The 225,313-nt window shown below is 49.6% G+C and overlaps 3 protein-coding genes and 1 non-coding gene across 13 annotated transcripts; 2 read left to right on the top strand and 2 right to left on the bottom strand.

Moving 5' to 3' along the window:
* The first annotated feature begins 40,537 nt into the window (after positions 1–40,537).
* On the top strand, positions 40,538–114,098 carry PIK3CD (phosphatidylinositol-4,5-bisphosphate 3-kinase catalytic subunit delta). Of its 7 annotated transcripts, none has more exons than XM_030805587.1 (24): positions 40,538–40,609; positions 79,384–79,488; positions 95,576–95,748; positions 100,702–100,930; positions 101,010–101,239; positions 101,601–101,780; positions 102,120–102,269; positions 102,699–102,788; positions 103,862–104,083; positions 105,073–105,169; positions 105,264–105,394; positions 105,763–105,813; positions 105,901–106,068; positions 106,284–106,405; positions 106,601–106,744; positions 106,918–107,017; positions 107,132–107,310; positions 107,402–107,514; positions 107,686–107,764; positions 108,284–108,451; positions 109,128–109,251; positions 109,421–109,566; positions 109,946–110,078; positions 112,076–114,098. In XM_030805587.1, exons 3-24 carry the CDS (start codon positions 95,608–95,610, stop codon positions 112,211–112,213), a joined length of 3,135 nt encoding a protein of 1,044 aa, XP_030661447.1. In that variant the 5' UTR covers positions 40,538–40,609; positions 79,384–79,488; positions 95,576–95,607; the 3' UTR covers positions 112,214–114,098. The 7 variants fall into 7 exon arrangements, with proteins under 7 accessions (XP_030661447.1, XP_030661453.1, XP_030661452.1 ...); XM_030805593.1 differs by having other exon boundaries at positions 102,207–102,269; positions 112,076–114,092; XM_030805592.1 differs by having other exon boundaries at positions 101,619–101,780; positions 112,076–114,092.
* Positions 42,630–43,283, bottom strand: LOC100579765 (putative uncharacterized protein PIK3CD-AS1). Its single transcript, XM_030805600.1, is given in 3 exon segments — positions 42,630–42,781; positions 42,784–42,893; positions 43,045–43,283. Coding segments are annotated over 3 exon segments (501 nt in total).
* Positions 114,099–114,187: 89 nt separating the features above from the next.
* On the bottom strand, positions 114,188–207,983 carry CLSTN1 (calsyntenin 1). Of its 4 annotated transcripts, none has more exons than XM_030805597.1 (19): positions 207,092–207,978; positions 157,644–157,766; positions 141,738–141,767; positions 140,365–140,560; positions 136,717–136,925; positions 134,918–135,067; positions 134,616–134,801; positions 129,543–129,791; positions 129,031–129,152; positions 126,198–126,360; positions 122,615–122,671; positions 121,005–121,162; positions 120,591–120,739; positions 120,072–120,298; positions 119,095–119,265; positions 118,527–118,672; positions 116,936–117,071; positions 116,379–116,563; positions 114,188–115,879 (listed from the first exon to the last, which is right to left on the bottom strand). In XM_030805597.1, the coding sequence occupies exons 1-19, from the start codon at positions 207,180–207,182 to the stop codon at positions 115,682–115,684; spliced, it is 2,946 nt and encodes a 981-aa protein (XP_030661457.1). In that variant the 5' UTR covers positions 207,183–207,978; the 3' UTR covers positions 114,188–115,681. The 4 variants fall into 4 exon arrangements, with proteins under 4 accessions (XP_030661457.1, XP_030661455.1, XP_030661459.1 ...); XM_030805595.1 differs by lacking the exon at positions 207,092–207,978 and adding an exon at positions 206,454–206,733 and having other exon boundaries at positions 114,191–115,879; XM_030805599.1 differs by lacking the exon at positions 141,738–141,767 and having other exon boundaries at positions 114,191–115,879; positions 207,092–207,983.
* Positions 207,984–218,797: 10,814 nt separating this feature from the next.
* LOC115833075 lies at positions 218,798–218,924 on the top strand. The gene has a single exon (XR_004028527.1). It is a non-coding gene; the product is annotated as a small nucleolar RNA ACA64 (small nucleolar RNA).
* Positions 218,925–225,313: the final 6,389 nt, after the last annotated feature.

The following is a 225,313-nucleotide window of genomic DNA, read 5'->3' on the forward strand; positions in this document are numbered from 1 at the left end:
GCCAATATGGTGAAACCCTGTCTCTACTAGAAATACAAAAATTAGCCAGGCAAGATGGTGCACACCTGTAATCCCAGCTACTCGGGAGGCTGAGTCAGAATTGCTTGAACCCAGGAGGCAGAGGTTGCAGTGAGCTGAGATCGCACCACTTCACTCCATCCTGGGCAACAGAGCAAGATTCCATCTCAAAAAAAAAAAGAAAAATTTGGCCGGGCGCAGTGGCTCACGCCTGTAATCCCAGCACTTTGGGAGGCCGAGGCGGGTAGATCATGAGGTCAGGAGATCGAGACCATGGTGAAACCCCGTCTCTACTAAAAATACAAAAAATTAGCTGGGCGCGGTGGCGGGTGCCTGTAGTCCCAGCTACTCGGGAGGCTGAGGCAGGAGAATGGCATGAACCCGGGAGGCGGAGCTTGCAGTGAGCCGAGATCGCGCCACTGCACTCCAGCCTGGGAGACAGCAGCAAGACTCCGTCTCAAAAAAAAAAAAAAGAAAAATTTTGTATTTTTGTAGTACAGACGATGTTTCACCATGTCACCCAGTCTGTCAACTTAGTTTTGAGCATTTGCACTGGACGCTTCAGAGACACCCACTGGAGTCCTCTGCCCTGTGTTCCCTGCCTGGAGCTGGCACAACCACACAGCACGCACCCCTCATCCTTCATTTCTCATTCTAAACGGCCACCCACCGCCTGTGAGAGGCCTTTTCCCCCTATGCTCTCAATATCTGCAAACCGCTTCCACTAAATCTGGGCCGTGATTGCCTCATGACCCCTGGACTGCATGCCTCCCCCATTAGAAGGTCATTTCCACTAGAGCAGGGCCCTTAGGTCATAGTTGGGGCTCATTAAACATTGAATGAATGGTTGAATGAAATGTCCCTTAGCTACATGTAGGCATCTCCAGGTCTCAGCTCTGAGGGGAGGTGGCAGGAGGCACACACGTCTGGAGCTCCTGAAGCCAGGGTGAGAACAGTGAGCTGCCGCTGAGGCTCAGAGCTCCTGGCTTCGGGGCACCCGTTCTGGAGCTGGAGGGAAGAAGGGAAGTGTGTTGGAGGTGAGCTGGTGGCTCAGCTGGGCCAGAGCTGAGAGCAGATCGCGAGGGAGGCTTGGGAAGGGCCATCTTGCATGCTCCATCTCCAGAGAGTTCCAAAATTCACTTGGGGCTGGGTATGGTGGCTCACGCCTGTAATCCCAGGCATGGGAGGCTGAGGCAGGAGGATCTCTGGAGACCAGGAATTTGAGACCAGCCTGGGCAACATAGTGAGACCCCATCTCTACAAAAAACTTTAAAAAAATTAGCCAGGCAGACCGGGTGCGGTGGCTCAAGCCTGTAATCCCAACACTGGGAGGCCGAGGCAGGCAGATGACCTGAGGTCGGGAGTTCGAGACCATTCTGATCAACATGGTGAAACCCCATCTCTACTAAAAATACAAAAATTAGGTGGATGTGGTGGTGCATGCCTGTAGTTCCAGCTACTCAGGAGGCTGAGGCAGGAGAATTGCTTGAACCTGGGAGGCGGAGGCTGCAGTGAGCCAAGATCGCCCCACTGCACTCCAGCCTGTTGACAGAGCGAGACTCTGTCTCAAAAAAAAAAAAAAAAAAAAGAGTGACCTCTGGTCGTCCTCACTGCTACACTCCCACCAGCGCCATGACAGTTTACAGATGCTATGGCAACGTCAGGAAATTACCCTCTATGGTCTAAAAAGGGGAGGCAGGAATAATCCACCCCTTGTTTAGCATATCATCAAGAAATAGCCATAAAAATAAACAGAGCAGCCCATGGGCTGCTCTGTCTATGGACTAGCCATTCTTTCACCACTTTACTTAATAAATTTGCTTTTGCTTTGCACTGTGGACTTGCCCTGAATTATTTCTTGTGTGAGATCCAAGAACCCTCTCTTGGGGTCTGGATCAGGACTTCTTTCCAGTAACACAAGAGTACAGGGACTGTAACCCCCTTTACCTGGAACATCAAACAGGAGTGCAGATGTAGTGGTGCCAAATGAATTTTTTTTTTTTGAGACACAGTCTTGCACTGGTCGCCCGAGCTGGAGTGCAGTGGCACCATCTTGGCTCACTGCAATGTCCACCTCCTGGGCTCAAGCGATTATTCTGCCTCAGCCTCCTGAGTAGCTGGGATTACAGGCACCTGCCACCACACCCAGCTATTTTTTCTATTTTTAGTAGAGACGGGGTTTCACTATGTTAGGCTAGTCTCCAACTCCTGACCTCGTGATCTGCCTGCCTCGGCCTCCCAAAGTGCTGGGATTACAGGCGTGAGCCACCGCGCCCGGCATGAATTTTCTTTCGCTGAAAATTTTTTTAGAGACAGTCTTGCTCTGTTGCCCAGGCTGGTGCTATCTGGGCTCACTGCAACCCCGCCTCCCGGGTTCAAGCAGTTCTCCTGCCTCAGCCTCCCCAGTAGCTGGGATTACAGGCATGCACCACCACGCCCGGCTAATTTTTGTATTTTTAGTAGAGAGGGGGTTTCACCATGTTGGCCAGGCTGGTCTCAAACTCCTCACCTCAGGCAATACACCCGCATCGGCCTCCCAAAGTGCTGGGATTACAGGCATGAGCCACCCTGCCCGACCAGATCTCTTTCCCTGTCATAATTTTCTCACTATTATAATTTTTGCAAAGGCAGCTTCATTCAGCCTGGGAACCTTTCAGCATCCTGCCTCAGCTCACTAGAGGGTCGGAGCTTGTGTCACCCCAGATCTCTTGTCACCTCTGGTCATTCTTGTCACCATCTTGGTTTTGGTGGGTTTTAGCCAGCTTCTTTATTGCAACCTGTTTTCTCAGCAAGATCTTTATGACCTGTGTCTTGTGCTGACCTCCTGTCTCATCCTGTGACTTAGACTGCCGTAACCATCTGGGAACGCAGCCCAGTAGGTCTCAGCTTCTTCACCCAGCTCCTATTCAAGACGGAGTCGCTCTGGTTCAAATACCTCTGACACTTGGGCTAACTGTGGATGGGAGGGGAAGACAGGATTAAAGGAACAGTCACAAATACTGAATTACAGTTATCAGAAGAGACAGCAGAGGGCTGAGTGTGGTGGCTCATGCCTTGTAATCCCAGCACGTTGGCAGGCCGAGGTGGGCGAATCACCGGAGGTCAGGAGTTTGAGACCAGCCTGGCCTACATGGTGAAACCCCGTCTCTACTAAAAATACAAAAATTAGTCGGGCGTGGTGGCGGGTGCCTGTAATCTCAGCTACTGGGGAGGGTGAGGCAGGAGAATCACTTGAACCTGGGAGGTGGAGGTTGCAGTGAGCCAAAATTGTGCCACTGCACTCCAGCCTGGGTGACAGAGTGAGACTCTGTTTCAAAAAAAAAAAAAGAGAGAGAGATCTGACCTAAGCAACTCCCTCTTGCCTTTAACCTCCAAAATGCCCTTGATCATTCCGGGGGCGTGGGCCAAGCTAATTTTGGGAGGAATTTAGTTTATGGTTTAACCTTAAAGCAAGGATGATAATAATAACCCTTCCCAAAACTAAACCGGATTGGTAAGACTAATGAAAGGCTACAAGGTCAGGATTGTAAGAGGGACCTGAATTCTGTAAAATGTAGGTGTAGTTATAAATGATTACCAGCCATTGTTCCGGGGCTCATATGATTTGCAATTTCTCCAGCTGCTGCTGTGGGTAACATCACTATTGTATAATTTAAGATTGGCCTTTTGTGATATCTTTTCAGACTTTTGTATTTCTAAAGACCAGGTGACTCCACCCAGCCAGAGACTCAGGACTCAGCTGGTCCTGTGGCCCCTACCCAGAAGTGGAATCAGCAGAGGAGGACCAGTTTCCATACCCCTATGATTGCATTCCCAACCAATCAGCCACACCCACCCTCTAGCCACCTGCCCACCAAACTATCTTTAAAAAACCCTAGTCTCTGAATTTTCCAGGAGGGTAAATTGAGTAACAGTAAAACTGTGGTCTCCTGTTTAACCAACTCTGTGTGAATTAAACTCTTTCCTTTGCAATTTCCACCCCTACGTTTTGTTTTTTTATTTTTGTTTTTTGTTTTTTTGTTTGTTTGTTTGTTTGTTTTGAGACGGAGTCTTGCTCTGTTACCCAGGCTGGAGTAGAGTGACATGATCTCGGCTCACTGCAACCTCCGTCTCCTGGGTTGAAGCGATTCTCCTGCTTCAGCCTCCCGAGTAGCTGGGACTACAAGCGCCCGCCACCATGCCCAGCTAATTTTCCGTGTCTTGATAAATCGGCTCTATCTGGACGGTTACATGAGGGCCACTGGGGATGTCCCAGGTGGCAGCTCCTCACCAGTCTCATGCTGGAAGACACTGGGGAAACTGGATCCATTGATCACTTTGCTTCCTTGGAACTGTTATGGGGAAGGTGCCTGTGCCATCCACACTCCATACTTAGAAAGTCTGTGAGGTTTAAGACTTGGGTGGGGGTCAGGGTATAGATCCTTCCCCACCGCCTCAGTCTGGCTGCAGGGATAGGAATGAACATTTTCATCTTCATACCATAATTTTTTTTTTTTTTTTTTGAGACGGAGTCTCACTCTGTCACCCAGCCTGGAGTGCAGTGGCGCCATCTCGGCTCACTGCAACTTCCGCCTCCCGGGTTCACGCCATTCTCCTGCCTCAGCCTCCCGAGTAGCTGGGACTACAGGTGGCTGCCACCACGCCCAGCTAATTTTTTGCATTTTTAGTAGAGATGGAGTTTCACCATGTTAGCCAGGATGATCTCAATCTCCTGACCTCGTGATCTGCCCGACTTGGCCTTCCAAAGTGCTGGGATTACAGGTGTGAGCCACTGCACCTGGCCTATATCATAATTTTTTTAAAGCAATGATGGGGTTGTGCCTCTACCCCTTCCAGCAAAATGAAAAGAATAAACAAGAGCCTGTCTGGACAGAGTGTTAACTTCCAGTCCCTTCTAGATTGGACTCTGGATGCATGTTCATCTTCTCTGATAGATAAAAATTCCCAGCGAGGGTTTTTATGACGATTAGCTTCCTTCTGGACAATCTACCTTTAATCAGATAAGAGAAATTCAGGAAAAGCCCCTTTGTGCATTTGCTGTTTTCCAAATGCCTTCAGTTTGAAGTCATCATCACAGCAATGCGGCATATTTTGGGATGTTATTTCCTGGATTCCTTCAGCAGCCACCTGCTGTTGGGTATTTAGGCTTAATTAAAGTTGGCAAGGCATGCTCAGCTAGAGGCTCAGCTGCATGGGAGATGAGTTATAGGAAGTCCTGTGTACGTACGTAAGGGAAGCTCAGAACACTTTTATTGCACGTTTTAAATAAATGCCTCTGGGCTGGGTGCAGCAGCTCAGGCCTGTAATCCCAGCACTTTGGGAGGCCAGGGCGGGTGGATCACCTGAGGTCAGGAATTCGAGACCAGCCAGGCCAACATGGCGAAACCCCATCTCTACTAAAAACACAAAACATTAGCCGGGCTTGGTAGTGGCGGGCGCCTGTAATCCCAGCTACTCGGGAGGCTGAGACACAAGAATCGCTTGAACCCAGGATGGGGAGGTTGCAGTGAGCCAAGATCGCACCACTGCACTACAGCCTGGGCAACAGAGCAAGACTCTGTCTCAAAGATAAATACATACATGCATACCTCTGACCTGTGCCTTGGGGTGGGGTCTTACCCCCTATACAAATGGCCTGGGTGGGAGACAGCAGCGAGTCCTGATACAAGAATCCCTCTGGGTTCTTAGAATTTTTTTTTTTTTTTTTGAGATGAAATCTAGTTCTGTCGCTCAGGCTGGAGTGCAGTGGCACGATCTCAGCTCACTGCAACCTCTGCCTCCCAGAATCCAGCGATTCTTCTGCCTCAGCTTCCCAAGTAGCTGGGATTACAGGTGCTTGCCACCACATCTGGCTAATTTTTGTATTTTTACGAGAGACGGGGTTTCACTATGTTGGCCAGGTTGGTCTCGAACTCCTAACCTCGTGATCCACCCACCTCGGCCTCCCAAAGTGCTGGGATTACAAGCATGAGCCACCGCGTCTGGCTGGGTTCTTAGAATTTTGAGTTGTAAAATAAAATTTGGAGACCCTCTAAATTTACTAGGGCAGAAGGGAACTAAGCCCTGGAGACTGATTCACATAGCATGTTTGTAACTCCTGCCCTTTGTAAATTGCAGATTGACTTTCTTCCCCGTTGTTCTTGTTCTGTAAATGACTAGGAGAGATCAGAGACCAGACCTCCTTCCCCTCCAATCACTGATCTTTGTTATAAATTAACTGCCTCCTTTATTGTCCTGTGCCTAACTCAGACCAGATGGCGCAAAGGACCCCATGACTGTTACATCTTCGGTGTTAAGGTTAAAATATACCTTTCCTGAAAGAAAAAGACCTCCTCAACTAATCGGATTGCATTAAGCCTTATAGAGAAATATGTTGAAATTCTGTTAAGCAGCCCTGCACTTTATCTATGTAAACAATCCCAAATTTCTACACTTCAGATCAAAACTGCCTTTGCACAGTTTACAACAGTGAGAGGAATCTAACATGGCTGACTCCATCTTGCTTCTAGCTTCCCAGGCTGGCTGTGCTCACTCAGTCCTGGGTGTGGGCCAAGCTAGCCTTGGGAGGAATTCAGTTTATAGTTTAACTTTGAAGGAAGGATGATAATAGTCCCTCCCTACAACTGAGCCATCCTTGTTTGGGGGCTGAAACCGCCTTTGTAAGACTAATGAAAGGTCACAAGATTAGGATTACAGGAGGAGGCTGAATTTTGTTAAAATGTAGGCATAGTTGGCTGGACGCAGTGGCTCACGCCTGTAATCCCAGCACTTTGGGAGGCCGAGGCAGATGGATCACGAGGTCAGGAGTTCGAGACCAGCCTGACCAACATAGTGAAACCCCGTCTCTACTAAAAATACAAAAAATTAGCCGGGTGTGGTGGCAGGCACCTGTAATCCCAGCTACTCAGGAGGCTGAGGCAGGATAATTGCTTGAACCCGGAAGGTGGAGGTTGCAGTGAGCCGAGATCACACCACTGCACTCCAGCCTGGGTGACAGAGTGAGACTCCATCTCAAAAAAAAAAAAAAAAAAAGGAGGCATAGTTTCTATAATTCCTTACTGCTCAGGAGTCATACGGCCAGAGGTCACAAGATCTGTGGCTTCCCCAATTGCTCCTATAGATAACATCACTATTGTAGAACCTAGGATTGGTCTTTTGAGATGTTTTTCAGACTGACCCCCTCCAGACTCATGACTAATGACTCAACCAGTCCTGTAGCCCCAGCCAGAGATAGATGGACCATTTCCTACACCCTGTGATTTTATCCCCAACCAATCAGCAGCATCCATCCCCGAGCCCCTGCCACCAAACTGTCCTTGAAAAACCCCTAACCTCCGAGCTTTGGGGAGACCGATTTCAATAGTAACTCCACCTTCCATGTGGCTGGCCTCGAATTATTAATAATTAAACTCTTTTTTTTTCTTTTTTGAGACGGAGTCTCACTGTCGCCCAGGTTGGAGTGCAGTGGCACGATCCTGGCTCACTGCAAGCTCCCGCCTCCCGGGTTCAAGCGATTCTCCTGCCTCGGCCTCCACAGTAGCTGGGACTACAGGCACATGCTACCATGCCCAGCTAATTTTGTATATTTAGTAGAGACAGGATTTCACCATGTTAGCCAGGCTGATCTCGAACTCCCGACCTCAGGTAATCCACCCGCCTCCGTCTTCCAAAGTGCTAGGATTACAGGCGTGAGCCACCGCGCCCGGCCCTAAACTCTTTCTTTGCTGCAATACCATGGTTAATAAATTTGTATGCCTTTTTTCCTCTTTTTTTTTTTTTTTTTTTGATACAAGGTCTCACTTACGTTGCCCGCGCTAGAGTGCAGTGGTTTTTCACAGGCATTACCACAGCACACTGTAGCCTTAAACACCTGGGCTCAAGTGATCCTACTGCCTCGTCCTACCGAGTAGCCCTTTTCTCCTCTTAATCTGCCTTTTGTCAGCTGATTTTCATCAAACCTTCAGAGGTGGAAGGAGAAGTTTGCCCTGGGCCCCTATAGTTTTGGCACAGTGAGCAGGATTCCAAAACCACTGTGCTCTTCTAGAAGCTGTAGTCAAGGGAACCCAAGGCCTGAGAAGCCAGCAGAAGGGTAAGAAATTCTTACCAGCCAGGCTACTGGCCTCTCTCTCTGTAGAGTCTGGTTGAGCAGATGGTAAAAATTACTGTTTATCTCTTTTTCCTCTCCAAAATCTTGATAAATGAGAGAAAAAGATTTGTATGATTAGTCTTGGGTATAGCAACCTTGGTGTACTTTTTTTTTTCTTTTAAACAGAGTCTCGCTGCTGTCACTCAGGCTGGAGTGCAATGGTGCGATCTCGGATCACTGCAACCTCCGCCTCCCAGGTTCAAGCCATTCCCCTACCTCAGCCTCCTGAGTAGCTGGGATTACAGGCACCCACTACCACGCTTGGCTAATTTTTGTATTTTTAGTAGAGACAGGGTTTCACCATGTTGGCCAGGCTGGTCTAGAACTCCTGACCTCAGGTAATCCACCCATCTCGGCATCCCAAAGGGCTGGGATTACAGGCATGAGCCACCGCCCCTGGTTTGGTGTGCTTTTTGCTATGAATATTCATATTGTCTGATCCTTTTCCCCCCAGAAATAGTATTTTCCTCTGTCTTTGTCTTTCTGTCTTGTTCTGTCATAGACAAGGGCACCATAGGGTGGAACACAGACTTAAAACTCCTAGAAGTCCATTGTTCAAGCTGGCCCTGCACACTGGTCAGTTTTGCCATTCTGACCAGGTCAGCTTCTATTTAGACAAAAATTTTTTTTTTTTTTTTGAGACAGGGTCTCACTCTGTTGCCCAGGCTGGAGTGCAATGGCTCGATCTCGGCTCACTGCAAGCTCTGCCTCCCGGGTTCACGCCTTCTCCTGCCTCAGCCTCCCGAGTAGCTGGGACTATAGGTGCCCACCAACGTGCCCGACTAATTTTTTTTTTTTTTTTTTTGTATTTTTAGTAGAGACGGGGTTTCACCGTGTTAGCCAGGGTGGTCTCGATCTCCTGACCTCGTGATCCGCCCGTCTTGGCCTCCCAAAGTGCTGGGATTACAGGCGTGAGCCACCGCACGTGGCCTATTTAGACAAATCTTGCTCAGGGTCCCCACAATAAAAACTGGATGAGGTCCTGTGTTAGACAGTTTTTTTTTTTTTTTTTTTTTTTTTTTGAGATGGAGTTTTGCTCTTGTTGCCCAGGCTGGAGTGCAGTGGTGCAATCTCGGCTTGCTGCAACCTTTGCCTTCCAGTTTCAAGCGATTCTCCTGCCTCTGCCTCCCAAGTAGCTGGGATTACAGGCACCCACCACCACGCCCAGCTAAGTTTTGTATTTTTAGTGGAGACGAGGTTTCACCATGTTGGCCAGGCTGGTCTTGAACTCCTGACCTCATGATCCACCCGCCTCGGCCTCCCAAAGTGCTGGGATTACAGGCGTGAGCTACTGCACCTGGCCTGCACAGTTCTTGCATTGCTATAAAGAAATACCTGAGACTGGGTAATTTATAAAGAAAAGAGGATTAATTGGCTCATGGTTCTGCAGGCTGTACAGGAAGCATGGTGCTGACATCCGCCTGGCTTCTGGGAGGCCTTAGGGAGCCTTTACTCATGCGGAAGGCAAGGTGGGAGCAGGCACAGCACATGACAAGAGCAGACACGGGTGAGAGAAGGTGCCGCATGAGATGTCACTCACTATTGCAAGGACAGCACCAAGGAGATGACGCTAAACCATTTATGAGAAATCCACCCCATGAGCCAATCACCTCCCATCAGGTGCCACCTCCAGCATTGGCAATTACAATCCAGCAGGAGACTTGGGGGGACAAATAGCCAAACTATATCAGGTTCCCTTGTCTTGTTTTATGTCCTCGAGAGCTTGACTTGTGACAAGGGGGAGCACTCTCTCTTAGTCTTCACCATCTGGGGGGGCATGATTTTGGGATCACATCCAGTGTCCAATCTGAAGATTGGGAACCTCAAGACACATGAGATTTTAGGCAGGTTACCCTTTGTTCCGAATGTGTCAAGCTCTCAGGGGAGTTTCAGGAAGTCCCATCTATAAGGGGACTTTGTCGTCTCAACGCATGCTGCTTGGTTAGTCCCGGGAAAATCCAACCCCAGGAGGACCTACCCAGTATCACAGATTAATGCGCCTGTGACCGGCAGACACCCCAAAATGTGTAGGGTACTAGAAGTACCTTATACACAAACACCATCCTTAACTGTCTGTGGCAACAAGAATCTTTTGCCACTCAGGCACAGTGGCTCACGCCTGTAATCCCAACACTTTGGGAGTCCAAGGCAGGTAGATCACATGAGGTCAGGAGTTCAAGACCAGCGTGACCAACATGGTGAAACCCCGTCTCTACTAAAACTACAAAAAAATTAGCTGGGCGTGGTGGCGCATGCCTGTAATCCCAGCTACTCGGAAGGCTGAAGCAGGAGAATCGCTTGAACCCAGGAGGCAGAGGTTGCAATGAGCTGAGGTCACGCCATTGCACTCCAGCCTGGGCAACGAGAGCAAAACTCTGTCTCAAAAACAAACAAACAAATAAACAAAAAACACAACTTATTGTTAACCTGGAAAATTACCTCCTGGGCTTTCCATGAAGAAGTAGATTGGACTGAGTCACTATTAGAATAAACACATCATTGAAATTTTAATTCTCCATGGCTAAAAGATGAATATTTTAAATTAGAAAAACTTCTATATTTGAAAAATATTTTAGACCTCTCTCATTCCAAACAATTGCTTATTTGAATTTATGGTGGTTGAAACTTTTTTTTTTGAGACAGGATGGAGTACAGTGGCACGATCACGGCTCACTGCAGCCTTGAACTGCTGGGCTCAGGCGATCCTCCTACCTCAGCCTCCTGTGTAGCTGGTACTACAGGGGCACGCCACCACCCTCAACTTTTTAATTTTTTTTAGAGATGGGGTCTCACTATGTTGCCCAGGCTGATCTTGAACTTGTGGGCTCAAGCAATCCTCCTACCTTGGCCTCTCAAAGTGCTGGGATTGCAGGTGTGAGCCACCATGCCCAGCCCAAACTTTTTAGAAAACACACATAATAGCTGGGCGAGGTGGCTCACGCCTATAATCCCAGCACTTTGGGAGGTCGAGGCGGGCGGATCACTTGAGGTCAGGAGTTCAAGACCAGCCTGGCCAACATGGTAAAACCCTGTCTCTACTAAAAATACAAAAATTAGCTGTGTGTGGTGGTGCATGCCTGTAATACCAGCTACTAGGGAGGCTGAGGTATGAGAATCACTTGAACCCAGGAGGCGGAGTTTGCAGTGAGCCTAGATCACACCACTGCATTCCAGCCTTAAAGAGCAAGACTCTGTCAGAAAGAAAAGAAAGAAAGAAAAAAAGAAAAAAGAAAGAAAGAAAGAAAGAAAGAAAGAAAGAAAGAAAGAAAGAGAAAGAAAAGAGGAAGGAAGGAAGGAAGGAAGGAAGGAAGGAAGGAAGGAAAAGGAAGAAACAGAGAGAAAGATGGGTTGGAGTTAGAAGGTTCAGTTGAATTGTTTGGGGTGACAAGGCAGGAGAAGCTGACTCTACCAGGCTATGGACCCAGGTTCCCTGTCCTCTGCCTTCCCACCTATCACAGTGGGCGAACTGTCCATGCTGCCATCCCAGCCCATACCCCACACCCCCTACCCACCACACCTGATCCCAGTCGGCTCAAGGACCCGGGTCCGGCAGCCGCCCCCCTCCCTCCTCTCCCTCTTCTTCCTCCTCACCACTTTTCCTTTTTCCTGGATTACTCCCAGGATTACTCGCAAACAGGCCGCCATTTTCCCATTTTCCCTCCCATCTGGAGATACTTTTCTTTTTTTTTTTTTTTTTTTTTTTGAGACGGAGTCTCACTCTGTCACCCAGGCTGGGGTGCAATGGCGCGATCTCGGCTCACTGCAAGCTCCACCTCCTGGGTTCATGCCATTCTCCTGCCTCAGCCTCCTGAGTAGCTGGGACTACAGGCACCCGTCACACCCGGCTAATTTTTTTTTTTTTTTTTTTTTTGTATTTTTAGTAGAGAAGAGGTTTCACCTTGTTAGTCAGGATGGTCTCAATCTCCTGACCTCATGATCCACCCGCCTCGGCCTCCCAAAGTGCTGGAATTACAGGCATGAGCCACCACGCCCGGCAGATTTTTCAAAATATAATTTCAAGTTGAGGGACAGCTCTCCCTCTTTGCCTTTCATTTCTTTCCTTCCCTTCCTTGGAAATTCAGTCCAAAAGGCACTGGGGGAGTTGCAAGCCATGGAGCGGCCCCCCTGGGTGGCCAGGTGTGCCCATCAGACCCCCAGCCAGGTAAGGGTGGAAGTCACCCAGGAGGGCAACCTGCTGGGAGGTATCAGAGCCTGGCAGGGGTGGAGAGGAGGGTGTCCTGTCAGGGAGTCAGAGTGGAGTGAGAAAGGCAATTTGTGGGGTGTGGGAGCCCAAGTGGGGTGAGGCGGCACCTGGGACATGGCACTGGTGACCAAGGGCCCTACCCCACTTTACTCTTCTCCATAGCACTTAACCACCGTGCAAGCTGTTAGGAATGTACTTGTTTGTTTCTGTATCATCAGCCCCACCCGCCCACCCACTAGAAGATCCTCCAGGGCAGGGACTTGGTCACTGCTGTATCCTCAGGGCATACTGGTGGCATTTGGTAAAGTGCGGAATGAATGGGTGTAACCTGCAGCCCCTGTCCCTTGACCATCTCAGACAGCGAGACTTGGCAACACCTGCATGAGGCTGCAGGCAAGAGAGAGAAGTGAACCCTGTTGGGGATTTCTGCTTTGACCACAGAGGAGAGAGGGGATAAGCTTTCACTGAAGCAGAAAGGAAGAGTGAGCCAGGGGCAGATCGGGGTGGGCGGGGAGTCGGGTTGGGGCAGATTCCGTTTGCAGAGGCCTGCAAGTGCCTGGGTGGGGATGCCCCCAAGGCTGCTGGAGAGAGGGTCCCAGGCACAGGGTCGCAGAGCTGGGCAGGGAGGAGGGGAGGGTCAGTGTCAGGCTGAGCTGCCAGTACCAAGGCTGCGGCAGGCAGCTCTAGGACAATCTGCCACTTGCAATGCAGGAATTAAGAAAGGAGGCCAGGCACGGTGGCTCACGCCTGTAATCTCAGCACTTTGGGAGGCCGAGGCGGGGGCGGATCACCTGAGGTCAGGAGTTCAAGACCAGCCTGGCCAACATGGTGAAACCCCATCTCTGCTAAAAATACAATTAGCTGGGTGTGGTGGCACACGCCTGTAATCCCAGCTACTCAGGAGGCTGAGGCAGGAGGATCGCTTGAACCCAGGAGGTGGAGGTTGCAGTGAGTGGAGATCGCACCATTGCACTCCAACCTGGGCGACAGAGCGAGACTCCGTCTCAAAAAAAAAAACAAAAAAACAAAAAAAGGAATGGGAGGTTTGGAGGGACACAAAACAGTTTCAACAAAATGAGCTTTGCTGACTCAGTACCTGCCCCAGGACCCCAGCAGCGCCAGGGTTTACGCTTATTTCCCCATCCCTGGAGGAAGCAGGCAGGAGAGAAAGTGAATTCCGCATTCCCAGTCCCGAGGGTGCGGCGGAAACAACGCGGCGCCGCCGGGCGGGCAGCAGGGGGAGCCGCTGAGCCGGGGGCTGAGGGTTGCAGGCGGCCGTGGCCTTGGCCAGGCATCACCACCAGGTGGCGCCGCGCGCTTCCCTGGCGCCCTACCCGGAGGCCGCGAGGTCTGGTAGCGGATGCCCCGGGGAGAAGCGCGGCTGGGCGACCTAAGGTTCCGGGCACCCGGGCTCCGTGGCGGCCTCCTTGCCTCCTGCAGGGGTGGCGAAAGCACAGAGGTGTGCACCTCCACAGCTGGCCCTACACCCGCGGAGATGGAAACCCGTGCACGAGGCTGAGAGCACGAGCATCCAACAGGGCTCGGGTTTGAAACCCTGCGCAGCTGCCTGCACGAAGGCGCGCGGCCTCGCCTCTCTCCACCTCAGACTTCGCGCCTGTCAATGGGAGCATGACGCTGATCTCACAGGGCGGCTGTAAGGATTAAATTAGGTGACAGTGGTGATGATGATGATGATGATAACATGTGTACTGAATTCTCATCCACGTCTGGCATGGTTCTGGGCACTTTACAGATGTTAACTCATGATTCTAGTTCCCTGTGATGTTGGAGTGGCTGAGGACCAGGGGCTGAGTCTCCTGCACAAAGGGAAGTGCGGCCAGGCCTCCCTTATCGCGGCCACCTTCCCTGCTGGCCCCGGGTGCTGTTGGTGCTGAGGGATGACTGCTGCCCAAAGGCAGTAGAGAGAGGAGGGGCCTTCGATGCTGAAGGCCCGGGAGCCTCTTGTTTCTAGTTCCGCGCAGCCCACGGCGACAGGGAACAGAGGCCGCTGCTGGCAGAGCCCCACCGTCGATCTGAGAACGATGGAGGAAGCATGGAGGCAGATGGCACCTCCTGCAGGAGCCAGGAGGTTGAGGCTGCAGTGAGCTGAGATAGCGCCACTGCGATCCAGCCTGGGCGACAGAGCGAGACACCTGTAGTCCCAGCACTTTGGGAGGCTGAGGCCAGCGGATCACCTGAGGTCACGAGTTTGAGACCAGCCTGGCCAACATGGTGAAACCCTGTCTCTGTGAAAATACAAAAATTAGCTGGGCGTGGTGGTGCATTCCTGTAACCCCAGCTACTCGGGAGGTTGAGGCAGGAGAATCGCTTGAATCTGGGAGGCGGAGGTTGCAGTGAGCCAAGATTGTGCCACTGCTCTCCAGCCTGGGTGACAGAGTGAGACTCCATCTCAAAAAGAAAGAAAGAAAGAAAAATACTCTTAGTGCAGAAACATCCAGTCTCACAAAGCCCAAAGATGCCGTTCTAGAATATACTAGAAGGATAGCGCAAACGCATTTTATGGGGGTTGACTCTGTGTCAGGCATGATTATAAGCAATTTTACGTATATGGATTATTTATTTCCAACAACAATTCTAAAAGTTGAGCACTGGCCTCTGCTGTGATATAAGCAGCCCCAGAGCGTTCTGGGAAAGGCGCCCCTGCTGTGGAGGGAGGATGGGCCAGTGGTGGGTGAGTGGAGGCCACAGCTCAGCTGTGAGGTTTCAGCCTCAGTGACCGGGCAGAGTGCCTTCCTTGCCTTCCTCACACGGAGGTGGCCCAGAGTTGGTGGCCCTGGTGAGCTTGGTTGGAGGTGTGTTGAGTTTGAGGGCTCTGTGGAATGTTGGGGGGATTTCCAGAGGCAGCTGGAGGGGAAGAGGTGGTGGCCAGGGTGGAGGAGTGGGTGGTGAAGGAGAGATGAGCTGCGGTCAAGACCAAGGAGACACTGGGCAGTAAGGGTGATCCCGAGGACTCAGATCCTCCAGGGCCCTCGGAAGGAAAAGGTTGGGCGGTGGGAACTCCATGGGAAGGTCCCCAGAAGCCCCCGTTTGCCGTCTGTGGTCTGTCCTGGGGTGGGGCAGGCAGGGCGAGGGGCCTTCACGACCCAAGTGAGGGGTGGACCTGGGTGGGGAGTATTTTCAGCGGGTTTTCTCCCCACTGTCACCCCAGTCAGGCCACCTGAGGTCACCTCTTCCCCTGGGGGTCTCGGGCCACTGACGCCTCTAAGGACTGGGGCTGTTGTGAGTTGTGGCCCTGGGAGGAAAGGGTGAGTCTGAACTCACTTGAAGCTCTGAGTCCTGGGGCTTCAAGGCCACACCTACCTGAGTTTGTGTTGGGGGTTGGTGCCCTCCCTCTGCGGTTGTCACTGGGGTGCCTTCCCCCCAGGCTCCTTCTCCTCTTCTCCAAGAAAGAGGCCGGGGCACCTGTCCTCCCAGCTCACACATTCCAGGAACCCCCAGGGGAGGACGGTCCTCAGCAGCTGACCCTCTCCCCTTTCTTACCACCAGCCGAGAATGAGGATGTGCTGAGAAGCCAGAAACAGCACTCCCTACCCCCCCCACCCCCACCCCCACCCACCGCGCTCAGAGGCCTAGAACAAAAACATACCACAAATAGAAATCAAAGCCTGAGAAAGAATCGAGGAGCCACGACCCCGCCGTGGGAAAGGCTGTGTGACCTTGGCCAAGTCACTTCACTTCTCTGAGTGCACTTGCCTGTCTGTAAAATGGGGTGATGGTCTCAACCTTGGGGAGCTGCTGGGAGAAAGTGAGCTAAGATGTCAGAGGCCAGGTGCAGGTGTGAAGTTCGGTCTAAAACAAAGCCCCTCGCTGCAGGGTCCTCGCCGGACTCCCAGCTCGCCCTAAGGCTCCCTCACCCCTGCAGTCAGGCCGGGACTGCCCCTGACCACTTTCCCGTAAGGCTGCGGTGGACGGGCTGCCACACTTGTCTGGGGAGCACTTCTGCAGCCGCGCTCTCCACTTCCTGTTTTTCTCCCCAACGAATTTTGCGCCATTACTCTTTCATGGGGTGAGGGGGGAGTGGGGGCGGAGGCAGAGGCCTGCCTGGGAAGGAAGCCCGGGGGTCGGAGGCGCCCAGGACACCACGAGGTTGGGAGAGGAGTGTGCTTTGCACTCTGCAGTCTCCAGCTCAGAGTAGCTGAGGATGCTAGGGAGACTGGGAGCTGGCCCACGGGGGGAGCAGAGGAGTCCTCAGTGCAGTCCTCACTCTGAAAACAACATTTTTCCCTAGGCTCGAGAATGGCTCCGGGGTTGGACTGATCCAGGCTGGACCCATGTCTGGTGATACCAGGGGCAGAGGGACCACTCTGACAGGTGAGTCTAGCCTCCCTACTCCACGGAGGCCATCAGGCCTTGGATCATGGACTGCAGGGTCACTCGGCGTCAGGCCCCTCTTTGAAGGGTGTGAAGGGCTGTTCCTGCACTGGCTAGGACGTGGACACTTGTCCTTTCTCTTCCTCGGCTACAGCCCCCTGGCCCCTGGGCAAAGCATCACCTTGTCCCTTCATGACCACATCACTCGTATTCCTTCATTCAGCATTTCTACAGACTCACTGGTGATGCCCTCTTGGTGCCAGACACAGGGGAGCAGCCCAGGAGCGTGTCCAGATCCATGCAGAGTCCCTGCTCCCAGGAGCAGCTGAGCGAATAGGCAATCACGGTTGAGTAGACCGAGAGCTGGGAGGGGATGATACAGCCCCGAGTATGATGAAGCGCCCCTTCGGGCAAGGGGGCCAAGGCGGGTAACATCTGTGCTGGGCCCGAATTCTACTGAGTAGTTAGCAAACAAAGTGTGTGCGTGCGTGCGTGTGTGTGTGTGTGTGCAGGAGAGGGCAGAAGGAAGTGTGGGGAAGGGCACTCCAGGTAAAGGGAACAGCATGTGCAAAGGTCCAGAATCAGACAGCAAGCCTGGGATGTTCTGGAGCTACAAGTCCCAGCTCCTGGCCCAGCAGGGAGGGCAGAGACGGGGAAGTGATGGGAGGTGACCCTGGGAGGCTGGCTGGGTTGGCTCCATTCAGATGATTGGTCATCCATTTGTTCTCAAGCTATAGCCTCACCCTGCACCCTGGGACAGAGTTCATGCCCCACCTTAGCTCAGAAACCAGCTCCCTTTTGCTCAAGCAGGAAAGGGGACTGACTTTACAACAGAGATGCGGGGTGCTCTTATCAGACCCAGAGTTGCAGACAGCCCAGGGACACTTCTCAGCACCGTTCACCTGTCTGCCCCCATCTGCCCATCTGCATCACACCTGCCAAGCTGCTACATCCTGGATCCCTTCACCCAAAGAGAACTATGTGCGGTCCCAAGCCCACCTCCCTGGGAAGGACTTGATTAGCATGTGTTGGATCCAGGCCTCCCTTCCAGTCTGTTCAGCTGGCTAGTGGTCAAGTGTGAACGCTAAGCATCTGTCCTCCTGGGTACATGACAAAGGGTTACCAAAAGGGGGTCAGACTGGTCGAGTGCAGTGGCTCATGCCTGTAATCCCAGCATTTTGGGAGGCCAAGGCAGGCGGATCACTTGAGGCCGGGAATTCAAGACCAGCCTGGACAACATGGTGAAACCCCGTCTCTACTAAAAATACAAAAAATTAGCTGGGCATGGTGGCAGATGCCTGTAATCCCAGCTACTCAGGAGGCTGAGGCAGGAGAATCGTTTGAACCCTGGATGCAGTGGTTGCAGTGGGCTGGATCACGCCACTGCACTCCAGCCTGGGTGACAGCCTGGGTGACAGAGCAAGACTCCAACTCAGAAAAAAAAAAAGGGAGGGGGACAGGTTGGCCTAATGGCCTAAAGGCCAGTGGTGTCCGTTCTAGTTCATTCCATTCTGGTCCTGCCCAGCACACAGGCCCTTGCCCAGCTCCTTTGGCTTTTCCCAGATATCCCCATTCCACTTGTCCTTGCTTTACCTCATCCTGCCACACCTCAAAGTCGACCTCAAATACCTCTCCCCTGTCAAATGAGGTGATCCAAGCCATCTCACCACGTCAAACTGTTGCATCCAGGGCTCTATTCTCAGAGCTGCCATCTTCATCTGATATCCATCCTTCTTCCCTCCCTCCCTTCCTTCCTTTTTCTATCTTTCTTTTTTTATTTTTATTTATTTGTTTTTTTGAGATGGAATTTTGCTCTTGTTGCTCTTGTTGTGCAGGCTGGAGTGCAATGGTGCAATCTCAGCTCACTGCAACCTCCACCTCCTGGGTTCAAGCAATTCTCCTGCCTTGGCCTCCCGAGTAGCTAGGATTACAGGCATGTGCCACTACGCCTAGCTAATTTTGTATTTTTAGTAGAGATGGGGTTTCTCCATGTTGGTCAGGCTGGTCTCGAACTCCTGACCTCAGGTGATCTACCTGCCTCTGCCTCCCAAAGTGCTGGGATTGCAGGCGTGAGCCACCGCACCCAGCTTCTTCTTTCTTTTTTTTTTTTTAAAGAGACAGGGTCTCAGCTATGTTGCCAGGTTGGAGTGCAGTGGCTATTCACAGGTGCAAGGATAGTGCACTACAGCCTCAAACTCCTGGGCTCAAGCGATCCTCCCGCCTCAGCCTCCCAAGTAACTGGGACTGCAGCCATGTGCCGTCATGACCAGCTGCCCTCTGTTTCTGCTGAATCTCCTCTCTGGTGGCTCTCCAGGATCCTCTCAACAGAGGAACAGATCAATTTAACCTTTCCTACCATACTTGATCTATAGAGCAAAAATGTGGAAATATACAAAGCACACGCCGCAGCATTCCAGGTGGGTTGGGTCAGTTGAACATTAGGAACAAGGTATCACTTGGGGTTTGCTCTGTGGCTACCTTCCTTGGCCCCTTGTTGACAAATGTGACTACCCCAAGTTCTGCCCATTGAGAAGAAATCTCTAGATCCCTTCTAGTCTAGAGTCTCTCAGACCCACCCTTGAGAGTTTCTTGGGAAGGAGGCTTCTAGGAAGTGATATAATTACCTTAGCAACCTGATTCTTTTTTTTTTTTTTTTTTTTTTTTTTTTGAGACAGAGTCTCACTCTGTCGCCCAGGCTGGAGTGCAGTGGCGCTATCTCCGCTTACCGCAAGCTCCACTTCCCGGGTTCAGGCCATTCTCCTGCCTCAGCCTCCCGAGTAGCTGAGACTACAGGCACCTGCAACCACTCCCGGCTAATTTTTTGTATTTTTAGTAGAGACCAGGTTTCACCGTGTTAGCCAGGATGGTCTCGATCTCCTGACCTCGTGATCCACCCACCTCGGCCTCCCAAAGTGCTGGGATTACAGGTGTGAGCCACCGCGCCTGGCCGGCAACCTGATTCTTGTTGGTGCTGGTACTTTGGCTTAGGAATTCTCCAGGTGGCTGAGATATCACAAACCCCAATTTGTCAGGTGTGGATTCCTGGTTTTCAACTCTCGTAAAACGCTAGTTGGTTGCCTGTAACTTTTATTTGGGATCATGCCATTTACCAATAATCAATGTCACTCTTGTCGCCCAGGCTGGAGTGCGATGGCGCAATCTCGGCTCACTGCAAGCCCTGCTTCCCGGGTTCAAGTGATTCTCCTGCCTCAGCCTCCCTAGTAGCTGGGATTACAGGCTCTCGCCACCACGCCCAGCTAATTTTTTGTATTTTTAGTAGAGACGGGGTTTCACTATTTTGGCCAGGCTGGTCTCGAACTCCTGACCTCAGGCCATCCACCTGCCTCAGCCTCCCAAAGTGCTGGGATTACAGGCGTGAGCCATCGCGCCCAGCTAATGTCATGAAATCTTATGCAGTTGAACATTCAGCCTTAGACTAGGTCATGTCTCCAAGGTTCAGGTTTCTTAGCAGCAAATGTGAGGGCTAATTTCTTCTTTCAGCCTAAGAGTGGAAAGAGGAAATAATCGTCTGGCTTGGGATAGAAAGAAGGTTTTTTTTTTCTCTAATTTCTCTTGGAATGCTACCTCTGCCTGCCCTTCTACCACTGGACAATAGGAGATACCATCATGTTTGTCTGGGAAGAGGAAGTTCTTAAGAGGGACCAGAGACCTGTAATCCCAGGAGGTTAAGGGTTGTGTGCTCCTGTGGCTCTTTCCAGATATTCCCATTCCAGTTACTAGGCTCACAGACTTTTCTTGTTTTCCTCTTTTTTAGACAGCGTCTTGCTCTGTTGCCCAGGCTAGCGTGCAGTGGCGTGATCTCAGCTCACTGCAAATTCTACTCCAGGGCTCAGGTGGTCCTCCCTTCTCAGCCCCCTGAGTAGCTGGGACCACAAGTGTGTGCCACCACACCTGGTTAATTTTTGTTTTATGTTTTTGTTTTTGTTTTTTTTGAGACGAAGTCTCACTCTGTCACTCAGGCTGGAGTGCAGTGACGTGATCTCATCTCACTACAATCTCCCCCTTCCAGGTTCAAGCGATTCTCCTCAGATTCTGCCTCAGCCTCCTGAGTAGCTGGGATTACAGGCGTGCATCAGCAGGCCTGGCTAATTTTTGTATTTTTAGTAGACAAGGGGTTTCACCATGTTGGCCAGGCTGGTCTCGAACTCCTTACCTCATGTGATCCACCAGCCTCGCCCTCCCAAAGTGCTGGGATTACAGGCGTGACCTACTATGCCCGGCCCTAATTTTTGTATTTTTTGTAGAGATGGGGCCTTGCCATGTTGCCCAGGCTGGTCTCAAACTCCTGAGTTCAAGTGATCTGCCTGCCTTGGCCTCCCAAAGTGCTGGGATTACAGGCATGAGCCACTGCGTCCAGCCTCCAAGTTTCTTAACACTTCAGCCTTTGAGTCCTATGAGGCCACTGAAAATAGTTTAACTGATCTGTTAACATAAAACAAGAACTGCCAGTGTCCCATCCAAAAACAGGAAAACCTCATTGCCCCTCACTCTGCCTCAAGTCAGCTAGTTTCATACTCTCTTTGAAAGTAACTTGAAACTTAACACTTCACTTCTGACACCAATATTTGTATTATTTGGGATTTTTGTTTTGAATAACAATATCCAACTCAAGAGAGTTTATCCTGAGTTGACTATTGTCTCCCCAAAATTTGTGCTTATCCAGAACCTCAGAATATGATCTTAATTGGAAATAAGTTCTTTGCAGATGTAATTAGTTGAGATGAGGTCACATTGAACTCGGGTGTCCTTATAGGAAGAGGGAAATTTACACCGGGCGTGGTGGCTCACGCCTGTAATCCCAGCACTTTGGGAGGCCAAGATGGGTAGGTCACCTGAGGTCAGGAGTACGAGACCAGCCTGGCCAACATAGTGAAACCCCCTCTCTTAGCCAGGCATGGTGGTGCACTCCTGTAATCCCAGTTACTCAGGAGACTGAGGCAGGAGAATCTCTTGAACCTGGGAGGTGGAGGTTGCAGTGAGCCAAGATCGCACCACTGTACTCCAGCCGGGGAGACAGAGCAAGAGTCCATCTTGGAAAAAAAAAAAAAAAAAAAGCTACAGGAATCAGGAGCTGGAAAGTTGCCTGGAAAGAGCTACAGGAACCTGGGAGGTGGAGGTTGCAGTGAGCCAAGATCGCACCACTGTACTCCAGCCTGGGCAACATAGCAAGACTCAATCTTAAAAAAAAAAAAAAAAAAAAAAAAGCTACAGGAACCAGGAGCTGGAAAGATGAGAATTTTCTTTCTCATCTGTGTCCCTCTCTTCCTCTCTATGCATCTGCTGCATGATTCTCCCCCAATCTCTCTTCCTCTGCATATCCGCTCCTTTGATTTCTTTAGTCCTTTTGAGGGCATAAGAGGCCCTGCAGCTCCTCGGCTTCCATGTTAGACCACCCCCGCTCCGGGTGTCTAAAGAACACTAACTCTATTCCCTTGATTCCAATTCCATATTCCCAGGGAAATCGCTGATTGGCTCGCCTTGGGTCAGGTGGCCACCCCTGGTCTAATCAACTTGGATAGGGTCAAGGGCATGCTGGGCAGTCACACCTGACTGGAGACTGCTGGTGTAGCCATGTGGATGCGTGGGGGATCTCCTAGAGCCGGAGCTGGGCATCCATTGCCCTAGCACTGTGCTCTTGCCATCTTGCAATTGCCTGGATTACAGCTGCCATTGGTTGAGGCTCTGCTGTCCACTGACAGACTTCTCCCATGCCAAGTGCATTCCCAAAGGAGTCCTTCTGGTGGGTTCCCATCCCTGTACGGGGCTGCCCCGTTAACTGATGGAGCAGGCAGACATGTGAGCATCTGGCTGCCACAAATAGGGCCTGGAGCCCAGACAGATGAAACACTTGCCCATCCAAGGTCCTGGTATGAGCAGCAAGAGGGATTCGCTCTGACTTGGGAAAGGAAGTAAATAAATAAATACCCAGTTTTTTATCTTACATTTATGTATTTTTATTACACCGTTAGCAAAATGTGAGCAGACAAAAATGGAAAGAAAACATTTGAGGCCGGGTGCGGTGGCTCACGCTTGTAATCTCAGCACTTTGGGAGGCCGAGGCGGGCGGATCACGAAGTCAGGAGATCGAGACCACGGTGAAACCCCGTCTCTACTAAAAATACAAAAAAATTAGCCGGGCGGGCTAATAGGGTGGCGGGCGCCTGTAGTCCCAGCTACTCGGAGAGGCTGAGGCAGGAGAATGGTGTGAACCCGGGAGGCAGAGCTTGCAGTGAGGCAAGATCGCGCCACTGCACTCCAGCCTGGGGTGACAGAGCGAGACTCCGTCTCAAAAAAAAAAAAAAAAAAAGAAAACATTTGAAACCCCACCTCTCTCCCAGCTTCCATTGTTCTAAGTCCCCTCCCACTGTGCCCATGTGTGTATGTCACACACAGTTGTGACCCAGGTACAAACAATTCTGCATTTTTTTTTCGGGACAGGGTCTCGCTCTGTTGCCCAGGCTGGAGTGCAGCGGTGCAATCTTGGCTCACTTCAGCCTCCACCTCCTGGGTTTAAACAATTCTCATGCCTCAGCCTCCCCAGTAGCTGGGATTACAGGTGCCCACTACCATACCCAGCTAATTTTTGTATTTTTAGTAGAGACAGGGTTTCACCATGTTGGCCAGGCTGGTCTTGAACTCCTGGCCTCAAATGATCCACCCACCTCGGCCTCCCAAAGTGCTGGGATAACAGGCATGAGCCACCTCACCAGGCTTTGCATTGAGTTTTTTCACCGGAAGACACCATCATTTCCCATGATGCTGTGGGTTTTCAGAATTGTCATTTTCAGTGGAGAAGGCAGCGGCTGGCCCTCCAGGTGGTACTGTGACACATTTTCTTCCTCCCATTTTTGGTTCATGGGCCAACTTAATGTTATCGCTTGTCCAATAAGCCCTATGCCCCTCCTCCTACCTGGCTTCAGGGTTGTAGAAAGGCCACCAGGGAGGGCGAAGCTCACAGCTCAGGGCTTAGGTGGATATAGAGTTCATGAACCTCCACCTATCAAGTTGGTGACCTTGGCAAGTTACCTATGGCATGATTTCTTTTTTTTCTTTTCTTACTTTCTTCTTTTTTTTTTGAGACGGAGTCTTGCTCTGTTGCCCAGGCTGGAGTGCAGTGGCATGATCTCAGCTCACTGCAAACTCTGCCTCCCAGGTTCAGGTGATTCCTGTGCCTCAGCCTCACCAACTGAGGGATTACAGGCACCTGCCACCATGTCTGGCTAATTTTTGTATTTTTAGTAGAGACAGGGTTTCTCCATGTTGGCCAGGCTGGTCTCGAGCTCCTGGCCTTAAGTGATCCACCAGCCTTGGCCTCCCAAAGTGCTGGGATTGCAAGTGTGAGCCGCCACGCCCAGTTATGGCATTGCCTCGGCTTCTTAACTAGTAAAATGGAGACCGTAACAGCACCTACCACAGGGCATTACTAGGGGATGAAGCAGGATGGTGCATGAAAGGCCACGTGCTGATTGCCCAGTAATGTATTTGCCTTTTCTCATTTGATTGTGCAGCCCAAACCCTTTCCACGAGGCCACATTTTTTTTTTTTTTTTTTTTTTTTTTTTGAGACGGAGTCTTGCTCTGTCCCCTAGGGTGGAGTGCAGTGGCGCGATCTCGGCTCACTGCAAGCTCCGCCTCCCAGGTTCAAGCCATTCTCCTGCCTCAGCCTCCCAAGTAGCTGGGACTACAGGCGCCCGCCAACACGCCCGGCTAATTTTTTGTATTTTTAGTAGAGACGGGGTTTCACCGTGTTAGCCTGGATGGTCTCGATCTCCTGACCTCGTGATCCGCCCGCCTCGGCCTCCCAAAGTGCTGGGATTACAGGCTTGAGCCACCGTGCCCGGCGGCCACATCTTTTTTTATTTTTGTATTTTTATTTTTTGAGAGGGAGTCTCACTCTGTGGCCCAGGCTGGAGTGCAATGGCACGATCTTGGCTCACTACAACCTCCGCCTTCTGGGTTCAAGCAATTCTCCTGCCTCAGCCTCCTGAGTAGCTGGGATTACAGGCACCCGCCACCACTCCCAGCTAAGTTTTGTATTTTTAGTAGAGATGGGGTTTCACCATGTTGGCCAGGCTGATCTGGAACTCCTGACCTCGTGATCTGCCTGCCTTGGCCTCCCAAAGTGCTAGGATTACAGACGTGAGCCACCGCACCTGGCCTGAGGCCACATCTTTATTTTATTTTAATTTTTTTTTTGAGACGGAGTCTCGCTCTCGCCCAGGCTGGAATGCAGTGGCCTGATCTCAGGTCACTGCAAGCTCCACCTCCTGGGTTCATGCCATTCTCCTGCCTCAGCCTCCCAAGTAGCTGGGACTACAGGCACCCGCCACCATGCCCAGCTAATTTTTTGTATTTTTCGTGGAGATGGGGTTTCACCATGTTAGCCAGGATGGTCTCGATCTCCTGACCTCGTGATCTGCCTGCCTTGGCCTCCCAAAGTGTTGGGATTACAGGTGTGAGCCACCATCCGGCCCTGAGGCCACATCTTTATACTTCTCATTTTATTGGCTGCATAATAATCCATAGAAGAGGCCAGGTATGGTGGTTCACACCTGTGATCCCAGTGCTATGGGAGGCCGAGGTGGGAGGATTGCTTGAGCCCAGGAGTTTGAAAGCAGCCAAGGCAACATAGTGAAACTCCATCTCTACAAAATTACAAAAATTAGCTAGGCGTGGTGGTGCGCGCCTACAGTCCCAGCTGCTCCACGGGATCGCTTGAGCCCGGGAGATGGAGGCTGCACTGAACCATGATCACACCACTGCACTCCAGCCTGGGTGACAGAGCAAGACCCTATCTTAATAGATAAGTAAATAAACAACAGCCAGTTTATTCGCTTCCAGTTCAGGTGGTCAGAAGTCCAAAGTCACAGTGGAGACAGGGCCACGCTCTCTCTGGAGGCTGTAGGGGAGGATCCTTCCTAGCCTCTTCCAGCTTCTGGTGGCTCCAGGCACTCCTTGGCTTGTGGCCACATCACTCTGTGGGAGACTAAAATCTGCCACCCCAAAATATATTTATTTGCATATTTTGAGACGGCTCTTTATTTGTTTTTATTTTTTTTTGAGACGGAGTCTCGCTCTGTCGCCCAGGCTGGACTGCAGTGGCGCAATCTCGGCTCACTGCAAGCTCCGCCTCCCGGGTTCACACCATTCTCCTGCCTCAGCCTCTCCGAGTAGCTGGGACTACAGGCGCCCGCCACCACGCCCGGCTAATTTTTTGTATTTTTAGTAGAGACGGGGTTTCACCGTCGTCTCGATCTCCTGACCTCGTGATCCACCCGCCTCGGCCGAGATGGCTCTTTAGATAAGCTGCAGACATAGGAATACCTCTGAAAAGTTGTTATTTAGTAAAAACCATACACCTGTAAAGAAGTTCTAGGCCGGGCGCCATGGCTCCCAGCACTTTGGGAGGCCAAGGCAGGCGGATCACTTGAGGTCAGGACTTCGAGACCAGCCTGGCCAACATGGTGAAACCCTGTCTCTACTAAAAATACAAAAATAATTAGCCAGGTGGCAGGCGCCTGTAGTCCCAGCTACTCGGGAGGCGGAGGCAGGAGAATTGCTTGAACCCGGGAGGCAGAGGTTGCAGTGAGTTGAGACTGCGCCATTGTACTCCAGCCTGGGGCAACAGAGTGAGACTCTGTCTCAAAATAAATAAATAAATAAATGAAAAAATAAAGGAGCTCTACGTGAGTAAGTAGTGGATGCAAGCAGAGGCTTTCTCTAAGGCTCCTTATCAACCTAAAGATGAGTCTAGGAAAGATCCTATCAGAGGAAAAGAGACTCATAGGCAACTGCCCAGATAGATTGCCACAGACCATCACCTGTTCTGCTGAGGGCAGTTCCAAAATTACCTGAGAGCCGTTATCTGCACCTTTTCACTCACTGTGCACTCACACCTCCCTCACCTCCCCATAGCTTGTCACCCCTCCCTGCAGAACCTCCAAACCCCGCTTCCCATGCTATAAAAACTTCAATCATCTAGGCCGGGTGCAGTGGCTCACGCCTGTAATCCCAGCACTTTGGGAGGCCGAGGCCGGCGGATCACGAGGTCAGGAGATCGAGACCATCCCGGGCTAACACGGTGAAACCCTGTCTCTACTAAAAATACAAAAAATTAGTGGGGCATGGTGGCGGGCACCTGTAGTCCCAGCTACTCGGGAGGCTGAGGCAGGAGAATGGCCAGAACCCGGGAGGCAGAGCTTGCAGTGAGCCGAGATGGCGCCACTGCACTCCAGCCTGGGCGACAGAGCAAGACTCCTTCTCAAAAAAGAAAAAAAAAAAAACTTCAATCATCTGACCCTTTTGCAAGCTTTTTTTTTTTTTTTTTTTTTTTGAGACAGAGTCTTGCTCTGTTGCCCAGGCTGGAGTGCAGTGGCGCCATCTCGGCTCACTGCAACCTCTGCTTTCTGGGCTCAAGTGATCCTCCTGCCTCAGCCTCAGGAGGAGCTGGGACTACAGGTGCCCACCACCATGCCCTGCTAGTTTTTGTGGAGATGGGATTTTGCCATGTTGCCCAGGCTGGTCTCAAACTCCTGGGCTCAAGCCATCTGCACACCTTGTCCTCCCAAAGCGTTGGGATTATAAGCATGAGCCATCGCCTCCGGCCTGGGATTAGGATTTGGACGTATCTTTTTGGAGGCCACTATTCAACTCACTACATGTGGGAAATGGTTTCTTCTAATCCTAAAACTTCTCCCTGTCCTGCATATACACTTTTTCATCCTTGTCTTTCTGTCCTGGGAAACAGTAACCATCTCTATTCCTTCTCATAGAGGATTTGGGGGATTCACATGGGGTTGCTCCTCACTCTAGGTGCTTTTCAAGATAGAGGGCTAACTACCAAGAGTGGGTATTTATCTAGAGAGATAGAGGCTTTTGGAGCGGGAGCACCCTGGGTAGTGGTGGACGGGGCAGGGCCAAGCTCCATCCTGCTGAGCACCCCCGAGAGGGTAACCTATTTGCAAAGCTTTTACTCGTCTCTCAACCACTTTTGCTAAAACGTCTATTTTTAGCCTCACAAATTCTCTGAAGTTGGAGTAACAAACGTCATTTTTGCAGAACAAACAGACTGAAGGGTTGGGGGCAGGGCTGCATTTCAGGGCCCCCAGAAGGGGAGGCTGAGGCCCCGCCCCACCAAGGACAGACTTTCCAGGGCAGGGCTGGGAGAATAAGGCCTCGCTTTCCGGAGTTTTGCGCCTCCCTCTTCTGGGGCTCTGCCTCTGCCTGCCCCTCAACCTCAACTGTTGTCTTCAGGGTTTTTGTTTGCTTTTTTGAGACAGAGTCTCACTCTGTCATCCAGGCTGGAGTGCAGTGGCGCGATCTTGGCTCACTGCAACCTCTGCCTCCCAGGTTCAAGTGATTCTTGTGCCTCAGCCTCCTGAGTAGCTGGGATTACAGGCACCCACCAGTATGCTTGGCTAATTTTTTTGAATTTGTTTTTATTTTTAGTGGAGACGAGGGCTCACTATGTTTCCTAGGCTAGTCTTGAACTCCTCAGTTTAGACAATCCTCCTGCCTCACTCTCCCAAAGTGCTAGGATTACAGGTGGGAGCCACCGTGCCCGACCTCCTTTCTTTCTTTCGTTGCTCAAGTTGTTCTAGCTTTGGCCACTGGAAGCTTTTTCAGTTCATCGCTGTGACCCCCTAGATATGCACCCATCATTGTGGTGTTTTGTTTGGAAGCACTTCTTTTCTTTCTGGAACTTTAAGATGCTCCAGTTTCATCTGTCAGTTTCTTGCCCTCATCCTAGAATTGCCAATTTCCCCAGGGAGCCCTGGTTCCTTTTGTGGAGGAAAATAGTATCAGAAACCAAGATCCAGGCCAGGTGTGGTGGCTCACACCTGTAATCCCAGCACTTTGGGAGGCCGAGGCAGGTGGATCACCTGAGGTCAGGAGTTCAAGACCAGCCTGACCAACATGGTAAAACCCCATCTCTACTAAAAATACAAAAATTAGCTGGGCGTGGTGGTGGGCACCTGTAATCCCAGCTACTTGGGAGGCCGAGGCAGGAGAATCACTTGAACCAGGGAGGCAGAAGTTGCAGTGAGCCGAGACTGTGCCATTGTACTACAGCTTGGGCAAGAAGAGCAAAACTCTGTCTCAAAAAAGAAAAAGAAAGAAACAAAAATCAAGATGCTGGTGTGCTGGTGCATTCTTCTTGCTCCTGGGATGTTGTTGCTTCTAGGTCTTTTCATTTGACTGAGCAAGGAAATGTATGTGTGTCTACTGCAGCCACTCCCCGGCTCAGCCTGGAACCTTCCCTCTGCTTTTCAGTGCTCTTTTGGTCAAATCCCAAATCCTCAGCTGCCCCCTCCCGGATCCTCCTTGCTATCTGCACCCAACTTGGGCCTCCCTGCCTCCAGCATGCCACCACTGCCCAGGGCTTTTGCACCATTTCTTCCCAAAGCCTGCGATGCTCTGGCCTTCGAGACCCACGCGGCTTCTCCCCCATCAGCTCACCCAGGTCTGTGCTCAGCTCCAGTGTCCTGACCTCAGGGAGGCCTTCCTAGCTCTGTAGTCCCCCTTCCCCTGTCTCTCCCCTCCTATCTTACATTTCTTTGCAGCACAACACTGTATCTTATTTTTATTCTTCTTAGTTTCTCTTCCTTACTGAGTATAAACTCCAGGGGGTTGTGGGGGAGGCAGGCCTGGGGCTTGTCCAGTGCTGCATCTCCAGAGCCCAACCGTAACAGGCACAGCTTGCTGCAAGATACACACTTGCTGAATGAATCAGTGTTGCAAAGCCCGGGTCACCTCCAGTGTATGGAGGGCATGAGGTTGAATCCAGGTGCCTGACCCCAAACTCTGCTGCTCCCCCACTTCCTCCACCGCCTCTTGAACTTTGTATCAGAAGCAGGACTACGGATTCATTGAACCCTCCCCCAGCCCTGGGTCAGAAGGTACATTATTGTTCCCTTGTGGCAGATGGGGAAACTGAGGCAGAAGTGACTCCTTCAAGGTCACACAGCCGACAGATGGTGGGGCAGGGATGTGAACCCTAGGTAGCCTGGGTTTTGAGTATGCGTTTTTTTTTTGTTTGTTTGTTTGTTTTTGAGACAGAGTCTAGCTCTGTCACCCAGGCTGGAATGCAGTGACACGATCTCGGCTCACTGCAAGCTCCGCCTCCCGGGTTCACGCCATTCTCCTGCCTCAGCCTCCTGAGTAGCTGGGACTACAGGCGCCCGCCACCACACCCGGCTAATTTTTTGTATTTTTAGTAGAGATGGGGTTTCACCATGTTAGCCAGGATAGTCTCGATCTCCTGACCTCGTGATCCACCCGCATCAGCCTCCCAAAGTGCTGGGATTACAGGCGTGAGCCACCGCGCCTGGCCGAGTATGCGTGCTTTACAGAAAGAATTTCTGTGGAGCCCCCATCTAGCTGGACCCAGAAACACACTCTTCACCAGCTCATTCCTGCCCTGGAGTCCTGGAGCGACTGGGCCACCTCTGCACTGTTCTGCTCTGGCACCATCCCCTCCACCTGCAAAACCCACAACCTCTGACCCTCTAAGTCATTCTCCAGCCCATCAGTCACAACCTGGGGATGGAGGGTGCAAGGCCAGAGACTCCCAGCTCCTTTTCCCCAGGTATTCCCGCCTGGCCACCTCTCAGCACTCCTTGGAACCTGAGTTCTTGCAAGTCAGATTTTCTAGGAGTGGAATCTGACCTTGGCCTTGTTCTCTAACCATCTGCTCCACCCTTTCTTTGCCATCACCCTCACGTGATCCAGGGCAGCAGCTTTCTAGTTGTGTTGACTGGAACCTACAGTAAGAAACACATCTGACATCTTGACTTCACATACACCACACCTAGGAAGGGAACCAAAGCCTGGGGGAGGAACACCTGCCCTTACTACAGGGAGTGCAGCCTGACGCTGTCTTTCTGTTCTATTTTTTAATTTAATTTAGTTTAATTTAATTTAATTAACTTGTTTATTTTGAACCAGAGTCTCACTCTGTTGCTCAGGCTGGAGTGGAATGGTACAATCTTGGCTCACTGCAACCTCCACACCCCGGGTTCAAGCAATGCTGGTGCCTCAGCCTCCTGAGTAGCTGGGACTACAGGCATGCACCACCATGCCCAGCTAATTTTTTTTTTTTTTTTTTTTTTTTTTTGAGACGGAGTCTCGCTCTTTCACCCAGGCTGGAGTGCAGTGGCGCGATCTCGGCTCACTGCAGGCTCCGCCCCGGGGTTGACGCCATTCTCCTGCCTCAGCCTCCCACGTAGCTGGGACTACAGGCGCCCGCCACCTCGCCCGGCTAATTTTTTGTATTTTTTTAGTAGAGACAGGGTTTCACTGTGTTAGCCAGGATGGTCTCGATCTCCTGACCTCGTGATCCGCCCGCCTCGGCCTCCCAAAGTGCTGGGATTACAGGCGTGAGCCACCGCGCCTGGCCGCCCAGCTAATTTTTGTATTTTTAGTGGAGACAGGGTGTCACCATGTTGCCCAGGCTGGTCTCGAACTCCTGACTTCAGGTGATCCACTTGCCTCGGCCTCCCAAAGTGCTGGGATTACAGGCGTGAGCCACCATGCCCAGCCTCTGTTCTATTTTTTTAAAACTTGGCAGGGCGTGATGGCTCACACCTGTAATCCCAGCACTTTGGGAGGCCGAGGCGGGTGGATCACGAGGTCAGGAGATCGAGACCATCCTGGCTAACACGGTGAAACCCCGTCTCTACCAAAAATACAAAAAATTAGCCAGGTGCAGTGGCGGGTGCCTGTAGTCCCAGCTACTCAGGAGGCTGAGGTAGGAGAATGGCATGAACCCAGGAGGCAGAGCTTGCAGTGAGCTGAGATAGTGCCACTGCACTCCAGCCTGGGCGAAAGAGTGAGACTCTGTCTCAAAAAAAAAAAAAAAAACTTGACCCACTGAATGGTTCTCCAGCACACTAGCGTGTCACAACCTGCTGTTGCTGCTATTGAAAAATGCTCTTGGCCAGGCACGGTGGCTCATGCCTGTCATCCCAGCACATTGGGAGGCCAAGGAAGGTGGATCACTTGAGCCCAGGAGTTCAACACCAGCCTAGGCAACATAGCAAGACCTCATCTCCAAAAATAAAAAAATTAGCCGGGGGTGGTGGCACATACCTGTGGTCCCAGCTACTTGGGAGGCTGTGGTGGGAGGAGGATTGCTGGAGCCAATAGGTCAAGCCATGGTCACACCACTGCACTCCAGCCTGGGGAACAAAATCCTGTCTCAAAGAAAAGAAAAGAAAGAGAAAGGAAGAAAAGAAAGAGAAAGAAGGAAAGGCCGAGCATGGTGGCTCATGCCTGTAATCCCAGCACTTTGGGAGGCCAAGACAGGAGGATCACTGGAGGTCAGGATTTCGAGACCAGCCTGGTCAACATGGCGAAACCCTATCTCTACTAAATATACAAAAAATTAGCTGGGATTACAGGTGCTTGACACCACACCCAGCTACTTGGGAGGCTGAGGCAGGAATTGCTTGAACCTGGGAGGTGGAGGTTGCAGTAAGCTAAGATCACGCAACTGCACTCCAACCTGGGCGACAGAGTGAGACTCCATCTGAAGAAAGGCAGAAAGTGAGAGAGAGGGGGGAAGGAAGGAAGGGAGGGATGGAGAGAAGGAGGGAAGGGAGGGAGGGAGGAGAAGGAGGGAAGGAAGGGAGGGAGGGAGGGAGGGGAAGGAGGGAGGAGGGAAGGAGGGAGGGAGGGAGGGAAGGAAGGGAGGGAGGGAGGGAAGGAAGGGAAGAAAGATTAAAAAAAAAAAAAAAACTCTTCTAGAGCAGAAACATCCAATCCTGCAAAGCCCAAAGATGCCGTTCTAGAATATAACTAAGATAGCTCAAAAACTCACATTTTCTGAGGGTGCCCTCTGTGTCAGGTACAGTTATAAGCATTTTATGTATATTAATTCATTTAATCCCAACAGCAGTTCTGAAAGTTGAGCACCATTATTAGCATCCCCAGGCTACAGATGAGGAAGCAGAGGCGCAGAGAGGTAAAGTCGCCTAAGGTCACACAGCTCCACAGGGGTGGGGCCAGGCAGTCTGGTTCCAAAGAAGGTGCTCTGAACCCCTAAGCTTCACTATACTTTTCCTGGCCAAAGCAAAAGGGTAAAGGCTTGAGCTGGGTAGTTTCTGCCTCGCCTGGAAGGAAAAGACCCACACCAAGCAAAGTGGGCTTCCTGCCAGGATGCGGCATGGAGGCAGGTGTCTGGAGTCCCTTGTGCAGGGGCTGGAGAAGTGGGCTTCTCACACTTGCAGCCCCCACTACCTGGGTGCTCAGAGTGGCTGCCCTGCGATAACCCTTCCTGTGGGCACGCGTGGGTGGTGGTGGTGAAGCCACTCTGGGTTGAGCAGAACAAAAATGTTTGCAGCATTTGTGAGAAGAAGCTGTGAGTTGCTTGGCTTTTGGAGGGGAAATTCTGCAGGGACGTTCCGCAGGAGAGGGTTACGGGAAAGAAGAAAGCCTGGGCTGGAGTGGTGGCTCACGCCTGGAATTCCAGCACTTTGGGGCCTGAGTCAGGCGGATCACCTGAGGTCAGGAGTTTGAGACCAGCCTGGCCAACATGGTGAAACCCTGTCTCTACTAAAAATACAAAATTAGCTGGGCATGGTGGCAGGTGCCTGTAGGTAGTCCCAGCCACTTGGGAGGCTGAGGCAGGAGAATCGCTTGAACCCAGGAAGCGGAGGTTGCAGTGAGCCGAGATCTCACCACTGCATTCCAGCCTGGATGATGAGGAAGACTCCGTCTCAAATAAATAAATAAATATAAATTTAACCTTCGAGAACAGCCATCATCATTCTTCAAGTTCCTGATAGAATCACCCGCTGCCTTCCTCTATGCAGTTTCTGAGCTCTCTAGCTTTATTTTTAACTGTTGTCATGTGTGCCTTGGAGGAAGCTACCTCAAGTTCCCTTTGAATTGTTAAAAAAAAAATGAACTAGTTGCAGTGGAGAATGGACAGCAATCCTAGAAGAAAAATGGCTCCTTAGCTGCAGGAAAGTCAACCAACATGCATTATTTACATCAGCTCTGGGGCCTTCCGCTCCTTTCTCAGGAAATTAATACTGATTGGGAAATACTTTGGCCCCATTTGATGGAAGAGAAAAGAGGTGTTAGTCATTAAAGGGTGGGGCTGGTCAGTGGAGAACAGGCTTGGACGGGCAGAAGCACACTGCAGGCCCTTCCGCAGAGCTTGCCCAGACCTCCAGGCCTATTTTTCTTTTCTTTTCTTTTTTTTCTTTTTTTTTTTTTGAGATGGAGTCTTGTTCTGTCACCCAGGCTGGAGTGCAGTGGCGCAACCTCGGCTCACTGCCACCTCCACCTCCTGGGTTCAAGTGATTCTCCTGCCTCAACCAGTAGCTGGGATTACAGGCACCCACCACCACACCTGGTTAATTATTGTATTTTAGTAGAGATGAGGTTTCACCTGTTGGCCAGTCTAGTCGCGAACTCCTGACCTCAGGTGATCCACCTGCCTCAGCCTCCCAAAGTGCTGGGATTACAGGTGTGAGCCACTGCTTGCCCAGCTTGAATGTTAAATTTAGCTTAAGCTTCCTGGAGCACCAAGCAAAAGAGAGGGTCATGATAAGTCCCTAGGGTCATGGTTTCAAAAAGGAAGTGTATCAGGTTTTCAGGAAAGTTAAACTTCTATTTTTTTTGAGATGAAGCTTCGCCCTTGTCGCCCAGGCTGCAGTGCAATGGCATGATCTCGGCTCACTGAGGCAATTCTCCTGCCTCAGTCTCCCAAGTAGCTGGGATTACAAGTGCCCGCCACCAGGAATGGCTAATTTTTTTTTTTTTTTGAGACAGAGTTTCGCTCTTGTTGCCCAGGCTGGAGTGCAATGGCATGATCTTGGCTCACTGCACCTCTACTTCCCGAGTTTAAGCAATTCTCCTGCCTCAGCCTCCTGAGTAGCTGGGATTACAGGTGCCCATCACCACGCCCAGCTAATTTTTTGTATTTTTAGTAGAGATGGGGTTTCACCTGTTGGCCAGCCTGGTCGTGAACTCCTGACCTCAGGTGATCCACCTGCCTAGGCCTCCCAAAGTGCTGGGATTACAGTCATGACACCGTGCCTGGCCATATTTTTATTTTTTATTTATTTATTTATTTATTTTTAGTAGAGATGGGGTTTTGCCATGTTGGCCAGGCTGGTCTCGAACCCCTGGCCTCAGGTGATCCACCCACCTCAGTCTCCCAAAGTGCTGGGATTACAGGCGGGAGCCACCGCAGCTGGCCGAAAGTGAAACTTCTTAGGACGGAGGCCTAACAAGACCCATGGCATGGTGAAAGTAGTAAGGATCTGGAAGAAGTTATTATAATAGATATTTATAGACTCTGTGGCCCCAAAAAAGGACTCAACTTTCCTGAGCCTCAGTTTTCTCATCCGTAAATTGGGGATAAGATTTACCTTGCTGGGCAGTTGTGCGTATCAGGAAGAATATATAACTTCTCCTCAGGCCCGGTAAGTTCATAGCTGGGACAGCCCGCTGTAACAACAGACAGATTCACATGAAAACCAAGCCAGTTTATTAACACATGCAGTGCACGCCACGAGGCAGAAACCTCAATGAAAGATGACCCGAAGCAGTGGCTCAGCATTCTGGCTTGCTCAGAATTCTGGCTTACCCAGAATCTTCGACAAAGAAGAATGAATTTTCAAGAAGTGACAAGACAAGGGAAAGCAGTTTTAGGCTTCCAGAGGTGGGAAACTGTGGGAACGTAAACATATGGGAGAAAAGGAATGGAGGAAGGTTTGTTTGTAGACTCTTCTGGTGCCTCCCAGCTGATAAGCGTTGTCTCCAGTAAAGTAGAATTTATGTCCTGTATTTAGGCACGTAAAAAGTCAAGACTGAGCCAGGTGTGGTGGCTCACGCCTGTGGTCCCAGCACTTTGGGAGGCTGAGGCGGGTGGATCACCTGAGGTCAGGAGTTGGCGACCAGCCTGGCCAACATGGTGAAACCCTATCTCTACTAAAAATACAAAAATTAGGGCCGGGCTTGGTGGCTCACGCCTTTAGTCCCAGCTACTCAGGAGGCTGAGGCAGGAGAATCGCTTGAACCCAGGAGACGGAGGTTGCAGTGAACCAAGATCACGCCACTGCACCCCAGCCTGGGAGACTCCATCTCAAAAAAAAAAAAAAATTAGCTTGGCATGGTGGCGGGTACCTGTAGTCCCAGCTACTTGGGAGGCTGAGGTAGGAGAATTGCTTGAACATGGGAGGTGAAGGTTGCAATGAGCCGAGATCGTGTCATTGCACTCCAGCCTGGGTTACAAAAGCAAGACTCCGTCTAAAAAAAAAAGTCAAGACTGGCAGGGCATGATGATTCACAGCTGTAATCCCAACACTTTGGGAGGCTGAGGCTGGCAGATTGCTTGAGTCCAGGAGTTTGAGACCAGCCTGGGTGACATGACAAAACCCTGTCTCTACAAAAAAATTAGCCCATGCCTGTAGTCCCAGCTACTTGGGAGGCTGAGATGGAAGGGTCACTTGGGCCTGGGAGACAGAGGTTGCAGTGAGTTGAGACTGCACCATCACACTCCAGCCTGGGTGACAGAGTGAGACCCTGTCTCAAAATAATAATAAAACAATAATCATCTTTTAAAAGTCAAGATTACAACAAATCTAGTTTACAGATCTTAACTTTTATTCATGATTCTACTTCTTATTATTAGAGACATGGTCTCACTTTGTCACCCAGGCTGGATTGCAGAGGTGAGATCACAGCTCACTGCAACCTTGAATTTCTGGGCTCAAGGGATCCTCCTTCTACCTCAGCCCCACAAGTAGCTAAAACTACAGGCACATGCCACCATGCCTGGCTAATGTTTTATTTTTTGTAAAGATGAGGTCTCACTATGTTGCTCAGGCTGGTCTTGATCCTCTAGCCTCAGCCTCCCAAAGTGTTGGAATTCCAGGTGTGAGTCATCCTGGCCTACTAATCAGTCTAAAATTGGGAGTCCCTCAGAACCAGGACAGGTTCAAAGGGCTTCAGCCAGTAACAGTCAGAATGTTTATGGATGGAAAACAGAAGTAAGCTATAGAGCTTAATTGGTTACAGTGTTTGCTTTGTTTGAATCAGTTGGCCACCTAAGATCTACTAGAGCTCAGCTGCTGGTAACTGACAAAAACTCAGCTATTTGCTACATGTATATACTCTTAAGTTAATTAGTTTCATTTAGCATGAATGACTCCATATTGGTTTGGTCTGTTGGACCCGGTACAGGGGTCTTGTCCCAATCAATGGCCTCCTGCAAATTTTATTTAATAGGCAGAAAGGGGGAGAGGATAGAAAGATCTCTTCATCTGCTTGCTACTTCTTAATTGCCTTAAGCTCAAAAATATTTATGTCAAAGAGGTGTATTTTGGGGGGACATATTCTGGTTTCCTTCACAGGGATCAAAGAGAACAATATGTAAGGCACATCTTAGCGCTTGACAACTTGGCATGCCTCCATTCTCCCGGCAGCGTCTTGCATAGTAAAAAGCATGATTTGAATTGCTGTCAGCAAATACATATTCAATGAAGAATTCCTTTGGAAGATGCAAAACCATTCGTCATCTGGCTGTTTCTTGAAACAAACTCTGAAGACCAGAGGGCAGCATTGAAAGTGCAGCCTAGCAAAAGCATGGTTAGGGCCAGGTGTTAGGAAACCTCAGGATAGGCTGCTCACTCGGCCGTCAGAGTTCCTTCTGAACCCTCCATTTCTCTTCTGGCTCTTGGCATCCTTGAAGCAGGCTAGAGACTGCTGCCAAGGCCCAGTGATCTGAGCCTGGGGTAGGCATGAGGCTGTGAGCTTCAGATGCTCCACGAGGAAGGATATTAGTGTGCATTCCTGGGGACAGGCCCAGTGTTCCTTCCAAAAGGGACCTGTGGTCTTTCCTGGCTCCTCTGCAAGTGTCCACTGGAGAATACAGAATCTGCAGCCTGCCTCTTAGAAAACCTGGACCAGGCCGCGTGCAGTGGCTCACGCCTGTAATCCCAGCACTTTGGGAGGCTGAGGCAGGCAGATCACCCGAGGTCTGAGTTTGAGACCAGCCTGGCCAACATGGTGAAACCTCATCTCTACTAATAAATACAAAAATTAACCAGCCATGGTGGCACGCACCTGCAGGCCCAGCTACTTGGGAGGCTGAGGCACGAGAATCGCTTGAACCTGGGAGGCCAAGGTTGCAGTGAGCTGAGATCATGCCGCTGTACTCCAGCCTGGGTGACACAGCAAGACCCTGTCTCAAAAAACTAAAAAAACAAAAAAACAAAAAAACAAAAAAACTGGGACAATTTAGCAAGCCACTCCATCTTACCCAAGCCCTCTCCCATTTCCTGGCTGGAATAATGGCCTCTGGGCCTCTCTCTCCCTTTTTTTTCTTTTTTTTTTCAAGGCAGACTCTCACTCTGTCACCCAGGCTGGAGTGCAGTGGCACAGTTATGGCTCACTGCAGCCTCAACCTCCAGGGCTCAGGTGATCCTCCCACTTCAGCCTCCCGAGAATCTGGAACTACAGGTGCACACCACTAAACCTGGCTAATTTTTTCTATTTTTTTTGCAGAGACTGGGTTTTGCCATATCACCCAGGCTGGTCTCAAACTCCTGGCCTCAAGCGATCCTCCAGCCTCATCCTCCCAAAGTGCTGGGACTACAAGCATGAGCCATCATGCCTGGCCTGGGCCTCTGCTTATTGCAGCCTCTGGAGCCAGCACGGGGCCCAAGGTGGTCCTGAGAGACCCAGGCATCTCTTGGGTAGAAAAAGTCCTTCTCTAAGCCTCAGATCCCTCATCAGTCCAAGGGACCAATAACAGCTCCTTTACCTCCCAGGCTGGATTGAAGAGGGTCCTTTAAGCCATTGTTTCACTAAGCAATTGACTGGCTCACCCTTCACCCTATCCTGGAAGGGTATGAAGCCACTGTTGTAATCTCAGGGGTGGGCTCACCCACCACCCCCATGCTCTTGGTCCACCAAAGCCTGGAGGTCGCTGCTGTCAACCCAGGGCTGAGCAAGGAGGGACTTAGGCCCTGGGCTGTCTCCCCCAGCCTCTCACTCATGCCTGCTGTAGGGGAGGAGAAAGTGGCCTCCCTTTAACCTCTAAATTCCTTGGCTGGGCTATGCATTAAATTTACATAAGACAGATTAACAAGTGAAAAACCATGTGTAACTACGACCTATGCATGGGAATCCCACAAACTACGAGACCAGATGAAGGGTCAGATGAATAAAGCTCATATAACATCCTACAAGGGACAGGAAACATTCCTTCTGAAAGGAATAGGGGCTTGGGTCAGGTGTGGCGGTTCACGCCTGTAATCCCAGCACTTTGGGAGGCTGAGGCGGGTGGATCACGAGGTCAGGAGTTCAAGACCATCTTGGCCAACATGGTGAATATCTGTCTGTGTGAAAAATGCAAAAATTAGCTGGGCATGGTGGCACGCACCTGTAATCCCAACTACTCAGGAGGCTGAGGCAGGAGAATCGCTTGAACCCAGGAGGCGGTGGCTGTCGTGAGCCAAGATTGCGCCACTGCACTCCAGCCTGGGCAACAGAACGAGACTCCTCAAAACAAACAAACAAAACAAAAAACCAACAAAAAACAAGCAAACAGAAAAACACGAAAATCAGCTGAGTGTGGTGGTGTGTGCCTGTAATCCCAGCTACTTGGGGGCTGAGGCAGGAGAATTGCTTGAACCCAGGACGCAGAGGTTGCAGTGAGCCGAGATGGTGCCACTGCATTCCAGCCTGGACAACAGAGCAAAACTCTGTCTCAAAAAAAAAAAAAAAAGAAAAGAAAAGAAAAGAAAAAAAGAATAGAGGCTTGGGATCCTGGGGAGGTGGTATACAAGTTAAGGGAGAGTGAGGGGAGAGAGGGTAAGGTGAATGAAGCTTGTCTTCTTATGCAGATAAAATTTCTCAGGTAAGAAAAGTTAGCTCTGAGCAGCCCTCCTGATACTAATACTTTACCAATGGAGATTTTCCTTTTCTTTTCTGTTTTTGAGACAGGGTCTCACTTTGTTTCCCAGGCTGGAGTGCAGTGGTGCAATCATGGATCACTGCAGCCTCCATTTTCCCGGCTCAAGCCATCCTCCCAACTCAGCCTCCCGAGTAGCCGGGACTACAAAGTGTGCACCACCACGACTGGCTAATTTTTAAATTTTTTGTAGAGACGGGGGTTTCCCTATGTTGCCCAGGCTTGCCCAAATTCCTGGGCTCAAGTGATCCTCCCCCCTCGGCCTCCCAAATTGCTAGGATTGCAGGAGGGAGCCACAGTGCCAGGCCTGGAGATTTTCTTTATAGATATAAATCATTTTACAAAAGGGCAGCTTTTCAGAGCTACTCCTTTGCCTGCAGTTTCTAAGAATAATCCTTTCAGAATATGGCGAAGAAGTATATTTTGGGGTGGCACATGCTGGTCTCCCACAGTCATATTTTGGGTGTGTGTCCTGAGCCCCAACACTGGTCACCTCGCAGTGGCGCTTGGGGTCCCTGGGTGCCTAAAGCTGCGGGTTACCCCCTCTCCTGCTCTCAGCCTTTCTCTCGCTGCTGTTGAAATTCTTTCCTGCGTGAAGGCAGAGCGCTTAAAGAAGCTTAGGACCTTTATTTGGTTGTTTTCCTTTGCATAAAAAGAAAGCTTGTTTTGTAGAAGGGCAAGGTGCAGCTTCCAGAGGCACCTGGGATGATGCCCCTCTAGCGGTAGGCGAGCTAGGGGGTGTGGGCGGCGGGGGAAGGCGAGGCCCTGGGGGACCTGTTGTTTTTCCTGTTGCAAGTGAAAAGGAAACAAAGTGGGAAGTGGAGTGTGCGGGCTGGCGGCAGGCGGGGCGCCCCGCCGCGCCCCGCCTCCCTCCCTCGAGGCTCACTCGCGCCCAGCACCGTCGCTCCGAGCGGCCGCGAGCAGAGCCGCCCATCCCTGCCAGCTGCGCCGGGACGGTAAGCGATCGCCGCTGGCTGCGTCAGGGGAGGTGGGAAGAGGACCGTGGCCAGGGGCTTTGGGAGCTGCGGCTGCGCTCGGGGGCGCGGGGCTGGCTGGCGGGCGTCTCTCCGGCACACACAGCCAGTGCGCCCTGGCCCTGGGCGCCTCCCCGCGTCTAGCGAGCCGGGCCTTGGGAGCCCAGGGGGCCAGGCTGCTGGGACCTGGGCGGGGGCTGCCCTAGAGGCCCGGGGCCGTCCCCCGTGGGCCCGCCGAGAGGGGCGTGCGCAGCTTCCCGGCGCCTGCACTGCGCGCCTTGCGCGCCTTGCCCGCCTTGCCCGCCTGGCCCGGCTGCGGGGTTTCGGCTGCGCTCACAGCTGCGGTGCGGCCTCCCGTGCGCCGGCCAAGGCGCGAGGATACTGGAAGCGTTCAGCGCGTGCGCCCGCTCCGAGCGCTGACTAGAGGACCAGGGGCCTCCTCTGTACCGCAGCGGGGTCCACAGAGAGCGCGCTGGCGATGTCGCCCGAGTGCCCTGGCGCGGAGAGAGGGCTGCGCACAGTTCGCCGGCGCCCGGGTCCTGTACACCCTTCCCAGCCTGGGCAAGTGGGGAGCGGGGCTGCAGAAGGGCCGGGGTGGAAGTTTCCGGGGCTTCCTCCCGGCTCGTGGACCCGCGCCCCGCCTCCCGCCTCCCGCCTCCCGCCTCCCGCCTCCCCGTCCCGGGCCGCCCGCGTTGCTCGCCGCGTTTGCTGCAGCGGCGCAGGCGAGATCAGCTCCGGATCTGCGGCCGAGCCGGGGTTACGCCGGCAAAACCGCCCCCAGCTTTGCATTTCCGGACTTTTTTTAAATACTCTTACCCGTAATTCAGCCTGAATGAGGCTTTTTAAAAAAATCGAGTTTCCTGTTTTTATTTAGACTTCCTCATCTGCACCTCCTCCTTTGAGATAGAGAAGAGGGGAACTGGGACGACCTTTCGCGGGCACCAGGATGGGGGCGTTGCGGGGCGGGGAGACGGGGGTCCAGAGAACCGGGGAAGGGCCGCTGGGAGGTCCCGAAAAGTGCGCTCTCGATGGGGCGAGGGTGAAGCAGGTAGGGGCGAGATTTCCGGGGTTGCGGGTGGGGGGCGCCCTGGAGCGGCCAAGGTGCAGGGTCCTCGCGTGGCAGCTTTGGGATTTGCCCAGTTTGCGGATGGAGCGCGGGGCTGATCGGGCAGGTCTCACTTGTGCAGGTGTTCCCTGGAAGGCGGGACCTGCGGATCTTGAACTCCACGAGACTCCGTCAAGGGGGCCTCTTCCCGCCGGTTCCTGAGAAGTCCTACCTCTGAGATGCTGGGCACAGCCGCGCGTGGATGTGGGCGGGTGTGCCGTGGGTTAGAGTGGGAGGGGGCTATTTTTCCTCTCTCAGGGCTCTCGGAGGGGAAGGTTTACTGCTCCCTAGGGACTTTGAAACCAAGGACTAACCCCCTGTTCTCTTCCAGGAGAGTGGGATACCGCCCGGGTGCCTGACAGTGCCTTGTTGTTCTTGTCAATTGAATGGTACCATCGGGACATTACTCGCCAAAGAACTGGTCGTTCTTACCTAGGTGATTTGAGTTGGACAACTGTAGGAGCTGAGTGGTGTTGTCTGCATTTTACAGTTAAGGAAACGAAGGCTCAGAAAAGTTAAATAACTCACCAACCCACAGAGTTTACAAGTAGCTCCTCCAGAATCCCAGCTCTTTCCGACGCCAGTGCGTTTAATCATCTGGGGGTGCCGTTGCTTGCGGGGGAAGGAGAATGTCCTAATAACAATCTTGGGGGGGATTTGGAGGGGACGACTTTTCAGAGAGGCACCCTCTAAGATACCCTTGAGACTCCTCTGTAACACCCGCTGCTGCTATTCACACCCCCTCCCCAATTTGATTGATGTGTTGAGTGGGGCGGAAGGTTCTTTTGGTTGATGAGGCTGCGACCAAACGCAAGGAGATATAAATAGAGCTTTCTCTTTGGCTCTCTTTAGAGCAGAAATGCCAACCCCTTAGCATTTCCATGGCCTGCTGGAGTTTCATTTCTTGATATTAGGATTCCAGCCATCTTGGCTGGTGAGAGGCCTGCTGGCGGCTTCCTGGGCTTGGTCCTCTTTTGGTACTTTCACAGAATGATGGAAGACGCTGGAGTGGGCTGGAGGAGTGCTCTTAAAACCCAGTTGTGGCTGAGACGGTAGCTCATACCTGTCATCCCAGTGCTTTGGGAGGCCCAGACGGGAGGATCACTTGAAGCCAGGAGTTCAAGGTTGCAGTAAGCTATTACAGTGCCACTGCGCTCCAGCCTGGGTGACAGCAAGAGCCCATCTCTGAGAAACATAATACAACAACCCAGTTGCCTGCTCCAGAGACAACTAAGCTAGCCTCCTCTGAGCCCCACTTCCCCCACCCCTCAGCCCCTGTTCAGAAACAGACTACATTGGCCACACTACTCACTTAGATGTTTCTGGAATGAGGGCACGTGCCCCAGAGGTACTCCCGACCACGCAGATGTCCCCTTCTAGCAGGAAAAGCGCGTTTCTGCGTTTCTGCAGCTTCAATCGACGCCGCCAGGTCTTCGCACTAAGCTGTGGGCTCTGTTTCTCCTCTGGTACTATGTTTAGCAAGGATTTCCTGAGATCCCACGGGGGGCCAGGGGCTGTGCTAAGAACAGGGCAGGCAGACTGGGAGGGCATCGGCCCCCGGGGGGCTTACAGGACAGACAGTCCACCAATGGTTGGAGGCCGGTCCCCAGAGCCAGTCTGCTTTCGCACAGAGTGTCTGATGGAATTCATGGGGGTGGGAGTGGGGATGGTGAGAGTCGGTTCCTGCTTCACCTTGTTTTTCTTAAATTGCACAGTGAAAGGGAGAAGTGAATGTGCAACGGATGAAGCAATTCCCCTTTGGCTGGGTTATTTTCAAAACCATTTTTGTGTAGAGAGCAGTTGCCTCCCTCCCTGAGGCCAGCTGCTGGTGTGGGCCTGATAGTGGGGTTTGGGGCCCCAGCAAATGTTTCCTTAACGTGGGACCTTCAGAAGGCTCTTTCAGGTGGGGTGCGGTGGCTCACGCCTGTAATTCCAGCACTTTGGGAGGCCAAGGTGGGCGGATCACTTGAGGTCAGGAGTTCAAGACCATCTTGGCCAACATGGTGAATATCTGTCTCTACGAAAAATGCAAAAAAAATTAGCTGGGCGTGGTGATGAGCACCTGTAATCCCAGCTACTTGGGAGGCAGAGGCAGGAGAATCGCTTCAATCCAGGAGGTGGAGGTTGCAGTGAGCTGAGATTGTGCCACTGCACTCCAGCCTGGGCAACAGAGTGAGACTACATTTCAAAAAAAGAAAAAAAGCTCTTTCAGTCAGGAGGGTGGCTTCAGCTACTCCCCAGGGGACAAGCGTGTTTTTCAGCAAAGCTGTTAGAGAAGATGGTCTAGAAGCAGTACCCCAGGATGGATGAGACAAGGAAGGGCCCTGTCCACTGGAGGATGAGAGAGCCTGGCTTGTTTGAAAGGGAGGAAAATATTGTCATCTTGGTACCGGTGACAGTGTTTCATAAATAGCCAAGGTTGCAAAACGCCACCTCTCTCCCTACAGTTAACGCTAAGACTGAATTGTCTTTAATTTGGTTGGTGGAAATCCCCGGCAATCATATCAGAAATGCTGCCAGTTTCAAGATGGAAAAAATAAAAAACTGAGGAACCCCCCGCCCCCCCTTTTTTTATTGCAGCTAAACACTGTGGCTTGCTGTGGGTCCTACCGAAATAATGGGCCACTCTCCCCTCCCTGAGGGCCAGCACAGTCCCTGGGGCCTGTGAAAGTTCCCCTTCCGGCTGCACTGGCTGGATATGCATAAAACTCCCCTTCCTCCCCAGAAGTCACAACCTTACCACCTCGGATAAGGGTCAGGGCTCCTGGAAATGGGTCCCTTTTCCTATTACTTTCTTTCTTTTTTTTTTTTTTTTTTTTTGAGACGGAGTCTCGCTTTGTCGCCCAGGCTGGAGTGCAATGGTGTGATCTCGGCTCACTGCAACCTCTGCCTCCCAGGTTCAAGCGCTTCTCCCACCTCAGCCTCCTGAGTAGCTAGGATTACAGACATGTGCCACCATGGCCAACTATTTTTAGTATTTTTAGCAGAGACGGTGTTTTGCCATGTTGGCCAGGCTGGTCTCGAACTCCTGACCTCAGGTGATCCGCCCACTTTGGCCTCCCAGAGTGCTAAGATTAAAGGCGTGAGCCACGATGCCCGGCCTTCCTATTACATTCTGAGCACGGGGAGTGATCAGAGTGAAGGGTGTGGCATTTCCAAAGTGGTATTTCAGTTGGCTTCTGTTTCACTCATATTGGGGGAAATTGCTTCCACTTAGAGAAAATGCCGGAAGAGTGGGAGGTGCCAGGAGTAGGGTGGGGGAGGAGGAGACGCAGAAAGGGATGGACCTATTTGGGACTTTTGGTCCTGGAGGGATGCTGTACAGATTAAGTATCCCTTATCCAAAATGCTTGGGACCAGAAATGGGTTGGAGTTTGGATTTTGGAATATTTGCATTATATGCTTAACAACTGAGCATTCCAAATCCAAATATCTGACATCTGAAATGCTCCAAGGAGCTTTGTATTTGATCATGATGGCACTCAAAAATTTCAGATTTTGGAACGTTTTAGATTTCAGATTTGGGATGCTCAACCAGTGTTAAACTCCTGTGGTTGTTGTAACAAATGACCTCAAACTTTGTGGCTTAAAACAACAGAAACGTGCATGCTTATAGTTTCAGCTACTTGGGAGGCTGAGGTGGGAGGATCACTTGTGCCCAGGAGTTTGAGGCTGCAGTGAGCCATGATTGAGCCTGCGAGTAGCTATGGCACTACAACTTGGGCAACATCGCGAGATCCTGTCACTAAAAGAAAACAACAGCAATGGGCCAGGTGTGGTGGCTCACGCGTATAATCCCAGCACTTCAGGAGGCCGAGGCAGGCGGATCATCTGAGGTCAGGAGTTTGAGACCAGCCTGTCCAACATGGTGAAGCCCCGTCTCTACTAAAAATTCAAAAATTAGTCGGGCGTGGTGGCACGTGCCTGTAGTCCCAGCTATTCGGGAGGCTGAGACAGGAGAATTGCTTGAACCCAGGAGGCAGAGGTTGTAGTGAGCTGAGATTGTGCCACTGCACTCCAGCCTGGGTGACAGAGCAAAACTCCATCTCAAAAAAAAAAAAAAAAAAAAAATATATATATATATATATATATATATATTCTCTCACAGTTCTGGAGGCCAGAAGTTAAAAATTAAGGCATCAGCAAGGCCTCGCTCCCTCTGGGGACTGTAGGGGGAGAATCCTTCTTTGCTCTTCCTTCTGGGCGCTCCAGCGTATCTTGGCCTGTGGCTGCATCACTCCAGTCTCTGCCTCCGTCTTCACAAGGGCGTCTCCTCTGTGTGTCTGGGTCTCTGTCTGTCTCTTTTAAGGACACTTCTTGTTGGATTTAGGGCTCCCTCAGATAATTCGGGTAGAAATCATTTCAGGATCCTTAATTTACTTACATCTGCAAAGACCCATTTTCCACATTATTATTTTTCCAGATAATGTCCAGGTCCTGGAGGGTTAAGACCTACCTTTGTGGGGGCCACCATTCAGCCTGCTACAGATAAACAGGAATGTCTTTCTGTATTTTCTGGAGACAGTGGGGAGTGCGGTTATCTTTGCAGGGAAGCCGCCCTGTTCTGCCACTTTCCCCTGGGTAACTTTAGGCAAAGATGTCAGAGTCCCTGGTGGTCTCTGCTGGACCATTGACCCCAGCCTCCTTCCTGCTTCCCATTCCCCAACTTTTATGAACTGGCAGTCCCCACCCCACCCCCAACCTCCTGGGGTCCCAGGAGCAGAAAACTTCTGGAGCTCAGGAGGGGAAATGCTTCTCTTACTTTCCCTCCCCAACAAACTCCTCCCTCTTTATCTTCAGCAACAGTCCCTGCCCTCCACAGCCCATTCCCAGCCCAGGGCTACTCTCTCTCTCTCTGAGATCACACAGCCCCTCACATTTTGAACTTTTGTCTGTTGGGGAGAGGTGGGGGGAGGGCTCAGATGGTGACACAGATGCTGCTCTGTTTCCACCTCTTACCCCAGGACATGGTATGGGGCTGGTGGCACTGGGTGGGGTTTGGGGAGCCCCATTCATCATTGAAGTTTGTAGGAGGGGTGGATAAGGACATGGAAGAACGATTGGGTGAGGTGCTCCAGGGCTCTCTGGAAGGTCTGGGCCCCCCGTTGCATCAGCCACAGTAGAGGCATTGCTCTTTTCTATGTTGGTCATGAAATCTGGAAGAAGTGCTCTCTTATCGATAGAGAAGCATAATCGGCCTTGTTTTTGAAACTTTGGAAAACCATTTATGGCTGGGCATGGTGGTTCATGCTTGTATTCCTAATGCTTTGGGAGGCTAAGGAAGGAGGATCACTTCAGCCTAGGAGTTTGAGACCAGCCTGGGCAATATAGTGAGACCCCCATCTCTGCAAAAAATAAAAATAAATTAGCTGGTTATTGTGATGCACACCTGTAGCCCCAGCTACATGGGAGACTGAGGTGGGAGGATTACTTGAGTCCAGGAGTTTAAGGCTGCATTGAACTATGGTCGCAACACTGCACTCCAGCTTGGGTGACAGAGCGAGACCCTGTCTCAAAAAAAAAAAAAAAAGTCATTTATGTCCAGGTGAGGGTGGGGCTGGGTGAGGTGGTGGTTTTAGGGGGATTGCCACATGGGAGAAAATATACTGTCTTTGGAGTCAGCTGAACTGGGTTTTTTCCCAGCCACTTTTTTTTTTTTTTTTTTTTTTGAGGTGGAGTCTTACTCTGTCGCCCAGGCTGGAGTGTAGTCGTGGGATCTTGGCTCACTGCAACCTCCGCCTCCCAGGTTCAAGCAATTCTCCTGCCTCAGCCTCCCGAGTAGCTGAGATTACAGGCACCTGCCATTATACCTGGCTAATTTTTGTAATTTTAGTAGAGACGGGGTTTCTCCATGTTGGCCAGGCTGGTCTCAAACTCCTGACCTCAGGTGATCCACCCGCCTCGGCCTCCCAAAGTGCTGGGCCTGGCCACCCAGCCACTTTGTATCTGCTGGGTGACCTTGGGCAAATCGCTTAACCCGTCAGAACCTCAGAGTCCAATTGTAACACTGAGACAGCAATACCTACCTGTTAGTCTTGAGGATTTTGTATATTATCCTGTGTAAAGTGCCAGGCACATAGCGATCCGTGCTGTGTCTGCAAAGGAGCTGGTGTGGAGTAGATTAGAAACAGAAGTCATTTATCATCATCCCTCTAGCCCAACACAGCGGTTGCCCATTTGGGTATCCTTTCCATTAACTTCTCTTGGACGTGCGTTTTAACTTAGTTGTAATTATGAGAACACATGGACACAGGGGAACAACACACACTGGGGCTTGTGAGGGTGGGGTAGGGGGTGAGAGAGCATCAGGATAAATAGCTAATGCATGCGGGACTTAATACCTAGGTGATGGGTTGATAGGTTCAGCAAACCACCGTAGCACACATTTACCTATGTAACAAACCTGCACATCCTGCACATGTACCACAGAACTTAAAATAAAAAATAATTTAGTTGGCTGGGCGCGGTGGCTCACGCCTGTAATCCCAGCACTTTGGGAGGCCGAGGCAGGCAGATCACGAGGTCAGGAGATCGAGACCATCCTGGCTAACACGGTGAAACCCCGTCTCTACTAAAAAATACAAAACATTAGTCGGGCGTGGCGGCGTGCGCCTGTAGTCCCAGCTACTCGGGAGGCTGAGGCAGGAGAATGGCGTGAACCCGGGAGGCGGAGCTTGCAGTGAGCTGAGATCGCGCCACTGCACTTCAGCCTGGGCGACAGAGCGAGACTCCGTCTAAAAAAAAAATAATAATATAATTTAGTTGTAATTAGTAGGCATATGCTTTTTATCTTAATTTTCATGTTTTAATTGTAAAATATACATAACATAAAATTTACCATCTTAAGCATTTTTAAGAGTGCAGTTCTGTGGGATTTAGTACATTCACACTATTGTGCAACCGTCACCACCGCCCACCCCCAGGCATTTTTTTCATGTTGCAAAATTGAAATTCTTTTCCCCTTAAACACTAACTCCCCTCTCCTCCCAGCCCTGGCAGCCATTCTGCTGTCTCTGTGCTTTTGACAACTCTAGGTACTGCACATGAGTGGAATCCTACAGTATTTGTCTTTTTATTACTGGCTTCATTAATTTAGCATGCTTTCTTGAAGCTTAATCCATGTGGGGGTATGTATCAGAATTTCTTTCATTTTTAAGGCTGGACATTCTACTGTGTGTAGGTACTACAGTACTCCTTTTTTTTTTTTTTTTGAGACGGAGTCTTTCTCTGTTCCCCAGGCTGGAGTGCAGTGGCGCGATTTCGGCCCACCGCAACCTCCACCTCCTGGGTTCACGCCATTCTCCTGCCTCAGCCTTCCGAGTAGCTGGGACTACAGGCGCCCGCCAACACGCCCGGCTAATTTTTTGTATTTTTAGTAGAGACGGGGTTTCACCGTGTTAGCCAGGATGGTGTCGATCTCCTGACCTCGTGATCCGCCCGCCTCGGCCTCCCAAAGTGCTGGGATTACAGGCTTGAGCCACCACGCCCGGCGTTTTTTGTTTTTTTTTTTTTGAGGGGTCTTGCTCTTTCACCCAGCCTGGAGTGCAGTGGCACGATCTCCGCTCACTGCAGGCTCCGCCCCCCGGGGTTCACGCCATTCTCCTGCCTCAGCCTCCCGCGTAGCTGGGACTACAGGCGCCCACCACCTCGTCCGGCTAATTTTTTTTTTTTGTATTTTTAGTAGAGACAGGGTTTCACCGTGTTAGCCAGGATGGTCTCGATCTCCTGACTTCGTTATCCGCCCGCCTCGGCCTCCCAAAGTGCTGGGATTACAGGCGTGAGCCACCGCGCCTGGCCTTTTTTTTTTTTTTCTTGAGACAGTGTCTTGCTCTGTCACCCAGGCTAGAGTGCAGTGGCGTGATCTCAGCCTCACTGCAACCTCCGCCTCCCTGATTCAAGCAATTCTCCTGCCTCGGCCTCCTGAGTAGCTGGAATTACAGGTATGCACCACCACACCTGGCTAATTTTTGTATTTTTTTGAGGCGGATTTTTGCTCTTGTTGCCCAGGCTGGAGTGCAATGGCGCAATCTCGGCTTACCGCAACCTCCGCCTCCCAGGTTTAAGTGATTTTCCTGCCTCAGCCTCCCGAGTAGCTGGGATTACAGGCATGTGCCACCATGCCCGGCTAGTTTTGTATTTTTAGCAGAGATGGGGTTTCTCCATGTTGGTCAGGCTGGTCTCAAACTCCTGACCTCAAGCGATCTGCTCACCTCGGCCTCCTAAAGTGCTGGAATTATAGGCGTGAGCCACCGCGCCTGGCCAGGACCATGTTCTTTTGTTCCATTCACCTGATGGACCCTTGTGTTGCTCACACTTTATGGCTCTTGTGTATAATGCTGCACTGTGAACATGGGTGGACAGATATCTGTTGAAGTCCCTGCTTTCAGTTCTCTCAGGTATATACCCAAATTGCTGGATCATATGGTAATTCAATTTTTAATTTTTTTGAGCAGCTAGGCATGTGCTTTTGTAGTTTGCTTTTTTTCACTTAACATTGGCTCATTGGCAGTTTTCCACGTTGCTTCATAACCTACGCATCCTTTTTAGTGGCAGTGTAAGTGCCATTGAGCTGCTATTGGGAAGAAAGAAAAAAATTACAGTCATTATACTAGTGTACTCCTCCCTCGGCAAGAATGATAGTCATACCATCGTCCTTCCCACCCTTCTTCCCCAGATCCACCAGGAAAACAGAGGAATAGCACATGGGGATACTCCCTGGTGCCTCCCAGGCTGAGTGTGGGCACACACTCGGGAAGGCAGCTGAGCCACCCCTTCATGCCTTCGTCTCCCCACTTCAGACAGCCAGCCTTTCAGTCGCCAGTTCTACTTTTTTGTTTTTTTTCCATTTTAGCAGTTTTAAGGAAAGTTTGTATATAAGATGACTTTATTCTTGCATCTTGTTAATTATTTCTTCCTTGTATTTGCCCCTTTCATTTCCTACGTGGTGAGATTTGGCTTTCCATTCAAGGATTTTTTCTTTCTTTCTTTTTCTTTCTCTTTCTTTCTTTCTTTTTCTTTCTTTCTCTCTCTCTCTCTCTTTCGTTCGTTCGTTCGTTCTTTTTTTTTGAGACAGAGTCTTGCTCTGTCGCCTAGGCTAGAGTGCAATGGCGTGATCTTGGCTCACTGCAACCTCCACCTCCTAGGTTCCAGCGATTCTCCTGCCTCAGCCTCCCGAGTAGCTGGGATTACAGGCATGCGCCACCACGCCCAGCTAATTTGTGTATTTTTAGTAGAGATGGGGTTTCATCATGTTGGACAGGCTGGTCTTGAACTCCTGACCTCAAGTGGTCCACCTGCTTCAGTTTCCCAAAGTGCTGGGATTACAGGCCTGAGCCACCGCGCGCGGCCAAGGATTTTTCTTTTCTTTTTATTTTTAGGGTCTCATTCTTTTGCCCAGGCTAGAGTGCAGTGGTGCAATCACAGCTCACTGTAGCCTCGACTACATGGGCTCAAGTGATCCTCCTGCCTCAGCCTCTGGAGTAGCTGGGACTGTAGGTGCATGCTACCACGCCTAGCTAATTTAAAACATTTTTTTTTAGTAGAGGCCAGGTGTGGTGACTCACACCTATAATCCCAGCACTTTTGGGTGCCAAGGCGGGTGGATCGCTTAGGATCAGGAGTTGGAGACCAGCATGGCCAACATGGCGAAACCCTGTCTCCACAAAAAAATACAAAAATTGGCTGGGTGCGGTGGCTCACACCTGTAATCCCAGCATTTTGGGAGGCCGAGGCGGACGGATCACGAGGTTAAGAGATCGAGGCATCCTGGCTAACACAGTGAAACCCCGTCTCTATTAAAAATACAAAAAATTAGCCGGGCTTGGTGGCGGGCACCTGTAGTCCCAGCTACTTGGGAGGCTGAAGCAGGAGAATGGTGTGAACCCAGGAGGCGGAGCTTGCAGTGAGCCAAGACTGCACCACTGCACTCCAGCCTGGGTGACAGAGTGAGACTCCGTCTCAAAACAAACAAACAAACAAAAAAATAAATAAAAAGTAGCCGGACATGGTGGTGCATGCCTGTAGTCCCAGCTACTCAGGAGGCTGAGGCAGGAAAATCACTTGAACCCTTAACCAGGGTGGTGGAGGTTGCAGTGAGCCGAGATCATGCCACTGTACTCCACCCTGGGTGACAGAGCGAGACTCGATCTTAAAAAAACATTTTTTTTTTTTTTTTTTTTTTTTTTAGGAGAGACAAGGTCTTGCTATGTTGCCCGGGCTGGTCTCGAACTCCTGAGCTCAAGAGATCCTCTTGTCTTGGCCTTCCAAAGTGCTGGGATTACAGGCGTGAGCTACCACGCCTGGCCTATTCAAGGATCTTTTTGTGGTCATTGTCCAGTGTTAGCCTAATGATAACAGCCTGGCTGGGATGAATGCCAGCGTGGACAGTTGTGCCATTAGACATTTCCCCCTGCATTCGTTCAGTGTAGATGACATATTTCTTCCTTTAAACCTGGACTGCTTTGCCGGTTTGCTGGCCTCTGTGGTGTCCTCACACAGCCTGAACTTAGGCTTCTGCCTCAGCTCTTTGGAAAGAGGGAAAGACATAATCTCTCTTCCTGCGACTATGGGAAAGTACATAGAAATGCCTTTTGTGGTTCTTGCTGTGGTTCTGAGTCACAAAGGTATTGAACTTCATTTTGGCCACTTCGGCTTCGGTGATGGCCACAAAAGGGAAGAGCGGTTCCATTACTTTTTTCTTTTTTCTTTTTTTTTTTTTTGAGACAGCATCTCACTCTTTTTCCCAGGCTGCAGTGAAGTGGCAAGATCTCGGCTCACTGCAACCTCCACCTCCCAGGTTCTAGCAGTTCTCCTGTCTCAGCCATCCAAGGAGCTGGGATTACGGGTGCCCGCCACCATGCCTGGCTAATTTTTGTATTTTTAGTAGAGATGGGGTTTCGCCATGTTGGCCAGGCTGATCTCGAACTCCTGACCTCAGGTGATCCACCTGCCTCGGCCTCCCAAAGTGCTGGGATGACAGGCGTGAGCCACTGCACCTGGCCGCGGTTACATTTCTTTATCAAACTATTGCTCTGCGGAGGCTGTCTCTCTGTCCAGCCCATAGCTGGACGTTATGGGCTGTACAGCGTGTTCTGTGGTCTGAAGAAATGACAGCCATCCAAACCCACACGGTGTCTTCCGTTCTGGTTTGGTTCTGGCACTCTGAGCATTTGCAGTTTCCAATGGGTAAGCAAAGCCCACTCCAAGTCAGCGTCTATTCAAGACCCAGTCGTAAGGCCGGGCGCGGTGGCTCACGCTTGTAATCCCAGCACTTTGGGAGGCCGAGGCGGGCGGATCACGAGGTCAGGAGATCGAGACCACGGTGAAACCCCGTCTCTACTAAAAATACAAAAAATTAGCCGGGCGTGGTGGCGGGCGCCTGTAGTCCCAGCTACTCGGAGAGGCTGAGGCAGGAGAATGGCGTGAACCCGGGAGGCGGAGCTTGCCGTGAGCCGAGATCGCGCCACTGTACTCCAGCCTGGGTGACAGAGCGAGACTCTGTCTCAAAAAAAAAAAAAAAAAAAGACCCAGTCGTAGTCCCCAGGGCTACCAGCCTCAGTCTCACTTGCCAGCTATGTTCAGGGCCTCCCACCAGGGAATCTGCCCCACAGCCCTATGCAGTGTCTGTCTCTCTCACTGGCACACGGAACAGTTCTTCCTGGCATTATGAGCCCGAGAGGGTGCAGAGGAACATGCTAGATCCAGCCCATCTCTGCACCGCTGTGGGCCCATATCCCCTCATTTCACGGACCTAGGTGGCCACCTCAAGGAAGCATGTGGGATATCTACCTGTTGATATCTACCTGTTGATTCTTGTCACCTTCCAAACCTAGAAGGCTCTTCTGATGGGCGTTAAGAGGTCTGACTTTATTATTTTTTATTTTTTATTTTATTTTTTTAATATATTTTTTATTATACTTTAAGTTCTAGGGTACATGTGCACAACATGCAGGTTTGTTACATATGTATACATGTGCCATGTTGGTGTGCTGCACCCATTAACTCGTCATTTACATTAGGTGTATCTCCTAATGCTATCCCTCCCTGCTCCCCCCATCCCAAAACAGGCCCTAGTGTGTGATGTTCCCCTTCCTGTGTCCAAGTGTTCTCAATGTTCAGTTCCCACCTATGAGTGAGAACATGTGGTGTTTGGTTTTTTGTCCTTGCAATAGTTTGCTGAGAATGATGGTTTCCAGCTTCATCCATGTCCCTACAAAGGATATGAACTCATCCTTTTTTATGGCTGCATAGTATTCCATGGTGTATATGTGCCACATTTTCTTAATCCAGTCTATCATTGATGAAGAGGTCCGACTTTAACGTACCCCTCGTTTTCTTTCTTTCTTTGTCCTTTTTTTCTTTTTCTTTATTTTTTTGAGATGGAGTCTCGCTCTGTCGCCCAGGCTGGAGTGCAGTGGCCTATCTCAGCTCACTGCAACCTCCACCTCCCGGGTTCAAGCGATTCTCCTGCCTCAGCCCCCCAAGTAGCTGGGACTACAGGCAGGCATCACCACGCTTGGCTAATTTTTGTATTTTTAGTAGAGACAGGGTTTCACCATGTTGCCCAGGCTGGTCTCGAACTCCTGACCTCAGGTGATCCACCTGCCTTGGCCTCCCAAAGTACTGGGATTACAGGCATGAACCACCGCACCCACCCTACCCCTCATTTTCTATAGGGCTGTGTCCCAAAGAAATATCCATTTAATAGGTCAGGTTTGCATTGCCCTCCTGTCTAAATGTATGGCTAGGCTGTTGATCACCGCCCACAAGGGGAGGGTGAACTGGCACCCAAAGCCCTGCACAGATACAGGGGGTTTTACCACCGTTGAATTCTCCCATCACTGCTGGGAAAACAGCATGCAATTCGGCCCTTAGAGCTGATTTGTTTTTACCATCTTTGATCAAATTGGCATCTTTGCAAACGAGGCATTGTTCACCTTGGAACTGCTAGCCACTACCCCGGCAGCTCTTGTTTGGTCAGGGAGAGCTGTTTGCTGGGCGCTACAGAATCCAACTGGTCGTCATAGTGCCAGAGTCAGTCCTAGGGGAAAAGAGGCTCCCTGCTCATTTGAGTATCTCCTCCTTGCCTTCCCCAGGTAATGCCATCCCGTATAAATGATTTCTGTTTTATTAGGGAACTCTTCTGGGCACTGTCATCCCTGTTAGAGTGTTTCCTTGACATCACCTAAGATGTCCTGGGTATTTCAGTCTTAAGATTATTTTGTGTCCTTCTAGCTGGGTGTGGTGGCTCACACCTGTGATCCTAGCACATTGGGAGGCCAAGATGGGAAGATTGCTAGAGCCCAGGAGTTCGAGACCAGCCTAGGCAACATAAGGGAGACCCTGTCCTACAAAAAATAAAAACAACTAGCTGGGTGTGGTGGTGTGCGCCTGTGATTCCAGCTACTTGGGCAGGAGGATTGCCTGAACAATCAGTGCCTGATTGTGCTGGGATTACAGGCTTCAGCCACCGCGCCCGGCCAAATTTTTTGTATTTTTAGTAGAGATGGGGTTTCACCATGTTGGCTAGGCTGGTCTCGAACTCCTGACCTCAGGTGATCCATCCGCCTCAGCCTCCCAAAGTGCTGGGATTACAAGCGTGAGCCACTATGCCTGGCTTTTGTATTTTTAGTAGAGATGGGGTTTCACCATGTTGGCCAGGCTGGTCTTGAACTCCTGACCTTAGGTGATCCACCCGCCTCAGTCTCCCAAAGTGCTAGGATTAAAGGCATGAGCCACCGCGCCTGGTCTTTTTTTTTTGAGGTGGAGTCTCACTCTGTCACCGAGGCTGGAGTACAGTGGTGTGATCTCGGCTCACTGCAACATCTGCCTCCCGGGTTCAAATGATTCTCCTGCCTCAGCCTCTCGAGTGGCTGGGATTACAGGCACCCACCGGGCTAATTTTTGTATTTTTGTAGAGACAGGGTTTTACTATGTTGGCCAGGCTGGTCTTGAACTGCTGAGCTCAAGTGAACCACCTGCCTTGGCCTCCCAAGTGCTGGGATTATAGGTATGAGCCACCACGCCCGGCCGTATTCAAAGATTTTCTGATTGGCAACTCGTTGAAAAAGTTAAGCTTTGTCTTGAAATCAGTAGAAAGAAATGCTTGAGGTCAGGTGTAGTGGCTCACACCTGAATTCGAGACCAGCCTGGGCAACATGGTGAGACCCTCCCCCGTCTCTACAAAATTCTTTTTTTAATTTTTGTTTATTTACTTATTTATTTTTTGAGGCAGAGTCTCGCTCTGTTGCCCAAGCTGGAGTGCAGTGGTGTGATCTTGACTTACTGCAACCCCTGCATCCCGGGTTCAAGCAATTCTGCCTCAGCCTCCCCAGTAGCTAGGATTACAGGCTTGCGCCACCATGCCTGCTAATTTTTTTTTTTTTCCTGGAGATGGAGTCTTGCTCTATTGCCCAGGCTGGAGTGCAGTGGCGTGATCTCGGCTCACTGCAACCTCTGCCTCCCGGGTTCAAGCAATTCTGCCTCAGCCTCCCCAGTAGCTAGGATTACAGGCTTGCGCCACCATGCCTGCTAATTTTTTTTTTTTTCTGGAGATGGAGTCTTGCTCTGTTGCCCAGGCTGGAGTGCAGTGGTGTGATCTCGGCTTACTGCAACCTCTGCCTCCTGGGTTCAAGTGATTCTCCTGCCTCAGCCTCCGGTAGCTGGGACCACAGGTGCACACCACCATGCCCGGCTAATTTTTTGTATTTTAGTAGATACAGGGTTTCACCATGTTGCCCAGGCTGGTCTTGAACTCCTAAACTCAGGCAATCTGCCCGCCTCAGCCTCCCAAGGTGCTAGGATTACAGGTGTGAGCCACTGTGCCCGGCCTAATTTTTTATATTTAGTAGAGAGGGGATTTCACCATGTTTTCCAAGCTGGTCTCAAACTCCTGAGCTCAGGCAATCTGCCCGCCTCTGCCTCCCAAAGTGCTAGGATTACAGGCATGAGCCACTGCGCCCAGCCAAAAATTGTTTTTAAAAATTAGCTGGGCACAGTGGCATGCACCTGTAATCCCAGCTACTTGGGAGGCTGAGGCGAGAGGATTTTGAGCCCAGGAATTCAAGGTTGCCAAGGGCGATGATCACACCATTGAACTCCAGCCTGGGTGACCAATTTATCCCAGTGACATATGATAGTTTTATAACATCCTTGCCAATATTGAATAATATTGGAAGAATTTTTTTTTTTTTTTGAGACGGAGTCTCTGTTGCCCAGGCTGGAGTGCAGTAGCGCAATCTCGGCTGACTGCAAGCTCCGCCTCCTGGGTTCAAGTGATTCTCCTGCCTCAGCCTCCCAAATAGCTGGGACCACAGTCTTCCGCCACCACGCCCGGCTAATTTTTTTTTTTTTTGTTTGTTTGTTTTTTGGAGACAGAGTCTGGCTCTGTCCCCCGGGCTGGAGTGCCGTGGCACCATCTCGGCTCACTGCAAGCTCCGCCTCCCGGGTTCACGCCATTCTCCTGCCTCAGCCTCCCGAGTAGCTGGGACTACAGGCGCCTGCCACCACGCCCTGCTAATTTTTTTGTATTTTTGGTAGAGACAGGGTTTCACTATGTTGGCCAGGATGGTCTCGAACTCCTGACCTCGTGATCCGCCCACCTCGGCCTCCCAAAGTGCTGGGATTACAGTCGTGAGCCACCGCGCCCAGCCGAAATAATGTTTTGCTAATAGGCTCAGAGGTAATTATTTAAAACGTATCTTTCTTTTCTTTTTCTTTTTTTTTTTTTTAGATAGGGTCTCACTCTGTTGCCCACACAGGAGTGCACTGGAGCAATCACAGCTTATTGCAGCCCTGACCTCCTGGGCTCAAGTGATCCTCCCACCTTAGCCTCCCAAGTAGCTGGGACTACAGGTGCCGCCACCAGGCCTGGCTTATTTTTGTATTGTTTTTTGTAAAGACAGGGTTTCGCCATGTTGCCCAGGATGGTCTGGAACTCCTGGGCTCAAGTGATCTTCCCACCTTGGCCTCCCGAAGTGCTGGGATTATAGGAGTGAGCCACCACGCCTGGTGTAAAACGTAGTTCTTTTATTGCCAGCTAGTTTAAATAGCTTTCTTTCTCTTTACTGGCTGGATGTATATAGCATGAGGTCTGCACTTCCTTAGTTGTCCAGTGAACCAACTCCCCGGGAGTTGGATTCATCTTGAAATTCAGTAATGCAGTAGTTAAACCCATGAACTCTAGTGTTGGATGGATTCAGATTCAAACCATAGCTCTTCCACTTCCCAGCTGTGTGACTTTGAGGTGCCTACTTAACTTCTCTGATCCTCTATTTCCTTGTCTGTAAAATGAACCTTAATGGACCCATTCCTAGGTTTGTCTGAAGGATTAAATAAGGTAAATAGATAGTGAACATCACCTACCACATAATTGGATACTCTGTAAATATTAGCTGTTCTTATTCTTTTTTTTTTTTTTGGTTTGGCAAATACTTTATTTTTATTTCAGTAGTTTTTGGGGTACAGGTGGTTTTTAATTATATGAGTAAGTTCTTTAGTGGTGATTTCTGAGATTTTGATGCACCCATCACCCAAGCAGTATACACTGTACTCAATGTGTAGTCTTTTATCCCTTACCCCTCTCCCATCCTTTCCCTCATTCTTATTATATATTAATATAAATTAACAAGTCTCTGTTCTTCCTCAAGATTGATTTTGTTTTAATCTATAGCAGATTGATTTTTCTGCCCTAGAGGTAGATGGTCCCAGAAGGGGAACTGACAACCTCTTTCTGTCCAAATAGACTGTGTCCTCGGCTGGCTGACTGGATCTGGGTGTGAGCCTCCCTGAGCAAGCCGGTGAACCTATCCCAGGTGGTCTTAGCTCCCTGAGCAGACGAGTAGGGGCTGACGGGGCTGTCTCCAGGACTCTGAGTCTGCTGTGATCCTGCAGCCTCTGTAGCATGAAAATGGGGGCTAAGGACTCACTAATGGTTTTGTTCAAGTCCAGAATTTGTCTTGGTGACTGTTTTGCCGCTCACATCCAGATGACCCTATATGCTGTTTGGGAAACTGAGGCAGCTGGGTGGATTCCTCAGCCATTTCAGGGGACAGAATCTGGAGCTTTGACTCCAGCTTGGGTTGCTGCCCATAATGCCTGCTGTTGAAACCTTTTAATTATTTTTATTTCTAATTAATTTTTTTTTGAGACAGGGTCTTGCTCTGTCACCCAGGGTGCAATGCAGTGGAGCGATCATAGCTCATTGCAGCCTCAATCTCCTGGGTTCAAGTGATCCGCCCACCTAGTAGTTGGGACAACAGGCACATGCCACCACACCTGGGTAATTTTTGTAGCTTTTTGTAGAGATGGAGGTCTCCTTTTGTTGCCCAGGCCTATTCTGAGTCAACATGAGTGACCATGGCCTAAGAAACAGTCTCAACATGTCCTGGGAAAGTGTGCCCAAGATGGTCGGGTTACAGTTTGGTTTTATGCATTTTAGGAAGACAGGAATTGTAGGTAAAATCATAAATCAGTACATGAAAAGTATACATTGGTTCAGGTCTCGAACTCCTGGGCTCAAGCGATCCTTCTGCCTCGGCCTCCCAAAGTGCTGGGATTACGGGCATGAGCCTGCGCCAGACCTCTTAAACCCTTCAGAGTGGCCTTGGCTTTCGTTCTGAGTGGGCTTCAGGGAGCCCTTAAGGGGAGGAGAGGAAAGTCACGCAAACAGGGTGTGCTTGATGCCTGCATTTTCCTCTTTACTGCTGACCTGCTGTTGAGGAGGAAGTTAATAACACCAGTATCTTGGTCTCAAATGAACTACTTCATGAGAATTTTCTTCTAGGAGGAAAAACAAAAACCTCAACTTTCTCCTTACACGTCCTTCTAAAAAATTCCATTAAAAATGTTTTTTGCCAGGCGCAGTGGCTCACGCCTGTAATCCCAACACTTTGGGAGGCCAAAACAGGTGTATTACCTGAGATCAGGAGTTCGAGACCAGCCTGGCCAACATGGTGAAACCCTGTCTCTGCTAAAAATACAAAAATTAGCCAGGTGTGGTGGTGGGTGCCTATAATCCCAGCTACTTGGGAGGCTGAGACAGGAGAATCACTTGAACCTAGGAGGCAGAGGTTGCACTCCAGCCTGGGTGACGAGCAAAATTCCATCTCAAAAAAAAAAAAAAAAGTTCCTCATATTCAGAGCCAAGGAAAGGAGATGTACTCCCAGACCACAACTTCTGTTTCTGATGGTTTCAAGCATCCAGGAGCCATGACCAGGTCATGAATCTTTTTTTCCCTATTGTGTGGTGTGATGAGTATTTGAATAATACAGCCCATCTGCTGTCATTTGGAAACCGGTGATGATGTGTGGTCTATTTTTAAATTGAGTGCAGCACATCTAATATGTGATAGTTTCCTAAGATGTGAATGGCTCCATTTCTCCAGCAGGACTGTGTTTTGAAAATGAATAAAAAGTTAGCTTCAGATTAGCATCAAAAGCAAGAGTTTTAGAATTACAGGCTTCACATCTTGGCTTTGACACTTAACATGTAGGGGACCTTGACAAGGTATTTAAGTTTCTGGGTTCTCATCTGAGAATTAGGATGATAGTACCTCTTTGACTGGATTGTCATAGAGATGTCGTAAAGATTGGAAATAATGAAACACCTGGACCAAGTTATGGGTACCCAAAAAGTTGCAGTTTTTACCATTGGATGAGTGAATCTTTGAGGCCCACACTGTGGTAGGGAATGGATTTTTAAAAAACAATTTGTTTTTTTTTTTTTGAGACGGAGTCTCGCTCTGTCACCGAGGCTGGAGTGCAGTGGTGCGATCTTGGCTCACTGTAGCCTCTGCCTTCCTGGTTCAAGCGGTTCTCATGCCTCAGCCTCCCGAGTAGCTGGGATTACAGGCGCCCACCACCACACCCGGCTAATTTTTGTATTTTTGGTGGAGATGGAGTTTCACCATGTTGGCCAGGCTGGTCTCAAACTTCTTACCTCAAGTGATCTGCCCGTCTCAGCCTCCCAAAGTGCTGGGATTACAGGTGTGAGCCACCGCGTCTGGCCTAAAAATTTATTTATTTAGAAACTGGGGTCTCACTCTACTGTCCAGGCTGGCCTTTTTTTGAGATAAAATCTCACTCTGTCACCCAGGCTGGAGTGCAGTGGTGCAATCATATCTCACTACATCCTTGATCTCCTGGGCTCAAGCGATCTTCCCACTGCAGCCTCCCAAGTAGCCAGGAGTACAGGTTCACGCCATCACACACCACTAATTTTGTATTTCAATGGAAGACAGGGTTTCACCATGTTGCCCAGACTGGTCTCCAACTCCTGGGCCCAAGAGATCCACCCACCTTGGCCTTCCAAAGTGCTGGGATTATAGGTGTGAGCCACCAGGCCTGGCCTGTCCAGGCTGGTCTTGAACTCCTGAGCACAAATGATCCTCCCACCTCAGCCTCTCAAGTAGCTGGGACTATGGGTGAGCCCTGTTCAGCCTGGCTCAGAGTGGATTTTAATGACAGGTGTTCCTGTCATGAGTTCTTGAGGTTTGCAGGGTGTAGTAAGCTTTATTCATCCATTACCTTATTTGATCTTCCCATGAATGACTCAGATGGAATGCACAGAACATGTGTCAATAAATATCCCATTTTGCTTTGTTGCCCAGGCTGCTCTTGAATTCCTGGACTCAAGAGATCCTCCCGCCTCGGCCCCCCAAAGTGCTGGAATTAAGACATGAGCCACTACATCTGGCCTTGTCAGCATTTTCTAGCCTTTCAAGGTAGGAAGGAGCTTGGGTATCTGAGGCAAATACTGCTAGGAGTGAGATCTTGAGCAGGCCATTTTCTTCCTCTCCCAGGATGGTGGCAAGAGCTGCCCCTGGCCCCGCTCAAGGGGCCTGGACTGGAAGGTATGGCAGCTCACAGTGAGGTCTGCCCTCAGGTGACCTTGGCCACAGCAGTGGATTCTGGTGTCACCTGTGAGGCTCACAAGGCAGCACCCCAGGAGCCCATGTGCTGCGGGTTCCCAGGGGGAGTGGGTAGGAGATGGCCGGGCAGCTGGCAGTAACCTTGACCCTGATGGGCCGTGTTTCTCCAACTTTCCCACCATCTCTCCAGCCTAAAGAGATGGGATGTGCAGCTCTTGACCTGCAGCCGCCCACCCCAACTGCGACCTCGCTTTGAAGCTTCAACTTCTATTTTTAATGCTAATGTTAATTTTACATTCGATTCCATGATATATCCATGTTTATTTTACTATAAAGCATATTTTCCCCTAACTTTAGAGTCAAATGGGTGCTCTGGGAAGATGTTTATGTTTTTTCTGTGGCTTCCGCTACTCTCAGCACAGCGACTCCAACCAGAGTTTTAACAATGTGGATTAGGACCAAAGAGGATGATGAACCACTAGACACAATTAGGATGAGAAATGCCGAGATTATTTATTTATTTATTTTTAGAGACAGGGTCTCACTCTGCTCCTAGGCTGGACTGCAGTGGTGCCATCATAGCTCAATGCAGCCTCTAACTCCTGAGCTCAAGTGATCCTCCCGCCTCAGCCTCCTGAGTAGCTCCCAAGTGCACATCGCCATGCCCGGCTAATGTTTTTCATTTTCTGTAGAGACAGGGGTCTTGCTGTGTTGCCCAGGCTGGTCTCCAACTCCTGGGCTCAAGCAATCTTCCCACTTCGGCCTCCCAAAGTGGTGAGATTATAGGTGTGAGCCACCGCGCAGGGTGGAGAAATGAATAGTTTAATAGCACTTTTATCCAATGTGATTTGTTGGTTGAGTAACTGACTTTGGTTCAGGTAGAGAATTATTAAAATGCATTACCTCAAATGTAAACATTTTATTTTATTTTTTTCTGTGGCTGGCCGCACAGAGTCCTATATACCTCTCCAGCAGCACTCACCTGGAGAAGCTGCTATGGATGCCAGCTACTGTTTTTTCTCCCTTCCCAATAAATATTTCATTTTCACTTAAAATATGTCAGTGTACATTGGTTCCCTGATCTGCTCTCAGATGGCCAAGGGCTTATGTTTGAGTAGGCCACAGGTTCATCTTTCTGTATAAGGCGTACATGCAATGTATAATCCACTTTTTTAATCCTACTTTTTTTTTTTTTTTTTTTGAGACAGGGTCTCGCTCTGTCACCTAGGCTGGAGGGCAGTGGTTCGATCACGGTTTTCTGCAGCCTTGACCTCCTGGGCTTAACCCATCTTCCTGCCTCAGCCTCCTAAGTAAGCAGGGATCACACACACCTGGCTAATTTTTTTTTTTTAATTTTTTGAAACAGAGTCTCGCTCTGTCGTCCAGGCTGGAGTGCAATGGTGCGATCTTGGCTCACTGCAACCTCTGCCTCCCCGGTTCAAGCAAACCTCTTGCCTCAGCCTCCCGAGTAGCTAGGATTACAGTCGTGCACAACACCACATCTGGCTAATTTTTGTATTTTAGCAGAGATTGGGTTTCACTATGTTGTTTGGGCTGATCTTGAACTCCTGACTTCAAGTGATCCACCCACCTCGGCCTCTTAAAGTGCTGGGATTACAGGCGTGAGCCACCATGCCTGGCCTCGGCTAATTTTCTTGATTTTTAGTAGAGACGAAGTCTGGCTATGTTGTCTAGGCTGGTCTCGAACTCCTGGGCTCAAGCATTCCTCCCACCTCAGCCTCCCAAAGTGCCAGAATTACAGATGTGAGCCACAGCGCCTGGCCTTCCTTTTACATTTTAATAATTCCTGCTGAGCTTTTACGGTTGTCTTGCCTGGTCTAATTCCATAATTCTACAGGAAGTTTGTTTTATTGGGTGACTTGTCTTTTACTAGGTTTCTGAAGCACTCAGCTTTGTTTTATTCATGGAATCAGCTCTTTTCACACCCTCTTATGTAATAACTACATTATATGATTACGCAGGTAAACAACTGCCATCCGATTGGAGCAGGCATGACGACCTCTGTGGGCATGCAGAGATAGGAAGGAGGGCCCGACTCCATGGTACCCCGGGGGTGGTCAGCATGTAGAGGCCATTGGCCGGGGTGTTTGGTGAGGGGATGGAGAGCACCATTCACCCCTGATTCTGCTAGGTAGGAGTCAGGGTAAGACGTAGGGATCACAGAGCCTGGGCCAGAGGCAGGTTCAACTTAGAAATCTCTCCTGGACTAGGGAAGCCCTCACTCTGAGAATGAGCACACGCTCCAGTAGGGGGCATCATGTAAAGTTTCTTTTCCCGTGGGTCCTGTCAGTAGCATTTGTGCTTAGGAGCTTTGCCGTTTGCCAGCTGAAAGTTGCCATTTTCATTAACCTAGCCTGCCATTTCTGTATCTAATAACAATAACAACAAACACTTTCGTAGTACGTACCCTGTGCCAGGCAGTGTGCTGGGCACTTTGAAAATACGAAGCTTGGCCGGGCGTGGTGGCTCATGCCTGTAATCCCAGCACTTTGGGAGGCCAAGGTGGGTAGATCACCTGAGGTCAGGAGTTCAAGACCAGTCTGACCAATATGGTGAAACCTCATCTCTACTAAAAATACAAAAATTAGCTGGGTGTGGTGGTGGGTGTCTGTAATCTCAGCTATTCGGGAGGCTGAGACAGGAGAATTGCTTGAACCGGAGAGGCGGAGGCTGCAGTGAGCTAAGATCGTGCCACTGTACTCCAGCTTGGGTGACACAGCGAGACTCCGTCTCAAAAAAAAAAAAAAAAAAAAAAGAAAAAGAAAAAAGAAAAGAGAGAAAAATAAAATACTAAGCTAGCCAGACACCGTGGTTCATGCTTGTAATCCCAGCACTTTGGAAGGCTGAAGTGGGCAGATCGCCTGAACTCAGGAGTTTGAGACTAGCCTGGGCGGCATGGCAAAACCCCATCTCTACAAAAAAATACAAAAATTAGCCAGGCATGATGATGCACACCTGTAGTCCCAGCTACACCAGAGGCTGAGATGGGAGGATCTCTGCTTGAGCCTGGGAGGCAGAGGTTGCAGTGAGCCGAGATTGCACCACTGCACTCCAGCCTGGGCGATGTAAAAAAAAAAGAGAGAGAAAGAAAGAAATACTAAGCTAATTAGCCTTATGACAACCCTGTTTGGTAAGCACTACTGTGAATCCCACTTTACAGATGGGGAAACTGAGGCACAGAAAGGGGAAGTAACTTACCTAAGTCTTACCCAGCCAGAAAGTGGCAGAAGCTGCTCCTAACCCTGCACCATGCTGCCTCCAAACGCGGGCTTGTTCCCAGGAAGAAGTGCTGGGCTGGGGGAGGGGAGTCCGGATCCCAGGGAGGAGGACTCAGGAGGCCTCTGGGAGTCAGGCGGCTATGCAGGAGGGGCTTCCTGGCTCTTTTTCACTTGTCCCCTCACCCCCACCCCCCGTCCCCACCTTCCCAGGACTTAGTTGGACTCCCAGGCAGAGTTCCTTGTTTGTTTTTGTTTTGTTTTTTCCTTTTCTTAGAGACAGGGTCTCGCTGTGTCACCCAGGCTGGAGTGCAGTGGTGTGATCATAGTTTACTGCAAGCTCAATCTCTTGGGCTCAAGCGATCCTTCTGCCTCAGCCTCCCGAGTAGCTGGGATTACAGGCGCCCACCACCACGCCCGGCTAATTTTTGTATTTTAGTATACACGGGGTTTCACCATGTTGGCCAGGTTGGTCCCGACTCCTGACCTCGTGATCCACCCGCCTCGGCATCCCAAAGTGCTGGGATTACAGGCGTGAACCACCGCACCCGGCCACACCAAGCTAATTTTTAGATTTTTTGTAGATATGGGGTCTTGCTAAGTTGCCCAGGCTGGTCTCAAAGTCCTGGGCTCAAGTGATCCTCCCGCCTCAGCCCCCCATAGTGCATAAGCCACCATGCCCAGCCTAGTTCCTTGCCCTTGAAGGTCCTTGTGTCTGATGGAGTTGGCGTCTTGGACTCTGATCCTCTACAACAAGAGTAGGCAGAAGGACGCAGCTCTGGTGCCTGGCCCTTCCCCAGTTGGCCTGGGGTGGTGCCCATTCTCCCCAATGCCAGGGGCAAGCAAGGCCTGGCCTCTACAATCTCAATGGCCTCCTTGCCCAACCCCTAGGCCTCTTTTGAGAAGTTGACCTAGGTGTCCTTGAGCTGGCAGTTGATACCATCTGGCTCCAGTGCACTGGCCTGGGAGAGGCAGTGTGGTATGGTGGTAAAGAGCAGGCTCCAGAATAAACCCAAACCCACTTCCTTCCCCGTCACCTCCTTGAGTCCCACTTTCCTCATTCATAAAACTGAATGCCTGCCTTCGGGGCTTGTCACGATGTTCAATGAGAAAATGGACATCAGGTGCCTAGTCATGGGGGCTGGCTGCCGTAGCCCTGAAGATGAGCCTGATGAAAGATGAAGAGGCTGTGCTATGGGACAGAGTCTGAACCGATCCCAGAGGCTCCAGGGGCAGGAGTGGCCCAGAGACCTGCTCTGAGAATGGAAGCAGTGTCACGGGCCCCCTGCCAAGGAGAGAGTGTGACCAGGACAATGACTGGTGGAATGAGGTGTCCAGAGCCCTCTATGTCATCCCCAGGATTTCTTCCTCTTTGGCTCAGAGCTTACAGGGTTGTCTGCAGATCTCATGAGGATAGGTGGAGGAGGACCCCTAAGCTGACAGCCGGGTGGGGAAGGAGGGCCTGAGTGCTGAGTGCCTGGGCAGGTAGCCAGCTGCAGATCTGACCCCAGGAGAATGGGGCGAACTACCACATAGCTGACACTTGACAGGGGGACTGCCATGAGTGTGTGTGTGTTTTGGAAGGGAGGTTGTTTGTTTGTGATTAAGTTGAGGTCAGGACAGAAGAAGGGAAGTGGAATTTGTAGTTTTAAGAGATATTATGTGGCCATCTTAAGATTGCAGCAGCAGGCCAGGTGCGGTGGCTCACGCCTGTAATCCCAGCAATTTGGGAGGCTGAGGCAGGCAGATCACTTGAGGTCAGGAGTTCAAGACCAGCCTGGCCAACATGGTGAAACCCCGTCTCTACTAAAATACAAAAATTAGCCGGGTGTGGTGGCATATGTCTGCAGCCCTAGCTACTTGAGGGGATGAGGCAGGAGGATCGCTTGAACCAGGGTGGTCAAGGCTGCATTGAGCCAAGATCGTGCCACTGCATTCCAGCCTGAGTGACAAAGTGAGACCCTGTCTAAAGAAAAAAAAATTACAGCAGAGCCTGCATCTGGGAATTATAGGCCGTGATCTTCCAGATCGTGCATGCGGATGTTTTAAATATATATGCCATATGTTTTATAAATGTGTTTATTCATGCATACTGTACATTTTTAATTATGTGGAACCTACACAAGTTAGTTATTAAAAGTTTGTAAAATATAGATTTGCCAGAGTAAGAGAAAAAAGAATCTGGGCCGGGCGTGGTGGCTCACGCCTGTAATCCCAGCACTTTGAGAGATCCAAGGCAGGCAGATCACCTGAGGTCAGGAGTTCGAGACCAGCCCAGCCAACATGGTGAAATCCTGTCTGTATTAAAAATACTAAATTAGGCTGGGCGCGGTGGCTCACGCTTGTAATCCCAGCACTTTGGGTGGCCGAGGCAGGCGGATCACGAGGTCAGGAGATTGAGACCACGGTGAAACCCCGACTCTACTAAAAATACAAAAAATTAGCCGGGCGTGGTGGCGGGCGCCTGTAGTCCCAGCTACTTGGAGAGGCTGAGGCAGGAGAGTGGCGTGAACCCGGGAGGCGGAGCTTGCAGTGAGCCGAGATTGCGCCACTGCACTCCAGTCTGGGCGACAGAGCAAGACTCCGTCTCAAAAAAAAAAAATACTAAATTAGCCAGGTGTGGTGGTGCCTGCCTGTAATCCCAGCTGCTTGGGAGGCTGAGGCAGGAGAATCACTTGAGCCCGGGAGGCGGAGGTTGCAGTGAGCCGAGATCGTGCCATTGCAGTCTAGCCTGTGCAAGAAGAGCGAAACTCCATCTCAAAAAAAAAAAAAAAAAAAAAATCCGGCCGGGCACCGTGGCTCTCGCCTGTAATCCTAGTACTTTGGGAGGCCAAGGCAAGAGGATCAGTTGAGACCAACCTGGGCCATATAGGGAAACCTTGTGTCTACAAAAAAACAGCAACACAAAAATTACCCAGGCATGGTGGCACACGCCTCTAGTCCCAGCTGCTCAAGAGGCTGAGGCGGGAGGATCACTTGAGTCCAGGAGGTTGAGGCTGCCGTGAGCCTATTATGGCATTGGACTCCAGTCTGGGTGACAGAGCCAGACCCTGTCTCCAAAAAAGAAAAAGAAAAAAACTCCATCTTCCACCTACCCCCGAACCACATCACCCAGTGGTTCCTAACCTGTTTCAGATTTTAAATCCCTTTGAAAACCTGCAGAAAAGCATGGACTCTCTCCAGAAAGAGGCTCTTTCATCCATAGACTCTGCTGGTGTGCAGGGAAGGACTGTGTAGGTCCAACCTCTAGCTTCTCTGTCGTATGAGATTCTGACTCTGAAACCAACCTCAAAGGGGCAAATCATTCTGACCCTGTGACACCTCTGTAAGAGACACTTGCCAGCAACCTATTCAAAGTCTGTCTTGAACCTGTTTCTATTTTCTTTCTTGACCACCTCTTAAAGAAGACATTGTACAAGTTTGCCCCTGCCATTTAAATCCTTTGTCCTAAATTTACAGCCCCTTTTTGGGGCTTTCAGCAAGGATCGACTTTCCCACGTCATTGGGTGACTCTCCACTGTAGCATCGGCTCATTTCTGGAAGAGGACCATCCTTTGGGGCATGTGTAAGGCCCCTTTTGTGGGAAGGGCCTTGGCTTAGGCACGTGGGAAAGCATGCCTGCGAGAGCTGGGTGTGAACCTTCTTTCCAGGTAGTCAGGAGAAACTTCTTTTTTTTTTTTTTCTTTTTTGAGATGGAGTCTTGCTCTGTCACCCAGGCTGGAGTGCAATGGCACGATCTTGGCTCACTGCAACCTCCACCTCCCAGGTTCAAGTGATTCTCCTGGCTCAGCCTCCTGAGTAGCTGGGATTACAGGCACGCACCACCACGCCTGGCTAATTTTTGTATTTTTAGTAGAGACGGGGTTTCACCGTGTTGGCCAGGCTGGTTTCGAACTCCTGACTTCAGGTGATCCGCCCACCTTGGCCTCCCAAAGTGCTGGGATTACAGGCGTGAGCCACCATGCCCGGCCTGGGGGAAACTTCTATAGAGGATGAGAAGTCAGGGATGTTGACTTCCCATGCTGGGCATCAGGTGCTTGAGACCAGTCAGGGTCTCCCTGTGAAATTAGCAAGAACTCACCCTTTGGCCAAGTAGGCTGATTGCCCCACACCCACATCGCCTGTTCACCTCTCAGTATTCTCCCAGGCCTTGGTTAGCCGCCCTTAGCCCACGTCCTCTTTCCCAGGCATGAGGAAGGCCCCTGATGTCAGCATCACAGAGCTCTCCCAGCCCTGCAGTTGGCCAGCCTTCCTGGACACCACTCCTGGTGCCATTCCTTGGGCACCAATGACTTTGCCTCTTCTCCTCCTCCTCTTCTTCTTCGTCATGTTTTAGCATAAGAAGCTTTACTGGGCTAGAATTCACATACCATAAAATTCATTTAATGTGCACAATGCAATGGTTTTTTGTTGCTGTTGTTGTGATTGTTTTCGTTTTTATTTTTGAGATGGAGTTTCACTCTTGTCACCCAGACTGGAGTGCAGGGGTGCAATCTCGGCTCACTGCAACCTCCCCTTCCCGGGTTCACGCGATTCTCCTGCCTCAGCCTCCTAAGTAGCTGGGACTACAGGCGTGCGCCACCACACCTGGCTATTTTTTGTATCTTTAGCAGAGATGGTTTCACCATGTTAGCCAGGCTGGCTTGAACTCCTGACCTCAGGCAATCTGCTCACCTCGGCCTCCCAAAGTGCTGGGATTACAGGCATGAGCTACCACATCTGGCCTGGATTCTTTTATAATCTAATGTTGAAGGTGTTATCCCATCACTGTGCCATATTCTTTAGGTCACATTGACTGTGAATGTGGGTGGGGGCTACACAACGGTGTGAATCTCAGGACTGAAGTAACTGAATGTAGTTTCATACGGAGAATGATCCAGCTTGTTCTGGAAGGGACTGCAGTCTGCCCGGGACTTAGCTTTGGACCAGCTATGAGTTCTCTGTGATGAAATCTCAGCTTTTCCCAACTGCAGCTTCAACCTCCTGGGTTCAAGCGATCCTGTTGCCTCAGCCTCCTGAGTAGCTGGGACTACCACCACGCCTGGCTAATTTTTGTATTTTTTGTAGAAATAGGGCTTTGCCGTGTTGGCCAGGCTGGTCTCCAACTCCTGAGCTCATGCGATCTGCCTGCCTTGGCCTACCAAAGTGCTGGGATTACAGACATGCACCACCACACCTAGCCGAGGCCAAGTTTTTATTTTTTATTTTATTATTATTATTTGAGACAGAGTTTCGCTCTTGTTGCCCAGGCTGGAGTGCAGTGGCACCATCTCGGCTCACCGCAACCTCTGCCTCCGGGGTTCTCCTGTCTCAGCCTCCTGAGTAGCTGGGATTACAGGTATGCCACTATGCCTGGCTAATTTTTGGTATTTTTAGGAGAGACGAGGTTTCACCATGTTGGCCAGGCTGGTCTCAAACTTCTGACCTCAGGTGATCTGCCCACCTCGGCCTCCCAAAGTGCTGGGATTACAGGCGTGAGCCACCACGTCTGGCCTGGGTATTTATTTATTTATTTCGAGACGGAGTCTTGCTGTCTCACTCTGTCGTCCAGGCTGGAGTGCAGTGGCACAATCTCAGCTCACTGCCATCTCCGCCTCCTGGGTTCAAGCAATTTTCCTGCCTCAGCTTCCCGAGTAGCTGGGATTACAGGTGCACACCACCACACCCGGCTAATATTTGTATTTTTAGTAGAGACGGGGTTTCACCATGTTGGCCAGGCTGGTCTCAAACTCCTGACCTCAGGTGATCCACCCTCCTTGGCCTCCCAAAGTGCTGTGATTACAGTCATTAGCCACCACTGGGGTTTTAAATGTGTAACAATGTATGTCCATTTTAGTGGGAACTGACCTTGTCCCTCAGGGACACTCATGGGCCACCTAGGAGAGGAGAAGTCTCTGCTGACTTCTGTTAGATGGTGTAACCCATCACAGGGGTGACCCAGTGCCATGGTGGGACGTGTCAAACACTTTCCCCACTGGGATTGGGCCCTGGACCTTTTTTTTTTTTTTTTTGGCTGGGTCTCACTAAGATGGCACCACTGCACGCCAGCCCGGGTGACAAAGGGAGACATTGTCTCAAAAAAAAAAACAGAAAACAAAAACAGTCCAGGTGCGGTGACTCACACCTGTAATCCCAGCACTTTGGGAGGCCGAGGCGGGCGGATCACGAGGTCAGGAGATTGAGACCATCCTGGCCAACATGGTGAAACCCCGTCTCTACTAAAAATACAAAAAATTAGCTGGGCGTGGTGGCGGGCACCTGTAGTCCCAGTTACTCAGGAGGCTGAGGCGAGAGAATGGCATGAACCGGGGAGGCAGAGCTTGGAGTGAGCTGAGATCGCGCCACTGCACTCCAGCCTGGGCGACAGAGCGAGACTGTCTCAAAAAAAATAAAATAAAATAAATAAACAACAACAAAAAAAACGAGCCTTGTGCCTTATAGCAGTGGGACGACTTGGTGTTAGGAGCAGTTTTAGGTGGTGGTTCCAGGTGGGTTCTGATTCCTGCTCTGTCACTTCCTGCACAGCTTCGGCCTCAGTTTCCTCATGAAGATGACTATTGTAACTATTTAGTGGGGTTGTTTTGAGGATTTTATGAGATCTTCAGAGTTCTAGGGATCTCTTGGTACATAACAACCTGCCCCAAGCTCAGTGGTGTGAAGCAACACTGTGATGCTCACGGCCCCAGGGGCCAGGAATTCAGACAGAGCTCAGCAGGATTGCCTGGCTCTGCTCCCATGATATCTGGAGTCAGCTGGGAAGACTCTCAAGGGGTTTTTGTTGTCTTTAGTGGAATATGTGAGTAAATATGGAAACTCCTTTGAGGATTTTTTTGGAGCCCTCCTGTTTATTCTAATAGAATTAAAAACAAACATGTAACTGGTTTTTTTGTTTGTTTTTGTTGTCTTTAGTTGCTTTTTTTTGGTTATACTTTTTTTTGGTAACAACTTGAACAGGTGGGGTCTGGAATCATCTGGAAGTTTCTTCACTCATGTCTGGTACCTGGGTGGGATGACTCAAAGGTTGGGCTCAGGTGGGACTGTCAACTTGAGTGCCTTCACATGGTTTCTCCTTCTGGCTTGCTTGGGCTGTGTCACCGTGTGGCAGCGTCAGGGTAGTCAGACCTCTAACTTAATGCTCAGAATTCCAAGAGCCAGCATTCTACACCAAGGAGGAAGCGGCATGGCTTCTTATGGCCTCACCTCTCAAGTCACTTAGCATCTCTGCTGCCATACTCTCTTGGCAGTGACAAGCCCACTCAGATTTAAGAGGAAGGGACACAGAGGCCACCTCTTAATGGGAGGAGTCCCTGCAACCATGAGCCACACATACTTTTTGGCTGATACTTGAAAGAATGAGCAATGCAGGCCGGGCACAGTGGCTCACATCTGTAATCCCAGCACTTTGGGAGGCCGAGGGTGGATCACCTGGGGTCAGGAGTTCGAGACCAGCCTGGCCAACATGATGAAACCCCGTCTGTACTGAAAATACAAAAATTAGCCAGCAGGCACCTGTAATCCCAGCTACTTGGGAGGCTGAAACAGGAGAATCGCTTGAACCCAAGAGGCCGAGGTTGCAGTGAGCTGAGATGGTGCCACTGTACTCTAGCCTGGGCGACAGAGACTCCATCTCAAAAAAAAAAAAAAAAAAAAAAAGAAAGAGCAATGCAGTCAAGTCAGGTGTGATGGCTCACGTCTGTAATCCCAACACTTTGTGAGGCCGAGGCAGGCAGATCCCTTCAGCCTAGGAGTTTGAGACCAGCCTGGACAACATAGCAAGACCTCATCGCTACAAAAATTAAAAATTAGTTGGGCATGGTGGCACACACCTCAGCTACTCGGTAGGCTGAGGTGGGAGGATCACCTGAGTCCACAAGGTCAAGCACTTGTGATCGCGCCACTGCACTCCAGCCTGGGCCACAGTGTGAGACCCTGTCTCAAAAAAAAAAAAAAAAAGAAAAAGAAAGAAAAAAGAAAAAAAGAATGAGCAATGCAAACCCAAGGTTCTTTTTTTTTTCTCTCTCTCTCTCTGCTTATATCCCCAACCCCTCAACTCCTGCCCCAGGTCACAAACTCAGGAAGCCTCAATTAAGACAGACTTTTAGTGTAAGCTTGGAGAATTGAGGAAGGAAAGAAGGAAGTGCCAGATGCTAATTAACTTTGCTTTTTAACTACAGATGAGCCGCTTTTTGAGTTACCCGTGGGTGAGAGTCTCAAAGATAAATGAAAATACGTAAGGATGGCAGGAGAGCAGCAGGGGCCTCTTATAATTAGGTCTCTCATTCTTGTGCTTTGAGAATAAAAATATCAAGGGTGGAATATGTGAGTAAATATGGAAACTCCTTTGAGGATTTTTTTGGAGCCCTCCTGTTTATTCTAATAGAATTAAAAACAAACATGTAACTGGTTTTTTTGTTTGTTTTTGTTGTCTTTAGTTGCTTTTTTTTGGTTATACTTAATTTTTTTTATTTTTTATTTTTTGAGACGGAGTCTCGCTCTGTTGCCCAGGCTGGAGTGCACTGGCTCGATCTGGGCTCACTGAAACCTCCGCCTCCCAGGTTCAAACGATTCTCGTGCCTCAGCCTTCTGAGTAGCTGGGATCACAGGCATGCACCACCACACCTGGCTAATTCTTGTATATTTTGTAGAGACGGGGTTTCACCATGTTGGCCAGGCCAGTCTTGAACTCCTGACCTCAGGTGATCTGCCCCCCCTCAGCCTTCCAAAGTGCTGGGATTACAGGCATGAGCCACTGCGCCCAGCGGTTATACTTAAACATTTTTTAAAGAGATGAGTATCTCACTGTGTTGTCCAGGCTCGAGTGCCATGACTATTCACAGGTGCTATCAATAGCGCACTGCAGCCTCAAACTCAAGCGATCCTCCTGCCTCAGCCTGTGAGTAGCTGCAACTACAGGTGCCCTCAGTGGTGCCTGGCTTTGCATCTGATTTTTTTCTGACTTTAGCCTTCCTGGTCTTGTCCCCCTTCAACAGTGGTGTCTTATCTGACCACACCTAGAAATGCTGAATGCCAATTTGAGTTAGAAAGAGAATAGCAGAATTGCAGCTAGGCTGGAGGCTGGGATATTGGTGTGCATTTGGGAGAAGCTGAGATTTCATCACAGCAAAAGTGTGATGAACTCACACATCACAAAGTGTCAGGAGAGGAAGAAGTGACTGATGCAGCAAATACTCTTCCGTCTTCTAGGGCTCCTTGACGGGAACAAGGGCTCCAATGAGTGGGAGCAGAGGCTCATTTGGTTTCCTGCCTTGTGTTTTGGGATTTAACAAGAGGATTGGCCCTTTTAGTAGCAAGTAGAGGAGCAGGAATCTGATTTCTTGGCTCCATCATAGCTCACTGCAGACTACTGGGCCAAGCAATTCTTCTCCCTCGGCCTCCTAACTAGCTAGGACTACAGGCAAATGCCACCGTGCCAGGCTAATTTGTTTATTTTTTTTTAGTAGAGACGAGGTCTCGCTGTTTTGCCCAGGTTGTTCTTAAACTCCTGGCCTTAAATGATCCTCCCACCTTGGCCTCCCAAAGTGCTGAGATTACAGGCGTGAGCCACCATGCCCGCCTTAATTTACTCTGATTTTTCTTTTCTTTTTAAAATAGAGACGGGGGTCTCACTATGTGGCCCAGGCTGGTCTTGAACTCCTGGGCTCAAGTGATCCTCCTGCCCTGGCCTCCCAAAGTGCTGGGACTACAGGCATGAGCCACTGTTCCAGGTCTACTCTGATATTTAACAGTGGTAAAATTCATTTATCCACTAAATGACTTTATTTATACTCTCACTTAATTTCAGAAAGGACAGAAGGTACCTGAGCTGTGAACAAAGAATCAGAGACTGGTTTTTCCTCCATCTCTGCCACTAACTAGTTGTGCGACCTGAGGCAAGTCACTTAGTCTCCTTGTGTCTGTTATCCATGTGTGAGAGCCAATACTTAATATGAGTGCCAGGCACTGTTCTAGAGATTTTCCATGCGTCTGTATTCACTCTTTTAATTCTCCTCTAAACAATTTATTAAGGTCTCTATCTTTTTAGAATTTGTCAGGGAAGTTCCAGTTCATCGTGGCAATACAGGAAAGTGACTTTTGGGGGCTTTTGCCATTTGAAAGAATCTTGGATTTTTCTCTGGGCTCCAGAGACACCCGTGCCTGACACCCCCAATTTGAACCCCCAGCGGATCATTGGGTTCCATTGCTGATGGGGACCTTGTGTTTGAGCTTGACTTTCCCTCCATCCATGCTGGAGATAAACGGAAGTCTTCGCGCAGGGGGACGATTGCAGGACGGGGCCGCTAGGGAGGAGGGCTCCCACACGTGGGGAATGGGGGTGGAGGAACCGCTGAAGCTCGTCTGCCCTTTGGAAAATCTCGTCGGCGTCCTAGCCCCGGGATCATTGTACTTACCAGGTTGGGGGCTCTGCACCCAGAACTCCTCCCAGCCTCTGTCTGCCCGTCCAAGGTCCGGCGTGACTTCCGGTGGCTGATTTCTCATCTTGGGGAAATCCCCGCCCTGGGGGGTCCGGGGTGGCCTGCAGGGGGCCTGACTCACCCGTCGGCTGAGTCAGGGGGTCCCAGCTGCCCTCGGATGTCTGCTGCACCGCTCCCCTCCCGCAGGCAGGGGACGGGAGGAGGGAGAGAGAGATGGGAGGGCGTGGGGGCGGGGGCGGGGCCGGGGGCGGTTTCCAGCCCCCGGCCCGGGCTCCGCCCTCTCCCGGGATCTGCAAAAGCACAGCCGGGGTGCGGGCGGGTGAGTGCCCACCTGGTGCAGGGTGTGAAGAGCGAGAGCGCGTGTATGAGCACGAGCGTCTGTGGTCTCTGTGTGTCCGTTTACATGATTGCGCCTGTGTCTGTGCATCTGCATGCAAGCTTGTCTTTTTGAGTGAATGTCTGTGTGTGACTTCTAGGGACGGCCAGGGAAGAGGGGTGTCCCCTCCCACCCTGGCCCCCCGTCTTCCCACCCTGGCCCCCCTCTCTTCTCTCTCCTCCTTGGGGTGCTCTGGGCATCCGGGACCCCTGGCAGGGCTGCCGGGTGCTGGGAGGACCCAGAGGCCGCCGAGGGCCGAGGGAAGCGTCAGGCCTGGCTGCGCGCGCCCTGGCTGGGGAGCTCCGAGGCCCGGCCGCCTGGTCCTTTCATTCCGGGCTTCCTCGAGATTCTCGGGAGCTTCCAGCCGGCAGTGTTTTCTCCTTGCCGTCTTCGCAGGCACGAGGAAGGCTCCTGGAGCTCATCTGCCTGGGATGGGCGGGCCCTGCCTTGACCTCACGTGCAGCAATTAGGACCACCAAGGAGTGTTCTTCAAACCACCTTCTCTCACCCCGCGGGACACGCCAGGGCTGATTCTGGTGCTCGCACCCCACTTCCTCCTCTGTGTTCCCCTGTGGCAAAGGTTTGTCTTGGGCTGTGGACCCGAAAGAATATTCTAAGGGGAGATGGGCCCTTGCAGAGCAAGAGGGGTATGGGTTCAGCACCAAACCAAACTTGTGCCAGCGCTAGCTCGGCCCAAGAGGCTGTGCAGACTGTTTTTGTGTGAGTGCGTGAGGGTAAGAGTCCCTGCCCGCCTAGCTTCCGCTTCCCCACTTACAACCAAGGGAGAACAACATCTACCTTACAGTGTAGATGCCTGGATAAAAACTGGAGCGCCTGGCCGAGCACTTTGGGAGGCTGACGCGGTAGGATGGCTTGAGCCCAGGAGTTCAAGACCAGCGTAGGCAACATAGTTAGACCCCTCGCCTCTACAAAAACTTTTAAAAAATTAGCTGGGTGAGGTGGTGCGCACTTGTGGTCCCAGCTACACCGGAGGCTGGGGTGAGAGGATCGATTGAGCCAGAGAGGTAGAGGCTACAGTGAGCTATGATCGCACCACTGCACCCCAGCCAGGGCAACAGAGCAAGACCCTGTCTCAAAAACAAAAACACTGGAGCGCCCAGAGTTTTTTTTAAGCGCGGGACAAGGATTGTCTCGGTGTTGTTACTGCACGCACACCGCCCGTTGTAATGGATAGATGCATTAGTGAAAGTCCTAAGTACACTCATTTATTTTCTAAACCTCACATATAAGGAAACCCCCGATGGAAAGGCCCATCAGCTGGGGAACAGCCAGCAGGCTGGATTTGAGCCCAGAGCCCGGGCTGGCCAATTACTCGAGTGAGCCTGGCTCCGGCTCTGTGACCTGGGTCCAGTACCCCGCCCTTTCTGCGGATGCTTTGCAAAGCGGGGAGCGGAAAGCAGTTTGGTGGACGACCAGCCCTCCCTTGCTTTGCAGGTGGCGCTTTCTATTTATTGGTTGTAAGGCGAAACCTAGGCCAGAACCAGCGTGCGCGCGCCGTCGGGGTCCCGCGGCTGCTCTGGGGCTCAGGGCGCGAACCCCAAGGGCCCCGCCTAGCAGCGTCCTGGGCCTCCGGGCGAGAACAGCGAGGGTCGGGGAGGATTTGCAGCGTCCACTCCGCTCTCCGCCGCCCGTGTGAGCTCGGGCGCTTCTCCCGGCTGGGGGTGTGAGAATTTGCCGACGGTGCCCGCGCCGCGGCCCGCCCCGGCCCCGCCCCAGCCCTGAGGACGCCCCGCCCCCAGCCGGCGCCCCGCCCCGCCTGCCCGTAGTCCCAGCCCCGCCCCGGGCCGCGCCCCTCCGCCGAGCCCCGCTCGCCTGCACCTCGCGCGGCGGGCCTGCCCTCCGGCCCCCGCCGGCCCCGCGCCGCTGCCCGGAGGCTGGCGTCTTCCCGTCACTCCGGGACCCGCCCGCTGTGTCCCCTGGGCAACTGTCTCCAGGGAGATCGGGCCCCGCCCCCGGCACCGACACCCGGTACGGAGCCCACCTGTGCGGGCGTCTGCAGGGTCCCCGTGCCCCGCCCCCAGCCCCTCCGGGCGTCCCACCCAGCCCAGCCCCGGGCTTTGTCCGCCTGGGGCGGGGTGGGCAAGGTCGGTGGAGGCAGGGTCGATCGGGGGTCCGGGGCCGTGGGGGCTGGGGGGGCCGAGGCAGGGGATTGCGCTCGCGGTGGGATTCTCAGCTATGGGCCGCGCGACGCTCTCCTCTCCTAATCTGGTTGCTTCCTTTTGTGCCCCCCGGGGGTCGGGAATCCCAGGTTTCTCGGCTGCCGCCCTTGATGGGATCCGTGGGGCCTCCAGCGGGCTTCGCACGAGGACGCGCCTGTTCGGGGCAGGCTGTTTACTTGTCGGGCACCCAGCAGTGGCTGTGCGCGTCCTCCCCTCCCCCTGCCCCCGATTCGGGACTGAGCCTCCTGCGCTCTGTCCCTCCCGAGCTGTGCCCTTGAGCCCAAGGGGGCTAGAGGGTGGCAGACCCAGATCCTGAGGTCCTGCGGCTTCCTTCCCGGGGGAGCGCCTTCTCCCTGGCCGCCCTCTTGTGGATTTTGTCCTGGCTCCTTATTTCCTGACCCGAATTCCTGAGGATGAATTCTCTCCTTCTCTTCCTTCTCGGCTCCCTCTGCTTTTGGCTTTGTCTTTCCTGTTTTGAAAGGGCTTTCCTTATGATCCTGTCTCATTTCCCTGTGCCAGAGCTACTATAATTTGTCGTGGTAACGGGTATTGGCCAGTCACTTAATTGGTCAGCAATGGAAGAGATTTCTTCCTTAGCTTTTAGTGCTGACCTCCTGTTTCTCTGGTGGCAGTGCCTTGCGAAGTGCTTGCCACTGTCCCCTGAATTTTGAGGGAAGGGAGCACCCGAGCCCGCATGCCTGGGCTCCCGCAGCAAGGTCCCTGGAGCATCTTTGCAGGGATGGAGGCCGCACAGAGGACTCCAGCTTGGTCCTTGGGAAATGTGTTCCTGCAACACATGCCTTTTCCAGCGGGTTCCTAGGGCTCTGCTGTTTGACTCATGGAGAAGCCGGTGGTTTTGGTTTTGTGCTAAATCTAAGCCCACCTTAGGCTCTGGGCTGAAGTCTCCCAGCTGTGGAGGTAGCTATGCCCAGGGTCTGGGGTTGGGAGAAGGGGTTGGGTCTTTAGACTGGGCTGCAGCTCTAGTGTCTTTTTTCCCTCTTTGGGGTTCTGTTATTTCCTGGAGCGGCTGAGGTGGGGGAAGAAGCACCACAGATGCAAGGAGTGGGCGGCCCCTCCCCTCACACTCTTCCTTTTTATCTCCAGCCCAATAGGGCATGGATTTTCCTTTAGACCTGGGCCTTGAAAACAGATCCACATGGGGAATAAAGATTTCAAGTTCACCAGCCTGCTTTTTGCATCCATCGAATGGAACTCGAACCCAGGCTTGGCTCAGATCAATTACTTTGCTTTCAAAAAGCCAAACAAAACCAACAAACAGCTCTAAAAACGATCTGAGTCATCTGAGTGCACATTCCTGCTCCAGGCACTGGAAATGCTCCTGTGGTTGGTTTCAGTACCACCAAAGGGAGCTGGGGGTGGCATTGACGCAGATGGCAAGAAAGGCCGATCAAGTGGAATGTGATTGGTTTGCAAAAAGGAGAGACCTAGATGAAGCAGTTGATTTTGAGCTAATGTCCTGTAAGAGAATGCACAGGTTTCTGAAATTCTCTCTTGTTAAAATAGTTTTCTTTCTTTCTTTCTTTTTTTTCCCCAACAGATAAGGAGTCAGGCCAGGGCGGGATGACACTCATTGATTCTAAAGCATCTTTAATCTGCCAGGCGGAGGGGGCTTTGCTGGTCTTTCTTGGACTATTCCAGAGAGGTAGGTTGGGGGAACCGGCCAAGTGTGTGGGGGAAGGGAAAGGAGATGTTATTTTGTAGATAGGTTAAGAATGTGAACAAACCCATCCTCCCCGACTCTCCAGCCAAAGGAAGACTTCTCTGTAGGACTAGCACTCCCAAAGGAAGAGAGTGACCCAAATTGGTGCTAGGAGCGAATGAACGGGGAAGTGAACTAGACCTCAGCCATTCCCAGGAGAGAGATGCTGCTGCCTGGGAAAAGAAGGAATGGCTTTGCTTTGAGGAGTCCTGGAGCCCATTACTAAGCTGCAGCATTTGGTATTTGACTCACTCTGGCCACGGTAGCGTTGGACTGGCCTAACTGGGGAGACAAATATTAAAAGTTTTCTGGAGGAAATGGATTGAATTTTTATAATTCAGTATTGCTTCTCAAGGAGTCCCTAGGTGGGGCCGTTCTGTGTCTCCAGGGAGCTGGCAGTCACTGTCTCAGTAAGAGGATGCTCTTTGGAGTTTCTAGGACATTAGCTTAGAAGATGAATGCAGTCCTTTCATGGTGCAAATGAGCACACTGAGGCCAGAGACCGACACTGGCTGGACGTTGGCTATGCACACCCATCTGGGGGCCTGGAATAGTTGGGTCTGGCTTGGGAGCTCCATGACTGCGAAACCTCTCAGTCCCTTTGCAAGCTCTCTGGGTGCATAACGTATTCTGTGTGTACCCAGAATTCCACTGGAGCTGCTACTGTCATTTCAGGATGGAAAGGGGCAGGGGTTAGAGTGCGGTGGCGTCCTTAAAGGCTTTTTCCCCAACCTCAGCCTCATTTTCTCTAGATCTTCATTGGTACTTTCCAAACTTGTTTGATGATTGCGGATCTCTTTTTAAAAATCAAAATATAGGCCAGGTGCCGTGGCTCATGCCTGTAATCCCAGCACTTTGGGAGGCCAAGGTGGGCGAATCACGAGGTCAGGAGTTCAAGACCAGCCTGGCCAACCAACATGGTGAAACCCTGTCTCTACTAAAAATACAAAAAATTAGCTGGGTGTAGTGGTAGGCGCGTGTAATCCCAGCTACTCGGGAGGCTGAGGCAGGAGAATCACTTGAACCCGGGAGGCGGAAGTTGCAGTGAGCCGAGATCGTACCACTGCACTTCAGCCTGGGTGACAGAGTAAGACGCCGTCTCAAAAAAAATAAAATAAACCAAAATATAAAGCAGAATTTTAACCTATAAACCAGATCAAAACAGAGAGCCACTGTAAGAGAAACTAGCCCAGAACTCCTTCTGCTCAGCCCCCTGTCCCACTCCCACCTACCTCTGAAGGCCTGGGGTGCTTCTTTGGAAGCCCAGCGCTCCCCTACACATAAGCAAAAGCCATAGATCATGTAGACCCCTGTTGGAGGGTTAGAATTTCTTCTGCACATCTATTTATACTGACTTGATCTTTGTCTCAGAAATGCCTTTTAATAATATTTTTAATCCTCATGCTTTTTTATTTATAAAAATGTGAAATTAATGTCAAGTTTGGAAAATACCAAAAAAATACAAGCATACTCGTCTATAATCTTACCGCCACCGCACCCTGCACCAGAGAAAACCACTGTTTCCTCGTTGGAGTATCCTCCCCCAAACCCCTCAGAGAGAATTCTGTCTGTATCTTTTATTTATTATTTATTTATTTACTTAATTTTTTGAGATGGAGTCTTGCTCTGTTGCCCAGGCTGGAGTGCAGTGATGCAATCTCGGCTCACTGCCTCCGCCTCCCGGGTTCAAGTGATTCTTCTGCCTCAGCCTCCCAAGTAGCTGGGACTACAGGTGTGCGCCACCATGCCCAGCTAATTTTTGTGTTTTTTTTTTTAGTAGAGACATGGTTTTGCCATGTTGGCCAGGCTGGTCTCGAACTCCTGACCTCAAGGGATCCACCTGCCTCAGCCTCCCAAAGTGCTGGGATTACAGGCGTCAGCCTCCACGCCCTGACCTGTATCTGCACCTTTTAAAACTTGATTTTTATTTATTAGTATTATTATAGACTTTGACATAAACGTAACAATCGAACATATATGTATTTCTCTGCTCTGTTTCAAAATCCCACTAAAATGAAAGTAAAGGAATAAGAAAAAATGTAAATTCTTAAAAAAAAAAAAAACTAGAAAAGTAAATGGTTGAGGAGGGTGGTATGAACAAAAACTTTGCAGGACAGGAAACCGATAGGTGAGAGGGAAGCTGAGTGGAGAATGTTGAATGTCTTGGGCTATGGGGGAAGCAGGTGGAAAAGGCAAAGGAATGGGAGCACTGGGGATGGAATGCTTCGAAAGGTGGTGTGTGCAGGGTGGGCTGGAAGCAGGAAGATTACTTGAAAGAGCATGGTAGGGTGACAGACCACCCACCCAGGCCACATAGCCAGATGGTTCCCTTCCCCACCCCAGCAGGTGGCAGGTTTCCGGCAGGCAGTGTTTCAGAGAGGTTGGCCCAGCCCAGGGCAGGAGAGGCACTGCATGGAGAACGGAAGGGTGAAGTGAGTTTGCGTCCCGAGCAGTGAGACCATCTCCTGGGTGGCTCCTCGAACACCATAGCTTCCATACAGCCTCTGGGCAGGCCCTTGGAGAACTTGTGTCTGAGCAAACTGATCTCATGAGAAAAATAACTGTCACATATTGACATTGAGGGGGACCTTGTTGAAAAGCCAGCTTGTTGCTAGGCACGGTGGCTCACACCTATAATCCTAGTGCTTTGGGAGGCCGAGGTGGGAGGATCACTTGAGGCCGGAGTTTGAGACCAGCCTGGCCAACATGGCGAAACCCCATCTCTACTGAAAATACAAAAACTATCTGGGTGTGGTGGTGCATGCCTGTAATCCCAGCTACTTAGGAGGCTGAGGCAGGAGAATCGCTTGAACCTGGGAGGCGGAGGTTGCAGTGAGCCAAGATCGCGCCACTGCACTCCAGCGTGGGTGACAGAGTGAGACTCTGTCTCAAAAAATAAAAGCCAGCTTACTGCTTTGTCACTTCACACTGAAGCCTACCGAGCAACTAGCCCTACCTGTGTACAAGCAGGGTTAGTGCCTTTCCGTTAGATTTGAATGGGCAGCCAAGGGCCATCCCACATAGCATGAGATTTACAGGCTGGACGTGGTGGCTCATGCCTGTAATCCCAGCACTTTGTGGGAGGCTGAGGCAGGAGGATCGCTTAAGCCCAAGAGTTTGAGACCATCCTGGGCAACGTAGGGAAATCCTGTCTCTACATAAAATAAAAAACTAGCCAGGTATGGTGGCACATGCTTGTGGTCCCAGCTACTTGGGAGGCTGAGGTGGGAGGGTTGCTTGAGCCTGAGAGGTTGAGGCTGCAGTGAGCCATGATCACACCACTGCACTCCAGCCTGGGTGACAGAGTGAGACCCTGTCTCAAAAAAAAAAAAGAGACTTCTAGCATGAAAGACAGAGACCCAAACGAACAGAAAAAAAAAATTGAGAAGTCACAAATATGGTTGTATGGGAAAAAAAGGCACATTCATAAAATAAGCTGTTAGGTATTAAGATAGCAGAAGTAAAAATAGCAGAAGTAAAAATTTCATCAGAAGAGTTGGAAGAGTGAAAAACAAATTCCAGAAAGTAGAACACAAAGACTTAAGAGATGGAAAATAGGAAAGAAAATATAGAAAAATTTGACTTCAGTCCAGGAGACCCAGCATGCACCACATAGGAGCTCAAGCAAAAAAGGCAAGAGAAACAGAGGAAGGAAAAGTATGTAGGAAACAATTCTAGAACTGAAGGCATTTCTACTCTTAAACAGTCTCGAAGTAGTACCCAATACCATGAATAATAAAAGGCACACACTATAGGACATCATCATGAACTTTCAAACTCCAGAGATAGACAGAAGTTACTAAATGTCATCAGAGAAAAAAAGGCCACACACAGATCAGAGAATGAGATGGCTTTGGACTTTTCAAAAGCAACAGTAGAAACTACAAGACAGGCCGGGCGCGGTAGCTCACACCTGTAATCCCAGCACTTTGGGAGGCTGAAGTGGGCGGATCACTAGGTCAGGAGTTCAAGACCAGCCTGGCCAACATGGTGAAACCCCATCTCTACTAAAAATACAAAAATTAGCTGGGCGTGGTGGCGGGCGCCTGTCATCCCAGCTTCTCAGGAGGCTGAGGCAGCAGAATCACTTGAACCCAGGAGGCGGAGGCTGCAGTGAGCTGAGATTGTGCCACTGCACTCTCCAGTCTGGGTGACAGAGCAAGACTCAGTCTCAGACGGAGTTTCGCTCTTGTTGCCCAGGCTGGTGTGCAATGGCACGATCTCGTCTCACTGTAACCTCCGCCTCCCAGGTTCAAGCGATTCTCCTGCCTCACCTTCCCAAGTAGCTGGGATTATAGGCATGCGCCACCATGCCCAACTAATTTTGTGTTTTTAGTAGAGATAGGGTTTCACCACATTGGTCAGGTTGGTCTCGAACTCCCAACCTCAAGTGATCCACCTGCCTCAGCCTCCCAAAGTGCTGGGATTACAGGCATGAGCCACCATGGCTGGCCTTTCTATGCTTTCTAAAATGCTTTATCAACAAGCATATGTCACAATGATAAATGTCTGTGCACTTAATGTGTGGAATATTTGCAGTGTTGTGTAGTGTGTCCAGGTGTCATTTTGATGACTGCATTCAGTTTCATTGAGTTAATGCATCATTTAGCCATTTCCTTATCACTTTCACAAACAATACCACATTGAATATCTTTGTGTATATAGCCTTCTTGATTTTTGAATTGCTTCTTTAGGATAATTCCCAAATTCCCAAAGTTACCAGGTCTGAGACCATGGATGTTTCTTTCTCTTGATTTTGATGTGTAGTATCTGAGGCCTCCACCTGGGTGCAGGCCTGTGGCCTCCTTGGTGGGCTGTGAACTAGGATGATGATGAGATGGTGGGGATAGCATTTTTTTTCAGGGTAGTTGGCTTATTTTTTCTGATGGCAGCAGTAGAGGTCAGAAATCTTTGTTGTGGAGGTCAGGTATGGTGGCTCATGCTCGTGATCCCAACACTTTCAGAGGCCGACGCAGGAGGATTACTTGAGCCCGGGAGTTTGAGACCAGCCTGGGCAACATAGGGAGGCCCCACCCCTACAAAATAAATAAATAAATAAACAAAGCTCTGCACAGTGATGCACGGTGCAGTGATTTGTGTCATATTCCCAGCTACTTGGGAGGCTGAGGCAGGAGGATCTCTTGAGCTTACGAGGTCAAGGCTACAGTGAGCTATGATGATGACACTGTACTCCAGCCAGGGTGATAGAATGAGACCCTCTCTGTGAACCATGCCAAAAAAAGAGTAGGCTGCTGGGATGAGTTCGGGCATTTCGGGGCATGTGAGCCTAGCACTTCCCCTCATCAACCCAGCTCTGCCAGCCCTTGCTGTACATGTCCTGCACACGTCTCCTCATTGCTTTCCTACTTCCATTCTGGCCTCGCTCCCTTCCATTTTCCCACAGCAGCCAAAGCCATCTTTATAAAGCACAAAATCAGGCCGCCTCAGTCCTCTGCTTAAAACCCTCCAGTGATTTCTCCTTGTAATGATACTGGACTCCTCACCATGGCTACGGGGCCCTGCAGGGTCAGACTCACTGTCTCTCCCAGTCACCCCGCTCTCCCAGTCACGCCCTTGACTTCAGGCACCTGCCTCCTGCCTCAGGGCCTTTGTACTTTCTTTTTTTTTTTTTGAGACGGAGTTTCACTCTTGTCCAGGCTGGAGTGCAATGGCGCAATCTTGGCTCACTGCAACCTCTGCCTCCCAGGCTCAGGGATTCTCCTGCCTCCGCCTACTTGGGATTACAGGTGTGTGCCACCACGCCTGGCTAATTTTTTGTATTTTTTTAATAGAGACAGGGTTTCACTGTGTGGACCAGGCTGGTCTCGAACTCCTGGCCTCAAGTGATTTGCCCGCCTCGGCCTCCCAAAGTGCTGGGATTACAGGCGTGAGCCACCGCCCCCGGCCCAGGCCTTTGCACTTTCTGTCCCCACTGCCCGGAACCCTATTTTGTGGATTTTTGCTGGATCCTTCTCTCACTTGAGCCTCAACTTCAGAATGATCTCACCCGAGGACCTTTCCCTGACCCACCATCCAAAGGAAACGCTCCCTGCAGCCCCTTTTTATTATATTCCAGTGCTTTTACTACCTGAAGCATCTTATTTATCTATTTGTTTTCTTTTTAACTTTGTATTTAATTTTTAAATATTTATTTATTTATTTTTGAGACAGAGTCTCATTCTTGCCCAGGCTGGAGTGCAGTGGCGTGATCTCGGCTGCTTGCAGCCTCCCCTTCTCAGGTTCAAGTGATTCTCGTGGCTCAGCCTCCCAATAGCTGAGGTCAGATCCCTCAGATGTTCACAGCTGGGACGCCGTTCTTCCACCTTGGGCTCCAGAAAGAGCACCAAGGAGAACATTTCAGGACAGACTGTAAGGGTGGCGTGGTGTCCTGGCCAGAACCCTACGTGCGGGAGGGCTCTGCTTTGTGCAGCTGTTTCTGTGGATCATGCTGGCCAGGAGCTGGGAAGGTGAAAGGAATTGTGTTCTTATCCTGTTTCCTTGGATATTTTATGAGTGACTTAGATGTGGACACAACTCATGCCTCAGGATTCTGGATGAGTCAGTGAGGAGGGATTGGTCACCGTCCCTCACTGGGTGATGTGATCCTAGCTCCCCGCTCTGTGTCTAGGCTGTCTCACCTGCCCCCCGGCTCCACATCTGTCTATAGCCTGCTGACTCCACAGATCTGTCCCTTGCCCTCCAACCTGGGGAGCTTGCCCCTGGTGGTCTTTACGTGGATATTCATTAAGCAGCTGAGATTCATTTGGTCTCAAATGGGGCTCCGGCTGTCTTATCCCACCACAAATCTCTTCCTTTCTTGTCTCAGTAAGTTCCCACCACCACTCCCATGTCCCAAGCCCAAACCTGGCTGTTGTCCTCACTTCCTCCTGCACCATCCCCCAGGGGTCCCTCTGATTTAAGTATGTCTGGATTCCATTGTTCTCCAGTGCTGTCTCCTTCTGGGTCAAGCCACTGTCATTAGTGGCACCGGCCTCCTTCCCCTGCCCCCTACTCCCCTTCCTCCCTGCTTCTCCGCAGTCCTTCCACACCGCAGCCAGCAGCATAGTTGTGGATGAAAATCGCATCCCTCACTCCCTCACCTAAAATCCTCCAGGGCTGTCCATCTGCTCAGCGCCAGCCCTAGTTCTGAAGGCTCTGCAAGACCCAGTCCAGTTGAACTCTTCAACTTGCTCATGCCACACCCTCCCCTCCATGCCAACCACCCCCTGCTCCAGCTGTAGTGGCCAGTTCTGGAAGACTTGAGTCCCTTTCCCACGAGATCCCCCGCACCTCATGTAATTTCTGGCACTTAATCAGGCTCCATAGATACTGGTGGGATAAATGAATCTACCTCGGACGGAATGATGGAGACAAAACATAAAATCAAAGCCGGGCGCGGTGGCTCACGCCTGTAATCCCCGCACTTTGGGAGGCCAAGGCGGGCAGATCACCTGAGGTCAGGGTTTCAGGACCAGCCTGGCCAACATGGCAAAACCCTGTCTCTACTAAAAATACAAAAAATCAGCCAGGCACAGTGGCAGGCACCTGTAATTCCACTTACTCAGGAGGCTGAGGCAGGAGCATCACTTGAACCTGGGAGAAGGGGGTTGCAGTGAGTGGAGATCGCGCCACTGCACTCCAGCCCGGGTGACAGAGCAAGACTCCGTCTCAAAAAAAAAAAAAAAAATCCAATAAGATATGAGAGCCAGTTATGTTCACAAAATGAAATTACCAAGGATAATTGTGAATTCCTCCATTTAGATCAGGAAATTCATGTTCCTGTATAGGCAGGGAGAACCTGGCTTACTGTGAAAAATCCCTGGAGGGCTGGCAGCCAATGAGTTCATGATGTGGCCACCAAAAATCTGCCTTGGGGTGAGAGTAGGGGAGCATGAAATACTTTCAGGCTAAGCAAATAGGAGCTCGGTGCCCAGAACGTTCTTCTACAGCTCGACCTGCCAGGCCCTGTCTGTAGCATCTTGTTTTCGTTTTTTGGGGTTTTTTTTTTTTTGAGATGGAGTCTCACTCTGTTGCCCAGGCTGAAGTGCAGTGGTGCGATCTTGGCTCACTGTGACCTCAGCCACCTGGGTTCAAGCGAGTCTTCTGCCTCAGCCTCCCGAGTAGCTGGGATTACAGGCGAGAACCACCACGCCTGGCTAATTTTTGTATTTTTAGTAGAGATGGAGTTTCACCATGTTGGCCAGGCTGCACTCGAACTCCTGACCTCAGGTGATCTACCCGCCTTGGCTTCCCAAAGTGCTGCCCTGGAGCATCTTGTTAGCTTGGAGTACCAAACTGTGGCAAAAGGGTCTAAAAACTATCACAGGGAGAACAGTGAGTGGTTTTGGGGGTGTCTGGGCTGAAGAGATGCCTTAGGGCCTGATGGGGCCGCCATCCAGTGGTCCTGTGGACTCCTCTGTGTGCCTCTAGATGGCAGCACAGAGATCGGAGTTTGACTCTCAGAGGCAGGTCCACTTCCAAGGAAAGAACTTTCTTTCCTTTTTTTTTTTTTTTGAGACAGAGTTTTGCTCTTGCTGCCCAGGCTGTAGTGCAGTGGCACCATCTCAGCCCACTGCAAACTCCATCTCCTGGGTTCAAGCGAGTCTCCTGCCTCAGCCTCCCGAGTAGCTGGGATTATAGGCATGTGCCACCATGCCCAGCTAATTTTTGTATTTTTAGTAGAGATAGGGTTTCACCATGTTGGTCAGGCTGGTCTCAAACTCCTGACCTCAAGTGATCCACCTCCTTCGGCCTCACAAAGTGCTGGGATTACAGGCATAAGCCACTGTGCCCGGTCAGGGAAAGAACTTTCTAAACACTAGAAGCTTCTAAAAATGGAAGTGCAGCTGCAGTAATGAAAATAGTGTTTTTAGCTGTAAGCAGCCAAAAACTGAGCTCAAACTGCTGTAAGTTAAAAAAGAAAAAAGGCAGAGGGGGTTTATTGGCTGATGAGACTGAAGAGTCCAGGGATAGACTCTACTAGCTTCAGGCATGGCTGGATCCAGGTAATCAAAGTTCGTCCTCAGGACCCAGGCTTGTACTGTCTGCTTTAGCCCCAGTTTCCTCTGTGTTGGTCTCTTCTCAAGTTCTGCCCCTAAAGACAGCAAACAGTTGCTAGCAGCTCTAGGTAGACAGTCTGTCATTTCTGCTACCCCAAGAAGTCCCAGAGAAGCCTAGACCTCAAAACCCACTGGACTGACTTGATAGTCATATGGCCACCCTGGAATCCTATAGTCAGGGAGGTAACATGCAGTGATTGGCTGGGCCTAAGTCTCATTCCCACCTCCAAGCCAATCCCTATGGCCCGGGCAAACTCAGGCCCCTGATTGGCTGTGTCTGAGTCTCAGGCTATCCAGGGAGCTAGGAGTGAAGTCAGCTTATCCGAACCACTTGGACTGAGTGTGTTGAGTTTTTGAAAAGTCCCCAGCTCCCAGATTAAAAAAAAAAACAAAAACGTAAAGTTACTAGCACCCAGAAGCCTCCCATGCGCCCTTCTAGTCACTCCCCCCAAACCTGGGGTAACCCCTATTTTTTCTTTTGCCACCATAGATTTATTAATTCTGCCTGTGTTTGTTTCTTTGTACAGTTGGAATCATGAGCACATATTTTTTTTGTGGGCAGCTGCTTTTGCCCAGCTTTATGTGTGTGAGAGTCATTGATACTGTTGTGTGGACTTGTAGACCGCTCATTCTCATTGCTATATAACATTCTGCTCAGAGAGAGTGTCACACATTATTTTGCCATTCCCCATTCTGTTGATGTGCATTTGGGAAGTTTCCACTTTGGAGCCATCATGAATAGTGATGCCATAGACATTCTTGCCGGTGTCTTTTGATAAATATACATGTATTTGCATTTCTCTGGGGTGTATACTTTGGAGCGGAATTGCTGGGTCCTAAGGCATAGGCATGTTCAACTTTAGTAGATATTGTCAAACAGTTTTCCAAAGCGGTTGTACTGGTTTGCATTCTTCGGGCATTTCTGAAGTCCCTGTACTCACTGGCATCTCTGTCCCGTACATATCAGAGAGCTATGGTTCTGGGCTTCATTCAGGGAAGAGTTAGGGATGGTTGGCCACTGTGCTAGAGAGAGGTTCTTGGCCCAGAGAGAGGGAAGGCACTTCCACTTTCTCCTGTCCTGTCTCACTGGTGACGGGACCTGGCATTTGATGTCTTGTGCAGACCAGTCTGAGACTTTCTCTATTAGGAATGAGGTTTTCTGTGAAAGTATTTCCCTACATCCCATTTAAGTAAGGTGTAGTTGAAGACTTCATTTCCAGAGTGCTAAGGGGCAGGAGAGTGAGGGGTGTATTTTCCTGGAACCCAGGCTGTGGGTTGGAGTCCCTGGGAGCTCATGCCTCATGTGCTCATCTTGGGCCTCACCAGACTGAGTGGCCAAAGATGCCCCTGACTTTCCAAGCATGGTCGAAGCCCATATCATATCATAAGTGGATTCTCCAGGATTCCTGACTCTCTCCCAAGTTGTTTTTTTGTTGTGTTTTGTTTTGTTTTTGAGACAGGGTCTCACTCTATTGCCCAGGCTGGAGTGCAGTGGCATGATCTCAGCTAACTGCAACCTCCACTTCCCTGGCTCAAGCAATCCTCCAGCCTTAGCCTCCCAAGTAGCCGGGACTACAGGCGTGAGCCACCGTGCCCGGCTAATTTTTATATTTTGTGTAGAGACAGGGTTTTGCCATGTTTCGCAGGCTGGTCACCAACGCCTGAGCTCTAAGGGATCCACTGGCCTCAGCCTCCCAAAGTGCTGGGATTACAGGCGTGAGCCACCACGCCCAGCCAGTCCCCCAAGTTTTGAAACAAAAGGAAGACTTTGGCTTGGCCATTCTCAGCAAGAGGAACCCAAAGTAGGATGTGGTTTTGCAATCGGAGGAAGTGGCGATCAGCAGTGGCAGCGCCTAGAGATGTGCAGCTCTCGCTCCTCAGGGCAGCTGGGGTCCAGCTGACGGTGAGGCCTGGGCCCAGCCAGTGCTGTCACCCAATCAACACCTGCCTTCAACCAAATATTTCAACTATTTTTACAAGTCTTTTAAATCCAAGAGAATGTGGTCTTTAAGTAGAGAAATCTTTTCTTAAAGAATAAAAATCATAAATCATAAAGGCAAAAATTGATAATTTGACCACATCAACATTAAAAACTTCTACTCACCAGGTTGGGCATGATGGCTCACACTTGGGCCAGTGGATCACTTGAGCCCAGGAGTTTGGGACCAGTCTCTACTAAAAACATAGATTTTTTTAAAGTCTCTATTAAAAATACCAAAAAAAAAAAAAAGGTGTAGTGGCACACGCCTGTAGTCCCAGCTACCTGGGAGCCTGAGGTTGGGAGGATCACCTGAGCCTGGGAGGTTGAGGCTGCAGTGAGCTGTGATTGCGCCACCGCACTCCAGCCTGGATGACAGAGTGAGACCCTGTCTCCTAAAACAAAACAAAACAGCAACAACAAAAAACCTTCTACTCACCAAAAAGATACCATAAGCAAAGCAAAAAGATGACTCAGATTAGAAAATATTTCCCGCTCATTCAACCAACAAAGGAGTGGAATCTAGAATATATAAAGAAATCCTACAAACCATTAAAAAAGATTAAGTAATCCTACAGGAAAATGGGCAAAGGTTATAGTAAGTAGGCTATTTGCAGAAAATAAAAGTTTTATGGAAAATCAGGGAAATGCAAATTAAAACAAGAGATAATTTCATTCGCATCAGATTGGTAAAAATGAGTAAATCTGACAATACCAAGTGTTTACCAGTATCTGGAGATTGATCACCACAGTTCTGGGATTGCTGACGGGCACCACCGTCTTGAGGACAATGTGTGATATTTAGTAAAGTTAATGATGTGGTTATACCGATCATAGGTTATGCCACATGTGACTCTTGAGCACTTGAAATGTGGATAGTGTGAGGAATGGAATTTTAAAACATTTAATTTAATTTAAAATTGCTGTATGATTCATTTATTGGAATTTTTTTTTTTTTTTTGTATTTTTGGTAGAGACAGAGTTTTGCCATGTTGCTCAAGCTGGTCTCAAACTCAAGCAATCCACCTGCTTTGGCCTCCCAAAGTGCTGGGATTACAGGCATGAGCCACTGCGCCCAGCCTTAAGTGTGTTTAGAACAAACTGGGTCTGGCTAGGAGCTCACACCTGTAATGCCAGCACTTAGAGAGGCTGAGGTGGGAGGATCACTTGAGCCCAGGAGTTCGAGACCAACCTGGGCAACATAGCAAGGCCCTGTATCTCAAAAAAAAAAAAAAAAAAAAAAAAAAAAGTTAGCAGGGCATGGTGGCGCAAGCCTGTAGTCCCAGCCACTCAGGAGGCTGAGGCTGGAGGATCGCTTGAGCCCAGGAGTTGCAGAGTGCAGTGAGCTATGATCGTGCCACTGTACTCCAGCCTGGGCAACAGAGTGAGACCCTGTCTCAACAGAAAAAAACAAAAACAAACAAAGAAAAAAAACCACCTGGGTCTGTGAACCTACTTTTCACCTGTAGATTGTATAAAATCTACATTCAGATCAAGTATTTCTGATGATAATCTAGAAATTGTAGTACACTCCAAATGTAAAACACACACCAGATTTCAAAGACTCGATACCAAAATAAATGTCAAAATATCTCATTAGTAATTTTCTCTATTGATTATGTGTTAAAATGACTATCTTTTGGATATATTGGGTTAAATAAAATATATAATGAAACTTCATTTTATCTGTGCCTTTTCACTCTTTTTGGCTTTTTTTGATTTCTTTTTTTTTTCTTTTTTCTTTTTTTGAGACATGATCTTGCTGTATTGCCAAGCTGGTGTGCAGTGATCCATCATAGCATCTCAAACTCCCAGGCTCAAGTGATCCTTCCACCTCAGCTTCCAAGTAGCTGAGATTTACAGGCACCCTCCACCATGCTTGGCTAATTTTTAATTTTTTTTTTTTGTAGAGATGGGCTCTCACTGTGTTGCCCAGGCTGGTCTCTAACTCCTGGCCTCAAGTGATCCTCCTACCTTGGCCTCCCAAAGCACTGGGATTACAGGCATGAGCCACCATGAGCCCAGCCTTTTCACACTTTTTAAAGTGGCTTCTGGTAACCTGGACATTACATATGTGGTTCCCGTTGTCTTTCTCTTGGGCAACACTCAGCACTCTCAGATGAGCGCAAGGGGATGGATTCAAGAACATACATTGTAGCATCGTTAAAAGTAACTAAGAAAAGTAGAAACCAGCCTTCATCTTCATCAACAAGAGAGAGGGTAAATAAATTGTGGTTTCTTTTTTTTTTTCTTGAGAGTTACATTTTTCTTTTTTTTAATTTAACTTTTATTTTAAGTTCGGGGTACGTTGCAGGTTTATTATATAGGTAAACTGTGTCATGGGGGTTTGTCATACAGATTGTGTCGTCACCCAGGTATTAAGCCCAGTACCCATGAGTTATTCTTCCTCATCCTCTCCCGACTCCTACCCTCCACCCTCAGGCCCCCGTGTGTGCTGTTCCCCTTTGTGTGTCCATGTGTTCTCATCATTTAGCTCCCACTTATAGGTGAGAACATATGGTGTTTGGTTTTCTGTTCCTACATTAGTTTGCTGAGGATAATGGCCTCCAGCTCCATCCGTGTTCTCGCAAAGGACATGATCTCTTCTAATTGTGGCTTCTTTACACAATGAAATATTGTGCAAGAGATAAAACGAATGAACTAAAGCCACGTGTATCCGCCTGGGTAAATCTAAAGAACAGCACAGTGAGTGACCAAAGCAGGTCGCAGAAGGCTCCGTGTGTACATACAGGCTTTTTGTTGGTTGGTTTGTTTGAGACAGTCTCACTCTGTCATCCAGGCTGGAGTGCAGTGGCGCAATCTCTGCTCACCGCAACCTCTGCTTCCTGGGTTCAAGCGATTCTCATGCCTCAGCCTCCCGAGTAGCTGGGACTACAGGCATGAATCACCACACCCAGCTAATTTTTGTATTTTTAGTAGAGACAGGATTTTGCCATGTTGGCCAGGCTAGTCTCGAACTCCTGGCCTCAAGTCATCTGCCTGTGTCAGCCTCCCAAAGTGCTGGGACTGCAGGTGTAAGCCACCATGCCTGACCATATGCAGATTTAAAGCATGCACTAGTACCGGGAATTGGATGTGGATACATGTTGGTATAATAAAAATATAAAAACATGCGTGGAGGTCAGGCCCAGTGGCTTATTCCTGTCATCCCAGCATTTTGGGAGCCCAAGGCAGGTGGATCACTTGAGGTCAGGAGTTCGAGACCAACCTGGCCAACATGGTGAAACCCCCATCTCTACTAAAAATAAAAAATTAGTTGGGCGTGGTGGCAGGCGCCTGTAATCCCAGCTACTCGGGAGGCTGAGGCAGGAGAATCGCTTGAGCCCAAGAGCTGAGATTGTGCCACTGCACTCCAGCCTGGGCTACAGAGCAAAACTCTGTTTCAAAAAAACAAAACAAAAAACATGTATGGAAATGATAAACAACCAGACTCCAGGTACTGCTAACCTGTAGTGGAGTAGGCTAGAGGTGGGGAAGGGAGAAGGGGACCTGGAAGAGGGGGTACACCAGGTCCTTTGTGTTTGTAACATTTTGTTACTGGGGGTGGGTATGACTGGAGGATTTGGTATGATTCAAATTTTTTCTTTTTTTTTGAGATGGAGTTTCGCTCTTGTTACCCAGGCTGGAGTGCAGTGGTGCGATCTCGGCTCACTGCAACCTCCAACTCCTGGGTTCAAGCGATTCTCCTGTGTCAGCCTCCTGGGTAGCTGGGATTACAGGCATGTGCCACCATGCCCGGCTAATTTTTGTATTTTTAGTAGAGACAGGGTTTCATCTAGCTCAGTTCATCATATTGGTCAGGCTGGTCTTGAACTCCTAACCTCAGGTGATCTGCCTGCCTGGGCCTCCCAAAGTGCTGGGATTACAAATGTGAGCCACTGCACCCGGCCTGATTAGAATATTTTAACAAATTATTGGATGACCAAAGTCATTTTTAAGCCTTTTGGTTTCTGGTCAGAAAGTTTCAGAGAGGCTGGGTGTGGTGGCTCATGCCTGTAACCCCAGCACTTTGGGAGGCCAGAGTGAGAAGATCCCTTGAACCCAGGAGGTCAAGACCAGCCTGGGCAGTACAGTGAGACTGTCTCTACAAAAAGTTTAAAAATTAGCCAGGTGTAGTGGTGTGCACCTGTAGGCCCAGCTACTTGGGAGGGTGAGATGGGAACATCGCTTGAACCTAGGAATTTGTGTTACAGTGAGCTATGATGGCACCACTGTACTCCAGCTGGGGCAACAGAGTGAGACCCTGTTTCAAAAAAAAAAATTTATTTCACAGCTGGGTATGGTGGCTCACGCCTGTGATCCCAGAACTTTGGGAGGCCGAGGTGGGCAGATCACTTGAAGTTAGTAGTTCAAGACCAGTCTGGCCAACATGGTGAAACCCTTTCTCTACAAAAGTACAAAAATTAGCCAGATGTGGTGACGCATGCCTGTAATTCCAGCTATTTGGGAGGCTGAGGCGGGAGAATCTCTTGAACCCAGGAGGCGGAGATTGCAGTGAGCTGAGGTGGCGCCACTGCACTCCACCCTGGGTGACAGAGCAAGACTCCGGCTCAAAAAAAAAAAAAAAAAATGTATTTCAAAGAACTGCAGCCTTCGGCCTCTCAAGTCTCAGGGCACCTGACCAGCTGTCCTGCCGTCTCCCTCCTGTGCCAGCTGGTAGCCATGACTGGGTTTCATGGATGTATATGTTCCTTAGGAAAGATGATTTGCTGTGAGTGCTGCTGTGGGGAGGACATGCAGTGTCTGCCCGGGAGAAGAGGCAGCTGAGGCTGTGGTCCGGAGTGGTGGGAGCCACAAGCCACCCAGGGCAGGACGAGGCCCTGAGGGAGGCGAGCTTTTTGTACCCGCAGGTCGGCAACTCACTCCTGAGCTTCCTGCTGTCCAAGGACCCCACTGTTTTCCAGGGAGTCCCTTCCAAAGGCCTCACCCAGCCCAGCTGAGGTAACTCATTTTGCCATTTCTTCATTTTTAGGACCACTGGCATCTGGGAAGTAACAACACAGGATGCCCCCTGGGGTGGACTGCCCCATGGAATTCTGGACCAAGGAGGAGAATCAGAGCGTCGTGGTTGACTTCCTGCTGCCCACAGGGGTCTACCTGAACTTCCCTGTGTCCCGCAATGCCAACCTCAGCACCATCAAGCAGGTACGGCCTCCATCCGGTCCTCAGACCTTGGTGCTTAGAGAGAGAGAGAGACAGACAGACAGACAGATGGACGGACAGACAGATGGACAGATGCATTGCTTTTCAGACTTGGGATCCTCAGATGAGAATTTTAAAAGATAAATAATGGTTTGTTTGTTTTGAGACAGAGTTTTGCTCTTATTGCCCAGGCTGGTGTGCAATGGCGCAATCTCAGCTCACCGCAACCTCCAACTCCCGGGTTCAAGCGATTCTTCTGCCTCAGCCTCCTGAGTAGCTGGGATTACAGGCATGCGCCATCATGCCCAGCTAATTTTGTATTTTTAGTAGAGACGGGGTTTCTCCATGTTGGTCAGGCTGGTCTCAAACTCCTGACCTCAGCTGATCTACCTGCCTCAGCCTCCCAAAGTGCTGAGATTCCAGGTGTGAGCCACCGCGTCTGGCCAATAATGGTGTTTTTAGTTTTTGTTTTTGTTTTTTTGAGACAATCTCGCTCTGTCACCTAGGCTGGAGTGCAGTGGCATGATCTCAGCTGACTGCAACCTCCGCCTCCCAGGCTCAAGCAATTCTTGTGCCTCAGCCTCCTGAGTAGCTGGGACTACAGGCGTGCACCACCACACCTGGCTAATTTTTGTGTTTTTTAGTAGAGATGAGGTTATGCCATGTTGGCCTGGCTGGTCTTGAACTCCTGAGCTCAAGTGATCCACCTGCTTCGGCCTCTCAAAGTGTTGGAATTACAGGTGTGAGCCACCGCACCCGACCCAAAAGATAAATCACGTCCATGACTTGTTTAAAGACTTGTGGTTGCGTCCACTTATTCCAATTTCAGCTTTCCCCATTTCACAGTGTATGTTTCCCTCTACTCGGTTATCCAATTATTCGTGACTAGATGAGATTAGGGGCTGCCTCCCACAGTGGGCTTTCATCTTATTCATGACTGTGCCATCATTTTTTGTTGAGATGGGATCTCACTCTATTGCCCAGGCTGGAGTGCAGTAGTGCGATCACAGCTCACTGCAGCCTCAACCTCCCCAGGCTCAGGTGAGCCTCTCACCTCAGCCTCCTGAGTAGCTGGGACTACAGGCACATGCCATCACGCCCAGCTAATTTTTTGTGTGTGTTTTTTGTGGAGATGGGATTTCACCGTGTTGCCCAGGCTAAAATGTGCCTTTCATTTTTGAAACCACACTCCATCCATGGCTGCCTAAGTGGTTTACAGGTCTTTTGTCTTTAAAGCTGTTGCCATAGTAAACAACATTTTTTTTTTTTTTTTTTTTTGAGACGGAGTCTCGCCCTGTCGCCCAGGCTGGAGTGCAGTGGCGCCATCTCGGCTCACTGCAAGCTCCACCTCCTGGGTTCACGCCATTCTCCTGCTTCAGCTTCCCGAGTAGCTGGGACTACAGGCACCCACCACCACGCCCGGCTAATTTTTTGTAAACAACACCTTTGGAAAGAGATTTTGGTTTGTTGAATAATCTTCAGGATGGACTACTGAGTCAAAGGATTAAATATGTGGACGATATTTGGTGGATATTGTCTTGTGTCTTTCTAAAGGGCTTGTGCCCCTTACTAAGCGTGGGACTTGAGGGATCATGCCTTGGGCTGTGGGAAGGCAGGACCTTATCCCAGAATTTTATTTTATTTTTATTTATTTTTATTTTTTGAGACAGGGTTCACTCTCTTGCCCAGGCTGGAGTGCAGTGGTGCGATCTCGGCTCACTGCAACCTCTGCCTCCCAGGTTCAAGCAATTTTCCTGCTTCAGCCTCTCAAGTAGCTGGGACTACAGGCACATGCCACCACGCCCGGCTAATTTTTGTATTTTTAGTAGAGACGAGATTTCACCATGTTGGCCAGGCTGCTCTCGAACTCCTGACCTCAAGTGATCTGCCCACCTCGGCCTCCCATAGTGCTGGGATTACAGCCATGAGCCATGGCACCTGGCCCTTATCCCAGAATTTTAAAAGCTATAATTGGGAGCAGGGAAAAAATACGAAAGAAGTAATGGATCATCTTTGAGAGTTTTTTCTTCTTCTCTTCCTGGAAGATGTCTTTAAAAATTAAGTTTCTTTTTCCTTCCATTGGAAGAGTAATATGGACACATTACAATTTAGGAAAAGACCTGGCATGGTGGCTCATGCCTATAATCCCAGAACTTTGGGAGGCTGAGGCAGGAGAATTGCTTGAGCCCAGGAGTTCAAGACCAGCCTGGGCAACATGACAAAACCCTGTCTCTACAGAAAATGAAAAATAAAAAAATTAGCCAGGGCCAAACGTGGTGGCTCACGTCTCTTTATCAGCACTTTGGGAGGCAGAGGCGGGTAGGTCACCTGAGGTCAGGAGTTTGAGATCAGCCTGGCCAACATGGTGAATCCCCATCTCTACTGAAAATACAAAAAATTAGCCAGGTGTGGTGGTGGATGCCTGTAATCCCAGCTACTTGGGAGGCTGAGGCAGAAGAATTGCTCGAACCTGGGAGGTGGAGGTTGCAGTGAACTGAGATCTGGGCCACTGCATTCCAGCCTGGGCAACAAGAGCGAAACTCTGTCTCAAAAAAAAAAATTAGCCTGTGTGGTGGCATGTCCCTGTGATCCTAGCTACTCAGGAGGCTGAGGCAGGAGGATCACTTGAGCCTGGGAGTTTGAGGCTGCAGTGAGCCATGATCCGCCACTGCACTCCAACCTGGGTGACAGAGTGAAACCCCGTCTGTAAAATAAATAAATAAATAGCCTGGGTGACAGAGTGAAACCCCGTCTGTAAAATAAATAAACAAAAACAAACACAAATAAAAAATAAATAAAATTTAGGAAAAGAAGAAGTAGAAAAAGGAAAAAAATTACCTCTGACCCAGCCATATGAGAAAACCACAGGAATACTTTGGCTATTGTCTGTTTTCCTCTCTATGTACAGTGTTGTTTTTTTGTGATAATTCTGATTGTGACCTTTCATATCTTTTTTTTCTGAGTTAACGTTATAATATCTTATTCATGTTATTAACTTTGTATAGATACCATTGTATTTTATTTTGCTTGAGAAGGGTCTCACTTTGTTGCCCAGGCTGGAATGCAGTGGCATAATCCTAGCTCCCTGCAGCCTTGACATCCTGGGCCCAAGCGATCTTCCCATCTTAGCCTGCTGAGTAGCTGGGACTACAGGCATGCACCACCACACCTGGCTAATTTTATTTTTTATTTTTATTTTTTGTAGCAGTAGGACCTTCCCATGTTGCCCAAGCTATAGATAGTACTTTAGTTTTTTATTTTTATACTTTTTTTTTTTTTTTGAGACAGGGTCTTCCTCTGTCATCCAGGCTGTAGTGCAGTGGCATGATCACAGCTCACGGCAGCCTCAACCTCCTGGGCTCAAATGATTCCCCCACCTCAGCCTCCTGAGTAGCTGGGACTACAGGTGCATGCCACCATAACCAGCTAATTTTTTATTTTTTGTAGAGATGGAGTCTTATTATGTTGCCCAGGCTGGCCGTGAACTCCTGTACTCAAGTGATCCTCCCACCTCAGCCTCCCAAAGTACTGGGATTACAGGAGTGAGCCACTGCACCTGACCTAGATGTCATTTTAAATCAGTCTTATTTTTCCACTTACAGAGCTGTGCATGTGGGTTATTAAAATTCAGACAGTGCAGAGGCATAGCATACACATCTCGACTTGGTCCCAATTCTTCATATTTGTATTTATCCCAGGGGCCAGATAGTAAATATTTTAGCAGTTGCTGGCTGGCTCTGTTATCTATTGCGATGATTCAGTCCCACCACCATAGGACAGGAACAGCCCTGGGTGATATGTAAATGAAGGGGCGTGGCTTTGTGGGGTTAACCAGGTGGCAGGTGGATTTGGCCAGGAAAAGGGTGGTTTGCTAACCCCTGGTCTATGTTTATTGATATGTTTATTAGGGGTTTTTTTGGTTTGTTTTTTAGTGGAAATGGGCTTGACTCACACCTGCTCCTCTATATCTTGGGGTTTTCCCCTCACTTAATGACACACCTTGGACCCCTCCAGGCTGGCACATAGAGCTGCTTGACAGTCCCTAGACTGTCACAGCTTGGCACCATCCCACTGCTTGACAGACCATAGTTAGCTGTTGCCCTTGGTAGCAACACTGGGAACCTTCCTCCTTTCCCATCTTCTTTGTGATTCAGTGGTGAACACCTTTCAACTGCTTGTTGCTGTGGGAGGGCTGGAGGCCCGTCACCCCAGGGCACACACTCCATGGAGAATTCTCTTTGGGCCCCCTTACTGTGTTAAATATTTCTGAGTTCGTTGCCAACATTTAAAAATCAGGGTTGCCAGGCGTGGTGGCTCACACCTGTAATCCCAGCACTTTGGGAGGCCGAGGCGGGCGGATCATCTGAGGTCAGGAGTTTGAGACCAGCCTGGCCAGCGTATCGAAACCCCATCTCTACTAAGAAAAAATACAAAAAATTTAGCCAGGCATGGTGGTTCACGCCTATAATCCCAGCTACTCAGGAGGCTGAGGCAAGAGAATCACTTGAACCTGGGAAGCGGAGGTTGCAGTGAGCCAAGATTGCACCACTGCACTCCAACCTGGGCGACAGAGTGGGACTCCATCTCAAAAATAAAATAAATAGGTGAAGAACTCCAGGACAGTTAGTTAGCTGGGCTGCACGAAGGTCATGGCCCCCCATCTCTGGAGTGACCTAGGGTGGTCCTGTGCTCTGGGAGGGGAGCCTGTAGGATGTGGTGCCAGCCCCAGATCCCAGCACCTCCCAGGTGCCCCCACAGAAGGGCAGCAGTGGAGAAGCCTATCCACCCATGGTCAGCACCCGGGGGGCTGCAGAGAGTGCAGATCTTGGGGTCTGCCTCTGCTCTCTGGGAGGTTTGGACCCCCCAAGCTGGAGGCCAGCTCTCTACCCTCCCTCAGCCTCCCACCTCCCAGTGGCTGCCTTGGGTGGAGGGGCTGACCGGTGACTGTCCCCCCAGCTGCTGTGGCACCGCGCCCAGTATGAGCCGCTCTTCCACATGCTCAGTGGCCCCGAGGCCTATGTGTTCACCTGCATCAACCAGACAGCGGAGCAGCAGGAGCTGGAGGACGAGCAAAGGCGTCTGTGTGACGTGCAGCCCTTCCTGCCCGTCCTGCGCCTGGTGGCCCGCGAGGGCGACCGCGTGAAGAAGCTCATCAACTCACAGATCAGCCTCCTCATCGGCAAAGGTAGCTCTGCCGAGTGGGCCGTGTGGCCGGGCTGGCCCTGCCTGCCCCACTCGCTGACCCAGCCCTCCTCACCCCGCAGGCCTCCACGAGTTTGACTCCTTGTGCGACCCAGAAGTGAACGACTTTCGCGCCAAGATGTGCCAATTCTGCGAGGAGGCGGCCGCTCGCCGGCAGCAGCTGGGCTGGGAGGCCTGGCTGCAGTACAGTTTCCCCCTGCAGCTGGAGCCCTCGGCTCGAACCTGGGGGCCTGGCACCCTGCGGCTCCCGAACCGGGCCCTTCTGGTCAACGTTAAGTTTGAAGGCAGCGAGGTGAGCCCGTGCGTGGCCTGCGGCATCCAGGCTGCTCTGTCCATGGGGAGCACTTCCTCTGTGAAACTCCTCAGTCATCCACAAGCCCCCCTCCCCCAGTGGCATCAGATGGTGTTTGCCAGGTGTCTGTGCATATGTGGGGCTCAGCTGAACGTCCCCCGAGGCAAGCTCAACGTGGCAGGATAACCAAGTGGCGCGGGGCGTTGGGCATCAGTTTGTTCATTCTTTGAACAAATATTTCCCAGTGTCATCTGTGAACTCCCCAGACCCTGCCTTTGGGGGCAAATAGGCAACCCTGCTCTGTGCCCCAGAACCCCGCGGGGTCTTGAGGGCAGAGGACTGACCTCCCTCCTCCCCACAGGAGAGCTTCACCTTCCAGGTGTCTACCAAGGACGTGCCGCTGGCGCTGATGGCCTGTGCCCTGCGGAAGAAGGCCACGGTGTTCCGGCAGCCGCTGGTGGAGCAGCCGGAGGACTACACGCTGCAGGTGAACGGCAGGCATGAGTACCTGTACGGCAGCTACCCACTCTGCCAGTTCCAGGTGAGGCCGCTGAGGCCCTCTGCACTCTGGGCTCCCGCCGCCCTGGATGGGGCCTGAGTAGGAGTCGGGAAGCTGACATTTGGGCGCATCTTGAGCCTGCTGAGCCAGGCCTTTCGGTCACCGCCAGAGCATCCCCTGGCAGGGCTGGCCCTCTCTGAGAGCACAAGGAGGGGCTCCGTCTTGGGAGGTGGAGGTGGGGCAGGAAAAACCAGCAGGAAGCCCTCCCCTCCCGCAAGGCCTAGGACAGGCAGTGAGCAGCTTGGGGGGTCCTGGGAATCCTGGTGTCCAGGGAGTGGTTGGGGCCGCCCCTCCGGCCGCTCACCCTGCACCCCGTCTCAGTACATCTGCAGCTGCCTGCACAGTGGGCTGACCCCTCACCTGACCATGGTCCATTCCTCCTCCATCCTCGCCATGCGGGATGAGCAGAGCAACCCTGCCCCCCAGGTCCAGAAACCGCGTGCCAAACCACCTCCCATTCCTGGGAAGAAGGTGAGATGGCGTCTTCCGCCTCCCCTCTGAGCCACCCCTTCTTTCCACCTGGCGTCCAACTCCATGTGCTACTGGCCATGGGTCCAGGGGCCCTTGGTATGGAGAGTTGGGGCTTTGAGCTGGGGAAGCCAATACAGCTGACCAGCGCCCTGGGCGGGGGGCCTGTGGGACCGCCGTGGGTGGGGGGCAGCCCTATGCCTGGCTCACCAGCTGCCCTTCTCCTCTGCAGAGCTCAGGGGTGTTGGGGCCCCCTGGGGAGCCCGCATGGCAGGTTTTCTGGTAAAGGATAGCATTGTGGACAGGCCCAAACCTAGTCGCAAACCTGTGACCCTCTCACCCGCCCCCGAGTGGTCACGGGCCTCACCATAGGCCAGGGAAGACAAGCTGTGCTTGGAGCCATGTTAACAGCCCTGCTGTCCTGGCCCCCAGCCTTCCTCTGTGTCCCTGTGGTCCCTGGAGCAGCCGTTCTGCATCGAGCTCATCCAGGGCAGCAAAGTGAACGCCGACGAGCGGATGAAGGTGGGGCCTCTGGGATAGGTGGGAGAGACACTGTTTTTTTTGCACAAACAAGGTGGCTGTATCCTGGAGGGGCAGCAGAGGAAGGAGGGGGATCACATGAAAGCCACCTGACCACATTACCCGGCATCCCTGCCTGGGGCGCTGTGAGCGGCTTGAAAACAGGAAGTGGGGAGGGGGGTGGGCCAGCCAGCCCTGGAGGCCGATTCGTAGAAACTTGGGCCAAGCAGCGTTCTGGGTATTTGGCTTTGGTGGAGGTTATGGGGCCAGGTTCAGCCCAGGGATCCGGGACCACAGAGCTGGGGGAGGGACCGGGCATGGAAGAGGGGCTGGGTCCAGCTGGGCTAGGGGCTGTGGCGCTCCCTGGAGGCACCAGGGCAGTGCCTGCAGCCTGTGAGGGCTGCACCTGCCTCAATCTCTGGGGGCTGAGCCCACCTCCCTGTTGTCTCTTCACACTTTCACACGCTCCATCACAACAGCCTGCAGGCGTGAGTTTTATTGTCCTGTTTGCTGGACAGGATACCTGAGTCCTCAGAGGTTGGCTCTCCTGCCTGGAGCGTGTTTCACTGGGGAAATCGTATAAGCAGGGCAGGTCTGGGTTCCACTGGCAGGAATCGAGGGGGATTGGATCAGAGGGACTTCCAGGGTGGTGTTGTCAGGTGGAATTGGAAGGGGCCAGACATCAGGTGGCAGGAAAAGTCCTTCCCCGCCCGCATGGGCTCACAGGAATCTGAGAAGTGCGGGGAGCCCTAGGATGTTAGAGCAAGGGTCCCTGGAGTTCCTGATCCCTGATGGGGAAACTGAGGCCTGGAGTGGGGAATGGACATGCCCCAAGGTCCCCAGAGTTGGGGTAGCTGAGACGGGGCACCCATGCACAGCCTGTGGTGCCCTCCCTCACCCCAGGGCCGCTCGTGCCCCTCAGACCTTCCCCGTGCCTGCACCACCTTCCTTCGCGTGGGAAGTAGAGTTCAGACCCACCTGAGGACATTGAAGGGGGAGACTGACACCTCCTTAAGGGGGAGGGGAGAGGGGCTGGGCCTCTGCCTCCTCACCGATCATCCCGGCACCTTCTACAGCTGGTGGTGCAGGCCGGGCTTTTCCACGGCAACGAGATGCTGTGCAAGACGGTGTCCAGCTCGGAGGTGAGTGTGTGCTCGGAGCCCGTGTGGAAGCAGCGGCTGGAGTTCGACATCAACATCTGCGACCTGCCCCGCATGGCCCGTCTCTGCTTTGCGCTGTACGCCGTGATCGAGAAAGCCAAGAAGGCTCGCTCCACCAAGAAGAAGTCCAAGAAGGCGGTGGGTCCCAGGGCCGGCTGGGAGGGGTGCAGGCCCTGGAGAGCCAGTGCAGCCCCTTGCTGGGCCACTCACCACTCTCCTCTCGGCAAGCACGCAGCCTGGGGACGGGGGTCCTGGGATTGCTTGTGGACCCCAGCCTCCTCGCCCACCCCAGTCTGGCCACCAGCCCTGCTCAAGGGACACTCTGGGCTCCGGGGCTCCTGTGCATGCGGCCTCAGAATATCTGGCCTGGGCTGTGGTCCTGCAGGAACCTGCAGGTAGTGCCCTGGGATGGAAGGACAAGCACAGTGTCATCCCTGGAGCAGAAAAGGCTGGCTGGGAGGTGTAGTGGCTGGATGCTGAGTCACAGTCCCAGGATATGGTTCCCCTCAGAGCTGACTCACTCCGAGCTGAGCTGGGCTGGCCTCTGGGGCTGTGCCACCTGTTTGGGGATTTCTTAAGAAGCCAGGAGGGCCAGGCGTGGTGGCTCACACCTGTAATCCCAGCACTTTGGGAGGCCAAGGTGGTTGGCTCACAAGGTCAGGAGTTTGAGACCAGCCTGGCCAATATGGTGAAACCCCGTCTCTACTAAAAATACAAAAAAATTAGCCGGGTGTGGAGGCGCACGCCTGTAATCTCAGCTACTCGGGAGGCTGAGGCAGGAGAATTGCTTGAACCCAGGAGGCAGAGGTTGCAATGAGCCGAAATCACACCACTGCACTCCAGCCTGGGCGACAGAGCAAGACTCCGTCTCAAAAAAAAAAAGCCTGAGTAGGGATGAGGTGGGAACAGGAGGGCGCAGCAGGTGTCAGCTGGCTTCACCACTGGAGCCCTCAGAGGAAAGAGAAAAAGCGGCTCCTCTCCTTCCCCAAGCAGGGTCTCCCAGGGGTCTGGTTGGGAGACTTTAGCTGGGCTCTGGGTGTTCTCGGGTGGGGTGCCTGGGGGAGGGCAGGGAAGCTGGGTCTGGAGGCCCCTGAGTGGCTGTCCTCACCTGCCCTGTTCTTCTGCAGGACTGCCCCATTGCCTGGGCCAACCTCATGCTGTTTGACTACAAGGACCAGCTTAAGACCGGGGAACGCTGCCTCTACATGTGGCCCTCCGTCCCAGGTCGGCCCAGGCCCGGGAGGGAGAGGCGTTGGGAGTGTAAGGGTCCCAGAGATGCTGGTCACCCCTCTACAACTTCATCTGCCCCTGTGTTCAGATGAGAAGGGCGAGCTGCTGAACCCCACGGGTACTGTGCGCAGTAACCCCAACACGGATAGCGCCGCCGCCCTGCTCATCTGCCTGCCCGAGGTGGCCCCGCACCCCGTGTACTATCCCGCCCTGGAGAAGGTCAGTGGGGGCCCCACTGCGTGAGGCTGAGGGGCTGACGCGGAGCTCTCCTGGCCCTGCTCCTGGAGCTCTTCAGAGGGTGCTCCCTGGCCACGTTGGGGCTGGGCTACCAGGCTTATCTGGGGCCTTCCCAGGGGCCATTTTGTCTGCAGGGACGCTGCACAGTCTGATGACATTTTCGGTTGTCACAGCTGCTGGGAGGGATGCTCTTGGCATCTGGTGGGTGGAGGCCAGAGCTGCTGTGGATGTGCCTCCATGCACAGGACAGCGCCCCCTCAAGGATGATCGGGGTGGCAATGCCCTGCCTGGGGGTCCTGCCCGGGCTGGTCCAGGCCCTCAGGGACGCTGAGTGCAGCTGTTTGTTGCAGATCTTGGAGCTGGGGCGGCACAGCGAGTGTGTGCATGTCACTGAGGAGGAGGTGAGCGGGGTGGGGGTGTGGGGTGTGGGGTGGGGGGCACGGAGCCGGCGTGGAGCCAGAGCCCTCATCCCTGCCCACACCCCTCAGCAGCTGCAGCTGCGGGAAATTCTGGAGCGGCGGGGGTCTGGGGAGCTGTATGAGCACGAGAAGGACCTGGTGTGGAAGCTGCGGCATGAAGTCCAGGAGCACTTCCCGGAGGCGCTGGCCCGGCTGCTGCTGGTCACTAAGTGGAACAGGCATGAGGATGTGGCCCAGGTGGGTGGAGAGGCGCACCTGGGGGCGGAGCTGGGGGCAGACCACAGCCTCTGACTACCCACCACCCTGACCCCGGCTAACCCCCACCCTCACCCTGGCCAACCCTCAACCTGACCCTGGCCACCCACCACCTGACCTTGGCCGGCCATCACCCTGACCCGACCACCTCCACCCTGACCCCGGCCGCCCCCAAGCCTGACCTCAGCTCCCCCCAGATGCTCTACCTGCTGTGCTCCTGGCCGGAGCTGCCCGTCCTGAGCGCCCTGGAGCTGCTAGACTTCAGCTTCCCTGATTGCCACGTAGGCTCCTTCGCCATCAAGTCGCTGCGGAAACTGACGTGAGTCCCAGCTGGGCGCTCCCCACTTCTCCAGAGGGCAGCTGTGTCCTGGCTGCCAGGACGTGGGCTCTGGGTGGGGCCTGAACCTTCCCGTGGGCTTGCTCCCTCCTGCCTGGCCTCCCTCTGGCTGCCGAGGGAGCTCCTTCCCGTCCTGAGTCGGGGAGCTCCCAGCCCCAGCGCCTTCCTTCCCTGCAGGGACGATGAGCTGTTCCAGTACCTGCTGCAGCTGGTGCAGGTGCTCAAGTACGAGTCCTACCTGGACTGCGAGCTGACCAAATTCCTGCTGGACCGGGCCCTGGCCAACCGCAAGATCGGCCACTTCCTTTTCTGGCACCTCCGGTAGCGGGACTTGCCCCAGCCGTTCTGTGGGAATCCCAGCCCCTGAGTCTCCCTAGAAGGCCATGGGGGACATTTCCAGCAGGCCTGGGTGTCCTGGCCTCGCTAGTTCCTGCTGGGCGGGAGGGGCTGTGTGGTCCTGCCTGGTGAGGCTCAGGCCTCCTTTCCCCTTCCAGCTCCGAGATGCACGTGCCGTCCGTGGCCCTGCGCTTCGGCCTCATCCTGGAGGCCTACTGCAGGGGCAGCACCCACCACATGAAGGTGCTGATGAAGCAGGTGAGGCTTAGGGTCCTGAGGGGTGGGCAGGAGGCGGCCCTGATCATCTGAGAATCCCCAGGGCTGGGCGGAGGCTGGGACCTGCCCACTGCCGCCCTCCCATCTCCCCACCAGGGGGAAGCACTGAGCAAACTGAAGGCCCTGAATGACTTCGTCAAGCTGAGCTCTCAGAAGACCCCTAAGCCCCAGACCAAGGAGCTGATGCACTTGTGCATGCGGCAGGAGGCCTACCTAGAGGCCCTCTCCCACTTGCAGTCCCCACTCGACCCCAGCACCCTGCTGGCTGAAGTCTGGTGAGCCCAAGCCCCGCCACGAGGGCTCCTCCCACCCCTGGGAGGCCGGCAGAGGAGCCCCCCGCTGACTGCCCGCTCTCTGGCCCGGCAGCGTGGAGCAGTGCACCTTCATGGACTCCAAGATGAAGCCCCTGTGGATCATGTACAGCAACGAGGAGGCAGGCAGCGGCGGCAGCGTGGGCATCATCTTCAAGAATGGGGATGGTGAGGGCCTGGCCTCCCCACACCACACCTGTACTGCCCTGGGGGGTCCTGGGGTACTCCTAGAGTGGGGGTGGAGAAGACAGAATTCTGAGACTTAAGGGCTTGGGTGTAGCTGGAAGCAGAGAACCTACCAGAAACTCACGCTTCTCCTCCCACCGGCCGGCGGCACAGACCTCCGGCAGGACATGTTGACCCTGCAGATGATCCAGCTCATGGACGTCCTGTGGAAGCAGGAGGGGCTGGACCTGAGGTGAGGGCCCCCACCCCACATCGTCCCTTGGTGTCTGTGCCCGGCCTGGGAGTCTGTGCCTCTGGGAGGGGTCCTTGTCAAAGGTGGCATGACTATCTCAGCCGGGGAAAGGGCTGTCCTAGGAAGAGCCAGGAGCGGTTTAACTCTAGGCCAGGAGGCGACGGGCAGCGGGATGCGTGAAGGCTGCTCCTGGGGCTTAGCGTGTACCCTGCTCTGTTGCTTTAGTTGCCCGGGTGCCCCTGGCTCCCCCAGCCCATCTTGGGAAGCAGTGGCATCTTCTCCCAAGGCCCCTGCCCAGTTCTCTTCCAAGCAAATGTGAGCTCAGCCGTGGTGCTGTCTGCACCTCAGATGCTGGCGCCGGCATCTCCAAGGAGCCAGCATCTCTCACCTGCTTTTTAGCAATGTGTGCAGCAGCATCTTCTGTGGCTTTTTGGGGCACCATGAGTTTCTGGGGCTCAAGCGGCCTCAGGGACAGCCCTTGATCATGCCATTTGCCCGTCCCTCTTCCCACTTGCCTAGGATGACCCCCTACGGCTGCCTCCCCACCGGGGACCGCACAGGTCTCATCGAGGTGGTACTCCGCTCCGACACCATCGCCAACATCCAACTTAACAAGAGCAACATGGCAGCCACAGCCGCCTTCAACAAGGACGCCCTGCTCAACTGGCTGAAGTCCAAGAACCCGGGGTGGGTTTCAGGCCCAGGGATAGGTACCCTCTCCTTTCCAAGAGGTGTGGAGTGGGAGGGCCTAGCCTGTCAGAGCAAAGGAGCGGGGAGGGGCCTCAGACCATCTCTGTGGCTACTTGGCTCAGTTGAGGACCAGCCTGTGTCTGGGTTGGGGTGAGGTGGGTCTCTCTTCCCCAAGTATCGGTGTCTCTTGCTATGCAACACCATCCAAAGTGCAGGGCTTTAAAAAATAGCCATTTACGATTGGCTCACAAATCTGCAGCTGGGGCTGGGTTCAGCCAGGTGGCTCTTCTGCTGGTTCTGCATAATCACTCGTGCAGCTGTTCTCATCTGGTGCCTTAACTGGGCCAGCGGGGTCTGAGATAACCTGTCTCATTCCTGGGGCCTTGGCGCCAGCTGTCTGTGATGCCTCTCCGCATGTGGCCTCCTCATTTAGCAGCCTCACCTTCCTTCCATGGCTCTGTATTGAGGGTGTGGGGTTCAAGATCTGCAGGTGTCTTCATGCCTTGGCTCTGGAATAGTGTCTGCAAGCGATGTCCAGCATTGTGTCCTCCATGTTCTGTTGGCCAAAGCAAGTCACAGGGCCACATTCAAGGGGAGAGGGAGTAATAACCCACCTCTTGATAGGAGGAGCTGCAAAATGGTATGGCCATGCTTTTCAATCTTCCCCACCCAGGGAGGCCCTGGATCGAGCCATTGAGGAGTTCACCCTCTCCTGTGCTGGCTACTGTGTGGCCACATACGTGCTGGGCATCGGCGATCGGCACAGCGACAACATCATGATCCGAGAGAGTGGGCAGGTACGGGGCCTGGTGCTGGCGGCTGCTGTGGGGACTTGGCTTCTGGCCCCTCTGCCCGGCACACAGCTCTGTGGCAGGGGCCCCCCAGCCCTGTTGGCTTCTTGTCTCCCCTGGATTCTCTCCTCTCTGACACCTTCTTAATCCTCCCCCTCCTCTCCCCTCCCCTCAGCTGTTCCACATTGATTTTGGCCACTTTCTGGGGAATTTCAAGACCAAGTTTGGAATCAACCGCGAGCGTGTCCCATTCATCCTCACCTATGACTTTGTCCATGTGATTCAGCAGGGGAAGACTAATAATAGTGAGAAATTTGAACGGTGAGAGTGCCTGAGCCCCACCAGATGCCCCTCAGTGTGGGGCCCCAGGGAACGGGGCAGAGGTTCCCAGGCAGGGTGCAGGATGGGGCTCAGCTCTCAGCCCCACACCTGGCCCCTCACCCCAGCTGTTGGGTTTGGAACATGCCCCTGCTCCGCCCTGCAGTGCCCCTTTTGGGCAATGTGGGCAGGTTTGTGGGTCATGTAGCAGGAGGCTGGCTGGGGCACGGGGGTCAGTTAGAAGAACTGGAGGCCTTGTGTCCACCCATTTCCAGGGCAAGGGCAGGTGCCCTCGGGGAAGGGGCTGGTTGGATGCAGAGCGGCCCTCTGGCCTGTGGCTGGGAGGTCCCAGTGCCTCACCTCCTCTGCCCCCCACCTGCAGCTTCCGGGGCTACTGTGAAAGGGCCTACACCATCCTGCGGCGCCACGGGCTTCTCTTCCTCCACCTCTTTGCCCTGATGCGGGCGGCAGGCCTTCCTGAGCTCAGCTGCTCCAAAGACATCCAGTATCTCAAGGTATGTGCCAGGCAGGAGACTGCTGTCACCAATGGCCTTCCAAGGCCTGCCCCCGAGTAGTGTGACCTAGGAGGGCCCTGAGTGCAGTAGGCCCCAAAGGGCACTGAGCTGTGTGTGCCTCATGCCGTCCCAGGACTCAGCAGTGGGGTTGGTGGGTGGTGGAGGGGAAAGTGGCTGGACCAGAGTTGAGCCGCCTGGGCATGGTTCCACTCAGTGGCAGATGTGTAGTGACCTCTCCGGGTCGGGGCACTGTGCTCAGGGGTTGCGGGGCTTTCAGGTGTCCACTAGGGGGCTGCATGAGATCTGGCTTCCTCTGCCTTCCAAAAGATATTTTTCGGCCAGGCGCAGTGGCTCATGCCTGTAATCCCAGCACTTTGGGAGGCCGAGGTGGGCGGATCACCTGAGGTCAGGAGTTCGAAACCAGCCTGACCAACATGGAGAAACCCCGTTTCTACTAAAAATACAAAATTAGCCAGGCATGGTGGTGCATGCCTGTAATCTCAGCTACTTTCAGGAGGCTGAGGCAGGAGAATCACTTGAACCCAGGAGGCAGAAGTTGCAGTGAGCCGAGATTGCGCCATGGCACTCCAGCCTGGGCAGCAAGAGCAAAACTCGGTCTCAAAAAAAATAAAAATAAATTTAAAAATAAAGATATTTTTCCAGGCCAGGTGTGGTGGCTCATGCCTGTAATCCCAGCACTTTGGGAGGCCGAGGTGGGCGGGTCACGAGGTCAGGAGTTCGAGATCAGCCTGACCAACATGGTGAAACCCTGTCTCTACTAAAAATATAAAAATTAGCCAGGTCTCGTAGTGGCGTGCACCTGTAATCCCAGCTACCCAGGAGGCTCAGGCAGAAGAATCACTTGAACCTGGGAGGCGGAGGTTGCAGTGAGCCGAGATCATGCCACTGCACTCTAGCCTGGGCAACAAAAGCAAAACTCCATCTCAAAAAATAATAATAAAATAAACATAAATAAAAGATATTTTTCCAGGCTGGGCATGGTGGCTCACGCCTGTAAGCCCAGCACTTTGGGAGGCTGAGGCAAGTGGATCACCTGAGGTCAGGAGTTCGAGACCAGCCTGGCCAACATGGTGAAACCCCATCTCTACTTAAAATACAAAAAATTAGCCAGGCATGGTGGCACGTGGCTATAATTCCAGCTACTCATGAGGCTGAGGCAGAAGAATCACTTGAACACGAGAGACTGAGGCTGCAGTAAGCCTAGATCGCGCCACTGCACTCCAGCTCGGGTGACAGAGCAAAGACTCTGTCTCAAAAAGAAAAAATGGGCCAGGCGCAGTGGCTCACGCCTGTAATCCCAGCACTTTGGGAGGCCGAGGCGGGTGAATCACGAGGTCAGGAGATGGAGACCATCCTGGCTAACACGGTGAAACCCCGTCTCTACTAAAAAATACAAAAAATTAGCCGGGCATGGTGGTGGCTGCCTGTAGTCCCAGCTACTTGGAAGGCAGAGGCAGGAGAATGGCGCGAACCTGGGAGGCAGAGGTTGCAGTGAGCCAAGATCATGCCCCTGCACTCCAGCCTGGGCGGCAGAGACTGTCTCAAAAAATATATATATATACACACATACATATATATATGTATATATATATATATATATATATTTTTTTTTTTTCCTTCATGTGTCCTCTCTGTGTGAGAAGATGGGGTGGGGCGGTGAGGCTGCTGGGGCCACACATGCTTGCCAGGACCTTCCCTCTGGTGCCCAGTCCCTGCAGAAGGAAGCTGCTCCCACGCTCTCCCAGAGCCACTTCTCCAGTGGGGGAGGCGAGGTCACCTGGGAACTGGGGGCTCTGGGACCAAGACGTCTTTGGCACCTTCATTTGAGGGTGGGAGCGGAATAGAGAGCTTTTCCTGAGATGCCAGGGGCTCTCTACTAACCCCTTCATGCAGTGACTGAAGTCCCCAGAGAGGGCCGCATCCCAGAGCAAGGTCCAGGCCCCCTTAACGTGGACACCGCTGTAATTTGTTTGCAGGACTCCCTGGCACTGGGGAAAACAGAGGAGGAGGCGCTGAAGCACTTCCGAGTGAAGTTTAACGAAGCCCTCCGTGAGAGCTGGAAAACCAAAGTGAACTGGCTGGCCCACAACGTGTCCAAAGACAACAGGCAGTAGCGGCTCCTCCCAGCCCTGGGCCCGAGAGGAGGCAGCTGCGGGTCGTGGGGACCAGGCACATTGGTGGTCCTAAAGGGGCTGAAGAGCCTGAACTGCACCTAATGGGAAAGAACCTATACGGCTGCCTTTTGTTTACACTGGTAATTTATTTATGACTTGAAATGTTTAAGGAGTTAAACAGCCATAAACGCAAACGCCTCCTTTGTGCAGCGGCGGTGCTGGGCCCCTCGAGGCTGCACCTGGCTCTCGGCTGAGGATTGTCACCCTAAGTCTTCCAGCTGGTGGATCTGGGCCCAGCAAAGACTGTTCTCCTCCGGAGGGAACCTTCTTCCCAGGCCTCCCGCCAGACTGCCTGGGTCCTGGCGCCTGGCGGTCACCTGGTGCCTACTGTCCGACGGGATGCCTCGATCCTCGTGGGACCCACCGTGTGTCCTCCCTAGACTGAGTTCTGGCAGCTCCCCGAGGCAGCCAGGGTACCCTCTAGATTCAGGGATGCTTGCTCTCCACTTTTCAAGTGGGTCTTGGGTACGAGAATTCCCTCACCTTTCTCTACTGTAAAGTGATTTTGTTTGCAGGTAAGAAAATAATAGATGACTCACCACACCTCTACAGCTGGGGAAATCAGGCCCAGCCCCATAAAGGAGAATTCATGCTGGTCCTCAGGGCGTGTTATACAGAGATCTGGGCCTCATGTAGCTCACCCCGCTCACGCGTGAAGGCAAAAGCGGGTCAGAGGCAAATACTCTGCCATTATCTCAAATTTTTTTTTTTTTTTTGAGATGTGGTCTTGCTCTGTTGCCCAGGCTGGAGTGCAGTGGCGCAATCTTGGCTCACTGTAACCTCCGCCTCCCGGGTTCAAGTGATTCTTCTGCCTCAGCTTCCTGAGTAGCTGGGATTACAGGTGTGCACCATCGTACCCAGCTAGTTTTTGTATTTTTAGTAGAGACGGGGTTTCACCATGTTGGCCGGGCTGGTCTCGAACTCCTGACCTCAGGTGATCCAACCGCCTCAGCCTCCCAAAGTGCTGGGATTATAGGCATGAGCCACCGCACCCAGCCCACTCTGCCATTGTCTAAGCCACCTCTGAAAGCAGGTTTTAACAAAAGGATGAGGCCGGAACTCTTCCAGAACCATCATCACCTTTGGGAACCTGCTGTGAGAGTACTGAGGTACCAGAAGTGTGAGAACGAGGGGGCGTGCTGGGATCTTTCTCTCTGACTATACTTAGTTTGAAATGGTGCAGGCTTAGTCTTAAGCCTCCAAAGGCCTGGATTTGAGCAGCTTTAGAAATGCAGGTTCCAGGGCTTCTCCCAGCCTGCAGAAGCCAACTCTGCAGATGGGGCTAGGACTGTGGGCTTTTAGCAGCCCACAGGTGATCCTAACATTATCAGCCGTGGACTCAGGACCTGCCTGGTGATGCTGTTGATCTCTCAAAGGTCTTCCAAAACTCAACAGAGCCAGAAGTAGCCGCCCGCTCAGCGGCTCAGGTGCCAGCTCTGTTCTGATCCACCAGGGGTCCGTCAGTAGTCATTGCCACCCGCGGGGCACCTCCACGGCCACACGCCTGTTCCCAGCAAGTGCTGAAACTTACTAGGACCGTCTGCCTGTTTCGAAATGGGGAAAGCCGTGCGTGCGCGTGTTATTTATTTAAGTGCGCCTGTGTGCGCGGGCGTGGGTGCACACTTTGTACAGCCGCAGCGTTTCTGGTTTGGGTGTACAGTCTTGTGTGCCTGGCGAGAAGAATATTTTCTATTATTTTTTTAAGTCATTTCATGTTTCTGTCTGGGGAAGGCAAGTTAAAAGTATCAATCACTAATGTGGGTTGAGACCAGCACTCTGTGAAACCTTGAAATGAGAAGTAAAGGGAGATGAAAAGAAAGAAAAAGCCTTTTTATGTTCTTATGTTCTCGGCTCAGAAACAAGGAAGTGCAGGTTTAAAACCAAAACAGGAGAGAAGACAAACCCCGCTCCGGCTGGAGTTAGAACCAGAACTTTATTGTAGCGGATACACTTTCTGACCTATCAATCATCAGTATACACATCTGCGAAGGGAAACCGCGCGGCGACAGCGTGAGGACATCCCCTGGGCGTGAGCGTCTGTCCGCTGTCTAAACGGAGCAGCTACAGGGATGGGACATGGAGGATGGCCACACATGGCACAGCCACCAGTGTCCTCAGAACTGGCAGGTCAGGGTCACAGAACAGTATTCAAAATGATTGCCCACCCGTTTTAGAAATCTGAAATTTTACATGTAACTAAGAGCAAAGTGCTATGTGGGTTTTAGACCATGACTGCTCTCCTTCTACCCTACCACCAAGCAAAGCAGCAGGGCTCCTGGAGGGGAGGAATTTCAACCCCCCTGATGGCAGGGGGGCTCTGGGGAGGAGAGAGGAGAGAACAGGCTGTTTTGGAAAATTCCAGCACTTTGACTTCGGGCCACGGGTCTCTGCTGGACGTTCTGAGTATGGATCGCTCAAGCCTCCTGCCGTCTCCGAAGGGAGTGGTCAGCCGGTCTGCAGGACACCTGTCAGTTTCTCCTTTTACCAGCAGGAAAACGTACATCTAAGCATAAACCACAAGGCTGCACACAGTGAGACCAGGCCACTGCCCAGGGAGCTGCTGTCGGAGGAGGAGTGTGGAAAAGGGGCCGGGGACCCCACACCCCACACCCAACTAGGAACAGGTAGAATCCCAAAGGCAAGGCCCGGCTACTTGTAGCTACCAAAGAGCAGTCCCTGATCCAGTCTCTTGAGCAGCACAGCTAAAGGCCCATGGCCCCCGACTCCCGGCCACACTCAGACCTGAGCAGGGCCTGGGGCAGGGCTGGGCGGGGTGGGCCTCTCCCTCTGGGGTCTGGGGAGGGAGGGCCCGATGGGAAGAGCCCGTGCTCAGAGCTCTGAACTTCACTTTACATTCCAGTCCCGTGTTACACTAGCACAAAGGACACAAGGAATCCGATTTATTTACAAAATATTAAAAAGTAAGTTAATCATCTACACAGTACCCCCCATCCTGCCATTATTTATACATGCACTAGTTTGGAAAAAATAAAAACTTTTTTTAAAAAAAGAAAAAAATGATTACCGGGTGGGAGTGAGCATGTTTTACCCTTTGTCAACGAGTCCAGCTGGCATGGCTTTTCTGGAGTGCGAGGGGCCAGCGTCCTCTCCCCAGGGGGAGACTCCAGACACAAATGCGGGGCCTGAGGCGCTGCGAGGCCCCTGTGCGAGCTGGATGGCGGCCAGAGAGGACGTGTCAGCTCCTCGTGGGACTGAGGAGAGCGACCAGGCAGAGGGCGGGCGGGGAGCCTAGGGTCCTACACACCAAGCACGGCGACGATCGTGGCGGGGAGGGGTCTGCACACCTACTGGCCGAAATGACTTTGTACATCGTGGACCCTTGGGACTGGGAGAACGGATGGCAGCAGAGTCTTTGAAAGCAGAAACCGAGGTGGCCGGGGGCGCGGGTCAGTAGCTGAGGGTGGAGTCATCCCACTCCAGCTGCTGCTGCCGGGTTGCGTTCTGGGGGTCGCCCTGCTCCCCCTCCTCCTCCTCGCTGCTCTCTGACTCTGCGCTGGTGATGTCATCTTCTTCCTCGCCGTCCTCACTCTCCTCTTCCTCCTCCTCTTCTTCCTCCTCCTCACTGCTGTGCTGGTCCTCGTAGGTCTGGCAAGGAGAAGTGACGGCCACGTGAGTCTGGCCCTGCCCACAGCCCCGTCACCCAGCATTCTCCTCTCGACAGCCACAGAGGAAGAAGAACTCGCCCCAGCGTCTCCCTCCCCAGCGACAGAGCAGCCAGGATGGCACCGGAAGTTATTAGAAGTGAAGGGAAAACAAGCTCCAGTCAGCACCCACGGAGTCACCCACATACAAAGCAGCTGGGGACAGCACTTCGGCTGCCCCACCAGAGAACTCTCTCAGGAGTACCATGACCGAAGAGCTCCAAGCCCTGGCACGGCTCATCTCTACACTTACTAGGCAGAATGGCCTCAAATAAGGCTGCTCTCAGCCTCGGTTTACCCATGAAGACACCTAAGCCCCAGGCTCGCTGAGCAGATGACGCGATGGCAAGCACGTGAGCCCGAAGGAACCGCGCCGTTCCGGCTTCTCGGAGGCCCCAGCCTGTGCTGCGTCTCAGTCCTGGAGGTCGCCTGCCAACTCCTACCTCCATGGGGTTGACGGTGATGGTCAGGGCGGAGTCGTCCCAGTCCATCTCGTTCTCCTTCCCCGCATCCTGATCCCGCATGGTCCGCTGATGTGCAGCCCGGATCCGAAATACCCCCAGGATAATCATGAACACCAGGAAGCTGACGCACACCACAATCACAACGGTTGCAGTGCTGGGGACGACTGTGGGAGAATGAGGGGGCGGGACGTGAGTGAGGTCACTCAGCCCAGAGGGCCACTGTGCCCTTGACCTCCTCGGCTGTGGCCAGTCAAAACGGGCTGGACAGCATGCTTCATCTGAACCCACAGGCCAGGAGGAAATACCAGGAAAAGCTCAGCATAGGCCTCCAATCTGACTCAGCCACATCCTGCTCTATGGCTGCAGGTGACATCATCTGCCCTCTTTGAGGGCTTTAGTTTCCTTGTGTGACAGGGAATAATTGGAACAGGGAATGACCGGTGGTCATGCTGAGCAGGAGGCTGTGCCCACGGTGGGGTGGGGGCAGGGCGGACGGCATGGAGCATCTCCGCTCGGTCTCCCTCCCCTTGTCCTACCTGCAAACGGGTGGGGGTTGGCCAGGTTGTGGCCTGACAGGTCAACAAAGGAGCGGTGTTCCGGGTGCACGAACTGTGGCTGGGCAGCCATGTGGTTGGCGTGTTCCATGGGGTTGGCCGTGTGGATTACATTCACCTACAGCAGAGAAAGAAAGGATCGCTGGAGACAGGCATCCTGAGCCTGTCCAAGAGGTGACAGTGGAGTCCCGCAGCTGGCATGACCAGTGCCACTTAGAGTGGCTCCTGGACCGCAGCTAGGGGCAAACGGAGCTATGGGAAAAGGACAGAAAAAAAAAAATCAAGAGTAAGCACTTAAAATACAAAAACAAAAAAAGAAAAAGAAACAAAAACCAACCAAACAAAAAAGAGTAATAAGCACTTAGAAACTGCTGTAACAATCTAATATTCTCACACATTTCAGAAATGTATCACTTTTCTACTTATTAGTATTTGTTGAGACTGGGTCTTGCTGTGTTGCCCGGGCTGGAGCGCAGTAGCTATTCACAGGCATGATCACAGCTCACTGCAGCCTGGAACTTCTGTGCTCAAGTAATTCTCCCACCTCAGCCTCCCAAGTAGCTGGGACTACAGGCAATCACCACGCACCTGGCTGCAATCCATTTTTATTGCATTTTATAAAAGATTAAGCCCAAAACAAGAGCAGAAAAAGAAGCCGACAGTCCTTCCCCATGGGTCGTTTGGGAAGCACTGGCGTAGACCTTTTTCCTCAAACCACAGCCGTGTGAAAGACAGCACCAATCACTGCCATGGATTTCCTTTCAAATCTGTTACCCTTTGACTCAAACAAAACAGGCACCAAATTTAGCATTCTGCTCGAGTTCATGGTGAGATATTCCATTGCTAAGAGTAACTCTGGGTCAATTTTCTCCAGACCTCAGAGCAGGACGAGCTACCCTCTAGCCTGTGTGGCCTGTGAGTCACCATCGCCGGCCTCGGCAGCACTGGTCCTGCCCGTGCGGGTCCCTGCATGAGCCCCTCTCAACCTGGGCCGAGGACTCGACTTCATTCACAGGAGGGCCAGTGACCTGGCACAGATGCAGAGAACTTTTGGTTCCCTGGGTGCTGCTCTTTCTAAAACAGCGTCCTTGGCTGGGCACAGTGGCTCACGCCTGTAATCCTAACACTTTGGGAGGCCAAGGCAGGTGGACTGCTTGAACCCGGGGAGACAAGACCAGCCTGGGCAACATAGTGAGACCTCGGCTCTAAAAATAAATAAGTAAATTAAAACCGCGTCCTCCTATTTCTCTCATGGGAAATCTCAAGAAGCCCCAGAGGCATTAACTGCCACTTGCTCTTTGTCACCTCCCTCCAAAGTTCCTTAGGCTCCAACTCAGGCTGAGGCAGCCAGGGAAAGGGGAGCACCCCCCACCCCAAACACAACTTGTCGCTCCAACAAGCCCAGGTGTAACCTGCAGCAGGCCCCAGGCTGGAAAGGCGACCCCCTTGAATAAGCCTGTATAGCTGCCACCGTGAATGCTCTGAGGGTTGGCGTTTGTGAACATTAGGGCTGCAAATCAGGGCACTCACTCACTGCTGCTATTGGCCCTGCTTGGGGGAACCCTGTACTCACCTCCACCTTAAATTCGTTGCTGATGTAGCGGCCATTCAGCTCTGAGCAGATGAGCTTAAACTTCCGGTCAAGCAAGGACCTGGCGTGCCAGTTCCGGTAGCGCAGCAGGTGCAAAACCTCCTCGTAGCTGGCCATGGTGTCCACACCTGCAGGGGTTGAAAGGGGGAAGATTGCCGGGTGGCCTACGGCAGGAGCATGGGCAGGGCGGCAGCCGTCAGCACAGGCAGGCTCAATTAGACACCCAGGTTAGCTAGGCCAAGGGGTCACACAAGTTGGCTTTCTAGCCATGGGAATAAATGCAGTGTGCACAGGGGCATTCTTCCCTCCGCGGGGGACGTGTCATCCCATGCCTCAACTCTCCCCCTTTAGAGAGTAGTGGCTACACATCCGATTCCTGTCCAAGAGACAGGAGTGTGCGTGCAGCCAACAATGATCCCAGCGAACATGCTCCTTCCCCATCTCCCTCTAAGATAACAACATTCTCAGATGGCAGGCAGCAGCCGGCCAAGAGCTCTCAAGGTCCCCATTTCAGCCTGGCCCACCAGCATGGCTGCAGCACTCCCCTTACCTGTGAAGGTCATGCCCAGCTCAGAGCTGCTCACTTCGATGCCCTTCTGCTGCAGGCGGGCCATGTCCACCTCTAGGCTCTCCTGCTCGTGGTTCAGCTCCTCTCCCTCCACCGTGACCTCACAGGTATCCAGGTCATGCACGATCTCCTCGGACACCAGTGATTCTTGAACTGCAAAAGAGGCCCAACTAGAAATATTAAGTAGGGGCAGTGGGGCCCAGGGTGGCGGGGCACACTGGATGCCCTGCTGACTCACCCCAAACCTACATGGCTCTTATAAGGACCAACGACAGAGGCAAGTGAGAGTTGCTTTCAAGAAACGGCCGGGCGTGGTGGCTCACGCCTGTAATCCCAGCACTTTGGGAGGCCAAGATGGGTGGATCACCTGAGGTCATGAGTTTGAGACCAGCCTGGCCAACAGGGTGAAAGCCCGTCTCTACTAAAAATACAAAAATTAACCGGGTGTCGTGGCGGGTCCCTGTAATCCCAGCTACTCGGGAGGCTGAGGCAGGAGAATCGCTTGAACCCAGGAGGTAGAGGCTGCAGTGAGCCAAGATGGCACCATTGCACTCCAGCCTGGGCGACAGAGTAAGACTCCATCTAAAAAAAAAAAAAAGGGGAGGGGGGGTTTCATGTGTCCTGAGCAAGAACTGTGGGGACATTGTGCCCCCATGGGCTGGCCAGCCTGGCAGGCGCCAGCAGTGTCTCTCGCAAGTGCCCTCAACCCCTCAACCTCAAGCCACATCTCAAAGCCTGACAGCAACCAGGAAAAGATACAAGACCCCTCCAGATGGGATTCCAGAGATCACCATGAGCTTCAGCTCACAGGTCAGATTCCAGAAGCACACCCAAGAGAACACCAACGAAACATTAAAACCTCCCCAAATCCCACAGAGACAAAGAGCCCCGCCAAGTACATGGGGACAACCGGGTTTCCGGCCGAGGCGAGGGAGCCCGCGCCCCACAGAGCACATTACCTGTGGGGTCCTCAGCCCCGTCCCCTTCAGGCTCCACTTCTCTCGTGATGGTGCTGATGATGCGAAGCTCAGGGAAAAGGAACACCCCTTCTGAGCTTTCAAATTCAGAAGCTGCTCGGGCAAAATGGTGGACACCGCTCAGGCTGATCTTGGGCTCCTCAGGCTGTAAAACCATCACGTAGCCATCTACCGGGGGGACCGAAATGCAGGTGGCCTCATTAAAACACCTGCCAGCAAGAAATGGGGAAGGGTCAGGGCTTTGGGAGCCGATCTTGGAGCCCACCTGTGCAAAGGCACATGGAGGTGGGATACAGAGGCCCCCACTAACACCTGCCGGGGCCACTCCAGGAACACACTTGCAAACATGATGCATAAATATCACTCGGCTCTCTCCCCTACACTTTCTGGTAACACACGATGGCTCACCTTTCCTTACAGAAGGGGTTAGGCTGTCTTAAAAACCTAAATATACAAGTGTCATTGGGCAAAACAGGCCTACTGTTAAAAATCAGGACGTACTTGATTGTGCTGGTGATTTTGAGTCTGCGAATTCCGGGCGTGGGGAACTGCCGGGAGTTCAGGTACGAGATGTGCTGCATGGCCTTATCCAATTCCCCAAGGTCTTCTCCCTCCAAGGTCAATACCAACTGGCTGGGGTGTGCTTGGATCTGAAATCACACCAGACACAGAGAGGAGGGGAATAAGGCAGTAACTGCAGGAGCTGAAACCACAGATGCCTCCACAAAGGGGATTGGCCTGGGGTCGATTTGAATTGCGGACTTGAAAAAGAAAAGCTCGTTTAAGTCCAGTGAACACAACTCTTTTACCCAACAGTAAACGTATCAATCACAGATGACTCCCTCATCCCACGAGCCTCCCGGGCTGTAGTCTAATGGGCCCATGAGTGCTGTGCAGTCGAGCTCTCGGTGTTACCTGCACGCCTCTGCCACTGTCTTCGGGGACCTGCAGGTCCAGCCCCTCCTTGCAGGTATACAGACAGTCGATCACCTTCTTATCCGCGAGTTTCCCAGAACGGAGAGTTAAGCCAGCCAGATTGCCTCGGAAAAACTGGGTCATGTGCAGGTCGCCACCTTTGAGTCAGGGGAGAAAAGGCGGAAGTCAGGCGTGCAGCCCAGCATCGCTCAACTCACTTCTCACTCAACGCGGTGTTACCGGTGCTGGCAGCTCGGTGGATGGACATGCAGGTTAGTTCATACCAAGTCCTGTTAGCCTTGCAATCTACATGGAAGCGCAATGAAGAAATTAAACCGTTTATGATCATGCACATGGCCTGGAGAAAGGGAGAGTTGGGGGCGTCTCACCTGAAGCCAAGAGGTCCCCTGAGGGTCCCCACACCTCTGGCCACTCCCTGGTAAGGTGGCCTACCCTGTTCTCATCACCAGGGTGCATGGTGACACTTCCTACGCCACCAGCCTCTCTAGCCACTGCCTTCTCAGGTGGCTGGGTTCCACATGGCTGTTTTCTCTACCTGGCACGCCCTGGGGAATGAACCCACACAAGCGAGGCAGGGAGGATAAAAGGGAGGCTTAAAACACTCCCTGCACGGAACGGCCTATTTCAAGGATGCTATGGTGTTGAGTCCCATCCTTCCTGCCTCCTCCTGAGGATTGCTGAGAAGTGCAGATGTTACAACAAAAACCAAAACCCAGAAAATGGCCCTTGATAGATGACAACAAAGAGCCAGAAATAGGTTACACTAAACCTTGTTCTTAAACTGAAAAGGGATAAATTTTCAGCAGCGTGTCTCATTCTGGTACGGAAATCAGGCACTGTAAATTATCACTAGGAATTGAGGTTTCTAAGAAACGTCTGTTTGCCGGGCATGGTGACTCACGCCTGGAATCCCAGCACTTCGGGAGGCTGAGGCAGGTGGATCACCTGAGGTCAGAGTTCGAGACCAGCCTGTCGAACATGGCGAAACCCCGTCTCTACTAAAAATACAAATATTAGCTGGGCATGGTGGTGGATGCCTGTAGTCCCAGCTACTCGGGAGGCTGAGGCAGGAGAATTGCTTGCACCCAGGAGGCGGAGGTTGCAGTGAGCCAAGATCACGCCACTGCACTCCAGCCCAGACAACAGAGCAAGACTCCATCTCAAAACAATAAAAGAAAAAAAAAGTCTATTTAAAATTTACTGTCAATCAGGACAGAATATCCAGAAAGTCTTTTCTTGTCTCGTGTTTCATCCACGTGACAGTCACGAGGCAGCCTCCCAAACCCTGCCTATAAGATTGAAATAGCAGGGAGCCTCATGCAGTGGGGTCAGGGTCAAACTGGATGTGGGGGAAGTCCCATGCGTCCACTGCCTGAGATGTCATGTCATTTGTCCTCACTCCAGCTGGGGTCAGAATGGTCAGAATAAGGGAACTCCATGAAGCAATGGGGAAGCGCAATGCAGGGAAGCGGCTCAGATGGTGTCCGGGACCAAAATGCAACTGGGGCGTTTCATGCGACACATGGAATGAATCAGTCTCATCTTTAAATGAAACACAATAGTGAATGTAGGGAAAAAAATCCAGCAACCTGCAGAGGCCACAGTCACAGGCTCAGTTTCATTGTCATTTTCAACTCCTGAAAACTCTGTGGAAAAGCAAGACAAAGACAATAGAAAAGGACTGAGAGGTTCGGGTCTTCAAACCAGACCTTAAAAACCAGGGTTGAAGCAACCAAGTATAAAACATGAAGGGAAAATTCCTTTGTGATCCCACTCTGGGATGTACCCATCTGGGTGCAAGCTTGTACTTAATCACCTTTTCCCAGAAGTGACATTTACCACCCCCAACCCCAGGCTTCTTTTGTTTTCTTCTTTTATTCCACCTTCCCACATCCTCCTTGCCAAAACATACGTTAGATTCAAAATAAGATGAATGAAAGCACACACATGGAATTCGTTCCCCTCCCCAATCCGTGCTATGAAGTAGGACACTCCACGGAGGCTGAGCCTGGGCTGCAACGCTGCTCCCGATATAAATAACACCAAGTTCCGGACCAACAGCACCTCTTCTCCTAACAGGGAAGACACTGTGCAGACAAAACGGCATAGCACACGCGTGTCCAAAGCTTGGTACACAGTAAACATGCGAAGTCTGTATGTTTTGGAAGCTCTACACAAGTTTACATCTGTCTAGCCACTAACCTTTGGGCGATAGAGGAAAGAAGACATTTTCAATCACTTTTTCTGAATGAGAGGGAGATGCAGAGGCTAAGGAGCCCACCTAGGGAAGCATAGCCTATGGTGGACCTGGGGACTCTAACTACCTTCAGCTCCTCTAGCTCCTGGATCCAGTGTCCTGAGTAATATGACCTACCAGAAAGGCACACACACGGCGGCTGAGCACAGAACCAATGCTCTCCAGGTCATGTTGAGGGGAAAGGCCGCTCCTCAAGCCCTGCAGCCCTGCAGCCCTCCCCTCTGTGGTGTGCTGGGGCCCCTTTTGGGCTGCGGCTGTGTGGGGGCCGCATCAAGGGGCAAGGCTAGAGGTGTATCCAGGTGAAGCCCACATGAGCCAAGGGCCTGTGCTACCTCCACACACACCAAGACTCCCCCACAACACGCTGGTAGAAGGGAATGAAGCTGCTGCCCACAGCCCAAGCTCTCCGTGGCCAATGTGTAGCAAAAGTGGCAGAATCAACCATAAAAAAGAAAAGGAGATCCTCTGTCCTGTTAACTGAATTTTAAAGAATCTGTGGGGGTTCTTTTGTTTGTTTGTTTTGAGATGGAGTCTCACTCTGTTGCCCAGGCTGGAGTGCAGTGGTGTGATCTTGGCTCACTGCAACCTCAGCCTCCTGGGTTCAAGTGATTCTCCTGCCTCCCAAGTAACTGGGATTACAGGCGCACGCCACCACGCCTGGCTAATTTTTGTATTTTTAGTAGAGACAGGGTTTCGCCATGTTGGCCAGGCTGGTCTCGAACTCCTCCTGACCTCAAGTGATCTTCCTGCCACTGCCTCCCAAAGTGCTGGGATTACAGGCGTGAGCCACTGTGCCTGGTCATCTTTCATAAATTTCTAACCTTACTCAAGGTACAGTATTTCCATAGGGAGAAAAAAACTAATCAAAAAGTAATTAATGATGACGACACTTTGAAATGACACAGCAGAGTCCAGCGCAAGGGTCAAAGTGAGAATCATGAACCTCTGGGGTAACCTGAGGGTTCCATGAACTTGGATGGGAAAAATTGCATGCTTATTTCCACTAACTTCTGAAATTCAGCATTTCCTTTGGCTATAAATGTAGGCTACACACCACAGCAGTGTTAGCAATGACTGCAACTTTGTCACCAAGAGAACGCACTGATATTTGCACACCAGGCCACAGCTGTTGCAGATGCCACAGGGATCCTCACATAGCCCTCATGACTTGGATGTTACACCACTGTTGGACCTGCTGCTAAAGCTGGTTCTTCATTTGTTAACATAAAGTACCACCGGTGTTACTGTTTCACGAATGTAGTATTTCAGGATGTTAATAACTATATTTCAGTTTAAATGATTACCCTTGAAATCCTATGTATTTATTTTGTAGATTAATAAGAAGGGATCCATTGGCCTTGCCAGACCACCCAAGGGCTCCATGGCACAAAAAAGGGCTTAAAACCCCAGGTCTGAGCCAGGCACAGTGGCTCATGCCTGTAATCCCAGTACTTTAGGAGGCTGAGGTGGGAGGATCTCTTGAGCCCACGAGTTTGAGATCAGCCTGGGCAACACAGTGAGACCCCATTTTTATAAAAAATTAAAATAATAACAATAATAAAAACCTTGATCTGGTGGGTCTGAGTGTGAGCCCAGAATACACAGGTTTTTCTTTTTCTTTTGAGACAGGGTCTCACTCTGTTGCTTGGGCTGGAGTGCAATAGGGCATTCTTGGCTCATGCAGCCTCTGCCTCCTGGGTTCAACCGATTCTCCTGCCTGAGCCTCTCAAGTAGCTGGGATCACAGCACATGCCAACATGCCTGGCTAATTTTTGTATATTTAGTAGAGATGGGGTTTCACCATGTTGGCCAGGCTGGTCTCAAACTCCTGACCTCAAGTGATCTGCCCGCCTCAGCCTCCCAAAGTGCTGGGATTATAGGCGTGAGACACCGTGCCTGGCCCACAGGCTTTTCAAAGTAAAAAAATTCAAACCCGCCGGCGCGGTGGCTCACGCTTGTAATCCCAGCACTTTGGGGCCGGGCGGGTGGATCACGGGTCAGGATCGAGACCACGGTGAAACCCCGTCTCTACTAAAATACAAAAACCCGGTGGCCGCCTGTATCCTAGCTACTCGGAGGCTGAGGCAGGAATGGCGTGACCCGGGGGGAGCTTGCAGTGAGCCGAGACGCGCCACTGCACTCCAGCCTGGGCACAAGCGAGACTCGTCTCAAAAAAAAAAAAAAAAAAAAAAAAAAAAAAAAAAAAAATCAAAACCCTGGCTCCGGATTCATCAGCTGGGTGACGCCTGGCTTGTTGCTTCTCTGGGCCTGAGTTTCTTCAGCTATAAAAAAGGGATTTTAAGGTTTAGGTGAGACGACGTGTATAAAGGAGTTGGCACACATCCCGCCACTTGGTAAGTACAAGTAAGAAGCACTGGTGCTCTGGTGGTTATCATATCCCCTCTCAGCAGAGACTTCCATGGAATCCTCCCCACACGTGGCCCTTGCTGGGGTGAACAGAGCCCTTGCAGCCCTCCTACCAGGTCACCAAGTGATAAACACTCTGGAAGAGTCCTCCAGGTCCAAGGCGCACTTCTACTTCTGTGTCCTTTATTTCTGTGCCTGACTCTTGCTGTTGCCTCTTTGTCCTTGTGAACCTTTCAATAAACGGATTAATTTATAAAACGGTTCCCCCCACTACACGCTCCCTCTGTGGAACGCTCCCTCTTGGGTTTCCGGGAACGGTGACGGTGTGGTCAGTCCTATCACCTTTATGGAGCACCCACAGACAGAGCCACGCTAGCTAGAGTGGGGTAACGGCAGTGTCCCCAAAAAGGCTGTACACAGGAAATGGAAGGAAAAGATCCAGGACACGAGGGTAAGGCTGTAGGACACTGATCACAGCCTGCTGCCACCAACCTAGTAAAGAGGTACAACTTAATTCTCGAGTCGAGGGCGGGGGTAATGACAGGTACCTTGCCAGCAAGCCCCCACCACGAGCTGAGTTTCTATCTTGGATGGATGGAGCGGGTAATCCTCAGTCACAGAGAAGGGCTCGTGGGACGTGCCATCCACATAGAGAGTCACACTCGGGAATTCCACATTGAGGACGTAGTGGTGCCATTCCTCATCACAGACCTACAGAGACAAAGGGAAGGGGCGAGGTGTGAGATGTCCACTTTCCTTCTCATCAATGCCCATGGAAACCAAGTCACCCAACGCAAGGGTCTTCCTAGAAGGAAAAGGATGAAAAAAATCTAACCACAAAATATCTGCAAATACATCTCACCAAAAGAAGCCAAGCATCTCTAGGGCATTTCTAAATTACGTGGCATGCATTGCTCACTAACCAGAGGACACAGCCCAAGTAGGGAGCTGCCCAATTCTGCTCTGCCAACAGTGTGGCACCAGGAAGTTCCTGTATGGGCAAGCTGGATACCCACCCTCGAAAGCGTTTAGTTTACCACTGGTCATTCCTTTCCTGAATAAAAATAAAAAGTGCCTTTAGGCTGGGCGCAGTGGTTCATGCCTGTAATCCCAGCACTTTGGGAGGCCAAGGCAAGGAGATCACTTGAGGTTAGGAGTTTGAGACTAGCCTGGCCAACATATCGAAACCCCGTCTCTACTGAAAATACAAAAATTAGCCGGGTGTGGTGGTGCACGCCTGTAGTCCCAGCTACGCGGGAGGCTGAGGCACAAGAATTGCTTGAACCTGGGAGGCGAAGGTTGCGGTGAGCCCAGGTTGCGCCACTGCACTCCAGCCTGGGTGACAGAGCAAGACTCTTTCTCCTCCCTCACCCCCAAAAAAGGTGCCTTTAATCTCAGAATAAGGCATAGTACATGTATCTTCTTCTCCAACTCAAAGCTGATGATCTCAGTAAGTATGAACATCAGCTCCAAGGGCACCCCAAATCAAACTGTGTTCCCATCCCGTGATGAATGAGCGTGTGAACACGGGTCAGCCAGCTGCAATGGGGGGCCCCTTATCTGGGTCGTAACTCAAACAAATTGTAAAAACAAAAACATTTATGAGGCTACTTGAAATCTGAACATTGACTGGCTATTTGATCGTATTAGAAATTTTACTGTTGTTTTTTTTAATGTGAAAGAGTGCTGTGATTATGCTTGTCTATGAGATACATCATGACATATAGGTGGGCGTCTACAAGAATGAAACGCTCTATTAGGGATTTCCTGAAAATTATTAAGTAACGTTTGAGGGGGTAATAAAAGTTTTCAGCAGTGAATAGGGGTAACAATGAAACAAGACTGACCAAGAGTTGGCAATTATTGAAGGCATAAGGGCACATAGGGCTATTCTTTAATCTGTCTGCTTTTATATAAATCTGAAATTTTCCATAATACAGTTTTTAAACAGTATATACTTAGAAGAAACTAAATATATAACAGAACTGTAGCTAAAATGTCTACCTATGTTGCAAAATATTTTTCCAGGACTAAGCCTTTCTTTAGTTTTTTGAAAATAATTAATGGTAATAGTTTCTGAGAAATAATCACCTACGTAAATAAAAAAATACACCGATAAGAGATGAATGCTACCCACCTGACCAAAATGGTGAAACCCCATCTCTACTAAAAATACAAAAATTAGCCGGGCGTGGTGGCGCACGCCTGTAATCCCAGCTACTCAGAAGGCTGAGGCAGGAGGATCGCTTGAACCCGGGAGGTGGAGGTCGTAGTGAGCCAAGATCTCACTGCACTCCAGCCTGGGCAACAAAGCGAGACTCGGTCTCAGGGGGAAAAAAAAAGACGAATGCTACCAACTGGACACCCACTTCATCTTTCCACTATCATATACTTTTTCCTTTCTCATTTATTCTCTTTTACTTTTATCTATCCTATGATTATTTTTAGACAACATTATATTTTAGCAACTGCAGGCACATATAACGTATGTCAGCTTTTGCCCACTAACTCCATGAGACAAATAAAATGATGATAAGGCCAAAGGTTTCCTTCTCATCCCAACTCTACATCAAAAGAAAAAATGATCTATTCTGATTTTAATGAGGTTTCTCATTTTACAGTGCTCTCTTGTTTCCTGTAACACGTGGGGTTTTTCACAGGATATTTGCTTTTTGTCACAGCAACTGCTAGAAAATTAGCTTTGCGGCCAGGCACAGTGGTTCAGGCCTGTAATCCCAGCACTTTGGGAGGCTGAGGTGGGCGCATCAGTTGAGGTCAGGAGTTCAAGACTAGCCTGGCTAATATGGTGAAACCTCGTCTCTACTAAAAATACAAAAATTAGCTGGGTGTGGTGGCATGTGTCTGTAGTCCCAGCCACTCATAAAATTATAAATATACACTGACTATACACAGCCAGTCATGTGCAAGGTTGCAGTACCTGCTTACTCTCTCTTAGATCACAGTGTTTTTCTTTTTCTTTTGAGATGGGGTCTCGCTCTGTCACCCAGGCTGGAGTGCAGTACCTGCTTATTCTCTCTGAGAAGATCACAGTGTTTTTCTTTGTCTTTTGAGACGGGGTCTCGCTCTGTCACCCAGGCTGGATGCAGTGGCACAACTGCAGCTCATTGTAGCCTTGACCTCCTGGACTCCATCAATCCTCTCACCTCAGCTCCCCAAGTAGCCAGGACTACAGGCGTGTGCCACCATGCCCAGCTAATTTTTGTGGGGTTTTTTTTTTTTTTTGTAGAGACAGGAATGTTGCCCAGGCTGGTCTCGAACCCCTGGGCTCAAGCAATCCTCGTGCCTCAGCCTCCCAAAGTGCTGGGATTATAGATGTGAGCACCTTGCCCGGCCCTATTAGTGCGTTTTCAATTCACTCACCTGATTCAACTTCCAGTGGAACTCTGCAGGTCTGTATTTCTTCTCCTCAGAAGGATCCTGACGGAGGAGGAAGATCAGCCGGCACCCGTGGACGTAGAGTGAGTAGTGGTGCCGATTCATATCTGCAAAGGCAGTTTCTATGGGTAAATTGCCAACTAAAGACCCAAAGGAGAAATAAAAGCTGTTTCTTGAATGGATTTTGAAGACACAATTTCATCTGCATAAATGAACCCTTCAGCTGAGCCAAGGCAGGGCTTAGAAACAAATACACTTGGGCTTTCCTGAGAAGCAGAGCCTGTGATCACCGTGGACCCCACTGAGCAACAACAGCAAATACCCAAATGCCCAGGCCGTGGCTCTCGGGGACCAAGTGCCCCAGGCACACAGCACGGCACATGGCCTACGAGCACCAGGCCTGGAAGGGGGCCCTGGGAAAGGAGAGGGAGCCTGCCGCTGGCACCCACCCCAATGAACACTGGGGCCTGGCATCACTTGCAGAGCTATTACCCTACCTGTTTTATCAGAACTGCAAAGAATTGTCTCCTTCTTCCTGCCGAATGGCCCATGTCTCATCCACACGGAGATGGTGAACGGCTCTTTGGGGCTGACCGACACGATGCCATCCGGGATCCTCACTGCCTGGGTGCCGTTGAACTCAAACACCTGGTCACTGTCATGGCCATTGTCGGTGGGCAGGCCCACGGTCCAGTTGAGGGAGCCACTCGGGGATGGCAGCAGCTCGGCAGTGCCCACGGCCGCACCTGAAGCCACAGTGCTCGGTGAAACTCCCGTGAGAAGCCAGAGGTCCCGGGTACCTCAAGCCCCCAGGCACGTGCTTGTCTTACACTTAGGCAATCTGCTGGCTCCAGTTACTTTTTTTCTTTTTCTTTCGAGACACAGTCTTGCTTTGTCCCCAGGCTGGAGTACAGTGGCGCGATCTCGGTTCATTGCAACCTCCACCCCCCGGGTTCAAGCTGTTCTCCTGCCTCAGCCTCCCGCGTAGCTGGGATTACAGGTGCGCCCCACTAAAACTGGCTAATTTTTGCATTTGCAGTAGAGCCGGAGTTTCACCATGTTAGCCAAGCTGGTCTCGAACTCCTGACCTCATGATCCACTTGCCTCGGCCTCCCAAAGTGCTGGGATTACATGCACGAGCCACCACACTTGGCCCTTTCAGTTTACTTCTCTTCAAAAATCAGGGTTTTAAATTACAAAAATAAAAATAACAACCATGGATTTGTTTAAGGAAGGGAAAGGGCCAGGCGTGAACCCAGGAGGCGGAGCTTGCAGTGAGCCCAGATCGCGCCCCTGCACTCCAGCCTGGGCAACAGAGCCAGACTCCGTCTCAAAAAAAAAAAAAAGGAAGGGAAAGGAAGTATTTCTTGTAATCTGATTCAAATTATACCATTTTAGTATAAACACCCAGTCCTCCTTTGGTAAATATACACAAAAATGATGCGTTTTCTTAGAAAAATGGAGTCCTGGTCGGGCGTGGTGGCTCACACCTGTAATCCCAGCACTTTGCGAGGCCAAGGCACACAGATTGCTTGAGCCCAGGAGTTGGAGACCAGCCTGGACAACATGGCAAAACCCTGTCAATACAAAAAACACAAAAATTAGCCAGGTGTGGTGGTGCATCCCCGTAGTCCCAGCTACTTGGGAGGCTGAGGTGGGAGGATCACTTGAGCCCAGGAGGTCGAGGCTGCAGTGAGCTGTGATTGTGCCACTATACTCCAGCCTGGGCGAGTGCGACCTTGTCTCAAAAATACATAAACAAATAAAACAAAAGTGGAGTCCTGCTATGTATGTGCATAATACGTATATATTCCTAGTAATATTCATCTATCATGTAATTTAAACTATCTGAATAGCCTTTTTTTTGAGACAGGGTCTCCTCTGTCGCCCAGGCTGCAGTGCAGTGGTGCAGTGGTGCAGTGTTGGTTTACCGCAGCCTCTATCTCCCGAGCTAAAGCAATCCTCCCACCTCAGCCTCCCAAGTAGCTGGGACCACAGGTGTGTGCCTCCATGCCCGGCTAATTTTTGTGTTTTTGTAGAGACGGGGTTTTGCCATGTTGTCCAGGCTGGTCTCCAACTACTGGGCTCAAGCGATCCACCCACCTCAGACTCCCAAAGTGCTGGGATTATAGGTGTGAGCCACCGTGCCCGGCCTGAATAGCATTTCATTGTACAGATACACCATCACCTACTGACCAGCCTCCCAGGTGGGCACTGAGGCTGTCCCTAACCTTTTCCTATTATAAACCTCACCTACATGCACAGCTTTGTGTGTCTCCATGATTATTCCCTTAAAATAAACTCCTAGGAATGAAATTACTAAGTCAAAGAACATAAAAAATGTTTTCCAACCATTCTTATGTATTGCCATGTTCAAATTAAAAAAAATTGTTTTTTTTGTCCACAGGAAAAGATTTTGCAAGCTCCTTCCTGACTAAGCTATTACTCGGAGCAGCAGGCCTTGGCTGTACCAGCGGGGCCTTTTGAGTAACAGAAGACCTTGGTCCAAATGTTAGCTCCTGAGGCTAGGCATGGTGGCTTGTGCCTGTAATCCCAGAACTTTGAGAGGCTGAGGCGGGCAGATTGACTGAGGTCAAGAGTTCAAATCAGCCTGGCCAACATGGTGAAACTCTGTCTCTACAAAAATACAAAAATTAGCCAGGCATGATGGCAGATGCCTGTAATCTCAGCTACTTGGGAGGCTGAGGTGGGAGAATCACTTGAACACGGGAAGTGGAGTTTGCAGTGAGCAAAGATAGCACCATTGCATTCTAGCCTGGGCAACAGCGAGACTCTGTCTCAAACACACACACACACACACACACACACACACACACACACACACACACACAACCTAGAACCTCAGCTCCTGAATATGTGGGCTTGGGCAAGCTACTTAACCTGCTTTAGTCTCAATTGTTTAATTCCTCTGTAATAAGGTCAATACCCACCTACTTTGTAGACTTGTTGGGAACATTAAGCTAAAACACACATAGAAGTACCTGGAGTAAGGCCAGGCGTAGTGGCTCATGCATATAATCCCAGCACTTTGGGAGGCCGAGGTGGGTGGATCACTTGAGGTCAGGAGTTGGAGACCAGCCTGGCCAAAATGGTGAAATCCCATCTCTACTAAAAATACAAGAAGTAGCCAGGCATCATGGCACATGCCTGTAATCCCAGCTACTTGGGAGGCTGAGACAGGAGAATCGCTTGAACCCAGGAGGCAGACGTTGCAGTGAGTGAGATTGCGCCACTGCACTCCAGCCTGGGCAACAGAGGGAGACTGTCTCAAAAAAAAAAAAAAAAAAAAAGTACCTGGTGCATAGTAAGCACTCAAATTATTTCTATTCTTCCTAACTTTATTCTGCTGAAAAAAAATTCACTTAATACCATGAAATGAGAGCCAGAATAAATTTTATATATTATACTTACATGCATGGTTTAAAACAGAAAATGTGCCAACCTCCTGACTTACATATATTTAGGTGACAATTATGAATATTTGGATTCAGAGTTGCCAAACACACCTGTATACTTATCATCGGGCTGTGGCAGCAATAATGTCTAGTTTTCTCCTTTGGTTTATTTACCATATGATAATTTTCTTCTTATTTATTTATTTTTTTTTTCTAAGACGAAGTCTAGCTCTGTCACCTAGGCTGGAGAGTAGCGAGCGGCACACTTTTGGCTCACTGCAACCTCCTGGTGCAAGCGATTCTCCTGCCTCAGCCTCCCGAGTAGCTGGGATTATAGACACCTGGCACCACGCCTGGCTAATTTTTGTATTTTTAACAGGGGGGGTTTCATCATGTTGATCAGGCTGGTCTTGGACCCCTGACCTCAAGTGATCTGGGTAATTTTCAATAAGAAAACCAGTGGCCGGCACGGTGGCTCATGCTTGTAATCAGCACTTTGGGAGGCCAAGGTGGGCGGATCACAAGGTCAGGAGATCGAGACCATCCTGGCTAACACAGTGAAACCCTGTTTCTACTAAAAATACAAAAAATTAGCCGGGCGTGGTGGCAGGTGCCTGTAGTCCCAGCTACTCAGGAGGCTGAGGCAGGAGAATGGCGTGAACCCGGAGGCGGAGCTTGCAGTGAGCCGAGATGGTGCCACTGCACTCCAGCCTGGGCGACAGAGCGAGACTCTGCCTAAAAAAAAAAAAAAAAAGAAAACCAGTAACCTAAATCTCATGGTTATCAGGCTGGTGAAAAGACTAATCAGTTTAAGAAAATGCTCCCTGAAAAGCTGTTCCACAAAAGCTTTTTGAAACACAAAAGACCCTTCCGATTTATGAAGACGCTGCTTCCTTTAGTGGGATTTTATCACCAGCCAACTAAATGTTCTTCCCTCAGCATCTTCCATGACGGCCATCCATACCTCACCTCTTCTTCATTTAGATAAACCAGAAAAATATCCACAGCTGACAGTAAAGAGAGAGACCTAGCCTTCTGGTGGGTTTCCCAGTAATTCTGTCTCTCAATTTCTCCACACAATATTGTGATATAGAAAGTCTACTGAGATTCTAAGTTAGATGCAGCTATCTTTAGTTCTGATTTTCTACTTCATGTTTGTCAAAAGCTATTCTATCACCTATATTTTTCCTTCAGTTCTTTTTGAGACAGGTTCTCACTCTGTCATCCAGGCTGGAATGCGGCGGCGTGATCTTGGCTCACTGCAACATCCACCTCCTGGGCTCAAGTGATCCTCCTCCCTCAGCCCCCCAGGTAGTTGGGACTACAGGCATGCACTGCCATGCCCAGCTAGTTTTTGTATTTTTTGTAGAGACGGGGTTTCGCCATATTGCCCAGGCTGGTCTTGAACTCCTGAGCTCAAGCAATCTATCCGCCTCAGCCTCCCAAAGTGCTAAGATTACAGGCAAGAGCCCCCGCGCCCTGGCCTTTTTCTTCAATTAGTAAGTAAACACCTCATTTCATATGAAACTCACTCTATGTACTCCTATAGAAGCCCTTTTTGGATGATTCTCAGTGTATGTTGGAGAAATACTTCCTTCAAATCAGTGGTTCTTTTTTTAAAACAGGGTCTCACTCTATTGCCCAGGGTGGAGTGCAATGGTGCCATCACAGCTCACTGCAGCCTCAACCTCCCGGGCTCAGGTGATCCTCCCGCCTCAGCCTCCCAAGTAACTGGAACTGCAGGTCCATGCCACCATCCCCAGTTAATTTTTCAATTTTCTGTAGAGATGGGGTCTCGCTGTGTTGCCCAGGCTGGTCTCAAACTCCTGAGCTCAAGTGATCTTCCCACCTCGGCCTCCTAAAGGGCTGGAATTACAGGTATAAGCCACCACATCTGGCCACCAGTGGCTCTTAAAATGCACATATACACATGTTGACTAGATGTTTAGGAGTTGATGTCCACCCCCCGCCCCACCCCTAAAGCCCATCCAGTATGAAAACTAGCCAGCAAGGCAGCAAAGTTCACGTCAGAAATGCAGATTCTCTGTCACAGTTTATAATTATGAACACAACACACGCAAGTATTTCCAGTTGTAAAGGTCCCTCCCACCTTCACCGAAGCCGGCCGGATGCAGGAACGCCTGGTCTCCTTACCACAGAGCCGGTGGAGGGACTTCTCCGAGTAGGTGTCTCGGTCGCAGCCTTTCCCTATGTGGCTGGTTTCTAGCTCCACTGTGGCCTGTACTGAGGCGACTGGCTCGTCACATGTCTCCAGGTGGATATTTGGGAAGACAGCCAACGCGCCTGTACCTGGCTCATACTCAATCCTGTTGTTCCATCCTGTGTTGGTCCACAAGTCAGCAGGGGAGGAGAGAAGGGAACACACACTTTAGGTTGCTGCTGCATATATCAGTTTTAAGAGCAGATGTGAGCCCAGGGGAGAGAATGAGGCTCACCTTGCCACCCAGGGGTGCAGGTGGGCTTAATGCTGATCTTCACCAAAACATCTTCTGTGGCTCTTTTCTTCCCACAGTCATAGGCAGTGACGGTCAGCTTATACTGATGTTCTTTCCCGTAGTTTAATTTCTCTGTGTTTTTTATATAACCTTACAGAGGGCAAAAACAACAGTGAGAGCCAAAACCCACGCTGGTTTTACTTTTGTTGTCCTAGGCGGAAAGACAAAATGCATAGGCTTTAAGCCCTGCAAATACTCAGCCAGAAATAAACATATGCTTGGGATGCTTAACCCTCAACCTGTCCTCCCTAAGCCCTAACACACACTAAATCCACCCTGAAGAGTTTCAACAGAAGAGACGGAGCTACACAGCTCAGTCTCCACTTACTTTCACAGTGTTACACTGGGCTTTACATTAAGATTTAACTGTTTACATACATTCAGACAATTAAAAAAAATAATTCAAGTACCTCAAATATTAAATACAAGATCGCTGATCAAACATTTACTATATTAAAAGAGAGATTTCCTACCCCCACCTGCTTAGAACAGAAGCCTGCTTTTTGAACGTGAGTACAGATCTCTGGAAAGTGTTTGCAATGTCCATAATTCCATCAAAGATTCTAGACTGTGCATTAATTAACAATGGAAACACTGTATTATCTTTGTTTTCTTTTTGGAACAGGGTCTCGTTCTCTTGCCCAGGCTGGAGTGCAGTGGCCTGATCTTGGCTCACTGCAACCTCTGCCTCCTGGATTCAAGTGATTCTCCCACCTCAGCCTCCCAAGTAGCTAAGACTACAGCGTGTGCCTGCAGTCCCAGCCACTAGCGAGGCTGTGGCAGGAGGATCCCTCGAGCCCAGGAGTTCGAGGTTACAGTGAGCAATGACTGCACCACTACATTCCAGCCTGGACGACAGAGCAAGACCTTCTCTCAAAAAAAAAAAAAAAAAAAAAAAAAAAAAAAAAGATGTCACAGGAGATTCTAACTTAACGGAGAACATGGCCATCTCACTTGAGCTGAGATTGCACCACTGTACTCCAGCCTGGGGAACAGAGTGAGAATCTGTCTCAAAAAAACCCACAAAAACAAAAACAAAAAACTTAATGGAGAACAGAAAATGAGACAAACTAAATGTAAAGGTCAGTCTCATTCAGATGCATGTGGACTGAAAGTTAAGAAGATTAAAAAAATAAAGCCATGTCAGGTGGGAGGATTTTTATTTGATTCTGGTGGGAAAGCAAAAAAGAGGTGAGTCCCACAAGAGAACACAGGACTTATAGGTTCCAGAGAAGAAGTTATCAGGGGACAAAGTAGAAACTTAAATGTTTTTTTGTTTTTTTTTTTTTTGTTTTGTTTTTTTTTTTGAGACAGAGTCTCACTCTGTCGCCCAGGCTGGAGTGCAGTGGCGCAATCTCGGCTCACTGCAAGCTCCGCCTCCCGGGTTCAAGCAATTCTCCTGCCTCAGCCTCTCCGAGTAGCTGGGACTACAGGCGCCCGCCACCACGCCCGGCTAATTTTTTGTGTTTTTAGTAGAGACGGGGTTTCACCGTGGTCTTGATCTCCTGACCTCGTGATCCACCCGCCTCGGCCTCCCAAAGTGCTGGGATTACAAGCGTGAGCCACCGCGCCCGGCCGAAACTTAAATGTTTTTACAATTAAAAGCAAACACACACCAGGTTAGGTCTCCAACTTGTGAGTTCCGTGAAGTTCTGACGAAGCACAGAAGCTGGGGTGTAAAGTCAGTGGGGTAGCAGGGACTGTCTGCCTAGCTGAAAAGCCGGCTCCTCTATTCTTACCATCTTTGTCGACAGTAAAGGGCACGTCTGGAGTGATGATTTCGTAGCTGCAAATCTGGCTGAACTGAGGGGAGCAGTCGGCATCCACGGCCTCCACCCTCAAAATGCTGTCGTACTGCTTCCCCTCGATGACCGTGGCTTTGTAGGACTTCTCCTTGAACACGGGCGCGTACTCGTTCACGTCGTTCACCTGAATATGGACAGTTGCTCTGGACGAAGGGAGGGAGAAAAATATTTTTCTGCTTATTTTCGGTGTGAGAGAGAGAGAGAGAGTGTGTATGTGTGGTTACCCAATTCTGCCCTACTTTAAAATTTCCTGTTTCTGACACCTTGTTTCATGAAATTCATATGATGAAGTCAAAAATTAAACCAAGCTATTCACTGCTTTTCATTCAGTGTGGAGATAACAGAAAGTTAAGAGAGGGATTTGGGTCGATTCTTCCACATCCTAAGAATAAAGCAAAAAAGCAATCATCTAAAAAAAAGAGACTTGGGTGTTTTTTTTTTTTTTTTTTTTTTTTGACAACATGGGACAGGACAGGCAGAAGGGAGATAAACAATACCAGACGTCTGTTTGCTCTCCAATTATAAAGTTGAAACATATTTTGTTGCAAAATCCAGAAAAAAAATAGAGCCGAGGGAAGAAGGGGTATGAAACAGAGAAAGCATGAAATGGTTTGATTCTGAGAGTTCAGACGAATTCTGTCCTACTTCTAGGGAACAGGCTAGAGACCATGGCATCACCTGGTCCTGATTCAACAAATGGAAGAGCTCAGGAGAGGCAGGCCCTTGCCACCTGCCAATACCCCAGCTCAGTTATCAAGAAAATTAGGGTGTCATCAGACCTGGCTACAAATAAAGAAAACTGTAGGTTTCAAGGGCTAATGGTCAGGGCATGCTTCTGAATCAGACAAGGATTTCGGTCAAAATCTGACCTTTTCAAGGGAAACAATAACATTACACTGTGGAAAAAGAGAAGTGACTCACTGGGGCACTGCACCTTCTGCTCACCATGAGCCTCCTCATCCCAGTGCCATCGGTCTGACCCTCACAATGGGTTACGTGACACCATCTCACCCACATACCCTTCTTTAGTAGATGTGCTAAGTAGAAACTGAGACTCAAGGCCGGGTGTGGTGGCTCACATCTATCCCAGCACTTTGGGAGGCTGAGGCGGGAGGGTCACCAGAGGTCAGAGTTCAAGACCATCCTGGCCAACATGGTGAAACCCCGTCTCTACCAAAAATACAAAAGTTAGCCGGGTGTGGTGGTGCATGCCTGTAATCCCAGCTTGGGAGGCTGAGGCATGAGAATCGCTTGAACCCTGGAGGTGGAGGTTGCAGTGAGCCGAGATTGTGCCACTGCACTCCAGCCTGGATGACAGAGCGAGACTCTGCCTCAAAAAAAAAAAAAATTAAATAAACAAATAAACAAAACAAAAGAAAAAGAAACAGACTCAACAAAATTAAATTTGCACAATGCCAAAGGGCTAGCAAGTGGTGGAGAAAAGACTAGACCTCTAGAAAAGACTAGAGCTTGCAATGTAATTGTAGAAGACACTGAACTTGAGAACACCAGCAGTCCCCAACCTTTTTGGCACCAAGGACTGATTTCATGGAAGGCAATTTCTCCACAGATGGGGGTGGGAGGATGGTTTTGGGATGAAAATGCCCCACCTCAGATCATCAGGCAGTCGATTCTCATAAGGAGTGCACAACCTAGATCCCTGGCATGCACAGTTCACAACAGGGTTCGCGCTCCTGTGAGAACCTGATACCGCTGCTGATCTGACAGGTGGTGGAGCTCGGGCAGTAATGCTCACTCGCTCACATGCTGTTGACTTCCTGCTGTGTGGCCCGGTTCCTAACAGGCCACGGACCAGTACTGGCCCACGTCCTGAGGTATGGCGACCCCTGTTCTATGTTGTCTTGTTCAAAGCCCTCTTTGTTACACCTGCAGTTCCTAACTGGCAGAGGGTGCAGCAACACACTCAGGATTGTGGCAGCGAGTCAGCCTACTTCCACCAGCAGGGACTAATTTTTTTTTTTTTTTTGAGACGGAGTTTCATTCTTTTCGCCCAGGCTGGAATGCAATGGTGTGATCTTGGTTCACTGCAACCTCCACCTCCCAAGTTCAAGTGATTCTCCTGCCTCAGCCTCCCGAGAAGCAGGGACTACAGGCGCGTGCCACCATGCCTGGTTAATTTTGTATTTTTAGTAGAGACAGGGTTTCTCCATGTTGGCCAGGCTGGTCATGAACTCCTGACCTCAGGTGATCTGCCTGCCTCGGCCTCCGAAAGTGCTGGGATTATAGGCGTGAGACACCGCGCCTGGCCAATTTTTGTTGTTGTTGTTTTTTAGGGACAGGGTCTCACTCTGACACTCAAGTTGGAGTACAGTGGCACAATCATGGCTCACTGCAGCCTCAACCTCTTGGGCTCAAGCAGTCCTCCCGCCTTAGCCTCCCAAGTAGCTGAGACCACCGGCATGCGCCACCATACCTGGCTAACTGTTTATGTTTTGTAGAGATGGCATCTCCTACATTGTCTAGGCTGCTCTCAAACTCCTAGGCTCAAGCGATCTTCCCACCTCAGCCTCCCAAAGTGCTGGGATTACAGGTGTGAGCCACTGCACCTGGCCAAAAATGATTGAGTTTATGCCCTTAGGAATTACAGCAAAAGATAAATATGACAACAAAATAACCTTCCTAAAGGAGAAGCAGACTTTTTCAATTTTTAATGTAGGGCCTTTATTTCTTTAATAGAGTTTTTGGTGTGATAAAATTATTCACTCATTCATTTATTAAAAACCTAGGCCAGGTGCAGTGGCTCACGCCTGTAATCCCAGCACTTTGGGAGGCCGAGGCAGGCAAATGATGAGGTCAGGAGTTTGAGACCAGCCTGGCCAACAGGGTGAAACCCGTCTCTACTAAAAATACAAAAATTAGCCAGGCGTGGTGGCAGGCACCTGTAATCCCAGCTACTCGGGAGGCTAAGGCAGGAAAATCGCTTGAAACCGGAAGGCGGAGGTTGCAATGAGCCGAGATCGTGCCACTACACTCCAGCCTGGGTGAAACAGCGAAACTCCATCTCAAAAACAAAACACAAAAAGGCCAGGCACGGCTCACGCCTATAATCCCAGCACTTTAGAAGGCCCAGGCAGGCGGATCACCTGAGGTCAGGAGTTGGAGACCAGCCTGACCAACATGGAGAAACCCCGTCTCTACTAAAAATACAAAATTAGCTGGGCCTGGTGGCGCATGACTGTAATCCCAGCTATGCGGGAGGTTGAGGCAGGAGAATCGCTTGAACCCGGGAGGCAGAGGTTGCGGCGAGCCAAGATCATGCCATTGCACTCCAGCCTGGGCAACAAGAGCGAAACTCCATCTCAAAAAACAAACAAAAACAACCCCAAAAAACCTAATATGCCTAATGTGAGCGAGGCTCTTGCTAGGAGCTGTATACAAGGGTAGACAGACATGATCCCTGCCCTCCAAGAGTTTACAATCTAATTGTAGACACTTGAGAACTATCTTCTGCCTATTTCAAAAACACAGTCTTGGGGAGCAGGCAATAGTCACTACTATTTTCGTTCTGCGCACACACGTTTACTAGGCGGGTTATGTTCGCTCTTTGTCCAGCTTACTTACTTATGAGACTTTTTCACGTTGGTGCCATCAGGTCCCTTCCCACAATCATAGGCCTGGATGGTGAATGAATAGTCTTTCTGCAGCTCACAGTCCAGTTTTTCTTTGGAGCGAATGACTCCCTCACCAGTGGATTTATCCACTACCACTGCATCAAAGGGGACATTCTGCCCGTGAATTTTAAATCCACAAATCTCACCTAGGGAGTCAAAGCAGAACAGGTTAGAATTCCTACCACAAAGATCTTCTGCACCTTGCCCTCCTCCCCCGACTCTCCACCCCCAAAGAAAATAAATGACAACAATTCGGCAGCCAGGGGTTTGAAGGGTCCGTGGACAAAGCAGGGGCACTGTGCTTTAAACATGGGGAAGTTCTGGGGCTTTAGTAAGATGAAGCAGATTCTGGCTTTCCAAGCAACTTGTTTACTTTGCATCCATTCATGCAGGAATACAAAAGAGAGAGAGAAGAAAATATAGACAGGCATTCCACAGGAGCACTTAGATAGCTCGAGGGTAAAAGGAGTCTCATTAGCACACAGCCAGGCCTGAGAATACCAGCGCTGCCCCAGCTCCTGGGAGGGCTGGCAGCCAGTTTGATTTGGACCAGAGAGAAGCTAAAACGCAGTTATGTGTTGAGAGAGGAGGAAGCGTGAGATATAGGATCAGCACCGTAATTACAGAAATTCTGTCAAAAAAAAAAAAAAATCAAAGGAAACAAGTCTTCCTGTGCAATGAGCCTGGCTAAAATTAGGGAATCAAAACAAACTACTCAATGAGAAAGGTAGAAATACCGACTCGTCAGGCATCCATTTCAACAGCTATTTTATCATCTACGATTCAGACACAGTTTCTATTATGGGAGGGACTGGCTAGACTTGCCTTTGTTTCGGACTTTATCCTATCAAACCTGAAAAAGACACCAGCCTGGGAACTTCTCTACATCTAAATTGGCTCACAAGCTTAATTAGGAGTTAAAAATCTATGTTTCCATTCTTGTCCATGGTAGAACAGTATAAATGTTTTGATGTCAATGTAAAACTCCACAAAATGTATTTCACATGAAAATAAGACTGCACTCCTTCCACAATTCCAACTAATAGAAAATTGTTACAAAGCAAATCTCTGAAGTTCGACTAAACAAAAATGTACAGTGTTATCCATACAGTTCAAATGGATGTCTGATTTCCAGATATTTCTAACCAAGGGTCTGGTTACATACAATTTCCATCAATATACTTTAAAATAGAAACAAAGTAGGAGAATAAATAAGGATAAAAGAGCATGACAGTTTCTTCTGTTTAAGGGCTGATTCCCAATTTTATAAACAAAGTTAGTGGGTTAATATTCATAAGAGGGGAAGAAAGAACCCTTTATCACCTTCTTTGGTGACTGTCACCTCAAAACTCTCTAAAGGGAGAAAAGATAAGCCCATGTCAGTAATACAGGAAAGAATGAAGACGGAACATACTAAGGAAAAAAGTCAAAGGTGCACATATTACACATTTCCACACCAAGCTCAGCAACTGGCTTCTACGATTGCTACAGCAAAACCTAATCTTCAGGAACAAAATGTCACTTTGAATCCAACTTACCATGAACTACTGCATAATTCTGAAGTTATTAATTTAGGAATGAAATACTCCTACATGAAGTGTCCTAACATCCTCAGGGGTCACTAGGATTTTTCTTTTTTTTTTTTTTTTTTTTTTTTTGAGATAGAGTCTCGCTCTGTTGCCCAGGGCAATCTCGGCTCACTGCAAGCTCCACCTCCTGGATTCGCCATTCTCCTGCCTCAGCCTCCCAAGTAGCTGGGACTACAGGCACGCGCCACCATGCCCAGCTAATTTTTTGTATTTTTAGTAGAGACAGGGTATCACCATGTTAGCCAGGATGGTCTCAATCTCCTGACCTTGTGATCCGCCTGCCTCGGCCTCCCAAAGTGCTGGGATTACAGGCGTGAGCCCCTGTGCCCGGCAGGATTTTTCTTTTAATGAACACTAGTGACAAACCATGAATAAGTACATCTATTTGTTATTTTGCAGTTTTCAGATGTTCATTTCCAACCTAAATTCTCTCAGCTAGATTCTGGTAACATTCAACTCATAAGTAGATTTAATGAAACAAAAATTTGGAGCAAAAGGTTTTTTTTTTTTTTTTTTTTTTTGAGATGGAGTCTTGCTCAGTCGCCCAGGCTGGAGTGCAGGGGCGCGATCTCGGCTCACTGCAAGCTCCGCCTCCCGGGTTCAGGCCATTCTCCTACCTCAGCCTCCCGAGTAGCTGGGACTACAGGCGCCTGCCACCAGGCCCGGCTAAATTTTTTTGTATTTTTAGTAGAAACAGGGTTTCACCATGTTAGCCAGGATGGTCTCAATCTCCTGACCTCGTGATCCACCCGCCTCAGCCTCCCAAAGTGCCGGGATTACAGGCGTGAGCCACCGTGCCCGGCCAGAGCAAAAGTGTTTTAACCCTTTGTTCTTGAACTGAAAAAATTAACAATATTTTTCTAATCCAAAGTACCCAACCAAGGCAACAAATATAAACCCCTCTGCTAATGGAAGATCTGCTTAACTGTGAATAGAAACCAGATTCAAAACTAACTGCAGGGATGCTACAATGGTCACTGTTTTTATTACATGAAAGCTCTGTTCTACCAAGTCAATATACATCCTGCTTATAAACCCTTTACTATGGAGGAGTGGAAATGTGAAGAGGTCAGGAATTCCACTGCCCTCAACACACTGGGACCTCACTGGTGGCACCTTCTCTCCCCCAAAGGTAACACGGCCAGAACTCCCTTGCTTTGATAATAGTTCTACAATTTATTTTCCCTGAACAGTGTTGTTTCATTTTGCTTGGTTTTAAGGTTTTAAAAAATGTTATCACGTGGCATGCAGTTTTTTGTTTGTTTGCTTTTTGGGAGGGGGGACGGAATTTCGCTCTTGTTGCCCAGGCTAGAGTGCAATGGTGTGATCTCGGCTCACCGCAACCTCTGCCTCCCGGGTTCAAGTGATTCTCCTGCCTCAGCCTCCTGAGTAGCTGGGATTACAGACATGCACCACCACGCCTGGCTAATTTTATATTTTTAGTAGAGATGGGGTTTCTCTGTGTTGGTCAGGCTGGTCTCGAACTCCCGACATCAGGTGATCCGCCCACCTCAGCCTCCTAAAGTGCAGGGATTACAGGCGTGAGCCACTGCGCCCGGCCCACATGCAGTTTTTATGACTTGCTGTTTTTTTTTTTTTTTGAGACAGAGTCTCACTCTGTTGCCCAGGCTAGAGTACAGTGGTAGCATCTCAGCTCACTGCAACCTCAGATCCCCAGGTTCAAGCGATTCTCATGCCTCAGCCTCCCAAGCAGCTGCGATCACAGGCGCCTGCCACCAAGCCTCGCTAATTTTTGTATTTTTAGTAGAAATGGGATTTCACCATATTGGCCAGGCTGGTCTTGAACTCCTGATCTCAAGTGATCCACCTGCCTCGGCCTCCCAAAGTGCTGGGATTACAGGTGTGAGCCACCGCACCTGGCCATGACTTGCTTTTTCATGCAACTTTGTGTATCTAAGATTTATTCATCCTTGCTGGTATCGGTAGCTACAGTTTATTCATTTTCACTACTACCTAACAGTGAGAATCCATGGGTCAAAACACGTAAAGTGCTTAAAACATTGCCTGGCGGAAAGAGAGCACTTAACAAATGTTTGCTATTATTACAATCATTTTCCATTGTGTGAAAATGCCATCAGTTGTTTCTGCTGTTTAAAAACAATGGTGTCATGATTATTTCTGTCCCTGCTTGCTGCTGCACGTGTAGGAGAGCCTCTGTATGCCTGTGCTGCCTAACATGGTAGCCACTAGCCATGTGGGGCTGTTCAAATGCAAATGAAAATTCATGCTAAAAATCAAACAGTGTGAAAAATCCAGTTCCTCAGTTACACTGGCCGGTTCTCAAGGGCCCAGCAGCCACACGTGGCTGGTGGCTGCTGCAAGGAGACAGTGGACGCAGAGCACTCCCCTTGGCACAGCAAGTCCCACTGGACAGAGTTGCTTTGAATTAGGGGTCTGCAAACTGCCGTTTCCAGAAAGTCCAACCTGTTCCTGATTTTGAAGAGCCCACACACTAAAAACAATTTTTAATAGTACTTCATAACATGAGAAAATTACATGAATTTCAAATACAGTTTCTTTTTGTTTGTTTGTTTTGAGATGGAGTCCATGCTCTGTCGCCCAGGCTGGAGTGCAGTGGCACGATCTCGGCTCACTGCAAGCTCCACCTCCCGGGTTCACGCCATTCTCCTACCTCAGCCTCCCGAGTAGCCGGGATTACAGGTGCCTGCCACCATGCCGGCTAATTTTTTTGTTTTTGTATTTTTAGTAGAGACGGGGTTTCACCGTGTTAGCCAGGATGGTCTTGATCTCCTGACCTCGTATCCGCCCACCTCGGCCTCCCAAAGTGCTGAGATTACAGGCGTGAGCCACCGCGCCTGGCCTCAAATACACTTTCTATAAATATATTTCACTGGAACACAGACATGCTCGTTTGTTTAATGTATGGTCTCTGCTTTCTTTTTTTTTTTTTTTTGAGACGGAGTCTTTCTCTGTCCCCCAGGCTGGAGTGCGGTGGCGCGATCTCAGCTCACCGCAACCTCCACCTCCTGGGTTCACGCCATTCTCCTGCCTCAGCCTCCCGAGTAGCTGGGACCACAGGCGCCCACCAACATGCCCGGCTAATTTTTTTGTATTTTTTAGTAGAGACGGGGTTTCACCGTGTTAGCCAGGATGGTCTCGATCTCCTGACCTCGTGATCCACCCGCCTCGGCCTCCCAAAGTGCTGGGATTACAGGCTTGAGCCACCGCGCCCGGCTGGTCTCTGCTTTCACACTGCAAGGGCAGAGGTTGTTGCAGACTTACATCATTGCGAAAGAGATCCGAGGGGCCCCAAAGCTTAAAATAGTCCCTATCTAGCTCTTCACAGAAAAGGTTTGCTGATCTCTGCTCTAGAGAGACACCCACGAGTAAAACTGCCTGGTACCTGATGTGTCCAAATGTTTTCCAGGATGTGCTAACTCACAATATTACATGTTTTGATGCATATTAATACTGCATAATACATTTTAAAGTAATTTAGGTTGCCCAGCTTTAATTAGGATAAAACTTCTCAGTTTTTGACTTGAGTTTTCTGTGGAATAGCGAGGCAGTTCCACATCATCTGAACTGACATTAGTGACAGTGATTGTGGTGTGCTTTCCTGACACAGGTCTCTCCATAGGTAAGTGCAGATTTCCTGCTTGTTGGTTGGTTGTTTTAGAGACAGGGTTTCCCTCTGTTGCCCAGGCTGGAATGCAATGATACAATCCTAGCTCTCAGAATACTCAATATTCTGAGTATTAACACTGGCTACTTTAATGAGTCCCACCAACGGGATATGGTGGGTACCTCAAATCCACCAGTACTTATTCAATTGCTAGTCAGGCTGGGTCCTTTACCTACAAGGACTTAAAAAACTAACTCGCCAGGTTGGTAGTTCAAGGTGGCAGGTGCAGTGTGGGCTTTGCAAAACTCAGGCAGACCTGGGTCTTCCGTGCCAGCCTTGCAACCGAGCCCATCACTGCAGAGCCTGCTGAGCCATCTGCAGGGTCAGCCAGTACGCCTACCTCAAGGGGCCATTTGTGCATTCAACCTAAAACTCTACCTTTAATATGGAAGACGGATCGGACTGGAGCAAGGCAGGGGCCACCATAGTACCTCCGATGAGATACAATGAGGGCTGAACTAGGCACTGCCCCAAGGAGACATTTAAGGGATTTTTAGGGGACTAGATACGACCTCCACCTCCTGAGTTCAAGAGATTCTCCCATCTCAGCCTCCCGAGTAGCTTGGACCACAGGTGCATGCCACCCACTCCCGGCTTTTTTTGGTAGAGGCGGGGTTTCACCATGTTGCCCAGGCTGGTCTTGAACTCCTGAGCTCAAGCGATCCACCTGCCTCAGCCTCCCTCAGAGCTGGGATTACAGGCATGAGCCACCACGCCCGCCCCAGTTCACGATAGTCAAATGCATGCTACGGCACCATCACATATGAAGGTGCAGCTCCACCGCTCGCTATCCTAAACTCAGCCTCCCTCAAACTCAAACAACCTCATCCGTTGCAGGGAAGGACCTCTCAGAATTGCCTCTCACATCCCAGTTCCTCTCTGCCCTGCTCCCTCGCACTCAATTCAGCTGGCTCTGCTAGGCAAATCTACCTAAAACCCTGCTTTTATCAAGCTGAAAACACCCAACCAGGTTTCCCAGACAACCTCTCCAGTTAGGCTCTCCTAGGAACGGGCCAAATCCTTCCCAGTCTCTTTCCCCAAACCTTCATTCCCCTAGGAGATCACCTAAAATGGTCAAAAGGAACTTTACTTAAGAAATTTCAGGGGCAGGCCTGGTAGCTCACGCCTGTAATCCCAGCACTTTGGGAGGCTGAGGTGGGTGGACCACCTGAGGTCAGGAGTTCGAGAGCAGCCTGGCCAACAGGGTGAAATCCTGTCTCTACCAAAAATACACAAAATTAGCTGGGCGTGGTGGCGTGCGCCTGTGGTCCCGGCTACTTGGGAGCCTACGGTGGGAGAATCACCTGGGCCTGGGATGTAGTGAGCCATGATCATGCCACTGCACTCCAGCCTCCGTACTCTGGGCAACGGAGTGAGACCATGTTAAAAAATTAAAAAAAAAAAAAGTTTAAAGGAATTTTTAAAGCGAAACATAAAAATATGAAAAATGGATGAACCCAACAAAGTCTAGATTTGACTTCTGGATATCCAAAGTCATGTGCAGGTTCTCAGCTGACAGCACTTTGCCCTCACTTTCCTCATCTGTGCCTTTGACAAACCCCAGCTTTAGGCTGGCTCTGCTGTTCTTTCAAAGTCTTCTTCCTAATCTGAGGATGGCCCCTCTTAAACACGTCTCCCAGCTCTCAGGGGACCCTGCCCTTATATTGCAAGTGTTTCCTTTGCTCCTTACGTATAACAGCTAAGGTTCTCTGATTGTAAGCAACAGAAATCCTTTCTAGGTAACTTGGCAAAAGGAAACTGATTGGAAAACTATCGGGAACTCATGGAACTGACTGTAGGCCAGAGAAAGGGACTTGGAAACAGGTGGAAGCCAAGGCGGCTGGAGACCAGGAAATAGGAACCACAACAGTCCCACTGCAAAACAGCCTGGACAGACAGACCCGAACCGCAGCTATTCTTAGCATTGCTGTCGCTCCACTCACCATTCAAACTTCAGGGAGGGGCACCTGTTCAGCCTAGCTCACACTGTCCACGCACTTGGCTGGGGGAAGTGGGGTAACAGGTTGTAGATCCACCGATCTGTGCCCAATGGGAAACGGATCAGGGGGCTGTAAAATGGGCCGGGTGTGGTGGCCCACACCTGTAATCCCAGCACTTTGGGAGGCCAACGTGGGTGGATCACCTGAGGTCAGGAGTTCGAGACCAGCCTGGCCAACATGGTGAAACCCGTCTCTACTAAAAATACAAAAATTAGCTGGACATGGTGGCAGGCACTTGTAATTCCAGCTACTCAGGAGGCTGAGGCATGAGAATCGCTTGAACCTGGGAGGCAGAGGTTGCAGTGAGCCGAGATCGTGCCACTGCACTCCAGCCTGGGCGACAGAGTGAGACTTCATCTCAAAAAAAAAAAAAGAGAGAGAGAAAATGGACACTTGCTAAGCAGCAACTATCCACTTCTCTCTGCTCCACTTGGCCTTGGTGCCCACACTCAACAGCTGGGTGTCTGGGCTATCCCTGATGTTTAGTGACCTCTGGCTTCCTTGCTTACTGGTCCAGGCTAGTTTCTGGAACAAGCTCCTATGTTTCTCTAATCAGTAGTTTTTTCAGGGTACCTTCTTTTTTTTTTTTTGAGACGGAGTCTCGCTCTGTCGCCCAGGCTGGAGTGCAGTGGCGCGATCTTGGCTCACTGCAAGCTCCGCTTCCCGGGTTCATGTCATTCTCCTGCCTCAGCCTCCTGAGTAGCTGGGACTACAGGCGCCAGCCACCACGCCTGGCTAATTTTTTGTAGAGATGGGTTTCAATTTAGCCAGGTGTCTCTTCTCCTCTGATCCCCCCTTGCCTCCAAGTGCTGGATTACAGGCTTGACCACCGCCTTTTTTTTTTTTTTTAGAGACAGGTCTCGCTCTGTCACCAGGCTGAGTCAGTGGCACACTCGGCACAGCATCTCCACCTCCTGCATTCAGTGATTCTTGTCAGCTCCAGTAGCTGGACTACAGGCATGCACCACCACGCCTGGCTAATTTTTTGTATTTTTAGTAGAGACAGGGTTTCACCATGTTAGCCAGGCTGGTCTCAAACTCCTGACCTCAAGTGATCTCCTCGCCTTGGCCTCCCAAAGTGCTGGGATTACAGGTGTGAACCACTGCACTCGGCCTAGGGTACCTTAAATATATGTAACAATAACCACAGACTCCAAGAGTTACGCTCTCGCAAGTTCCTCACTGACTACAGCAGTGGCTCTCAAATTCTAGTGTGCCAAATATGGTCTGTGAAGCTTGTTAAAAATGTGGTTTCCAAGCTCCATCCCCAGAAATTCTGACTTGGTGGTTCTAGGGGCTGAGCCCAGTGATCTGTATTTTGAGCAAGCACTGCCAGATGACTCCAACACAGACAGTCTGCAGACCTGGGAAGGTGGCCCATCGGGGGTTTGCAAACCTAGCTGGCTGGTATGGATTTCTCAGGTGCCACTCCTGGAGGTACAGACTAGGTGGCTGAGCATGGAGCTCAGGAACCTGCACTCTACACCAGGGCCCCAGGTAATCCAGACATAGCATTGGAAAACCCCATGCATCCATTCAGCCTAGCAATGGAAACCATGTGGACTCAAGCTGACTTCAACCCTGTGCTCCTCTACACCCCACGCCACACAAGCTGACCTGGTCACCTGCCCTGGGAGGCCCTGCCAGTTCCCACCTCTGCTCCCACCTTTCCCCTCCCTTCACTGCCTGTGCAAACTCCACCCACCCTTTACAGGGCTCGAGCCCTGTAAACCACTGTAGAACCACTTCTGGGCTGTCTCAGCCCATTCAGTGTTGCTACCAAGGAAGACCTGAGGCTGTGTAAACTATAAAGAAAAAAGGTTTCTTTGGTTCACACTTCTGATGGCTGGGAAATTCAAGGTTGGGCATCTGCATCTGATGAGGGCCTCAGGCTACTTCCAATCACTGCAGAAGGCCAAGGGGAGTCGTGTGCAGAAATCACATGGTGAGGGAGAAAGAGAGAGAGAAAGAAAGAGACAGAGAGAGAGAGAGAGAGAGAGAGAAAGAGGTGGGCGGGGGGAGGAGGAGGAGCAACCACAGGCTCTTTTTAGCAAAGAGCTCTTGTGGGAATTAAAAGAGTGAGAATTCACCCACTGCCCCCCACCCCACCACCTCACCCCCATAGCCAGGGACAACATTAATCTATTCATGAAGGATTCACTCTCTGTGACCCAAACACCTCCCATTAGGCCCCACCTCCAACATTGGGATCAAGTTTCAGTTAGGGGCACCATGGCTCATGCCTGTAATCCCAACACTTTGGGAGGCCAAGGTAGGTGGATCACTTGAGGTCAGGGGTTCAAGGCCAGCCTGGGTAACATGGTGAAACCCTGTCTCTACTAAAAATACAAAAATTAGCCAGGTATGATGGCACAGGCCTGTAATCCCAGCTACTTGGAAGGCTGAGGTGGGAGAATCGCTTGAATATCTGAGGCAGAGGTTGCAGTGAGCTGAGATCCCGCCGCTGCATTCCAGCCTGGGTGATGAAGTGAGGCTCCATCTTTAAAAAAAAAAAAAAGTTTCCACATGAGGTTTGGAAGGGACAAACATCCAAACTGCAGCACTTGCCTCCTTAGCCCACACCATCGTTGCCTCTGTCACTTGGTGCTGAACTGCAAGTTTCCTAGTATCCTTTGCCAATGTTGGTTTGGCCCTCTTACCTAGATTATCAGTGGCTTTGAGAACAGGAACCAACTTTTACACTTTTTTTTTTTATCATCTCTAGAAAACCTAGCACAGCTACCTAGTATTTAATCATTACTGATCCCAAACTCTTCCTGGGTGGTGCCTACATCCAAAATGGGTTCATTCAAGTCAATCATGGTTAATGAGAAGCATCTGTCCTAACATTCCACTACTTACTTAAAATTGTTACTCAATGGATTATTGCCTTCGATTAAGCTGAAGCATGTGAAATGTCATTTTTTTTCAAATACTTTAATATTTCAACATTTAAAAAAATGGGGGCAGGCGCAGTGGCTCAGGCCTGTAATCCCAGCACTTTGGGAGGCAGGCAGATCACCTGAAGTCGGGAGTTCAAGACCAGCCTGACCAACATGGAGAAACCCCATCTCTACTAAAAATACAAAATTAGCCAGGCGTGGTGGTGGGCGCCTGCAATCCCAGCTACTTGGGAGGCTGATAGAGGAGAATCGCTTGAACCCGGGAGGCGGAGGTTGCGGTGAGCTGAAATTGCATCATTTGCACTATAGCCTGGGCGACAAGAGCGAGACTCCGTCTCAGGAAAAAAAAAAAAAATTGGCCTGGTGCAATGGCTCAAGCCTGTAATCCTAGCACTTTAGGAGGCTGAGGCACGGGGATCTTGAGGTCAAGAGTTTGAGACCAGCCTGGCCAATATGGTGAAACCCTGTCTCTACTAAAAATACAAAAATTAGCCGAAATCACTTGAACCCGGGAGGCGGAGACTCCATCTCAAAAAAAGAAAAAACAAATGGAGGCCAGGCGCCGTTGCTCCACCTGTAATCCCAGCACTCTGGGAGACTGAGGCAGGTAGATGACCTGAGGTCAGCAGTTTGCGACCAGCCTGGCCAACATAGCGAAACCCTCCTTCTACTAAAAATACAAAAATTAGCTGGGCATGGTGGTGGGCACCTGTAATCCCAGCTACTCAGGAGGCTGACACAGGAGAATCGCTTGAACCTGGGAGGTTGCAGCGAGCCAAGATCACGCCACTGCACTCCAGCCTGGGCGACAGAGTGAGACTCTGTCTCAAAAAAAAAAAGGCAGTTTCATGCAGGTCAACCAATTCACTGCTGCAAACACAAGGTCAGCTCAGTTACATGTGCTAAAAAAGCAAAACTGGGCAGTGAAATGCAGCAGTTAACCCCACTGGCCACCCTCAGGGCATGTGAATCACATTCATAACGAAGAATACAGACGAGTATCACAGGGCTCCTGGGTGGGCTCTAAGGGACTATCAATGAAAACAAAGTTCCCATTCTTGCCCTGAAACTTCTTTTGGATTCTATTGTATCATTATGGTTCAACCAGTCTTGTAACACATCCATACTTAATCTGGAAAAGCAGGAAAGAGATTGCGAGAACACCACCACCTCCTAGAAGGAGGAGCTCTGAAGAGGATGCAGGGAGAGGAGGCATGGCTTCTGACAAGAACAGAATGCATCAATCTTCAAGGCCCCAACCCTGTGGCCCACACATGAGGCTCAAGCTTGCAACTCTCCACGAAATATATAAAATGTAAAAAAAATAGGCCGGGCGTGGTGGCTCATGCCTGTAATCCCAGCACTTTAGGAGGCCAAGACACAGGATCACTTGAGGCCAGGAGTTCAAGACCAGCCTGGCCAACATGGTGAAACCCTGTCTCTATTAAAAATACAAAAAATTTGCTGGCTCGTGGTGGCGCACGCCTGTGATCCCGGCTACTCGGGAGGCTGAGGCATGAGAACTGCTTGAACCCGGAAGGCAGAGGTTGCAGTGAGCCAAGATCACGCCACTGCACTCCAGCCTGGGTGACAGAGCGAAACCCTGTCTCAAAAATAAATAAATAAATAATAAAATGCAAAAATTGTTTTCTGACCCACGACTACTCAGGCTTTCAGCAGACTAAGGAGAAGGAGCAGAACAAGAAACTGAATCATTTAAATTTCCTAAAACACTTGACAAATACCAAGACTCTGTATCAGAATTTCACCCCAAGGAAATAATCTGGGCGAGACTGGATCTTCATTGTGAATGTCTGATTAGTGATGACTTATAAGGAGCTTCAATGACTAAGCTCCCAGCATTGCACGTGCATTCATTTCAGAGCTCTGACAAGTGAACTCCTGTGGCTACCCACACACACACGCCTTGCAGTGGGATCACACTATGAACCGGAATGTTCACACAGTGAGTTGGGCCCAGAGGCAGCTCTGTCATTTACGAGCTGTGTGATCCTGGGCAAACGCATCTCCTCCCTCCACAAATATCTATGGAGTGACTGTGTCCCAGGCACTGACGGAGGTTTTGGGGATAAAATGGAGAACAAAGTAGCTTCTCCTGCTGTCACGCAGCTGGCAGACACACTGAGCCTTGTTCCTCACCTGGAGAACAGGGACAGTGGGCATGTCTACCGCGTAAGAGTGGGAAGAGACGCCGGGCGCAGTGGCTCACGCCTGTAATTCCAGCACTGTGGGAGGCCGAGATGGGGAGACTGCCTGAGCTCAGGAGTTCGCAACCAGCCTGGGGAACACGGTGAAACCCCGTCTCTACTAAAAATTACAAAAAATTAGCCAGGCATGGTGGCATGTGCTTGTAGTCCCAGCTACTCTGGAGGCTGAGGCAGGAGAATTGCTTGAACCCAGGAGGTGGAGGTTGCAGTGAGCCAAGATCACACTATGGCACTCCAGCCTAGGCAACAGAGCAAGACTCCATCTCAAAAGAAAACAAAAAAAACTGCTGAAAAGAATCGGAGAAAGTAACCCACACCGGGCCCTCAGAGCAACCTCTGCCACACTGCAGGCACTTAATAAACGTTAGATGTCACCACCACCATCACCACCCTCCTCCTCAACATGGTGCAAAATTAAACTCAATGTCATCACCCAAATCAATCTAAGATGAAAATAAGGCTCCAGGTCTAGCCTCTGTCTCATTCAAAAAGTACTTAAGAAAGTCTGTAAGAAAATGCAACACTATAACGACTTCTGCAGAAAGATGAAAAAATATTTCTCACAAAATGTTAAATGAAAAAATATTTTTAAAAGATTCTATTAGTAGTAATAACAGCAGCGGCAAACACTGTAGGTAGTAATTACTGTACCACACACTGTTTAAAGCTCTTCACATGTATGAATAAAGAAGCTAACATTCCCCCAAACCAATGAGGTCTGTGAAATTAATGAGGTTTGTGATATTGTATCCTTTTACAAATGATGAAACAGAGGCACAGAAAGGGTAAGTAATTTGCCTAAGGCCACACAGCCAATAAGTAGCAGAGCTACGATTCCCGATTCCCTCACTGGTCCCTCAGCTCTAGGGTCTCTGTTCCTGACCTCCCTGCTCAGTCTCATAGGGTCCTGTTCTGTGCTGGGTGGCACCATGGGAGCGGGGTTGTGTTGGGCGGCACCATGGGGGTGGGTTCTGTGCTGGGCGGCACCATGGGGGCGGAGTTCTATGTTGGGTGGCACCATGGGGGCAGTGTTCTATGTTGGGCAGCACCATGGGGGCAGGGTTCTGTGCTGGGCAGCACCATGGGGGCGGGGTTCTGTTGGGGGCACCATGGGGGCGGGGTGTGGTGGCACATGGGGGGGGTTCTGTGGGCGGCACCATGGGGGCGGGGTTCTGTGTTGGGTGGCACCATAGGGGCGGCGTTCTGTGTTGGGTGGCACCACGGGGGCAGGGTTCTGTGTTCGGCGGCACCATGGGGGCGGGGTTCTGTGCTGGGTGGCACCATGTGGGTGGGGTTCTGTGTTGGGTGGTATCATGGGAGTGGGATTCTGTGTTGGGTGGCACCAAAGCAACATAAGAGGGAGGGAGGGAGGGAGCAACATAAGAGGGAGGGAGGGAGGGAGCAACACAGGGAGAAAGTAAAGGAGGGAGGGAAAGAGGGAGGGAGGGAGGGAGGGAGGGAGGGAAGTAGGAAGGGAGGGAGGGAAGGAAGAAGAGAGGAAGGGTAGCTGGAGGGAGGGAGGGAAGAAGGGAGGGAGGGGGGAGGGAGGGAGAGAGAAAGGAAAGTACAGAGGGAGGGAGGGAAGGAGAGAGAGAGGAAGGAAAGGACAGAGGGAGGGAGGGAGAGAGAGAGGAAGGAAATGAGAGGGAGGGAGGGAGGGAAGAAGGAAAGGAAGGAGGGAGGGAGGGAGGGAGGTAAGGAGGGATATGGCAGCAGGTCAGGTGCTCCCTCCCTGACATGCAGCTGCCCACTCCTCCAGCAGAGGACCCCACGCTTCAGTCAAGGGGATCAGTTGCACTCCTGTGTGTATACTAAAGGACTGAAAACCTATGTCCACACAAAGACCTGTACAGGAATGTTCACAGCAGCATGACCCATAATAGCCAAAAAGTAGAAGCAACCCAAATGTCCATCAGTGGATGAATGTGGTCTACTCATAGAATGGAATAATATCCAGCAACAAAAAAGGAATGAGGGGCTGCTAGGCACTTAACACAGGTAAACTGTGAAATCACCATGCTGGAAGTGAGACGCCCATCACAATAACCCATACAGTGCATTTACATGATTATCCAGAATAGAGAAATCTGTAGTGGTAGCCAGGGCTTGGGAGTGGAGGAGACTGAGGGGTGAGTGCCACTTGGTGCAACGGTTCCTTTTTGGGGTGATGAAAATGTTCTGGAGTTAGACAGTGGCTGGCAGGTGCGTGGTTTTTGGAACATTCTAAAACTCAATGAGCTGTATACTTTAAAAGGGTGATTTTTTGGCCGGGCACAGTGGCGCACGCCTGTAATCCCAGCACTTTGGGAAGCCAAGGCGGGTGGATCACGAGGTCAGGAGATCGAGACCACGGTGAAACCCCATCTCTACTAAAAATACAAAAAATTAGCCGGGCGCGGTGGCAGACGCCTGTAGTCCCAGCTACTTGGGAGGCTGAGGCAGGAGAATGGCGTGAACCCAGGAGGCAGAGCTTGCAGTGAGCTGAGATCGTGCCACTGCACTCCAGCCTGGGTGACAGAGCGAGACTCCGTCTCCAAAAAAAAAAAAAAAAAGGGTGATTTTTGTGGCATATGAATTATCTCCAAAAAAGAAAAAAGAAAGAAAAAATATTATATAAGAGTAACTGCGCTTCCCCCATGAAAATATCCAAAAGGAAAATATTGACTTATCTATCCACTATGGCAAATACAACCAAGTTACCACTATAATTGGATTTAAATTGCTTTTCTATACAGTTAAAATACATACATGTCACATAATATAACTTTTGTAAATCAATAAAAAAAAAAAAAAACCTGAGAATCTCTAAAAAATAAACTTGTATAAGTATTATTTCATCTAGCATATCTTAAGTTTGAGAAATATACAATAAAATTAAATACAATAAGAAAAAAGATATTTCGCCGGGCGCAGTGGCTCACGCCTATAATCCCAGCACTTTGGGAGGCCGAGGTGGGCGGATCACGAGGTCAGGAGATCGAGACCATCCTGGCTAGCACGGTGAAACCCCATCTCTACTAAAAATACAAAAAAAAAAAATCAGCCGGGCGAGGTGGCGGGCACTTGTAATCCCAGCTACGCGGGAGGCTGAGGCAGGAGAATGGCGTGAACCCCAGGGGGCGGAGCCTGCAGTGAGCCGAGATCGCGCCACTGCACTCCAGCCTGGGCGACAGTGAGACTCCGTCTCAAAAAAAAAAAAAAAAAAAAGATATTTCATTGATAAGACTTTTTCCTTCAAAGTTAACACTCGACATACATTTCATTTCCTACTTCCTTGTGAACTTTGTGCAGTTACAGATGTAGCTACGTCACCTGTCACCGTAGCAGGCAGCTGTCCCGCCTGGCCTGGAGCCCTGCCTCTGCACCCCCGACGAGCTACACGCCCAGAGCAATAGCTTAACTATTCTGTGCCTCCGCTTCCTGCCTTTAATGCAGAAAAGTGTATTTATTATCTTATGGTTATTGGGGATTAAATACAAATTTATATTTGTACAGTACTTAGAATAGTGCCTGGGACACTGCTATGCATGCTTTGTAAGTGCATGCATTATTGGCTGGGCGTGGTGGCTCACGCCTATAATCCCAGCACTTTGGGAGGCAATCTCGGCTCACTGCAAGCTCCGCCTCCCGGGTTCATGCCATTCTCCTGCCTCAGCCTCCCGAGTAGCTGGGACTACAGGCGCTCACCATCACGCCCGGCTAATTTTTTTTTCTTTTTTTAGTAGAGATGGGGTTTCACCGTGTTAGCCAGGATGGTCTCAATCTCCTGACCTTGTGACCCACCTGCCTCAGCCTCCCAGAGTGCTGGGATTACAGGCATGAGCCACCATGCCCAGCCAGAACACTCTTTAATATGAAGTTTTTGTTTTGTTTTTTTGAGATGGGGTCTTGCTCTGTTGCCCAGGCTGGAGTGCAGTGGCGCAATCACAGCTCACTGCAACCTCCACCTCCTGGACTCAAGCAATCCTCCTGCCTCAGCCTCCCACAGTGCTGAGATTACAGGCGTGAGTCACTGTGCCCAGCCATGCAGGAGAAGATTTGATCTGGAAAAATATGTGAAAACAATTCTTAAAAATTAACTTTACAATGTCAATTCCAACTCTGAAGCAGAAAAAAGGTGACACAGCCCATTCTCTACCAGTTAAGGACCCAACGCGAAGCCAGAACAGCCCTGACTTGGAAAATGCTATTAAATGTTAGCAATGTAGACGGTTATTACAGTATGAAAACCTCCAAAGCAATGCTACAGGTTTGTCTCTATAAAGACAGAGGCTACAATCTTATGAAGTAACTCAAGTTAAAAATTCACTGAAGGTAAAATCTATGCCAAAAGCATTCCTCTATAAAGACCGCTCAACTTCGTCAAATAAGTCTTCTCAGGTCATTGAAATCTAGGTAATGCAAGGAACCCCTGGTGCTGTGATTCTCTGGCTCCATGCCACTTCAGGACCAGCAGCACCAGCAGCACCTAGGAGCAGGTGAGAAAGGCAGAATCTCAGGTCCTCCCAGACCCGCTGTCTCTACATTCCTCAGGTACTCTGTGTGCACACTAGAGCCAGGGATGCACTGGTCTAGGTGTTATCTGGCTACATTAAGATAAAGAAAAAAATGATGCAATTAAATTAAACAGTTTGTTTTTCAACTATAAGAATAGGCCTTTTTGTCAGCTACCCCAACTATTAAAAGGAAAAAAAAAAAAAAAACATGGTACAAAGGACGCTACAAATAACTCTCAGCTAGGGAGACATTTTCAGAAACGCTCAGCATTATCCAAATGGTATGTGCGGAATGCTTCCTGACCAGGCCCAATTCATCAAGAGTCAGTGAAAGCCCCGTTCCTACCTGCAAATCGCAGAGGCGCATCTTTGTCCAGTGCGATCAGCGGGGGGTCGAGGAGCACCGTGTTGTCATTCTCTGTGACTATGCCGTGGTAGGTGGGCTCCAGCCAGGGCTTGTGCTTGTTAACTGCATTTAAAACAAAAGAAAAAAATAGACGAGGTTAGAAATATTATTTTCAACTCCATTACTTTTGAAGACACACACCTGCTATTAAAATAATAAAACTCTCGGCCGGGCACGGTGGCTCACACCTGTAATCCCAGCACTTTGGGAGGCCGAGGTGGGCGGATCAAGAGGTCAGGAGATCAAGACCATCCTGACTAACACGGTGAAACTCCGTCTCTACTAAAAATACAAAAAATTAGCCAAGCGTGGTGGCAGGAGCCTGTAGTCCCAGCTACTTGGGAGGCCAAGGCAGGAGAATGGCGTGAACCTGGAAGGCAGAGCTTGCACTGAGCCGAGATCGCGCCACTACATTCCAGCCTGGGTGACAGAGCGAGACTATCTCAAAAAAAGATAAAAGCTAAAAAATAAAAATAAATAATAATAATAATAAAACTCTCATTAGGCTTGAACACAGTGCTCACAGTTCTGTCGCAAAATTTGGTATCAAGACCCAAGTGAGATGAAATTCTAAATTCCAGAATAAGTAAGGTAGAAATTATCTGAATCCATGAAGCAACAAGAAATAAGAAATAAATTGCTCTAGAAATCAAGAAAAAAAAAGACTGATGGCTACAGGAAGACTATCTCTGTTTTCAGCCTATCACTGAAAAGCTACAAAGAAAGGTATTTTCATTTCTTTATGATTTTTTGAGACAGAGTCTTGCTCTGTCACCAAGGCTGGAGCACAGTGGTGTAATCATGGCTCACTGCAGCCTCAACCTCTCAGGTTCAGGTGATCCTCCCACCTCAGCCTCCCAGGTAGCTGGGACTACGCGTGTGCACCACCATACTTGAATTTTTTTTTTTTTCTTTACTCTTTGTACAGACAGGGTTTCACCATGTTGCCCAGGCTGGTCTTGAACTCCTGGGCTCAAGTGATCCACCTGCCTTGGCCTCCCAAACTGTTGGGATTACAGGCGTGAGCCACAGCACCCGGCCCCAGTATTACTATTTTTTTCTTTTTTCTCTGTTGCCAAGGCTGGAATGTAGTGGTAGGATCTCAGCTCACTCACTCATTAAGCCACCGCACCCAGCTGCCCAATATTAATTTTAAATTTGTATTACAAACAATAATGTAAAGCAAAGATGTAAAACACAATAAAGTATTAAAATAAAACTAAATGCAGAATTTCAGAAAACCCACCACCTGACTGAAAACAAGAGTGTTTAAGAATGATCCATCCGGACATGGTGGCTCACGCCTATAATCCCAGCACTTTGGGAGGCCGACGAGGGCAGATCACCTGAGGTCAGGAGTTTGTGACCAGCCTGGCCAGTATGTTGAAACCCTGTCTTTACTAAAAATACAAAAATTAGCCAGGTGTGGTGGCGCATACCTGTAATCTCAGCTACTCAGGAGGCTGAGGCAGGAGAATCGCCTGAACCTGGGAGGTGGAGGTTGCAGTGAGCCAAGATCGCACTCCAGACTGGGCGACAGAGTGAGACTCTGCCTCAAAAAAAAAAAAAAAGAATAATCCACTTTGGAGTTAGGCTTGGGGTCCAATTCCAGTCTCCCTCTATTATGAGCTGTGTGACCTTAAGTACATTAACTTATTACCGGAAAAGGGTCCCAATCCAGCCCCCAAGACAGTGTTATTGGACTTCATGCAATAAGAATTTGGGGCAAGTCCATACAGTAAAGTGAAAGCAACTTTATTAAGAAAGTGAAGGAAGAAAGAATGGCTACTCCACAGGCAGAGCAGCCCTGAGGGCTGCTGGTCAGCTATTTTTATGGTTATTTCTTGATTACATGCTAAACGAAGGGTGGATTATTCATGAGTTTTCCCAGAAAGATATGGGAAATTCCTGGAAACTGAGGGCTCCTCCCCCTTTTAGACCACCTAGAGTAACTTGTAAACTGTCATGGTGCTGGAGGGTCTGTTAGCAGGCTAATGTATTATAATTAGTGTATAATGAGCAGTGAGGATGACCAGAAGTCACTTTCGTCCCCATCTTGGTTTTGGTGGGTTTCAGCCGGCTTCTTTATGGCAACCTGTTTTATAAGCAAGGTCTTTGTGACCTGTGTCTTGTACTGACCTCCTACCTCATCCCGTGACTTAGAATGCCTTAACCTCCTAGGAATGCAGCCCGATAGATCTCAACCTTATTTCACCCAGACCCTATTCAAGATGGAGTCGCTCTGGTTCAAATGCCTCTGACAAACTGATCTCAAGTTCCTCGTTCGTAAACCAGGGACACCCCCACCCTCCACACGGTGATGGCCCAGATCACTGGAGAAGTGCTATCTTGTCCCTTCTTGATTGGGACTCTACCAGAACTGCTACTTTTGCTTTTCTGGCCGCTGCTGACCTCACTTCCCTGAGAAGATGATCATTTAGCCCCTGTCTACTTTGCTTTGCCTGGGGCTCGTCTCCTGAGTGTCGATGTCAGACGTCCTCCCGGTGGCCATGAATCCCTCCCTGAGCCCGCAGTATCTCCACACGCACACTGGGGGCGCTGTTCCACAGCTCAAATCTTTCCATTTTCCTTGTATGTTCACCTTAGGAGGGTTAACAGCTTCCGTTATAACCTCAGAGTATGAATGAACCAGGGGACTCCTCGATTAAGCTGATCTGAAAAGATGGAAAGAAATGGCTTGAAAACTTTGTTTCCAAGTAGACGGGGCCTTGAATGAACCACTCAGGTTCTGTTAAGTGTGAGTCAATCCAGAAGGATCTTCGTGCAACATTCCAGGATGGGATGCTACCTCTGCTGTACCTGCACTTTCCCCAGAGTGGCACCCAGGGAGGGGGGCTCACGCTCACGTGTAAGGCTCAGAGTAGGCGTGCGAAGGCTTGCATCTGGAAGGAAGACAGACCAGAACAAAGCTGCCTCCTCTCTTTTTTTTTTTTGAGATGGAGCCTTGCTTTGTCACCCAGGCTGGAATGCAATGGCGCGATCTCGGCTCACTGCAACCTTCGCCTCTTGGGTTCAAGCAATTCTCCTGCCTCGGCCTCCGGAGTAGCTGGGATTACAGGAGCTCACCACCACGCTCAGCTTCTGTATTTTCAGTAGAGACGGGATTTCACCATGTTGGCCAGGCTGGTCTACCAACTCTTGACCTCGTGTTCCGCCTGCCTCGCCTCCCAAAGTGCTGGGATTACAGGCATGAGCCACCGCGCCAAGCTGCTGCCTCCTCTCTAATTAATGAAACATTTACCAGACATTTGTACACACCACATCCAAGCCAACAGCAAATCCTTCTGGCTTCACTTTCTAAATAAATCCAGACCCCGGGGAGTCATTGTTTAATGGGTATAAAATTTCGGTTTTGTGAGATGAAAGGAGTTTGGAGGCTGGTTGCACAATAGTGCGAATGTAATTGACGCTACTGAACTGAACCCTTCAAAATGGTAGAGACGGGAAAATTTTGCTGTAGTTTACATTAAAAGAAAAAAAATCCACATACACACAAACTCAGACACAGCCATTTCTTATCCTCCTTCCTGCTCACCTGAAAGGTCACAAAAGCCAAGTAACCAGCCTCCCTGTCCTTATCCCGGCACTTACTCGGCAGCCAGAGGGAAGCTTCTCTCCAACAATGGGTCTTCAGCTTTGGGGTCTCAGAACCCCTGTACACCAAAAAGTTACTGAGGGGCCCAAATAGCTTTTGTTTAAATGGATTGGTCAGTCAGTTGATTATCCACCCACCCACCTATCTATCATCTATCTATCATCTATCTATCTATCTATCTACCTACCTATCATCTATCAGCATCTATCTATCTATCTATCTATCTATCTATCTATCTATCTATCTATCATCTATCAGCATCTATCTATCTATCTAATCATCTATCAGCATCTATCTATCTATCATCTATCAGCATTTACTACACTGAAAATTAAAACCAGCCTGGGAGCAGTGTCTCATGCCTGTAATCCCAGCGCTTTGGGAGGTGGGCCACACAAATCACTTGAGGTCACGAGTTTGAGACCAGCCTGGCCAACATGGTGAAACCCTCCTGTCTTTACTAAAAATACAAAAATTAGCCAGGTGTGGTGACATGCACCTGTAGACCCAGCTTCTCGGAAAGCTGAGGCAGGAGAATTGCTTGAACCCGGGAGGTAGAGGTTGCAGTGAGCCAAGGTCACACCAATTGCATTCCAGCCTGGGCGACAGAGCAAGACACTGTCTCAAAAAAAAAAAAAAAAAAAAAAAAAAAAAAAAAAAAAAAAAAAAAAAGCCTGGGAGCAGTGACTCATGCCTGTAATCCCAGCACTTTGGGAGGCCGAGGCAGGCGGATCACTTGAAGTCAGGAGTTCAAGGCCAGCCTAACCAATATGGTGAAACCCTCCTGTCTTTACTATAAATACAAAAATTAGCTGGGCGTGGTGGCACACGCCTGTAGTCCCAGCTACTCAGGAGGCTGAGGCAGGAGAATCACTTGAACCCAGGAGGTAAAGGTTGCAGTGAGCCAAGATCACGCCACTGCACTCCACCCTGGACAACAGAGCAAGAGTATGTCTCAAAAAACAACAACAAAAAAGATAATTTTAATACTTATTAACTCATTTAAAAACCAAACACATTCACATAAACAATATTTTTATGAAAATAACTTTTTGAAAACAAAGCTTACTAAGAAGAGTGGCAACAGTTTTCTGTTTTTGCAAATCTTTGTTGTCTGCTTTCACAAAAGACACCTGGGTTCTCGTCTCTACCCCCGCTTCCCCTGCACTCAGCGTGCTGCCTTGCTCCCCTTCATATAGTCTCTAGAAAATGCCACAGTGTGGCCTAAGAGGATGAGAAAATGGCAAATAATGTCTTAATATTGTTACAGTTCTGCCCTCTCGCATCCTGCCAGGGTTTCAGGGACTCATTATCTCGCTCGGGCTCTCTGTTGAAAAGGTCCTTCCTGCTGCTCTCACCACCCTCGCTCTGTCCCTCTGTTCCAACACCCGGGGAGAAGACGGCAGGGGAGGGCACTGGAGGCCGGGGCCCAATGGCCTGGGTGGGTCCTGCCTGGGCTCCAAAGGGCCTGGTGACCTCAGGGCCTTCGCTTCCTCATCTATAAAACGGGGACAATAATAGTCCCCATCTCATAGGTTGTTGTATGATTAAATGTGCAATCACAGATCATTACATGTAAAATGCTCAGAAGAGTGTCTGGCACTCAGTAAGTATCAAAAGGTGGTGGTGTTATTTCTCCTCCCCAACATATCTCTCACACACACACACAGACACACACACACACACACACACACACACACACACACACACACACACACTGTGAGAAAGTGGCCTTTTCATTCTCTAATTCCCAGTACCTGGAATTATGCTTAGCACACATGCAGGAACTACTTGGGAAATGAGTGAGTATATAAGAAACCTCAAATGTACAAATCAGATCAGCTGCCCTGATTTATGAATTCTCTCATGGAGAAGATAGCTTTGGAGCTGGGAATTCAAAAGATACCGCGAAGGTGTTTTTTTATTTTTGTTGGTTTCTCCAGGTGGATGTTCTGAGAAAGAGAGCTAAAAATCTAGAGGCAACGCATGAAACCAACAGGTCAAAAGACATCAGTCTGGAAAAGGTTAAGCTACGGAAGGTTAGATTACAGAGGGACTTAATATGAAATCAAACCCAGACTATAAAGACCAAAAATAAAAGTGTCTTTGAAATCCGTCTTCTCCCCCCATCCACAGGCTGCTCTGAAACAAGAGACTGGCTAAGAAGAGAATAAGGGGCCGGATGCAGTGGCTCACGCCTGTAATCCTAGCACTTTGGGAGGCCAAGGCGGGTGGATCACCTGAGGTCAGGAGTTCGAGACCAGCCTGGCCAACATGGTAAAACCCCATCTGTACTAAAAAAAAAAAAAAAAAAAAAAAAATTAGCTGGGTGTGGTGGCAGGCGTCTATAATTCCAGCTACTCGGGAGGCTGAGGCAGGAGAATCGCTTGAACCCAGGAGGCGGAGGTTGCAGTGTGCCGAGACCACGCCATTGCACTGCAGCCTGGGAAAGAAGCGAGAGACTTCGTCTCAAAAAAAAAAAAGAGAGAGAGAATAAGGCTGGCTATGGCATGGCACCCTTCTCCTGCAACCCTCCCTGGAGCAGCGGGGGGTCTGCCAGCAGGAGCTATGTGTGAGGCTGTCTGTAGGAGCTTTACACACAGACTGCACCAGCATTAGGTCTGAAAGGGCTCCCTGAGAGAATAACTTCACTTTGCAATCAGGTTGAACATTTTATCTAACCACTGAAACTCAACATCCTCTCCAGATTATCTTTTTAAAAAAATTTTTAGGAGGGGTGCAGTGGCTCATGCCTGTAATCCCAGCATCTTGGGAGGCCAAGGCGGGCCGATCACCTAAGGTGAGGAGCTCAAGACCAGCCTGGCCAACACAGTGAAACTCCATCTCTACCAAAAATACAAAAATTAGCCGGGCGTGATGGCAGGTGCCTGTAATCCCAGCTACTCAGGAGGCTGAGGCAGGAGAATCGCTTGAACCCGGGAGGTGGAGGTTGCAGTGAGCCAAGACCGCACCACTCCAACATGGAGAAACCGTGGAGTTTGACTCCAGCCTGGGAGACAAGAGCGAAACTCCGTCTCAAAAAACAAAAAAAAATTTTTTTTAGTTGAGATGAAGTCTCGCTATGTTGCCCAGGCTGGTGTCAAACTCCTGAGCTCAAGCAATTCTCCCACCATGGCCTCCCAAAGTGCTGGGATTACAAGTGTGAGCCACAACATCCAGCTCAGGTATCTTTGAAAATAAACCATGCTATGATGTAGGCTGGAAGAAGCTTGGAGTTACGGATGTAAAATAGGCCATTTTAAAGAAAGGACTCCAAAAACTCCATTGTTTGTTACCAATCTTTCACTTTCTTTTTTTTTTTTTTTCTTTTTTTCTTGAGATGGAGTCTCACTCTGTGGTCCAGGCTGAAGTGCAATGAATGGTGCAATCTGGGCTCACTGCAACCTCTGCCTCCCAGGTTCAAGCGATTCTCCTGCCTCAGCCTCTTGAGTAGCTGGAATTACAGACGTGCATCACCAGACTCGGCTAATTTTTTTGTATTTTAAGTAGAGACGGGGTTTCACCATGTTGGCCAGGCTGGTCTTGAACTCCCGACCTCAGGTGATCTACCTGCATTGGCCTCCCAAAGTGCCGGGATTACAGGCATGAGCTATGGCATCCGGCCTCCAATCTTTCATTTTAAAGCAAAAATTGCTAGTCCAATTTGCCATTAATCAAATTAATATGTGATTCCAACTTGGCTTCGTACTTTAAAGTTTTATTAATAAAATTACAAGTATTATAAATACTGAAACTAAATATTCTTCTAATATTTGAGTCCATAAAACTCCTGAGACTTAAACTAAATGAATTTATGTCTTTATTTAACCCAACGAGGATGTAAAAATACCAGGCAGAACGCATTACAGAAAACCCATGATGAGTAGTAACGTAAAATGTGTGTTTCTGCTGCCCGGATGGAAAGGCCTGCAGCTGAAATGGCTAAGGGTTCAGTGGAAAAATAACTGTGTAACTATGTTCCCAGTATTCCAATTTTATAATTCAAATTTTCTAAATCGCTCTTAAGCTGGCAGTAGAATGAGATCTGGCTAGTTCCAAAGACTGAACTTTTAAATATTTAATGAGTGATATTTTTAATATTTCATCACATTCAATTTGCATTATAAAACATTTATAGAAACAAGTGACCGATGTTTCTCTCATCATCACAAAAAAATGGCAAAGACAAGAGACTACTGGCCGCAAGTCTAGGAACATGTCACCTATGTCGAAAGTCTATACCTGATTCATTTCATCGCATTCTAGGAGGTTTTGAAAAACAAACTAAACTGCTTCTCCTGCCTCCCTTGGCCTCAGCCATGGCGAGTAGCCGTGGCAGCGAATCTGAATGTGGTGCGGGAGACCATGGACAGGATGCTGAATAAACTGTGTGTTGTGCACCTGCATTTTGACTTTGATCCATCACATGAGGTGTGGAATTTTCCACTGTGGTGTCACGTCGGTGCTTAAAAAGTTTCGGATTTTGGAGCATTTCACATTTCAGGTTTTGGGATTAGGAGTATCCAACCTGTACTAATCACACATTCTGCTTGAGATTTCAAGAATTTAGAATGCTGGCTTAAATTCCTATTTGTGTAAGGCTTTGTGAACAAGAAATTAACCCAGAAGCGTTATCATCAGTTATTAAGGAGCTTCGCAAGGCTACTAAACCACTAAAGGCTGCTGAAAATATGACAAGCTGACTTGCTGGGGAAATTCTGATGAGATATGTCAAGCTCTGCTAGAGGATTTAAAGATTGCACTGTAGTCGAGAATGTACAATGATACTGAATGCAGCAGTGTAGAAAAATTTTCCTTTTTAAAAGAATTATAAAACCATAGCGTTATAAATCAGTGGAAAGTGGCTTACAGACAGAACTATCAGATGTGTTTACATCACATCTTATTCTTTTTTTTTTTTTTTTTTTTTGAGACGGAGTTTCGCTCTTGTTGCCCAGGCTGGAGTGTAGTGGCGTGATCTTGGCTCACCACAATCTCCGCCTCCTGGATTCAAGAGATTCTGCTGCCTCAGCCTCCCAAGTAGCTGGGATTACAGGCGTGCACCACCACACCCAGACAATTTTGTATTTTTAGTAGAGATGGGGTTTCTCCATGTTGGTCAGGCTGGTCTTGAACTCCCGACCTTAGGTGATCCGCCCACCTCAGCCTCCCAAAGTGCTGGGATTACAGGCGTGAGTCACCACGCCCAGCTTATTCACTTTTTTTTTTTAACGGCTCTAATGCTTCCACATTGCCATGTTCATATTTATATATTCTTTTTTTTTTTTTTTTTTTTTTTTTGAGACAGAGTCTTGCTCTGTCGTCCAGGCTGGAGTGCAGTGGCGCGATCTCGGCTCACTGCAAGCTCCGCCTCCCGGGTTCACACCATTCTCCTGCCTCAGCCTCCCGAGTAGCTGGGACTACAGGCGCCCGCCACCACGCCCGGCTAATTTTTTGTATTTTTAGTAGAGACGGGGTTTCATCGTGTTAGCCAGGATGGTCTCGATCTCCTGACCGCGTGATCCGCCTGCCTCGGCCTCCCAAAGTGCTGGGATTACAGGCTTGAGCCACCGCGCCCGGCCTATGTATTCTTTATTTATAGCTTTGATAGCTTTAATTTTCTAAGCAGTCTATCAGATGTGCACATCTACTGTGCCTGAAGTATAGTGGAACCCATCAGTAGTAATGTGTAGTAGTTGTGACTTGACATTTCCACCATACATTTTAATTTTGAATTGTTTATGCATTATAACTGTTGATTTATATTGTATTGGGCTGAAAGTTGACAGAATTTCAGCCACTATTTGTGAATTTTGATTTAGATTCATTATGTATGTCAGAATCTTGTTTTTTAAAATAAGAGCATGGAAAACATTTCTTGCAATCTGATCTTTAACAAAGAATATTTAGTTTTTTAAACAGTTTGTTGGGCAGCTAATAGTGTGAAACAGGTCATTTTTGTGTTGAGTAAAAATTTAAACTTCTAGAAACTTAGATTTTAAAAGTAATGACAACGCTTAGGTTAGTATTATTTGCAATTCAAATCATTTACATCTAATGAGAATGTTTTCTTAAAGTTTTATACCCTGTAAATGGAGGCCTAAAAAAATGTATAAAATGAAACATAGCAAACATGCCAAATTCCTGTTTACTTTTATTGCATAAAAGTAATTTGAGTCCTTGCCTAATAAATCTTGAATGGTTATTTAATAAGTTATTATGTAAGTGATGTGTTTAAAAAAAAAAACTAAACTTTGAATGTATTAATTTAAAACAATGCAAAAGCAAAGCTGGCAATCAAACCTTCTGTAAGTGCAGGCTGTAGCTGGGCACACACCCATCATTTCAGGATATGACTCATTTTTTAGGGTTATGGTAGATTTTAGTCATTAGAAATTATTTGATTTTTAAGATGAAAAAAATACAATAATCAACTTTAGGATTAACATGAATATAAGGTATGCTGCCCCAGCACATCCCAACTGTGTGGGCTAAAGAGAGGCTAGACCTGGGCCAGGCGCGGTGGCTCACACCTGTAATCCTAGCACTTTGGAAGGCCAAGGCAAGCAGATCACCTGAGGTCAGGAGTTCAAGACCAACCTGGCCAACATGGTGAAACCCCGTCTCTATTGAAAATACAAAAATTAGCCTGGCGTGGTGGCACATGCCTATAATCCCAGCTACCCAGGAGGCTGAGGCAGAAGAATCGCTGGAACCTGGGAGGCAGAGGCTGCAGTGAGCTGAGATCGCGCCATTGCACTCCAGCCTGGGTGACAGAGTGAAACTCCATCTCAAAAAAAAAAAAAAAAAAAAAAAGAGAGAGAGAGAGAGGCTGGACCCATGCCTAAGTCTCACAAGTAACGGGGATTTCAGCAGGTTGGTTGCTGAGCCCAGATGCCAACCACAGGTCCCAGGGTGGCCCTGATATCAATCAACCCAGTACACGAACAGTTCCTTTCCAGTTTATTCACTTATATGGATGGTTCCCCACTTACAGTGGTTCAACTTAGGATTTTTAGACTTTACGATGGGTTTATCAGAACATAAACCTGATTGTAAGTAAAGAAGACTTTGTAACTAGAAATCCACAGTTCCCAGCCAGGCACAGTGGCTCACACCCATAATCCCAACACTTTGGGAGGCCCAGGTAGGAGGATTGCTTGAGCCTAGAAGTTCGACATCAGCCTGGGTGACAAGGTGTGATCCCGTCTCTACAAAAAAAGTTTTAAAAAATTAGGCTGGACGCAGTGGCTCACGCCTATAATCCCAACACTTCGGGCGGCCGAGGTGGGTGGATCACCTGAGGTCAGGAGTTCAAGACCAGCTTGGCCAATGTGGTGAAACCCTGTTTCTCCTAAAAATACAAAAATTAGACCAGGCACAGTGTCTCGCGCCTGTAATCCCAGCACTTTGGGAGGCCAAGGTGGTGGATCACCTGAGGTCAGGAGTTCGAGACCAGCCTGGCCAACATGGTGAAACCCCGTCTCCACTAAAAAAATACAAAAATTGGCCAGGCGCGGTGGTTCACGCCTGTAACACCAGCACTTTGGGAGGCCGAGGTGAGCAGATGGCCTGAGGTCGGGAGTTCGAGACCAGCCTGGCAAACATGGTGAAACCCTGTCTCTACTAAAAATACAAAAATTAGCTGGGCGTGGTGGCGGGTGCCTGTAATCCCAGCTACCTGGGAGGCTGAGACAGGAGAATTGCTTGAACCAGGAGGCAGAGGTTGCAGAGAGCCGAGATCACACTATTGCACTCCAGCCTGGGCAACAAGAGTGAAACTCCGTCTCAAAAAAAAAAATATATATATATATACAAAAATTAGCTGGGCGTGGTGGCTGATGCCTGTAATCCCAGATACTTGGGAGGCTGAGGCAGGAGAATTGCTTGAACCAGGGTGACGGAGGTTGCAATGAGCCAAGATTGCGCCATTGCACTCCAGCCTGGGCGACAGGAGCGAAACTCCATCTAAAAAAAAAAAAAAAAAAAAAAAAAAAAAAAAATTAACCAAGTGTGGTGGCATGCGCCTGTAACCCCAGCTACTTGGAAGGCTGAGGCAGGGGAATCTTTTTTTTTTTTTTTTTTTTTTGAGACAGTCTCGCTCTGTCGCCCAGGCTGGAGTGCAGTGGCACAATCTCGGCTCACTGCAAGCTCCGCCTCCCGGGTTCACGCCATTCTCCTGCCTCAGCCTCTCTGAGTAGCTGGGACTACAGGCGCCCGCCACCACGCCTGGCTAGTTTTTTTGTATTTTTAGTAGAGACAGGGTTTCACCGTGGTCTCGATCTCCTGACCTCATGATCTGCCCGCCTCGGCCTCCCAAAGTGCTGGGATTACAAGCGTGAGCCACCATGCCCGGCCGAGGCAGGGGAATCTCTTGAACCTGGGGGGCAGAGGTTGCAGTGAGCAAAAATTGTGTCACTTGCACTCCGGCCTGGGTGACAAAGCGAGATTCCATCTTGAAAAAAAAAAAAAAATTAGCTGGCATGGTGGCACATGCCTGTAGTCCCAGCTACTCGGGAGGCTGAGACAGGAGGAATGTTTCAGCCAGGAGTTAGAGGCTGCCGTGAGCCAAGATCTCACCACTGCAGTCCAGCCCCAGGGAGAACAAGACGATCTCTAAAGAAAAAAGAAACCCACTGTTTCAAACAAGAGTGTGATGTGTGCCTCTTATCATGACACGTAGGTTGGTCACGTCTGCCCTTAAAAAACAACAGCTAAATATTTCAAGAGACTGTTGGCGTCTCATCTATAAATCCTAGATGATGTTACATGTTTCATTTGCAGATTCAACTTTTAAACCTTGGTCTATCATAAGAACCTGCAATTAAGGAATACTGCCAGCAGGTGGTGACAGGTGTCCTCGCATGCTCCAAGTTCTCAGGCTTTGATTTTAAAATCCTGCTAGTTAATTTCCAAAGGCGAGCTAGTAGGCCCTTGTTAAAGATGACATGGGTAGAAAAGTGTCTTAAACTCTTAAGTTTAAAATCTCCAGCTGATTCTTTTTTTCCTCAAAAAAGCATTTGGAACAGGCAAAATATTCAGTTTTAAAATCAAAATACAAAAAGGCATTATCTCTGGGTCTCTAAGTATTGTCCCTAGTCATAAATTCTTTTTTTTTTTTTTTTTTTTGAGAGTCTTGCTCTGTCACCCAGGCTGAAGTGCAATAAAAATACAATGTGTGCCACCACTCCCAGCTAATTTTTGTTATTTTTAGTGGAGAGGGGTTTTCACCATGTTGGCCAGGCTGGTCTTGAACTCTTGAACTCAGGTGATCCACCGTGCCTGGCTAATTTTTGTATTTTTAGTGGAGACACGGTTTCACCATGTTGGCCAGTCTGGTCTCGAACTCCTGGCCTCAAGTGATCCACCTGGCTCAGTCTCCCAAAGAGCTGGGATTACAGGCGTCATGACCCACTGCACCCAGCTGTAAAACAGATTTTTTAATTACTCTTATTTTTTTTTCCCAAAGACTGAACACTTCCAAAGAATCTCTGTATGCACAGGTTTAAGGGTTTCTTCATCAGAATCCCAAACAAACTAAATTTTAAAGTGTTGATTGAAACATCAAATACATAGCTTAGACATTATTTAGATCAGGGTTTCTCAACAGCAGGACATTCTGGGCCAGACAATGTTTAGCAGTGGGGCTGTCCCGTGCATTGTGGGATGTTCAGCAGCATCCCGGCCTCAAAACCACTGGATGCCCACAGCCTCCCCACCAAGATGTGCTAGCCAGAAGTGTCTCCAGACATTCCCCAAGATCCCCTGGGGGCAATCCTCCTCCCTCCTCGAGAACCACTGACTTATATCCACCTCGTTAAGGAAAACCAATGATGTCTACACAAAAATCACTTGTACACTTTAAAAGAGCCACTTTAATAATTTGTGCATTACATTGATGTGAAGTTAATTTTTTTTTTTTCGAGTCAGGGTCTCACTCTGTCTTACAGGCGTGGGACACCCCAACGAGCTTGAAGTTAATTTTTAAAATAAAAACACATTAAGGCCGGGCACGGTAGGTTATGCCTGTAATCCCAGCAATTTGGGAGGCTGAGGTGGGTGGATTGCTTGAGTTCAGGAGTTTGAGACTAGCCTGGGCAAAATGATAACACCCTGTCTCTACAAAAAATAGGAAAAAATTAGCCAGCTCCCAAAATTGGGAGCTACTTGGGACCTCCCAGCTACTCGGGAGGCTGAGGCATGAGAATCGCTTGAGCCTGGGAGGTGGAGGCTGCAGTGAGCTGAGATCACACCACTGCACTCCAGACGGGGTGACAGAGCGAGATCTGCCTCAAACAAACAAAAAACACACACATTAAGTTTCAAATAAATTCTTAAGCTAACAGAACAATTGAGCTTTTTAATAGTACAGTGAAACTTTCCCTGCATTTATTCACTTTTCACAGGACAAGCATCATACCACCACATACTGTTACACACAATGCAGCTGTTCTATGAAAGGTGAGGCTGGGTGCGGTGGCTCACGCCTGTAATCCCAGCACTTTGGGAGGCCGAGGCAGGCGGATCACCTGAAGTCAGGAGTTTGAAACCAGCCTGGCCAACATGGCGAAATCCCATCTCTACCAAAAATACTAAAAATTAGCCAGGTCTGGTGGTGGGCACCTGTAATCCCAGCTACTCGGGAGGCTGAGGCAGGAGAATTGCTTGAACCCGGGAGGCGGAGGTTGCAGTGAGCCGAGATTGTGCACTCCACTGCAGCCTGGCTGACAGAGTGAGACTCCGCCTAAAAACAAACAAACAAACAAACAAACAAACAAACAAACAAACAAACAATGGTGAGAGCTGTTTGCAAGCTCTGCACATCTAGATCCACTCTCTTGCTCACAGGCTGGGACACCTGCCTGTCCACCACCAGGCGGTCTATGGATGGGCATGGGCTCACCACTACCCAGCTTACAGGGCCTGAGAGCTACACAGGGCTCCTCGTGTTGGGGAGCCCAAGGCATGCATAGTGGCGTCATGAGAAAAGACCAGGGAATGAGCAGGAGCAGATGGAGGAGGAACCCCTATGTCCTTCTCCCTGGTGCACATCCCACCCTGAACACTAAGAAGGAAGCAAGGGGACCAGACCCTGCACATGAGCCTCAGGGCAGGATGCCAGGAGAGTCTCAAGAACGAAGTCAGGGGGTGAAGAGGTGGCTGCAGGGGTGAGATGAGAAAGGGAAGGGGCTAGGCCGAGACTGCAGTTTAGAGTCTAGGTATCTCCCGCACACGGGGATGGGGCTGCCCCCAACTAGAACTGAGAGCTAAGGAGGAATGACAGGGCAGGAGAATCCAGAAGAAGGGGCTTCTGTTTCCTCCTTCTTGCATCCATCTGTCTTTCTCGAGGCCCAGGTAGTCTTCTAGGTACCAAGAAAATAATAGTGAGTAAAACAGCCCCTGCCCTCTCAGAGCTTGTGTTATGGTTGATAAAAATATAAATTTGAAACAGAACCTGCAAAGTTATCCACACTTCCTATAATTACAACTTTTGAAAGTTTAAAGTGAGCCTTCTAATTTTTTTTTTTTTTTTTTTTTTTGAGACGGAGTCTCGCTCTGTCGCCCTGGCTGGAGTGCAGTGGCGCCATCTCAGCTCAATGCAAGCTCTGCCTCCCGGGTTCACGCCATTCTCCTGCCTCAGCCTCCCGAGCAGCTGGGACTACAGGCGCCAGCCACCACGCCCGGCTAGTTTTTTTGGGTTTTTGTTTTTTTGAGACGGAGTCTCGCTCTTTTGCCCAGGCTGGAGCTGGAGTGCAGTGGTGCTATCTCGGCTCACTGCAAGCTCCACCTCCCGGGTTCACGCCATTCTCCTGCCTCAGCCTCCCAGGTAGCTGGGACTACAGGCACCTGCCACCGTGCCCGGCTAATTTTTTGTGTTTTTAAAGAGACGGGGTTTCACCATGTTAGCCAGGATGGTCTCGATCTCCTGACCTCGTGATCCACCCACCTTGGCCTCCCAAAGTGCTGGGATTACAGGCGTGAGCCACTGCTCCCAGCCATGAGCCTTCTAATTTTTCTTCCAGATTCCAAACAAGTTTTTTTAATGTGGGAAAATACACAGTATAAAAATTTACCATCTTAACCATTTTTAAGTGTACAGGCCAATAGCATTAAGTACATTCACACTGTCGTCCAACCATCACCACCACTATCCGTCTCTAGAACTTCTTTCATCTTGCAAAACTGAAACTCTGCACCCATTAAATACTAACTTCCTATTTCCCCTCCCCCAGCCCCTGGCAGCCACCATTCTATTTTCTGTCTCTGTGAATTTGACTATTTGACTAAGGGTCCGGCGTGGTGGCTCAAACCTGTAATCCCAGCACTTTAGGAGGCTGAGGCAGGTGGATCGCTTGAGCTCAGGAGTTCAAGATCAGCCTGGCCAACCTGGTGAGACCCCGTCTCTACAAAAAATACAAAAATTAGCCAGGCATGGTGGTGCCACACTTGTAGTCCCGCCTACTTGGGAGGGTAAGGTGGGAGGATCACCTGAGCCTGGGAGGTCGAGGCTGCAGTATGCCAAGATGGTGCCACTGCACTGCTGCGTGCATGACAGAGTGAGGCCCTGTCTCAAAAAAAAATAAAAATAAAGAATTTGACCATTCTAGGCCAGATGCGGTGGCTCACGCCTGTAATCCTAGCACTCTGGGACGCCGAGGTGGGTGGATCACCTGAGGTGGGGAGTTTGAAACCAGCCTGGCCAACATGGTGAAACCCCGTCTCTACTAAAAATACAAAAATTAGCTGGGCATGGTGGTGCATGCTAATTCCAGCCACGTGGGAGGCTGAGGCAGGAAAATCGCTTGAACCCAGGAGGCAGAGGTTGCAGTGGGCTACCGTGCCACTGTACTCCAGCCTGGGTGACAAGAGTGAGACTGTTTCAAAAAAAAAAAAAAAAACAAAACGGAATTTAAGGCTGAGCGCAGTGTCTCACAGCTGTAATCCCAGCAATTTGGGAGGCCGAGGCAGGCAGATCATGAGGTCAGGAGATCAAGACCATCCTGGCTAACACTTTGAAACCCCATCTCTACTAAAAAATACAAAAAATTTGCCGGGCGTGGTGGCGGGCGCCTGTAGTCCCAGCTCCTCGGGAAGCTGAGGCAGGAGAATGGCATGAACCTGGGAGGCGGAGCTTGCAGTGAGCCGAGATGGTGCCACTGCACTCCAGCCTGGGCAACAGAGCAAGACTCCATCTCAAAAAAAAAAAAAAAAAAGAAAAGGAATTTGACTATTCTAGTACCTCATATGAGTGGGATCACACCACACTTACCCTTTTGTAACTGGCTTCCTTCATTAGCATAATGTCCTCGAGGTGCCCCCCTGCTGTGGCATGCGTTGGAATTCCTTTCTTTTCAAGGTTGGATGATGTTCCGTTAGAAGGATACCATGTTTTGCTTATCCATTCCCTGATCAACGGACGCTGAGTTGCTTCCACCTTTTGGCCATTGTGAACAATACTGCTACACTGGTGTACAAATATCTCAAGGCCCTGTTTTCTAATCTTTTGTGAATATGCCCAGAAGGAGGATTACTGCCGGATCATACGGTGATTCTATCTTTAAGGTGATTCTATCTTTCGTTTTTTGAGGAGTCGCCATACTGTTCTCCACAGTCACTGCACCATTTTCCATTCCCACCAACCATGCACAAGGGCCCCGATTTTTCCACCTCCTTCCCAGCACTTGTTATTTTCTGCTTTTTGATAGTAATCATCCTAACAGATGAAACCAAACATGCTTTATATCAAGTAATTTTATCTTCTCATATTGTGTAAAATTGATAAGATACCAAAGTAGACAAAAGAGAGTAAGGAGCCCCATGTGCTCCTCACTAACCACTATAATGATCCACGCAGAACGAATCTTGTTTGACTTCACTCCAACTCCCAACACCGATATCACTTATTTTGAAGCAAACGCCAGACATCATATATAACTTCCCCGCTCAATACCACATCATACATCTCTAAAAGATAACTCTTTTTAAAACTAACCATATCAAGTCCAATAGAGCTTAAAGGTAAAAAAATAAGCTGGGAGAGGTGGCTTATGCCTGTAATCCCAGCACTTTGGGAGGCTAAGGAGGGTGGACTGCTTGAGCCCAAGAGTTCAAAACCAGCTAAGGCAACATGGTGAAACCCGTCTCTAGTAAAAAATACAAAAATTAGCCAGGCGTAGTGATACACGCCTGTAGTCCCAGCTACTTAAGAGGCTGAGGTGGGAGAACTGCTTGAGCCTGGCTGGTAGAGGCTGCATTGAGTCATAACTGCACCACTGCACTCCAGCCTGGGCAACAGAGCAAGACCCTATCTAAAAAAATAAAGTAAAATAAATAAAATTAACCATAATGGCAGTATTACCTAAAAATTCACAATTATTTAATATCATCAAATACTTAATCAGGGTTCCTATTTATCTGCTTGTTTGGTGTATCAAATAATTTCACTCAAGACACATTTCTCTCTCTGTAGGGTAAGTTTGTGTTGTTTCACTCCGAATTCCACTATGAAAGAAAAATGAAAGCACTGATAACCTTGAACAGTAATGCTTAGGGGTTTCCACAATGTCGCCAATTCTTTTTTCACCTTTAAGTATGTTTATTAAGTAGGTTTCTGTAGACGTTATTTATCAAATTGAGAGAGAGCCCCTCTCTTCCTAACTTTGAGAGTTTTTATCATGAATGAATGAATGGCATCTTCTGAAATGCTATTTCAGCATTAATGGTATGCTGTGACTTTTCTTTTTTAGCGTATTGATTGGTGAATTATTGACTGTTAAATGTTGAAACGGTCTTATGTATGTGGATTAGATCCTATATGGTCATGGTGTATCCTTCTTTTTTTACACTGTTTGATTTGATTTTGTTGAGGACTTTTTAAATGTTTTGTTGAGATCGCCATTAAAATATTTTGTCAATATATTTCAATTCACTTTTCTTTTGAAAATTCTGAAAATTCTACTGGCATGAATATATCCAGTTTTGTATACTCAGCATCAAATATTACGCATATTTCAGAGCACAGGTCAGGCACCGTGGACTCCCTTTTGCTGACCACTGAGGCTGATCTTCTAGCGGATTCAGGTACATGAAAGGCAAGAGGCAGCAACAGTCACAAGGCTATTTTTGAAAAATCAGGGTGTGATGATCACAAATGTGCTTTTAAAAATTAGGATTAAAAAAAAACAGGGCCAGGCGCGGTGGCTCATGCCTGTAATCCCAGCACTTTGGGAGGCCAAAGGTGGGCGGATCATGAGGTCAGGAAATCAAGATCATCTTGGCTAACAAGGTGAAACCCCATCTCTACTAAAAATACAAAAATTAGCTGGGTGTGGTGGTGGGCATCTGTAGTCCCAGCTACTCGAGAGGCTGAGGCAGGAGAATGGCGTGAACCCAGGAGGCAGGAGGAAGTGGAAATTGCAGTGAGCCGAGATCACACCACTGCACTCCAGCCTGGGCAACACAGTGAGACTCCATCTCAAAAAAAAAAAAAAAAGATGGAATTAATGTTTCTGCTGTTAAACCTGGCTTAAATATAGCAACCCCAAAGCTGAAAGAAAGCATTTGAAGGTTTGTAGTTGAAGTGGCAGGACTTCCTAAGGCAAAGTTCACAACTTTTTCAGATCACAGGCTTTTTGCTCTATTGCCCAGGCTGCAGCCTCCAACTCCTGGACTCCAGAAATCCTTCTGACTCAGCCTCCCGAGTAGCTGGGGAGCTACCATGTCCAGCCAGTTTTAAAATTTTTTTTGTAGAGAAGGGGGTCTGTGTTGCCCAGGCTGGTCTCGAACTCCTGGGCTCAAGCAATTCCCCTGCCTTGGCCTCCCAAAGAGCTAGGATTACAGGAGTGAGCCACCACGCCCAGCCCAAATCCTTTTTTTTTTTTTTTTGAGACGGAGTCTCACTCTGTCACCCAGGCTGGAGTGAAGTGACACAATCTCAGCTCACTGCAACCTCTGCCTCCTGGGTTCAAGCAATTCTCCTGCCTCAGTCTCCTGAGTAGTTGGGATTACAGGTGCCCGCCACCATGCCCACTAATTTTTGTATTTTTAGTAGAGATGGAGTTTCAGCATGTTGGCTAAGCTGGTCTTGAACTCCTGACCTTAAGTGATCCGCCTGCCTTGGCCTCCCAAAGTGCTGGGATTACAGGTGTGAGCCACCACGCCCCGCCCCAAATCCTTTTCAGTTTAATGTTAAGATTTCTGGCGGGGCCCAGTGGCTCATGCCTGTAATCCCAACACTTTGGGAGGCTGAGGCGGATGGATCACCTGAGGTCAGGGGTTCCAGACCAGCCTGGCCAACATGGGGAAATCATGTCTCTACTAAAAATACAAAAACTAGCTGGGCGTGGTGGCGGGCGCCTGTAATCCCAGCTACTCGGGAGGCTGGGGCAGGAGAATCATTTGAACCCGGGAGGTGGAGGTTGCAGTGAGCTGAGATCGGTCGTGCCACTGCACTCCAGCCTGGGTGACAGAGCGAGACTCCGTTTTAGGGGGAAAAACAACAACAACAACAACTAAGAGGCCAGGCACCAACCCAAAACATAAGCAGCAAGTGTAACAGCAATGCCAGCATTCCACACTGACTTCCATCCTGAGCTTCCTAAACAACTCTCATATGCCATGGCTGGCAGCCTGTCTTGAATGTCACAGGTGTGATGTGGCAGCCTCTCCAGCAGACAGCCTCATGTCCACCTACAGCAGTGAGATTTCCAGCAGCAAAGGCTTTAGCACAATCCTTCCAGAAGTCCAAAAGAAGTCCATAGCTGACAGGTGAGATGAGTAGGAAGAGCCACTCTTAAAACATTTAGGAAATAAGGGGTCTCCCTCATGATTGGGCTGTAACCTTGGGAGAGTCCGGGTGGAAGTGCTCCTGGGGTCACAGGATTCCTCTCGGGTCCTGGTAATTAAAACCCTACAGCCATCCTGTAGGGTTTTAATTACCAGGGACACAGACTCCAGCCACGGGTGTTGGGAACCATGCCCTTGGCTACGGTATCCCTGGAAACAGAGCATGCACTTGGCCTGAATCCCAGAATACCCCAGAGAGGATGCATGAAGATGGGTCCCTGAAACACGAGCATGTTTGCAGGTAAAAATCCCCAGGGAGCTTTGGGGTCTTGGACCAAGGGGATGGGCGCAGGGGTGGGGTCAAGTTTCTGCTAGTGTTTCTCAAGCTCTGTACCCTCAGGAGCAGCTGTTCACATGTGAATGTTGAGCAGTCCTATTCCAGAGCTAAGTTTTGTGAAACGGAGTTAGAAGGGGGCAGGGAAAGAGACAGAGGTGGACAGCCTCTCTCTCATTCCAACATTTATCTCTAGAGTAAGCAAAGGTGGGAAACTGGAGAAATCTCTATTAAAACGTGGTTCCCCCTGTTTTTTTCTTTTGAGACAGAGTCTCACTCTGTCCGCTCAGGCTGGAGTGCAGTGGTGTGATCTCAGCTCACTGCAACCTCCACCTTCCAGGTTCAAGCAATTCTCCTGCCTCAGCCTCCCTAGCAGCTGGGACTATAGGCATGCGCCACCATACCCAACTAATTTTTGTATTTTTAGTAGAGACGGGTTTCACCATGTTGGCCAGGCTGGTCTCGAACTCCTGATGTCAGGTGATCCACCCGTCTCAGCCTCCCAAAGTGCTGGGATTACAGATGAGAGCCACTGCATCCAGCCTAAAATGCAGATCCTAACAGACAAGGGGAGCTCAAACCTCAGATAGTAAAGAGCACACCCCCATCCATCCACGGCAGCCGTGGGCCGTAATGGGGCACCAGGCAAGATCTTCTAGACAACCCTGTTAAACTGCACCCGCTGGGCCCCCGCTTCGAATCTGAGACAATCAATCTGACCTGGGGCTCACAGGTTTGCTGTGGAACATTTTGATGCACTCCCCAACAGAGAACAACGGCCTCACAGAAGGTTCATGAATGGAGGCCATTCGAAAGCTTTCTTGTAAGCAAAGAAGGGAGGTTATCAGCCTTCCTGGGCAATTTCCACTTTGACTCCAAGACGCTTTTTGCCCTCTGTATGTCCTGCCTCGGGTGGGGTCTTCAGCTTTGCTCTTCTAAGAGATTTACTTGCAAGCAGCACCAGTTACCGCCACTGCTGCTAGCTTGTGTTTTAGCACGAGCCTCCCTGAAGCAAAATCATCTCAAAACCTCTGAAATGTAATGTACAGAATTTCCCACAGGCAAAACAATGCAAAGTTGGGAATATCATCTTCAGTGGTACCCACTGCCTTTCTGTCCATGCTGCTACCAGCTTCCTAGAGCTTCCTCTGGTGGGCCAGGGTTTCCAACAGGTACCTTCCCCCATCAGTGCTCACTTCATTTGCATCGGGTTAGAACTCTCCTGCTCCAGCTTCCCGTTTCTTCGCAGTCCCACTAACACTGGCCACTTAGTTCAAGAAACTAATTGGAGGTGGGTGCTAATGATCGGTAATGACTTAAGGCACTCACACTTTGTAAAGAACCTCAGCAATTTAATATAAAAACAGGGTAAGTAACACAAGCACTTTGCGGGCTGGTGGAGGAACACGTTTTCGGAACAGAGCCCTGAGCTTTCCTCAGTTTATACTTTGTCCAGTCACCTTCGTCAATAAGCCAGCCGGGCAAATTGTCTAGAGTATGTACACTCTGACGCAGTTTTCCAGAGAATTAAATACACAGCACCAGGGGAACAAATCCACTGCCAAACCATTATCAGAACATTTCCAACTGTTGACCATATACTTTCATTTACCAATTAACTGTTGTTTTTTTGAGATTGAGTCTCCCTCTGTCGCCCAGGCTGGAGTGCAGTCACGCAATCTCAGCTCACTGCAACCTCCTCCTCCCAGGCTCAAGCAATTCTCCGGCCTCAGCCTCCCAAGTAGCTGAGATCATAGGCGTGCATCAGCATGCCTGGCTGATTTTTGTATTTTTAGTAGAGACAGGGTTTCGTCATGTTGGCCATGCTGGTCTTGAACTCCTGGCCTCAAGTGATCTACCTGCCTCAGCCTCCCAAAGTGCTGAGATTACAGGGGTGAACCACCACGTCTGGCCTTCAATTAACTCTTAAAATCCAAGCCAGGCAGGAATCTAGCTACACAACCAGGGACATGCCATGATTTCCTTCAATTTCCCATTTTGCAATGTTATCAGAAAATACAGGCTAGGTCTGGCCTTTTCTTTCTTCTTTATCATGATCACATTTGTCTTGAATTAAAAATAGGACAGGGCACCATCCTTAATCAAAACATAACAGACCAGGGGTAATTCCCAAGTTCTGTATGTGTTTTTTGTCTCCTGACCTTCACATACAATGGAAAACTTTATCACATATAGTTCAAAACAGTCCACACAGTATTCGAGGCCTGATGGCATTCATTATCAATGCCAAGTTCTTAACAGCTGTTACCCAAAATACTGTCACCAACTGACTAGGATTGTCTAATAAATCCATGAAGGCTAATCAGAAAAAAAAAAAAAAAAAATCAAGATTCTGTCTTTGCACCCCTATGTTTTTTGCTTTTATTATTTACATTCCTAAAATAACAACAATAGCAAGAGTAATGCTTTTACATAGAATTCTTACATTATTTATAAAACAAATATTAACTTTTTTTTTTTTTGAGGTGGAGTTTCGTTCTTGTCGCTCAGGCTGGAGTACAGTGGCCCGATCTCGGCTCACTGCAACCTCTGCCTCCCGGGTTCAATCGATTCTCCTGCCTCAGCCTCCTGAGTAGCTGGGATTACAGGCATGCGCCACCATGCTCGGCTAATTTTTGTATTTTTAGTAGAGACGGGGTTTCTCCACGTTGGTTAGGCTGGTCTCAAACTCCCAACCTCAGGTGATCTGCCCGCCTCGGCCTCCCAAAGTGCTGCGATTACAGGCGTAAGCCACTGCGCCCGGCCAAATATTAACATTTTTAGAGCAACAGAAAACAAAACTGCTCAATCTTATTCTGCCACTGAGTCACTCAAGAAGCATGTTTATTTTTGTTAAAAAGGGCAGAACCAATAGGAGGATAAGAGAACTACAGTACAAGATTGGGAAAAACATGAAGGAAAAAGAAAAAAATGTACTTTCCTTATTTTAAGGAAATAAAGGACACTGGCTGGGAGCGGTGGCTCATGCCTGCAATGCCAGCACTTTGGGGAGGCCAATGCAGGAGGATCACTTGAGGCCAGAAGTTAGAGACCAGCCTGGGCAACATGGTGAGACCGTGTCTCTACAGAAAAATTTAAAATTAGCCAAGCATGGTGGTGCATGCTTATAGTCCTGGCTACTTGGGAGGCTGAGGCAGGAGAACTGCTTGAGCCCAGGAGGCTGAGGCTGCAGTGAGCAATGATCACACTATTGCACTCCGGCGTGAGCAACAGAACAAGACCCTGTCCCCACCTCCAAAAAAAAAAAAAAAAAAAAAAAAATCTGAGGCTGGGCATGGTGGCTGATGCCTCTAATCCCAGCACTTTGGGGAGGCCAAGGCAGCCGGATCACTTGAGGCCAGGAGTTTGAGACCAGCCTGGCCAACATGGTGAAACCCTGTCTCTACTAAACACGGAAAAATTAGCTGGGCGTGGTGGCGGGTGCCTGTAATCCCAGCTACTCAGGGGGCTGAAGCAGGAGAACTGCTTGAACCTAGGAAGCAGAGGTTGCAGTGAGCGGACATCATGCCACTGCACTCCAGCCTGGGCGACAGGGCAAGACTGTCTCAAAAAAAAAAAAAAAACAAAAACAAAAAACAGGCATTTGACCTGGCATCTCCTAATTTCCTGGTGACTGAGGACAAGATGGTGAAATGGAAACTGGATGAAAATAAAGATGGGTGGGCCAGGCGCGGTGGCTCACGCCTGTAATCCCAGCACTTTGGGAGGCCGAGGCGGGTGGATCACGAGGTCAGGAGATCGAGACCAACCTGGCTAACACACGAAACCCCGTCTCTAGTAAAAATACAAAAAAAAAAAAAAAAAAAAAATTAGCCAGACCTGGTGGCAGGCGCCTGTAGTCCCAGCAACTTGGGAGGCTGAGGCAGGAGAATGGCGTGAACCCGAGAGGTGGAGCTTGCAGTGAACCAAGATCACGCCACTGCACTCCAGCCTGGGCGACAGAGCGAGACTCCGCCTCAAAAAAAAAAAGAAAAGAAAAGAAAGATGGGTGAATTATTTACAACAGGTTTAATGACCACCCAAAAGGTCACTGAATAATAAACCCGTGGAAACCTGCAACGGCCTCTGGTAACCTTTCAAAGGCATCATACTTGGTTGGCTTTGCTCAAACATTACATCAAATTTGAAAATAACATGAAGCCAGAATGAACAGATGGAATGTGGAGTCAGGATTCAAAACTGCTTGACAGAGCAGAGTGGAGAGTCAGATACAGCAAGATGAAATGCAACAGAGATAAATGCAGAGACTCACACTAGAACAAAACATCAAGCTTGAAGATGAGAAGCATGGTTAAACACTGGTACGTGGTAGGGGGACTTGGGGGTTGGAGTTAAATAAAATGCAGTGTGACAAGGCTGCTGAGACACTTAGACAAGGGAATGCTAGCCCTATGCTACTCCAAGGTTGTCGTTGAGTCAGGAATTCTGTTAAAACCTTGGCCCCATCTGAAAGGCATCCAAAGAGAAAGAAATTAAGCTGGACTCAGGAGGCTCAGGCAAGAGGACCCTTGAGCCTACTCAGGAGTCTGAGTCCTGACTGGGCAATACAGTGAGAACCTGTCCAAAAGAAAGAAAAGGAGGGGAGAGGAAGGGACGGGGGGGAGGGAGAGGGAGAGGGGAGAAAGAAAATCAATCAGGCTGGCCATGGTGGCTCATGCCTGTAATTCTATCCCTTTGGAGGCCAAGGTGGGGACAATCACTTAAGCCAGTAGTTCAAGACCAACCTGGTCAACATTAATGAGACCCCAATCTCTATAAAATAAATTTTTTAAAAATTAGCCTGGCGTGGTGGTGCATGTCTGTAGTCTCACCTACTTGGGAGGCTCAGGCGGGAGGATCATGTGAACCCAGGAGTTGGAGGTTGCAGTGAGCTATGATTATGCTACTGCACCCCAGCCTGGGTGACAAAGAAAGACCCTGTCTCAAGAGAAGAGAAGAGAAGAGAAGCCTGGCTGGTAGAGATTTTGGAAACAAAGTGACATGAAAAACAGCTGAAGGAACAGAGGAGGCTTGGCTAGGAAATGAAAGAAGCTGATATGGAGAGAGAGAGGAAAGGACAAGGTAAATTCCCTTTCCTGGCAGGAATGTTAAAATATTTCAGCTACTGTTTGGCGGTTCCTCAATCAATTAAAAATAGAAATACTATATGAGGCGGGCAGATCACTTGCGACCAGGAGTTCGAGACCAGCCTGGCCAACATGGTGAAACCTCATCTTTACTAAAAATACAAAAATTAGCCAGGTGCGGGGGTACGTGCCTGTAATCCCAGCTACTCGGGAGGCTGAGGCAGGAGAATTGCTTTAACCTGGGAGGTGGAGGTTGCAGTGAGCTGAGATGGCGCCACTGCACTCCAGCCTGGGCAATACAGTGAGACTCTGTCAAGAAAGAGGGAGAGAGGGACAGAGGGGAAGAGGGGAAAAGGGAAGGGAAGGGGGAGGGGAGGGAAAAAGAAAGAAAAGAAAAACTATATGACCCAGATATTCCACTCCCAGGTATACATCCAAAAGAACTGAAAACAGGTACTCAAATACTTATGAATGAATCATCACAGCAGCACTATCCACAACAGCCAACAGCCAAAACCATCCTAAAACCTGCATCAACAGATGAATGGACAAATGAAATGCAGTCTATCCAAACAAGGAACCATAAAAGGAATGAAGTACTGATATCCACAACATGTATGAGCCTCAAAAAATTATGAAACTCAGAAACATTCAGCTAAGTGAAAGAAACCAGACATAAAAGGTCACGTATCACATGATTCCCCTGCTTATATGAAATATCCAAAATAAGTAAATCCATAGAGACAGAAAGCCGATTAGTGGTTGCCAAGTGCTGGGGGCAGAAGGGAGTAGCGAATGCCTGTTTAATGGGCATGAGGTTTTCTTTTGGGATGACGAAAACATTTTGTACTAAATGCCACTGGATTGTACATTTTAAAATGTGATGCTGGGGCTTCCAGTTTCCAGTCCAACATGTTAGGAGATTAGAAGTTGCTACTCTGTCCTAATAATAAGTAAAAAAGCCAAACAAACTGAAAAATCAAGAACTATTCTTAGATACCTAAGAGAAGTGAGATCACAAGGCAATTGCTGCCCCCAAAATTGGAGACACAGGCTGCGTGTGGCGGCTTGCACCTGTAATCCCAGCACACTTTGGGAGGGTGGGGCAGGAGGATCACTTGAGCTCAGGAGTTTGAGACCAGTCTGGCAACAAAGTGAGACCTCATCTCTTACTAAATCAAAATAAATTAGCCGGACACAGTGGTGCATGCCCATGGTCCCAGCTACTCAGGGAGCAGAGATGGGAGGACCACTTGGGCCCAGGAGGTCGAGGATCCAGTGAGCCCTGAGCATGCCACTGCACTCCAGCCTGGGTGATAGAGCAAGACCCATCTCAAAAAATAAAAAAATACATAAATTTTAAAAATTGGAGACACAGGCAAATACACAAGGAATCACAATTGACAGAGCAGAAACCTCCATGGGAACCGGTGCCAGGGTAGGAAAACCTAAGCTGTAATTTACAAACTGCTGGAGTTCAACGTGCAGAACTCTGAGAGTTAAAAATTCCAGGGAGCCGGGCGGGGTCGCTCATGCCTATAATCTCAGCACTTTGGGAGGCAGAGGTGGGTGGACCACAAAGTTAGGAGATCGAGACCATCCTGGCTAACATGGTGAAACCCCGTCTCTACTAAAAATACAAAAAAATTAGCCGGGCGTGGTAGTGGGCACCTGTAGTCCCAGCTACTCGGGAGGCTGAGGCAGGAGAATGGCGTGAACCCGGGAGGGGGACTTTGCAGTGAGCCGTTATCGTGCCACTGCACTCCAGCCTGGGCAACAGAGCAAGACTCCATCTCCCAAAAAAAAAAAAAAAAATGCGGGGTGCGGTGACTCACACCTGTAATCCCATCACTTTGAGCGGCCGAGGCAGGCAGATCATGAGGTCAAGAGATCCAGACTATCCTGGCCAACATGGTGAAACCCCGTTTCTACTAAAAATATAAAAATTAGCCGGGCGTGCTGGTGGGTGCCTGTAATCCCAGCTGCTTGGGAGGCTGAGACAGCACAATTATTTGAACCCAGGAGGCGGAGGTTGCAGTGAGCCAAGATCGTGCCACTGCACTCCAGCCTGGGTGACGGAGCAAGACTCCGTCTCAAAACAAACAAACAAACAAACAAACACACTTATAAATAACATGTGGATCAAAAAAGAAATATCGAGAAATTTTAAAATGTTTTGAACTAAATGAAAAAGAAAATATAATTTATCAAAATGTGTGGGATGTAGTGAAAGCAGTGCTTAGTGGAAAATTTAAGCATTTAATACATATATTAGAAAAGAATAAAGTGCTAAAATCAATCATATAAGCTTCAACTTTAGGAAACTTGAAAAAGATCAGCAGATTAAATACAAAGAGAGCAGAAGAAAATGAAATAAAAACTGAAACAAAAATCAATAAAACTGAAAACAGGAACTCAGTAGAGAAAACCAACAAAACCAAAAGCTGTTTTTCTGAAAAGATCAATAAAACTGATAAGCCTCTAGCCAGGCTAACTATGAACTGATAAGCCTCCAGCCAGGCTAACTATGAAAAAAAGAGAGAAGACACAAATTCCTAGTATCAGAAATGAAAGCGGGAACACCACTATAGACTCATGGATATTAAAAAGATAAATAAAGGGGCCAGGTGCGGTGGCTCACGCCTGTAATCCCAGCACTTTGGGAGGCCGAGACAGGAGGATCACGAGGTCAGGAGATCAAGACCATCCTGGCTAATACAGTGAAACTCCGTCTCTACTTAAAAAAAAAAAATACAAAAAAATTAGCTGGGTGTGGTGGCAGGCGCCTGTAGTCCCAGCTACTCGGGAGGCTGAGGCAGGAGAATGGCGTGAACCTGGGAAGTGGAGCTTGCAGTGAGCCGTGATCGTGCCACTGCACTCCAGCCTGGGTGACAGAGTGAGATTCCGTCTCAAAAAAAAAATAAAAATAAAATAAAATAAATAAATAAGAAAAAAATACAAAAAAATTAGCCAGGAGCGTGGTGGCATGTGCCTGTAATCCCAGCTATTCAGGAGGCTGAGGTAGGAGAATAGCTGGAACCTGGGAGGCGGAGGCTGCAGTGAGCTGAGATCACACCATTGCACTCCAGCGTAGACAACAGAGTGAGACTGTCTCAAAAATAAATAAATAAATAAATAAGAGCCTGGGTGCGGTGGCTCACACCTGTAATCCCAGCACTTTGGGAGGCCGAGGCAGGTGGATCACCTGAGATCAGGAGTTCGAGACCACCCTGACCAACATGGAGAAACCCCATCTCTACCAAAAATACAAAATTAGCTGGGCATGGTGGCGAGCGCCTGTAATCCCAGCTACTCGGGAGGCTGAGGCAGGAGAATCACTTGACCCAGGCGGCGGAGGCTGCAGTGAGCTGAGATCGTGCCATTGCACTCCAGCCTGGGAAATGAGCGAAACTCCATCTCAAAAATAAATAAATAAATAAGAAATATTATGAACAACTCTATGCCTAAAAATTTGATAACCTAGATGAAATTTATCAATTCCTCGGAAGATACAATCTGCCAAAACTCACCCAAGAAGAAGCAGACAATCTAAATAGACCTGTATCTCTTAGAGAAACTAAATCAACAATTAAAAACCTTCCAAAACAAAAAGTACCAGACCCAGATGGGTTCACTGGTGAATTGTACCAAACATTTAAGGAAGAAATTACACCAATTCTCTACAGAAGCAAAGGGAATACTTCCTAACTCATTCTGTGAGGCCACCATTATTGTTTGTTTGCTTGTTTGTTTGTTTTTGAGACATGGTTTTGCTCTTGTTGCCCAGGCTGGAGTGCAGTGGCACAATCTCGGCTCACTGCAACCTCTGCCTCCCAGGTTCAAGTGATTCTCCTGCCTCAGCCTCCCAAGTAGCTGGGATTACAGGCATGCACCACCATGCCCGGCTAACTTTTTGTATTTTTAGTAGAGATGGGGTTTCTCATGTTGGTCAGGCTGATCTCGAACTCCGGAGCTCAGGTGATCCGCCCACCTCGGCTTCCCAAAGTGCTGGGATTACAGGCGTGAGCCACCACGCCCGGCCTCGGCCACCATTATTCTATCAAAACCAGACAAAGATGTTACAAGAAAACTACATACCAATATCTCTCACGAACACAGATGCAAAAACTCTCAACAAAGCAAACAAAAAAACAGCAAACACAAGTTTACTATAGTGTTCTAAGTACTTTACAAAATTGGTTCAATCCCCTCACCCACTCTGTGAGACGGGTATTATTATCATCATCCCCATTTTACAGATGAAGAAACTGAGGCATGGAGAGATTAAGTAAGATGTCCAAGATCACAGTGCTAATGAGCCGCAGACCTGGGGTCTGAACCTCAACAGCTTAGTTCAGAGTTCATGCTCATAACTGGTGCACTATGCTCTTGCAGTGCCAAAATTTAGGCAGAACTGAGACCCAGGACTTTCTGACAAGGAATGCTTCCCTCCAAAATAGAAAGACACTCTCTGATTAGAAGAATTCCAGCAGGGCCTGGCTAACTGATGTCAGGCCACACTGCGAAGAGGATCCTACATCAAAAGCTGCTCCAGCCAGACCATTTCTAAAGCTCTTGTCAACTCTGCAACTGTGATTTCAGCAGAGTGTGCAAATTTCTGAGATGTTCACATTAAAAAGTGCTACAAATTTTCAAATAATGTGACTTTGTTAACAGGATGTACTATCCATCCAGATTTTTTAAACTCCACTCTAATTTTATAATCTACTTTCCTGACTCAACTGTACACGAGAGAGGTACAGACTCACCCAAATATATGCTTTCTGAATATTCTCTATTATAGGGAAACAGGGTTAAAGACACCCCAGACCAGATCCCACTGTTCATTCTACTTTCCCTATTCTGAACTACAAAAATATCACACTGACGACATTGACAACTTCACTGGTTTCCTCTTTGGTAAAATGGGCTGACTGGGCTATATGATTTCTCAAGCTCCTTCCATTTCTAGAATTCTAGCCATGTAATTCAGGAGTTGATTTTCTTAGTTTTTTTTTTTTTTTTTTTTTTTTGAGACAGAGTAATCTTTTTCAACTATTGAACTTTTTTTGTTAAAGCCTTGATCTTTTTCTAGACCTCAGGAAAATATTAGTATGGTGAAAGGATACATTACCAAAGAATAAGCCCAAATAAACCTGATTTTAATGTTTACTTATATTTTTGTACCTATTCTTGCCTTTCTCTTACTAAAAAATGTATCCTACAATAAAATTAAAAAGAAGGTGAGGGGCCAGGCACGGTGGCTCATGCCTGTAATCCCAGCACTTTGGGAGGCTGAGGCGGGTGGATCACGAGGTCAAGAGATCGAGGCCAGCCTGGCCAACATGGTGAAACCCCGTCTCTACTAAAAATACAAAAATTAGCTGGGCGTGGTGGCACACGCCTGTAGTCCCAGCAACTCGGGAGGCTGAGGCAGGAGAATCACTTGAACGCGGGAGGCAGAGGTTGCAGTGAGCTGAGATCGCGCCACTGCACTCCAGCCTGGCGACAGAGAGAGACTCCATCTCAAAAAAAAAAAAAAAAAAAAAAAAAAAAAAAAAAGGCGAGGGTAATAATCCACAAGCACACAGATCCTGACTGCACATGAGAACGGGCACCACCTGTCCACCTGTGAGGGTCTCCCTGGGAGCAGCAGCAGGTGCTCTATGTTATGGGCAATTCCAGGCCTGGAGCCAGAACTCCACCCAGCTTCTCCACTTAAGAAAGCAAGGAGTGGCAGGAGCCGTGGCTCACGACAATAATCCCAGCACTTTGGGAGGCCAAGGCGGGCGGATCACCTGAGCCCAGGATTTTGAGACCAGCCTGGGCAACATAGTGAAACCCCATCTCTAGAAAAATAGAAAATGTCAGGCAGGCATGTAGTCCCAGCTATTCAGGAGGCTGAAGTGAAAGGATCACCTGAGTTCGGGAAGTCAAGGCTGCAGTGAGCCGAGTTTATGCCACTGCATTACAGTCTGGGCGACGGAGTGAGATCCTCTCTTAAAAAAAGGAAGGCCGGGCGCAGTGGCTCACGCCTGTAATTCCAGCGCTTTGGAAGGCTGAAGCAGGGGATCACGAGGTCAGGAGTTCCAGAACAGCCTAGCTAATACAGTGAAACCCCGTCTCTACTAAAAATACAAAACTTAACTGGGTGTGCTAGTGCATGCCTGTAATCCCAGCTACTCGGGAGTGAGGCAGGATAATCACTTGAACCTGGGAAGCAGAGGAGCCAAGATCGCGCCACAGTACTCCAGCCTGGGAGACAGCAAGACTCCTCTCAAAAAAAAAAGAAAGAAAAGAAAGCAAGGGGCAATGTAAACTATGAAGAGACATCATTCTAGGAAAAAGTTGAACTAACTCTCATTTCCATTTTAAGCAAGTAAATCACTAGTAAGCTTTGCTTTGTTACTTCAACTATTATTTAGAAGCAAATTACTGGTGACATGTCCCCTAGTTGTATCTTAACATCAATGACTGCCCTAGAGCAGCAGTTATCAGAGCGTGATCTAAGGACTCCTGGGGGGGACGGGGAGGAATCCCCAAAGCTCTCTCTTTCCCAACTATTATATCTGTGTGAAGCTCAGTTTTCTTCATCTACTTCAAACAGATAACAGACAATGCAGAATCTAGCTGTTTTCTCTTAAGTTGGACATTAATGAGATTAGCAAAAACTTAAAATGCCAGTCTTCTAAGTTGTTTCTAGTTTTTGGAAAACAGTTAATTTTCACTAAAAATATGTTATTTAGGTTGGGCACAATGGCTCACACCTGCAATCCCAGCACTTTGGGAGGCCGAGGCAAGTGGATCACCTGAGGTCAGGAGTTCAAGATCGGCCTGGCCAACATGGTGAAACCCCGTCTCTACTAAAAATACAAAAATTAACCAGGTGTGGTGGTGCGCGCCTATAGTCCCAGCTACTCAGGAGGCTGAGGCAGGGGAATCGCTTGAACCCAGGAGGCGGAGGTTGCAGTGAGCCAAGATTGTGCCACTGCACTCCAGCCTGGGTTACAGAGCAAGACTCTGTCTCAAGAAAAAAAAAGTTATTTAAGTCACCATGCAATGGGCTTATCATTTGCTATTTTAAATAATTTAATAATTACATTATTTAATAGGTTCTCACTTTTCATTTCTAATAAATATCCATAGATAAAACCCACCCATGGCTGGGCATGGTGGCTCAAGTCTGTAATCTTAACACTTTGGGAGGCCAAGGCAGGTGGATCGCCTGAGGTCAGGAGTTCGAGACCAGCCTGGCCAACATGGCCAAATCCTGTCTCTACTAAAAATACAAAAATTAGCTGTGCGTGGTAGTGTGCACCTGTAATCCCAGCTACTCTAGAGGCTGAGGCAGGAGAATCGCTTGAACCCAGGGCGGAGGCGGGGAGGGTGCAGTGACCCGAGATCACGCCACTTCACTCCAGCCTGATAAGGGCAAAACTCCGTCTCGAAAAAACAAACAAACAAACAAAAACACATAACCACAAGTTCTTTAAAGTCCATGGTAATTTTTGAGCACAGGGGTCCTGAGACCAAACAATCTGGGAACCCTAAAGGGTTAGGTTGGGTTCAATTCTACTACATCCTGCTAAGGGATTAGTTTACACACCATACCTGGTGCAAATGTCTGCTGAATGAATGACTTTAAGAGAATGTTAGAAAATACCCTGTAGAATATGATTGCATTTTGTTTAAAACTTTATGTAGATAGATTTTTACAAAGAAAAAAATCTATAAAAATAGACACAAGGCTGGGCGCGGTGGCTCACGCCTGTAATCCCAGCACTTTGGGAGGCCGAGGCGGGTGGATCACGAGGTCAGGAGATCGAGACCATCCTGGCTAACATGGTGAAACCCTGTCTCTACTAAAAATACAAAAAGTAGCCAGGCATGGTGGCGGGCACCTATAGTCCCAGCTACTTGGGAGGCTGAGGCAGGAAAATGGTGTGAACCCAGCAGGCAGAGCTTGCAGTGAGCTGAGATCACACCACTGCACTCCAGCCTGGGCAACAGAGTGAGATTCCATCTCAAAAAAAATAAAAGAAAAATAAAAATAGACACAAAATGTTTACGCTAATGTCACAGAGTCAGTCTTTTAAGTCATTTTACCTTACTTTCATTCTGTTTTGGACTAACTGTGTTTTCTTGTTCTACAGTAAGGGCGTGGGGTGGGCCTGGAGCAGCATTGCCTAAAGTATGTTCCCCGGGACACTGGTGCCACAGGTGCCGCAGAAAGAGTCCCAGGTCAAGTGAGTTGGTTTTACCCCCGGCTCAGCAATTCCTCCAAGTGCACTCAAGCCTGTGAGAAGCCCTGCAGTAATGAAACCTGTTTAACGTTAACAGCGCTTCCCAAGCTTACGTGACCGAGACCCCGCTGACCTAACAGCACCTGTCCACATCACATACCTAGGGAGGCCCATCTCTCATCCTAGATGAGTTTCAAGGGGAAGCCTGCAGTTGGTCACTACCTCCTTACCATTAGAAGTCACCACATGGACTACGTCACTATTATTTACAAAGGACAACTTCTAGCAAAGATAATATTAAATGATACGATACATCCCACTGGAATATCTGGGAGTTATATCAAATATATTTTTTACACTGACTTTAGTAAAATGCCTCTATACAAAGGAGTAAATTTACTTCATATAGATTTAAGAACTTGGTAAATTCAACTAACGATTTGAAATAGCAATACTTCAGTTAAATTCTTTGATGAAAAACACTAAGTGCGTCTGGCCCTAAGTCATTTCTCTACACAACGTACAGCAGTCAGCATCCCCTGAAAGGCGTGGCCACTGTGCAGAGGCAGTGCCTGCAGAGACAGCACCTGCAGAGGCAGCTGCTTGCAGAGGGCCCCCCGCCCCCACCTGTGGCTCTCTTGCCTCTCCTCCACAACACCTTCCTGCCCTTGGAGGCAGTGCCTCTGCCTGGGCATGGGGGCCCCTCCTCCCTGGGCTTCCTGCCGTGCTTCTGCAGATCCCAGTGGCAGGCTACTCTCTCCCTCCTTTTCTTCTCACTGGCTCGGTCACCTAGGACTTCAGGAACGAGGCTTCTGCCTCCTTCACAACCCTTCTCTGGTACCTCGGCCTCCTAGCCCCTTCATCCCAGGTGGGAGTCAAGGCACCACTGATTGTGGCTGCCGCCCCCACAGAATCCTGCGGCGCTGCCATTCCAGTGCCTCCCACCACTCCATGTTAACCAGCGCCTCACCGCTGGTTTACAGAATGACAGCGGTCCCTCCGTATCCGTCAGGGTAGTGGTTCCAGGACCCCAGTCTATACCCGAATCCACACATACTCAAGTTGTTGGTCCTGCAGGACCCAAGTATTCAAAGAGTCAGCACTTCCCATATGCGGGTGTCACAGCCCACAAATACTGTATTTTCCATTCACATTTGGTTGAAAAAAATCCACTTATAAGTGGACCCATGCAGTTCAAAGCCATGTTGTTCAAGGCTCAACTGCACTGTACTGCAACGTGGGTGAGCGTGAACGCGCGTGCATGCATGCGCTGAAATTTACTGCCAATCTGCCCAATTTCCACTTGTTATGGGTTAAATATGTTTCTGGCAGTCACTTTTGGAGCTTTATAAGCATTGTTTATAACAAGTTTCCATGGGGAAGATACAATTTGGGTTCCAACTTGAACTCCAAACAGATCAATATGAGTTACCTTTTCAAATCAGAAATGGCTTAGGTACCAGGAAACAATGTATCAAGACAAAGCTAGGTTGAGGCAGTCTGCCAGTGATTACTAGAAGATCCCATGAGCGGAAGTAGTCAGGAATTTCAGCAAGGGGCGAGTTCGGTTTACCCAGGCCTGGGGACAGACTGAGTGGAGAAATAACACGTGCCCGAGCTCTCAGGAAAAAGGCCTCAATCTGACCAGAACTAGCATGGACTCACATTGGTTGGCCACTGCCGGGGGCTGCTCAGATGCCAGGGTTCCATCACTGCTCTCTGCACCAGCTTGCCCCAGCTTACCTGTCTGTACTTGGGTTTCCAAACGATAAGACAGTACAGCCAGGACTGCTCTACCCTGAGCCAAGGCTGCTGTCCCAAATCCTCGTCTGGTCTCCTGCGTTCTAGATATAACAGAAACTTCAGGAAACCATTTTCCCCTTCTCCCTCAGGCCTAAGCAACAACCAGATCTGGCCCAAGGAGCCCATGTTTGTTCTCCCTTTGTCCCTGGCTTCACTGTCCACCAGAGTGAAAACCTCACACGCAGAAAACACCCACAACCCAAGCTGAGGGGAAACTGGCCCTCCAGGCTCTGCCCTTATTCTCTGCCAAGACTTAGACCTCTGGCCTTATGCTGTCACTGTCCGCTGGCCCCAGACGCCTCCCAGAGCCCTCCCTGAGAAGACACAGGATGTGAATGACAGCCCGTCAGACACACACCCCCCAGCCTCCAGGAGTCACTCTGAAGCGCCCGCCCAAATGCGGATCTCCCTTACTCGCCTGATGGTGTGTCCTCTTCCTGGGTCAGCACCCAGCCCTGAATAATTCAGTCCTTCAATCTCTGCAGTCAGGCTCCTGTGCAAACCACTCTGCACTGTGCATTCCTGAAGATAACATGAACGGCCTCTTAATCACCACCCCACCTGCCTCTCCTCGGTCCTCATGCTTGCATTCGCTTCTCTAAAATCTAAACTGGGCCGGGCAGGGTGGCTCATGCCTGTAATGCCAGTGCTTTGGGAGGTCAAGGAGGCTGGATCACTTGAGGTCAGGAGTTTGAGACCAGCCTGGTCAACACAGTGAAACCCCGACTATACTAAAAATACAAGCAGTGGCTCACGTCTGTAATCCTAGCATTTTCAGAGGCCTGGGCAGGTGGATCATGAGGTCAAGAGTTCGAGACCAACCTGGCCAACATGGTAAAACCCCATCTCTACTAAAAATACAAAAATCAGCCAGGCGTGGTGGTGGGTGCCTATAATCCCAGCTACTCAGAAGGGTGAGACAGCAGAACTGCTGGAACCTGGGGAACGGAGGTTGCAGTGAACCGAGATCACACCACTGCACTCTAGCCTGAGGGAAACAGCAAAACTCTGTCTCAAAAAAACTACAAAAATGATACCAGCTACTTGGAAGGCTGAGGCAGGATAGCTTGAACCTGGGAGGCAGAGGCTGCAGTGAGCCAAGATCATGCCACTGCACTCCAGCCTAGGCAACAGAGTGAGATGAGAGAGAGACAGAGACAGAGACAGAGACAGAGAGAGAGAGAGAGAGAGAGAGAGAGAGAGAGAGGAGGGTGGGAGGGAGGGAAGGAAGTGGGAAGGGAGAGAGGGAGGGACGGAGGGAGGGAGGCAAGGCGGGCAAGCAGGCAGGCAGGCAGGGTACGGTGGCTCACGCCTGTAATCCCAGCACTTTGGGAGGCCAAGGCAGGTGGATCATCTAAGGTCAGGGGTATGAGACCAGGCTGGCCAACATGGTGAAACCCCATCTCTACTAAAAATACAAAAATTAGCCAGGTGTGGTGGTGTACACCTATAATCCCAGCTACTCAGGAGGCTAAGGCAGGAGAATCTCTTGAACCTGGGAGGCAGAGGTTCAGTGAGCCGAGATTGCACCACTGCACTCCAGCCTGGGCGACACAGTGAGACCCCAACTCAAAAAAAAATAAATAAAATTAAAAATAAATAAATAAAAATAAAATCTAAATTGTTGACCACATCTACCTAAAATGCCTCATTCCACACACCTCGGGATCCTCTCTCCTCTCTGTTCTCTGATCAATTCTCTTGCTCCTGGGACCCTCACAACAATGTATGATATACTTTATATGCAACAAGAAAAATGCAATCAACACAACCTGTTCAGACCCACTGCCATATGCATTACTTTAAGTAGCAGTTAAAAAGCCCAAACCTTCTAAGAACACTCAGAAAAAGTCTAGAAAAACACAAGGTTAATAAACTTTACCAATTGAATCTGCAAATATATATATTAACCACTGGCATTAATGACCTCTCTAAAACATTATTTCATTCAAACAAACATTAATGTCATAGTTGTTATTAAAGTCACCAGAAGGGAGGGGAAAGCCTATGTTATGAAACTACCCCAGTGGTACGCACTCCAATTTAGAAGAACTTTTAACACGTCAGATTTTATACAAAAAAGCATTTAAGCCAGTATTTATTTTCTATTCAAGGCTCTGAATGTTTAGAAGACATGTATTCGCTGCCTCCTAGCTAAACAAGAGGCGGCTCTCGTACACTTGGGCATGGACTTTTTAAACCCTTGCCAAATGAAAATGTTTTCTACAGGAATCATGAGCTGATATCAATGGATATTTACAGACAGCTCAGAAGCAAGCTCTGACCTTGCCAATTTAGGATTATCAAGGTCCCCTTCTGACTAGTAACAAGGCACTAGTAACTGAGGGGCTCGAAAACTCAAAACGACTGTACCCTACCTGTGACTCCCTACCCCCACTGTTCCTTTAATAATTTTAGCCCAGAGTGAGGGGGCCTAAGGAGAAAATGAAATTCAAGTCAGTGCGTTTTACTATTTACTTAGTACTCTGATAAATGCTTGAAATGCATGGCAAAAAAAAAAAAAAAAAGAGTAGGGATTATCCAAGAATTTTAATGATTTGTTATCCTTTTTACTAATTCCGTAAGTAACAAGAAACTAGCATGAATTAGTCAAATCATTTTAAAAGTAAACATAGGCCAGGCGCGATGGCTCACGCCTGTAATCCCAGCACTTTGGGAGGCTAAGGTGGGCGGATCATGAGGTCAGGAGATCGAGACCATCCTGGCTAACATGGTTAAACCTCATCTCTAATAAAAATACAAAAAATTAGCTGGGCGTGGTGGCACGTGCATGTAATCCCAACTACTTGGGAGGCTGAGGCAGGTGAATCGCTTGAACCCAGGAGGCGGAGCTTGCAGTGAGCCGAGATCGCACCACTGCACTCCAGGCTAGGCAACAGAGCAAGACTCCGTCTCAAAAAAAAAAAAAAAAAAAAAAAAAAGTAAACATAATCTGCTTAACACAAGGGCTTTAATCCCCCAAATCATAAGCAACCTAGTCTTCCATGAGCCTCTGTCTACCATCAGTTCTTACTGTCCACTGAGAACAGAGTAGAGCCTGTCCTTTGCTGGTTGCTGGGGATGGAAAGACCAAGGGGAAGCCTGCACCCTGAGGCCACCGAGAATAAAAGGCAGGAGTCTTCTCCCAAGGGGAAGGAGGAGCATTGGCCAGAGGTGCAGCTGAGAAGAGACACAGAGGACAAGCAGCTCTGGTGAAAATCTCAGGCCCTGGGCCCATAATTTGACTATTAATACTCTGTCATCTAAGTTTATCAATACTCAGGGCCAGTTTCCTGAATGTGCCAGGAGCCAGGCATAGAAGGTCCCAGGGTTGGTTTAAAAACCTATTGCTGGCTGGGTGCGGCGGGCTCATGCCTGTAATCCCAGCACTTTGGGAGGCCGAGGCAGGCAGATCACCTGAAATCGGGAGTTAAAGACCAGCCTGACAAACATGGAGAAACCCCATCTCTACTAAAAATACAAAATTAGCCGGGCCAGTTGTGATGTGTGCCTGTAATTCCAGCTACTCAGAAGGTTGAGGCAGGAGAATCACTTGAACCCGGGAGGCGGAGGTTGCAGTGAGCCGAGATGACGCCATTGCATTGCAGCCTGGGCAATAAGACTGAAACTCCATCTCAAAAAAAAAAAAAAAAAAAAAAAAACCTATTGCCGACCAGGTGAGGTAGCTCAGCCCATAATCCCAGCACTCTGGGAGGCTGAGGCGGGAGGATCACTTGAGGTCAGGAGTTCAGGACCAGCCTGGCCAACATGGTGAAATCCCGTCTCTACTAAAAATACAAAAATTAGCCAGGCATGGTGGCGGGTGCCTAGTAATCCCAGCTACTCAGGAGGCTGAGGCACAAGAATCGCTTGAACCCAGGAGGTGGAGGTTGCAGTGAGCCGAGAGTGCGCCACTGCACTCAAGCCTGGGTGACAGGGCGAGACTCTGTCTAAAAAACAAAAAGAAAAACCTGTTGCCATCTTGAAATTTTTTATAATTTTTGGGCCAGATGCAGCGGCTCACGCCTGTAATCCTAGCACTTTGGGAGGCTGAAGCGGGTGAACTGCCTGAGCTCAGGAGTTCAAGACCATCATGGGCAACCTGGTGAAATCCTGTCTCTACTAAAAGTATAAAAAATTAACCAGGCTTGCTGGTGCATGTCTGTAATCCCAGCTACTCGGGAAGCTGAGGCACGAGAATTGCTTAAACCCTGAAGGCGGAGGTTGCAGTGAGCTGAGATGGTACCTCTGCACTCCAGCCTGGGTAATACAGCAAGACTCTGTCTCAAAAAAAAAAAAAAAAAAAAAAAAAGAAAGAAAAAGAAAAACATTTTTAATAATTTTTGAACAAGGGGCCCCACACTTTATTTTGCATTGGCCCTTTGGATTATGTAGCTAGTCCTGTCACTCTTCATCATTAACTACATCTGAAATATGCAAAACTCAGTGAGACTAGATTCTGCATTTCAGATGGAATTAATTATATCCTTTAAAAGCCACTTAATAGACAACCTTATACAAATCATTCTAAAGTTTTACATTTCTTCAATTTAAATTTATGACATTCAACTATTTTGAAGTGGTCCTCAAAAGCACTATATAAGAAAAATGTTGGCCGGGCGCGGTGGCTCGCGCCTGTAATCCCAGCACTTTGGGAGGCCAAGGCGGGAGGATCACGAGGTCAGGAGATCGAGACCATCCTGGCTAACACGGTGAAACCCTGTCTCTACTAAAAATACAAAAAAAAAATTAGCCGGGCGTGGTGGCAGGCGCCTGTAGTCCCAGCTACTCAGGAGGCTGAGGCAGGAGAATGGCATGAACCCGGGAGGCAGAGCTTGCAGTGAGCCAAGATCATGCCATTGCACTCCAGCCCAGGTGACAGAGCGAGACACCGTCTCAAAAAAAAAAAAAAGGAAAAAAAAGAAAAATGTTAGGCTGAGCATGGTGGCTCATGCTTGTAATCCTAGCACTTTGGGAGGCTGAGGCAGGGAGATTGCTTGAGACCAGGAATTCGAGACCAATCTGGGCAATATGGTAAAACCCCATCCCTACAAAAAAAAAAAAAAAAAAGCCAGGCATGGTGGTATGTGTCTGTAGTTCCAGCTATTCAGAGGGCTGAAGTGGGCGGATCGCTTGAACCTGGGAGGACGGAGATTGCAGTGAGCCGAGATCGTGCCACTGCACTCTAGCTTGAATAAAAATTTCTTTGCTATACTTTAAGTATGTAAACAAAGAAGATATCCATTTTTACTGAATTTTAAAATTCACTTTGAATCTAGACGTATTTCTAAGTGTTTTATATGTTTGAAGATTGGGTAATTGAGGAATAGTTAAATAAAATCAAAGGACTAGAAAAAATAATTTACTTTTTAACAAAGCACATTTTTAGCCAACTAGCATAACAAAAATGTAATGAATGAAGAAATGTCAGCTGGACATGGTGGCTCAGACCTGTAATCCCAGCACTTTGGAGGGCCAAATAGGGCAGACTGCTTGAGCCCAAAAGTTCGAGACCAGCCTGGGCAACATAGGAAGATCCTGTGTCTACAAAAATTTTAAAATTAGCCAGGCGTGGCGGTGTGCACACCTACTCAGGAGGCTGAGGTGGGAGGATAGTTTAAGCCCAGGGAGGTTGAGGCTGCAGTGAGCTGTGACTGTGCCACTGCACTCCAGCCTGGGCAACAGAGCAAGATCCTGTCTCAAAAAAAAAGAAAAGAAAAACGTCATTTTTCTAAACTAGTTGTAGTTTGAAAATTCTCGTGTTTTTTCCAGTCCCTTTCATTAAGTTAAGCCCTGCTCCTGGAACCAGGATATTGACTCTGCATGTGTCTGGGTGGGTGTCCCCCAAACACTGCACGTGTAGCCCTGTGCTAGGCTCATTCCCGAGAAATCTACAGAAATCAAGGCCTAGGCCTCAGTGCTCTCAGCCTCTCTTAATGTGTGAGGTGGTAAAAACAACAGACTGTAGGCCTGGATGCCTGCAAAAATACGAAGGCGTGATAAAATTTAGTCCTCAGGAAAGCTGACCAAAGGCTCAATGTTTTTAAGAAAAGGGTTGCTCTGTGAGCTACTAAGAGCCCCATAGCAGTAGAGTTCAAACAGAGGCTGAATGATCAACACACAGGGACGTATGAGGAAATGTCTGTTTTACAGGGAAGGCTATTTAAAGTATAGAGGAAAGAACTTTCAAAGTTCCTTTCAACTCAAAGTTTAAAGTCTGGAGTAGAAATTATATGAGAGACAATAGCAAAGGAAGGAACTGGTTAGATGAAATGCCAGTTTGCACCTAGACTAGGAAAAATTTAACTTAAAATTCTAACAAACTAGAAAACTGTGAAATGTGTATTTGATCAGAAAAATGCTCCTGTGAGTGATTATGGAGCTCAAGTGGATATAGGATGGTGCAGCCACTTTGCACAACCAACTGGTAGTTCCTCAAAATGTTAAAAACACAGGCCGGGCGGAGTGCTCACGCTGTAATCCCAGCACTTTGGAAGGCCGAGGCAGGTGGATCACTTGAGGTCAGGAGTTGGAGACCAGCCTGGCCAACATGGTAAAACCCCGTCTCTACTAAAAATACAAAAATTAGCCAGGCAAGATGGCAGGCACCTGTAATCCCAGCTACTCGGGAGGCTGAGGCAGGAGAATCTCTTGAACCCAGGAGGCAGAGGCTGCAGTGAGCCACCGTAACATCACTGCACTCCAGCCTGGGCGACAGAGTGAGACTCTATCTCAAAAAAAAAAAAATTTAAATTTAAAAAGTTAAATCTAAGAGTTACCCTAAGCTAGTCACAAAAGGCCGTATCATGATTCCATTGACATGAAATGTCCAAAATAAGCAAATCCATAGACAGAAAGTAGACTAGGACTTGCCAAGGGATGGAGGAGGAGGGAAATGGAGAATGAGCGCTAACAGGTATGGGGTTTCTTTCGGGGGTGATGAAAGTGTTCTGAAATTAGATCGTGGTGATGGTTGCACAACTTTGTGCATACACTAAAATCACTGAATTATATGACTTAAAAGGTTGACTTTTATGGTATGTGAATTATATCTCAATAAAGCTGCTTTAAAAAAAAAAAAGGAGTGGATGCAGAAAAAGGTGGTTTTTTTGGTTTGTTTGTTTTTTTGAGACAAAGTCTCCCTCTGTCACCCAGGCTGGAGTGCAGTGGCATGACAAAGGTGGTCTTCCTTTTTTTTTTGAGATGGAGTTTTGCTGTTGTTGCCCAGGCTGGAGTACAATGGTGTGATCTCGGCTCACCGCAACCTCCACCAATGGGTTCAAGTGATTCTCCTGCCTCAGCCTCCCGAGTATCCCGAGTAGCTCGGATTACAGGCATGCACCACCACACCCAGCTAATTTTATATTTTTTAGTAGAGATGGGGTTTCTCCGTGTTGGTCAGGCTGGTCCCAAACTCCCGACCTAAGGTGATCCTCCCGCCTCGGCCTCCCAAAGTGCTGCTGGGATTACAGGTGTGAGCCATGGCACCCGGCCAACTTTCAGATGTTTTATAGGTATTTAAGCTGCTTTAAACTCTGCTACTTTGAAGTACGTGGATCTCTGTCAAGAACCTTTAAAAATAAAAACTTCAGTAACAGATCTTGTGAAAATTTTTAATCTAATAATTATATCCTAAAGCTAAATCAAAAAATGAGCAAAAATATACCTAAAACATAGGAGAGAAAGAACCTATCAAATCAGGGACAACTGAAAGTAGCATTCTAGTTCCCGGGTGGTGGCAGCTCTTAAGGAAAAGATGGGTATTGTATGTCAGGCTGACACAGTGGGGAGGCTGTCACCATTTAAGGGTTCCTATATATGGCCTTTGCATAGCTTCAAAATGTCACTTTTCAGGGCTTGTTACTTTGGCTTTTTTTTTTTTTTTTTTTTTTTTTTTTAGAGACAGAGTCTTGCTCTGTCGCCCAGGCTGGAATGCAAGTGGCGTGACCTTGGCTCATTGCAGCCTCAACCTGCCAGGCTCAATCAGTTCTCCAGCCTCAGCCTCCTGAGTAGCTGGGACTACAGGCATATGCCACCATGCCCAGCTAATTTTTTTGTATTTTTAGTAGAGATGGGGTTTCACCATGTTGCACAGGCTGGTCTCGAACTCCTGGACTCAAGCAATTCACCCATCTTGGCCTCCCAAAGCACTGGGATTACAGGTGTGAGCTACCATGCCTGGCCATTTTTTTTTGTTGTTGTTGTTGTTGTTTCGTTTTGTTTTGTTTTTCTGAGACTGAGTCTCACTCTGTCGCCAGGCTGGAGTGCAGTGGTGCGATCTCGGCTCACTGCAACCTCCGCCTCCCGAGTTCAAGCGATTCTCTTGCCTCAGCCTCCCCAGTAGCTGGGACTACAGGTGCACACCACCACGCCTGGCTAATTTTTGTATTTTTAGTAGAGACAGGGTTTCATCATGTTGGCCAGGCTGGTCTCCATCTCCTGACCTCATGATCCACCCGCCTCAGCCTCCCAAAGTGCTGGGATTACAGGCGTGAGCCACCGTACCAGGCCTTGGTTGCTTTTTAATGCAAGAACATGACACTGCATAAATAATTTCCACCAATCTTGAATCTGTAGTCCTGAAACACTACTAAAATCCGTATTTTGTAGCAAACCAACATTTTAAATTTCACTTATAAAGACACATTTCTTCAAGCAACTCTTTTTTTTTTTTTTTTTGAGATGGAGTCTCACTCTGTCACCCAGGCTGGAGTGCAGTGGCACAATCTCAGCTCACTGCAAGCTCCGCCTCCCGGGTTCACGCCATTCTCCTGCCTCAGCCGCCCAAGTAGCTGAGACTACAGGCGCCCGCCACCACACCTGGCTAATTTTTTGTATTTTTTTTTTTTTTATTAGAGATGGGGTTTCACTGTGTTAGCCAGGATGGTCTCGGTCTCCTGACCTCGTGATCCGCCCACCTTGGCCTCCCAAAGTGCTGGGATTACAGGTGTGAGCCACCGCACCTGGCCCCTTCAAGCAACTCTTCACACCAAATTAAGACCCACTGAAAAAACAAGTTATTAATGATCTAAGCCCTCAACCAGAATACATAAGAAATAGACTCTTGGTGGTTTTTTAGGATAATCAGATCTCTATTTTGTTTCAACTCTTATAAATGAAAACTCTATTCAAAAAAAAAAACTAAAAACATATTTTCCTGTCTCAGAAAGCAACAATAAAAATAACTCAGTACTTTTTTCCTTTGTTCTAAAATTTTAACATATCTCAGCTTCCTCATTTTAAACATTTAGACTTGGTTTAATAAGCTTCACTAGGTCCTGCAGCTAGTGTTATGAAATTAGAGCATTTTCTAGTTTCAATGTAATATTTTACATCCCACAAAAATTTCATTTTTTGGTCATATTCTTCATAACTAAAACTGAAATATTAGTTGCTGGTTTTGGCTTAAATATCAAATACTGGCACAGTATTTGATAATGTATGATATGACCTCCTAAACCTTCCTTTTGGAAAATAATTCCTATAAAACTGCTTGGTTTCATGCTTTTTCTCCCAAAAGAAATATCCAGCCAAAGGACGAATTCCAGCTAACTGAAAGTTCCAGTTAACCGAGTTAATGCTCTAAAATTGGAATATATTCAAAATTGTTCGTATTTTATTATTTCTTCAGCAGTTATAGGCCTCCTTTGAGAAATGTTATTTACTTTCAGTATTAAAAATGTTAGACTATGGGTAATACTGAGGTCTATATTCGAATGACTTTTTTCCACGTTGTTACTTCTGAGAAACGAGGTAACAAATTAAGAAACCATCTTCCCAAAAAAGCTGAAAATTACAGTATTGTTTTAAAGGGACTGACAGGGGTAGCCACAGAGCTACAGCCTTCAAAGGCCGAGACAGAGTTTCATGATCTAACATCCCCAATACTGCAACCAACAGAATGGATCCTTGAACTTCTTTTTTTTTTTTTTTTTTTTTTTTTGGTATTTTTGTAGTGAAAAGGTTTCACCATGTGGCCCAGGCTAAGTCTCAAACTCCTGGGCTCAAGCAATCTGCCTGCATAGTTCTCCCAAAGTGCTGGAATTACAGGTGTGAGCCACCGAGGCTGGCCCCATGATCCTTGAAAATTTACCCACTAATGAATTCCCATATCCACACTGCAGAATTTAAGTTTGGGCCAGGTGCAGTGGCTCACACCTGTAATCTCAGCACTGTGGGAGGCAGAGGCAGGCGGATCACTTGAGGTCAGGAGTTCAGACCAGCCTGGCCAACATGGTGAAACCCTGTCTCCACTAAAAATACAAAAATGAGCCCAGTGTGATGGCATATGCCTGTAGTCCCAGCTACTGGGGAGGCTGAGGCAGGAGAATCTCTTGAACCTGGGAGGCGGAGGTTGCAGTGAGCCAAGATCATGCCATTGCACTCCAGCCTGGGTGACAGAATGAGACTCTGTCTCAAAAAAAAAAAAAATTTAAGTTTGCTTTACACTATGTAATTTTTTTCAGTATATAGCATTTATCTGTGAAGTGAAAATTAGGATGCAAAGCTACTACGCTGTCTAAACTGAAATGCTGTTATCCATCCACCCATTCATTCATTCAGTCACACAATACTGGCATGCCTCTGGTGTGCTGGTGACGGGAAACATATGCAAAGCAGATACCCTTCCATCTTGGGGCATATGTTCTACTGAGGGGAAACAGACGATAAACAATTCAATAAGTAAACAACAAGGCATGTTAGAATGGGCTAAGTGTTATGCAAAAAGAAAAAGTGTTGCAGGGAAACAGGATTTTAGGGGTTCAGGAAATGATTTCAAATAGGATGGTGAGGAGAGGCCTCACTAAGCCCGTGTGCAAATGGAAAAGTAACAGTGAATTTTATTTATTATGTGGCTTCGAAATGCATTACATGGTTGCATTTTTTAAATATTCATATAAGCTTTCTATTTTCTCTGCTTCACTGTTCTATTTCCTGATCTCCATGAAGAAGCCAGGTAGCTGACGGACATGACCATCCAGGGCATGCCAAAAATATTTCTTCTAATATTTTGGCTTACTTAATTTGTTTTTAAGATGGAGTCTTGCTTTGTCACCCAGGCTGGAGTGCAGTGGCGCAATCTCAGCTCACTGCAACCTCTGCCTCCTGGGTTCAAACAATTCTCCTGCCTCAGCCTCCCAAGTAGCTGGGATTACAGGCGCCCACCAGCACACCCGGCTAATGTTTATGTAGTTAGTAGAGATGGGGTTTCACCATGTTGGCCAGGCTGGTCTCGAACTCCTGACCTCAGGTGATCCGCTGGCCTCGGCCTCCCAAAGTGCTGGGATTACAGGCGCGAGCCACTGCACCCAGCTCTACACAATGTTTTTTGAGAACTACAGCTATAATTAAACTAAAATTTGAGGGTCTCTACAAAACTAAGAGTCAAGATGCAATTTATATTAGAAAATCTATCATTTTCTCCAGCAGTCTGTACGTAATCTAACATTAACGATTATTAAAGGTAGCTACAGCATGAACATGAGTTCACGTCGTACTGCCTTACAGCAGTAAAAAATTCAAATATTAGTTGAAATGATCTCTTAAAATGAGCCCAGAGTGTCTCCAAACTGTAAATTTACATATGAAATTCACTTGTAATGTTTCGAAATGAAATTGTTTTTATTAGCATTTCATGCAATAATTCCAAGACATTTTCTAACTTGCAACCTGAAAAAAAAAAAAACAAATGCGACCAAATAACTGATGTGTAAAATGCCTTTATTCTGAAGGCTAAGAATCTTGAACTACTGTAACCGCACCAAGAAAAACTTAGAGAAAGCAAATTACAAATGACTCAACTAGTCAACACACCTTTCACACAGGATTTCTGTCGGTCTCGGGTAATGAAGATATTCAAAGTTGAAATGTATGCTGTTTAAGTAACCAAGGCAATTAAATAATGACTAACAAATGTAGGTGCTATTTAAGAAAGCACCAATTTTAACAAGAAATGGTATCGCTGACTTAACTAAATATACTTAAACTGTTCCCAAAATACCCAATCCAAGCACATATTTTTAAAATGTGTGGGTTTTCCCCAAGAGAAGCAAAACTTTGACATTTCTCTTGGATATATTAGTTTCAGACCTCCAACCCACATCTGGAAAGAACATTTCAAACTTAGCTTGATGTTACTTTTAAAAATCAAATGGCCAGCAATGAGATACTTAGTGACTAAGATCTGAATTTGACAGAGTCAACAGAATGTTAGAAATGAAATAAAAGAAGTATTCAAAGTTTATCATTCTCGATGTTTAGAAAGGAACATGGAACAAAAGATGCATTTGCCGCCTCTGCCCTTTAATTCGTGAACACCATACTTCTCTCCTTATGTCACGCCAGGGAAGGGAAAATGAGAATTTTTTTAAAACTTGCTAAATTCAAATATGACCATTTCATCTAGATTTCTATCAATCCTCCCCAAAATTTCTTTTGATTAAAAAAAAAAATCAGAACAACAGATTTAAGCCTGCAGTAGATTCTATAGATTACACCTAGATTACTTTGCTCTAAGGCCAAGGAAAATGTTTACGATTTCAAGATCCACTCAGAAGCAAATACTGTATCTGCAATGCGTAAGCTTTTCGTTGGCAAGACCAGTCAATATCAGAGGCATGCAAGTTTTAAAAGGTTAAGTGGATGAAGGTTAAAAGCTAATAATAAATGAGCCAAGAAATATTACTTCCCACCGAGACATAAAATAATTTCTGTCCCACAATCCTAAAAAACCAGAGAGGTTTCTCGTTTTTGTAGAGGACATCTAACCCTCCACGGTCTAAATGACCGTCAGAAAAACTGCACCAAGGCACCAGGGGTAGCAGAGACGGAGATTTCTAACACTGGGTGAGCCCGCGGTCGCAAATCTCATCGCGACTTCACCTTTGGGTGAAAAGGTGGGAGGGAAGCACGAAGTTTCAGCCTCGGCTCCACTGGAAACAGACAACGTCTGAAGGACCCTGGGAGGAGGCGGAAAGGGGCGAAGTCGTGGTGTCCGCGGTGCAGCAACGGAGAATCGGGATCTTGGAAACGGGATGCGGAGGAGTGGGCTCTTATGTAAGCACACACCAAAACTGTGCGTGCACCCCCCGCCTGATGCACATCTGAGCACACGTACACACAGCATCTCACCCAGGGGTGCAGCCCCAGCCTGCGTGCGCCGCTGAGCAGGGCGGACTGACCCTTCGGCCCGTCTGCACGTCACCCCAAATCAGCGCAGCCACCACCATGGGCTGCAGTAGGGGCGGCCCAGGCCCAGGTGCCCCGCCCGGGACGGAGCCTGGCTTCCCCGGGACGCCTGCAGCGCGCGCCCAGTCTCCTGCGCCCTGGCCCCGGCTCCGCGAGCCCGACCGCTAACCTGAACCCCACGCCCTGCCCCGGCTCCCTGCGCTCGGACCCGACTCCCCGAACCCGGCTCGAATCCCGGCATCCGTCCCTACTCCCGCACCCGGACCCGAATCCCCGCACCGGGACCCGAATCCCGCACCTACCCAGCGGCCCGGCCCAGCCCCGGGGCTTACCTCGCGCGGCCCAGACCCCGCCGCCGCACAGCAGCCCGGCCAGCAGCAGCCGGGCGGCCGGGGCCAGCGCGGGCGCGGGGCGGCGCAGCATCGCCAGCCCGGGGCGGGAGCGGCAGGAAGGCGCGCGGGACGCCGAGCGGAGCTCTCGGAGCTCTCGGGTCTCTCGGGGCTCTAGGGGCCTGGGGCCGGCTGCTCCGCGGCGCGGCGAGCTCCGGGGGTCCAAGGAGGAGCCGCCGCCGCCGCCGCCCTGTCGCTGGGCCGCGCGCTCGGGACGCGGCGCCCTCCCCGCCTCGGAGCAGCGCCTTGCTGGAGGCAGCGGCAGCAACTAAGATGGCGGCGGCGCTCTCTCTCGGGTCCGGCGAGGGTACCCGGCCGGGGGCGGGGTGGCGGCGGGAGAGGCGGGGATGGGGAGTGACGCGAGGCGCGCGCGCGGCGGACCTGGGGAGCGCGCGGGCCCGGGAGGGGCGGGGGAGGGGAGCGGAGGGAGCGCGCGCGGCGGACCCGGCAGCGGGCGCGTGCCTCCGAGCCCGTCGGCCCCGCCTGGAGCGCGCGCCCCCGGGGACGCGCCTGGGGTGGGTTCCGCGCGGCCGGGAGGGACCCGGGGGACTGTATCCCTTTCCCAGGCCGCAGATGGAGAGCCTCAACTCCGCGTCCCTACGCGCGCTCCCGGGCTCCTAAGGCCGGGTGAGTGGTACCCGGGGACCCGCGCCTTCTTCTCCACCCCGAGGACTCATCCTTCCCACCCGCTCCGCCGAGGAGCGCAGACCCCGGCGGGGAGTGCGGCCCAGGACCCTTGTCACTTCGGGCAGGTCGCGTCGCCCCCCAGAACCTCGGGGTCCTCGTCTCCCCAGTAGAGGTGATGAGAGGGGTCACGAAAGGGGGTTCAGGAGACGAGGTCAGCGAAACGCGCCTGGTAAACAGTTAAGGGCCACGCAGCACTACCCGCACCGGCTCCCGCCCCGGGACCTTCCCCCAGGGAGTCTGTCCTGAATTCACTGAAGGAATCTACTTGTGACTTTCTAAAGGCGGCTGGTGTGCGCGCTCTTTTCTCAGTGACATGGTGCGATGCTGGTTCTTAGAAATGCGGAGGTCCGAATGGATAGAGAGGACAGAGAAGCCCTCCCCCTCTACCGTGTATCTCTACAGGGATCTTGGGATCCTCCCATTTTCCCAGCGTCCAGCGGCCCCCTCCTCCTCTCCTCCGGACCCCTGGCACCCCCCGCAGTGGAGGAAAGGCCTGGAACAACTGTGGATGGGCGTGTGTGCAGGCACTGTACCCTATGAGACACTATTGGCTCCATTTTGCAGATAAGGAAACTAAGTCAGAAAGGTGAAATGACTTCCCCCGTTGGGACAACTATTGTAAAAAGAATCAGCCCTCAAGGACAGGATGTTCGCATTAGGGGGACACCAACAGCAAAAAGTGGAACCCTAAAATGTTCATTTTTCGAGACTGCTGGAGGAGCTATCCATGAACGTCATTGCTCCAGGTGGGGGTGGAGGAGGCTGGTTTGTGGGGCGCAGAGGACTTATTTAGGAGACTAGTGGGCAAAGAGCCCAAAAATGTAGATTGAGGTCAGATTGGGGGAATGGACTTGATCCTACAGTCAACAGGAAGACCTGGAACGGCTGGGAACAGCGGTGTGATGTGACCTGGGGAAGGCTTCAAAAGCAATCTAGAATCCAACTCCCTGAGCCTTGTTCCCTGTAAGCGTCCTGCACCAGAGCCTACAGATTCCACCTTGCTAATGTCTCTCCTTCCTTCCCCTGCTCCCCCTCCCCTGGGTTGAGGGACCGGACTCTCCTTGGCTGGACCCTTCCCAAAGCACCTGCCTGGCCCGGGCAGGCTCCAAGCCACACCCACCACTCCTTCCAGCCAAGGCTTTGAGTCATCCTCTCCCCTGGTGACTCCATGGGTGTTGCCATTGCTTCGGCCCCTCCTGGAGTTATAAACTCACTGAGTGCCTCCCTGCTGCCACCTCATCAGGTCCAGACATCTCTGCCGGGCTTCCCATCCTCCACCCAGCTGACCTCAGGGCATGCTGTCTGCCACTGTCTCCTCTTATTCATTCCCCTCCCAGGGCCAACATCACACTTCCTCCTCCACCCGTACCCGAGCCTCAGGTCCTTACAAGGAGCTTCTGGGCTGTCTCCTTCAGGAAGTCCTCCTGCCAGCCCTCCCTCTCCAGCCCCCAGCTGCTCTAACCAAACAGTTCAGCTTTATAATCTGCTGCCTGTGCTGTCGACTGACTAATCCATCAGTGTCCTTTTCTCCTCCCCACTGTATTCTAGTGGGAAGGACCCAGATGGTCTAGTCAGACAGGACTGGACTTCAGTGCTGGCCTCTGCGAATGCAAACGACCATGGACAGGTTATGGAACTTTCAGAATCTCTTTCCTCACCTGCGAAATGGAACAATATCTACTTCTTAGAGTTGTGAGAATTAAATGAAATGATGCCACATAGATCTAGAAATAACCAGGCTCTATGTGGCAAATAAATGAAAGTGCCACATAGAGCCTGGTATTTCCAGATACACGAGTTTCCTTTTCCCTTCAAGAAGGCTTCTGTGCTTCTAGTATACCAGCGAACACAGTAGGTACTCAATAAATAGTGATGAACTCAATGAATTGCTGAGTTAGGTTTTATTATTACGGAGATCACATCTCAGGGGGAAAAAAGATGTACCCTGTAGATTTCCAGGGACCTTCGAGATTTGCAAAACATAAAAATCAGAAAGGTGTAATCTCAGAACTATGTTTTCAGTCCATAGACTGATGATGCCAAGAGGGGAAATTTAATGTGTTCAGTTCTATTCAAAACACAAACAAAAGCTCTTCAGCGTCTGGAATCCTGATCCCTTTATCTTCTCACCCTTACTGTCCCCTAAAGAAACAGAGATAGATCAAAAAGATCCAGCGTCAGGTGGGGCAGATAGACGGCTTGGTGAGCTCAGTGCAATCTGCACCTGCTGGGATTTCACCCACATGAGAGTGAGTCCGGCCGCAAGCCTCAGCTTGAAAGTCTCGGCAACGGGGGAACCAGTAAACTCAGTTTCTGCTCTGCCTGACAATAGCCTCGGCCACACTGGCACATTTCAAAGGTTTCCCCCATGATGGATTAGTTAATCCTCCAAATGGCCCTGAGATGGGGATCGATTCAGGCTTATGCTATGGTTAGCTGGGAGAGGGGCCTTGCCTGAGCTGAGCCAGCCACTGACAAAGTGGCAGCATCAGAGGCCCTGGAGCCATGGGGAATGAGGCATCACCTAGGCCCGTCCTGAACTGGGAACAGACTTGAGGATAAGGAGGTGGCTTTGTTAGCTGGTGGAGGAAGATCTGTACTTTTGAATGTATAGTGAATCTATCTGAGACAGTAGATGAAGCGGACACAAGAAAATTTTCCAAGATGCTGCACCTTCTGAGATGACTGTTGCTGATACCATATCACAATAACATATCATCTGTAACTCCAGCAACACTTTCCAGAAGGTACTTTTGGCCAGGCACAGTGGCTCATGCCTGTAATCCCAGCACTTTGGGAGGCTGAGGCGGGCAGACCACTTGAGGCCAGGAGTTTGAGACCAGCCTGGCCAACGTGGCAAAACTTTGTCTCTACTAAAAATACAAAAATCAGCCAAGCATGGTGGTGGGTGCCTGTAATCCCAGCTACTTGGGAGGCTGAGGCAGGAGAATCACTTGAACCCGGGAGGCAGAGGTTGCAGTGAGCCGAGATGGCACCACTGCACTGAAACTTGGGTGACACAGCAAGACTCCAACTCCAAAAAAAAAAAAAAAAAAGGTACTTTTATTGTTCCTATTTTTCAGATGAGGAAAATACCAAATTTGCTCCAGAGTACATTGCTAGAAAGTTGGATCCCTGAGATTCAATTTCATGTCCATCTGAACCCAAAACGGTGCCTTAGCCTCAGTGTGAAATTACCCCACAGATACCAAAATAACCCCTGCACAGGATTCCACAGCTTGGAGCCAGCCTGCTCCCCAACAGTGAGAAGGTGGGGCTTCGAGCAAGCCCTGGCTTTGCCACCTCCGACTATTGAGGCCGATCTCAAGCCTGGACTTCCTCACTGGGGACATGAGTTCCCAGGCCCGGAGTTGCGGTGAGGATGAAATGAGATCACATGCAGGAACGCTCTTAGCCAGCAATGTGGCGATGCGGAGCCACGGAGCCATTCTCAGACGGGCATGTTATTACTGTTTTGCAGAGTGTGGGCTTGGCGGGTGTTTGTGGAGCAGAGCCGGAGGCAGGTAAGCAATTATAGCCGCTTTCCTAATAATGTGCTCGGGAACAAACCCACTTGAAGGCAGCAGCAGGAGAAGGCTATGAGAATCTTGATGAAAGCAGCTGATTAGAAACTCCTGGAAGTTCTTTACTGAAAGAACCACAGCACCCGGAACCACCACCAGGGTCCCCCTTGGAACCCCAGAAAGTACAAGGTGTGGCCCCATCTCTGTGTTCTCGTGGGCCCGCCAGGTCATTTCGTTGCTGTTAAAAGGGATAATTAACGAGAAGGAAAATGATTCTGTGCTTAGGAGCAAGGACTCTGGTTGGGCAGAATGGTGCAAACCCATTTCTGTCCACTTTCTTCCTTTTTGGTAAAATTTCAATTTAATTTTGCTTTATAGTATATTAAATATTGGGCTAGGTGCGGTGGCTCATGCCTGTAATCCCAGCACTTTGGGAGGCCAAGGCGGGCAGATCATTTGAGGTCTGGAGTTTGAGACCAGCCTGGCCAACATTGCAAAACCTGGTCTCTACTAAAAATACAAAAAAAAAAAAAAAAAAAGGCCAAAGCAGGCAGATCACCAGAGGTCAGGAGTTTGAGACCAGCGTGGCCAACCTGGCAAAACCCCAAGTTTAGTCTCTACTAAAAATACAAAAATTAGCCAGGCGTGGTGGCGGGCACCTGTAGTCCCAGCTACTACTCAGGAGGCTGAGGCAGGAGAATCACTTGAACCCCAGGAGGCAGAGATTGTAGTGAGCCAAGATCGCACCACTGCACTCCATCCTGGGCTACAGAGCGAGACTCCATCTCAAAAAAAAAAAAAAAAATTAGCCCGGCAGTTGCCTGTAATCCCAGCTACTCGGGAGACTGAGGCAGGAGGATCGCTTGAACTCGGGAGGCAGAGGTTACAGTGAGCCAACTGCACTCCAGCCTGGGTGACAGAGCGAGACTCTGTCTAAAAAAATAAAAAATAAAAAATAAAAAAAATAGGGACCGGGTGCAGTTGCCCACGCCTGTAATCCCAGCACTTTCGGAGGCCGAGGCGGGCAGATCACAAGGTCAGGAGATGGAGACCATCCTGGCTAACACAGTGAAACCCCATCTCTACTAAAAATACAAAAAATTAGCCGGGTGTGGTGGTGGGCGCCTGTAGTCCCAGCTACTTGGGAGGCTGAGGCGGGAGAATGGCATGAACCCGGGAGGCAGAGCTTGCAGTGAGCCAAGATCGTGCCACTGCACTCCAGCCTGGGTGACAGAGTGAAACTCTGTCTCAAAAAATAAAATAAAATAAAATAAAATAAAATATATATATATATATATTTCCATGGCTCCAAAGTTGTATCTAGAAAGCAGGCTGTTCAGAGAAATCTAGATCTATTCCTGTTTCCTCCTCCCTATATCCTCCTTCCTTTATGGGTTACCATTTCTTCTATTTTTAGTTTATCTTTCCATTGTGTTTTTTTTTTAAGTACAAGCAAATAGTTGTATATATGTCTTTCCCTTTTCTTAGCTAAAAGGCAGCAAATCATACCTGCTACTCTGTATCTTGCCTTTTTTACTTCATAAAACATCCTGGAGATCACTCCATTGCAGTATGTAGCACATACAGTCTTTTTTTTAAATAAATAAATAAATAAACAAACAGGGTCTTGTTCCGTCACCCAGGCTGGAGTACAGTGGTGATCATTGATCATAGCTCACCGCAGCCCCGAAATCCTGGGCTCAAGCGATCCTCCTGCCTCAGCCTCCTGACTCACTGGGACTTCAGGTGTGCAACCCTCACACCCGGCTCAGCGTTTGTTTTCCTAGCTTCGTAGTGCTGTCCCGCCTGGACTTACCAGAGTTTATTTAATCAGTGCCCCTTATTGAGGAATATTTTTCCCCTGTTGACGGGTCGTTTTCAATTTTTTGTTTTTACAGAATGCTGCAGTGAAGTCTCTTTTTTTTTTTTTTTTTGAGACGCAGTCTCGCTCTGTTGGCCATTTGGCCATGCCGGAGCACAGTGGCGTGATCTCGGCTCACTGCAACCTCCGCCTCCCGGGTTCAAGCGAGCAATTCTCTTGCCTCAGCCTCCAGAGTAGCTGGGACTACAGGCACGTGCCACCACACCCAGCTAATTTTTGTATTTTTAGTAGAGACGGGGTTTCACCATGTTGGCCAGGTTGATCTCAAACTCTTGACCTTGTGATCCGCCTGCCTCAGCCTCCCAAAGTGCTGGGATTACAGGCGTGAGCCACCACGCCCGGCCTGCAGTGAAGCCTTTTTGTACCTTTTGCCATTTGTGCCTCTTTCTACCTGTGTGACCTTAGGTAAGGCCCTTCACCTCTCCAATCTCAGCATCTCTATCGGTAAAACAGAGACAAGCCCTCCCCACTGGGTGGTTGTGAGGAAGAGATGAGGTGATGTGCGCAAAGCAGAGTACAGGGCCAATTCCTAGAAGCAGGTGTTGACCAGCATTTGCTGTTACTAGCACCCATTATTGTTCATGGCTAGGAGCCTTAAGCTACTCGGGCAGTGGCAGCAACCCTAACTTAAGAAAGGGCACTTCAGGCCGGGAGCGGTGGCTCACGCCTGTAATTCCAACACTTCGGGAGGCCGAGGCGGGCGGATCACGAGGTCAGGAGATCGAGACCATCCTGGCCAACATGGTGAAACCCCGTCTCTGCTAAAAATACAAAAATTAGCTGGGTGTGGTGGTGCATGCCTGTAATCCCAGCTACTCGGAGGCAGGAGAACCGCTCGAACCAGGGAGTCGGAGGTTGCAGTGAGCTGAGATCCCAGCACTGCACTCCAGCCTGGCAACGCAAGACTCTGTCTCAAAAGAAAAAGAAAAAGAAGAAGAAGAAGAAGAAGAAGAAGAGGCACTTCTGTGGTCTCCAGGGAGTCAGGATAGACTCTTTTTTTTTAAGACAGAGTTTTGCCCAGGCTGGAGTGCAGTGGCATGATCTTGGCTCACTGCAACCTCCGCCTCCCGGGTTCAAGCGATTCTCCTGTCTCAGCCTCCCGAGTAGCTGGGATTACAGGCATGCACCACCACGCCCAGCTAATTTTTGTATTTTTAGTAGAGTCGGGGTTTCTCCATGTTGGTCAGGCTGGTCTCGATCGCCCAACCTCAGGAGATCTGCCCACCTCAGCCTCCCAAAGTGCTGGGATTACAGGCATGAGCCACTGTACCCAGCCTGTTTCAGACTCTTTCTAATGCTCTCTATGGCTCTCCATTTGCAAAGGAAGAACTAAGAGCATTCCCAAGCATGAAGCATCAGCTATTGCTGGCTGGTGAATTTCCAGAGAAAGAAAACCTCACCTTCCCCAGAGGCCAGGCAGCTCATGTCTGCACCCTGAAAGGTGGGATGAGGATTGGGGTTTTGTGCTCATGCTCCCTCCCACTGCAAAGCCAAAGGCAACACACAGCATGTTCCCCTTCCCTCTGTGGATGGGCAGCTGGGGGAGGTCTCTTGTGTGTGTGTGGTGGTGGTGGTGGGGAGGCGGCGGCTATTTTATTCTGCAGCACGAATTATACACCCCAACGCACTATACAGCACACACAACATGTAGGCAAACGTGATCCCTAGCCTCTGGGGATACACAAGCCAAACACGACATGCCTGTCCACACATAGCACCCCAGTGCCAAGGGAATGGGCTGGGTTTGCAGGGAGGAGCAAGAGAGGAGGGAAAGCCTGGGGCAGAAGGGTCACGGCTTCCCCTACACTGCAGAGGAAACGGCACAGAGAAAACAGCACCAAGCTTAGAGTCAGGAGACCTGGGTTCTATCCATAGCTCTATCATAATATGTTGGAACTAGGGGAGGCTGTTGGGTAAGGTGGTTAAAAAAAAAAAAAGGAGGAATGTCTTATATGGCTTTGATTCAAATAGATTTGGGTTCCAGTTACTAGCAGAAAAGACCAGACAACCTGATCACTCTGAGCTTCAGTTTCTTCACCTGTAAAATGGACATAATAATAATACCTCCTTGGGCCGGGCGCAGTGGCTCACGCCTGTAATCCCAGCACTTTGGGAGGCTGAAGCAGGTGGATCACCTGAGATCAGGAGTTTGAGACCAGCCTGGCCAACATGGTGAAACTCTGTCTCTACTAAAAATACAACAATTAGCTGGGCATGGTGGCGGGCGCCTGTAGTCCCAGCTACTCGGGAGGCTGAGGCAGGAGAATTGCTTGAACCTGGGAGGCAGATCTCTTGAACCTGAGATCACGCCATTGCACTCCAGCCCGGGCAACAAGAGTGAAACTCCATCTCAAATAATAATAATAATAATAATAATAATAATATCTCCTTTAGATTGTTGTATTAAGTGAGAGGATACAGATAAAGCGTTGAGCTCAGTGTCTGACACAAGTAGATGCCCAGTTAGGTGATTGCTCTCACAGTGATGACAGTGGTGGTGGTGATATATGTGGGTTTACTTTGAAAAGTCTAGGCTGGGCCAGGTGTGGTGGCTCATACCTGTAATCCCAGCACTTTGGGAGGCCAAGGAGGGCGGTTCACGAGGTCAGGAAGTCGAGACCATCCTGGCTAACACGGTGAAACCCCGTCTCTACTAAAAATACAAAAAAAAAATTTAGCCAGGCGTGGTGGTGGGCACCTGTAGTCCCAGCTACTCAGGAGGCTGAGGCAGGAGAATTGCTTAAACCTGGGAGGCAGAGCTTGCAGTGAGCCGAGATCGTGCCACTGCACTCCAGCCTGGGTGACAGAGCGAGACTCCATCTCAAAAATAAATAAATAAATAAATATGAAAAAAAAAAAGTCTAGGCCAGGTGCGGTGGTTCACGCCTGTAATCTCAGCACTTTGGGAGGCCAAGGCGGGCAAATCACCTGAGGTCGGGAGATCGAGACCAGCCTGACCAACATGGAGAAATCCCATCTCTACTAAAAACACAAAAATTAGCTGGGTGTGGTGACACACGCCTGTAGTCCCAGCTATTCAGGAGGCTGAGGCAGGAGAATTGCTTGAACCCAGGAGGTGGAGGTTGCAGTGAGCCAAGATGATGCCATTGCAGTCCAGCCTGGGCAACAGAGCAAGACTCCATCTCCGAAAAAAAAAAAAAAAAGAAAAAGAAAAGAAAAGTCTAAGGAGGAGCTGGGCACAGTGGCCACGCCTGTAATCCCAGCACTTTGGGAGGCTGAGGCAGGCGGCCACCTGAGGTCAGGAGTTTGAGACCAGCCTGGCCACCCATGGCCAATATGGTGAAACCCCATCTCTACTAAAAATACAAAAATTAGCCGGGAGTAGTGGCGGGTACCTGTAATCCCAGCTACTTGGGAGGCTGAGGCAGGAGAATGGCTTGAACCCAGGAGGCAGAGGTTGCAGTGAGTTGAGATCGCACCACTGTACTCCAGCCTGGGTGACAGCGGGAGACTCCGTCTCAGAAAAAAAAAAGAAAGAAAGTCTAAGGAGATGATGATGCTATCATAACTACTTTCATGTAGCACATCAGCATTTGCATTTGTAAGTATACTCCCTGTTTCAAAGAGCATCTATATGCATTTGGGTCTAACAGTAATCTCCTGGATAAAGGTTCTTATCATTCCCCTTTGACTGGTGGGAAGCAGGAGTTTAGAGGGGTTGAGCGGCTTGTCAAGACCATTCAACTGAGCAGGCACAGTGGCTCACACCAGTAATCTCAATTCTTTGATGAGGCTGAGACGGAAGGATATCTTGAGGCCAGGAGTTCGAGACCAGCCTAGGCAATATAGTGAACCCTCATTTCCACCAAAAAAAAAAAAGTTAGTTGGGCATGGTAGCAGATGCCTGTAGTTCCAGCTGCGTGGGAGGCTGAGGCAGGATGATCACTTGAGCCCAGGAGTTCAAGGCTGCAGTGAGCTATGATGGCACCACTGCACTCCAGCCTAGGTGACAAAGCAAGACCCTGTCTCTGAAAAAAGACCTTCCAGCTTAGAAGTACCACAGCCAGGCCTCAGATGAGGTTTCTCTGGCTTTTTGGTGCTTTTTCCTTGACCTTGAAGCTCCCTAGGCCAGAAAACTTCAGTAAAAATCAGAGCCAGACTTGAAGACGTCTGGTCCTCTCCAGCCTCCCACTCATGTAGTTGTTTGCAGACACAGCTCTTTTTCCTCCTTCCTCTTCTGGGTAACAGGGATTAACATCCACCCCACCCCTAGAGATCTAGAAATAAAAATACAGCCCGCACATTGTTCTGTGGGCTAGCCCTCCAGGAAACAATCTACATTCATTTCTGATTTCATGCTGGTGGCAATCCCATGCAATGAATACAATATTATTATTATTATTATTAATTTTTTTTGAGATGGAGTCTCGCTCTGTCATCCAGGCTGGGGTGCAGTGGCATAATTTTGGCTCACTGCAACCTCTGCCTCCCAGGCTCAAGTGATTCTCCTGCCTCAGCCTCCCTAGTAGCTGGGACTACAGGCGCCTGCCACCACACCTGGCTAATTTTTGTCTTTTTAGTAGAGATGGGGTTTCACCATGTTGGCCAAGCTAGTCTTGAACTCCTGGCCTCAAGTGATCCACCCACCTCTGCCTTCCAAAGTGCTGGAATTACAGGTGTGAGCCACTGCGCCTGGCCTTATGAATACAATTAGTATCCTTGTTTCACAGAAGAGGACACTGGGGCTCAGAGAGGTTATGCGATTTGCCCAAAATCACACAGCAAAGTGGTAAAGCCAGGATTCAAACCTAAATCCGCGGCCGTAAAGTCGACGCTCTTCCCCACATTACTGCTCTGATGGTGAATGTTTCTGCAAAGCCATGAGAAGACAGAGGGGCACCAATGTGGAAGAACTGCTTGGCTGCTGCTGTCCATCCTGTTTGATAGCCCCCTCCAGCTCTGAGAACTGGTGCTACGGTGGGTGTCAAGGGGAGCCAAGACACTGGGATGGAGGAGTGGCGGGAGGGGGGTCCCTGACTGTAGGCTTCCAGGAAGTCCTCTCTATGTAAGGACAAACCTGTCTTGATCATCCCAAGCCAGAGCACGCACTCACACTAGTGCAGACTTGCTTCCTCACTTGCAAGCAGCCTTTCAAACCTTCTCTCATTTAACCCTGGCTCTGCTACTTCATAGTTCTGTGGCTTCTCTTGTCTATTTCCTCATCTATAAAATGGGGATAGTAATGACATGGGCCTCATAGGGATGTTGTGTAGATTAAACATGATAAAGCATGGGCTGGGCACGGTGGCTCATGCCTGTAACCCCAGCACTTTGGGAGTCTGAGGTGGGCGGATCGCTTGAGGTTAGGAGTTTGAGACCAGCCTGGCTAACATGGTGAAACCCCGTCTCTACTAAAAATACAAAAATCGGCCAGGTGTAGTGGTGCATGCCTGTAGTCCTAGCTACTTGGGAGGCTGAGGCAGGAGAATCGCCTGAACCCAGCGGGTGGAGGTGCAGCGAGCTGAGATCGTACCACTGCACTCCAGCCTGGACAACAAAGTGAGACTCCGTCTCAAAAAAAAAAATTATACCGGCGTTGGTTGAAAATCACCCCTGGCTTTGGCCGTGGCCGCGGGTGAGATTCGGCGCCCAGAGCCTCTGGGGGCCTCAGCTCACCGTGCGCTGCCCCATGTGCGGCAGTGAAACCCAGGCCCCGACAGGCGCCGCGGCCCCCGCCCCGGGTGCGGCCGCTCGCGAGGTCTGGCCCCTGACTCCTGACCCCGACTGCATACTCCTAACCCTGTTTTTTCTCCGCAGGACACTGGTCCTCCCACGCCTGAGACCGACGTCGCCAGGACCGCGGGGTCGTGGGAACTTGGCTGTCCCCCGTCTTTCAAATAAAGCGGTTTGTCTAAAAAAAAAAAAAAAAATTATAAAAAACAGCAACAACACAATACATGAAATGCAGGTGTCCGAGGTGTCCAGCCCATGCGAGTGTTCAGTGAACGGTGGCTCTCATTCTAGCTAGGACCGTTACTGGGCATCCCGCAACCCCCAGGGCATGGACAGGGTAGGTGTGGCTGACCCTCCTCCTCGCCTCCTCCCTCTACCTGGCCAAATCCTTCTAGTTCTTTGAGTCGCTGAGGACTGAGTCCCTGGGTCTCTGATGAGGGAGACCCAGCTAGGTGCCTTCCTCCCAGAGCCTACCCTCCCTGTGGACCTGACCCACGCCCCCAGGCATCTCCAGATGCCTGATCTGGGGGCCCAGAACGTCCCAGCAAGCCTTGTTGACAGGGGCCTGCCACTGCCCCATTCCCTATCCAGCCTGCAGGAAAAGCTGGGAAGGAAACGCTTACCCATGGAGGGACGTCTCTGCTTCTACTCCTGTGTGCACCCCGCTGCCAGGGACCCCCCAGGGCCTCTGCTTTCCAGTTCCCCTTAGGCCTGAAGGGGCAGCAGGAGGGAGGGCGATTCCTGCCTCCTCTCCCTTCTCGCTCAGCCAGCCTCATTGAAGTTGCAGCGCTGGAACTTTGATCATCAGAGGGCATTGATTTAGGGGATGCAAATGAGAAGACTGCTAGTCTGAGGAAGACAGGCTTCTCCCCTGACAGCCAGTGGATAGGGCTCTGAGAATTCTCAATGAGCCTCCCTGCAGCTGGCTTAGCAGGAGCCAGGGAGGCAGCCCGGAGCAGCCTGGGAAAGGCAGGGAGGCAAACTGGAAGTGCGCTGGAGCCACATGGGCCCCTCGCCCTCTGCCCAGACCATGGGAAGTAGGGATGACCCAGTGGCCCGGAGAGGGGTGGTGCTGAGGAGTCTGTGGATCCCCTTCCTCCCCTGGTCTTTGGCAGCACAGGCCCAGCTTGGAGCTGTGCCGAGTGGGTGAAGAAAGACCACCTGAGCTGCAGCCTGAAGCCTCATTCTGTCCCTGGTCTGCTGCAGCCAAGCCAGGGAGCTGAAGGAGGAGGCAGATGGGCAGGCCGAGGGCAAGGAGCCTCCACACATGGTGGAGGGCGGGGGAGGTTCTGCCTGGCACCAGCGCTGGGCAGGAAGTGCTGCATGTTAAGACCACAGCTAGTGCCAGCTTCCAGGCCTGAGCAGGACACCTTCCAGCTGCAGGAGGCAAGCACGGGCAGGACAGTCTCCAGATAGCCTGTCTCTGGGGCCATGGAAACACAGAGCACTCAGGCCTGCTGCTGAGACGGGCACCAGGAAGAAGGGACATGAGCATTGTGCTACAGCACTCGGCCATCTGCCCCTGGACCTGTCTGCCACTCTAGGGATGAGGAGAGATGGCAGCCCTGAGCGTCGTGTCTCCAAAGCCAACCCAGACCTGCCCCAGGGCCCCCAAATAGTCCTCACCTGTATGTGAGTCACACCATGCTGCAGAGAACAACCCCCAGAGCACCTGAATCACTTCCTCCCTGCGCCAGGTGTCTGCCAAGGCCCCAGTCAGGCTGCCACAGTGTCAGGACTTGCAGAAGGCTCCGGAAACCTCGCTTCTGCAGCCTGAAGCTAAGAGGCCCTTGGACACCTTTATCTTGCCTCTAACCACAAAGGCCAGGCTTTGGTGCCTGGCTCTGGACAGGATCCAACCAGGGTGCCCCACTGTCTTATCCGTCCCCACCTCTGAGCTTCCCCCAGAGATTTGCCCTGAGCAGGATGAAGGGGAAACGGATGGGGATTTGTTCATCTTTGCTAATTTGAAAAGGAGCATAAACACTGGAGCTCCGTTGCACGGCTCTGCAGAGGGTGTGGTTTAGGTCCAATTATGTGCGATTAGGGGATTTGTTCTTTGTTCTGTGGCATATTAATTGCAGATCTGGTATTCTGGCAATTAACACAATTATGGGGTCTGTTTCTATTCCGGCAGGTCGTAAGCCACATGCTTTCGGCCAGGGAGTTCGAGCTGGTGAGAGGGAGGGGGATACCCGTGAGGAGAATGTCCACTGTTATATGGGTTCAATTATGTTCCCCCCCAAAATTTAGATGTTGAAGTCCTAACCCCCACTACCACAGAATGTGACCTTATTTCGAAACAAGGTCTTTACAGAGGTTATGAAGTTAAAATGCAGTCATTAGCGTGATCCCTAATCTAATAGGACTGGTGTCCTTATAAAAAGAGGAGGTTAGGGCCGGGTGCGGTGGCTCACGCCTGTAATCCCAACACTTTGGGAGGCCGAGGCAGGCAGATCACGAGGTCAGGAGATCGAGACCATCCTGGCTAACACAGTGAAACCCCGTCTCTACTGAAAATACAAAAAATTAGCCAAGCATGGTGGTGGGTACCTGTAGTCCTAGCTACTCAGGAAGCTGAGGCAGGAGAATGGCATGAACCTGGGAGCAGAGCTTGCAGTGAGCTGAGATAGCGCCACTGCACTCCAGCCTGGGTGACAGAGTGAGCTCCGTCTCAAAAAAAAAAAAAAAAAAAAGAGAGGTTAGGAGGTTAGGACACACTCACAGAGGGAAGACAACATGAAGAGACATAGGAAGACGGCCATCTGCACACAAGCCAAGGAGAGAGGCCTGGGACACCTTCCCCACAGCCCTCAGAAGGAGCCAATTACTGCTTGGGAGTCTAAATGTAGAATGAAAGAGAGAGAGAAAAAAAGAAAAAGGGAGAGAGAAATAAAGGCAGGAAAGAGAGAGAGAGAAGAAAGAAAGGAAAGAAAGAAGAGGAAGGAAGGAAGGGAAAGGAGGGAGGGAGGGAGAAGGAAGGAAGGAAAGGAAGGAAGGAAGGAAGGAAGGAAAGAAAGAAAAAGAACGAAAGAGAAAGAAAGAAAAAAGAAAGAAAGAAGGAAAATTTTAAGGCTGGGCGCAGTGGCTCATGCCTGTAATCCCAGCACTTTGGGAGGCTGAGGCCGGCGGATTGTTTGAGCCCAGGAGTTTGAGACCAGCCTGGGCAAGATGAGGAAACCTCATCTCCACTAAAAATACAAAAATTAGCTGGGCACAGTGGCAGGCACCTTAGTCCCGGCTACTTGAGAAGCTTAGGCAGGAGAATTGCTTGAACCCGGGAGGCGGAGGTTGCAGTGAGCCAAGATCACACCACTGCACTCCAGCCTGGGTGACAGAGTGAGATCCTGTCTCCAAAAAATAAACAGATAAATAAATTTTAAACAGAAAGAACAGGCTGGGCGCGATGGCTCACGCCTGTAATCCCAGCACTTTGGGAGGCCGAGGGGGCGGATCACAAGGTCAAAAGATTGAGACCATCCTGGCTAACACGGTGAAACCCCGTCTCTACTAAATACACAAAAAAAATTAGCCGGGTTTGGTGGCAGGCGCCTGTAGTCCCAGCTACTTGGGAGGCTGAGGCAGGAGAATGGCGTAAACCTGGGGGGCAGAGATTGCAGTGAGCGGAGATCGCACCACTGCACTCCAGCCTGGGTGACAGAGCGAGACTCCGTCTCAAAAATAAATAAATAAATAAAAGATAAAAATAAAAAGAAAGAACGAACCCTGTTGACCTTTTGTTTTTGTTTTTGTTTTGAGACAGGGTCTCGCTCTGTCTCCCTGGAGTACAGGGGCACGGTACCTCAGTCTCTCAAATAGCTGGGACTATAGGTGCACACTACCACACCCAGCTAAGTTTTTAATGTTTTGTAGAGATAGGGTCTCACACTCCTGGACTCAAGCAATCCACCCGCCTTGGCCTCCCAAAATGTTAGGACTGCAGGTATGAGCCACCATGCCTGGCCCGTGCTGACATTTTGATTTCAGACCTCTAGCCTCTAGAATTGTTAGAAGATGAGTTTCTGTTGTGTAAGCCACCCAGTGTGTGGTACTTTGTTACAACAGCCCTAGCAAACTAGTAGACCCACCTCTGTCCCAGGCAGTGTCTGCCAGGTGGGACACGGAAGCAGGGGTGGGGCCCCGCGTTGCTGTCTGCCTAGAAGTCACGATGAGAGATCAGCTGCCATAGTAACTGCTCTTCGGCATCTCCCCAGGGTTTGCCCATCAATGCCACCTCTGTTCTCCCCGTCCCTAGGTCTTTATTCTCCAGGGCATGGCTGCTGGAGTCCCTTCTCCCCTCTGCACCCTTCGCTAAGTAGTCACCTGGCCCTGCCAATCCCGGATTCACCACTTCCTTTCCCCTTTGTCTCCTAATCCTGATGGCAGAGGGTTACCTCCCTGTAAACAGAGTATATGTTATTTTCCAAGTTAAACTAATTATAACAGGTATCTGTGCAGTGCTTTACAACCGACAGGATTCCTATCAAAGATCTCTTCTCATTCCATACTTATAACAACTTATGGAAGTTGACTTTTTTTTTTCTTTTTTGAGACAGGATCTCACTCTGTCACTTAGGCTGGAGTGTAGTGGCATGATCGCCGCCTCACTGCAGCCTTGACCTTCTGGGCTAAAGCAATCTTCCCACCTCAGCCTCCAGAGTAGCTAGGACTACAGGCGTGTGCTACCACGCTCAGCTAATTTGTGTATTTTTTGTAGAGACAAGGTCTCGCCCTGTTGCCCAGGCTGGTCTTGAACTCCTGGGCTCAAGCAGTCCATCCACCTAGGCCTCCCAAAGTGTTGGGATTACAGGCATGAGCCACTGCACCTGGCCGGAAGTTGGTATTAACACCCATTTTATAGATGGGCAAACTGAGGCTCAGAGAAGTCACATACCCATAAGTAGTAGAGCTCAGACTTGAACTAAGACCTCTGATTTTACATCTAGTTTTCTTTATTCACACCAGCAGTTTTCATGAGATATTCCACCAAATATTTAAAAAGGGCTCCGTCAGCTGGGCGGGGTGGCTCACACCTGTAATCCCAGCACTTTGGGAGGCCAAGGTGGGCGGATCATCTGTGGTCAGGAGTCAATCAGAGATCACCCTGGGATTGTTTTGGGAGCTGGGAGAACAGCCTCCTTTCTACTGAAGTTGCCCCATAGGAGGAGATGCCAGTCTGTCATAGGAGATAATGAGGCCAACAGGCAGAGTCAAGCAGAAACAGAATAAATGATCCTAAAGGGAGAGGGTGTTTCGGAAGCAGTCCCTGAGGCCCTGGTCCCTGCACAATTGCCTTAATCCTGTGAGCTACCTTGAGACACTTCCAGCGATGGGCGCCAGCTGGAGTTGGGTTTCTGTTGTCTGTAATCCCAGTCAAACCAAAAAGTCTGCCCAGACAAGTCCTCAAGCCCCTTCAGCAGCCCAGAATTGATTTGTCAGCCAAGACAGGCTCACAGGGGTGCCACACGGTGCCAGGGCCCAGCCCCACTGAAACATCCCCTAAGGGACATGAGCCAGTGAAGCCAACAGGATGGCTCCTCTCTAGATCCTGGATTTCCTTGTTGTCAGCACCACTTTGGTTCAGGAAATAGCATCAGGCTACCTGTGGGCCACAGAGGGTTTAGCAGAGAAGCCACTCAAAGGTCAGGATGATTCAGTCATTTCCTGAGCCCTTGTGGAAAGCCCACTATATGTCAGGTGCCAAGGACATGACAGTGAAGCAGCCAGACAAGATGCAACCATGCAGCTCGGCTTCTAGCGGGAGGAGCGAAACATAAACAAGTAAACAAAGAAATTCATGAATAAAAAAATAAAACAGGAAAACGGGAGTGTGTTACAGAGTGGAAAGCAAGGCTGGGCGTGGTGTCTCATGCCTGTAATCCCAGCACTTTGGGAGCCCAAGGCAGATGGATCACTTGAGGTCAGGAGTTCAAGACCAGCCTGGCCAACATGGCGAAACCCCATCTCTACTAACAATACAAAAATTAGCCAGGCATAGTGGTACCTGCCTGTAGTCCCAGTTACTCGGGACGCTGAGGCAAAAGAATCGCTTGAACCCAGGAGGTGGGGGCTGCAGTGAGCCGAGATCATGCCACTGCACTCCAGCCTGGGTGACAGTCAAAAAAAGAGTGGAAAGCAAAATAGGGTGATCAGGGTGAACACTCTGAGGGGGTGACATTGGAGCTGACATCTGAACATGGAGAAGGACTCAGCCACGGAGGAAGAACATTCCAGGCAAAGGAACAGCAGGCACAAAAGCCCCAAGGTAGGAGAAGCTCAGCATCTGAGGAACAAAAGGAGGCTGGTGGCTGGAGTGGGAAGAACAGGGGGATGACAGAGATGAGATCAGATTAACAGGAGCCCTATCACCACAGCCTT

This window comes from Nomascus leucogenys, chromosome 24 (assembly GCF_006542625.1).
Source record: "Nomascus leucogenys isolate Asia chromosome 24, Asia_NLE_v1, whole genome shotgun sequence".
In the NCBI taxonomy this organism is placed as follows: domain Eukaryota; kingdom Metazoa; phylum Chordata; class Mammalia; order Primates; family Hylobatidae; genus Nomascus; species Nomascus leucogenys.

Coding starts and splice junctions, on each gene's coding strand:
- PIK3CD (XM_030805587.1), top strand. CDS start 95,608: ATGCCCCCTGGGGTGGACTGCCCCATGGAATTCTGGACCAAGGAGGAG. Junction 106,745..106,917: donor TTCCTTTTCTGGCACCTCCG/GTAGCGGGACTT, acceptor TTCCCCTTCCAG/CTCCGAGATGCACGTGCCGT. Junction 109,252..109,420: donor TGATCCGAGAGAGTGGGCAG/GTACGGGGCCTG, acceptor CCCTCCCCTCAG/CTGTTCCACATTGATTTTGG.
- CLSTN1 (XM_030805595.1), bottom strand. CDS start 206,697: ATGCTGTGTGTACGTGTGCTCAGATGTGCATCAGGCGGGGGGTGCACG. Junction 136,926..140,364: donor AACGTGAAAAAGTCTCATAA/GTAAGTAAGCTG, acceptor CCCTTCGTCCAG/AGCAACTGTCCATATTCAGG. Junction 116,564..116,935: donor CAACCCCCACCCGTTTGCAG/GTAGGACAAGGG, acceptor ATTCTCCCACAG/TCGTCCCCAGCACTGCAACC.